Genomic DNA, 288,358 nt, shown 5'->3' with positions numbered 1-288,358 from the left:
ATATTGATAGGATAAATTGAGACTCAATAGTGAGTGATAGATTGTTAGTAACATTCTGATACTTATGCCTATGAGATGAATCTCTAATTTGTAGGTCCTAACATTCCTAACATATTGTGCTTTTTTAGAAATATTTTTTCTATGTATCTTTAATTAATTCTACTGTTTTGAATTAACTTCAGTGTTAAGTTAACCAGTAAGTAAAAAAATAACAACGGGAAAAAGAACTTTGAAACCGTGAATATTATTTCACTTCGGTGAAATAGCAGTTCTAGGAATAAAAGCAATTTAAAATTATTTCCTGTTGTAAAGTTTGGAAAAATAAGATTGTAGTAAAACGTAAAATGGTAGATAGCCTTTTTGCGACTTCAAGAAATCTCAATATTTTTGTACCTATTTGTGAAAGTTGGAATCAAAAATTCATTCATTTTAGGAACATACAAAATACTAGATGTTGCCTGGGGCTTCGCTAACGTGAGAATTTTTATATAAAATATAGCAAGCAATATAGCAATCTTGGATAATGTACCTTTCTAATGTTGAAAGAATTCTTCCTCAAACATACAAACTTACAAAATCACAAACGTTACCCCTTTATAATAATAGTATAGATGTACAAATAATAAAGAATACATTGTTTTGTTTATTTCACGTTTAATACTTGAGAGACCATCGTATACATGACTGCTCCACAAGTAAACAACAAATTGTAGTTCTCACTTCTAAAACTTGTTTATGATTCCCTACCTACGTTGCAAAATAAGGAAGAATAGAAGAGCACTTTTTGTTACTTCAGCAGTTCGCAGAAATCAAGAGAACATTATAAGTAATAAGGTTTACTTCCATCGTTTCTTCACGATTTTGGTCGGGTCATTCGACCACCTGATCGGCGGTTACCAATTCGTGATCGCTGGATCATTCTTACTGATTTGAACACCTCATGCCCCATAAGTTGGACCACGTGGCTAGAGTGATCGGCCATCGGGTCTTCGCGCTATGTGCTAGTCCACGGATCTCACCGAGCCATGTCAGTTACTTTTGCCCATCAACGTAACTCCTCATTTTGTTTTTCGATATCGTAAGATTGGATGTAGGCTTCGTATGCTAAAATTGACTTTTGCTTCCGATACTTATCTTGTTGTTTCATTATAATTATTAAAACACCACCCGCGACAGACTATGTTTGACCTCGGGTTATCAACTATATCCATTCCTAACTTCATCAAAATCGGTCTAGCAATTTAGCCGTGATAGCGTAACAGACAGAAAAAGTTTTATATTTATAATATATTACCATGGATTTATTGACATAAATAGGATAGTCACAAAATCTGTATTTAGTGTAGTTTCTGCACCGTATTCGCAGGCACGTGCAGCTAATTCCCGCAGGAGCATAATTACATCAACCATCATCTGCCAAGTTATTATGCTCCTTCAACATTTTGCGAATCGCACCGGAATTCTAGCTATGCTGCTATAAGAGAAAGGTGAAGTTTTAGTACAAATAGCGGTAAAATGAAACACAAGTTTTAATAAAAATAAAGCAAATGAGTAGAAGACTATAATCAGTTGCAGTTGCAGTAGAAATGAAATATGTAGTATATAAATACCATGACATTTCTGTTCTCTTTCTTTCTCTCGGTGTTCTATTTCATCTTCTTAATGTACTTCCAATTTAAGAACACTACACATTTAGCTTTAGCTCTCTTTAGGTCATTGTTGGCTATTTCAATGCAACTGCAATTGTATTTAAGTCAGTTAAAATAATTATTTGAAGTACACCTTCATACTAACATTGAATATTATTATTTATTTTTTTATTGTTTGTAAGCAGAGTTTCCTTAGCTATAATACAACTCGCGTTATCTTTTCCTGAAAAGTTCAAATTTTATTTTTTTCTTTGTTCAAACAGTTACAATACATTTTCGTAGTAAATATGACCTGATTCCGTACTTACGATCGACTTACCTATATAGATGTCCTCAGTTGGTATATAGCTCTTTGGAAACTGAAATCAAACATTGAAATCATCAGGTAGACTGACATTGAAGTTAGGTTCCACTGCATGATCCCTCATCACCCTAAGACTCGAAGAAATGCTTTCTTCTAACATCTAACGTCTTAACCATTACTTATTTAGGCGATTACGTTCATAGTTTTAATCAAATAGTGATTCTTCTTCCAAATTATCCCATATATTTTTTTTCCATCGAAGTAACAAAAATTTGTATTGTTAAGTCATTTTAACAAATTGCATTATACCAGTATAGATAGAGGAAGGTTAGATGAAGCCATCTCCTGGAAGTTCGCAATACGAAACCACTCGAAGAGACTGCAAACAAACTATCCACTCTGATATATACACTCCATTCGGTCGATTCACAAGCAAAATGGCTTTGCGTGACTCGGATTGAAGCGGGGATAAACTAAGTAGATACCTATGTATTATTTGGAATGAAGTAAAGTTCCACCAGTAGCATGATTGTCATTCATCAAGATACACCACCTAAAATGTAATCAAGATATTAATACCATATCTAGATATTTAAATTTGAAGAATTATGGTAATAAATAAATTGGAAGTTTGATTAAATTTCACAGTTCGAGTCTAATTATATTTAACATTTTCAAGTAGAAAAGGTCCACGTTCAAGTTTCTATTCGTAAAACGAAAAACGTCAGTCAAACCCCTATTGTGAGGGTATCTCAAAAAACGCTGAGCTAAGTAATCATTATTTGTGTCAAGAGGCCTAGATCTTGATCTACAAAATCGGTTTACGAACTTCGAGAGGTATTTGAATTTTAAATTAAAAATATTGGATACGATATTAAAAATGTTTTAAAGAATCTTGATGTTCAGACACTTGATGTAATTTGGAAGATATCCGATACTTGCTAATCCCTGGGGTTCTACTCTCGTAGGAATTTCGTTCGGAAAATAAATCCTACATTTATCTCGGGATATTAAATTCGATCGGTGGTGTGGTGGTTGATTTGTGAAGGGGAGAGGCAATTTCATATACTTCCTAACACGACTGCAAAATGGAGACGAAAAGGTAGGAAAGCGGTCCCTGTGCTCCGATGCTCAACGGCTAAAGAAGTAAGCGGAAAAACACTTAAATGAGAGAGAGAATTCCTAACTAATGCTTGTCTCCATGATTCAGCCATTTTGTGCCTCATATTTATATTCCTCAGTTGAAATGCAAACTATTCCATAATATAAATGCCTTATTGGCACCGCACTCAATCTGAGCGTCCAAAGGGAGGCGTGAAAGTTTAATACGGCCTAAAACCGAGGCTATATCATGGCTCCGTTGAATATTTAACGCCACGATTGAGACGCTGGCAAATTACACTACGCTTTGACAAGTGGGCAAATTGAATATCTTGGGACAGCTCAGCTATTTTACGTTTTCAATTATTAAGTTGTGAGCTAATATTACTTTGATTTTCATACAATGGGTTTAAATTTAGTTATAATTTTGATGTAATTCCAGATGAAGGTATAAGTTCTAAACGAGAACGGATTTAAATGACACATTTTTGTACACGATGGAAACATAAAAAAATCAAATATTAAATAGATATTGAGTATTAACATACAATAAATATTCGAATTTGATATTTTTTTTGTTGAATTGAAAATATCTATAATCTGTAAAAGCTCAAGAGAGGAGGTAATGTCATAAGAACATCTGTATATTCATTTCACCCATATCTAGTATATAGAAACGATTGAAACAAAAACGAAGTAGGTACGACATAAACACAATGACAACGAGCATCGATTGAGTAGATCGAGTAATGGATAAGTTGATGGCCCAGCTGCCGCTAAACTTGTTATTTCCAATTCTTATGCCTGTAGTATAAACATAACGGACTTAGCCTTAAGTTTAGCGATATTGTGACTTAACAGTTTAATACTATGTCAAAATTACTAGTAGGTACTTCCTAAAAGTATGATTTCATCGTAATACTAGCTGAAGTATATTAGATCGTCAACTTGGGTTATTAATTTATTTACAAAATTTTAAGCCAATTATTATGTAAATATATGAAAAATCTTTTCGAAAATCTTTCAAACTGTTGAAATAATTATACAGCTCTTTTTTACAAGCTTTTATTTAAATTGCAATGTAAATATATCCCTATGTCTCGGGTGGAATCTTGCAACTCAATTTTGAAGCTGATATCTTCAACCAATTGAGCTAAAATTTTGTAAACACGTTTAGTTTGGATGTCGATTTATTATTATAATGGTGCACCCAGAAATGGCTCTAGACGTGCGAACTCACGGTTTACTGCACGTACTCGATTTTTTGTCACACATTATATGCAATATCTCTTTGACAACAATAAAAGTAGATTTTTTACATTTATGTAAAATTTAAGGAAAAAATATTTTCAAGTTTTTTTAACTTAACTCTCAGTATGTAAGGTAAAATAAATGTGAAACAATGTAGGTACACATATTTATCCTTATAAACAAAATTATCTAACTTCAAAGTAATAATTTCGCCCGGAAAGTTTAGAACCCAAACAAAATACAGAGACATAATTTCAAGTTGAACGCGCAACGAAACTCGAATGTTCACAAAATTACTGAACTTTCATTATTCTTGTTTTGGTTCATTTTACGATAATATAACTATAATATCTAGATATGTTAATAAATCTATAATATGAATTCTAGATATTTGCTATTTTGTCTTTCTAGATATTTGTTATTGTAAAAAGTCTTGCAGCGCCCGACAATCCTTATTTGTTTCTGTCTAAGACCTATTCGTTTATTAAAATAATAAATGATTTGAATTGAATAAAATAAATACGTTTTAAATTAAAGTCTGGTTATTTCCTAACTTATGAGAAACATTTTAGTCAAAATTAGAGATTTTCAGAAAGTGCTTGAGCTTCTAAACAGCTACAAGCTGAGATTTGAAATTAATGCGAGTCGTGAAGTAGAAATATGACGTAGATAGGAGCGAGGGTCGACTCGGACAAATGTGCACTGTTTGCTACGTCAGTGTCACTGTTACATATAGCTGTTTGTGTTCCTTCAGCATTGCTGTTACTGGTGAGAGGAGATTTCTAATAAATATATACGTTATAAGCTGGGAAAAACATTTTTTAACAATTATTGTGCGCAATCTTCATAATCTAACGTTGATTATATTTCGCAAGAAATGGTTAAAGGACAAGCATTAAATGTCATATTATAAAACTTTCGAGCATTTTGTTGCGAGTAGAGAGCAGCAGAAGCCAAGTTCGAGTATATCTGAATGAGGTCCTAAAACCCTCGTGAAAAAATTTACTGGATCATCAACGTGCTTTGTAGTGAGATGAGCATTAATACTTTCCACCAGGTCAGCCACATTCTCTGTTTCATCAAATTACATTGTAGTCACATTCATTTCTCTCTATCTCTCTCTTATCTGAGCGTATTCCCGGTTGTTTCCCAGCCGTTGAGCGTCAAAGCCCAGGGTCCGCTTTCTTACTTTTTCGTCTGCACTTCGCAAGGTCACAATTACTAGTTTAATTTTTTTATTCCAAGTACTTAGTTACCTTATAAAAATCTTTATTAAAATTTAATATATCTGATAAGATGTTTTTCTCCTCTGATCTATCTATTTACTCATTTACATTGTATGCAAAAGCGAATAAAGACAGCTCAGATTTCTATATAGCTTAGATTAGAAACCGAAAGTTCTAATACTTACGACCCACTTCAGTTTGAGACTGGAATCAGTTTGTGAGCCTCTTGACTGCAGACCCTTCGTCACACTTTGGCAAAGATCAATGCGATAGGCCACGCTTCTTACAAGGAATCATTGCATATTTTTTAAATTTATAGGGAAATTTGGGAAGTACATTTCGTCCAAAGCCAGGTGACATTATATATTTTCGTAATATTCATGGTGCTTAATATTAAAAGAATTTTATCTAGCTATTTATGTCCCATAGATGGTCAAAAGCATCTCCTAACTTCTTCGCATGCATCCATGTGTTTTAACTTTTCTCTCCGTTTCTTGTCAAATTAAAAATGATGATGTAAAAATGTATTTTTCTTTCAGCATAATATTTTTAATATGCACATATTACTCTATACAAAGTGACTTGACTTAAATTAATTGCATATTTATATATACTTACCCGCATATTATTGATTATCTAAGGGTCTAATTTGCGTCATTCAATTTAGTACGACAGATTGGCTCCCAAGATACCGTTTGAAAACAATTAGTTATGTTAAAATTAATATCACACCAATTATATTTGCAAGTGAATACTTGTTGCTGGTTCCAGAACTAAGTTTGAACTGTTGTAACAGACAGAAATGACTATCTAACATAATTAATCTACTTATTTATTATTAGATATATTAGACTTGTTATTAAAGTTTAAATGTCTCGATTTACTTAGTATAATGTCTTTTTTTTTGTTATTTTAATTCATAAAAAAGGCATTTATAGGGTTCATACAAAAAACTTAAGAAAACGGAACCCTAATAAGATCACTCGTACCTCTGTCCGTCCTACTGTCTGTCACATACAGCCAATGTGTTACGCGTATACTGGACTAAATCAGGTGAAATTTGGAATTGAACACCCAAATACAGATGTGCAGTGTAAAAAAATAATAAGGGTGATTTTTGGGGGGTAAATTTGGCAATTTAAAAAAAAAGTTTTACAAACCATTTTTGTGTTATATCACGCTAGCCCACTAGCTGAATGCCTAGGCCAATCATTAATTAAACTAAAATAAATAAACATTAAACTAGTTGCCTTATCGTAAGCTAACCCTTTTATGGCCTAGCCTACAAATTGAATGACTGATTTAACTAAATGGCTACAACATATATAACCAACGAGTTATGCACATTATTATCTGCATACATTTTAGCTTAATTATTACATTAATCATTCACTTCAATATTCCTTCAAAAATATATCACAGGGATATCACAATGTTAAACTTGCTTAATTAAAATAAATCTTCGGCATATTTGAACAATGGATCTCTGTATGAAGCCTGACTCCCGATTATGTAAATATGTGTTACTGACGTCACTCCATTACTGCAACCACGCTCCAATGGAGATTTATTACAATTTCTCCATTTGCGTCATCACGTGTAGGTACTGTATTGTTTCATCTGACCATCCTGACCCTCCATCTGAATATGGATTAAATATAGAATAGAGTTGTAACCAGTTTCTTCACTTATTACTATAACATATTCACTTAAATTTTATGCCAAATTGATATTGAGCTACTTTAACTAATGATTCGATTTAAAGTTTCGATTTATTTCTATTACATTGTCGATTTGTATAATCTTCATCCTTTACTGTAAATTTTGGTTAATCTTCACGATCATAAATCGAGGCTAGAGTTAAATTTAGATAAATAAATGTTGTAAAATTTCCAACAAAGCTTGAAAGTAATTAATTATTCGATTTCATCTTGCCATGAAATATATACGAGAAAAAAGTACAATTTCCTTTGCAATCCCTTAGCTCGGTTATGAATATTTAATGCTTAGGTCCACAAGGCCTGTAACGTCTCACTTAGAGGGTCGTTAAGTGTTTTCGAAAGTCGCCATTAGTGTGAAATATGAATTAATGGCCGCGGAGCGACGCTGCGGCGTCATCGGTATACGGCGTCACAAGAGGTGTCTGAGAACACGGTAGGACATGGAGTCGATAATCACCAAGTTTGCGAGTAAAGATGGGACTTGAGATAATTCAATTCATATATAATAAAAGGGACAAACCTAGGGACAAAATTTCATATACTTAGTTTATACCTTTTTCTAACATGATATTTTTTATTGTTTGATAATAAAGTTGGTAACTATATTTTACTTTACTTAGAATAAATTGTCAATGCTTTGACCTGTGGATTTTAGCCGAGAAATATATATGTATGTACTTAATAATATATAAAATAATGTAGATGCGATAAAAACAATTCAAACCTCAATTAAGCTTGCTGAACACGTGATTTGGTGAACAGATTAGATGGAAATGAAACAGTCGCGTAAACAGTAGTAGAAATATTTTAATCTTAAGAAGTTTTTAATAACTATGAGAACAAATATAAATAAATAAATAAATAAAATATGTGCATGTGTACCATACGTTGCAGACATGTGTTGTATATTATAGACAGACGAGAACGAGTGAAGAATAGCATGAATCCAATACTCCAGCGGCGGTAGGAGCCCAAGAGTGCCTCAGTGACCATACGGAATCTATCTATAATAGGTAACTAGGTCAAAGTAAGTAATACTGATGGCAGCTCCACAGTTTTCCAATGGCAAACGCGCATAACCAAGTAAGCTGAGACGGGTGGGTTATGATTGATTATGTCGTATTTTGTTACACCAGCTTTCAGAGCTCATTCCATAGAAGGGATCGGACCAATTAGAAATATCGAGGAAATAAAACTATGAACCGCGATAATCAAGGGTTTCGGATGTTTAACCCGAACCAAAATGAAGAAATGCGAAAGCGTGATATGTTTGGCAAAACTGATGGGAAAGATATGAAAGGTAATTCCAATTTTTATATTGTTGGACTTAAGGTTTTACGAGTGAGGAATAAAATTTTAAATTATGCGACCAAAGCTTGCCTCTCTTATGGGGCAAGATTATAGAACGAATTTGTCTTATCTCGTATAGCGAAATGAAATTTGCATTCTGAGCAGAGCTTTTGTGACTTTTTCGTGTGTCTGGTGATTTCACTTGGGAATTGTTTTTACGTTTCAATTAAGAATATTTAAGATGTTTTTTTCAATTATTACTCGAGACACGAGAATTAATTTTAAGTCCTACGAGTATCCTGTATTAGAAGTTTTAAAACGGTATTAAAGGGTTAAATTTATAAGTTCGAATCATGTAAGGAAAGACATTGTTACAGTTGAAAATTCACATTTTTAAAAGTAAAGACACTATTTCAGTAATTCATCAGACAACCAAGCATACCCATGTAAAATATAATGAGTAAATAAACCCAAACTAAAGCTAAAGCTACAAATAAAGACTTTGTGGAAACCTCACAATTGCTCACGTAAAAGCAGTTTGGCATACAAAGTGCTCGAACAGCTATCATACGAAACTGCATAGAGTATGATAGTCGTAATCCAGCATGAGTAAGTATTAGATTTGGCTGAGACAATCTAAGTCACACTGCGGGGATTAAAGTCCCTGCGGCTAGTAGTATAGATCGTTGTCTTCTGACACGTAATTTATGTTCTGGTAGTGCACTTCGAGAGTACCTAATACCTATTTACTTGTGATTTATGGCAGCTTAAGAAGCGGTGGTGGTGTAATGGTTAAGACGCCCGCCTGTGGATCGAAAGGTCTCGGATTCTAATTGTATTCTTGCCACATAAGTTTGTATACCAATCTGGCTCATTAATAGTAGTTTTCATCGACCACCATTTGCTTCTGGTGAAGGAAATGGTGTTGATTATTTGATTGATTATCTTGATTTTCTAATGCCAAGAAAGTTGTTGTATGTGTTTAATTCCACGTAATGACCACGACCCTCAGCCATGAGGAATACGACTATGATGATAATATGGCTGGTTAACTCGATCCTATTACGTATTTAATGCGCGGCTTCACACTAGTCGAACTAGTCGAACGCCATTTGTTTTTTAGTTTGTATGAGTATTTTTATTTACCGTAATGAAAAACCGTAATGTATGCTGAAACCTTCAAAGTTTGACTAATTTTTCCGCGATAGTGTGGAGCCGGCATAATACGTCATTTAGACAATGGGCCGAATGGCGACCCGTGCCGTAAATATCAAATGTATGGGTATGATTTAGAGTATCCTCCTATAGACTAATATTAAATGTAAAGACGTATATATTCACGAAAATATCAAACGTATGCATGACAATAAAATGTCACATATGTTTGATATTTACGCGTCGCATCGTCGCATCGCGCTGCTTTGTTGCAATGAGAGCGCGAGGTAATCAATAATTAGCTTAGAATAGGACGTTTCGTTCTTTTGTGATCATTAATTATATGACATTTAGGTATTGTAGGCCCGAATTAGATGGCCAGATTACGAAGCCATAACACACTTTATACAATTCAGCGATCTACCTACGTCATATCGACCATCAAACGGTCATAACTTTTCTTTATCCTTCAAGTTGCTCTTCTTCAAAAATTAATCGTTTATTCTAAATATAAGATAATAAAAATGAATATATTTTTTACTTGATTGATTACCATAAAACTTAATCTGAAAATAATCTATATAAACTTTTGAACGTATTATTTTTTCGCAGCTTAAGAAAACAATATCCTTTGTTATAAATTACTACGTTCTCGCTAGCTTTCATAAACTCATCATTTTAGAAAATAATATTAAAAACCTAGATAGATCATTAGTTATTTTTTTCAGAGCATGATATAAAGGACTTGTACGGACCAAAAATAACGGACGAAGACGGAGCTCTCCTGGACAAACATGACAGTTTCTATATAACAACTAAGAGTTTACTTGTCCTGTTCCAAATTATGGGTGTTATGCCCATAATGCGGGTGCCAAAAGGTAGTATAGCTTGAGAATGTGCGTACGGAAAGATTTCATATTGGCCATCGACACAGCTATGGTACAATACATGTCTGGGAAAAACTAATTCCTAAAATCGTTGGAGAGTATAATTACTTATTATAATAATACTGTTTCCGGCAATTTTTTTAGCAATTTTTATTTAATTTACATAGCAATTCTTTGAAATGCAGTCAAACAATTGTTAACATATGAATAAGAGTGCTAATTAATATCATAGATAACACAACCAATCAAACATTTTATTTGACACCATTTTGTATTTTTTTTAGTTAACTCTAACTTCAAATCTTCATAACTCGTGACAGATTTACGATTTGAAGGTTATTTTATAACAAACGGAAGTGATGTGATTTTCTGAGTTGAATTTTGTAGAAACTTTACGTTGCGTAAAGCACTCCAGAGAGTGATACAAAAAATCCTGTGACCTTGAACCGAATGAAGCTTAACGAACAAAGAAAAAATGCGAGATTCGATAAGTTTTCGAACTCGAGATTGTCCAAGTTAAACTTTCATACTTCGCGAAATGCGGTGCCATTAAAGAACAATATAACCAACGCCGAAGTTTGGCTATAAAAAGTTATAAACACACATAATACACGTTAGCAATATGGGTATAATTTTCACAGATATTCAAGATTTTTTTAATAACTACATAACATTTTCAGAAATGTGTTTATGTAGGATATAAATGATTTTTTTTAGGGTTTTAATTTGATAATTATTTCATTATACTTATTCAATTTTTTTTAATAAGTACTTAGATGAATTTATGCATAGCTCTAACCCATAGTATTATTTCATGTCATTTAATAAACAATTTTATTTTTCAGATACCAAAACAACTAAAAGGACTACTTACAATTGGATATCAAAAGCTACGTTATGGGCATACATTATTTGGAGTTTGGAAAGCATTATTGTTCTAAAAGGTAGGATAGCTCAAGACCGTATGTTTTTTGCCTATGGCTACACTGGACTCCTTGAGGACAATGCCTCTTTTTTTTCTCTCGTGAGTCTGGAAAAAAATAAATAAATGGTAACTATATACTACCTTTGTATATAGTTACTGTATAAATATACACAGAAATCTATTAATCTTGATAATATAGTTTGTAATATATTTTTTACAGTGGGTCGGGAACGTCTTTCGACGTTCCAGCAGAGTTCCAACAAGCGTTTCGACGAGGTCATCTACAACATCATATTTCTGAGCATCCTCATACCCCACTTCCTTTTGCCCATCGCATCCTGGAGGCACGGGCCGCAAGTCGCTATCTTTAAAAACATGTGGACACATTATCAGGTAAATTTTGTTTTAAATCATCCATTATAGAAAACTCTATTTATGTACACAACAATCTTAATATAATATTTTTACATTATACTACATCTAAAAGAAATTTATTGTAGTATACCTAATATTGTATAATTTAGTTGTATTTTCTTTTAGTTGTAGTATAATTTTGTTTTACATGTGGAATTTAAATACATTTCAAAATATGTAGTCACTTTTATAGTTCATTTCGTCCACTGCAGAGTAAAACCTATTAATATTACAAATGCGTGAGGATAGTTTGTGAGGATGTGCGTGTGTTTGTTACTTTTTCACGCAAATGTACTGGACGGATTGTTATGAAATTCATACACGGGTAGAATTTATCCCAAAATTTCCACGGGAGCAAAGCCCCGGGGCGCAGCTAGTCAATTATAATGCACGCCAGCATTGCAGTTTTATGCATTAATCTCTTTTAAAACCTCATTTTAGCGATGCAAAAATGTAGTACACTGTTGTTTTACATTATTTAGTATATATACGGGTATAATTAAACAGGTATAATTATACAGCATCACATCTTTGTTACGGGGTAGACAGAGCCAAGAGTGAAAAAAAAAATGTTATCTATAATAGCGAGAAATGTTATCTATATAGCTGAGATTCTCATCAAATCAAATCATTTAAATAGATATTCTTAATTCTCAACCGATGTTCAATAGATAATAGAATTTAATATAGCTTTCGTATCTGTGACAAGCAGTTAAATCGGAAATTAACGAATAACCAATATCGAAATATCGGAAATCTAATTTGAGCTTTTATGCCGTGATGATATCATTATTGTCTCTGTTCTACCAAGGTATCGTGTCTCGAGAGTAATCTCGAAACAGATTGAAAAAAATATTTTCCGGATTGTGTTATGTATAATAATATTTCCAGGCATCTTAGATAATAAAATTGTTTACCTACCAATAACTATTATTAAATAGGTAAACTAAAAGTGGGTTGCGCGTTAACCTAAGCAGTAAACGCAAAGTATGCCGTTTTTCCGAAACGGCGCGCTGGGCACAGTTGAAGTCTAAGTTGACTGGTGCAATTCACTCTAAGTGTCAGTAAACTGTAAAAATAGAATAAATATGAAGCAGAAGCAGCAGAAGAAATAAAACCAGCTAGGTTTTATTTCTTCTGCTGCTTCTGCTTCTTGCTTCTGCTGGATGTACTACTGTTATTTACTGGTACAAAATCATCAATGTCAATTCCAAACCATGGAATTTAGGTTCTGCGAAAATTTGGTAGTGGAAAAAATAATATTTTCAATTTCAATTGTTTTAATAAAGCAAAAAAAATATTAAAAAAAAAAATTATGTTGCCAGTAATATAATTGGTTTATTGCCTATTTTTTTTCAGCCAGCATTTTTTCGTAATATGCACAATTCAACTTTTTTTTTCAGCTGAAATATCTGAAAATCACCGGTACGCCAATAGTGTTTCCCAACTTATACTCGTTGACATGGGGCCTATGTTTCTTCTCATGGGGCCTCAGTATTGCGGTGATCCTGTCGCAACATTACCTGCAAGACGACTTCGAACTATGGCATTCGTTCGCGTACTACCACATCATAGCCATGCTGGACGGATTTTGTTCTTTATGGTAATATTTTTAAATGTGTTTTTATTTAATTTTAAATCATCTTCGCGCCAAAATACACGTGCAAATCCATCCGTGACCACCCGCGAACGCGAGTAAGAATGAATCCGCGTCTTCGTACATACGCACCGAATAAATATTTATCTTTCTTCACTTCTTCTTCACTCATAACCTCTCGATTTATCTATTTAACGCGCGTTATTATATTTCACGCATGGCATCTTCTTCAAAAAACCCACAAGATAGTAGATGATTTTATAACCTGTATGGAGAAGATAATGTTAAACCACTCTTTAGACGATATGAACACCTCATTACCACTTTAATATTTGCATCATTGGGACACTGGCCTTCGTCAGATAATAAGAAAGATCAAGGTAATAACCATAGCTCTATTTTACAGGTACATAAACTGCAATGCGTTCGGAACAGCATCTCGAGGTCTGGCGATGAATCTCCACAAAGCTTTGGAGGCGGAACACCCGGCACTCAAGCTAGCCCAGTACAGACACTTATGGGTTGACCTGTCACACATGATGCAGCAACTCGGTAAGTATTGGTATATGTACTGCAATGCGATGGCCTCGCGATGAACCTACACAAAACCTTGGAGTTGTGTACCCGGCACTGGCAAAGCTACAAAGTACTAGCATTTCGGAACGACCACTGCTGAGAAGAAATGCGGAGAAAAGCTATAACTCATATAAAGAGTGTTAATTTTTATAAAGGTATTTTTTAGTAAAAAAAAAGTATGTACTTTTCAAATAGGTTTAATAGGTCAAAAAGTATACAAATCATCGAGTACCTACTGATAAAAAAGATATTAAATATAATTGAAATGAATATTTAATCACGTTCATGATCTCACAGGAATCATAATACAATCGCTTGAGTGAAGTTTACGCATGTAAAAAGATACAATTTCTATGTATTCGTTGAAATCCAAAGCGGGTTGTTAGATGGTAGTAAACGAAAGCTCAACACTGATAAAATTGTGCAAACCATTTCTTGGAGAAAAGCAATTTGTGTATTTGACCTTGGTTTGTTTATATAGGTATCTTTTTTCAGGGTTTGCAAAAATATTTTATTCATAGCTTGATCCCAGATGGAGCAGTAAAGTGGAGGTTTTTTCGATACACGGTAAATCAGGAATAATAACGAGAAATGATTTGCCAAAAGAGCTTGTTTCATCAAAAATGTTACAACGATCGTTGGACATTCGCAAAATGTTATTTATAGTTTTTACGTTTAGTACCCATAAAATAAAACAATAAAAGAGAATGCCCTATTTTAATATCTGAACTATAAATACTACGTCAGCTAGATAATCTCGTTTCAATGTGGCTATAAATTCTTTTGAAGGTGTCGACTGTTTTTATGGCACATAAAACCTTTTGGATTTCAACTCGTGGTGTAGCTTAGATTTTTCTTTCGATGGATCACCATACATATTCGCAATAATACTAAGTTACTGGTCCGACTAATAATTTCTATAAAATATTTTTATTATTATAATATAGTAATGGAATGTTTCAACAGCGGTTGTATTTAGGTTAACAGTTATATATATTATTTTTTCTAACATGTTAAAAATGACAAATGTGAATTATGAAATACATGGCATTCGAAAAAAAGAAAAACTATGTAACTAAATTACCCAACAATACCTACTTAACCCTTTGATGGCCACTTATCCTTACTTATTATAAAACAAAGTCCTCTACCGCGCCTGTCTGACAGTCTGTCCGTTCGCGATAAACTCAAATTAGGTAGCAAGTGCTGCACGGATTTTCATGCGGTTTTCACCAATAGATAGTGTGGTTCCTGAGGAAGGTTTAGGTATTTAATTTATTATGTTTTTACCCGAGCGAAGCCAGGACGTGCCGCTAGTTATGTAAAAGCGTGATAACAATTGAACTTTGTACGTGTCTCGTTTTGTGTCCGCTATAGATATTATTATAAGTATCCGCTAAAGGGTAAAAAAACCGAAATCCATGTCTTTTGTTCTTGTTTACAAATCATCATTTTTTAAATTAGGGCGAGCATACTCGAACATGTACGGGATATACTGCATGGTGATATTCTTCACGACCACAATATCACTGTACGGCGTGCTCTCGGAGATATTAGAACACGGCCTGAGCTACAAGGAGATGGGGCTATTTGTCATAGTGGGCTACTGCATGACTCTGCTCTTTATTATCTGTAACGAGGCTTATCACGCCTCGAGGAAGGTTAGTTGATTAATCATAGTTGATATTGCTTGTTTATTTATGTTTTTTGCACACCTTTACAGAGGATACGATACATTTTCTACCAGTTTACTTTTGGGATAATGTGAGAATTCTATTGTAGGTGTGAAAATGATACTTTCTGTGTACCTACTTTTGCAATATACATGCGTATATGCCTGTTTGTTTCACATATATTTTTTTGCTTTTACCCTATAATTATTTTTCATTTCATACTGGAACACTGGTTGTTCCAATATGAAATGATCCATTTTCGAACCAATATAAAAATATATTTTATGAACACTATACTAAACACATTTTAAAGACATAATTAAGAGTTGTGATCGGTGTATATACATATATATTGATTTATTTTTACATTTATATGTAAAAATATTGACCTAAAGAACATCCTGCCTGCTCAAGACAGTATCCGCTGAGGCAGATGAGAATGATGATATTGATACGATGGCGGACAATAATGATTAACATAAAACAATTAATGGCCATGATATATTTTCCAGGTGGGTCTAGAATTCCAGGTTCGTCTTCTGAATGTGAACCTCGGGTCCATCGACCGCAGCACTCAGCGAGAAGTGGAGATGTTTTTAGTGGCCATCGCGAAGAACCCTCCCATCATGAACCTGGACGGCTTCACCAACATCAACCGGGAATTGTTCACCGCTGTAAGTACATACTTTGCTATCAAGATGAGATATATCTAATATATCATCTCATCTTGATAGCAAAGTATAGGTAAGTATAGGTTTAGGAGTTTTTAGGAGTTGCAATTTAATTTCACATATTCTTAGAAAATTCCAACCTCGTAGGGCCAGCGGAAGGGCCCAACAAGGTTGAAATTTTCCAAGTCGCTTCAGTAAATTTGATTTTTTTGTGAATATGTGTGTGAAATTCACTTTTTGGTGAATTACATTAACCAGTTTACTTCTCTCTTCCTCTGCAATTATTTATGAGTAATTCTCTATCTTTTCACTCTCGGCTGAAAAACTTCGAATTCCAGAATCTGCCTAAAGGAAAAACTTTTAAATCCTATTCAATATAACTAATTTCACATTATCTACCAAAATGAAAATTTTACCTGCACAATAATAATTCAAAGATTAGCAAAGCCACGTTTCCAGTTCATCGAATTCATTTATTATTCACGTTCAATTGAGCTTGGTGATGTTAATCATCTGATTGCAAACAGTGGAGTATTTAGTCGTTGTTAACAGTGTAATGGATTGTACATATACTTGTATGTAGCTGACAGCGCAGTAGTACATTGTGACGATTATCCATTTTTATTTCCAGAACATATCGTTCATGTCTACGTACCTGATCGTGCTGATGCAGTTCAAGCTGACGTTACTGCGACAAAGCGCCCGGAAGGCTCTGCGGACCATCGTGTCTGCTGTGTTCAACACCACCGCCATGATGGGTGACGATGATGATGATGATGATGAGGAGTAATTATATAAAGAATAAAAAAGATACATGTAATATAGTAAAGTAACGACAGCTAGCTCTAACGTATTTTGTTGCATGTTATACCCAGACTGACCAATGAAGGAAGCTAGCGGCTATACTTGTCTCTTTTCACTGTTAATAAAATGTAGAATCACATTTTTGACGTTCTTCGGCTCAGTGAAATGAGGGAAAATCGGGTAGGCTCTTTGGAACATTATATTTCTGTATTAATAAATGTCTTGTTAGACGACGATGGTGATGAAGAGACGATATTGTATTGATAAATAGTAAGTAATAAATAACTCTTCTTAAGAGTGGGTCAACGTTCTGCGCAGAACATAAAGTACGACATTTTGTCTCAACGACGTCGGCCTTAGTCGTTCACTCTTAACAGTGAGTCGTGATTATGGGTCAGTCATTTCAGGCTTGGCTACTGCTCTTGCGATGGTTCTCCATTTATTCCGGTCTACAACTTTTCTTGAACATTCAATTACTGGACATTCTGTAACACTTTTGATGAGATCGAGCCGAGAAGTTAAATAGCTATAGTATGTAAAAATGATATCCATTTTATTTAAAGCTTTCTTAACGTTCTTAACAAAGCATTCTCTGATACTTTGTTATCAAAGAAAACCTTTCAAGGATCACTAAAACAATATATTATTTACAGTTGTAAAACAAAATCTTGTCCCAAATAAGTTTCTAGTCACACAAGATAAAATATGGAACACGATATGTCTGTAGCTTACAGTGTTAACATAATAAGCAGCAAATATCCCAAAATTTCCATATTTTAAAAATCCTAGCGCAACAGTGGAGAAACTTTGTAACTTCGCGTCAGAAGTTGGTTTCAGTTCAAGCAACTGTAGAAACAATTCGGCAAGTACTTCTGTGAATTAAGTTACCTACAGTGTTGCATTGTTTGGATTACCTTTCAAGATAAACTAGTCGTAAAGACTAGCGTATAGATTGACACTAAAGATGAAAACTCGATGTTACTAAATTCGTGGTAACATTTTCTTACTGGTACAGTAATTTTGTTGTATTCTTACAGGTAACATTTTGTTACAAAAACCGGCTTTATACATAAACGTAAGTGATTAGATGTAACGTCAATAAAACTGACTTTTTATCTAGGTATTAGTAATACGAAAAAATGTTAAATATTTGGATGCAATTAGTGTTTTATTTTTGGGATCCAGACATATTAATAATTATTTCATAATATAACTTTTCGTACAAGTTACACGATAGCAAGTGAATAATTTATATACTTTTTAGTCGAAACTACAGTTGTCACCCACAACCAAGGGTAAAAAGACTTCAGTACTTTCAAACAACGAACACTGAATTCAAGTTCAAGCAAACAGCCTTGAGAGTAGCTTTGGCGAAAGTCCAACATTGAAACAATAACCAGCCCATTTATGTATGTCATTAACAAGGACAGACCTTGAGAAGGGCAACGTGGTTGGATGAACTCGAAGGGATAGTAATCAACATGTGAAAGTAATTTGGAGACTTTGCCAATAGTTTTTATTGTATTGTTTCGTTTGTCTGGTGTAGACCAGCTTCTTCCACGCTATTTTGAAGCTCCAAATTGTTAGTTTTGAAAGGACACGAGGTATATAATAGTAAATAAATATATGTACCCACGTAATTGGTTTGTATTAATGTTTTACAAAATTATGAGATTAACGAAAATGAAATATCTAGTAGTCGAAATAATCTAAAGAAAGGTAGAAAAAGTATTTAATTTTTTTCATTTACAAAAAATATTTCAAGATTAAATATGTTCCATAATTAGTTTACTAATATTTAATTAGTTTTTAAATTAAAGGAGTTCAATGTCTACAAATTATAATAGCATGCAAATTGAATATCGATTTATCTATCAGAATTAATTAGCTGCTCTGATTACATTATTCATGCTAGAGGTAGGTGCTCATGCTAACGAGTTTTCTTCGATCAAATAAGGCTGGGACACATTTAGTGAATGTAGCCTTATTAATTACTAACCTTATGAATTATTAATAATATTTCTATTTTTAAAATTAAAAACAAATAAAATTGACCAGTTTTCAGCGAAAGAAAATCCTATAATTCATGTGTTACTAATCCATAGAATAAAAGTAGTCGTATCGTAACCCTTAGACAACTCAGAAGTTTGGCTGGCATGGTCTCGATAGCTCAGCGGTCAAGAGCACTGTCCTGGATAGACGGCCTGGGTTCAATTTCCACTAGATCCCAGAACCTATTCAGGTAATTTTTATTGTCAAAACGGCAAATTTGTGTGTGATATTAAGGAACGCTCTTGACGACAGACTTTTTAGATTAGTTAACTCAACTTGGGGCCCTATTGTTTTTTTCAAATTTTGAAAGAGTATGGACTTCGCAGAAAAGTGGATTTCTAAGCAAAGAAGACTTCATCAATCTAATAATAAAGACACTATTACTTGATGATTGTCTTAATATTCACATAATAAATTATTATGTGAATGTGCATGGTGCTTTAAATTCTAAAATATTTCAAAGTAAATTCACTTGTTCGAGCGGTAAGCCCCAAAAGTGAATCAAAAACTTAACAGAAGACTTACTTGTTACCGCTTTAGTTGGTACATAGTAAAACTTTCATCACTAGTAGAGTTTAGCTTATATTCAATACTAATAATCGAGCACCCGCGTTATGGAAAATGAATCTTAACTATTTTGAGTTAAAATTGGGAATAATAAGAAAAATATTGAACGAAACTTGGTCATTCAGTTACTAATACCCGATTCTCACGCAATCAAAGTCCATTTCAGCAATATTCTCAAGAAAAAAAGTGAAAATGAAATTTCAAAACCATTCCGTTTTGAAACGCATTCTGCTTTCACAGAAAATCAAAATAATAAAAACAATAATGCATCGATATATTTTTTTATAATGAAAAACTATGGAGAAAAGTGAGTGTGAGAAATTAGAACTATATTTTCATAAAATTAAAAGACTTGTATTTTAGTTAGTGTTTTGATGTCGATCAAAAAAACTAATAATGTTCGCTAGACTTGTTTTAATATTGAATTTATAAAAAACAGCACCTATAGGATTTATGTACTTTACCAAATTATACAAGTATTTGCAATAAAACCTGCTGCTTTCTTTTAAAATCGTTTAAATTCTATTTCGGCAATCGAAACTCCGCTCACACGAGCTAACTTAGAGTAACACTAAATGAAATGGATACATGCTTACCACCCGATAAATGTTCTAGTCACGTCACTACTGTGCTGTTTGCAAAAGAATTTTCCATTGAAGTTATAATACTCGTACATAGAGACGACCAATCCGCAATATTTTTTTACCTCAATTGTCTCACTTCTGAGCACAAACTGCTTTCATCGTCTTACAATTTTCTACATCCATTTCCACATTAGGGTAACTAGACGAAGCTCGGGGTCAACGTAAAAAATACCACACGCCAATATATTATTCACTAATCTTGATAAGAATAATTTGTTTGTGTATACTTATAAGTATGTTAATTAAAAACTATCAAATGATTGCCGATCAATCACATGACATTATAAATAATGTCGAGGAATTGTGATGTATAAAGTAGTTCAATCTATAACAATTTATTTTGCCCAATATAACTTGTCCATATTCAAAGTACGCGGCGTTAATATTCCAATTAATGGTCCATAATATTTATATTTGCTAGGAATGGATATAATTATAGTCAATTCTGTGCATTGATTTCAAAGTTAAAGTCCGGTGGTACATCCGCAGTGCGCTGAGTTACGTACACAACTGAGGCTTCGGCGATTGGGACTTTGTTGTGACGTCATTGTCTGCAGAGATACTTGCTAAAATGCCGATGAAAACGCTACAAAGATTTATTGGATCTTTAAATTTACAAATAAAATAGAACAACGTTGTTGTACACTTAACATATTTTCGCCTGTTAACAATCTTTGAACTTTGAGAAAATTGTTTTTTTTTTTTTACCAAAAGTAGAGTTGAAATAACGAGTACGGTACAAAAGTTATAATACAGTATATAAAATAAATTTAGATAAACTTCTATCTATATAAATATATAATTAGTAACTGTACCAATAACGATCGGATAAAAAGTGGGCCTGACCCTATTAAAATTATTTAATTCAAGTGTTTAATTTTGCATGCTAAAGAACTTGAATTAGGTACTTATAGTAAAACTATAGTAAAATAGCTATATTAGTTAGTATTATAAGTAGTAATACCTATAGTAAAATATAGTAATTCATTTTAAGAACAAATGTCTATTTGTACCCAACTAGCTTTTGCCTGCGGTTATGCCCACGGGAATATTTCATATTTGTTGTTTAAAAATAATAATGTTTCATACAAATTTGCAACCTCAATTTCACCCCTTTATCAATGGAATTTTCAAAAATCTTTTCATAGCGAACGTCTGCTAGCCTTCTATCTCCTTACTCGTAGTTTTTGAAATTTCTTGATGAGTATTTTTGGTTTTTATGTATGTATATATATATATAGCTTTACAGGTATGTAAATATAACATATTACGACATTTTCACACACAAGATTGAGGTCGCAGCACCGAAGAAAAATGAGCCCGTCTTAAAACTTAGCGTCAAGACATACGATACACATGCACCCCTATCAAGCAACCCTTGCGTTACATGATCTAGGCGATATTTCAGGGTAAGCTTTCGAGCTGCAGGGGTGGGGAACCACTTGTTGCTTACCATAAACGAATGGCCAAATTTTTCAACAAAGTTATATTGAACCTTAAGTTTGTTACATAAGGCGTATATTTGCATTCATAAAATTACTTATTTATTCAATTAAAATCGAACAATATAAAGAAAAATGCATACTTACTAGGACTTGTTTAGTCGTTATGTTATTTTTTAAAGTATTTTATAGGTATTATGAATAATATAGTGTTGTTAATATTAATAATATGAATTTCGATTATATTCTAAATCTCACTCGATAAATTTAAAAAGATCCGATCCAAGTCAGCTTATATACTACATACTAGCTTATACCATGCAACTCAAAATGAGAATTCAAATCAAACAAGCAATATTGCAATATGCGGATATTATCTAAGGATGTAGTATAATGAAGTTTGTACGTGTGTAACTTGGAAAAGTTTACGGTTCAATACTAGACGGTTTGATCTCCTCTCTGTTGGTAAATTGTATTATTTTGTAAATATTTAATAGCAAAACTTTCTAGAGTTATACCTACCCATATATATACGTTATATTTAGTACATTACAGAAATGCCAGAAGAAGGAGGCTTGAAGGCAGAAGGCTTTTTTTACTAGTCAACGCAGAGGTGACATGGAGAGAATAGGCAGATAATATTTTGTGGTAAATAAAAAAACATGTATACAACTTTATTTATCAAGGAAAGAAAGGGTTGTAATAGAAATCTTTCTCGTTTCGTACATGTTATGGTTTCTTGTCAATTTTAACCATAAATAAAAGATGAAAAGATCAGAAATGTCCTGTCTTTTTTTTCCAAAGGATGGCTGGAAGAAGATGCATTTGCAAGTCCGTCATTGCGCTCAATGTTTGCATTCCTTGTTGTAACTTATGATTTCTTTGCAAATGGTGCAAAAAGAAGTTCATCTCTATTTTCAATACCCAGATAGTTAATATACATAGATTTCAATAAAAAAGAGTATTTGTAAGTAAGTTTTAAGTTTGTAAGTAATACTGTAGTTTTGTTATTAACCGAAATAAAATATAAACGAAACACGCATACAAATCAAAGCCACATGCCTTAAGAGATATCGGGAACAAAGCTTCCAAAGTTCTAATTAACGCGGCCGGTCTTAAGAAAACTAAACGAAATGATCGCACATGGAATACTGATTCAGTAGACTTAAGTATTTTTTGACGTCAATACGATACTACATTTTAAATATTAGTAAGATCCTACGTTGAGTTTATTATAGTCAAATATATTTTTTTATATTGTTCACGTAAATAAAAATTACAAAAGCATATTGCTGGTTACAATAGACGTGTGTTTGATTTAAAAAGATCTTCCTTTACGAATATTTTTAAATGAAACATTTCTAACAAGTAACACAATGTAGGAATATGACTTTCATGTCAGCTTTTCCAAGAACCAGAATTATAATTTACAGTCGACAGCACATCAACCTATTTAAATTCATTGTTCGCATATTCGCCGCTGTTACCGAGACACAGAGATCTCTGTGTGGTGATTGGATATGCGGTTGAAGTACTATATTGTAGTTACTACAAGAACCCTGAAACTTTGATAACAAGCAATTTCCGACTAGGGTTCCAAGATTAAAGTTGGAGCTACTAATCTGCCGTAATTACATAAGTACCGAGGCACTGACAAAGTACTTTGTTTGCTGAAAATAAAGCTGCTAGTGAACTCATATTTTCATTAAAATTCTTGTGAAACTTAATCTTTTATTTATGTAATTTTATTCACAAGGTTAAATTATTTAGTTAAGCCTATGAATTTAATATTAATTTTGTATTACAAATCTTGATCTAAATAGGCAAATGAACACGGACACCAATTAGTCATCAAAATGTCTCTTAAATGAGTTTCACCATCAACAACAATAAAGTTATCACAATTGCATCAAAACTAAAGTATTTTGCGAAAAGTAATTCAAATGTAACTTATCAATTCCCGAACGGCCCGATCTGACTGCGGTCATATGGTTCCAAGGTCGAAGGGTTTCATACACAGAGTTATAATGGGTTATTTTATGGAGAATACGTTGTATATACTTATATGGCGTAATGTCATGAAAAGGAAATGGACTTCCCATAAAGTTAAAATTTCATAAATTATATAATTGATTTGAAAAGTTGCAAAATATGTTTTTTTGTCATATTTTATCATAGTATTCTATATTTTTTTTAAATCGTTGCAATCGCCATTTTAAGGTACCTTGGTACTTGCGTCAAATAATTTTCGCTACATACATCCAAGCCGTCTCACTCTTTTAAAAATCAAAACATATAAATGCATTATACAGCTCAAGCCAACTTCAGCAAAACTTAAAAAGTCATTTGTAAAATTTTGTTACGAATGGAAAAAGTCGTTAACGACGAGAAACAATAAAATTGCTCAGGTGCTCATTCAGGACGATTAACTTCCATTTCATACCGTTACATCTCAGTTAGTTTACTTTTTATTTAGATAATATTTTAATGACCATTTCCTGTAAATATTTCTCATTCAGATGTATTTACGAACCATTCACAAAATGCAATAGGATTTTCCTAAAACCTATCTAGCTGTGTGGCTATCAATTAATACGAACGAAATATTCATATTTTGTTCATATTTGAAACATTAACATCAGGATTTTGTAACTTTGTAACTTACAGTAATATACAAGTCCATTATAATAGTACTTGCTTTTGACCGCGGCTTTGCCCACGTGAATTATTGTTATATGAGGGATGATTTATGTAAAAAAAGTATGTCATCTGAACCTGGGTCATCAACTACATGCATACCAAATTTTATCAAAATCGGTAAAGCGGTTTTAGCCGTGAAAGCGGAACAGACAGACAGACGTTTATGGATGATGGAATAGAAAGCTAATGAATATATAATAATTAATAAAATAATGGGAATTATTTAGCATCATCAAGATAATAAACACTGATGGCATGTATGTACTCATACAAAATCGTCGAAAGTTTTCTCGACTTGAGAGATTGATTTACAAGCAATTTATAACCCAATTTTTATCGAAAATGATTCCCATAATACCCGTTTGCATGTTAACCAAAGTTTGCATACAAAATACATACAGCACACTATCGCCGTATAATATATCCATTTCTCCATATAAATGGAGATAATGAATGTCTTCAAAAACCTCGTCAGCAATGTGATGTATGCCAAAATTAGGCAAGATGGATAACGCGATCGAGGTGACGTCCAAATGAGATTTTGATTGATCACCATCGGACCCGACTTTAGAAAGCGAATTAAAATTTCTGTGGTCAGGCTGGTGAAGTTTGCAAGGCTCGTCCTAAAATGTGACATCATTAGTTTGACATTTATGTGATATGACATTTTCGAGAATATAAAATTACCCCAAAATATACCACTAATATTTCGGTTAGATCCTGCGTTTCGTCCATGAGTACTCTAACATTTTTATATAGTTTTACAAATACAATCACACCAACTTAAAATGTGTAAATTGGTTTATATCTTACCAAGGAGCAAACAAACATGCAGCTCACGTCATGAAAGTGGTCACCGCCCATTGTTGAATGAAACACAAGGTTTCATTGAATTGTTGAATGACACACGCGCGTTGCTGACGTTATGGCCTGGTGTATTTTGCCACTATGTAACTTGTAAATGCACTGCCTCTATCACACTTCAAATCAGAACACAATATTACAAGCAGTTCTTTTTCGCAAATTCTTTTATAAAAAGTGTCTAAAATGCTAGCCTTTTGCCAACTCATACGTTTCGTCGACATTGAGTTTAAGTAGATGCCAAATTAGATCGTGAAGCAGCAATTTATCCGGCTAAATAAACAGGGTAGCCACCGGACCTCCGTCGCCAAGAAATCCAATTAACAGGTAACTTGGTTGCATGTCTCGTATACCTACATACATGTACGTTTAATAACACCGCAAGGATGTTAAGAGTTTGATGTCATGTATAGTTAGGTATTTGTTTGTTAAAGCTATCATAAAGCAATATACACTTTGGTAAAAAACGATGTAATCACCATGCACTGCGGCTCTCTCTTATCTTAACGTTACAACAGTTAGATACTTTTACTTTTATAATACTTTATAACGTACTAGACGTTGCCTGGGCTTCGCTCCCGTGGAAATTTTGAGATAAAATATAGCCTATAGCAATCTTGGATAATGTACCTTTCTAATGGTGAAATAATATTTGAAATCGATTCGGTAGTTTCGGAGATTACCTGCCTCAAACATACAAACTCACAAACGCTTACATCTTTATAATATAAGTAATAATAATTGTAAGTAAGTATAAATTGGAAAACAAGAAGTCTAAATGCTACGAACAATAAATTAATAACCTGAGTACTAAAAATAGCAATATTTTCTATATGTGTTCATCTAATGTATAACATCACTGAATAAAAATGCTCACACATAATAGATTGGCTTAGCATTGTGGTTTTGATAGCCTTTTCATTACACGTACGTGTGAAACGTAACATTAATGCGTAATAAAATATTTAATCTTTATAATAAATCTTGCTGTTAGAAAAAAATAAATTCTGGCTTTTGCTTAACTGTCACCAATAAATGAAAAATGTATTGCTGAATAACTTTACATTGATAATGAAAAATCTTTCTCTTTTTGAATTTATCTAATATTTTTAAGTCTTCTATTCGTTCATAAATTCATAGTTCATCCATGCTGGGTAGGTGATAGAGTGATAGGATTTATGACTACGAAGAGTCATGACCCGCGGAAAACTTACGCGAAACGGAAAACAAAAGCTACAACTAGCTCATAATAAAGCAAAAAGAGAAATTCAAGATGTCCTCATTTCCACCATTGTATAAAAAGGTACATATTTGTTGTTTTTTATGTTTTCAAACAAAAAAGTGTTATGTTTTAAAACAAAAAGCAAGATATATTCAGTGTAGACGTACGTAGCAAATGAAGCATTTTGCTGTCGTGTCACTTTAAATTGTAACTTGCTTAAAATTTGTTGCGAAAACTGAATTTTGCGAGTGCGCAAGTTGGCGTCTCGTGACGTCACTTATTTGAATAATGGGATAAAGTTTCACGTTGGGAAAATATACCACTTTACCGCGTGCTTTTTGGAAGTAAAAATATGTGAGAAACTGTTTCTGAAAAACGTATTATTATAAGTAACTTACTAAAACATTAACCAAAAGATTTCGTAAACACAAAGTTTTGGAAAATATCGCAGAAATTGTGATGAAATAAACTGGAATTGTAATGTTAAAAAGATGAGATTAAATTAATAAGAGCGAATAATTTTAATGTTTATAAAAAATGAAAATAGAAGCAGAGGAAAATTAAAAAAAAAATGTTAATAGAATGTCTAAAAAGAAATATGCCTTGGTTTAGTCATGGTATGAATTGAAACCTTGCGACAAACTCCTCCGCATAATGAATATGATTGTGTTAAAAAAAATAACAATCACAATTTATGTGGTTAAACAGTTTTAATTAAGAAAAAATATAGCTCACGATTAATCACACTACTTCGTTAAAATTACATTCGAAAAATTTTCGAATGTAAGGCTAAATGGAGTGCCAACGTTTTCCATTTAGTAGAAAACCACTAGGAGAGCTAATTTAGTGTCTTAACACACGATGCACTGCCGCAGAGAGAAATTAGCACAACGGCTGAAACTAAATAACTGTTAGTAGTTAAATAGTTTTATTGCAACGTCATTTGGACTTTCAATAACTTTTAATTATTTCTTTTTTTTTAATACTACATCTTAATAAAAATATGATCTAAGGTGAAAATCGTAGAATACTATTTAGTAATAAAACAATCTACTATTATTCGGCACTGGACATTTATAAAATAAGATCTCCTTTTCTGCAAATCAAAATTAGTTCTCAATTAGCGAAGGAAACACATGTCAATACAGGTCTCACATTCACAACCCCTTTTCTTAAAAGTCGTTTGAAATATTACAATAATTATAATAATAAATTACCTCATTTCAAACTAATAGCCAATCAGTTACTTGGTAAATGATTATTAAGACAGGAGTCCATCTCGGAGCAATCGCAGAGTCCCTCGAGTGAAACGAGATCGATGGAAATATTTATCAACCGCTACGGGCTTCAGAACTTTCGTGTTTTAGGGAACTAGACAGGCGATCGAACCTTGGCCATTTTTTGTAAGCTATAAACTTAAATAATATGTATATAATCAGTTGAAACGCAACTCAATTGAAAGTTATTTGTAATGCCCGTGCATACCGAATTCATGTGCGCAGCACTTTTGTTGCACGGTTGTATGGAACTGTTAATAACTCACATGTATATATCTATACGCACGCACGTGTTATTACGATATTGGAGACGCGTTCTGTGTGCACCGTATAGTGACTTATACCACTATTGTTAAGAGATATTATAATAATTTAGTCATACTTTAGAAAAATACTAAATTCAAGTATTAATAATCTAATACATAAATATGGCTTTGAAATAATATTTTTTTACTTTAATGTAGTTGATCCATTCAAAATCTATTACTAGACAGCCTTAACGCTAAGCGACTGCTCGCAGCGATCTCAAGATCGATGAAAAAATTTATCTACAACGATACATAGGATATTTAGACGCACGGAAAACACAAGCGAAAGTATTGGTGTTTTATTTGATGGAACTGTGCAATGTTAAACAAATTGTAAAAATTAAAACTGAGATATAGATTTGTATTTTGATTCATAAAACGCCTCGAACTGTTGGACCCATTTCCAAACCAGTTACATCCAAATATTTATAAAGAAAATACTTTAAAAAATATGATTCCATGTTTAGGTTTATGACCAAATATCTAATTGTATCTGCGTAGTAAAATATTTTGGCTAACTGTAATAATTTTATAAGATCTTATGAGTATAGATTTGAAAATTCATGATAACTGACAATATTTGAATAGCGACGATAGAAAATTGAAAAATTAACAGGCGTTTTGTAGAGCTATCATATTTCTGGCGATCGTCACAAGCCTTTAGGTACTTGTTTAGTTTATGTAATTAAAAATTGGACGATAATTAATAGAAAATAAATTTAATGATTTGTTTACTTTAATCAATAATTTGAAAATCCCGATATTAAGTGCCCGATAATTTATGTTAAATCTTTAAAAAAATTAAGTTATTACTTCGAAAGCGAACAAAGCCTATTCAGCGTGTGCCCAATCGGTCCCAATCAAAAATAAAATCCCGCACAAATGGCATATCGACGGCATTTTATCAGGAAATTGCCGAAGAGCTATTACGCAGACAGTAGCGTATACGTAAACTGGGTTGCGCTCGTCTAGGGCGGCGGCCTGAAGCCCGAAGGCCCCATCTATTGGGGGTGGTAGGGGTTGCCAGGCAACGGGGCAGCATCCCTGCGGTCCGCCAGTCGAGACTCCAGCGCCCCGCGAACGGCCGCGCCGCGCCCCTTCCCGCCCGGCGCGTAAGAATTCGAAAGTGAAAAAAAAAACAAAAATGTTTATGCTATTCATTCTACTCACTGTGTATCTAATTACTCTATGCCACGGTTAGCGAATTGGGATTACATTATCAGTGATATGTACGCATAATCGGTGAGTTGATGTATATTTTTAGATATAAGCTAATTGATATTATCGGTGATGTTGCATTGCAATGTTCAGGGTATTTTTCATTACCTAACTCTCTATGAAAAGGGATACTTAAAAGTTTTTCCGCAATTAATTTGTTAAGTACTATTTATTTATTAGTCTAGTACTTTGTTTGATTAAAAAGTCTACTTAAGTGTATGAATTCCATAAATAATTACAAACGTCATTTCAAACATTAATAACGCTTAATTTATGTACTATCTCAAAATATATATTTCACTAACAGGTACCTCATTTTAGCTCATTTAAAGGCCTCTAAAGTTTATACAATTCAGGTAACACTTTCTTTCATGTGTATCGTTTTCTGTTATTACCAATACCGACCCATATATCTTGTTCACTGTGGATACTATACAAATGATAGATATTTTTTTATTATATTTTTAATATTACTAGCGTGTGGTTCCCGTATTAAAATGGACTACTCATTATCTGTTCGTGGATGTTGTACAACACGAAAAAGCCTTGACAGCTGATAAGCTACAACAATATACCCACAGACGTTTGACAAATTACAGCCAAGTCTTAAAAAATTAAACGTTTAGTTTTCCGGCACTCAGACTTCAGGACACCCGCCCGCTGACGAATATAACCGCGAATGAGAGATATATATTTTTTATTTTACTTGATCTGTGAACAGAAAACATTGATGGTAATCTCCTAGGATCGTTTCGACAATAACGAAATGTTTCATTCGCCTATCTATAGTAGGTCTACACAAATGTATGAAATCCATTTTTATTCACAAGGGACGAAAGAAAAATATTTATTTGTAAAAAAATCTAACGCAGAGTTATCAAAATAAATAGAAATGCCAAGATAAGTGTTTAGTTTTCGTTACAATTATTCCACCCTTTATCAAGACATCGCTAGACACGACACTAATAGCTCGTCGGGAAGATTAACAGCAAACGCATTTTTCTTCATAATTACTTTCATTGAAACGTCAAGAATGTTAGATTAGCATCTTAATGGATTTTTCCATTGCTCACTGGCTGTCTGTCTTATACATTATGATATTTTAAATATCTCTGTCTCATCTGAGCGTTGTCCAGGTTGCTTCCACAGGCGTTAAGTGTCCGTGCCCAGGGTCCGATTATCTACTTAATCTTCTCCACTTCGCACGGTCTTCTGCACGGCATCATTGGTTATCAGATCATTGACAAGCATGTCTTCCTTGACATCAGGATTTTTTTGAGAAAGTCAAGGTCAAGTTTGGCAAGACTAGGTGACAAACTTGACCTTGACTTGCCCATAACATATTGTATCTGTAGATTCAACTTCTACAATATGTTAACTAAACCATATTTTTAACTGATACTATATACATGGTAGGTACTGTAGGTAGTTATATTTAAGTCATGTGTTTCATTATTTTCATAAAATAATATATTACTCACAAATATCTTCTCAGTTGATTGTCAAATCGTATTTGTGCCAGATTTTAGAAATCATCGTTCACGCGCTAAATCATGATGGATTACCACACATGCGCTGCGCATGTACATAATAAATTGATAAATATGTGTCATGTCTGTAATTTGAATAAAATAATAAATCACTCAGTAATAAGTTTCTTATTTAATAAGATTGCGTCTCGAGTAAATCATCGATTTTTGCGTTTTTTGGATTTTGAGTGTTATTGTAGAATGTATACTCAGCCGCTTGGAAACCGTCAGTTCTTTTCTAGCGGATGAGGAGATGCTACGATGTCAGGATTAACTAAAATTTTTAATTTTATTCTTATTTTAACATTGGTCTTATTGCCATCAAAAATTGACATAGCTGTTACATTATTTGTAACTTGATAAGTGATCTTCTTCAGTCCTACATGTATTACCAATGAAACGAACCCTTTTAACCTTTGGAACTCGCAATTTCCAACTTTTCTATCGAACTTCTAGTAAAAAAATAATATTTTCGTTAAAGATTAGTAACTTTTCTATTTTCAAGAGACAGCTCTTTCATACAGCGACGAGAAATGCTAATGACTGGAGAGAAAGATTATTTTATAAAACATTATCTTTAAATAAAACGGAACATTCATTTTGCTCCGGGCGGTCTCTTTAGTTACATTACGCTTTCAATCTTCAAAGATACGATTCACAGTAGATCTTAATAAGTTTTTTTTTAGAATAATTAGCCAGGTCATGTCAAAAGGTCAGAAATTGCAAAGGTCACTTTGACATTTAAGGCGACACAACAGGGATAGACGGATAGCGGCCTAGGTAAATAATCATATAACAATGGTTTTGGTCTCGCTAGTTTTTGCGTGATAAGTTTCATAATTCATCTCGGTTATGTCTGCCCCGTAAGGGATAAAGAAGTTTAGAGGTTTTATGAAAACTTAAATTTCACCCAAGTCTTAATTTTATTAATTCATTCTTCATTGGGTGTTCGACTTGCGCCCAAAAAACCATAGTATAAAACGTATTCTCCTATTGAATTATAAAATTTGGAATTTTATATACATACATTTGACTAACACAAGACCTTCAGATGTTAAAAATACATCGATAAGGCTAAAGCAATTTGCGAACGGATCGGCGTGTTGTCTCATCAATCATATGGATGTATGACGTCGTACTTACACAAGTAAATAGCGAAGAAATCTGTCTAATCTACCAAAAGACTTTAATAACATGACATGCTCAAGACATGTTTTAGAAGCTTTTATTTAATTTTGCTTGTGCTATTTTTTTATTCATAGCGTCTGACAATTAAATATATAAAATAACGTGAGTAGTAAAAAAGAGAAAAATCTTCATCATATTCCACACAATTTTATGTATTGTACTCAAATTCAACGGTACCTATTAAATAAATTATTGATTGCGAGAATAATAAAATAACCCTTAGGGTGCCTAATAAATCTTTGGCGGGAAGACGCAGTTATGGCCTATTTCGCCTATTCCATATAACGCGGCCGTACGTCAACAGGCGTCTACGTGCGAACTGCCAGGTCCATTCTCACGCGCGTAATCTCATCTTTTCTGTCAAGGATGTCGGGATCTTATAATGTTTCGGAAATAAATTATTTTTTTCACCGCCATAAAACGTTGAAGCCCAACTTTTTCCACTACATCTACATCGTAAATAATTAAAGTAAAGTAACATTTGTAATGAAACACTAAAATCAAATTTATATTTATGCATAACAGTATTTTTATATGAAGAGTTGATTCGTACACGGTACTGAGAGATGCATGTCAAGATTGCCTTAAGCGTATGAGCAGTTTATCTCGCAGTAATAGCGGTTAATTAATAACTAATTTTGAACAAGAAATTTTCTAGTTCCTGTTTTTCTAGTTCTGGCAAGATGAAAAACAGTGTTGGAGTACAGGGTCTGCTTCCGTATTATTATTTCTTCACTTCGCGATTTTCAACATTAACTTTAGAGAGAAGCTGTTGACCATTAATATAATGATGTTATATAATAAAACAAATAAAATAAGAACATTACTAAATTGACATACCTATTTTTCACAATTTCGCAGTCATACGTATTTATTAAATCCCATCAGGCTAAGAACGACAATTTCCTAAAATGACAACTTTTAAAAACGACAACATCCTCAAATGACAATTTCCACAAAAAAACATACAGCAAAGATTATACTCAAAAAGATAGTAACAGGTGGCAGCCCTACTGATCCGTGAATAACCTTATCTCATTTTAAACGTACCCCGAGAATTACGTTGTGGAAGACTCCAGAATATTGCGGAATAATCTCCCGGAGCGGGGAGAAGTGTAAGGGAAGAGTTAAAGGCTATTCACAATATTGTGCGAATACTTGTCGGAGTGTCTATAGCTTTTGTCTGTTAATTTTAGGGATATTTACTAACTGTATTTCTCATGGCTTAGGGTCGTGGGCATTATGTGGAATGTAACCCACACAACGACTTTCTAGGCAATAGTTGTGAAGGGGTTTACCAATAACTTCTCCGTTTACCACTGCTCAATTTCACACAGTACTGTAATGAAGGAGCGACTATGTAGCGATCGGGATCGCTTTATCATATAACATTTAATACTTTTGTCACATACAGGTAAAATTATTCAACTCCGGGGGCTGACTGCGTCAAAACATACAAATCAAATCTTGTTGGTCTTTCTGTTCTACGTTCGAAATGCAATAAAGAGGTTTTTAAAATGTAATGAAGGAGTATCATTACAGTACCTATTAAATCATTAGTGTGGATTTCATCACGTTTTCCTACATGTAAGTGATCGTTGAAAGGTTGAGTAAGATTGGTATACAAACCCATGTGACCAGTAAGATTCGAACCTGGGAGCTTTAGGTTTATAAACGGGCGGTTAACTGGACCAATGACAAAGTAAGTCCAATATTTACGTTTTTAATTAAATTATTGAATAATCTTTTAATTTGCATATTACAAGTAATTCGGGATTTTTTATTAACAGCACTAAACTTGAAGAAAACTTAAAAGTTGGGCAGAAGCCAGCTATGTAAGTGATGCATTTTAAATAAGAAAAGTAAAACATTTTGGGAGCTTGGTAAGGAGAGGTACAATAATATTACAGGAATACAAATGTAAGGACGAGATAATTAATTGATATACAATAGATAATTGTACAAATGAAACTGCGTAGGTAGATTTTCACTCAACTAATATTCAAATTAACACGCATAAGCCAGTGAAAATGTGTTCTGATATTTCATATCGTTAACTTAAATTAATTATCAAATAATGTTTACCTACTCCGTTAATTTGGTTTCCTGACTCGTTCAATATAATATTACCATTATCAAGACACGTGTATACTGTGTAATATGAAGAAAATCAAGCTTTGACTACAATATTATTATTATTATTATCCGACTAGCAATACATAAATATGTAAAGTAAAAAATTTCGAATTTAATGTTCTACATAATGCTGACTTTTATTTTTAAACTATTCTATTTTTATTGTTTTTTACTCTTTGTTTTCAGTCAATACGAGGAACACAACCTTAACTAACCTATTAATCAAAATAAACCTTAAATAGTCAATATTAATAAAATATTTTCCATGATAGAACCTATATTAATTATATTAAAAACGCGAAACTGATGCGCTACAAAGGGGACTTTTTAACGAAATTTACATATCGTTCTCATTTCGACATTTAAATAATTGTTTAATTTCATTTTCTGCGGCCTGCATTCGAATATTCTGATTTATTATTTCCATCAGTGATCTTTTAACTTTTTTATGTTACGTATTGGACAAAAAAGTTTTATATACACTCTCAGTGTAGTCGTGCCGTAACACATCGTAGTTTTGTAGCAAAGCTACGAACTGTGCTACGTTTCGTAGACGTTCATAGTAGCATGTTTATTTACCGTCTACCATCAACTTTCACAGTACGATTCCAATGCACCTCAGTTCAATTTAGGCACCTAAAATGAATCGCATTCATACTAAAAATTAAGTCGATGGTATGAATTTGCGATGCAGTTCAGTTTAGGTAGTGAAGTGGATCGCGTTAAGAGATGGTAGATGGTAAGCCCCCAGTTATCACTACACTAGCGGCCCATCTCGGCTTCGCTCGTCTAAAACCACAATAAATTATACACCTAAATCTTTCTCAGCAATCACAACATCTATTGTGAAAATAGTACAAAAATCCGTCCATTCGTTCTTGAATTTATTTGGTTTATACAGACTGATAGATACGAGATGGGTGAGGTTGAGAACTTGTTTTTGTAATATGTAATGGTATTATTAAAACAAAGCCGCCCTTGCCCTCCTTCTAAGCCGTCCTTGTTTCTAAGCTTTTAAATCATGCAACGGATTTTGATGTTTTACACATTTTACAATTAATTACATATGGTCTATATAGATCTCGTACGAAGCTGGACTGGGTCGCTAGATACTTTTAAAATGTATAATGTAAAAACTCGCGAGATTTAAGCCAAACAATGCAAAAAGCACAATACAAGATAAATAAAAACTTCTTATACAAATGGCGGATAAAGCTGATTGTAACAATTTTTCTTTGAGCGTTAAGTCCGCCACTGTTACCATATTTTTTACTTTCATAATAATATGTAAATATTAGACGATAAAAAGAAAATTTTTAGGTTTCCGAAATTAGTTTTTGCTTTCAAGCTTATGTAAATGATATATTCAAAACTTGAGTAAGAATAGTAATTGTAAATGCAAGCGTGTAATTAATTTTACATAATTTTGACTTTGAATATATTTTTTTCGTTTCGTAATTTCTTCGGTCTTCGGTTCAAGCAAAATGGTTATATCCTACGTTTTCTGCGTTTTCTTCAAATATTTAAACGATGGGGATTATATCGAAAATCAGACGTAGATGGCGCATATTCAGCGTATGGGGTAATACAAACAAACCGCTGCCATTATGTTCAACTCAATTTCATTTGTCATGCTATAAATCTCTCTCTTTTTCATCTTCGCGTGTTCCCAGTTACATTTGGATACTGCGAAGCCCGGGAAAAGCGTAAAATGAACCTTAAATTTTTAAGATTCTGCATGATATATGCAACTGTAGGTATACTTGTGTAGATGTAGCAGCATATATGTCTTCGCGTGCCTACAAGGACCCGCCTGCGAGCCTGTCCTTCTCCTTACCCACAAAACTCTCGCACAAGGCTGAATTTCACGACTGTTTGAAGGCGGCGTGTAGCGTTTTCATTAGTATGCACTAGTGTTGTTAGTGGCACTTTCATTTTTAATAAAGATTTAAAAAAAATTAAACATTTATAAAATTAACATTGTACCAGTACTTCACATATTTATGAAATAGGATAATTAAATTGATTATTGTGTATGTACAATTTAATAAACTCTAATGACAGCCCACGGCGGCGTTCAAACCGTCGTGAAATTCACCCACAAATGAAAAATTTTCTGAATTATAAATAATTACCTATTTCGTTATCCAGGGTGAAAATAGCGCAAAGCGTTTGTATGGGAAATGACTAGCTTTGATGTTCTATAAAGGTTGGTTAAGGATAAAATCAAAGATATTGATGTAGTAACTTAGTTTTATTATTAATTTAAGCACAATATTGGTTAGCCCTCAATTTTTTTCTTCACGGATTTGACGCTTTTCTTTATTCTCTTTGTAAGCTGTGATTTACATTGTTGGTTTCATATATACTAAGCCATTTATTTTATGTTTATTGTCATTGCATAGTGAATGATACTGTTGTGGTCTACACAAATAAATTAATAACAAAAGATGCATTCTGGTGTGTTTCGTGGGTGGCTTACGGCTGGTAGGCAACAACAGTGTTTCTAAAGAGGGCAAAGACTATAATCGCGATAATAATCCGAGTAAGAATGAATATAAAATCGATTTTGCATTTAGTGAATCGTAGAGTTAAGTTAATCCAATCCCCGATGCAGAGTGGTCGATAAACTGGACTTTCTCTTATCTGCTATATAGAAAACGGGTAACTTTGCCTAATCCAACTGGAATATTCGCTTCAAAGGCTCTCTAACTTAAGAACATAGAGTTAGAATTGACTTAGTTGGATATAATATCATAGGGTTTTGGGATGTAACTTACAATGTTTTATACTACTTATAACTGTTTATATATTTTATGCATTATTTTATGATATATATTTATGCATACATTTTACTGGCAGAGAATATCTTATGGCATTATGTCCACCAATTGTTGACATTTATGTTGTGCAAAAAGTTAAAAAAAATAAGTAAAAATGCGATTTTTGAATATTTTTCACTTTTTTACATGTTTTATACATAGGTTTTTTAGCCATGTGATTTAAAAAAGCCCTAAAATAGCTATATGTATTTATTCTATTTTTATTATTTGTCATAAAGAATTCCTACATTGTGACAAGTGACGAAAGAATAGATATTTTGCTTAAATAGCTTAACGTTTAAACAACTCACTCGATAAGGACCTTACAGTTGTTGAAGAGAGACTATCAATTTGAATTTTAAACTTTTTGGAATGTTCAAGATATCACAACTAATCTTTATTTATACTCGACATTGTGTATAATATATTTTTTTGTAATATATATTTTTTTAAATTGTATTTTAAAGTATTGATCGATCTCGCCTTGACCTGTTATTTGTATTACGTATTGATGGCGTAGGACTATGTGTTTCCAATATTATGAACGAAACCCTTTTTCTACAGGATCTCAAAGAGAACCCTTCCACTCCAACAGGTTGACTAAATTCTTATTGCTTCCATAAGTTATTTCAAGATTCATTCAAGATCTCAACTTTTTTTTTAGCTACAATGATTAATTAATTTGTTTTACTTTACATAACAAAAAAAAACACTACAATTTGATGTCAGAATATTGTATTATTATTCAATTAAATATTATTTATTTGGAGCCGTCAGGTATCCCACTGCTGGGCAAAAGCCTCCCTCCACCCTTTCCATTTGGTCCGGTCCTGTGTTGTAGTTGTCCAGTTTTGAATTAAATTAAATATTATCAATTACATATAAAGCAATTAAATGTAGATAAAGTAAGTACTAAAAAATTATACTACTACGCATCAACTGATGATAAAATTGGATTATACTCATGTTAATTTCGGTTATGGGTGAATTTCACGTGCGTTTTGAACTATCCGCCGCGGGCTGTCATTACCTGGTGTTTATTAAATTTTACCACAGACAGTAATCAATTTAATTACCCTATTTTATATATAAGTAAAGTACTGCTACAATGTTAATTTTATAAATGTTTAATTTTTTTTTTAATATTCTTATTAAAAAATTGTTGCACACAAATGAAATGCTACACCTGCGTTCAAACGCACGTGAAATTCACCCTTATGGTATGAGGAAACCCACTGTTTGGTAGTTTAATTTCACTAGTGTGGTATGCGATTTCTTGCCACTAGACTTCGTAGGTTATCGTAAAAGTCATATCAGATGCCTTAGGCGATTTAAATAAAATCTGACAACAGTGTTAGCAATAATAACATATTCAGAAAGCAGAAAATTGCATGATTTTCACTATCTAAATCGAATTAGTTTCAGATGTTAGGTATAATCAAAGCTATAGCGTTTTACAAGACGGTTCCAGTACTGTTTCGGGAGATAACATCTGGAAACTGCAGAGTGAAGCCCTTTGTGCGGACGATGTCTCTGCTTTAACTTGAAAGTCCAGACATTATACTATACTTTGTGTGGCCCAATGGGTACGATGTAGCGAATCAGATAATAAAATATTTCATTTAGTTTCATTTCGAATTTTTCTTCATTCGACAAATTGCTTAAGAAATCGCCTGGTTTAACCGGTCCTGGCAGAAAGTGTAAACCCCAAACGTGGCTTGACGTTGTCAAAGATCAAAGAAGATATTCGTACCAATGGACTGATTATTAAAATACGGAATGCGACTGGACATGAGTAGTTTTCATAGATCGACTCGATCGATTTTAGTATGTCAAAAGGAGAAGGCAGTAGCAAATCAACTAATGTAATAATATTTCATTCATTTCAGATAATTTAAATATCCATATTTTGTTAGTACATCTTAACCTATATTAGTAAAAATGAAATATGATATCAAATTACAATTAAAATAAATAAATTTAAACTCAAAAATAATCCAGAGAGATCACTCGAGCGTATGAATCTCGAGGATCACCCTTCTCACAAAAGCCGTCCACAACGGAGACGTATAACTGTCTGCTAACGTCCTCAGGATGCCAAGATTAGGCAATATGAATTGCAGTGGGTGAACGGTGGACAGGAATTCTCCATAAACCAACTGGTGGTTGAAGCTGATGTGTGAACGGGTCGCAGTCATAACTATAAAGAGGGAAAATTAGATCTTATAACCGCTTCAGCTTTAATGCTTGGCACGTTTCATCCGTATTGCACTCAACGCGGTCAAAGGTTTACCGTAATGTAGCTTGCCTTTAATTAAACTGCAGCTCAGGTAAACAGCAATCACCTACATATCCACTTGGCATTTCAATTAGATTCTCATACGATGTTATTCCCTCTTATTTGCTATATTTTGCTATTTGCTATGATTGCTATTCGAAGCGGTGGTGGAGTAATGGATAAGACGCCTGGCTATGGATCGGAAGGTCTCAGGTTCGTATCCTACTCGTGCCATGTCAGTTTGTGTACTAATATGACTCATACATAGTAGTTTTCATAGACCACTACTTGCTTCCGGTGAAGGAAAACATCGTGAGGAAACCTGCACACTGGTTGACAGTTTAGTTCACTAGTGTGTATGCGACTACTTGCCACTAGTTGGCGGTAGTTAGTCATAAAAGTCATGTCAGATGCCTTTAAGTGACTTGAATAAAATCTTACACAGTGTTAGCAAAATAACATACTCGATATAATGATGATGAAGATTTACTATGTTGGTTTCGTTACGGCTGTTTGAATAAGTTTTTTTTAATGTTACAAAAACGTAAAAGTTACAAGTCTATATAGGCGTGAAGTTTTCACGTATCTTTTTGCACGACCTTTTACAAAACGGATGTCAATAACATATGTATATTAACATAATTCAAGTTTATCCGTTAGATCCTTGGAAAAGTTTTCATGAACTTTTGACACAACATTTCAGATGAAAAAATCAGGGGCGCAATTGTTTGATTTTACGATTATGGTTCTAATTTAGGTATAAAATTATTTATAATCAAAAATCAAAACAAAGGAAAATAACAAGACAATATCACAGCTTCAAACAACATAGACGACGTATTTACATCTCGACAATGTCGAGATGTAAATAGCAATGTCGAATTTCACGATGTTCCTACACGTGGCGCATCGTAATGCATGTGTACCACACCCAGGATATTTCTTATAGGCTAGCGATAAAAGCGCCTAGGCAGCGCGACGTTAATATCAGATATATGTTCTTTCTCTTAGTTCCTAGTTATATTCACGGTTGTGACGCCCCATAGTGAGGGGTAAGCGTTAAAAATTAAGACTTAAAATATCGATGATTCGGCTCTGATTTTACCACCATGCATCTATCATACGTCTACCTTATTTGGGAATGCTGTTATAGCCTACAGCTTTTAAGGCTTTTTATTCACCTCTTACGACATCCAAGGGATAGGTATGGAGTAGTCCTATTTCCAGGTTGGAAAACACACGCCTTATAGGTGTTTAAAAGCATCTTGGCAACGCGCTGTCAAAGTATAACGCCACACATGGCCTTTATTGTCTCATACAGTACCGCGTCATGTTGTATCACATAGCGTTCCGCCGCTCAACTAGAACAGTGCAAGCAATGAGGTTATGCCAACTGAAATGTATTCAACAATTGTATCTCTCAGTTCACAATGCGTTCAAGTGTCGAAGGCGTTTGATTTTGTCGCTTTGACGCGCATAAGTCTCGCACTTTGACAATAAAATTAAAAATATTTTTCTACATTCCCTTGTTATGTGTGGTTAGAAACAGAAATCCAGCAGTGGGAACTACATAATGGTAGTTAGACATACAACAACATACTAAAAGTATTAAATAAAAGCAATGCATTATTTTGAACAAATATTGTAGATTGTTTAAAGACATATATTGTTACGGTATATTTATAGTCTTGTCGATAAAACGAGAACATGAATATGTCGAATTTTGTACAACAATTGCCCCGTTTAGTTTGTCGAAGTGGATATTCTGTAAGTTAAATTGGTAGATAGTCACGTAATCATCACGATATCACTTAATTTGAAGATACTAATGAATATCCATACGACGATCGCAGAAATATCTTCAAACACCGTAATTACCCTATGAATATGCATGCAGAATGGCCTAGCAAGCTATTACCCAAATGGGCTAGGTATGGAGGACCCACTAACTATATGGAAAATTAACACGGCAGCAAGCCGGAGGGAATACAGCAGCTTGGTTTACATTGCAGCTTTAATTAATTTGTTACTTGTATTCTGTTAAGATACGAAGCAATGTATGCTGAACGAAACGACCAATGGTGACATGTCTAGTTAGGTTCGTCATTAGTGTTATAGCGCAAAGTAATTAGGGTATGTAATGCTTTCGATAGGCATAAATCTATATTAGAGATATTGAGTAAGTCCTAAAGGAATGTTTGTGTTTAGTCCTATGGAATACTAACTCAACGTCCTATGGAATACTCAACTATACATAAACTATAGGTACTAAGGGTATGGGAGACCGACATGATCCCCATTACGACACAGAGGTCGTCTATAAAAATGATTATGAATTTTATTGTATACCAACGGCCCATCCCAGCTTCCCAACTCCAGCTACGAGCAGTGTGTAGAGTGTTACCAGAACTTTTCATTTCATCAAAATCGGTCCAGTAGTTTCTGAGTTTATTAATTACAAACAAAAATACATTTTTTTTCTATTTATATTGTTTTATTAGTATAGATGTTAATAATAAAAAAATATATTTAGCGGATATAGGGCTCCAACGCCTATGCTGAGGTGATAAACTAACTAGGATAATCAGATTAGAGGGATAGTTGATGACAAGAAAGGCACATGAAATAAATCGGTATTCCCGATAATTCTATTGAATTATCGCCCTATTATCATTTAATTAATCACAGAATTAATAATTAAGCGTATAAATTACAAAACACTACGTTAAAATACTAATATAGTGTATCAGAAGTTTGAACATAATTTACACGTAAAATCGAAACCAAAATAGCGACGTCTGATATCCTAACCGCTTCCCCTTAAAAGATCAAAGCAGTACTCCAAAGATAATGAACTGGCCTTTATCAAATGATTTATTCTCCTTAGTTCCAAAATTGTGTTCCTACCGATTGTAACCAAGTTGGTCGTGACCCTCATTCCCCCGAACTGGGCAAGACACAGTCGTAATTGGGAATTCGGAGGAGTTTAATAAGTTCCAACTCAACATTATGCGAACAAATATTGTCAAGAATTGTTCTGCATAAGTTGTTGTCAGTATAAACTTTTGGACGGTCAACAGCGTATGATCTCGAGCCTACCAAAATTTGTTGCAAATTCGACATTATGACAGTCATAGGAAATCTTGCGAGGTAACGTTGTATTTCAGTTTATTTCTATAAATCAAGCATGCCCAGTCTATCTTCACTTTCGGGAGTTTAGCGATTATCTGCGGGATTCACAACTCTTAATTTTTCCTTGATAAAGATGATGCATCTATCTAGTAACGATCAACAAGCGTCGATTTTATTTTACATGTTTCACTTTTTCAACATTTTCAACTTGTTTTTCTCAAGATATACCTAACTAAAATAATGCTCAGTTTTCGGGTGATATTTCGGCTTGCGAAAGCACCTTTTACTAATCGTACATTCTTACGACGTCATTAGATTAATGTCCCCATGTAATTCAATTTGACGGAAGATTCTATAATAATCTTGCATATTTTTAATAATTTTCCCATTACCATATTCCTCATCTATATCGAAAATCACACTGTTCACTCCACATTATATATTTATATCGATACCAAAATCACAAGAATATCCCGTTACTAAAATAAACAGGTGAGTACTCTTAAAACCGCTCAGGCTTGGCTAAAAGCGGTCAAGCATGTTCGCTTTGAGATTGTTTCAAAAGTTTTCCCTCCTTTTTTGCCCCCTATATGTGCTTTGCTAAGTTATATTTCATAGAAAAGTTTATCATACTATTAATAGTTTATTACTTTAAAAGAAATTGGTTGCGAATTATTTATAAGTACTAGATTTCCTTGCAATGTTTAACAGAAACCAAAACGAGTAAATGGCGGCTACTGAAAATTCTGTGATTCAATAAAGTCTTAGATACTAAGTTGTTTCTGTAAAAGTTTTCAAATGGTTTATCTTTTTTGATTATTCTTTAATTCCAATATTTTGTAACAAAGTTACATTCTAGTTACAATTCAATATTACATCTAAATTATAGTATTCTTTCGTTCATAACGAATGTCTTAATGCTAATACTGGTATCAAATTTTGTTAAAGTCTTTTGACAATTTCAACTACCTATCGACACCTACTGGCAAATCGAAAACACACTACTGAACAAAACTGTGAAACAGTTTGCTGGTTTCCTCACGAATTTTTCCTTCACACTACTACTATAACAATATACTATAATAATATAAATATATAATATAATAATATATATAATAATATAATTTCCATTATTAAATCAAGTACTATAATAATACTAGTAATACAATACTATATAATATAATATACAATACAATACTATTATTATAATAATACTATATAATTTAATATACAATACTATACTTATTACAACGACCTCGGTGGGGCAGTGGTAAGGTTCTTGCCACTGAACCGAGAGGTCCCGGGTTCAATCCCCGGTCGGGTCATGATGGAAAATGATATTTTTCTGATTGGCCCGGGTCTTGGATGTTTATCTATATATGTATTTGTTATAAAATATAGTATCGTTGAGTTAGTATCCCGTAACACAAGTCTCGAACATACTTTGGGTAATCAATGCTCAATCTGTGTGATTTGTCCTAAAAACAAAACAAAACAAACAAACAAAACAATAACAACATATTCTCATATTACTCTTTATTATTTATATTATCTAGCGGCCTGTCCCACAGCTACGCTAGGGTAGAAAGATTATAAATTATACACGTAAACCTTCCTCATTAATCAAACTATCTTATTATATTTGGTGGAAAGTAGTTTTTTAGATATATGATGAACAGCCAGAACGATGCGGCAGAGGACTTGGTTTTATATACAATAAAATAAAAAAAATATCAAATGTTGTTCAAGATATTAGCTCCAGCTCGGGCACAATTTGCGGGACAATCAATTTCGTTCCAGACGAGCTTTCTGTCTTATCGGGCACGCCTTGCCACTCTTATGAAGCCTAGCGCCTATTAGGGATGCCGAATCGATTGTGAGGGTGGGTTTCATCGTCAACTTTGACGTTAACGCCATTTTGCCCAAACGTCAACAGCACGCCGATTAAAATCAACGTCAAATTTGACGGTGCACGGTGACGATTCTTGTAATAATAAATTAATAAATATTCTAACTGTAATTATCTAACTATATAAAGATGTTTATTAGACGACGCTGACTGATGATATCGAGGGTGAAGAACAGTCATTAGCACAATCACAACGACCAAAATCATTGAAAATTCGCTCCTTCGTTTAGAGAGCGTAACTAGATTAGGTATACCTTATTACTACTATCAAACATTGTTTCGAGAAATTTGTTTTTAATTGTGTTATTAACTTTTTAACATTTTTGTGATTTTTTATTTTTCAAAAATTTTACAGTTGAGAGTTATAGCTTTTCACCGTCGATCCACAATTATGAGTTGAACCGACTTAACGTGGATATTCCTTTTACAGACTATTCCTTTTATAAAGCACTAGCAGGGTAAACCCATAATAAAACTTTCAAAGAAATCACCCTATAGGTAATCATATTTAATTCAAAATAATTGAAGTTCAGGATTCGAACCATTGATAAAAGAATAAATGATTCGAACCATCAACAGTAACAACGTGAATTCAATGGTTTTTACCGCTGACCTATCTACTCATATCTTTAGTTGGCGAAATTTTGAATGGGATTATTCGTTATTTCTTTTCACCCACATTTAACTACCTTTAGAGGTCAAATTTAAAAAATCCTGAAACACGGGTTTCATTATTATTGTTGCATAGCATTTGTGCCAAGTTTCAAGTAGATCAGTAAAATTTCCGTTATTTTTCTTACAAACTTTACCCCCAATTTTTACCACTTTAGGGGTCGAATTTTGAAAATTTCTTTCTTATCTGAGTACTACGTAATAACCTATAGCTGCCCAAATTTCGCGTTTATAGCTTCTATGGCGTCATAGTATAGCTTTATAGCGTCTGGGCCTTGATTAGAAAAAACGCTTGTTCTTATATATTATATAGATAAGTTAGTTCGAATCTTGGTTGATTTCGTTAATAATAACATTTCAGACCACGACTAAAAGTTATCGACAGTTGCAATAATTCCGTTTCCAGCAGCGCAAAAATAAATTTTTAATTGACTACTTAAATTGAAAATATACGCTGTAGGGATTAAATATTAAAAACTGCAAGTGAGAGTGCATCTCTGGGGAGCTGCATTGTGCCGTGCACTCAGTTAATTAACAGCGGCCGAGACCCTCAGAACTGAGGGAATTTATGTTAGCATCAAATTGATGTTTCCTGGCATACGATTTTTATATGATGAGAATTTTTACCTCTTATACGAGATATACAGGGGGTTACAAAATACCTGTATACATACGAAGTGGCAAGATACAGTATTTTGTGTTGGTACTTTATGAGAAGTATCAAGTTATAAAGAAGGTTCTAATGACGGTGCTGACAAGAAGTTTTTAGCATTCGTTAGGACTAACGAGTACTTTTTTAGAAGCGTTTATAATTAACTTGAAACTTCACACAAAGGATCTACCCAAGGTATTGTATTTTACAATCTCTATGTATATAGACATTTTATAACACCCAATAATATACACTTACACGGAAAATAATAATACATAATAGCAGAAAAATAGAAGATGTTGTTTTATTTGCATAACGGGAAAACGATAAATAAGACAGGCAAAAGATCGTAAGAATTAGGGCGAAAATTGGAAGCACGCATGCGCCAATGGGTTAGTGTGTCCTTAAAATAATGATGGAAGAAAAAAATGCAATAACTTCCTTTTTTTATACGATCTTATGTGATTCACACATCGCTAGGCATACGGTAGAATACCTTCGTTAGTTGTATTTCCTCATGGCTGAGGGTCGTGGTTATTACGTGAATGAAACATACACAACGACTTTCTGGTATTATTAATGGAGTGGTTTTCCTTTGCCTTCTCCATTTCACACACAAGTTAATAATAAAGTGTACAGGTTTCCTCACGATTCCTTCACCGGAAGTAAGTGGTGGTCGATGAAAACTACTATACATGAGCCAGATTGGTATACAAACTCATGTGGTAAAAATCGAACCCGGGACGTTTCGATCCACAGGCGGGCGTCTTAACCATTACACCACCACCGCTTCCTTAGAATACCTAGACCTATCATAAGTGCGCGTCATAGTTTTCACTTATAAAGAAAGCAAGAATACAATAAACGTCTTTACAGCGAACACATATTCAGAAATTGTTACACATGAATCATTAAACTCGCGAACTTATAACACAATCGTAACTTTTAATTACGAAAGTTTGATAATTAGGAACGTATATTCAATGTTATTTATGAAATATCTCAAAACAACACGCATTACAAAGAGTGTCTAGATACTCCTGTACTTATGTGTGTTTTTGATGTTTCTTTTCGTTTGGTTATTGGTTACAAGGTTTATTGACCCCTACAGTTTTAAGTTTAACGTGTCTATGTATCTGCAGCTAAACGGCTGAATCTATTTCGATAAAGTTTTTTTTATTAAACATCAATTTTGTTTTAGCAAATTGCAGTTCGCCTGCTTTTGACAGGGAAATATTTAAGGTAACTGCACGTACACTTACATCATTATATATAGCGAATTCCTCCACAAAATCCTACCTGCCCCCCTGAGGGTAGTTGAGTATATAATTGGAAGTATTTCTCACATCTAATGGCCTGTAGTTGACCTCTTTATAGCTTTGTAGGAGACTCTGTTAACTATGCTCATTATGGCGGACATATAACAATATGTTGATACTATGTTGTGTTGGGAAAATAACATACATTTAAAGTTATACCTATTTCCTCTCTCACCAACTATTGTAAACTTTGACGATATTATATTGTTTTAAGCCGTAGGCTAAAGTTAGTTCCTAATATATAAACAAACAGTTTTAATAGATCACCACTTGCTTCCGGTGAAGGAAAACTGCGTGAGGAAAGCACACTCTAGTTGATGGTTTTTCAGCTCGTGTGTGAAATGGCACACCACTCCATTTATATTGTCCAGGAAATCGTATGTGTGATATTCCACATAACAGACACAACACTCAGGCCTAAGGAATGCGATTAGAAAAATATTGCCTTCCATTCATATCTAGTTCTTTTACTGGCAAATGTCGAGGTCGGAGACACACTTGGCCCTGCCCTTACACTAGATATCGGTGTTTCTAGTTACAGCTTTTGTCTGTGAAACAGACCGCAAAGTGTCATGGCGCGATTCCAAACTGTTTGTCTCGAGTTGTTTAGTAGCCATGTTTGATTATTATACTCGACGTTTAATTAACTATTTCAAAATATGATAAAAACTGAAGAGTTTGTTTGTGTTTATGTTGTAATCGCATGGTTAGATATGAAGTGATCGTATAAGGCGGAATTACTCGCCGCAAAAATACTATTACTTAGAAATAATTTACTTTATTTGTATCGCTTTTAGAGCCATACCAGTGTAATATTATTAACTAATCAATTCTCGCGCGGCCCGATCTGACATGATCCTATTGTTTTTCAATTATTTTCATTATATCCAGGATAGAACGGTAATTATGTAAGATAATGATCATTATTCTGATTTTTCTTCAATAAACACCAAAGTTAAGCTCATAATGCTAAGTCCAGTTTATAGATCGTTAATTTCTTTTTTCTAACGAATTTGTTGCCAACAATTACTACACAAGCAACAGGTTATTATTGACTTTACGAACAAATTTTTGAATAAACTTTAATTCTATTATTTCCAATATCAATAATTAGAAATTGGCATTCGCAAATATCAAAATAAAATATTATCCCAATTCTATTTCTCGTCCAACATATTGCTCAAAATATGTATTGTTATATACTGTATACTTTTGATACTATACAAAAGTATCAGATAAAAGATAAAACTAACAAAAACAAATTCACATATACTTAATACTACACATAACTTAAATACATTGGCAACATTGATATTTCCAGAATATGTAACTGAAAGCGAATATGCGAGACCAAACCGCACGGAGTCATGGCACGAAGCCAAACGTTCGCAAGCTGTCATGAGCTGTTGACTAGACGTGGTTGGAAAAGTATCCAGTTGTGTTCTGGGTCTAAATGTATTTTAATTGCATATATAGGTATATTTTTTATTTTATTATTGCTATACAATTCTCGTTTTAAGCCGTTCGTAATCACTGCGTTCATAAAATAATGTTGTATAATTATTAAACCATAAATGTTCTCTTAACTATACATAAAACCTTTTGATACATATGAGACAAATTTCTAAAGAAAATACAATTAATTTAATAAAAAATATCGAAAGCGGATACCAATATTGGAAAAACATTTTACTAAACGAAAAGATTTGATCTAGTGATCATTCCAATATTCTTAGTTCTTACATTGAAGTAAATAATGAATGAACTAAAAAGCATTTTTCAATCTCCAGTTATGAGGTCGGATGTAGGAAATAAAATTTTAATTTAAGTGAACAAAGTCGCTAATACATGTAACATGATTTTTATTAGAAAATGGAAATCGACATGTGTTTTATTTCTTTCTTTTTATTAAAGGATTATTTTTAAATTCACAGAATATATAAAAGAAAATAATAAAATAATTCCACGAGAAACCATTACAACTTTCAGCTGAACAAAACATTCCGTGGGAAATAAACAGCAGGTTATCATTATTACAACAACTATAGATTATGAACCAATAGTTTGGCTAATAGTAATAGATGAGAGAGAGAGAGAGAGAGACTTTAGCTAATTTCAGACCTAAGTGCCATTAGGAATTTCAGGATAAAAGTATCTAAAAACACTCCCTTCCTATCAGATATAACCTTGAATATACAGCGTGTCAATTTGGTAAGTCTTTGAAACTGTTTCATTTAAAGTAAAACCTCTTCTTCCATTTAACACAATTTAATTTAACACCAACTGATCTTAATTTGATATTTGATAAATCGCTCACCCTTATCCTTTCCTTAGATCTTCATATGATACAATACAAAACAAAGTCCTCTGCCACGTCTGTATTTTCGGCAAAAACCCAAAAACTACTGCACGGATTTTCATGCCGTTTTCACCAACAGATAGTGTGATTCCTGAACAATGTTTAGGTGTATAATTTATTATATTTGTTTCCGAGCGAAGCCGGGACGGGCCGCTGGTATATTATAAAGCCCACTTGGGCAACTAAAATGCCAAAGATTTAATATTACTGATCGTCGCATTCACGTACATCTTATAACTATACCTACCTATACAATAATTAAGTAGCTAGGTAGGTTTCTTCAATTCTTCAAAGAAATTACTTCCATAATACGTAATACCCAGTTACTTCTAAGGTCTAAAGTGGAATGAACGGAAGGGTCATCTTTTCTGAATTGGATCTGTCAAAACCAGGATTACTCAATACTGCCAAGTAGAGTTTGAACGCCGTTTTAATGTTGTCTTTTCAGACTCAATAAAGAAGGGTGTTTGTCGACGTATATTTTCCCTTTTTCCTTATTGTATGTCAGCCCATCTTTTCATCTGTTTTTTTCCATCAGCGCTCGATAAAGTAGAACTCAATCAACTCAACTTCAGAATGAATATTCGCCGGCTTTTATGATACACGTACGATAAAAGCGGGCAAATAATAAAAAAATGGACGCTTAAATAGCGTATTTTTACATGTCTATCATTTTATCTATATTTGCTTGATGCTATTTGTAATTTGAAATTCATATGTTAGGAAGTTCAATTATTTTACACCGAGTGCATTATACTGCAACTTTTAGTGAATTGATTTTTCCTCAATATATTTATCCATATATAGGGCAGCCAAGGCTTATCAAATGAATTATCCGAATTCCTGTGACCTATCTGCACTTGTCTTTTAGGAATTAACCAACGTAATTTATTAGGGTCCCAATAAAACTGTCGTATCTCAATTTATGACCGCGGTCAGCTACTCATGGGAGTCTCCTGCCTTTAATTGAAATATCTATTGTTGCGTAAAAATATATTGCCATATATAATATTATTCTATTATCTATGATATTGCCTATGTTCACAAAATATCTATACAGTGTCGTGGGTACTCTGTGTAGTCTAGTCTCTTTTTTAATATTTAAACTAAGAATATAAATATAAATAAAGAATATAAGAATATAAATATTTATAGTCAATAAGTATATATGATATGATCTGATGAAATTACATAAAATCTGTTAAAATTTTAATACAGAATCGACCCAAATGAAATAACTAGACGGTTTTAGTTCATTATTAGAGGGACAGAAAGCTCTAAATAATTTAAATAACAACTCTCAATACAATTCTAAGCAAATAAATACCCACATATTGAAGGAACTCATAGAAACGATGACATTGCCTATTGGTTTTGTGCCTTTGATATTGAAATGTGAGCAATATTGAGGATCTTTTTACACGACCCGTGTATTAAGTACCAACGAGGGCTTTTGATGTTATTTATAACTTAACTATATTAAGTATCTACAATTTTGACCGCCTGTGTGTCATTTGACATTTATATATTATTTGCGTGGTTATTGTTTAGGTAATACATAATATCGTAGAAAAGAGCAAACTCAAATGGTGCAGGATGATAATAATCAAGCGTGCTAATGGTCTGACAACTAGTGGTCCCGACATCTGTGTGAAGTGGAGACGAAAAAGTAGTAAAGCAGACCCTGGGCTCTAACGCTTAATGGCTGAGGAAAAAACCGAGAAAACGCTTAGATAATTGAGTGAGGCATAATATTAAAAAATATAATTTATATTTTTATAAAACAATTCGGTACCTATTATAGATTGAACTATTTCTTGCTGAATCAAAATTGTTTATCAATAAAAACAAACAGTACAGATACGCAAACATGTCAAACTTATAACACCCCCTCTATTTGCGTCGGGCATTAATAAAAAACCGACGCGATATCATGTCCGCCGTCACTACAAACTTATCCCAAAGTTTTTGTTAGAAGTCCAAAATGTTTCCGCCCGGGATCGAACCGGGGGCCTTCTGCGTGTTAGGCAGATGTGATAACCGCTACACCACGGAAACTATGAGCTACAATTACAAATATTAAGATCAGTAGGCGCGCGCTTGACCTTCATAATGTGAAAGTAATCCAGTTTATTGTACAACTGATTATACGTCGTGATAAGGTGTTGTAAATTAATTGAACTGGTATTATAGTCATATATTTGTGTCTTAATATTTTATCTCACTGTCAAAAGATATCTGATAGTTTCCTTTTATTTTCAATGTGAATCATACACATGTATTGAGGTTTCATGGTAAATATAACACCAATATAGTAGCAATGACTGCTTTATGCATGCATTTAATTTGATGGACATATCGAAGTTTTGATACATTTTTAAATATGCTTCTATTTTTTAAAACGTTGCTGTTGTCGTTCTGATATCAGAGTATTTTATCCTCTAGTCTTCGTTCTTCATTCACGGAAGGACAGGAATTAGGATCCTAACGACGCAAAATCCCCAATTAATAAATAATAATACATAAATAAATATATTAGTACAAATCACATAGATTGAGGAAGCCCCAAAGTAAGTTCGAGAATTGTGTTATATCGAGATATGTGCTAACTCAACGATACTAAATTTTATAACAAATACATATATAGATAAATATCCAAGCCGATCAGAAAAAGATCATTTTCCATCATGACCCGACCGGGGATCAAACCCGGTACCTCTAGGTTCAGAGGCAAGTACTTTAATAAAAACCACCATTTAATAAAACAAAAAATTCTGTCCTCTATAATAATTTAGTCATCAACGACAGTTGCAATACTGAATTAGCTGAGTATGTTCCAGAGCAGTCCTAATGCACTTGAAACCAGTTGCGATCAGCCGGTCCGGGCACTCGGAATCCAATTATATGCGACTTAGAACCGAAGGAGATTCTCGGAGACACACGAGCGTCGTGACTTGTAGTAATTAATGTGTGTAGGACTTGTAGGAGAGGTTAGTTTGAGAAACATTTCAGAATGTAATTAACAATTATGACCAGAATATGAGCAGTCGTAAGAATAGGTTGGTACATAATATTGTTACTTACATGTTTTTCTTGTTATAAATACTTAGATTAATTTACAAACAACATTGAGTGCAAACTTGAATTAAAGATATTATTACAATAATGCGGCTTAAAGTCGATGTACACTTAAGATACAATAGTAAGATAACCTACGACAGGAATTGGTTGGGTTTTGTATAAAGTAGCTTGAAAGGAAATTGAACTTAGCCTATCGTTGGGAATTGAAATATGTTAAGAAAAGGAAGGAAAATACATACTTTAGATATTGTTACATTTGTTTCCTAATAATTATAGATGTAGGCGCGGATTATCGATTTTCATATGATTATACTTTCACCTGAGCATATTTCCTATTACATCTTCAGCCGTTGAGCGTCGGAGCCCAGAGTCGTTATTTCATATTATTATGATTATTCTGTGTACGCAGAATTAATGCCCCGGGGTTAAAAGGGGTTTTTACATCCTTCTATTTCTATGGCCATTACTATAATCATATCTCCCTTTCAAAGAGCCTCGCAATGTAATCACAGTGAATAACATAATATTTTATTAATTCAGCACACCCTTCAGAACGAAACCTTATTAATTCTTCTTTTTGGCGTTTTGGTAGAAACGTACCTATTATAAAATCAGAATCTCGATCAGAATTTAGCAATTCAACATTCTGTCGTCTTTCCATTAAAGATATCTACAGTATTATATGAAAAAATTTCTTCTTTAAATCCAAGCATCATCCCCTCAGTCCTATCTTCTGAAGAAGAACATTTATTATTTCTATCAGATTTCGATGTCGATACGGCAGTCAGTTCTTATCGCAACTGTTTGGAGGACACACCCTGAAATAGTTCCCGGTAAAAATCGCACCGCTATCCTTGATTTATGGACTTTCAATGTGCCCTATAAATAATTATATATAAGACGACCTCGGTGGCGCAGTGGTAAAGTTCTTGCCACTGAACCGAGAGGTCCCGGGTTCGATCCCCGGTCGGGTCATGATGGAAAATGATCTTTTTCTGATTGGCCCGGGTCTTGGATGTTTATTTATATATGTATTTATTTATAAAATATAGTATCGTTGAGTTAGTATCTCATAACACAAGTCTCGAACTTACTTTGGGGCTAGCTCAATCTGTGTGATTTGTCCTAATATATTTATATATTTTATTTATATTCATACATTTTTCTGTTAAACTGAAATTGCTCTTAATTTCAATACGAACTCCCAATACATTGACACGATATAGAGTTTAAAAAGATTTTTTTTTTCAATATATCTTTTGAAATAAATAGGTAGATAAATGTCTTTTCTCATAGAAAAAATGTATTAGATACTGTAAACACATGTTACCCTGCTAAGAACTATATTATATAAAAAATATTATGAAATATTGAATATCGAGATAGACAGACGCGGCAGTGGACTTTGTCTTATAATAAGTAAGGATATCATTATTATAATATTTTGCTGGATATTATGCTATAAGCATGTGAGCCGTCAAATGCTGGCGGTGTAAGCTGCATCAAATTGGATCCTCTCTAATACATTGTGATATGAAGCACATCTGGTCTTGATTACTAGTGCATTAGCCGCATTGCGGGCATCCTGTACATTTGTTAATAATAAATGTATGTGCAAATGTTGAAATACTCATTTACTTATAACTTATTTAAAAAAATGTATTAACTTGCCTATTGGCAGCTTTTAATTATAATTATATTTTTTAATGAGAATTAGAGAATAATATTATAAATTAACTCGAAAAAAAAAACAGTAACCAAAATTTACTCGATAGAAAAATTAATGTTTCCGCCCGGGATCGAACCGGGGGCCTTCTGCGTGTTAGGCAGATGTGATAACCGCTACACCACGGAAACTACGTTCAGTCGCTACGAATTTCTTGATTACACTTTCCTTGTATGATTCTTTTCATAACTATGCCTAAGGACACAGATTAAGGATCACAGTTAAGGACAATTATTGTGGTGTCGATGGGAAAATTATAGGTCATATTTATATATCTCAATATAAAATCTAAATTAAGAAAACATTGTTTTTTTCAAGTATGTGGAATCTGTGATAAAAACTAGTGAAAGAACTCGTTATTTATTCAAATGAGTACGTAACGAGAAGATATTTATTATTTTGTGAGCTCCAAATGTAAATTTTATAAAAAAAATATATCCTTATTCATATTTCCTAAAACCAAATGGAAAATAATTTAGTTTGAACAAACTCTCTTCCAGCAATCCAGTAAATCTAATTAAACGAAATAATTATAAGGAGTGCTTCTCAGAAAATGTTTACAAAATTAAGAACATTAATCTAATTTATTCTATAAGTAAGGCCGGAGCTGTGAATCCAATTGTCCGTTTGTCTGTGTGTCTGTAGATAAATATTCAAAGAGACTGTATTTAAATTAGGTACAGAGATGCCAGCCGAAGGAATAATACATGCTTATTGATTTTGGGTGGATTTGCTCCTCGCACTCTGATTTATGTGACTTTGCCGGCTTTTGTGGTGAAGATCGTTTAGGAATATAAATAAACAAATAAATACATTAGGACAAATCACACAGGTTGAGCTAGCCCCAAAGTAAGTTCGAGACTTATGTTATGGGATACTAACTCAACGATATTGTATTGTATAACAAATACATCTAGATATATAGATAAACATCCAAGCCCCGTCCAATCAGAAAAAGATCATTTTCCATCAAGACCCGATCGGGGATCGAACCCGGGACCTCTCGGTTCAGTGGCAAGAGCTTTACCACTGCGCTACCGAGGTCGTCAAATATATATATATATATAAAATAATATATTATTAGGGTGTGATGCAGCATCAATTATAACCGGCGCGCCGCTGACGTTTAGATTAAATGGTGTACTTGACCTTGAATTTCGTTTTTCTGCGCACGTATAAGTTAACGCTAAAGTTGACGGTGCAACCTATACCCTAAAATATTGATTTTTCTTTGATATGAAACAAAATTCCAGTTTTCTGTGGAAGGTATTCTATTTAGTGCACCGATTCGAATAAGTAGTTCCAAGTCGCTTTTGCTCATAGCACCGATTTATTTTTTCCACCTCGAATAAAATAATATTTTAACTGAGTAGGTAATGCTCAATATGCTAATGCTAAACACATGCTCTACTAATATACTGATAAATTCCAAGCAATGTGGGTCTATTTTTTATAAAATTTAAATTAATTGTTATATTGAATGAAACGTTTATTTATGTAAACTTTATTGCACAACATAAAAAGTTAACAGTAGGTGGAATAATGCCATAACGCATTATCTGCCTCTCTGACAGACACATCACGACATTATATCGACATATTTTTTTATTCGGTTATTTTCAGCTGAACCCGCTTTTCTTCAAATTCACATATTATTCTAATTCCTTTTCCACGATTTGCATATAACTATAATATTGTCTCCCCAGCCTGTTCCGGGTTTTCCGGGTTAATTTATTTGCTGACACAATCTATATGTCTACGTGTGTGATAAAATGCCTAGTAATGGCATTAGAATAAACACCCAATATCATATGACTTGATAGATTATAAATTATGTTAAACAAATTCAAATATTTATTTAAACGCGTATTAAAATTGCTTCGTTTCTCATAAAAATAACCTAATATCAAAGTTTTATGTTTTTGTAGAAATTAACAGTAGCATGAAACAGTAATCTTGATACTTAGTTTGGGGATTAGTGCGGCACCATGCGACGCAAGATGGGATTATGGTAAACAGTTTTGATACGTTTCGTATAAGTAAAAATATGTCAACACAATTCTTAAACAATATATAAAATAGCTTGGTGAAAATGAAAACTAATATAAAAACAGTTATAGATTAAAAGTTGTATATAAACATAGCACTATACTCACATCAAAATTTGACCTTCGAATTTCGCGACCTTTTTTTTAATGCTACCAAGTAACCATCACGGCCTATAAACGCCTGCCACATCAGGGCGCGTCTGTCACACGCGCGTTGGCTACTTTGTGGCCTAGGATGTGATCTTTTACAACAGTACCCTGTAATTACCCTTCAAACCTCTCTCGCCCTTCAAAGCGGAACATAACAATGCAAGCATGCTGTTTGGCAGCAGGAATAGATGAAAGTAAGGTAACCATGCAGAAGACCATTGTAAAAACGAAATATTCGACCTACACAATTCTATACATGTATTTCGAGCGATGAAAAGTCGTAAGATATTCTTTTATTATTCTCTTTGTTTCTTCAAACATCAAAAGAATTTAATTAACTCCATCACTTAGTATCTAAAGAATATTGAGATTCGGAGAAAATATGAGTTCAAAGAAAGTTGATTACTAATTTGTATCTACATTGACTTGTTTTCAAAGAGCAGAATATTAAGTACTTGTTATGTAAATAAATAACTGACACTTACTTGAAAATTGAATCTTACCTCATATTTTAATCTCCGACAGACGAGGTTATGCCCCCATATTCATTTGTTTTATCACCCACTACGTTATACCACTACACGCAATCCCATTTTTACTTTATATCAAAATTAATTTTATTTTCAGTTCGCCAACTATAATAATTATTATCAAATACTTGGCTTTTGCAATAATGCCGCCTAAGGAAGATTTTTTGATACAGTAAACTCAATTGAATAACAATACGTTAGTATACAGTTGAGTGAGAATTTTGTTTACTTACACTTATTCAGTAGCGATTAGCAATGCACATAATGTTAGACAAAAACGAGAAACTTTTAACTAGCAATGGAAACAGTGCAGCTGTATATAATATAAAGGTGTATATTGCGTTTTTCTGAGCACGTTAAAGTTAACATCAAAGTTGACGGTGCAACCCACCCTTATATTTATGTTGTCAATGTAACAATATCAGGATTTATAACAATGTCATACCATCATTTACTTTCTTAGCAAAACTTAACTTGTGCAATAAGCCATTATAGAGTTTATACCCAATACGATCTTGACTGTATTGAAAGTACGTGACGCCGAATTCGAAAACAAATTGTTCCATTCCGCCGTACAGACTACATCCAGTCGATATATTACGTGAGCGCGTAGGCATCGGGTGTGAAATATTCTAATCCCGAATTCAGCCGATAAATAAGTACACTATTTTCCTCTGTAATCGATTATCATTAATCAAAGTCACAACATTTATTTTAAAAAAATAAACTTCCACAGACACTTTTCCACGTCAAATTTTAAATCATTTGTCACATTTCCTACAAACTATCGGCATTCACCTATTAGCGATATTTATCTTTTGTTCGACGAAGTAATTCAATAAAGTTTTGTTGAAACTTTATTAGATTGGCCGTATAGGTTTCTAGCTTTATAATTTCTTATTATTATTTTTTATATTCGAATGTGAAGTTAGAAATATCTATAAACAAATTCAACTGAAGAAATTATAAAATTTTATACAATTACGCGTGATTTTTCTTGAAACACATAATATACTTAGAAAAAAATATATATACCTAGCTACGTACTTTATTCACATGCTTTACTAGTATTTGTGAGTTGTGCTTTGTTGTTTGTTGGGCTTGTGTGAGTTTTACTTGTGTTACTGTGTTATTAAAGGCTGCAACGGCAATACAAAAACTTAATAGACTTTTCATTACCACATAATGGGTACCTTGATACCTTTACCCCTTCGCACGCTACATTTAATACGGTTCCACACAATAAATACTGGGAAATGAACGGGTTGTTCGTAGTTCCCTCGACAAAGATTGGAATTTGTATGGAATTTGTTGGTCTGACTATAAAGACGGTATTGAAATGGTTATGGTTAATATAGACTCCACGAATGTGGACTTATTCTTATATTATACATAAATTGTCCGTGTTAGCTTTTTGAATATCAGTAATTTTTTTAAAGCAGAGGTTGGGGTGATGGAAGGTGTTATTGTAATTCAAAATACGGGTCACTAACGCGTAATTATCATGAATTTAAAAAACAAAGTTGTGTTTTTCTTCAACTTAATTCAATGGCTGGCAAAGCTGCCAGCTTTCGGGTTTCTTTGTAGATTTTCCTTCAGTATTAGTTCCGTATTTGTATTAAATTTAATGTAGTGTTATTTTTGTATCTAAATCGATATAAACAACAAAGGGTGACTTTTTAAACATTGGCATCATTTTATTTACATGTTCAGTGCACGATAGGTATTGAACAACTATTCGTAATGGGGTCATAACTAGTTTCGCGTTAATTTATTCAAAAAATACAATGTGTTTCGTGTTGCTGTTCAGTAATAATTTGGTTTAATTAAATCGCAAACAGAATCGCACAGTCATACAATACACATGCTGCTGTAACATCTGCTTTATATCGTAGTACAATATATATAATTAATGTCATTATACACACATTTTCTACCCACTGACTTCATATAATGGCGATATTTATGTGTTATAATTATAATACTAACTATGTAGCTGACTTAAGTAGTTATTATGACGTAAAATACGTTTTATACTCCTCTTATAACGAGGCGTCTGAAGTATGTACCCTAGCCACCTCATGCCGGCTCTGAACTACCGGCAAACAGTATGCCAAACATTGGCGATTTGATGTACATTGCTGTATTTCATTGCGGTAATTAAAAGCTGTCATACAATCTACGCAATGTATCGTGTAAATTCGCGTCGGTATCTATCTGCGTTCGGCGAGTGTGTAGCCGGCATCAAATAAATTGTGTGCCCAGTCCCAATCAAGATTATTCACTACAGAATAGACTCGTGTTTTGTAGAACATATTAAATTGTTAAATTATTTTATTGATTTGATGAACGGATTTTGATGTTTGGTCTGTCTGTATTAAACATCAAATATATTATAATTTCAGATTTCACAAATCAATATTTTTTTATGTTACAAAATAAAACTTCATAAAATTTTGTCCAGTTATATTTGCAAGGAAAAACGAATTGCAGCCATCTATTTATATAACACAATTTCTAACTTTTTATATGGCCTACCACTTTGCTAACTTTTTTATGTTGATGTCACATAGAATCCAATACGAAATATGGTTTAAGTTTAACCCGAGTGCCTATGCCTTTTTCAGAGTTAAATTCAATCATACTCAATATTTCATAAAGTGGGCCTCTTGGGAGCGGCTGAAAATATATAACCTTTTTACTCGACCCCCAGTAACATGACCTATATCATAATTTTGTGAATATTAATCCGACGATGGCTCTTTGGGAAAATTGTTGTTTCTTATCAGATGACAAAGCTTTTTATCCTTTAGTCGTCGTACGATATGCATAGGAAGACATAGATTGGTCTGATTCCATAAACCCAACGTAAACCCCAACACGCATTAAACATAACAAAACTAAACGAAGCAAACAAATTAAGTCGTTGATGGCGCTCCCCAATAGAATAGTTTTTATAGCCATCATTCCAGGGCATCATTTTTCATAACCCGTATCTTTATTACAAAAGTGTCACTCTGATAAAGAAAATTATTTAGGCAATTCTTTTCGGCAAGGACACACCTTTAGACTGAAGGTGAGGCGTCATCTAATATAGCTTAAATGGACAATCCATTCGTCTGCTATTGAATTTCAAAGACACGAAAAATGTTTGCCTAACCCACTATAGTTCTGTGGCCTGAACACTATGATTATTTGTTAGGGTGAGCCGTGATTATGACACCTCGTTACGACGCCTACCGTCAACATCTCAGTGTCCTTATTGAGCACATAACATATTTATTTTTGAGAGATTTTTATTATATATTGCTTCTCACATAAAAGGCTCCTTTGTTAAGCAGCCATCAAAATTGGTGGAAGAAACCACCAATTTTGATATATATTTGATTAGACGGTATCACTAACTATAATATCGAACATCAAAATAATGGCCGGGATAATAATTGAAATATTTAAGAAACCAACTAATTGGATGGATATCAAAGTTGTAAAACTGACGCATCATTTTGGGGCAAACATAAACTTCATTCTAAAAACTAGCAATCATTCCTATTTACATTATTCAAAAATACTCAATGGCTGAACATATTCGACTAGATCCATATTAATATTATAAATCTTAATGTGTTTTCGTTTGGCTTTCTTTCACGTGAAAACGTAGCATTGGATAAAGGTGATTTTTGGTGCGGAGATAGTGTGCTGCAGTTTTTTCTTTTTTGTTTATTTATGGCGTGACAGAGATGAGTACTGGGACGGAAAATAACGAATATATCAATAATTATTTTAAGTCGATAGTCTAAAGGGTTCGCTTAAGCCGCGGTTGGCCCACTTCGTGTGTGACAATAGGTTTTATTTGCTTGGAAATCACGAGCGACATGCGACTGAAGCCGTAGGTACTCTATCCAGTTATGTGGCGGGTCGAGGTCGAATGAATTCAGCCCTATATTCATAGCTAAGAAGCTAATAAAATATCCATGCTAATATTATAAATATTTTAGACTTTTCTTCTCTTTCTTTATGTGTCTATGACGCTTTCAGTCGCTGGGCCTATTTTTATGTGCACTAGTTGTAGTTAATGACCCGGGAGTGCAGGCTACCGCAGGCGGAGTTGCGGGCAACAGCTAGTACGAATATAAATATATGACTATAAAAAAAAATACCCAAAGTCACACTGTGTAACAATTTGATGTGAATGTGGGAAAACATTGTCCTCTCTGTCATAAGTCTTTCTCGATCCCGTCCTCTGTTTCGTGTGAGCGTTTTACCACTTTCTTCAGCCATACAGCTTCTGAGCCTAGCTAGCCGTTTTCCTATTTATCTCCACTTCGAATACTTAAAAAAAAATTGTGATAAAATGATCATAATAAATAAATATAACAAGCCAAGATCCAACTCTTAATCGTTTTTAAGAAAAAATATAACTCATAAAATCATAACTTAGAAGTTAGTTTGGGCAACTGCCCAGTATATGTATATGAGAGAGCAGAAAGAAAAGATTTTCAAAATTTTTCAACGGCTCACGGTTTAATAAATACTCTGATAAAGTTTTTTATAACAAAAAAATACTTTATAAAAAAAATCCTTATAGGTTTTTAAATTGAAATACATAGTCAACGAAATACCTAATAGACCGTGTATAAAAATACACCATTATATATTCCACGAAGAGAATAGGGATACAAATCAACTCGTAAAGTAGATAATGAGTTACAAAATAATAATTCAATTATTTTCATAAATTGTCGCAAGAAATCTTCCTTATTCAATTTCACTGTGCAAATTCCTTAGATAAACATTTTTTTCAACTCCAATAAGAATGATTAATCCCCACTGGGTTTCAGAGAGATTACGCCCAGATAACGTTAGCGTTTTTTTATTACTCCCCCTTTTCGGTAATTTATATTTTTCGCTGTAAATTAGGTTAATTACGACAAGGGTTAAATGATAAATGTCACTCTTTTGAATTTACGTCGTGTGAAAGAAATTAGAGGCCGTTGATGTCAAACGAGACTGGAAAAATATCAAGACAAGACACTAAGGAGTGCGATGCAGACGAGTCAGCTTAAAATGTAAACCAAGTTATTAGGTATTTTGTGACGGGCTTAAATATTATGCACACTAACATAATGCGAAAGTCTACTCTCGGCTAAACAACTGGGGCGTTTTTGATCAATTAGAATAAATATAGGAGGCCTAGCATAGGCAACCGCGAACTGCAACAGCTAGTGTATAAAAGTAACAGTCCAGTCAACTAACTCGGCTCCATCCATGAGATGTTTCCGTAATTAGGTATATTGTGGCATTTTTCACTAAATGCATATTCCGCCATTGGAACACACACAAGCATCCTGCACATTCACTAGCACGACAGATATATATAAATAGATGACTAAAATATTTATTGATATCAAAATAATTGTGCTAGCATAATAGCGTTTGTTTTATACACTCTGTCTGTGCCTTAATTAAACTATTTATATAATTCTTGTGTGTATTTCGTTTACGTCTGATAACTAATGAGAATAAAACTAATCTTTATTTAATAATTTCTATTTATTTAATACTGTTAAGTTTACTTCACCCTCTTAGTTTACTTTTTTCTCTTTCCATCCAAAGGTTGGCGATAAGTCCACCTTTGCACTCATTATGTTTGAATATCTTGTTGTAACTTGTAACTCCTTTGTGAATGGTGCAATGAAGAGTTTATCTATCTATCTATCTTTAATACAACAAGTACTACCAACAAAAACTGTATGTTGGTAACATTCAAACTTTTAATGCATGTTTACCCACGTGACTGCGCAAATAATTTTACGATCAAAACAAGCTCGTATATCGGTGTTACACGTGAGCTTAGTTTCCCAAAGCGTTACTTGAGTCCTTTATAACTTATAAATAAACTAGCAAAGTGCTTGTCTGGCAGTTTGAAAACAGGAGTCCGTATAAGTTGCGCTTCTTAGAATTTCTTTGAAAATACTTTGACTAAACCCCTTGGACTTTTTGGAGTTAAGATACTTACATCTTTCTTTATAATGTAAATAGACCTGGGCTTTGCTTTTGTAGATATTTCGGGATAAAAAGTATCCTAGATCGTTCTACCCGTGTAGGTACTACAACATATGTCTAGTAGGTTTTGAGTTAACATACATTTGGATATGTTTTTACGCATACAAAAAGCGTGGACTTTACACATTATTGTACTATGAGTGTGGACTTTGACATTAATAACGAACGAGGTATGTCTACATATTTGTAGTTCTATGTTCGAAGTCTACTCGGGTCTACGTCAGGATGAAATATCGACGTAGAACGATGTCATCGCATATTTCATGAAAGCTCATTACTGTTCCCCCCTGTGTACCTATTACAAATTAATTAAATTCGTATTGAAAACCACGTGACTTGTTGTTATAGGGGCTCAGATGTATTGTTTAATGATACATTGGTTCGGATATATTTACCGAGTTTTAGCCATGTTTCTTCCCTAACAGTCCCGACTTTTTATTATTATACTGGGTATAAACCCATACTGTGTGTATTCCCTAAACAGAGTGATTTTATAAACATCTGCAAAATTTTCACACTCAAAATCGTAATAAATATATAACTACAACAGTATCCAACAGTCTGAGTAAGAAAATATAAATAAAAAACAAATGTATAGTCAACGTCACGTCACTCAGCATGACCTCTCTATGTGGTAGTAATATCGAATTCAAAACGAATTGGGATACTCTCGTATAAAAAACAAACAACTTCAATGCGGCCACAGAACAGACAGAACCGTAAAATTAAAACCGTAAATCGTAAAAAACTACTGGACTCGTTCGATCAAAACAAATGTAGTAGGGCCAATAAAAGGAGAGAACGTAGCAAACAAATATATTGAAAAAGTTAGCCCGAGGGGAATTCTCATCACGCCCGCAGACGATTACTTTGACTTTATTACCCCATTGATTTTAGTATATATACACGGCCTGATAGATTTAATTATTTTAATATTAATATACAAATCACAAAAATTGATTGAGCCTTTGAGCCTACCAAAAGTAAATTCGAAACTTGTGTTATGAGACATTAATTCAACAAAACATATTTTCTTAATATACTAGCAACCCGTCCCGGTTAAAACGCTCGGGTAAAACAAATTATACAAACGCGACAAGGTGATTTCATTTTATAATACGTAAGGATACATACATTTTTGTTTTGTAAATCTGACACTAGTGTAAGTAAATAACAAAAGAAAACTCGAAAAGTAAAGAGAAAGACATTCCAAAACCTTATTATTATTATCACACAAATAATAAAAGCATACAGATCAACTCTTCGAATGAAACAAATTGAAGCATCCTTTTAACAATCGTTAGATTTTTAATCAAAGTTACTTCGGATCCCTTGTCCAAGGACAAGGAGTAATATTCAAAAACAAGTAATAAAAATGTTATAGCATTGCTCTGAACAAAAGTCATCATAATTCGTTATACTTTATTTACTCCCTCGATAGAAATGAAAACATGTTTTTTTTTATATTTAACAAAACTGGTTTGCTAGTGCGATCCAGGTCCAACTGAAAAAGACGATTTTCCATGGTCACCTGACCGAAGATCGAACCCCTTATGTCCGGAATGATGATCATTATGTCACAGAGGTCTTCAGGTTCTATTTATCTATTATACTAACAAGCAGAAAAACAGGCCCTCCTGATGGGAAGTGGTCACCGCCGACGATGGATACCTGCCAATACCAGATATATCTATCGACTTAAAATTGCTAAATATTACGGCAATTAAGTATATAATAAGGACTTAATTGCAATAAATAAGCAATAGCGCAGTGGTTAGCGTGTTCGGCCTGTGTTAGTGGCGGTTAAGACACTAACAATGGTCGGCCATTGGATGGGTGACCAAAAATGCATTAACCTGAGCTCCTTCGTGCTTCGGAAAGCACATTAAGCCGTTGGTCCCGGTTGTATTTGTAGTCGTTAACACAAAGACAAAGATTATTTATTTGCAAAAATATGAGTTTAGGTAATTTTTTTTACAATGTGGTGTTAAAAGAAAACTTTAATTCTACATGTTTCACCGTCCACACGGGTATGCAAATTTAAATGGAGAACATGCTATCATCCCACAAAAGTAAATCGAATGAAAAATGAATGAAAGATCACTTTAATACATCATGACCCGACCGGGGATCGAACCCGGGACCACTCGGTTCAGGGGCAAGTACTTTACTATTGCGCCACCGAGGTCGTCATGTCAATGATAAAATAAATATTTATATATCTAACACGTGCAAACCATTGAAAAAAAAAACACAAATTTCAGGTAGAGTCAAAAGGCAATAAATTAGAAGCAGATATCAAGTTTGTTCGACGGATCCGTAATCCGGATTTATCGGCAGGTCCCGTTCAAGGCAAGGAAAGAATTAAAGGATTTATATAAGTCCCACGATTAATGTTCAACTATTGTCTGCTATTGCACTGTGGAAGTCAAGGCAATGACTGAACTATTCAATTTTATATGAGTTAAATAATAAGGGGTAGTAGAATTATTATCTATAACAAAATTATGTTTTTGATGCATGGAATGAAATATAACTAGTTGAATTCTAGGTACAGTCAGCAGCACATCAATCTACCTACAATAGCCGAAGGGGTAATCGGATATTTGTTCACTGTACAATGTAAACAGGGAAAAGAGTTTTTTAGAAGTACATGGAACAATTACGATTCACATACTTGAAAAAATACTAAGTACTAAAAGAAATTAAATGTACTATTAAAAAAAATGTAGTAGCTCCGACGAGTCAGGTCAGAGGTTAAAATAAAATTAAAGCAATTATTAACATCCACATTTCAGCAGCTAATCAGAAAACTTTGGCTTCATAACGATAAACGCCAGCCAACGATTGTGGCCATGCTCTCTGTTCCAAGAGGTCATTTCTCGAAATAGCTTTTAGGAGTAACCATTTAATATTTTTTGCTCCCTTTTTGTACTTTGCTCAAATGCCTACGATTGTTGCCAATATTTTGTCTTCCCTTGTCGCGCCGCTTGAGATTGAGATTGGGATTATGTTCTAGACGCTGCTGTTGAGGCCATTCCTAATAGTAAACTGATATAAAACTCTTGCAAGATTATTTATTTTGCTATAGACAAATTATAAAAATGACTAAATGTACAAAATGAGTTCTAGTTTTGTATTCAAAATATATCAACTATTATTTTCTTTAACTTTCGCTTTGTACACATAACTACATACACAAATAGTTATAATTTCAACCACCACCACAAATTCACACTGCAAATACTTCAGTCTGGCTACGACCCCGGCTTTTGATCAGATTTTAAAATGTATGTAACAGTAGACAAAAAAAGTCTTATTTAATAACTGTCGATTTATATTGTTCCCATTAATTCCCGAGCTGTTAAGTACATAAACAATGTTTCTTGTCGTAAATCTATCGGACTGTTTACAACTGGTCAGGTTTTGCCAAATGTAATAAACACGAATACGTATCTCGATTTTATTCGATTCTTCGCAGTCTGTATTCAGTATTCCAGTGATTCTCGACTGGAAGAAATCGGGTCAGTGGTAGTTTGTTTCTGTTATAATTCGAAGAGTTCACTGCTCTCCTTAGGACCGAGGTTATCGATTCGTCTTGTATCTCGGTATGTACGGGTTTATTTACACTGATACTCATTCAAAAATAATCTGTCACATCTCCAAATTCAATGGTAAATAATAAGTGGTCTATTAAAAGGTGCTTTTACACGACTCTAAGTCATATATTAGTCGATGTATGAATTAGATTGGCGTAAAAACTAATTTGGTACATTGTTCGACATATTGATAATTTGGTCAAAAAAGTTCTTCTGATTCCTGAACGTAATAATTATTGAATTGATTTTTATGTTTATTTTATGATTCATTTTCCTTTATTAGATGCCTATTCAAATAATACAATGTAGTTATTTTCGAAGTTTAAAAATATATTGAATGTACAAAAAGATTTGATGCTATAAAATAACACAATAATCATAAAATGTTTATTGCCAAAAGGTTAGACAAAATTTTATACATTACACCTAACTTTTTTATTCGTTTATCGATTTATAAACATTAACAGTTTGTGAGTGGTTTTCTGTTTTTGATAAAAATGTTAAAACGAAACTATATAATACAAAATACGCATAATAAATTAATTGACAATCAATTAAGATAAATAAAGAAATGTAAAATATCTGATATCGCGAAATTATGCGTGTTACTTTGATACTGTTAATCATCGCAGACATATCGGTAGCTGGAAGATTATCCTTGTCAAATCTTCGAAAATCATATTTTTACAAGACTCGTTATCCTCGTAACATGCCGCGTCCTCGGGTGCTCCACGGCCAGTCGGCTGCCAAGGATGAATATCCTTATGTGGTCTCACTTATAATTGAAGAACCAGACAAAGTCAAATATAGGTCATGCACAGGATCACTAATTACAGATAAATGGATTCTTACGGCGGGACACTGTATTGTACCCGATTTGAAATTTGTAAAATGTGGTAATATGAGCATATCTTGGCAGAAAACGGAATGTAAATCGGAAATTTTAGAAAAGATATCACATCCGTCATATTTCCAGACCGGTTTTCTTACTATCGCAGATATTGGTTTAGTACGAATTAATGAAGTTATGAAGGGCAGAGCAGGAAGACTGCACGCAGCCGACGGAAAAACACTTTTAGGTCGTGCGGTGCGCTTCGCTGGCTTCGGAATGACATACTACTCATACGATTTTGGCCCTAAACCATTCGAAGACTTAGAAGCCGAAGACGAAACAAGAGAAATACAGACAGGAGACGGCGTAATATTTGACGTTAATGATTTTCTAGTGATCGCTCCGAAATGTATTAACATACGCCATGGACCCTATTTTGGCGATTCTGGTGGACCATTATTTGTGGATGGCAAGATTGCGGGCGTGTTGTCAACAGGACTCCATGATCACAGAGATTCTAAGACATTAGTGAATCGCAAACACCCGGAACATAATTTTTATACACCTATCAGCGTTTATCTAGATTGGATAAGGCTGACCATTAACAATACCTAATAATTTTAAGTAAACATATAATTTATTACTGCAATATTGTCACTTAACGAACCCAGAAGCCATTTCTTGTTTGAAGATTCGTGATCACTGGTTTCATAAAATATTACATTGATATTATTAACGTATGCAGAGAATCTAAAAGATAATTTTCTAAAAAAATATATTGAAAACGGATATCAATCATCCTGCTTTTAAATATTTTATTTGCAAATGTTTGTCTGTCTTATTATTTAATTCATAAAATAGCCCTATGGCTAAAAAAGAATTTGCTCCGTTACAGCCACATCAACAAGGTTTTGGTACACCGTTTAGTTTGGAAGTTACATTTTCCATTACTAGAGCATTTTTTATCGAGGATGGCTACTAATGAAATTGTCATTATGTCAAAAACGCGTTGAAAGAGTTCATCATCAAAAATACGAACTGCCCGAAAGCCAAAAACCAGGACCGATTTGACCACTGCATTTTTATATTTAAAATTTATCATGAATCGTAAAAATTGGAGCACTAGAAATTTTGTCCCAACCAAATGGAAAATTGAAAAAAAGGCAATAAATTTTAAATAATAAAAATATACTACTTTATTTTTTTATTGATTTCATGATTTTGTATTAATTTTATTTAAAAGTATCTACTTAAATATATTAAAAATCGTTTTTTAATATGTTTTATCGAATTATATTCATAAAAAATAAAATTCTGACCGTCCATAATAAATTAAACTGATTCTATTTCCAAAAAACACCCCAAAAAACAGACAAAAGTAGATAGGTACTTCTTAATATATCTTCCCACAATTATCTAGTACAAATAGTTTTCATAGCAAACCTGAGACAGAAGAATAGACATGACAAAACTGTAGGAGTTCATTATTTCCTTAGGACACAAACAAATAAGTTAGCTGAAAAAGTGCACGAAATTGAAATTGTTGTAATAAAAGAAATCAATACTCATAAAATATTTATTATCAACGACCTATACTTTACACTATTGATTTTATTCATTTCCCGAGAATTGTGAAGTCGTTTATGAGTTATTCAAATAAATAGTGTATCTAGAAATCTTTACTAGATTGCAAAATATCAAAGGAAGATGATAACATTAAATACATGTCCTCATGAAGTAAAAGTCGGAGTTCGTTACATCATGTATGTTAATTTAATGCTTTTGATCATCACAGAAGTATCAGATACGAGAAGATTTCCCATGTCAAGTATTAGGAAATTTAGAACTCATCGTAAACCGACTCTACGGGTGATCCACGGCTGGCCGGATTCCATGAATGAATATCCTTATGTAATCGCTCTCATATTTAATGAAACATACTACAGAAGTTGCACAGGTTCACTCATAAAAGAAACGTGGGTTCTTACTGCAGCACACTGTATTTCACCTGATTTAGCATATGTGAGATGTGGTAATATGAGCATCCCTTGGGAAGAAACTAAATGTAAATCAAAAATTTTAGAACAGATTGTACATCCATCTTATATCGAGTCTGATATTGCGATCGTTATAGATATTGCTTTAGTGCGCATTGAGGGACTAACAAAACATAGTCTAGGAAGATTGCATGGAGCTGATTTTAAAACACTTATAGGTCGTGCGGTGCGCTTCGCTGGCTTCGGGATGACATATCACTCATACGATTTTGGTCCTGCACCATATGATGAATTATGGGATAAAGACGAAAAAAGGGAATTACAAGTGGGTGAAGGTGTAATTTTTGAAGTCGAAGAATTAATAGCTGTGGCTCCAAAATGTACCGATATACGCCATAGTCCCTATTTTGGAGATTCTGGTGGACCATTGATTGTCGATGGTAAAATTGTGGGCGTGTTAGCCTTATTAATCTATGATTACATGGCAAGCGGTCGTTATATTGATGAGAAACATCCAGATCATTATTATTATATACCTGTCAGCCCATATCTTAACTGGATACGATGGACCATCAATAGTAAAACTCGACATTAACTAATACAAGTCTAGGATTAATTTTCTAATCTATTGACCGGTAAGAATGAAAAAAGTCAACGGCAGAATCGAAAATGCGTAAAAAAGCTTCATCTAAGAAAGTATTACTGAAAAACAACTTAACGACATGCGTTCTTGCCTACAATTTACAATGTGAACTTGATCGCTAGCATAAAAGCATTGAACTAAATTGAATGGTATGCGAGAGAAATATGGAGACCGTAAAACTGGTAGATCGAGTCAGTAGAAAAACGCTATCTTCCAACACAAAAATCATTGATGTTGGAGAGGAGGCATCTAAATTGAAATGAAATTGACGAGTCGGCAAAATTCGAGTGGCCGCACCACACGCGATCTTTTTATCTTGTGATTTATGAAACCCTAAAAATGTCTATTTGAAGATAACTGAACTTGTAGCCCGTGGTTGAAAAGATTTGACATTTGATAGCGAGATCGGACAATGGTTGAATTTTCAAAAAATAATGCAAATTGTAATTTAGCCTTACGTCGAGATGAAGCGGGATCAATCAACTAAAAATGTACTATATATATATTTAACAGCCCCGTCGTAAAAAACTTGACAATTAAATGTATGTTAATTTAAGCGCTCACGTCGTTAAAATATGCAATAACTAGATAAAAGCTATTATGTCTATGTAAACAAGGGCTTAAGGCTAGTTGAGAGAGCTTACGCTGGCTTTTCTTTGTCTGAGTGCAATTAAAATTTCGTGTAGCCGTTGCATCTACTTCACTTACTTTGAAATGTGAAAAATCGACGAAACTATAATTTTTTGGATGCAATACGATTCGATTAATCGAGGTATTTTTATCTCTTTTGCATAAAATTTTCGTTATAAACCATAATCATCATATAAATTAATAAATTTTTAACACAATTATTTAATGGAGCACTACTACTTTCACCGGATAACGCGTAATGACGACCGCAACAAGTTGGTTGTCAAATTTTGGCACTTGATGATATTCTTTTTGCCAGGCAACTTAACTAGCAATGTAGTATGTAAACTTAGTCAATAATCAAGAATACTCTCAATTTCGTATATAATAAGATCGAAGTTAAATAAAATACTTGAGCCATGTTTTTATTTTTATTTTATTTATTTGTAACGTTTTCTTTCATATTAAAAACATTATTGAATATTTGTATGACTTTTAGATTTTAGAAAATCAAGATTTTCTAGGAAATTATATTGTTGTGTAATCATTAGACATGATCTAACAAGTACCTATTACCTTAGTTATTATTAGTTACCATTAATTATTAGTTACCATCAATGTTTCAACCTCTTTTTCTTGAAAAAATAAAACCCCATAATAAATGTGATCATATAAATAAATATCAATTTATTTATAAATAAATATCAATTTATTTATATGATCACATTTAATATTATAATTTTATTTCAATAATCACATTTAATTGCGTAAATCGATCGTAATTGTACTAATGCATCTATAGTGATATGCCAAAAACGCTCACATCGAATTGTATAGAATAAATTCCGTATGAGCACTCTTTACCAAAACTCTATGTAACCACCTAAATTGTTTGCATAGAAGTAATTTTCTTATCAAAGTTCAACAGTAGTGACGTACTCGGTTATTTTGTTCTTCTAGATAGGTACGTAATTCTGTGATCTCAATATTTTATATGAACACATTGTATCGTATTGGTCATTAGGGTATTATCACAATGGAGTGCCGATTTCTCTGCCTTCCAATATATGGGGTCAGATAAATTGTCCCGGTTAACTTGTTAGCGCTCGTGTAAGTGAACATATTTGTTTCATTTTTTAATTATTATTCGCTATTATGTTTGACATTGTTAATAAATTTTATCTGCATCTGACTCAGTTTTTTGTACAATACCCAAAAACGAAGTGTTATGGGATCGGTGAAAGGTTTCAAATGGTAATCACAGAGAATATATAAAAATAATGTATGTATGGTCTATATAATTGTATGAAAATTTGTCAAACTAAAATATAGTGTTTTGTTTTTATTTTTGTGAAATTGGGTTTTTTTTATCTGCAGCCTGTAATTTTTACTAATTCGTAACTGTAGATGGTGATCGTGTAATACATTGAGTAAAAAGTACTAAAAAGGCTTGATCAGCTTATTTTAAGTGATTTTTCAGTCAGAACCACGGGATAAATTCGATACTAATATTTCTAAAAACACAAGGGCACTTACTACGCTAGTTCTATCATATTTATCTCCATATTATACATAATTAATTCATATTATATGATTCAAGCCGTATAGAATCGACCACAGTGCCCGCTCATTTGCGTCGTCACGATAAAGCCATTGTTGTATCTGGAACGCTATCATTATCAACACAAAGTGAAGCATCCACAGCGATGACTAGATACAATATACCCTGATATGTATTAGATTGGTCTGTTATTAAATAATCTAAATGTACGCATAGTCTATCGTGATCACTTTGTACTTTAGTGGTCTATGTTATCTATATAGTACACTAACGGCTTGCCCCTGTTTTGTTCGGGTAAAACCATAATAAAAGTAGTAGTATGTCACTCCTGAAGTTTTCGCCAATCTCTGTATCAAATTTCATCGAAATCCATTTGTTCATTATTGAGTTTATTCATTACAAACAAGAATACAAATTGTTCCTCTTTATTATAACATTAGCATGGATATTCAGTGGTCTACGTGATTTGCAAAATGTTCGAGGGAAGACAACATCGCACTTTTTGAAGTGAACTGCCAATTCTATTACAAATGTAGTCTGTGGTCAACTATAACTAGCAGTATCACCCAACTCAGTATGGCACTCATGCCATACTTGATGACATCAAGTCAGAACTTGAACAAGGTTTGCCCCTACCGCCAGGGCCGGGCGGGAACGTCCAGCCAGCCAGACATTTATTCCCTATAATATAAGTTTTATTATTTATCAGCATTGAATTCTTTTCACAAAAGAATTTGAATCAGAGAATTTAATCTTTTCTTTCAGAAAATCGTACAAAAGGCGTCCATCTATTATCATCGGCGGGAAGTCAATCGTAGTGATTCACCACTGCACTAATGTTCACATAATCGCCCGCCGAATCCCCGGATTTCTATTCAATAGACTCATAGACAGACGGACTTACACAATAGACGGACATTACCAGTATATTTTACCAGGCCGTAGTCGAGTTTGCAATTCACTATCGAATCTTTTCGCAATGCAACGCACTCACAGTTTTGTATTGTGACACAACCGTAAGTTGATTGCTTAGGCTGCGTCTCACTTAGCGTTGAAAAGACGGGATTTTTTTTTCAAAGTCCTTGGTTATTTTCCAAGTTTTATTTTAAGTTTCAAGTTTTTTATCAATAAAACGGAAAAAAACGGGAATCTTAAAAGAAACGGAAAAGTATTGTGTAAATGTTTTTTCAAAGAATATTTTCATTATTTTGGACTCAATTGTGAGATGTGGATAACAAAGTCGTACTACACACACATGGATTCCCACACCTTTACACCTGAGCCAGAAAACGCACAGATGAGAGAGATAACATAACATTTTGGATCTGTTTTCCAAACAAATGATATTGTTTTTCACAAAGAACCTATTTGTCTCGAAATTCTCCTGATAAAAAAGTCACATAATGACGCCCAATTGGGTGCAAATATTCAAACTTCTCCGAATCTTCTATTTAGAAAAAGTTCGCAAACCCTCTTATTTGCAAAGTTGATAAGAGTGCTCAACTTGAAGCCCCATTAGGCATCGCTCAATTTATTTCAAATGAAGCCACTTTTGCTTTTGTTCGTAACATTCACTATTTCATTCGTTCACTGCTTCTGTCTTGAAAAGAGTGGTAAGTATATTGGGCGTTTTGAAATCGCCACTTTGTTAGGGCCATTGCCCATTAATAGCATTTGGAAAATCAATGGCAGGCCTTTCGGTTTCCAACTTCAGGCGATGTCTTAAATGAATCGTTTCTGTTTACTTACTGAATCCCACCCCTACTGTTTATTGAGCCGGTCAAATATTTGGCTTATTTACATCACAGACAAAAATCCTATTTCAAGATTTACGATCTCATAATTAATGTTTTAAAGTTTGGAAGTTAAACACTGACTTAATTTTCATAAAAAATCTACAATATTGTACTTATAACATAAACCATAAATAGTTCTACCGTCCTCTGAATAGTTACACACACCGGTTAACAAAACAGTATCACGCCCAGGGACAACTAGAGCCAAAGCCATGTGTAATCAGTTTACAACACTTTAACTATAACGACGAAATAACACTAATAATAGTTATATATACTAAATAATTATAAATAAATATTTAAATTATATAATAATATTAAGATGTATAAAATGTGGAACTAACTGCTCGCTTGAAAGCAAGGAGAACTCGACATATTGACTCAGAAATAGCATTCCAAAGCCTAATTGCCTGTACTTTCAACGACTTGCTCATGAAAGAGGTCCGATGGAGAATGAACTCATTCTACTTTTACTTTGCTTTCAAGCCAGCATAGTAGAAAAATATACAATTTTAAATCTGGCTTATTTCCACGAGATTCCGACCTCTGTACAGCATTAACTAGAAAAGTGACCGTAAGACCCCTCAGGGACAGGCGTGTGAAACGATTGATATTTTATTCATGAACACCTGAATTCCTCGAACAACTGTGCGACAAGGAGAGAAGATTTCCAATATGTCGCACGGACACAGAGCCTATTTTTCGATAATGATCACACTGGAATAGGCTATTGCGTTTCGTCACCGACTATCACGCGATGTCCGATTGTGCGATTACATTGATTGAAACTTATTGTAGTTGACTGGAATTTTTTGTTGTGAAATTTTTCAAATTAAATAGAACCATAAAAATTAAATATACGTAATATATACGGCCATGGCATATACAAGACGTATTGTACTATTGGATAAATGTATATTATTTTCAACTGGTTTTATTTGATAGACCCAAATCTTATCTGTGACTTTGTCAATATGCTTGTCAATGGTCTGACAACCTGATCTGATCCACCCTGTGGAGTGAAGAAGTAAAATAAGAAAACGTACCCTGGGCTCTGACGCTTAATAGCTGAGGAAGAAACCAAGGGTGAGTTGCACCAGTCAACTTTGAACTTTTATGTGACGTTTAGATAAAATGGCGCACTTTCCGTTTGTCTGCACAGGTTTTAACGTTAACGTCAAAAGTGCAACCCACTTTTAAAAAAACATTCAGATGAGACTTACTATTCACATACCTTCATATATTAATTGTTTAAACGCAGTGTTTCACATAACCTAGAAGCTAAGGTTAACTTTCCATTTCAATATTTGTTTAGGTTTGAGCTTCAATTGAAAGCAAATGAGAAAATGTTTATCTAAGCTTTCTAAATTCTATAAGATAGTGGCATTGAAATTGAATTCACGGTAGAAAGATATATTCTATTGTATTCATTAAATCTTTATTGTTTCAGATAAATAGAAGTGAATTATTTTCCACACAAGTCATTTGCGTTTAGTTAGTTTAAATCCAATAACTATGTACATTAGGTAATAAAAATCTTTGCACATATCAAATTGTATGTACAGTTATTAAAATAAATAAGATTCGGAGGGCGGAGTATTTTAAAAGAATGAACAACCTTGAAATATCCGTATCGAGGCAGCAATCAGCCCATTGTAGTTGGGCAAAAATTACGAAGACTAATCCAATGTTAGCACTCGGTTTTTACCACGAGTATTAGGGCAATCCCGCTCCATTGTCCAAAATTAGTCCACGGCCGTAAGCTGCAAGGTTCGACTCATCCTTGCCATAAACTCGTTATTCACGCCAGGTAAAGCAGAAAAAAATATTTAGCTATCAAATGTCCACTTATAAAAAAAAACCATTTACTTATAAACTGAAAGTTAAAAAGGGGACAGTTTACAAAGAGAATACCTACAATTCTGAGTACATATTTTCATTTAAACTGCCTGGGCCTGGCAGAAGGAACCAAGAATGATGTCATCAAGGATGATATCCGTGCCAATGGTCAAACAACTAGAAATGCCGGCGACCGTGCGAAGTGTAGTCGAGAATAAGCATAGGGAAGCGGTCCCTGGTCTCCGACGCTCAACAGCAAGGTATAAACAGGAAAATGCTCTCGATGAAAGAGAGAGAGAGATTTTCGTATTACCTAACACATTTTTGAAAATAACATCGTAGTGTTTCCCCCAACAAATTCTCTATTGAATAGACACGTATTGAACAGTATCCAAACGGATACAAACCGGTATATTTACAGAACACCCGCGTCTAATTATACGCTCGTTATTTGTGCTCAGCATGTGGAAACGGACAAATGATCGCTATTTTTTTACTTCTGTTGGTTAAGAAAAAACAGAAACCAAGTATTATTGGCCAGGTTTTTAATAAAACAAAAATACATCATAATGTGTAACTACAAATAAAAAATGTAAAGCTATTGCTTTTAATTTAATCAAGAAAAGCAAGAGTAGTCTCGTTAATAAATACAAAAATGGAAATGTAATCCAAAATGGAAAATATTAATTTTCCAGCGCAATAACAAGGTTAACAAAGAACAATTAACTTCATTTGCTTCATTAAAATGATATTTATATAACCACGTCATTTTGATATGCGGTCAAAATGGGTTGCACTGACTGTGTTCAGCTTCGATAGTCGAATAAAAGTAATTGTATCGATATATATTATCGATAGTATTGGTATATTCTATACTATCGATAGTATTGCAATATATTGATACTTTTGTACTGAACTGAGCTATCGAAAATAGCGATATACCTATCGATATTATGAGGTTAACTATAGATAATTCGGCAACACTAGCTGCATTTTACAAAAGTTTAATAACATTCGTATTCATTATTTCGTATTTCGTCGCGCGCTCATGCTAGCTTTGACAATCAACAGAGCGGAACCGCTCCGCCCGAACGTATGTCGCGCCAAAATTTGTCGCGAAAATTTAACTTTTTGCAATATGAAAGTTTAAAGCGAGACTAGCAACTGCAAAAGATACTAACAAGTCGAAGGTAATATATATGTAGTATTTAAAGTAGTATATCAATTACATTTATTAGGTACCTACATATAATCGTGAGGGTGTACTCTAGACGTGTTTTTGTTTAGTTTCTTTTTTGAATTGCGAAGTAAACAATCGTTTATCAAATCGTTTCATTATATCTATTCGTCTGTCATCGGCTTAGCTCAAAGTATAACAATTGTCATATATCATTGCTATGTGAAAGTTTGATTACTTTTTTACTTAACAAATTTTAAACTTTAATTATTGTATTAAATAACTTTAATTATTGTATTAAATATTAAACTTTTACTTAGTGTCACGCCATGTTTATAGTAGTAGCTCTACTTCAAAGTAATATGGTGCTGATTTTTGGGTTTTACCTACATGCATACCAAATTTCATTAAAATCGGTCTAGCGGTTTAGTTGTGAAAGCGGAATAGATAGACAAACAGATAGACTTTTGCATTCAATTCATATCATCCTTATATAAAACGGCTATTATCAAAATTACGAGCGATAACCCGCATAATGGAATTAGTGGTGAATTCCGCAGCACATATAGGATAACCCCGCCTTAACCTTACATTATTTAGCAGTAAAGTTACAACTACATCAAGTTATATCACCAAGGAGCTTGTAACAAATGGAATTATACAACTAAAGGTTGTTTAAGTATAAGCATTAAGATCCGTTTTAGTTAGTTAAGACGTGCTACAGACTACTCATCAATTTTAATTTAAATGCTGTAATAATAATATAATGATTTTATTTGTCATCAAAACCATTATTGTAGTCTTTAAACAGTGTTTTATACTTTACTTCTGGGCATTATTTCTTATGGATATAATAAATTGAATACTCGTACTTATACAAAGTTTAATTTCTATACATATTTTCTTATTATCGCTTGAAATAATAAGAACATTCTAAATTCAACAGCAACTTTGACTTGATTATTCCATTTATTTTAAAACTAGTTGCCCGTAGCTCCGCTTGCGGTAGCCTATGTTAAACCTCATTAGCTATATTTTATCTTATTCAAATTTCATCAAAATTGGCCCAAACATTTAGACATGAAAGTGTGTCAGAAATCAGTCAGATTTTCACATTTATAACATTATTAATTCATTCATATCGAGTGTGTTATTAAAAATGTGATGCCTCAAGGCATCTGACATGACTTTTACGAGTACTTACCGCTATCTAGTGGCAAGTAGTCGTAAACACACATGTGAACTATAATATTATTATTAGAATTATGGCTAATATTTCAAACTACACCTATATTTTATAAGAATTTCATTTGATTCTCAGCTTCTTGCGCTGCGCACTCGACGCGTGAAAAATAAGGAGCGTTACCTTAATTCTGAAATGCACTCAGCGCTCGTATGAAACTCTTTCGGCGAAGTGTAGGCTGTTCTATAAATAAAATGCGTAGGCTTGGCTCATGTTATAATTAATTCACATTTTTGCAGAATATTTGCAGTGATTTTTTTTCCAACATGGGAAATAAAATTAGTGATAAGTAAGATTTTTCGAATATTTAGGTTCATTATAATGTGTAGGCTGTTCTATAAATAAAATGCGTGGTAGGATTGCATTTTTGTTATATGCAAAATATTTTCCGTCTTTTTCCAACTTGGGAAATAAAAATGGTGATCTTTTTAACAAAAGATTTTTTTGAATTTTCAAGCTTTCAAAATGTAGTCGTAGAAATGTAATTTTTTTACATTTCTACGACTTCATTTGGATATTCATAACAAATTTCATTATTACACTAATATGTAATAATAAGAACTTTTAAATTCTGGAATCGAGTAGGAATAGAGACATCTCATAATTATGTTCAAATTTCAGGTTTGATATTGAATATGATATATAGAGAGGATATTGTATGTATAATAAACTCAACGCTAGAATTAAAAAAACAATATAAATATAGTACTCTCCATCAAGGAATAATAAAATGACACGACAAGCAAGACCATTAAATAAATAGGGCGACACCCTACACTGTTAAGTTACAGCTTATAAGCTTTGATATGAGCGGGTCAACGCCCTTTCTATTGTTCTCGCGCCTTCGTTCTAGAGCTCTCTCCATTTTTCATTTTTCAGATTTCGTCTTTGCAAACCTTGTTATACGAATTCTAAATTCGAAAATCCCAAGTTTTAACTGTAGTTGTTTCGTAAGATACAATGGTTTTAATTAATTTGTGATGATGAAGAAATGCATCAAATAATATTTTCAAATACTTAGGGTTAGTTGCACCAGTTAACTTTGACGTTAACTTTAACCTGCACTTTGTCGACGTTTAGACAAAATTGCGTACTTTGTGTTTTGACGGATGCAACCGACTTGTTAGAGTGGGTTGTTATAGTTGATTCTATGTAATGCTGATTATAATGTAACTGTGTGGGCAAATATTGGTAGGTACTTAATTTGTAGAATTACTAAGTTAGTCTGTAAGTTCGTTGAATCAATTTAAAGACAATATACCTATATCAAAAGATACCTATATCAAAACATAAACTAGTATTTTAAGAAAAATCTATGCCGTAATTTCATTTTTGAATGAAACTTATCCGTCCATTAAATTAGTCCCAGTATATTAAACGAACGCCAAAAGATTCTGGAGATGTGAAACTTGGGGCCAAGTCGGTCCTGCATTATTAGGGTTACTAAATAAAAATAAGAAATACGAAAAGAGATGTAGAACATTAAAATATTTACTTAGAGTGTGTTGTTTATATTGTCCAGATAACAAATGAATTATATGTCGAATATTTTTATATCGTACTGATCTGGATTTATAATCAACGAATAACCCTTAAAGTCTATTAGGACTTCTAAGTACTCAACGCCATCTTTGCCTGAGTTATTTTTCTTTCTCTGGTCTATTCCGTTGTCAAATGCATAATCAACTATAAAATATCTTATTATCTTCAAAATTCTGTAAAAAATATGTCGTAGCACTGCTTTGCTTTGTAAATAAAACTCAAAAGTAACGAATAGAGTAAGCAATATCTGTGCTAGGAGCAGCCCTAGCGAAAATGGAATTTGTAAAGTTAGATTGAAAGCGAGCGCAGCAATTGATGAGTGAAGCTTGGAGTGCACTCTACTCACATTTCCACCGATTTCCAGATGGGTAGATTTTGTTTTCATATCTTCGACATAAATATTAATAGAGATACAATTACCGTGGCAACAAGATTTCAGCAAATAATATGACTATAAACATCACTTTAAAAAAAATAAACAAGCAAGTTTTTCAGTTACAAGCCGTAGATTTGTCGTTGAATTTTGAAATTAAATATATGCATAAAATAATTATTGCATCATATAGGTATTTAGTTTAGCACAAGTTTTAAAACTAAAAGTGCTAACACGCTCGAATTTCAAAAATAGGAGGCACCTCAATCTCATGATTCTCAGCGCATACTTGTCGCTTTCGCATTATATCAGGAAAGCGTTCAGATTTTTTTGTCGAGATTATCTCAAATGATGTTGTACCGCTATAATCCACGCATATTCTTTCTATCCCAAGTAAAGGGAAAAATACCTTATAGACTACATAGTCTATTTGATATTACTTTCTACTAGACCATCGATTACTCTAGCCTACAACCATATTTCACCGGTCGACGTGTTGTCGGAGCTCGCGTATTATTCTTGGCTCAGATATCTATAAGAAATTATGTATTTTTCTAAACGCGATTTAAAGGTTTAGTACATTTAGATCGCGATCCAATAACTTATTACTTTATTGAAATTAATCATAGTATATATTAGTAATTCCAGGCAACTTCCATATACATAGAACTACTGTAACTTACCTAGTTCTGTGTATAGAATTAATAAGGTTAGTAAGAATGGGAAAGCGTGAAAATCGTATGATACAAAGGCTAACACGTTACACTTTAGATTTTTTAGCGCTAAGCATTGCTATGTTTTAACTGAAACTTAAAAAACCACTTAATCATCCTACGTTAGATAAGTTCCACATTGTGCACACCAAATCTATAATTTAAACAAAATAAAAGAGAACTGACAATTCAATATAACGATTCCAATCCAGACATAATGATCCATCTAATAGTTCCCTACATATATTACACACATCACCTCGGATTAAGATAAAACTCAAAATATATATTCAGCAGAACGCTTTCCTATGATATATTATTGCGTTTCAGTTCACGTGGAACCGTTCATCATCCCACCCATTGTTACTGGAATGGACAAAGTTTTCGGATTCCTTTTTCTATCCCGACGCTTTCCTGACAACTTGATGATATTACTTTTTAATATAGTTTTGAAAATTTTTCAATAAATAAAGCCTAGCGATTTACTGGGCGATTTCATACTTGCTATTTTTCTTTATAGGTGCAGGGCACCATGCATTTCGTTTTATAGACCAAAAACAAATACAACTTCTGGGAAAATGTGATGTCTTTTATGAATCTCGGCCACAGGCTTATACGGTTGTATATTTCCTCTGTATTATCGAATTATTAACTCACCTGTGTGTTAACTTTCATTCATCTACAGAAATCAAAAAATTGTTGATTTATAAAAATACATTGATGGGAAGTACTAACCTCTTAGTTAATAGAGAGATAATGCGAGATTAAGAAACTCATATCTCACAAATTTCAATAAATGCAAGCCCATTTGCAGCATGGACTAAATGTTAAGCACATTTTGAGAATAAATTTTATACCTATTTGAAGTCAGTCATGGCCGTCCGGCCTCCTGACCTGACCTAGCCTACCGTGCATTATAATCAGTGCTACCAGAGCAATTCCTGCCACTGTGACATACGTCCATTTATTACTGACTAATTGACTTCTCGGGCAAATTAACCGCTTTGTAACCTAACGGTGGCCACTCAAAGGCCTTCTGAGATATATCACCAGGCCACTGCAATCAAACGCTTCAGGTAATTGCTAAATTAGTAATTGTGTCTCCTAGGAAGTGGGAGCTAATAATAATATCTATTCCGATATTATTTTATTGTCTAATTTATATATTTCAAAGATAACCACTATGATGATTCGTGAGGAATAAATTCATCGTGTAGAAACTCCACGCGATCGATGGACGCCACGGATCATTTTTGGGATCGTTTGGTGGTCGAGGTCAATAGGAAGAGGTCAGATGCAAATGAGTAAATTATTTTCAAGCTAATCGAGAAGTAAACGATATGCATTATATATCCTAAAGCACTCTTTCCAGTGTCGTTGTAAAGCCTATCAAAATGCCATTTAAGAGACCAGGGAGGTCGTGAACTGCACGCTATGGATATTAAAGGAAATTGTAGTGAAAATCTTTGTGAAATAATAACGAAGATACTTATTTAATAATTCTATTTTGTCTCCTAGTTATTGTAATGATTTATTATTATGTATAAATAATAATAGATATCTATAACAAATCATTAATTAATTCATCTTGTGTATTCATCCTCCTGGCTGAGGGTCGTGGCCATTATGTGGATTGTAATGATGGAGTTCCTTTAGGCGATCAGCAATAAGAGTTTTATAAGATAAATATGTACTTATAGGATATGTCATCACCATATAACATTATGTATAGTACACTTGTATAATATATATAACTACATTACAAAACTCTCAATTAACTCAATTATGTATAAGTACAAGTGAATATTCTCTTCATCGACGAGCGTGAAAGTCGATTAGGCAATAAGACCCTCGTCAATTCTTCTTTTTGATCTGACTATGTATTATTTCAAGTTCCCCACTTACCACAGTAACAGCTCTTGGCCGCCTATAATCATGTTATTGGAAATTCAAATGAGAAAAGCGTGCGCTATTTTTTAAAGGATCAGGGTGTGTGAATGATTGACGCTTAAATTATAAACCTAATTTTATGAGACTTTTATTCCATCGACACAGGTGTGAAATCCGTCATTATAAAATACAAGTTCTTGCTTGCAAACGCCTGCGTAAATATTCCTACTATGACCTTATATTTTTTGTCTACCAATTTGCACACGTACCTACACCAAAACATGGATAATCACGATTTCGCGGAATTAATTTGCGTAGTAAAAAGTGAATGAATAGGATTCACAATAAATTAAGAGAAAATATATGACTTGCAGATCCTTGCATATTATAAAACAAATATCCTCTGCAGCGACTGTCTATGTGTTTTCGATATTCTCAAAATCTACACTACTATCACGGACTTTCGTGTATAATTTATTATGTTTTTACCCGAGTGAAACCTGGACGAGTTGTTAGTATTTAATAAACCTCTGACCGGAACAAACAAAAACATGGACGCTCTGTTGTCGGCTTTATTAAAATTCTGCGATATTAAATTATTTCTTTGTCCTTTCTAAACATATTAAAAAACATATTAGAAACAATTATACTAATATGTTAACGGCAGGGCCTTGTCTCAGGTCGCTATTCATTTTGATTTCAATTTTTTTCATATTTGAGACTAATAAATTAATACTTTTAGATGGCTTAGAAAATTCTATACTAGGCTATATGCAGTCTGATTGGTACCAGCTTCATATATTCAGCATAAATATTCATCAAAAAATCTCTTATAATTCGAGGCATTGAAAATTTACTTTGCCACTTTTATTCGGAGACAATTAAGAGAATTATTTAATCATACCGCGGTGATTGGCACAACAATAAGCTTCGTTAGGGTACTTTTAAAGCCTTGAAAATTACTCAACAATAAAATAAATGGCATTTAAAACGGGCCAATGATTTTCGGCAAAATCGTGGTTGTATTTTAATTATTCTACGCTGTTTTGAATGTTTTTAGTAATAGTTAGTCAATAGTTTTGTTATTATTAACAAGCATTTTGTTTTATTATATACATAGATCAATAAAAACAATCAAAAATAAAGTTGGTAAGATAGTGGATCGATGTAGAAAGAAGAAGTATTTCTGTCACACCCAGCTTATTTTATCTTATTTATGTCCATTGTCAGTGTCCTCCAGGTCTTTAATATTAGGTCTTCGATAGCATTGGCACGAACATCTAAAATTGCCAATATTAGTCTAACCCTAATAATGTCCGCAACTAGTGTGGACAAAACACATCGGACAAGACCGTACTGTGTCAAGTCCCGTCGGACCTCTTAAGATACGTACTCTGAGCCGGCTTGTTATTATGTCCGTTTGTCATAGCTTTACTGCTGCTATTATAGTACTCTACTAGATCTTCGACTATCACAAATTGTGTTGGTTTTAAATATTTTAAATTTTGACATTTAAGAGTTCAAGACTCATTTTGGATAATTAAGCCCGAATAGGAAGTACATTTTAGAGAGCATTAATATTAACTTAGCTACTAGATTTTTAGCTCTTGCTATTAATTTCCCAAGGCGCTTGATTTTTCCCCGTTTTTTTTTTGTATTGCACATTTGTTTTTATCTATTACATTAAATATTACTACATGAATCGTAAGGTTATGTACATACCTATTTACTATGCCTATATATCTGTTAGTCAAAACCTAAGCACCAAAAATATCGAATACCCAAACAGAACTGAAGTACCAACTGAAACAAACATAGCAGAGGTTGCTTGCCGGATCTGTGTCAAGCGACTTTGGAACTCGAGCTTAACTCGAGCGCGGCCGCCAATTACGCGCAAAACAACAGCTCGAGCTTCCGAGCCCCGAATGGAAACTTTTTGCGCTGAACCTTCGCTGAGGCTTTTAAGAGCAGAGCCTCAATTGTTTCTTTTTAAGTACCCAGTTTTGTGTAAAAATATCAATTTTTTTGTCGAAACTTTTAATGTATTTACTTTGCTAATGACATTACGTATTTATGAACATGTGTACGAATTTTCTGTACACTAGAGATTACACCAAAATTCATACTGCTTTTTGATGATTTGCTTTGTGACATGTGTCCATGAATCTAAAAACAATAAAAAAATATTGAACAGTTATATTGAAACCTTGTTGGCCAACAAAAACGTTTATACGAAAATATTTTCTGGTCCTAAAAACCTGATATCATATGCCGTATAGATTACTTTTTATTCTAGTACTTTTACATAGAAAGGCAGGCATTATAAAGATAACGTGACACACCAGCTCACTCGACTCCCATATAAAATAATCTGCATATTCAATAAACCTACTTACTCGTAGCTGCACAATACCGTTTTTATTATCTTTCTTCTACATCTTTGCGCCATTTGAGCTGCGTGCAGAGATGGGTTGACACCCGGGTATAAATTGGGTAAAAAACAGCCAAATATATAATTTTACTTTTGGGCGAACTTTAGGCTTAGGGACGTCGCGCCCGGCTGCGATGTAACCGAAAAGAGTTGGTTTTGTGCCGGCGTAAACTGAGCATTATAAGTATTTTCCCAAACATAAACCATTTGTGACTACGAGAATTTCTCATATTGTTAACACGCAAAGTGCACTGTCCACTATTGTAAAGTGGTTTTAATATAACTTCTTGTATTGTTTCAGGTGTAATAAATTCTACAAATGAGCTACATCGCTTGTGAGTATTCCTTTTACATTTGAGTGTTAGTTTCTATACAATTTTAATATAATCAGTGCGATTTTAAAGCCTTTTGCACAGATGATATCTTTATAATCAAGGCTTTAATTATGAATCTTCCTTGATTCAAGACTTCTGTCTTGTCTGATATTATCACTTGTTTTTTTATACACAACTTGCATCATGCATTATATAAAACAGCATCAAAAATATGAAAGCATTCTCCATCTATAAAGTTGAATACAAAACGATATTATGTTAATAATATACCTGAACTATTAATTGTTGTCAGTCTTAAGGCATCTGGGGTTAGTGCCATGAAACTTCTAACTTTATGGTAGTAAACCGTATTATATAACCCTTTATACCACAACTCGCCAAGAGTAAGGAAGTAATAACTTCAATTGTAAATAAAACTAGCGTACGATATGGGTTAGTAAAAATATGCTACTTAACAAGAAAAATGTGAATCACATATTAACCACTTAAACGACTTCTTTTAAAGTTTATTTCAGTGTAGAACACTAAAGTCTAATTTTCTGCAAGCGTATAAAATGAGATGTCATTTGGATGATTGCCAAGAAAAAAATATTGTATCATAAAAAGGTCCCAAAGGAAAGTTGCGTATATATGGAAAAAGATTTCTACGTTTTTTTAAGAACAAGATGAAACTAGTTCTGACAACTTTTCTTTTCCATTTTAGTTTGAGTTTTTTGCAAGCATCATCTTATAGCGAGACGAGTTTAATTAATTAAATAAAGTAAATTCGTGTCAATGAATTTCAATATAATCTGGCAATATGCGTAAGTGCAAATTTATATTAATTCTTAATATTAAACATTGTTCTTAAATGTAACATATAATAAATATTATGTTTCATTTCCTCCCCGGCTGCGAATTATATTTTCATATTGCAGCTTAAAGTAATTAAAACGCAATCAGTAAAACTGTGTTCGCTGTACTAGTTTTATTACTATTACAATATTTTCAAACTTTAGTTACTACAAATTTTAATCTTTTTGTAAATAGAAAACAAGAAGAAATGCCATTAAATGCTATAATGCCGCTTTTACTCCATTTGCATCTTGGCTGGCTCTCTCTCTTTCATATCTGAGCGTAATTCCGGTTTTATCCTGACTGTGAAGCCCCGAAGCTCGGAGATCATCAAAATGAATCCTATAGACCTTGAAGATTCGGTAGAAGTCAACCCTCTTTGGAAACTCAATGGTTGTCTATCGGCTGTCAAGCCGTTTTAACCTTTAGTAGCCATTCACGGGAGGAAATCGAATCGACTTATTTTAGTACGAGAAACACATGTCAATTTCTGAATTGCGACTTGGTTTCAAAATGAAGTCATTTCTTTGCCTGTTTCACTTTAAAATCTGAAGACAAATTTAGTATAAAAATTCATAAGACAAATAGCTATGGCAACACCAACATCGTAAAGAGCTCTTCCATGGCTCTTGTTACTTGAAAAGTGACATTTAACTGGAGAGTTAAAGCAGCGATCCATAAAGATCCAAGAAGTCAAGAATACATTCGGAGATAAAATTTAATTTGACATCGTAAAATGCTTTATGTTTAAGATTAGCGAGTCTTGATACAAACTCCCGCTGCAATAGCGTTTATTAAGCTTTAATAGAACAAGATTCCGTAAATTTAATTTGGGTTACCAAGTGTTGTGAAATGCTTTGTGACATCGAAGCAAGTGTAAAATAATGCATATATATACAAGCCACTTAGATATTATTATAATAATAAATAATAAAAGGCCAAGAACGAATAGGACTCCATATGGCGCACGATGGAAAAACCTGAGTTGATTTCCATGAAATTTGGAATAGATATTGCTAATAACCCGAGGACAAACATAAGCTACTGAAGGCGGAATCGCGGGTAATAGTTTTGCAAAAGTTTCTAGAAATCTCCTTTTTATTAGCCTATTGATATATCCCACTGCTGGACAAATGCCTCCCCTTCCTTTTTCGACAAATCTCTGTTGACGGCAGCCTGTTACAAACCTCGCAGGAATCCATCAATATCATCCCGCCATTTCTTTCGCGGTCTCCCTCTGCGCCTACCTTCTACCTTCTGGCACCATAGAGTAACCAGTCCGACCCATCTCTCCGACGGCAAACATGTCCATCACAATCCCAATTTAGCTTGACTGACTTGGAAGTCTACAATTCCAGTTAAAAATACTAAGCATGCAAAATTCTATGAACAAGCTGATAACACTGCAGCAGTTTGTTTCAATTTCCGAAGACAGTCATAATCATTAACATAAATTTACTCCCGCCACAAGCCGTGAGAGTACTCGCACACAGATAATGCAAGCTTTTTATCCTACAAGTACAGATAACAGAAAAAATATCGTGCATCATAAATCTCTACCTGTTAGTGAATGGAATGTAGGTAAATGTTCTATAACAGAGACGATTTTTTTTTCTTACTATGCATATTATTATATTTGATTATAATTTTCAATTTCAAGAAAAGATTACACAACAGGATAAAAAGGCCATACCATACAATTAATTCACGTCAGTACAAACTAATTGAAATCTAAATGCTGTCTCGGTTGCTTCCTCAGCCCTAAAGCAGTTGAATCCATCGTCCAATTTTCGACTTTCTCTATAATACTTATAGAAAATTGGACACTAGCGTCCAAAATCAAAAATGTAATGTATAATCGATTCACTAAAATACGTCGTAAGAAATCGAGTGGAAAAAAGAGCGAGTGAAAAAAGTTCACTCGCTCTTTTTTTCCACTCGATTCACTCAAAATTTCACGCTCACGCTCGAAATTTCATCCAACTGCAATTAAAATAATATAATTAATACTGACAGGAATAATTGCTGCAAATGAAGGAGCACTCGTCATCGTGAAATGACGTCATTACCAAGTGCTCCCCCTACGTCCTAACTCGCGGTCATCAAACGTCCATTTCACAGGTTATTGCGATCATCCTTCCTTTCCTTCAGCGACAGTGACGCATGTTCTAATTTATACACCAACCACGCTTTTAATGCTCTCCAAAACAGCTTTATCACATCACGATAAAGTACAATTTCCAGTGACAATGTTGAAGATATAAAATGGTTGAATTATATGTCAGGCTCGGCAGGCCCATTGTCCCTTTAAAAATAAAACTGCGTCCAAAGCCTGAAGTGAGTTTTTCACGCCACGATTTATATTAAGCGGACGGTGAATTCATTTTTATTTACGTTAGTGACACTTCATTAATCTAGCATGTAACCTTTCGCCTGTGGGTAAATATAAACTTGAAATATTCGTAGCTAGTACTCGTAGCACTGGCTACGAAATTGTAGACGTGTGAATTCGTAGCGTTGCTTGCTACGAAACTGTAGATGTCTGAAGGTCTCTACGTTTGTGTACTTGTACATTTTATTTCATATATTTACTTTGTGTCTTCATACATAAACTACAGCCATTCACGTAATACTAAAATAACAATAGCTAAAAACTTTGTTAGAATCAATAAAGTACAAAATGTTGAGAGCCAAACAAAAGTTCACCTCCCAGCCCCAATTAAGGTTTAATTCGATGTGCTCCCGCGGCCTACTTTCTGGATTTAGATCAAACGGCGGAGATGCCTGCCGTCTATTATTGCCTTAATAAGATCGATACATGCATAGGACATTTCTTTGAACCTCTATTATCCCAACATTATGGAAAGCGGCGTGTGGTTCAGCTAGGACTGAACCATTGAATAAAACCACTCCATATACTCCCGTGGATGTCGTACAAGGCGACTAAGGGACTCAACCTTTATAGCTGTCAACTATTGCATTCCCCAAGAGGGTTAACGTCTGGTTGGTTATAAAATTTTCCAACCAAACTTCAAAATTTCATGGAAAGAGTTTTACGCCAACATTGGGTTTGGGGAGTTACAGCTCCGAATGTAACTAGAAATATGCGAAGATGAGAGAGTAATTGCAATACCGGGCAAACCTAACCACAATCCAGAGACGATTGGAACAGCAATCTCCGACCAGTTCCACTCGAATTACTTCAGATAGTTTGTCCATAACATTCATGATATTCCTCTATTTTAATAGTCATCTAATTTTCTTTGGAATTATTGTTTATAATGATTGTTAAGACGCAATTATTTTATGTAAAATATTTTGCTAATAATAATAATATTATAATAATAATTGTTTATTTCGGCAATAAATGAATACCATATTAAGTGTTAGTAACAATGTTCTTAAAACTATGTTAGTTACTTATTTAAGTGGATATGGGTCCAGTGTTTAAAAAAGGGCCCATCTAACCTACCAGCGATAATAGTGAGGAGGCTGTTGGGGCCAGCGGCCACTCTCCGCATCAAGGAGGCCACCCTCTTTCGCACTATGGCTTGGAAGGTGTCCACGCGCGCCTCCGCGAACATCCCTGACGCGGAACAACGTCTCGGTAACCCCAACATTGCCCTCAAACCATTATTATATTGGACACGCAAGGCGCTGTGTGCTTTAATGATATTCTAAATAAAAAATGACCATGGAAGAGAAAAAAGTGTTCTCAATGTAGCTATAGACACATTAAAAATATTTTTTTATATATTTTTGCCAATTTACAGTTTACTTTGACGGATGGTTGGAAGGAAGTGACGAAACTTAAGAGTTCCTTATTTACTTCAGAACCCTAAAAATGGTAAACAGTAGTGCCCAACGCAAGCTGTGATTCCGCGTTTGAATCAAAAGCAAAAAAAAATCATCAAAACACGATGTTACCTTTCGATATTCACTTTTACACCATGACGCGAATAAAAATATCGCGTGACAGATTTTTGTACTCACACGAACAAAATAAAAATGAAACAGAAGATGACATTGAAATAGTTCAAACATCCTATGAAATATAATTCATCTACAGTAATTGGGTATATACCCAATAGTCCAGTTTCACGCTTAACTTACGTTTATGTATCATGTAACTAAATATTAATGAAATGAAAGTAAAATTTCTGTAATTGTTTATTCCATTTTCGAATTTCGTCGCATTCTTTGGGGACATTTTTACAAAATACTGATAAAATATAAATCTAAGGTAAAGAGTCGACACCAATTTTTTACGTCCCCTAAGTTGACCACTTCAGTGGCCTAATGGCTACATTAGACGTCCTGGGTTGAATCTCTGATCAGGTCAAGATGAAAAATAATATCTTTCAGATTGAGCTGGCCCTTGGAAATCTTGTAACCACACAAAATATTGGATATGTACGCTCAATATTTTGATATAGGCGACAAATTTACATGAGACGCGCCGCAGAATCCAATTCTAATGCAAATTCAGTGCAAACACCGAACAAACGGCGTCTTTATTCATGACTGACTACGCCCAAATTAAACCCGTTAAGTTTACATCGAAAAGTTTTGCAAAACCCTTTTGTTTGCACTTCTACTTGGATTCAAAATATATCCGAATTGAAACGAACAATGATTGCGAAGGTTTCTTACATTGTTATTATATTGTAAAGACTTTACGTTGCTTTAAAACCATTTTCTTAAAGTGACTATTTATCCTTTTGCTTTAGAATTAATTCAATATATTATCAATGAAATATATAGGTTACTCACGTGTTGATTATATTATCGCCAAAAATGTAAACTATAGCTTCAGTCTAATAGTGGTGAGATGATAAGATGAGTGCAATGCGACTCGATTATAACTATCATCATCATATATTTTGATTAATAATGTTGATTTTTTACTTTAATTCTAATCAAATTAATTGATTATCACATAGACATCTTAAAGAGTCGATTCGATTCTCATCTTTCAAATTATAAATTTTGTATCGAAAAACAAATTTAAAAGCAATCACTTTAAAAAAAAATTACCCGCAAACATATCCGCCGTCTCCTAGCCAAAATGAATATCAGAGGATCACAAAGGATCCCGCAGGATCGATGTTTCCTCTCCCAATACAGCGATCCGACCTCAGGAAGATAAGATAAACATAAAAGGTTACGGAACATTGGAAATTTTACCGAGAATTCGGCGTCCACCGGGATATGATGGAAGTGAGCGATTACAATCTCACTGCTTTGCGTTTTTACAAGCAGTAGTTAGTTAATAATACAATATTGGCAGTTCGATATCAAAATGTATTTGCCTATACTTTATTTTACAACTAATTTTTATAAAAATTACAGACGTCTCGTAATTTTCGTCTGTATCTTTATTTATCGTCAAACGTCAATGTTGAAGCACTAGAATGAAATAAATAATGTTAGATTACCTCGATATTACATTTTTCTCTAAAATACTAAAACCACTTCCAATTTAACTCATTTCTTGTTGTGATTGTCGCTTTCCTAGATGAATAGCGTGAACCAGAAATGTTATTAAGTATACATTTTGCTTTCCACTCTTTTAAATATATATATATATATATATATATATATATATATATATATATATGATGTTAACTATTTCAGATTACCTTTATAGTACATTTTCTCTAAAATTCATGTTCCGTTTTCTTTATAAAACCATAAATACGTAAACCTGCTAGCCCCAATAACAAGAACTAATCGCCCGCACACCGCTACTAACTAAACTAACAGCTCGTTTCTTTGTTCACAGATTTCCCGCTTCCGCTCCTCTAACGCTTGCCGCTGTTAACGAAAAACTTATTAAGAAATAAGAGAATTCCGCTTAATCCGGACCTGCTCCTAACAATCACTAAAGAAAACAGACGACGGTATTCTAAATTTAATTTGCGAACTCCACGACTATTTACCCGTAGCCAAAGACAAGCACTAAAGTGTAGTTAACCAAACAGTTAATATTTGACCGCTGCTTACCATCCGTCTCGGATGCTTTCTGAATTATGAAAGACACCAAATATTAAATACAACAGGCCCGCTTCTGAAAGCCGAGCCGAATTACAACATCAGTGTTTTGTCATTTTCAATTAAGTATAGCAGTGAATTGTAATGGAATTTCGCTTTCAACAATTTTTAGTGATGACGATTTAGAGGAAATCTATAGTGCAAAATAAGTGGTGAACAATGCATGTGAGTGAACGCGACATGTTGTGTGTGGTAAAGGTGCGGTTTCATTAGCGGAGCGAGCGTTTTGAGTAAAGCTGGGTGCTCAACGCCACGGTGTCGTCGGTGGAGGGTCGCGGGGGTGCGGGCGGGGCATGCGAGCCCGCGCCCTCGCCCGCGCCCGACGCGGAGGCGCCTGTCCGCCACCGCCGCCGCCACCGCCCGCTCTACCGCCGGCTCTTCCACTATTTCCGCTCCGCGTGGACCGGCGTCAAATTTGCTCTAGGTAATATTTATCTCTGTCTTATTACCTAGTATTTTATTAATCTTATGTATTATCATCATTTTCATATTTTTTTAGTATAACGTATTCTTCCTATATAATTTCATGGTACATGTACGTGCCGCATTAACATTGTAATGTACACTTTCGCCCAAAGATGTTCCAATCGACATACTTTTTTTATTTTTATCCATAGACACAATGCTAAACACTCGTAAATTATGAGCGATAATATCTGAAAGTAGGTAATCAAACCCGGCGCCAACTCTTTAGCATACCATTAACATATTTGCGAAACATCCAAGTACATTCTTTGGGAAATAGATATTTCTCTGACATTGCACCATATAGGTAATTAAATACTCAATTAAATATTTACTAATAATTCTAAATATATACACTTGTGTTTAGAATTTGTTTCGATTCATTTGAATCAACATTTTAATTACTTACCTTCAAACGTTTTTAATTTATTTCCATTGAATGTTTAATTAAACTTTCTTATACAAACATTGTAATTTTTTACATGTATAATTCCAAAGGGCGAACGTTTTATATCTTCGCTACATTTTAGAGTCAGTTGCATTAGTCAACTTTGACGTTAATTTTACCCTGCGCAGTAAAGTATTATATCTAAATGGCGGTGGTGCGCAGGTGAAAGTTAACATCAAAGTTGACTAGAGCAACCTACTCTTAATTCGTTTTTGAATAAATTGTCGAATAAAACAATCAGCAAACAAGTTAAAAATATATTAGACTCACTATGACACTCAGAAAATAATCACTTGACCAAAATAATCATATTCGTATTTTAACCGGTATTATTTACATTTTAACTAATATTTGTACATCTCAAATAAAATACAGTTTAAGACACAAGCCCAACCACAATCCAACCCGAAATGGTAATTGCAGATCGTAATATTTACCTTTTAACATTGTGTCTTCATGAAGCGTGGGTATTTAGTGTTTACACAATTCTAAACAGTAGGTAAGTACAGATAACATATAAACCTACCTTTTTTGTGGCTCGTTTTTATAACTGCTCTGGCAACATTAAAGCTCTTTGTCATTCTTCTGTATTGCAAACAAACATACATACGTACAAAGTAACAAATAAATGGACAACACTTAGAGTGGGTAGCACCATTCAACTGTGACGTTAACATGAACCACGTGCCTAACGTGCGTACTTTGAATTTTTCTGCGCAGGTTAAAGTTGATTTCCATATCCATACAAATATTTGTGTTTGGAGAGAGTTGGAGAGTGGCATAGACTACAAAAAAAAGTTCACAATAAATTGTAATCTCTTTGCCCATTGTTATCAAAATAACTCTCACGTATTGAATCATTAGTTCCGCTAATCTCTGGCTGTCTGACCGCAGCCTCTACTCCATCCTTCAACGTCAAAAATGATATATTACTCAAACTTCAAATTATAGTATTTTCAACGTAACTAGTATAAAGCTCTCATATTCATTACTTTAATTTGTTAATGAAGTAATACTTTAATAAAACCTTTGCAAAATCGTATACAGTTAAACCCATTGACATAAATGTTAAATTTTAACTTAATAATGTATTTATTTCATTGAGTCATCATCAGCTTTTGGGTGCCTCGGATACGTTGCATTAACGAAACGACTCTTGTTGTTAATATGAGAATGCATATACAATAATATATAATATTTACAAAATGGCAGAAATAAGATCACTGATAATTCAATACTTACCGTTTTTTTTAAATGACACTGTATTTCATGAAAAGAATCACTTCATATAAATACTTCATATACGTAATATACATAAAGACAATAGCATGATATCCTCATTTTGAAGCCGGTTCATTAGGTATTAAATATATTAATATTTAATACCTGATTACAATCTATAGAACAATTTTATGGTTATAACCTTAATACCCTTAATAATGAACTGTGGAGAGTAATAATGAGTATTACGAGCTTATATTCAACTAAAGACACAAATACTATTTTTGGCACCAAGCATTAACGATTAATGATGAAAATTGCGACCTTCAACATATTGAGCACTTTGACGCCCGGCTTTATGTCAATACTTAAAAAGTTTATTGTTCGATGTAACGTTTCATTTTATGCCTATGGTTGTTTTACACGATCGTGTTGTTGTGAATAAAGCTGTCTTAATTTTAATGGTCTTTGTAAATTGTTTATATAAACAAAACCTATCATTTTCAAAAAAATTAAAGCAGACAATTTTGGTAAGCTAAAGTTCATTGGTTAACCATAACCACTCTAAAAGGTTGACTCATTTATTGTTTAAGCAAAAGGAAACTGCATCCTATGTAGCTTAATATATTCCAGTAAACTAAATGAACTAGGTATATTTGCTGACACGCAGAGATGGCCTAGGAGTTAACGCTCGAACTTCTTAGTACTTCAATAGTAAGCAAAACTGTATATATAATGCGGCATAGAGATATTTACTTCATATACACCAGCCCACTGGTTAGAAGACATAGGTCGGGACACGGGAAGGCGATGTATGAGACTGGCACAAGACCGTAGAAAATGCCGCCAAAAAAAGGAAGCCTGCGCTGTAAAACGCAACGCACGCCATTTTGTCTAAACGTCAGCGGCACGCAGATAAAATAATTTTAAAAAATCATTGCACGTAAGTACAAACATATATATTTATTATAACCTGTCCTTATTTATAAATCCTGGTGATAATAAAAACAATTGAACAAAAATAGGAAAATAGAAGGATATTTTAAATAGGTACTTGATATCAAGTTCAATGTGAATTCCTCAACTTGATATAAGATGGTTAATTTGCTCGAGTTTCAATAGAATTCGAACATTCCAAATTGTTCGTAAGAATTGTCGTCTCCTCAAAGGCGATTTCAACAAAAAGATTATTTCTATGTCAGAATACGATTTTCATAAGCTTTACATAAAATTTGTGTAAGTACAATGAATAAGAGAAGTATTTGTATTTATTCTTTTAGAGCTGTTAAAAATATTGTTAGGTACTATTGACGATTGTGTTAACGTTATTTTGTTTTCTGATGTACAATCATAAAAGTGTTTATGCCTTAAGCACCATACAATAATATTGACTTGTTATGAAAATTTATTTATTCGAAAAGGGGGTAAAATCGCTTCGTATTGTACTGTATACGCCATAGGGCTGCATTATGGTGAGTACGCCATAATGCAGCCCTATGGCGTACTCAGTAAAACATTTATTTTAAATATAGCAGTCAAAATTAAATGTAATGAAGTATTACAATAATTTATTTGCATTTTTTCACATACCTACCTTTTTCATTTAATTTTAATTTTTCAAAATTATGAAAGAGTACACTAATACTTGACTTTAAAAAAGCGATTTCTGTCGACAACTGTACGAGAGACACCTGCGTTTTCTCTTTGAATTTTCACTTGTGAAAATGTACGTATTTTGACGATGCGAGCGCGTATACACTGGTGTGTGTATACGGGTTTGCTTGCATACCATTTGAATACTAAACTTCCAGTGTCAGTGTGAACGTGGATTATTTTATGTTTTCTTTCTTTGTATATTTTCGAACATTTGTTAGCAGTTAAATTGTGCGTTGTTTATTTATAAATTTTTGAATTGTAGACGAAAATAGTTTTTTTTTTTCTATTTCAAGCGATTAGTTGAGTAGATAAAGCTTGAAAAGTTAACAAACTTTTGCATTTATAAATATATTTACGTTTTATTTATCTAACATATTAGCATTATAAAAAGAAATTTCAATACTTCAATTTTATAATCCAATAAGTATAAAAATATCATGTGTGTAGGTAATCCTATAGGCTATATAAGATAGCATGTACTGCTCTCATCAATGAATCGATTACATGAAGATCAGTCGTTACACTATCGATAACCATCTAGGTACCTACATTATGTTAAAAGTGTATTAAACGGGTGAACAGGTCAAGTAATACATTTACCGGTAAATTATTGAAAATTTACCGTTATTCAGTATTGCCTTTGCTAATAAAGTTAACTGCATTTAACAGCGGTAACGTTACCAAATATTTTAAACGGTATACCAAGCCCTGTTCGAATAGATATTAGCAGATTTTCTGCCTACAATTTTAATCATCTCATCAATTAGCGTCTGTAAATTTGATCACTTTCCAATAAAACATTTCAATGTCTGCACAATCGAAATAGAGTAAATATTTACGTAATTGTGATGCCAGTGCAATTGACATATATTCCGAACTAATATCCGGCGGGATTTCCTTCTCAAATTAATTACATGCGATATTAGACCTGCACTACTGCGTTGGAATTGTCGTTTGATAAAATCTTGGCTGCCAACCAAATTATCACCCGGCGGTGTCCTAGGTGAACGACATATAATTAGTCGGCAGAACACATGATATGCATCAATGTCAAACCATTGTCCCATTGGTCTATAATATCGATGTCTCACACACACAGCTTCATATTGCAGTGAACAGCGTCTCGTCGTTGATCTAGGACTCCGGATCTCTTGGGGTGCTAGTGCGGGAAACCTCCTCGAGCGCCCGGTCCCTTGAAGGCTTTAGCCTCTCTCACTTTATCCGCAAGGATCCGGTGAGAGCGGCGGGCTGACAAGGGATTCGGGACGGTGCACCCTGGGCGGTAGCCAATAACTCCCTGGTAGTCGGGGTCTTATTGGTTACTGGCGAATATCCTGCTGGTGGGAGCCACTCCTTCCCGTCTGCTTTCAGACGGTGAACGGATGTGGCTCACGTTTAGCGCGGTGGTCTTGGCTTAGGCCAGCGTCGGGCACCTCGTTACCCCATTTCGGGGCCGAGGGTGCTGTGCCACTTTGTGGCCTGTGCCGAGAGGAAGAAAACCTCACCAAAAATAACCCCAATCCTAAGGTTCGGGCGTGCCGATAGGATGAATGGCGGAGGGGGAACTCCGTCCCTAGCGCTCACCATGTAGTGTGGGAGATCAGGGACCTCACCCTTGTAATAAAGGAAACTAATGAAATGGCGAGTAGTAAAAACAATCTACCCCAGGAGGGTACCGGCTTAGCCGGAGAATCCCTTCCCACGCCTTCAGGTGTGGGCTGCCCCACCGTATCTGGGGGGGGCACTAACCGCCTGAGGAACGCAAGTTCCTCCAATTTGACGTCGCAGCCAGAGGCTGGCTCACTATCCGACGCATCGTCGTGGGTGAGCGTGGAGAGCGTCGTGGCGGCGTCCGACGTGGAGATGTCGGAGCCGAGGCGCCGGAAAAGGTGCCGTAATCCGGTGGAGCCGAGGGCTGATGGGTCGGATGGCGAGTCTGCGCCGAAGATCCGCCCACCAACAGCATCGGCAAAGAAAGGGGGCCGACCTAAATCGGCACTGACGGCCGAAGCCAGGCGTGAGCTGGCGGTAGCACGTCGTGATGAGGCTGAACGGGTGGTGACCCGAATGGCTGAAATCGCCCTTGCGAAAAGGGCGACAGTGCTCTGCAGCTCTACGGTGGAGGGCCAAGTCGGAGGTGCCCTTAAAGAATTGGCCGACGCCAATATTGGTGTCATCAGGAAGGTCGCGGCCAGTTCGAATAATCTGAAGGGCACCTTCGTGAAGGGCCTTAAGGAAGCAGCTGCGTCTCTCGAGGAGGTGGTGGCTGTTCTCATCAGGCGCACTGCCAGCGAGGAGGCTGAAAGGCTACAGGCGGAGAATAAACGCCTGGAAAATAAACTGGATGCGCTGCAGAAGGAGATGGTGGAGATGCGTGCTGAAATACAGCGGTCCACGCAGCCTACGGTGTCGCCAGCGCGCACTTCCTTGGCGGACGTCCCTGCTGGGGACATAGAGTCGCTGAAGCGGCTCATATTGGAGACGGCGGGCCCCTTCGTAAACGCCCGCCTGGACGGCATTGAAGATCGTCTCCTGCCGAAACCGCAATGGCGCCCCCCGCTGGCGACGGACAAGCGCCGCACAGGTTCAAACATTGTGGGGACTGTCACGTTGACATCGGAGTCGGAGGAGGAAGATCCCCCTGCGGTCGCTAGCAATGTGGCCCAGTGGAGGAAGACCCCGCTCACCCCCAAGCCCGTAAAAGGTAAGGGGAAGGGGAAGAAAAGTGGGGGGAAGACCTTGGAGTCTAATCCCCCTGGGGCTTCATCGAACTCCTTCGCCCTGTTGGAGTTGGACCCACTGCCATCAACGGCGAAGGCCCCGCCCCCACCTCCTAGAGCAAAGCCAGTGCCGAAAACCGCGGAACCTCTGGCGACACCTCGGTCGGCGCCTCGGTCGGCATCTCAGTCTGCGCCCCAGTCGTTGCCTCAGTCGGCGCCTCAATCGTCGCCTCAGTCAGCGCCTCGACCAGCGCCACGTGCCCTTCCTCCAGCCCCGGCGTCTATGGATGAATCATGGACGACCGTGGTGAGAAGGGGCACCCGGAAACAGGCGACTTCCGGCACCCGTCCGGGAGATCAGTCTGCCCCCCAGATGGCGGCGAGGCCTGCTTTGCAGAAGCCTCAGGCTAAGTTGCGTCCTCCGCGCTCGGCTGCCATCCTTCTCAAGATGCAGCCGGATGCCGAAAAAGGGGGCGCCACGTATGGCCAAATTTTGGAGCAGGCGCGGCAGCGGGTTGACATCGGAGAGCTTGGCATCTCCGGTGTTAAGCTAAAGAGAGCGGCCACCGGTGCCCGTATCATCGAAATTGCGGGCACCGAAAGAGATGCCAAGGCTGACGCCCTGGCCACCAAATTAAGGGAGGTGATGGACCCTCAATTGGTCGATGTGTCCCGCCCCCAGAAGTGTGTGGACCTGCGCGTGATGGGGCTCTGCGACTCGGCCACCCAGGACCTGGTGCGCGGTGCGGTCTCCCGGGTTGCTCAGTGCCCCGATACTGCCGTAAAAGTTGGGGAGATCCGGGTGGACCGCACTGGCACCCGAACAGTGTGGGTACGGTGTCCCGTCGTGGCGGCTAAAAGGTTGACCGCGCCTGGCACGCGTCTCCTTGTTGGCTGGGTGTCGGCGCAGGTGAAACTGCTGCCGACGAAACTAATGCAGTGCTACCGCTGCCTGGAGGTTGGCCATGTCAGCCAGGTATGCACTGCAGCGGTGGATAGGAGCACGCTGTGCTACAGGTGTGGCAAACCAGGCCATAAGGCCTCCCAGTGCACGTCTGCAGTTGCGAACTGCGTGTTGTGCTCTGAGTCTGGCAAACCGGCGGGACACCGGGTCGCGAGTGCGGCGTGCCCGAGTGCGCGCAGGAAGAGAGGTGGAAGGCGGGGTGCGTCCGCGGCTACGGCCCAGACGCAGCCCGCCCGTGCGGCTCAGCGAGCCGAGCCGATGGAGACGGGGGCCTCCCAATAGTTATGGCTCTCAAAGTTCTCCAGGCGAATGTCAACCACTGTGCCAGGGCGCAAGACCTGCTGGCCCAGAGCGTGGCGCAGTGGTTGATAGACGTGACGGTAGTCGCTGAGCCGTACTTTGTCCCCCCTAGGGACAACTGGGTGGCGGACCGTGACGGCATGGTCGCCATTGTCTCGTCGGCGAGCTCTTCGCCTCCAATGAGTGTGGTGCGCGGTCATGGAGCGGTCTCGGCTCGTCTGGGCGACTTAGTTGTGGTAGGGGTTTATTTCTCTCCCAACCGTCCACTCAGCGAGTTCGAGGCGTTCCTGGCCGAAGTCGAGGCGCTTGTCCACAGGAGCCATCCTGTCCCTGTGCTTGTTGTTGGGGATCTCAATGCCAAGTCAACGGCCTGGGGATCTCCAGCAACAGATGTCCGGGGTGAGGTTATGGAGGAATGGCTCATCACCGTCGGACTGGCGGTGTTGAATAGGGGCACAGTTAACACGTGTGTGCGGCAACAGGGCGGGTCAATAGTGGACGTTTCGCTTGCTAGCCCTGCCCTGGCAACCCGTGTTCAGGGTTGGGAGGTGTTGGAGGACGTGGAGACGCTCTCCGATCATCGCTACGTGCGGTTTGATCTTTCCGCGTCCTCGGTCGCTCCGAGCGGCCCTAGCTGGGCCCCGAACGAGATCGGTCCACGGTGGCAATTAAAGCGCCTCGACAAGGAGTTGCTCCACGAGGCGGCTATCATACAAGCCTGGTGCCGTGCGCCAGTAAACGTGGTGGTTGAGGATGAGACCGAGTGGTTCCGCGGCGCTATGACAGCGGTGTGTAACGCGTCAATGCCCCGGAACAGTACTCGTCCTCCCAGAAGGTGGGTGTACTGGTGGTCTCCAGAGCTTTCGCGGCTACGCGAAGCCTGCATTGCTGCGAGACGCCAGTACGCCCGGTACCGGAGGAGACGGCGCCGGGATGAGAACGTAGAGGCCGCCTTGTGTGCAGCGTTAGTGGAGGCGAAGAGCGCGCTGACGAACGAGATTGCGGCCGCCAAGGAAGCGGCCAGGGAGGAGCTGCTGGCTTCGCTGGATCGCGATCCGTGGGGGCGTCCGTATAAGCTGGTCCGCAACAAGACTCGGCCATACGGTGTCCCTTTGACGCAGAGCTTGGAGCCGCAGCTCCTCGGCGAGGTAGTTGCCGCTTTGTTCCCGCAGGGAGCGGCATTCCAGCCCCCCAGCATGGCTCCACCATTGGATGTGGGGCTTGAGGACCGGGAGGAAATTCCTGAGATCACTCGGGACGAGTTTGGCGCGGCCGTGCTCAGGCTACGCGCCAAGAATACCGCCCCGGGTCCAGATGGTATTCCAGGTCGAGCGTTGGTCCTCGTTCTAGACGTCCTCGGGGAGCGACTGAGGGGGTTGTTTAACGCCTGTTTCGGGCAGGGAAGGTTTCCCAAGGCGTGGAAAGCGGGACGTTTGGTCCTGCTACGGAAGGAGGGACGACCGGCGGATACCCCGTCTGGCTTTCGTCCAATCGTAGTGCTCGACGAGGCAGGCAAATTGCTGGAAAAAGTCACTGCTGACCGCCTCGTCGAGCACCTGGAGAGAGTAGGTCCTGACCTCGCGGATTGCCAGTACGGGTTCCGCCGGAAGAAGTCAACCGTCCACGCCGTTCTGAGGGTGAAGTCCATGGCGCAGGATGCGGTCTCCCAGGGTGAGGTGGTCGTGGTGGTGTCTCTTGATATCGCCAATGCCTTCAACTCCCTCCCCTGGCCGTGCATTATGGAGGCACTTCGCTACCACGGGGTGCCGGCCTACCTGCGCCGGATCGTCCAGGACTACCTCTCAGATAGGAGGATAGTATTCCCTGCTCGAGATGGTTGGAAGGAGAGCACAATGACGCGCGGTGTTCCACAGGGTTCTGTCTTAGGACCGCTCCTGTGGAACATCGGATACGACTGGGTGCTGCGGGCCGTAAATCCACCAGGTGTGGAGTTGGTGTGTTATGCCGACGACACCCTGGTCGCGGCCCGTGGAGCCACATATCGAGAGGCGTCATTGGTCGCTACTGCGGGAGTAGCGCAAGTGGTGCGCCGAATCCGCCGGCTGGGTCTGGAGGTAGCCCTTCAAAAATCCGAGGCGTTGTGCTTTCACGGCCCTCGAAGGGGGCCCCCGCCAGACTCCAGCTTGACGGTTGGCGGGGTTCAGATCGCCATCAAGCCGACGATGCGGTACCTAGGCATCGTCCTTGATGGCAGATGGAATTTCGGCGCCCACTTTGCGGCGTTGGTGCCGCGCGTGATGGCGGCGGCTGGTGCGCTGACACGGCTCTTGCCAAATATCGGAGGTCCGGAGGCGTCCTGCAGACGCTTGTACATAGGGGTCGTGCGATCCATGGCCCTCTATGGTGCCCCCATCTGGGCAGAGGCCCTGAGTAACCAAAATATCGCTCTTCTGCGACGTCCGCAGAGGGTGATGGCAATCAGGGCCTCCAGAGGTTATCGCACGATCTCCTGTGAGGCAGCGTGCTTGCTGGCCGGTAGTATTCCTTGGGACTTAGAAGCCAGGACCCTCGCGTCTCTGTTCAAATGGCGTGAGGAGGCACTAACCCGGGGCCACCGGCCAGCACCTAGGGAGATTGCGGGGCGCCGCAACGAGCTGTGTCAGCGCAGCATTCAGGAGTGGAGCCACAGGTTGGAGCGGCCCTCTGCTGGGCGTAGAACCGTCGAGGCTATTCGTCCAGTTTTGGCCCAGTGGTTGGCGAAGCAGCACGGTTCGCTTTCGTACCGCTTGACGCAGATGCTTTCAGGGCATGGTTGCTTCGGGGGGTATCTGTGTCGAATAGCGGGGCGTGAGCCGTCTGCCGTTTGCCACCATTGCGACGGATGTGCTGACGAGGACGCCCAGCACACTTTGGAGGACTGCCCAGCCTGGGACGAAGACCGCGCGCAGCTGCGCGCGGTTGTGGGGGACGACCTCTCCCTGCCGGCTGTCGTAAGACAGATGGCCCACAGCGAGACGTCGTGGACAGCGGTGCAGGCCTTTGCGGAGAGCGTAATGCTCCGCAAAGAGGCGGCGGAAAGGGAGAGGGAGGATACAACCGACCTCCCCATTCGCCGCCGGCGCACAGGGCGCAGGAGGCGGGCATACGCCCTGCACCTGCTGCCCCCACAATAGGGCCGGTCGGGTGGCGGAAACGGGATTTCCCGTCGCCCGGCTTAACGGCCCCCGGGTAGAAAGGCGCGCCCATGCCAAGCGCGCCTTTACCCAAGCGGGTAGAAGGCTGACGAGCCGTCCCGCTGGCCGCTCCGAGGAGAGCGGCCGAGCCGAGGCCGCCGTGGTAGCGGCCGCCGCGCCGGGGCTGTGGAGCGAGAGTAGCACATGGTCCCGGCACAAATGCGGTTGGCGTTGGCATCGTGTGGTTTTAGTGGGTTCAAGTCCCACACACCTGTCCGGCTTCCCGTGGCCGGATGGACGGGACGAGGGTCTTTCCACACGTTAAAAAAAAAAAAAAAAAAAGGACTCCGGATCTCTTTGTTTATCTGTGTCTGTAGTTTGTTGTCTATAATAGTATTAGACATAGGAGCAAGTATATCATGTCAATCATTTGATATTAAAATACTTACAGCTGCTCTTATTACAACTCACGATGAGTTGAAACAAAGCCAATGCGTCGCTAACACGCATATCTGTATCTCTGAACCAATAGATACTCGCACAATTACAATTGTTGTGTAATTTTATTTATAGTGAAAAACTAAAGTTTGAACACGGAGCTCAAAGAAATTATCAAAGTGAAACAAAACGCTAAAGTGAGACCTCTTTCCGTCAGTGAAAAAGTACACGACAAAAATGTAGTGAAAACAATAGAGAAACAAAACGTGATTGCGTCTAGTAGTCGTGCTGTGATTACGAATGAAGTGAAAGAAATCAAATCGAGTTTAGTTAAAAGTAAAAGATCTGGAATAAAGGACAAAAGGGCTCGAAAGAAAAGGGTAAGATTTTCAGACGCACCGAGCCAGGAAAGCAACCCGCTCTGGGAGCGTTTTGTTCGTCTTTTTCATTTCCTCTGGCGCTGTACAAGAGCTGCGAAAACTGCTCTGCGTAAGTGTTTTTATTGTCATTCTACTTTTTTTTCTTTAATGCCATCGAGCGTGCACGTGCTTAAAAAACCCTTAACCTTTGTTAGCCCCGAATTTTTTACGCGACGGTAGCTGCATTATTTACGGCCTCTGCCTAAAAGTTGAAATGGTTCGATCTTCTAATTCTGTATTCAACCTTTTTTCAGATATTTTAGGGAAAAAATCCTTAATCGAGTAAAAATATTAAAAAGACCCTTGTATAAAAAAAATACTCACGAGCCAGTAACTGATTATAAATAATCATGAATACCCGATTTTAAAATAGGAATAGCCGTAGTCAACATAGGTAAATTTTCTAATTGAATTTTTTTTACTCTTATAAGAGCTTATTTCTAATTTGTTTTTTTTTCCTTTCTTTTCTATACTTTTTTATTGTGTATTTTCAATTCACACAATAACAAAAAAATCGAATATTCAAATCTAAACTCATTCAAACAAACGTTTTGACTTGGGTAACATTTCAGAAGTACTTGACAAATTCATCCCAAATCCCTTCTCAGAACTTTGTATTAGCTACATATTTTGTTTATTCGAATATATTTCGGGATAAATCTATGAACAATTTTCGGACAACTCGTCGGGTTCCGTCCCTCTAACTTTGCTAACTTTTCTCTTTCCGGAATTAATGAAATTTTGGAATTTTCGATGCGCGTCGAATCTATTACCCGGCAGTTTCACTAATGAATAGTTGTCAATCACTTCCCAGTTTTCAATTTGGCATAAAATGTGCCCTCCGGCAACTAAAATACAGATCACGTATGTAATATATAGCTTTTTGCTTGGATAAAAAACAGAATATAAGGTTAGGTCTAATTTGATCTCGTTTTTTATATAATTGTTTAATTATATAAAAAAGAACAAAAAAATATATAAAATTTGAAATTATATATTTGGTTTGTAATTAAAAAAACAGTCTAAAATTCACAAGATACGAATTCTAGTCTTCAAACATGTCAAATTAAATACACAATAGTATTTTAATTTTCAAATCATACATGTAAAACGTCTCACATCATGATTTCACGATATAGAACAGCGCTTTCTGTACATACTACATTTTAGTAACACCAGGTATAAAATGGATTAACTGGAGCAGCGTGGTCTATTTTTATGGTCTTGGTGTGATGTTAATGGATTTCATTGTTCTGCTATCTTTTAGCTTCAATTTTTATCGAATTGTGCGCTTTGAATAAGAAGATAAAAGCTCTTTTATTTTTATTTTCTGTTGAATCGAAATTTGAAATGTGAAACGTTTATAAATATGAAAGTTCTGTGACACAATAACTTCTGATTATTATATTCTACTAATAAGTATTATAAATTCGAAAGTTTGGATATAAGTGTATGAAGACATAGACGGATTTACCTACCTACAAATTAGGTTTGAATACCTATAAGAAAGGTTTGGCTTAATGGTTAAGACGCGGCGGGTTTCGACTCCTACTCACGCCGCGTGAGTTTGTATACCAATCTAACTCATGTATCATCGTTTTCATCGACATCATTTGCTTTCGATGAAAAAAAACATCTGGTTGATTATTAACTTGTGTGTGTATTAATATGGCAAAGCACTCCATTAATAGTACCAAGAAACTCTTTGTGTGCATTTCATTCCACATAACGACCCTGTGAAGAAGAAGAAGTTAGGTTTGCGTCCGACTTTTTGGAAAAAATTGGGAAGAAAACATTGGGCAAAAACACATCACCGAATAGAGATGTTTGTGAATCAATCACGCAAAATCGATTGCACAGATTTTTATGTTTGGTACAAAACCGGGATGGCTTAGGGTACATTTATCCTAAATTTCCTCAAGCTCATATCTCCTCGAGACCCATCTAGTATGTTAACAGTCAAAGTCAATCAATCTATACTTACGATTAATTGTGTAATGAAATACAAATTACACGAACATGGCGACCATATCTTCTGCTTCTTTTCGAGTCGAAATAGTAGACAACTTTTATTAATTTAGGCCAGTTAGACAGTATGTCAACCACTGCACCACAACCGTTTAGATTTCAATATAAATTTGTCATTCTTATGAGATGCAACTGTTCAATATAACTATTTGAATTTACGATAACGTAAATATAGATGAAACCGAACTTCGGCCACTAAATGTAATATTGAAACTATATAAAGTTTAAATACAATCTCGTTCACATGCGGTTGGACCTATAAAGGTTAAGTACAGTCACGTACACACGCGGCCTCGTAAAGCTGAAGAGATTCGGCTTCACAATCGGTACAGAGGAAATTGCGACCAACTGCTGCTTGTAAACTGAAGTATAAAACAATGACAGTACAGATTGAAAACTTACCACTGTTTCATTTTTTCACCTTTCCCGTGCGGATTTTAATGAACACACGGGTTAGTGATACCTAAAATAAAATGTAGGTTACTTTTTATACTTGGCAAAACTCTCACAGCACGAAAGACTTTGGGAGCAGCTTGATTAAAAGCCATGCCTCGTTGCTAAGTCGTGCTCCGTTGCGACGAGGACAGCGCGTTAAGACCGTTGTATTTTTATTGGGTTTGACACTAAAATGTGACCTCGACGGATCACAACATGACATAAGAAGACGAAGCGCGACTGAGCAATGGGGAGACTCTAAAAGTTATGAGACGCTTATATCTAATAATTATTTTGGAATAACAAGGCTAACAAACATTTCAGATCATGTTTTTTACAACGGTCAATTCTGTATTCTATACAATTTGTAGCGTACGTTAACTGACCTAAGTGAGAGCACGTACTGTGATTCCAACAGTTTAGTTGTTAGCTCTTAGACTAAATGATTCCGGGGGTTTGTTCGTAGATCCTGGTTCCCTGGTACTTTTAATCGGTACACGATACATTCTATAGGCAAATCGATTAAAAAATCCTTCCATACATTCCAACTTACTTTGAAATAACTTTTCAGAAATGGTAAAAAAGAAAGTATTAAGTAAGTACTAGCTAAACTAATGATTAAGTTTCAGTTTTTAGACTATTCTTCTAAATTAACGGAACAATGTTTACGTAAATCATCTTAGCGCCGTAGGTAAATTACTTTCCTAATTTATTATTATGGTCCCTTTATTGCTGTTCCCGGGTTAACAAGAATTATGAGAGAATAAACTTAATTAATGGGTATATAATGTTGCAAACATCAGTGACTTTGAGATACTGCACATACAAGCCAAATAGCCTGTATTCGCCCATAACTCATATGTGTGTGAAAGATTTGCTCAGTTTAGTGCAAATTATCAATTAGAACTCGACTTCGTTTTCTTTCTGCAGCTGGGGTCCGATTCTCTTGTTCTCCAAATTCATGAATTCATGATTGGCCGTAGCCTGCATTTACCACAAGTGTACACGTGAGACACAATATTGTTCCAACTTTACGTGAATCTTAAGTGCAGCAAGGCAGCGCGACAATTGACTAATGAAATGTATATTTATATTAGAGCTACTTTGTCTTCGTAAACAGTCAAAATTTGTTGTTTTATACAAGTAAGCAAACAATTAGGATTCAACTTAAGATATACATAACTTAATGACGTCAAAAATTGACTTAAAATTATCCTGAAAGACCAAAAAAAGTTAAAGTTTATTTTAACTTAAATCATGTTTCGTCACTATCGAACTTGACAGGACGAGACACAACATACTTTAATCTAACAGGATAAGTCCAAAGCGTCACAATAAACTTGACCACAGCCTTTGTTTCAAAGACGTCAATAAACAAATGTAGTTCTTATAATTATTTAACAACCGGTAAATCTGTATTTTGCAACGTTCTGTTATTATGGCATTGCATACAGTCCGCACAAAATCGCATCGCGTCGTGCAACATTCAGTCGCTTCCCTAGGACGCTAGGTGAGGTAGGATTTGATTAGCTGATGGTATTGAATGCTGCCAGGTTTGGAAGTGTTGACTGCGAGATGTATGCGTTAGTTCATTATGCTCGAGTTGGCTTTGAGTGATATTACAATCATATGTCTATTCCGGGACCAAATATTGTACTGTACATTCAGTTGCAATGTAGGTTACATTGCAACTTCGTAACTATTACCACAATATAATGTTTATGTTCATTTATTCTACATAATTTGTAAATGCACATTTGGTCTTAAAATTATTTACAAATGTACCTATCTAGGCATTGTGAATTATAATTAACCTTTTATAATATAAATATATTATAGTAATATTTTATAATCATCATCATCATCTGCAGGCCTCCATGACCTACTGCTGGGCATAGGCCTCCTTCCGTCTCCGCCAACCATCTCTGTTCTGGGCCATCCCCATCCAGTTGTTGCCAGCAATTTCCTTTACATCATCGACCCATCTAGTTGCCGGATGTCCAACGCAATATAATGTCATAAAGAGTAATAATTGAGAATGTATAACTATACCGCCGCCGCCCCGCGCTGCTTTAAGGTTTCGCAAACCAAGATCCTTCCAGGGTGGCGGCGCTGAATTAGAATAATACCGCTCCGTATCCACCCGTGGATGTCGTACAAGGCGACTAAAGAGAAAGAATACTTTGACAGCTGATAAACACCAGCATTCCCAAAGAGGGTTGACGTAAGGTAAGCGGCCCGTCGTAAAACCACAGCCAAATATTCAAATTAGATTTATTTATTTATTTTTTAAACAGAATTTTCTCGGTGAAAATTTGTTTAAATCTTTATATTAAGATCTTATTGCAAGTGGTATTTTTATATCTACGTTAATAAAATTTTCGAGGGTCTCCTTCAACGTAAAATTTTATGCTTCCGATTTGCCACAGCAACAAAAACAATCCGTTAAATTAACTAAAATACAAACTTGGTTCGTAAAATCTTCGCGGCGACCATAATAAAGTTTTGCGTCGTTTTATTACAGGGACGTACTAAGCAACAATACATTTTTTATGAGATATGTCGCTTTAAGAAGTTCGTGACCTGTATAATTCTTTTACAGTTGTAAATCTAGGATGACCTTGTGTTTGATTCAACATTTTATGCCGGCTTCATACAATGTCCGAACTCAGATGCCGACACGAATGAACTAACATTACGTAGTTTGTATGAGAGCTTTTATTTACCCCTAGGAAAAGCCAGCAAATGTATGTCGAACCACTAAAGTTTGACGACGTGTTTGGCGTAGTGTACTCGTATAACCGGCATTATGAATGATAAAAATGCTTCATATAATATAGATATTATGAAAAAATTACTGCAGCATATGTATACTGTTTAGTATGTGCTATTTTTTATGGATGACTTTCGATAAATATAATCTATTCTACAGGTTTATAAGTCTGCGCTATTCCACTTTCTAACTAAAAAATATATTTTTAGTAATGCATGAAGCAATATTTGCTCCTAATATTATTTCGTCTCGACTTCTCCATTCATAACTTAATGAGACTTACGTTATATTTTATGACTTTTATCAAGTTCTTTTATCCATTTCGATATCTGCTAACATTGGTGATTCTTAGAGCGTTTCGACCACTGCGATCGTGCTGACATTACAATTTTTCTAATCTGCGTGACTGCAGCAGCGGTCGAAACGCCCTGAGAAATGCCCATTGTCGTCTTTATAAAATAAATCTTAAAAACCTTTGGTCTATTTTCCTTGTGAAGTGCACGTGAAGCATCCCTAGTCGGGAATGTGAAAGGAAATATACGGAAATAGACTCGCCTCTTAGAAATTTACTGCGGGTAGCTATGTGTTAAACCAGGTTAAACCTTTTGTCTTTGAACATTCTAGAGCAATCGAACAATAGATGTTGTAGATATGACATGAAATATTTCTGTGTATCGCACTGATGTAAAAGCTACAACTAAGATGTTCTAAAAAATCTAAAAAATCAATGTTTACCTATTTCTTGCCACATGATTACATTACATGTTGGTAATATTTACAAATTACCCTTGTACATTAAAAATCTTATATATGGTATTTATATATGCCTTCCATTAGTTATTAACAAACATAATCTATCGAATATCAAATAATTTTCCATCCATATATCTTAGATATTCTGAGAAAATTAGTTTGATAGTTTGTTTAATTATCGTTTTGTTTGTCCGGTAAAACTATGAACGTGTATTAATATTTACAAATATATAGCTTGTTTATATTTATCACGAATAATAAATTAGCGATATTTGCAATACTAAAGTTTTATTGTAAATGACGTGATTATATTTTTCATTTACTTCTATGTTAGCGGACTTTGAGCTCCTAAGCGCAGCGGCTTAGAAACCTGAAAAACGTTTAGAAGAGAAAGGGGCAACATCAGTTGAGATTCCATAAATCAGACACAATTTCCAATGAATCAAGATATTATCCACTTTCATTCATGCCGCCTCCAACTTGAATTTAACTATAACTTACCACACAACCAGAATAAGGAACATAACATAGTAAAGAAAAAGTCGCCTGGACTTAGCTCCGACTTCCACACTAGCAAGTATTCACCTACTGGTGAATACTTACAAGATACAATACAAGTTACATTTGCAAAATGGCTCGTCTGCTTGTTTGTCCTAAGTGCCCTTATTACACATGCGCTCGGGCTGACGATAGCAGCCACAAATTAAAAAAAATGAGATAACACATTTAGAGAAGATATGATCTGACTTGTTCTCGACACGCAATAATAAAGACTTACTTTGGTATTTAACGATTGTAAGAGTGAACTTTTTTGGAATATAAAAAATATATCGTTTACTTATTCCGAGTGGTAGCTACCCTAATTATTCCCAAAGCTATTCCAATCAAGGGTGATTGTACTGCCGAACTATATTCTTGGCTGTCTGTTGGTGTTTTCTCACATTCATCAATATTCATCAGCTCTAAATATATGCAATGCTCGATGCTATATGATAGCTTCACTAAACGAGTCTACTGTATTAATAGAATATCAATATATGCCTGGAGGGCTGTAGCGATGTGTCTCTAGAACTAAACCGTTGTTTTTCAACCTTTTCCATGAGACGACTACCTGACTCCCATGGGTTAAAAATATATTTCGTGCACTTGCCTGACCCATCACTTTTTTGTATTCAGACGAGTTGTCTTGTATTTTGTTTAAATTTTCTTGATGAAAATAAACTTTTTTTCGGATCCAAATTAAAATAATTTTCTTGATGAAAATATAAAGAAAATAATTATTTTAATTTGGATCCATCCCAAAAAGCTGGCAGCAATGCAAATTAATATTTTAATACTGATAATGTCGCCAAACAGGCTTTTTGAAACTATATTTAAAAAGATGGTAAGTTTATGGATCTCATGGACCATTCGACCATAGCCTTTCCATTCCATATATTGTATACAATAATATAAATAACGTAACCTGCATTAGCAGGTCAGTACACCAAATACTTTCAGAACATATGTCATGAAGGTCGTAAAATGTTGAGTGTTCGGCGTATTTCCAGTAACACATATTTGGGACAGAGTGGCCAATTAATTCATCTGTCCATCTCCGTCATGCGTATTGTGACTAGCTGAGACAGACTAAATACGCATTACGAATACACGAAAACGCATCACGGCGACGACGCCCGGCCCTCAAAACAATTTCACTATCGTGAATTTATTTTGAAACACATAAAAGATGCTATACACATAATATACATATAATATACAGATACACATAACAAGCATGTTAATCGTCAGAACTGAGGTCGTGAGTGTTGATAATGAACCTGAGATCTGTTGAGACCAGAATAGCCACCGTTGTTCGTAAACAATCTCACACTACTGGCGGTAAATAGGCTTCATTCGACAGGTGTTAACGTTGGCAGCGAAATACTGTGGAGTCGATATGGTAATGCAGTGAGGATTACTTTTATGCTAACGATAATTAAATTAAATATATATATTTTTTAAATACTAGAATCTACAAATTATTTAAGGGCTAAAATCGGACTCATTTTTAATTGTTTAGCTTTAACGTTAGCTCGTAAAACAATGCATAAAACATAAATACATCTAACTGCATATTTTACACAAAATAGTTCAGTATTCGCAATGAAAAAAAAATAATATACTGTATTATTCCGTGGAAACGTGAAATGTATTCAGGAAACTGACGAAAAACAACGTTAGGCATTTTACCTGATACAACTTTGCCGACAAAAATAAACTTAACGCGCTCATTCTTTGCAAGCATTTTCCTCACTTTGTCCTTATGTTTTTGGGGAAAAAATTCAAAATACTCCAGAGAAAAATTATTATGAAAGTTGTATTATTTTAGAGCTTCTTATAGTTACCGTTCTAAAGATTATAATATAATTTTATGTAACTACGTATACATTTGTTATCGTAAGTGTAATTCAAATTAATATTATGTATACCTAATCTGAAAATATATTAGTATTTAGTAAGTATTACATACATATTCATGATTTTTTGTTTCCTTATAGAATATATATTGAATAATTCCATCATTATGATTAACTATTTGAACAATAAAGCTATACTTCTGAATTATATTTATCTATCTAATCACAAATATAGCATTCGAATGCTGGGCAGAGCCTGCCTCATTTCTTTTACTCGTCTCTCCATCTGAACATTGTCAATTGCTATAAAACCGTCTCCACTCATTTCCCTGTCCATTATGAAGTACCTATACCGATCGTTGTACCACCACTGACCGTCACTGATATGCATCTACTAGCAGTGTACTCCCGGCTTCCCGAACAAAAGGTATTCGGCTCAGTAATATACAGTAATGCGTTTTGTGTATACGCAACAAAGTTTATGTAAATAAATAATATAACTACACAAGACTTCATATAGTTTTTGGAAACGCTTGGTGCGAGATTGCAGCCACAGTGGTCTCAATCAGACTGTTAAAAGCTTAATAAAGATCACAAAAATGTCTGTGAACATCGATATGGAGAACTTCTCCAGAAAGAAGAATCTCAGACGTCGCACGCTGAATACGCTCAAGTCAGCGATGACAGCGCTGAAACAAATCGCTAGTAAGTGCTAAAATGTTTGATTCGGTAATGGTTAATATTAATATGTGTGTGTGTTGTATGTATTGATGTGTGAGTGTGTGTATATATCTGTGGAATAAATTTTGTTGATCTATGGTAGAATAGTAGGATCGTAACTCCGACGAGAATGTAGGTAGATACGAAAATCAGTTTATTTTATTTATTTTAAGTTATTAAGCTTCTCAGCTGTTAGGAGATCTAGAAAGATAAAGCGCTTTTCTTAATGATTTTGAATTCTTATTCAAAATGAAAACTGACAGACAATAACATATAAATTAAAGTTTTACAGAAATAGATTAGAGTAACTCCAAAACCTACCTATTTAACTTTGTTGGACGTAAAAATATAAAATTATCTTAGATATAAAAATTTAGAATTAGCTAGCCGTAGAATTAACTCTTGACAAGTCAGTATTTTTGTCAACAACAAAATATTTTCGGGTGAGCGTTGGAAAGTAAAGACCGAATTGCTGGGCGGTGGCGCGGCACGTCCTAAACTCAATTTATATGCAAACCTCTAATAAGGTCTCTTTACGCTTGTAATTAGCTAGGAACAGTACTAACATTAATTACAAAATTAGTAACTTGACACCAGTTTTTAGCTCCCACAGCATCACAAAAAATCTAACTATATTAATAAAGAAATCGCAGAACCTCACCTTGGCTTAACCTAGGAATTTCATTAATTTTTATAGAGAAACACACAGTTTCATTTAGACTTGGCTAGTTTTTTACAGGATGTTTTGATGTAATAGAAGTTCCAATTATTTATCAAAGGGGTAAAAAGCAACATTTCGTAACTGTTATTGAGAAGCAACTTTTGACAAAATATATTTTCACTAAAAATAATCTTAAATGTATTTAAACTTCACCAAGTCAATATTAGGATATCATCCGTCGACGATAATACGTACTTAGACGTTAAAGTGGTTGAAGTACTTTGACAAAGTTAGAATTGGGCGGGGACACTTTTCGTAACACTCGAGCGTCGTAACAATTCGGTGAGTATTTGAGAAACGTCAGCTTCTATATAATGAAGGTGTCATTCAGAGCCTTCCATTGTCTGCGAAACAAGCCTCGTCACATCGTCCGGCGATGTCTGAAACGCGATCATTTGTTTTGACCTGAGAACACTTCTACGCTATCAACAAATCTTTTGTTCCTTGTTCCCCAATTGGACAGCGGGAGTTCCTATCTGCAGCTTCGAAACTCGAAATCTTGACGTTTATTAATGAGTTTAATACTGTACTATTGTGTCCACGATTTAGTGACTGGATTTGGAGCGATGAATTATGGATTTGGATAAATAAATTGTTTGCTAAAAGCTTCTCGATAAACAGTGCATAATTTATGGATGTATAAATTTGCAACGTCATTTGTTGGCGTTTAATGGTTTAATGGTTTTTCGGCAGACGTGTCGGCTGATGGAAATTAATTTACGTATTTCATGCGTGAGTTTTAACTGATTCAACAACAAATGTTACACAACATTAAAAGTTTACTTTTGCGTAAGTTAAAGTAATCATCAAAGTTGACTTGTATATCTCACCCTTAAACACAAAAAATGCACGTAAGAATTTAAAGTTTCAACAATATGACTCAAGTAAATTTATTTACAAATATATAAATAATTCTTAATTCTTAAATGTCCCTCTTTTTCTTATTTTAAAACAAGAAGTGACAATAATTAACGTCTACAACTCTCCTAATTAATCAAGTCAATTTAACCTCTACGCAAAAATAAACAATGGTAAATAAGAATACTTTGCGTAGTGAGAAAGATTTCCAACCTCGCATAATCGTAAATATCTCCCGTTTATTCCCATTTCTTCCCAATGTGTTCCTGGCCCTTTATCCTTGCCCGAGCATTTCCTGGCCGCGATATTATTCTATTGAAGGCAGACTCACCATCTCATTCTTTATTGCTTCATTCAGAATCGAACCGATAATAAACCAAAATAGTATTGGAAAATATTCTCCTTAGACCTAGCATAGGTACGCGGTAAAATCCAATAAATGAATAAAATTATACTCATGGAATATTCGTTTAAATTACATTGTGGTTCGTGTCTGTTCGTCACGTGTTATTTTAGATTCCTAGATTTTTAGATAAAACTACAAGCTATTTATATCCATCTAGTTAGAATTAAGTAGACTCCTTTATCGACCTTTAGGTCCTGAAGGTCCTTTAGTATCATTTTGTTGTTCTTTTTCTAAGTTTATTACAAACAATTGTCCTAGTTAGCTAAGTATATTTAGTGAGACGCAAAAATGCGATGTTTGAAGATATGCTTGCCCACGTTATGAAAGATCCTAATACAATTATGAAAGATGATCATTGCTCCTTATTTTATATATTTATCGTGTTATATTCTTACGTATTTCTTTTTCTTATGTAGAATAAATAATCATTTATTTATTTATTTTATTATTTCTCTTCGGATCCTATAAAGCAAAAAAAGAAAAATACCAAAGAGCGGTAAGGGCTTTTTTACAAATGTTGTACCCATCTCTCGAGTTCGTTTTAAAAGTATCGATAAATAATCGTATCGGCGACATTTTTGAAAAATATAAATTTCAGCTCAGTGCATAAACTGTGTGCAAAGAATCGAGTGATTTATTGCAGACGTTTGACAGGTTGACGTCGCAACCAAATTGGCCGCGCCGCCGTGACGTCGGGTCGCACTGCCGCGTGCACAAATTATAGAAGGCAAAGTTACCTAGCCCTCGTTCGCATGGACGTATTTTAAACGCGCATTAAATTGCGCGTAATCCATTAAAAAGTGTCCGTTCGATCCGGCTACGCTTTTATCCCCAATGTTTGGACGGAATTTTTTTTCGCACGTGCAAATGATATGTTACAGTAATTTTTCAATATCAAATAAGTGCAAAAATGTCTAAATAAATTTGCAAAATGATACAGAGCTGAATACCTATACATTTAGAACTCTATAGTCAGGAAAACGCTCCGCAAAATATTTCATGATATCGAAAATTGAAAGTTGAAGCCATATATGAGTTGCACTTCAGAAAGTTATATTGGATTTAAAACTTGACATGATTTGATTTCCTATTATAATTTCGATCTACGAATTTCGAGTGGTTATATTTTACTAAAATTCTGGGAGAATATAATTTGGTACGACTAACTACTGTACTGTCCGGACACTGTACCGGACTGTACTCTATAATATGGTATAAAAATATTTCATAAAGCGTTTATTTTAAGAAATAATAACAGTAGAATCCAACACAAAAAGATTTCTCTGCACTTGACAAGTCACGCAATCGGGTATGTTTTTGGAACCAGATGTCCAGTGTCCAGCCGACGTCTCCGAAAAAAATATTTTTACTTTACGGATACAAATTTCTATATAATTTGTTATTTATTGTGATTTATTATATTTGTGACTGCAGTGAAGTTTTATTTACATAAACTGCTGTCCCTATTGCTTTAGTTTATGTTTTATTGGTAAAGTTTTGCCAGCATGTATATAGTATACCTACCTCGCCTAGTACTGTTCTATGGTACTTCTGAGTTTATAATTTACCTATTGTTTTATGCAAAAACATATTGCTTCGATATTTCAACAATATTACCCACAGTTTACAAGTTGGGCATGATATGTATTTATGTAGATATAGGTATAATAATAAAATCATACAACAAACATAATATGATTTCGTTGTATGAATCTAATCAAAATAATTAAGCATGCTAGCCATGCAGATATGGCTAGATTTTGTTTGGTTAATCGTGTTTTATATTTATATATTATTTATCAGCACTTGATCACAAATACAACCTATTTTTCGTATACTTTTTAACCATGTACCTTGTCATTATTAGAAAGAAATATACCCATGTAAGAAACAATAATGGTAAGCCCTTCTGGTACGATAGGGACTAATACTGTTTAAATGAGTTTCTTTCGGTATTTCTTCTCATCAATTGTCATTCCGAAATGTAAGTAATTTGAAACTTTTTGAGAAATTACTATAAAATATAAAATTTTACGTGAAAAAATGCTTGTGAAGCTCTAGTTTTCTGAATAAATGATTTGATTTGCATCAAGCTGGTATAAAAACACTAGTTTAAAATATTTTACAAACGATGTGTTTTTACGGAAAATATCCACACCTGTAATTCTGTGAACTGTGTTTCTTTCTCGTATTTTATTACAGCACGTTGGCGTCCCTAAAATGACTGACTAAAAATACGTTTCAGTTTTCCAGTCCCAACTCGGCACTAGGTAAATTTTTGATGCCAATCTCTTCGTTTAAGGAATCAATCTGTTACTATTCTAATATCTGAGCTGTTACTGTAAGTATTTATGTTAAAATATTATGAAGTTCCTTTTTACTTTACTTACATTGAATTTTTCTCTGAAAATACATGTTAAGGTTCATTATCAATATTCAATGTTTTACTTTGTGAAGACATTTTAAATATGGAATTGGTACGACCCTATTTTTCTACGAATTGAATTTGATAGCGTATGTTTAATTCTACTTCTCATGTGTATTGCTTCACCTTGGTACAGACTACAGCACATCAACCAAGTCATTGCAAATTCTTACTTTCTTTTTACTATAACCAGCACTACATGAGAGAGGTGAATCCGTCTTCGAGCATAATCAAATTAATAATATAAACAATTAAATATAAATAAATTTAATCAAGACTACGGGAAGTCTATTTTTGTTAGTAAAAACTTAAATGCTATAAGTAGAAATGTCCGGGTGTGATCAGTAAGCTAGCGGCCCGCATGAGGAGATTATATGTTGAATTAACGTAAAGAAATAAGAAGAGGACACTTCTGAATATACCTATATATAACTGGCCTCGCAACTCCGCCTGTGACATAACGTGAAGTACACGGCTATGAAATTGCGATTTTACGATACCCGGGACTGGTCCATGGTCCATTTCAATTACCGAGTGAAACTTGATGTTGGGAAATTTTAAGCTATTTTCAGCTTGACCGCATCTCGGCCCTCCACTGATGCGAAATACGAAGCCCCTTATTCCACATTATATGGAATTATTATGCTGATGTCTTGCAGTCCCATAATAATTAAGTTAGTAATTTGAAAAAAAAATTATTATTTCAATTTTTTTCAATGAATTTCTTACTACAGATCATAATTTCACAAAATCTATGAATAATTCAAAGAATATTAATAATGAGAGAAAAATATTCTGGATTCGAGCGAGAGTTGAATTTGTACCTGATTTTTTATATTTCATTCATAAATCTTTGTATTTTGGTTTATTTTTTGTAACTAGATAACTATATTTACTAACTACCTATTTATATACCACTGCTTGACAAAAGCCTATAAGTATATAGAGAAATAATTCTTTAACAAGCAATCTGTATAAAACAGTGTCTATTAAATTGTATTCAAAATGTAATGTACAATTGAATTGTAGTTCACACGCTCAAACTATTGGGTTGGATAAAAAGACTAATGGTTTATGGCATTAGCCTAGAGTTGTGTCTGGCTCACGAAACTTTCAGTCATTAGTACCTGTTGAAACTGAAAAGTGAAAGTTAACTCGAAAACCTCGAAAACTTTCAATTTTCACTTTCAACTGGCCATTTTACTTCGTAACGAAGCTATAGATAGTATCTATCATTGATATTATATTTATATATAATGTTATATGTTATCATAGGTAAAGAGTTTTGCCATTATATTGAGGCTGAAATTGTGGAATGTTCTTTCTTTCAAAATTAAATTCCTAAAGCGATATTAATTTTTCAATTTTCTAAACTCAAAGCGGAAAATATCGGTCCTTCATTTTTATTTTTCATCTATAGGGATGCATATGGGATGATATGAAATGCCTATTAATTGGACAACTGAATAACATTTTACACTGAACTGACCTGAACAACAAAATAATCGAGTTCATAGAACTCGATTATTTTGTGATTGATAATCGAGTTCTATGAACTCTATTTTGTGAGACAAAAATTGTTTTTTCATGGTAGGTAGATCATGTATAAAAAAAAACAAATTCAACATAATTTACATCGAATCTCAAAAATATCAAAACTAGACAATAAACCGAGGCGATTTGCGCTACCAACAAACCAGTAAACATTCGACGGAAAACTCCAGTATTGAATAAATCTTATTGAAATATTACATGCGAAACGTAGCATTAAGCCTCTCATACATTGCGTGGTGTGGAGTCACAAATCAGGACCTTTACCCTCGCGAAGTAAGAATAGAAACGCTTCCATTAATTTTCATCCGCTTGTTTAAATCACCGAATTAAGGTTTATTTACGCGTATATTGCTGAGGCGTGAGGCGGAGAGAAATTGATTCGTGTAGGTGCCGAGCTCTCACTTGTAAAGGCGTATATGTAAAGAAATATCTTATAATTCACGTATTTTACACCACCAAAAGATTTGTAGCAGATTTATATGATACAACTAGGAGAAAAAAACGTATATTTATTAAATACCGGATTTCTACAGTTAATCTGTTTACCAAATTAATTAAATTCCATATCGTAAATACACAAAAGAGTACCAAACTTCCAACATCACAATAAAATTTATCAAACAAAACCTTGCAAATGTTCTTATTTGCAGTTTCCGTCTTATCTCTTATATAGTCAGTTTGTGGATAAGGACTATGTTTGGTTGATGTGGGTTTTACAAACATAGCGCTGCTAACAATCACTACTGTTTGCAGTTGCGGCTCCAGTGAGCGTGTGAACTACACTCTAAACGGTAGCTCGACACATATTGATGAATATATTGAACCGGTAGTATAGCAATCGTGTGTGTATATAGTACCCGCTCCACACTGTCGCAAAGAGACCCATATCGAAGAAAATGCGTGAACATTGCGTAGATAGCATGTGTGGTTTTATTAACCGCAATGAAAAACCAGCAATGTATACCGAATCCGTCAAAGTTTGGCAAACTGTTCGACGACAGAGTGAAGCCGGCATAAAAAATGTTATCATGTTAGAATAATCGGATTGTTGTACATTTGCCACAAAGTAAATTCGTCACGTTTTTAAAACTTCATACATTGAAAGTTAATTCGTCACACGCATTAAAAAGTATGTGTAGAAAATAATACCCCATGTTTTTTTTAAACTAAAAAATAAAGTGAGGAAATTTGCACACTTTGGTTGATAATTTAGTCCATAAGTGTATATGCTACCACAGGTCAGCTGTCTTTAGGCGATTTAAATAAAATCTGACACCGGTGTTGGCAATAACACACTTCATAAAGAATAAAATATCAAACGAACCGCGTCTCGATTCCATTTCCATAAATCCATAAATGAAAAGTACCAGTTCAATGCTTAAAAAAGTCTTCCTTACAGATTGCGTGAAAGATTGTGATCGTTGAATTACCCTGTCGTAACTGGATATATCCTTTTCATAATTACAAATTACATTACTATGTTGCAATATTTGTACAGCATATCAAGTAATCCAACTTAGATTTATAAGCGGCGACAATAAAGGCAAATGTGCGAAATTTATACCATATTCAGTTCCAATACTGAATTTCTGTGAATAATTCACGCATCAACAATCCGAAATCATAATTATCGGTATCATCATTATGAGCAATAAAATACTGCAATCTATAATTTATGGGCTGCTGAGTGGTCCTGCGAATCCGATTTCATCACTATTCGATTTTCTCTATTGAAACAATTCAGCTTTAACGAATGAATAATCGAGTTTAATATTGGAACACAGTCGATGAATGAAATATATTATGCAATCAATTTTTAAATCAGTAACAAATATTTTACCATTCTTTATTATAATAAAACAAAGTCTCACGAAATTTTTTTTAGATGCTAATCCTTCTTTGTCCCTTAGGGGGCAGTTAAACCAAGGTATGCTGGAACTCTACAACCACGTTTAGTTGAACAGCGAATTCTATATATTTTTATACCTGTAAAAAGTCGTAAAATGTAGGTATTTTCGTTTGAATTCATAGTTTTCTAAAGCGTAACTTCAATAAAATGTGGCTTATTATAAATTGTCTGTACGTAAAAATGATAGCCAATGAAACTGGTAAATCTATTATTTCTAGATGCATGTCATTTCGTGTAGTTTTACAGCACTCGCAGTAATATCAGCGACCTTATAGTTATGTGTGAGGATAACGACATATTTTATATGTTTGAATACGTCTGGAATACGTTCCGTTTTATTCTACTAATATCAAGAAATACATAAAATTTTACTATTTTTGCTACCTTTGCACTTGAAGACATCTCCTCCTATCATCCATTAAATTTATGCAAGTTTATTAATTATTTTTATTGATTTTGTATTTTTGAAAACTACAGTGGATTGCTGCAATGATGTTAAATCCTTACGACATGACCAACACTATTTAAATGAGTTTCTATAGGCATTTCTTTAGGTTATCGTTTCAAAGTAATTTGTGGCTTTGAGAAATTGTATACTTAAAAATTTGTCATAAAAAAGCTATTGCTGTTTAATTTGACCTAAAAATGCTTATTTTGTGGGTATGGTAAAAAAACCCGACAGCGGACCTAATACACATACTTTGACACAGTTTGTAACAGTTTAAATTCTTTTTTAAAGCCGCCAAAAAATTTCTTCCTCTACATGTAGAATTGTTTGTTGTTAATTGTTTGTTTTGGTAAATATTTTCTGATTAAAATACTTATTGTAAGATACGAAATATTTCTTTGATCAAAACATTATATACCTTTACAAAATAGACTTATTTTATACTTTTCTTTTAAAACCATCAGATTAGTACTTTAACGTACCCATTTTACAAACTTTGAAGTTGTTAATCTCATACAAAGTAAGGACGGGATATGGGTGGGTACCGACACTAAAACCGCATTAACACACCGGTAACATTGTTACCAAATTATACCAGAATGTTGCGACGCTTGAATTTGTTCGTCTCTATGTGCAACTTCGGAAATCATTTGGAAAATTTTGTTTTTTGAAAATTAATTTTGGGGAATATCGCAATAAGCATAGCAGCTGAACTTATAAATTGATAGATAGATAAAAACTTTATTTGTTACTGTTTCACACAATTACCGACAAAAATCATCCTTTTATTTTGTATATTAGCATTAATTAAAGTGCAAACCTTAATTTTAAAATAAATCCTTTTTCAAAAGGGGAGCTATCACTGTTTAACCACGATTTCCACATGATTTGACGAATGATGCCATTTATCATTCTGAATGCGTGCAAGTGCATTCGCATTGAGATATTTTTCGGATATCCCGCAATTTTACCCTTTGTGTAACTTACGTGCATGTTTCCTATTTTATTTAGTAGTAGTTGACAAATTTTAAGGGTGGGTTGCACCAGTCTACTTTGACGTTAACTTTAACCTGCGCAGGAAAAGGCAAAGTATTTTATCTATACGTGAACCTTTTCCCCTAGGTTTTCTACTGGTCAGGTAGATGCCATAATGTGCCTTCTCCAGTTTTCCCCATTTGTCTCTGTCTAGTGCGAGTCTTCTCCAGCATTTTGAAAGGTCATATTCCCATCTAGGTTTTGCCGGCCTCTTTTCCTGATTCCACTTTTGGGATAACAGTCAGTCACTTTCCTGGTCCATTTGTCTATACTTTCTTCTTGTCTAGTCTTTTTTTTTTATAGTTAACGTCTTCTACTTTTATAAAGCTTTTTAGTTTTGTTACTGGACATTTTTATGTTGTAAATTTAACACACATACTTTAATGCGTATGGGGTTATGTAAATTATGTATAATGGCAAAGTAACAGTTTGTGTTGTCTGTTATCACGTGACTGTAACTTTCCGCCCTTAATTTATACTGTGATATCGTCCTGGGATCGCCATTAAGAGTTAATGACCTCTGTTGCGTATGAAACATGTGAAATGAGTGCTTCAATGTGCTGAATGTAAGTGAATGAAAGTCGAGAATCCGTTCGTAATGGCTCAGATCAGCCCAACAACTTAGCTGGATAATATTTATATTTATTTACATACACAACTTTTTTCACCCTTAACGACAAATGGAGGGGTTTTAATTTAGGAGTTTAACGTGTCTGTATGTCTGTCCGTGGCATTTTAGCAGCCAAACGGCTAAACCAATTTTAATCTAGTTTTCTTTTTTCTTAGAAAGAGAATTTATCTTATCGAGAGTGTTGTTGGCTATGTTTGGAAAATGTGTGTTCAGCCGATTAGTAACTATCAGCATTTTTCTAGCAGATGTGATGATGCACGGAACTTTTGTGTCGAGGGTTTCTAAAAATTTTAATTTTGTTTTATGATAATTTTATTTTATTCACAATGAAGAACTTAGTGCACGAATAAGATGTTTTTTATTTTTTTTTTTCATATCCAAATAATACGTGACGAAGGAATAAATACGAATCTTCAAAATTTAAAGGTAATTATTTATTCTGACCCCGGGCTTTGCGGCACAAACGGGAACACGCGAAATATAATGAATATTACTTACTTGATTCAAAAACTGAGCACGTTGTTGAATAAAAAAATACTTCATTACTGGCAACGCATCCGATGAGCTTTCGATTAAAAAGCTCCAACAAAGTTGCAACTGTAAGTAAATTTAACTAAAGCCGCACGTTTCGGTTTTATGTTAATTGAAAGCGACCGCCGAAATAATGATTGGTTTATTTATTAACATTCTGATTGTTGGAAATTTTATGAACCCACTTCAAAAGTAAGTTCTCATTTCGTTGGGATGTTTTGTTTCTTTTTTACTCATATGATAGATACATTATTTCAGGTTTACAGGTTCAGGAGCGTAATTTGATACCTTATTGTCACGAATATACTTTATTCAACAAACTTTATGTAAGGAAAATTCATTAAATAATTTTCCATAGAAACTTTGACGTTGTCATTACGATCTCAAGAATATTCGATTGACTCAAATTGTGTACGAGACTATCTCGTACAAGATAAGACGACTAACAAGTATGGTTAAGTATGTGGCTAGTTTACACATATTTGTTACTGCAATAAAATTGACAAAAACCTAAGAAAAACAAAGAAATAAAATATTTTAATTAATCTTTGTCAGTAACAATTTCAAATTATACAAATTATATTATTATACAAATTATATTATTTTAATTAATATTACAAATCAAAAGATTTGAAAAAAAAAATTATTTACATTGAACATTTTCCATGGGACAGCAACATATAGATTCCAATTAATTAATGGCAATAAAGTAAATAGCTATGACGTCACTATTACTACATTGTACTCGTATTCCATACACGCAAAGCTGTAAATTTTGCACAAACAACACTTTTAGTGCCCAGTTTATGGCACAATTAGCTTTTGTTCGCGACTTAGCTCGCGTAAACCTCGGGAACAGATTTTTATAACTAGATGATATTCTATCGTGTAGCTGGCAAAGTATACCTATCTCAAGTTTCAAGGCGTAGTGGCCCAATCCTAATCCTAACTTCCCAACAAATATTATGCGAAAGTAAATTTCTTTCTTACCATACCCTTCATCTAGCATATTTATTTTTCTTATAGCATACCTTTCATCGCGGAAAAATAACGATTTCCGTTACATGTCTATTTAAATGCATGATCAGAATATGTCTTTTCACTCGACTAATTATATTTGATCCATGACAAACGCAGTTTTGGATGAAAAATTACGTGGATGTTCAAAAATAAACCTCATTCGTAATATAAATTTCGCATACTATAATTTGTACAAAACAAGAGACGTATAGAAAGTTGAACAAATACTCTTTGTCCAATTAGAGGCCGGGCGTCGTCCGGCAATGCAATTAAATGATATTACATTCAGCTGCACGACTTTTGTGTAAACTTTCCCAACAGTTTAAACTGAACGTATTATTTTTGCGTAGAGACTTTACTTATATACTACATTTATAACCATAGACGTAATATATAATTATATTAAATAACATTTTATAAATCCAAGCACAATCCAATCATTGTTCTTCGTACCGAAATGCCAACTGCTTGTAGCTTTTTGAAAATACTGTATAATTTAAAATTTGACACAAAAAAATGCCCGTGTACAGTACAGATTTACAAAATTATTATTTATTTATATTTCATAACGGAGTCTGATAAATCTGTAACCTTGTGTTACATGAGGAGGGGACGCAGGACGAATCGGGAGCCCTTTATTAAAGCTACATGTCATACGTATAATATTTTATTCATCTCATAAATTATTTAACAAGGAAAATATACAAAATACAAAGCTCGACTAGACCGAGGGTATCAAAACAAAAAGTAATTAAAACACCTATTAAATTACAGCAACGTACGCTTTCAATATTTCCGAGCTGGGAAAATAAATCGCTGATACAAACTGATGGACTGGACTTTACTATATATTACAATATTATTATATCGTATCAATTTTGTAGTTTATTTATTGAACATATTTCATCAGACATTATGAGAGAAATAATTATTACCTATATTGTATACAATCAAACATCGCACTAAAATGACGAGAAAATACTAATTATATACAGGTTGGTGTCAAAAGACACAACACTTCGAACCAATTAAATAAAACAAATATCTGAACAAATGCTCTATTCATAATCCAATCTAATAAATAGAAATCCCCTTAACTATCCCAGTTATAGATACAAACTCAATTTGCATCTAATATTACACCATATTCTTAACAGCATGCAAACTACAATGACTTTTGGTAGGTATCACAGCGTCGGGGGTCCAATTCTCAGGAAATTTCCATCCTCGGCGAAATGAAGGGTGCTTCTCGAAACTGATGACGTGAAAAAAGCCGATAGGACCATCAGGCTTCATTTGAATGTCGTGAATGGGCTGAGCCTCTCTTAAGCCTAGTTCAGATTGGTCGAGTGAAACAGAAAATCAATATGAGCATTTAATTGTACTTTCTTCTTATTTTAAACTTCATCGAGAACTTCGATATTCAAAAAGAATAAATAAAACATATGACTGCTGATATGTCAACACATTTGTAAACTCTTGTAAGGGCCGGACATAGACTGTTCTGTACTCTGCTAGCTGAAGCTAAGTTTCGAAATACTAATAGAACTTCGTTATTCACAAAGCATAACACAGTATAGCATCGTTGCAGATCGTTGAGCGGAGTTCGTCAGAATTAGTATGACAAGCTGACTAGAACTTAACCTTAAGTTTAAGTCAGCTAGTCATACTAATTGTAAATTAAAGCTATGCTATGCTATAAAATAGGCCTGAGCTGAGCATCAGCTAGGCCTCCAAGTTGACTGCACTGATAGGAGTTTGCTGCGTATGGCTTTAATTATCATATCAATCTTGCCGATGCTCTTCCCAGAATAGGTGGAACACTGTGAGCTCACTGTGAGCTCACAGACACACCGAGTAATCACATTTTCCCTGAGTTACGGCCGAGCACGATCGTAAAACATGCGGTGATAGTTGAGAGGTGGATCGAACGTAACGAAAGTGAAGCGGCACACAAATTAGTAAGTTTGTATAGCTGAAAGTACTGGAAAAGTAAAAATTACGTATCTTCAAGTACTAAAAAAGTAAAAATTACGTATATTCGAAATTTAATTTTATTTAAACTTAAGAAACTTATTTATTTAGACTTAAAATACCGTTATATTGGCCATGAAAATGTACATATATGTATATTCAAAACTTTACATAATATACTCAATTTAGCATTTGTTAGAAAATTGACAACTAATATTGACTGAAGGCACACTGTACAAAATTTACAGAAAGAGCAAATTCACTTACTAATCTTATGAGGACAAATAAATTATATTGTTCCAAATCTATAAATAACGTAAATATTATAACATAAAGTACTAGTAGTAAATATATTTGAGTTTTTTATATGTATCATGAAAAAATGTTTCTAATAATATCATGAAATATAATGTCGTAATAACTTCTGAACATGAGTTATTACGACATTTCACAATTACAGACAATTTAGGCACCGACAAAAGCTTTATGTCACGTGGAAATTGTACAAAAAAATATAAGTGTAAAATTGTACAAAAAAGTGCCAAACTTCCACCATACCTTAACTATCTGCCAACGAAAAATGTTGCTGGTCGAAATACCTTTAGAGGCCTTCCATATTGAAAATTGAAAATATCTATTGTAATTGGATTCCATATTGAAAATGTATATTGGAAATACATTATCTTTTCATCCATACCTATTGTCAACTTTTTTTTTAATTCCCAATGGTTTTTATCTGTTTATGCATAAGTTTTAAATTGTATTACTTGTACTACTAGTATTTTAAACCATACAACTGAAGGGCTGAAACCTCGTAAGTTTTTCAATTTCACATTCAACAAATGTTTTAACAAAGTTTTATTTCGACAAAACATAGTTCAGCGTTGACCAAACAGTGACCAGACAATGCATAACGAAATAATCCGATATCGGATTAAAGTGGGTCAGTTGTTAATCATCCTGAAAAGTGGGATCCTATAGGATCGGCAATTGCTTACAATCGGATGATTAATGAAGCGATTCAATGGCTTCTATTTGAAATATCACATATCCTCTCCATGTGTATAATGCATGGAATAATTACCTGGTTTACGATTTTTTTAAACTTTAAAATTATTGTCTCAAATATTTGAACATTTTGCGTTAATTAAAAGTTTATACCCGTACACTATTAATTGAATTGTAACTCTTGACTAATTTGAATTAGAAGTTTGTTCTTTCATTTCCCAGAATTTAATTCACTGCGTATGCGACTACTAACCACCAGATGTCGGTAGATAGTCGTAAAAGTCATGTCACATGCTTTTGGGCGACTTCAATAAAATCTGACACCAGTGTTAAAAATAATACACTCGATAACAAAAAATATTAGGACTTTCAAATTATGTTTTTGTTAAATGTACACATATAAAAAAATTATGCATTTTCGAAAATAAATAACGAAAACAGAAAAGCGAATTTCCTAAAAAATCAATTTTGTCTACACACAAGTGGACACAGACAGACCCTGGTTCGTGATTGATGGCGTATAATATTCGATTCCAATGGATATTTCCATTTCATTGTTAGAGACGAAATATTTCGTCCGGCTATAGTTGATATGCTTCTGAAATTATGTCGAATTAACACAGTTATTTCATATGTTGCTGTTATAAATCAAGTTGTATGTTCATCTTTCTGATGACATTATACAAAAAGAAGTCGCAAGAAATGCGAATGTGTCTGGACTTCCAGGCACCATTTATTTTTATTTTTTTAACAGTCCAATTTTGGTTCTCCAATTATTTCTTACCAGCAACCTCTGAACGTTTTATTTCATTTAATAATCTAAAAAACTCATAGAAAAAAATAGGTTTACTTTCCAGTTTTGCCTAATGTAGTAGCAACATGCAGAATAATTATTTCCAGTATGATCTTATTTTGTTCTAAAGTTTGTCCCACTGCCACTTCTGGTTTTACTATATAAGAAGGTAAAGTATTTTTTATTTTTTAGCTGAGTCCGTGAATGGCCAATGACAATACGATCGGTGGTGATATATTGAGTCGATACGACGATGTATCGCATTTTAGGCAATGTGTAATATTTCGCAGAGATTATGCCTACCCATGCCCGGGCCACAATCGCTGACGGATGCCTCTAATAAATTTTATACAATTCCAACCCGTGAATGCCGGTTTATAACGCTTTTACGCATATATTTTATTTTTTTGATTTTTATTGCAATGCTTAAAATCTTTTGAATTAACATCGTTATTTGAGGTTCCATACCCTCGAGGTATTTACCTCGAAACCTTTTAATATGCCTCTGTTGCCCGAAGCCTGCCCTGGTGTTGCAGGTGTTCATGGGTTGTCAATAATTACTTACAATCTGGTAGGCCGCATCATGCCTCTATCTCTGGAACCATAATAGACATGTATTTTTTTACTACTGTTAGATGTTATGGGATATTGCAGTTAGACAGTGGATCTTGTCAGCCAGAACGATTTTATGGGATATTTTTATAAAATGAAATAAAATAAATTTTCGTAAAAACGCATCAGTGAAAAATACTTTTCTCTTAATAGTAGCATTTTAGTAAAAGGATATTTCAGTAAAATAAAACGTGATGTTACTATTCACACAGCGTCACAATTGAGAGGGAAATTCGTAAAACTCATAATAGCGGCAATGAACGCAACGGAAACAATTTGAGACGCGCGGATGAGCAATGTGCAGCCACTTGCGGAAATAAGAACTGTTAAACTGCAGTTTAAAAATTTAATATGCCGCAATTATGTGAATATGTTTTAAAAAAATTCTGTTATTTTATTATTCTGCGAACTATCTGTTCTATTAAAAATTAACGTTCGTATCTGTTCAAATTAACTAAATATTTTTGGTTCAAAATGCAAAAATTCTCATTTTATTATACGTATTCGGATAACAGGAATATGAAATATATGTATAATAGTGTAAAACTCTTATTCGCTGTAAAATTTAGACCTCTAAGCTACTAAACGTTGTACCTTTCTCATTATATAATCAATAATATCATATCACTAATTACATAACTTTTACTGTATATAATATATAATATTTTTACCCTTACAGCTATACCTTTTCACATTTGTACTTACTTATAGAAGTACCTAACATAGACCCTTACTTAACTAACAAGTTACTGTATTTCTCAGGTCTCACCGAGCAGTCAGAAAGTAAGCTCAAAATACAAACTAAGCATGACCTTAGAACTTATAATCCACTAAAACCATATTACTTTGTCATGGTATTTATTATTACATACAATTCTCATATAGATTCACTCCACATTATTTTCAACAGTAGCTACAAATGTAATCCCAAAATTTCTCTTATTATATAGATATATCAGAATGGGCTATCGATAGCCCTATAGTAATGATTTGCAATAGTAGATACAGTATCGATACTGTAGATAGTTTTGCACAATCGATAGTGACATGTTATATTGCAGAGCAACAGATACTATCTATAATGTCTCTACTATTCTACATCAGTACTATCGAGAGTAAGCAAAACTATAGATACGTTCGATAGCTATCAATAGTATTGCTTTTTCTCAAACTGTCGATAGTTTATTGGAATGCTATCGATCGGTGACACTATGTACTTTCGGCATGTTTCAACCCAATCAAAATTTCAACATATTTTAATTTTATCTTTGTATGGAATTAAAAAAATCTACTTTTTTTTCTACCCATTAAAACGTGATTGGAAGAAATGTTGGGATAAATCTAGACCGAACCGTAGACTCATACTGCATTACATTTATCAGTACCTGTATTGTTATACCTAACCGATTACACCAATACACTTAGTTGCAAAGACCTTAGATTCCACCAAAACAATCTCAATGATTTTGCCACTATGTGTATTATTCATTACTCCTTGTATCGTCCCAGATAGTAATATTTTATAAGTGTCAACTTCTTCCATTGGCAATAGTAATTTTTATCTTGATATTCAAATTAGAGGTTTTTAGTTATCTGGGATTGATTAATTTCTTGTAGACACCCGAATCTTGGCATGATTAACATTTTGTAGAACAACCACATACAACCTTGTAGTGATATTCCCATACCTAGTATCAAATCAACCATAGTTGTTGTATTTGTAGGTTACCTTAGTATGATTTTTTCGCAGTTACTCTTTGGACATTTTATTCCCAAAGAGGGTTGACGTCAGACAGGCGGCCAGTTGTAAAATCCGAAGATACGGATCACAGCTAAATCTTCAAAAATTTTGCTTTTATTTTTTACGCTGACCACGGGCTTCGCGGCTACACTGCCCCGAATTAGAGAGACTCTTTGGAGATTTTAGGAAAATAAATTGGTAAGTATGCTCTTAGCTTTGTATAAAGGGTGTTCACAATCACAGTGGAAATATTTTTTCCTAATCCTTTTCATAATTTTAAAGTAACTAAAACTGACGCTAAATGAAATTTTACTCATAATTGAATGAATCCTAGAAACTTACTCAATATTATTAATCGAAAAATTCGTGCAAACTAGAGTTCAATAGAAATGTGACTCATTCTTTCACGTTTCTAAAATTGAACTAACTTTCATGTCAATCCGTCGTTCAAAAATCTTCAGCAATAGAAACTTTTACGAAATAATAATCAATAAGAGTTCAAAATCACTTTATGGAAAATGTTTATCTTGGGAACAGAGAGGCTGGAGGTAATTCAATCGATAATGTACAGTCAACCCAAAAAGTTTAACATTAACTTGATACTTTTGCCCAAGTCTTGATACCGAAGAAGAAAACAGTTGTAAAACGACTTATTTCGCCGACTGTATACATTTGTTTTCTAATTTCCTCTCACAGTACTTCATTGTAATTTTATGTTCGGTTTGAAGCTGTTTTATTTTGGGTCCGAGAGAACAAGTAGCCATTTTGTGAGTAACATAAATGTATTGTTTCGACTGAGCTCTAGACACGGTAATTTTCTATGTTGCCAAATATTCAATACGGCCGTGACTAAAGTATTTGTGCGTGACTTTTCACTGTGTTCAAAAGATTATATAACAACTTTGCTGTTCTAAAACTGGTTGCAATTTTGTTAGCTATGAAATTTTAATATCAAAACTTATTCTTAGTTCACACGCGCTTTGAATTATGTATAATTTATTTATTCTGTGTATTATGTGGGAGTAAACAAAGATTGTTCCAAGTTTGTTTAATAAGATTTTAGTTCTGATTTCTACGAATGAAAGTCGCTTGGACGAGTTCCGCAGTTTCTATTTGTCAAAATAATTCTTTTTTCCCAGCGCTATAGCCTATTGTATTCACACAATGTCCCGAGAGTTGGTTTATCTTTCCATCGAAATCCACCGCGGGGATGTTGACAAAACTCTATGAAATATTTTAAATCCAACAGTTTATTAAGTAAATTCCACCGCTTTACTCAACGCCCGACAAAGTAAGGTAATCTCCGAGAAACTTGATAAAATATATTAGGGATATTTCAACAGAAATGCCCGAAAAAAAGTCTTGCTTTGCCAGAAATATTTTCGCAAATAATCTCTTTGGGACATTATTATCTAAGTGCCAAGTTTTTCATTGTCCAAATACCCAGCACAAAGCCCAGACTTTAAAGGTTGTGTTATTTATAAATGCGTTTACTTAATTTCGACAATTTGTTTATATCACTGCGTATTGCAGTGATATAAACAAATTAAGCAGCAGAGATAAAAAATTAAATAAATAAGCACAGGGAGAGCGAATTAAGTAAGTAGATATTCGTTTAAACTTAACAAACCTGAAGAATGAAATCAAAGATCGAAGCATCATAATGCTAGGTGACAATCATCGAAAGTCAATTAGAGATATCGACCTCCACCATAGCGCTGATTATCCGAAGAGAGACTGTAACTTATGTCTTGTCCACACATACATTAAGACATCTACTTCATGCTCACTTAATCAATCATCGGCGCATACGAAATTTCTATAGAAGATTGGTAGAGTAATTTCACAATTTTCGGTTAAAAAATTTTTAAACAACAATATTTCAACGTCACAATTTTCTAATACTACCAAAATAATTTGTCAACGGACATAATTATTCCTTTCACTCGTCTCAAATATAGCCACCATTACTGTAATGTCGTTTTACAGACCCTACCTTCATAAAATATAACTGATTCATCTCATTTCCCATTACGCTGCAGTTATCATTTGCCAAATGGAAAAATATTGAAATCGGCCAGGCATTAACTCGAACGGTGGAATAGATTGGAAACAATGAGAACTAATATTAGATAGTTTAAATTTATATTATAAATGTATATATTAGGAATGGATGGAATAATTTACAGATATTTGAAGTGGAATTGTTAAAACAATCTGGGTCTAGAAAGTTTTAATCGTGTCCTTAACTCGTATTCTTCATACTGGAGAAAAATATAATTAGCAAACCCAAATAGAGAGGTAACTTCACTAACATTTTTAAAAATATACTTTGATTCAGTTTTATTTATTTCTCCAGAACCTTATATGATCTTAGGATGCACCGTCTATATAAAGGATTGTTCTTTAAATAAAATAAATCTCAGATTCATTTATATTTTCTGACTTTTTTATGCGTTGTTATTAAGCTGAAGTAGTGCGCTATCATTGGGCTATAATAATTATTTCTTTAGAGCACTTTACAATAAAGGATCCACTTTACTGGAAGAAGCTCCTCTTATCGGAGCCGTGACAAAGTAACAATGAAAACTGCAAAATATTCATTTTTGTGAAATATTATACAATCCTAATAAAACGAAAATTTGACCATAACATTGTGTTATTACCAATAAAGATCTTATATTTCGCGCTGATTAAACTTCCCCATAAAATGACATTTAAAAAGACATGACTATTATAACTAAATTCCCCATAAAATGACACGACAAAAATTAGGAGCGTTTCCAAAAATACTTTTCTTGTCCAATTTATTATTTACCTAATTGCGACGATCTCAAAGGATAACATATACCTTAAGTTTGATACTCAATATAGCACAATTAAATAAAGTAGATAAAATATAACAATGAATATGTCATTCAAATAAAGAATGTTTTCTCAAAAACAAGATAATCTCTGGCTGATTGCAATTTAAATATGCACGCTAGCTCATGCATATAACTTTGTTTGATCCGTATCTCTTTTAGTTATGGTAATCCCGCGTTACAACTGCAAGAGGATTTGTGTCATGAATACGTATAGTCAAATATGCAACTGGTCATTAACTTGGATATATTAAAATGGACATCCAGTCCAAGCGATCTTTTTTATTAAAAAGTTAAAAATATTAGCTTTTTAAAAAAATATTTTTATCGTTATTATTCGTAGACTGTAGGCAGCAAAAATTATAACTTTGAAATACACATAACCTAAAATTAGAGGATCTACAACGCTAACTTCCTCACTAATATTATAAATGCGAAAGTAATTTTGTTTGCTTCTTACCTCTTCTTCTTATCTACTCATCCAATCTTCTTAAGAATCTCGTATTATTGGTCTCCTAATTCCTAAAAACTATTTTTCATACATAATACCAATGCATCTCTTTTTTGCAATAAGGAGTTTACGTAGTACGTACGAAGGCTATTCGAAGCTTCACCTGCGCTTTGGAAGTCTGCAGTAGACTTAGTTTAAGTAATTTTTTGACGTCGATAACTGATGTATATCATCCTAAATTGAATAAAGAATTTTGAATTTGAATTTTCTATCCCGGAAGAAAGTATAATTTCCATAAGAAAGTGATGCGTGTGAAGCCGCAGGCAAAAACCAATGATCTAACTTTAATCCTATATTCCAGTACCTATCTAAATTGCCACAGTTAGCCACAAAATTAAACGAGCACACCTACCTAACCACTGTCAGTTTGCGCTCCATTTTACGTGATTTACCGGTTCCATCGCCAAACGAGCGTGAATCTTTGCTTAGAGATGCGAGCCAAATAGTTTCAGCCACAAAAATCTTTCGATATAGGTACTGAAAATAAAAATGCTATCACAATAATGCATTGCCATGGAAACTGAAGCGACGTGGACAATTTCAATTCTGTAGGACAAGAAAGATTTAATTGCAGACAGACAAACATCGGGACAGGTGAAACTAAAATAAAAACTATTAAAGCCACGAATACACTAGGGAATATTCGACGTGCAACATGTCGCTCTATTTCACTAATTACCATTGATTCTAGTGAAATAGCACATCTTCGATCTCACTTATTTTAATTGTAATGAAAAGGAAAGAACGATATGTTGCGTGCGTGTCAAATGTTTCCTAAAGTATTCGTGGCTTTAAAATGTGAGATGAGACTAAAATAAAAATAATGAATATATATATATATATATATATATATATATATATATATATATATATAGTTAATTATAAATCACTTCATCAAAATTAAAAACACAAAGTTTTTCATTAAAACACAAGTTCAAGTAATAGTAAATTACCCCTGAAAGATCATTAGGACGGAACAGTCAATCCTAAGTTTAAAGTCGTAAAGAAATAATGACGAAACTATTTAATCTCCATTCTCCGGGATCTTAATACTATAAGTTTCAAAAGTAGGGGACTGCGGAGTTTGGCGTTTTATCCGTTTTTTGGAGCATTGTAATGAGCGGAGCGGATTTGAGCCTTTGACCTACCGTAATCTCTACTTATTATACTCTACGTATTCTCGGTTTAGTTCTTAGTTCGTAGTCCGTAGCCGTCCGTAGTCTCGTAGCCGGGAATATAACAGATAAAAGGGTCAAATGTGAAAGAGATAAAATGTCTAGATGTGTCGATGATGTAACTACTTTGGCAAGAACTGGAGTGCGATGGCCCCGGTAGGACTAGGAATATGAGATAGGAGGCTTACTCAGTAGTGGGAGGTTGCCGATAATGATTAAAATAGATCTAAAATTTCTGTAAATATAGTATTTACAACAATTTACATATCGTTTTAAATAATATTTACATATTATAATATTACATTATTATATTTCAAAACGAAAATGTATTGATCTGGTGAAAACCCACGCAATTCATTCTTTAAATTACTGCCTAACGCTGTCGCGTCCGCTCATCACTGAACTCCCTAAAAAGAACTACGGATGCAGGTCATTAGTCAACAATTATACTGAGAGTTGCAAGATGAATGAGGCCAAGTTGGGCGACACAAACTGCTCGGCTGCGAATTCAGTTTGAGCAAGTTGCTCAAACTTGCATTCCGATTCTAATCGTTCGTGGCTTTGATCTGATAGAATTGTATAGATATTGGCATTGCTCCCTTGGCCAACAGTTCCAAGCTCTTGACAAAATACAGATGAATTGATTATTCAATTCAGTGGTATTAAATAAAATATTGTTTTTAGATTTATATGTCTTTAGGCGACTTCAAACTCTTATCACTTATATTTGTTAACTAATGTACCTAAAATGTTACGTTACTTTTACTATTTATGTTTTTGCAACATAAATAAGTTATTTTAAACAGCAAACCTGAAATTGGCTCTACGATTGGTATAAGTTACATAAACTTAATTTAAGGAAATTGAAAGAAATTTCATATAAAAAAGACACTTTCCAAGCGTCAAACCTCATTTAATTTACTATATGAAAAAAAAAACAATCAAAAAATAATTAAAAAACATTCGAGAAACCAAGATTTTGCTGTTTAAAATTATATACATATTTGTCACAACGAGTATGTCAAATAAGGTTGAACATTAATTGAATCCGCCTGGTAATGAGCAATTTTCGTTGGAATATAACAAGAGCATCGAGGGTACAACTTGGCGGTAGTTGTGTGGGGATGAGAATTATCTTCATGGACCAGTGCGCGCCCTCTGAGAGACATGGAGGACTGGTGTGCAAGTCCAGGATGTCTACTTGAAAATTTACACTTTCATGACGACACAAATAAAATACTTGGGAAAATATCTCAAGGAAACCCTAAGTAAAGTTAATAATTAGTGTATGAAATGAAAAATGGCAAAACATTATAGAGAGACTGTTCTCCACCCAAATAATAATCTAATAGGTATATATTATTAATTTTATTAATAACTAGGTTCACCTCGTATAGCTGCAGATACGAGGATTACTGGTCATTTTCTGTGCCCGAGATTACTACTTGGTGAAATCGAACTCAAATTCGACATGGCTTTTCCACAAATTGGTAGCAGAACAGTCAATATGGAGTTTTATATAGAGTGAGACAAATTTAGACAGTCAAATTTTAGCACATGATTAACTCGTTCGAAATTTGAAATTGCACAATGTTGGCAACTCAATAATACCGTAACGAAATTGTCCACAGCCACAAGCAATTAGAAATTATTTCAGTTCGGTTCTTGTTTAAACAAACATTACCAAACTTCGGGGCTAATACAATTTTAGTCAATTACGTACAGCGCTGTTAATCCGAAAGTAAACAAACGACCAACCGAATTCGGGTAAACGTACCTATTGTTGGCCTTATTAAAATTCAATGGTGGCGTCCGATGAAATTAAGCTAAACTAATGCCAAGTATAGGCTTGGCTTACTATTTCCGTTTTAGGCTTAAAGGTAGCCATTCCGGATCGACTTTCCGGATATAATAGGCAACATTAATAATCCTGTTTTCAAATATAATTACCTTATAATAATTATTTTCGTATGTTGTCGATACTGAAGATTTAGCACAGTCTCTAAACAAACTAATTCAAAATCAATTAATTCGTTTTGATTTATTGGTGACAAAAATCTTATATTTTATTCATATCTCGATTAATTTTAAATTTTGTTTCAACTGTCTTATTATTATACAAAAATATTATTATTATACATAAAATAGCAAGCGATATTTAAGTATATAAATAGAGTATGATATAAATAGCTTATTAAAAATAGGATTGAAATACACCGATTATAAAGAACAATAATATCGCATTTGTGCAGCAAAGCCAGCTTAAATCTTAACAAAAGAAACCATATGGCTGAAGCGCACATTTCGCTTTCTCTCGCCGAGTCCCATTTCCGACCACCGCTTTATGTTTATCTGTCTCTTTCACACCTCTGTCCTTCCTATTTTCTTTTTCATCGCAGGCACTTTAAGAAAATTGTGAGGAAATTGACTGCCGAAAATAATTATCCAAGATAGACACAATATTGTGCTGACATTCAAATTATGCCCCCTTGAAATAAAATGAGTCTCAACAGTTTTTTAAGTATTAGAAGGAAATGTAGAAGAAAATTTTATTAGGTACTAAAACTGTATTTCAGTAAAAGTATATTCTGCGTATTGATATTTCCTATATGTTTTTGTTACCTTTTCGTTAAAATGTATTACTTTTAAGAGCTATCTTATTAACATAACAATGTAAAATGTATTTTTGTGGAATAAAGATATTCTTTACATGTCATTTTAAAAATAATCTATTATTTATGTGTTTTTTTTTGTGTTAGTACAATAATGTTGATTTTGGAAAATAAATAAATTATTCGTTACTGCAAGTAAAAAACAAAAAAATATAAAAATCGATTACAATAAAAGTTGAAACACTCCTATAAAAACACAATGTGTAAATTTAAATAATGAAAGAAAAATATTATTATCTCCAAAAATAAAATATGGAAAAAAATTATCAATCAGCAAATATTTTTAAAATAAAACGCGTGTTCTCGCATCCATTTCAAACAACAGTCGCCATTTTGTTTACTCGCTTTCAAACATTTCCGTTGCATGTAAAGCTGAGCACACACGATGTTTTATTCAACGGCTCAAGTTGGACGTAAGCCGACAAGTCGCACGCTTGCCCGATGCATCACTTGGATTTTGGAATATGGAAATTGTTTGTGTTTTCACCTAAGACGAAATAGAGAAGTTTATATTTATTTATTCAATCTCCTAATTTGTTAAAACCAGCCATTGCATTAAATACCACATAACAGCGTCCCGTTTCACGCCAGGTCATAAAACTGAGCGAAATTCATTTTAAAAACTATATAAGTATTTATAGGTCCCAAATTAATATTTTTTCTTTCTTTCAAATAACTAAATATAATATTAACAGTTATAGGCTTAAAATAATTAACAATGTTACGTGTTAACGAAACGTCTGAATTATAAAAAGGTCACACGCCTGTAACTTTGACGACCTCGGTGGCGCAGTGATAAAATGCTTGCCTCTGAACCGTGAGGTCCCGGGTTCGATCCCCGGTCGGGTCATGATGGAAAATTAATCTTTTTCTGATTGGCCCGGGTCTTGGATGTTTATCTATATATGTATTTGTTATAAAATATAGTATCGTTGAGTTAATATCCCATAACACAAGTCTCGAACTTACTTTAGGGCTAGCTCGATCTGTGTGATTTGTCCTAATATATTTATTAGGTATATATTTATTTAACTTATTTATATTTATGTGTCTACTCACTAATATACTTATACTATTACTCAATGGTAAGAGATACTCATTGTGATATCATCTAAAATTAGCTTTACCATCCATTAACTACTTATAGACGCTGAATACGGCCTGACCCTCACATGTCAATCTTAATTTGGCTTCCTTTTTCCGATCAACATCAATTATTATTTGTCTACATGAGTTTGCGTTGTTGTTACGTCGACGTTAGAATAGGTTAAGAGCTTTATGCCATTTTTATAAATCATTTAAACCATTTTGTTTTCATTTAAAGTATTCCTTGTAAATGTTATGGCAATCAAGATTCTATTCCGAACCATCAAATTTCATATAATCTAACAACTAAAATATTTTTTGCGGTACTTAAGTCATTAATCAGTAAAATTACAAAATAAACCTGAGCTAGGATATGTATATGAAACTCCGCTTTTTGAATTGAATTCGTAGTGAATTTAAATTCCAACGGTCATTATTTTCGACCGAACAATTTTGCAGAACGCTGTAACTAAAAGAGGAAAACCATTCACCGGTTATCAACTAGCGCCAATTTATTTGATGTTGGACAAATATATATACTGCATACGGGCGCGGTCACTCATGTGAGAGGGCCTGATTTTTACTGCACTTTTTATGCCGCGTTTAGGGGCTGTTCACAGTGGATATTCGATAGCAGCTACGTTTTTACCAAAAAAAAATTCTTATTCATTATTTTTTGAAAATTGTTAAATAAATTGACTACATTTTCATAATAACAGTATTTTGTTCATGTATTGTTAGTGATGTCAGTTATGATCGACTTTGTTTGTAGTTCTGTTTACTTACCTATCCCCCGGCTCCCTGTGAAGTTTCACCTGTAACATAGAAATTTTTCATACAAATTTAATAAAATACTCACTTTTTTGCGTTTTTTCCAAATTTTTTCTATCGGACCCTCGCTGGCTTGTTGGACCATCTTATAGGCGCATCTTTTGACGCCTCACACGGTTCGATGGGACCATCCATTTTTGAATTTTTCCTAGATGAAAATAAAAGAGAAGGCAGAGGTTGTCTCGTATAGGGAGGTGAAATCAATGGCTGAGGACAGAATTAGATGGAAAATGCTCCACCGACAAGAACAAAGTTCTTAAATTAATTGATAATGATGATTGTTAGTATTGTGATTAAAACTGGCTTAGATTATTTGGAATGACCTTTGTAACCTTAATACACATTTTGGGTTTTTCAATTTCTAGTAAGTACCTATCTTAGTTTTTAATATAAAAAGCATATGAATCTCATAATTAAAGAAGCTTTTGGTAATAATAATAATAATGTTTATCAAGCCAAATTGTCTCCACATTTGCATACCGACTGACTTTATAATGGTTTCTAAGAATCTGTAATTTTTTTAGCATTCTAATGTTAGCTGGGAGATAATGCTTAGCATTAAGTTCGCCATTTGTTTATAAGTATGTTTTTACTTGGAACAAGTAAAATATCCTTCGTTTGCCGTTACTCTAAACGGGCCTTATGCAGCCGTTTCATGGAACCCCAACATCGAGATTATTTCAGGTTTCCAGCTGAAAAACGATATGGCTTGAGCTTCAATGGATACGAGAATCAAAATTGTATTACAAAAATACGATAACATGATATACTATTTACAATATACTATATTACAATGTATAAACTTTTTTTTAAACAGAAAAACAAACAATAAAGAATATTTGTAACATAGTAGGTACATACCAGGATATCATAACCACGTCGATAGTGTCTCAGGGAATAGTAAGCGAAGACATATAAGTGGCGGTCGACGCTATGATGGCCCCAGGTGTATTCCGATGTGTCTTGACCGTTTACCCACAGCACGTGAATTAAATTACGAACTACGTGCGGCTTTCAGGGTGGGCTTAGACGGAGTTTCTTTTAACGTACGTCTTTTTTTTCTATTCAATAAATTTTTAAAATCGAATTAGAGCATTCGAATTTCGTCATGTGTAAGTTCGCAATATAGTAGTAGTTCGCAATATCGTAGTGATGTTGTTTCGAATCATTTTGAGACTGAGAACTGTTAAACGAGTAATCACTTAAGATTTTATTCCTGTTACTCAGGCAATAACCAGTTTATATATTTTGAGGTCTTCTTAGTGAATAAAAACCTGGATGATATTGTGATATGTACTAGAAGTAACAAATTGACACGAATAAAATAAACAAAACTACATAATGAAGTTCACGTAAAAATTACTGTAATTGCAACCTATTTTTTTTTCCTTGGTGAAATATTCAGATATAAGGAAGCCTTATTCAGATATAAGGAAGCCTTATTCAGATATAAGGATCTTTTAAAGTGATAGTTTCGAAATAATTAATTTAATATTTTTCTATAGAACTTTAATCAAGAAATTAACGACTTCAGCCAAATGGGTGAACTAATAGCAGCAGTTTATAGGCTTCATAAAATGCTGAAATGCACTTAACCATTAAATATTTATTAAAGAATAGAGTAATTTGACATGAAAAGTAAATATTAAGTATGGGCAGGTTTTGTAAATTCTCTTTTGAGTATTTTTTTATTTTATTTACTCTTTGATTGCGGTTTTTTTCTGGTGGGTTTCATGGTAGCTAGAAGTCTGGTGAAATAAAATTGCTAAATAAGCCCAATTATCAGCATGCTTTTTATCCAATTATGAACACTGCTCATAAATGGCAACACGCAGTTTCAGCACCATGCTAGGATTTGGGATTGGAAGGTATTTACAACTTTTACCAAGAAATCTGTACTGTATTCATATAAAAAACACGGTTTACAATCAAAAATATGAAATAAGAATTATCCCATTTCTCATTTATTATTTTATTTTCCCATTTATCAGCACCAGTGTTGATAATTTGGAAATCGCAAAATATTGGATCCAGATGTCAGCACCACATGTTTAATCACAATGACACTATAATTTCAATTTCCTTTTAGCTTATAAGCCCCATAAAACCACTCTGATATGAGAAACATCGAAAGTTTTAGTGAAAAATATCAAAAAGGCCTAAAATAGCATAAAATGGAAACACGTGAACTTACCGTCGATCGCAAGAAACAGGAAGAAATAAATCTTGCTGTGACGCACCGACACTCGTTTACAAAAAAGTCGCCATTTGTAACTCGGAGAGTGTGGTGTTGCTAGGATTAGTATTCCATAGACATCTAAATATTGATTTTTATAAATGGTAATCCAAATTAATCGGTTGGAATCTTACGGTTTTTTCATAGTGCTGATAATTTGGCGCAGTGCTGGCATTTGGCTAACTCACTATACGTTACTTGAAAGCATCTCCCACGACTTTTATAAATAACGTCATATAGATGCAAGGTAGATACAATAGCGAAATATACGATCTAATGTGCAAATTTCCTCACGATTTTTTCCTTCATCAGAAGCAAGAAGTAGTCGTGAAAACTATTCATGAGTCAGGTTGAGGAAAGTGTTTCCACCCTAGAAAAGGACTCTCTTTCCAGATTGGTATACAAACTCATCTTGCAAATCAAATCATTTATTCAGAAATTAGACCTTAGGCACTTTTTCATGTCAATTTTTATATTAGTTATTTCTCACAAGCTACAAACTACTGGCAAGAGTAGGAAAACAATAGACCGCCACCGTTTCAGTTTGTGTTAAACAAGGATAAATAGCTCGATTTGTCTGAAAGCTCCACAAAGAAGAGCTGTAAATGCTAATACCACGGGAACGAAGCCGCAGGCAATAGCTTGTGTTACAAATGAGCTGAATAAATCTCCCAGTACTAGCGTCTCGAGCTGCCTTAGAGGAGCATTTTACAGCAAAATTTGTTTGTTTGTTAAATTGTAATATCTTTATTTTATTGTACAATAATATTTTTTTTACAATTTTGTTTTAATTTAATAAAATAAGTCGTTAATTCTGGTGATTATATTTTTTTCGCCACATCGACCACTTACTGTTTGCTCATTTGGAAGTGTGACCTCTACGAAACATTACATATTCAAGGGTTACAATTTGACTTTAACATTAACGTGCGCTGAAAAACAAGAAGCATGGCGTTTCTAGACATCAGCAGCGCGCCGGTTAAATTCCACAGGTGTTTTGTTGCGCAGGTCAAAGTTAACGTCAAAGTTTTAGGGTCAATTGCACATAAGGCACGAACTCCAATGGTGTGCAGGGTTTCAAACAACCAACAAAATTTAAACATTTGTTTTCGTTGTTCGAAACCCAGTCACGGCTGTCTCCACACAGCACAGCTTTGGTGTAGTCCCAGAATTTTTTCGTCCAGCGAGGTGTTCCACTATTGGCATAGTCTTAAAAAGTCTTACATCTTTCATAAGTCTTCATCTAGGACAGTAAACCAAACAAATTGTTAACGTTTATTATGAATCTATCAATTCGATATTAATCAACGTTATATAAACGCACCCCTCTAACATATAAATGGGAACCAAATCAACCGCACAGTTGTATCCTATTTACTAAATTATGAAGCTAAACCTGGAATATTGCAATCTAGGTCAAATGTTGATGACCTAATCTAACTGCTATGAATTTGCATGAGTAAATTTGATCCACTTTTCAAAACAAGAGATAAATTAGAACCTGGTATCTTTTGATCTTACACAACATTAATAACTACATATGGTGTCAATTTTGAACAATCGACAAAGTTTGTATTCGTCGAAAAAAAAGTATATAACAGCGTGCAAGCTGATATCGGTGAAATGGAATGTACCTTATTAATCGTAGGAAATAGAAATTCATGAAAAAAAATTGTCCTATTATTACATAAAATATATATCCTCTAGATCTTGTCTCTTGCCCAATCCTATTTTAGATTAGGTCGAGGAATTATATATCGACATACTTATAGAAAAAAAAAACGTGAACGTGTGGACGCAATGACATGCTACGTGTTTTATGTTTCATGATAGCCCCCGAGGTTAAATCCCCGAGGCTATCAGTGACTCACTGAACTGAGCTCGCTTGTTGGTTCAACTTACACTGCAAGTTCGCCAAGTTTCTGGACGCTAACTACCGGTTTATTTTTACGGGGTTTAAGCATTTAACTTCAACTTAAATAGCAATTATTTACCAAAAAGGCTATCAGCTTGTGGAACGAATCATTTTTAAAACTTTAAGTGGGTATTTAATTCATTTTGTATTATTTCTGGCTTCTGCTCGCCACATTGCGCACATTTAGGTGTCCCTTTGGGAAGGCGCGGTTTCACTTGAACTTGAGCTGGGCGTCTTTATTTTTTGCCTAGCTAAATTATATCATATAACTAAGACGAAAATAGGATAGAATGCTATAAATATATATTATTAATCGATATCATAACCGTAGAAGTGGTCTTGGGTTAAAATAATAATATTATTTTTTATATTAAATTTCTGAATTTTCGACTATGATTATACGATCGATAGCCTGCTTGACGACGACTGGGAATCGGATTTAGGGAATGGGGATTTTAGGGAATGCTATTGTTGCCTTTCAATTGTCAAAATCTTTCATCTATTAGTCAACTCGTACTACGCTACGAAACCCTAAAACTCACACATGAATGAATCTTTATTTGCTTTTGAAGATAATACACATAATAATAGATGGTTTACAAAATATATTCATGTAAATATATACCACAATAAAGACAATCCAATGCATACGAAGGCTTTGCTTTGAGACAGGGAATTCCCGATACGTCGACGGGAAATTGTTATTGAAGCTACGCCGGCTTTGACAGTCTGTTCGAGAGAGGAAGCTTGATATGGGCCAAAAAGATTTTTTTAGTCGTTATCTCTCTCTCGTATTCCGGCTGTGATGCCTTGAAGTCCGCGATCTATAAAAAGAGTTCTATAATAAAAATTCGATAGTTTAATTAATTTTCTTAGGTAATATATTGAACAAATATAGATTATATAATAAAATCATACAAATGTTATAGTGTATGTTACATTTTGTCACTGAAACTCTACTACACCAGTTTATCTTTTTAATTTTTTAATAATATACTCTCCAAACTTATTACTACAATATTAAGACCCATTGTCAAGATTTTGGACTGGATGGTAACACCGATTGTTCAGAATTGATGTTGAACTGGCAACCAACAAAAAAAAGCATTTTTGCATTCCTTAATTGAAAATATTTTTTCACAATGACACAGAAAAAAATATTCCCGCCAATTGATTTTAATATGAAAATTGATAAATTTGTTATTTTTCTTGTAAAATCCAAAAAGGCAATTTCATTGAATTACTGCTATATCTTCGTTTTCTTTTTTTGCTGACCAAAGATTTTGGCCACTGATGTCATGTTTAAGTATTTAGTTTATCTTGTGTATTTTCTCTAAATATAACGTTAATAGAATTTATCACAAGAAATATCTTCAAAATTATCATAACTTGACTTTTAACCCTTCGATCGCGGAGATTATAGAAACAATTGAACAACAATAGGATCGCGTCAGATCCCTCCACCCTTGAACTGATAGGTTAATTATAAAATTATGTAAATATAAAATTTGGATTTCTTAATGTTTATTCTGCTGGTAAATTTAATCAAATAGGTAGGTACTTTCATGATATTTACCATCATTATTTTAATTAAACTCCTATATAAGCTTAAAATATCAATAAAACGTATACTATTTTAATGATATTTTAAGCTATATAAGCTAAAATAGTATATGTTTTAATGATATTTTAAGCTTATATAGGAGTAACCCATTGCAACCAATATTGTAATTTACTAAAATCACAAAGCGCCGCTGCTATAAATATAATAGCGTTCATTTCAACCCAGTGAAACAAAGCCGTGTTCTGGCATCGGATTAACAGCAGACTACTGAAGTCAATCACAGAGGTGCCTTAATTAAAATTTTCGCAAATGAAGTTAATCCCTTCACTGCAGACGATACTAAGAGGAGAACTTAAACCATCCTTAGGACTAGTGTACATTAGAGAGGATAAATAATTAAATAGTGTTTGTTGGGTTGGAGGTTACGCATAAAGTTGAGGGTTGTCGGTACCTCATACACTACATCTCAGTCAGACATATGGTTCCTACAGCTTAAATTGCTTTGGACAGTTTTTTTACACACGTAAAATCGCTTGTTTTACGCGTGTAAAAAAATTGTTTTTCCCGTTCCCATTCCTGTGGGATGTTCGAGAACTCGTTTAGTATGTTTGGCTAAATAATTAAGGGCTTGAATGTATTGCTATATAATTTTGGACTTAATGTCGGGTTTCAAAGTGTACTAGATAATAAATTCACTTGTGACAATTTCGTAACAATTGTGTCGTAATAAATTAAGTATATATAAATTGTGTTCTCAAGAGTTAAATTAACATGTCTAGATTAAACGTAGAGAAATCTTGCTGAGCCGTGCGCTAGGTCTAAGCCGACCCTTATCTGACCTTAATCCGAATTAAACTCATAACAAACGGATCCTCTAAATTTCTACGTTATGAGGTATGAGCGATTTTAGATATTAACAGCCTTATTTAGGCTCTAATGAAATTCACCAGAAAATTAAACGTTTTGCTGTCGTGGTTATAATAACTTGAAAACGGTTGTACATTATTATATAACTTTATTTATGAGTATACGTCCCTCTTCCCTCCTTCTACTTAAATTGACATGATCCGTCTTTTATATACCAAAAATACGCTAGACTACATAAAAAGTAGTTCTAAATACAAGCATTATAATACTGCGTTGCATAATATTTTTAGTTTCATACTTGCATCCTCTAGCGACGTCATCATACCAGACTGTGACACCGGAGGTCCAGGGTTCGATGCCTTGTCAAATCAAAATTGAAGATGATATTTTTGAAATCGACCTGGGTTATGGATGTTTACCTTTATAGTTATTCGACACTTTATTATAAGTTATAATATAAAGTTTCGTTGGATTAGTGTCCCATATCACAAGTTTCGAACTTACTTTGGGGCTCATTCAATCGTTGTAGTTCTTGATAGTGATCAACATCGTCGTCTTTTATAAAAGTATTTTTGTAGTAATTATTATTTGGCCTTTGTATTTGTGTGTAAAACCATTGTATTTTTATTAAATCTCGTTCACTATTCTCGTATACAAACAATTCCCAGTTCTCCATCACCTGCGTCAAGCTATGACGTGTTAATTTCGTCTCGTATTTTTCTTGTGAGTTGTGTCCCGGGGTCCCTCGGGACGCGCGGGACTGGCGGGACACCTGCGAACGTTACTCGATAATGCGGAATAAAACAGGAGAAACCACTTGAATAATGGAAATCATTTCTGTACAAACGGAAATACAATAACAGAATATCAGTTTATTATACTCAGTCAATATGGCGAGATATAGCCATACTATAGGGATACTATTTTCCAATATCATACGTATCAATATATTACTACTTTTCAATATCATATGTATTTCCAATATCAATCTGTATCAATATACATGAATAAAATGTATGTGACTGGGAGCAGAGAACAATCGAAAATAGTCAATTTACAAGAACTTCATTCTTAAATTTATTGATGTGGTGATAGATAATCACACACAGGCTTTTATAACTTTTAAAAATTATGTTTTGCTTTCAAAAACTTTCATTCAGAGATGGGTTATTTATACACTGATGAGCCTAAAGATTGGCAATCAAACTCCACAGTTTCATTTATGTATTCATATAACATAGATCATTAAATTATGTTTATATATTTATTTATTTTATTTCGATAAAACATCTATGAGCTCACATACAATCACTAGTGGTTCGCCGCAAACTTAATCCACGCGATTATTTTTCCGAAATTATTTACAACCAAACATCTGTCAGTTTATTTGTATTTTATGGTTGTTGTTACCATATTAATATTAGAAAAGGTTTTAATATAATGTATTTTTATTTAGATCGTAGCGCACCGTAGCCACTTCGTAGCACATCGTAGCACTTCTACGTAACTCGTAGAGCGTCAAACTAATCCTCCTTTTATAGAATAGGATTATACCCAGAGTCCCTAGGGCGCGGCGGGTCGGCGGGACACCTGCGTACGTAACTCAATAATAGGGAATCAAACAGCGTGACTCAAGAGGACACTGACGTGGAAAAAAGACTCGGCTTTTGCAAACGTAACTTTAGTATTATTGGTGAGACAAATCACATACGTGCCGATGGTCTACACAACAACTAGGGATTTTGAAGTCGTGAAGAAATAGAAGAAATGGTTGGAAAGCGAACCCTGGTAGAGAGAGATAATTCACACTTTTTTTTGTTCAATGTGTTTTGTTACGTGTTTTATTTAGACATATTAGATATTGACATAGACAATATTTATATAAGACAAGCAAGATTGATCAAAGACGACCCAGAATCGCCAGCTCTGGAGGAACGATGATTAGGAGTGCCGACTCTAATTAAAACGGGATGAAGGCCGGTAGAAGAAGATAAATATATACAAACATATAGACAAACTCACCCAGTGTCCTAAATGAGCGGCGGAACGCTGTACGACCTAGTGCATATTTGAGCCATAATGGTGACAACAAAGTAAAACGTATGTGTACATTTAATTATATATGCGTATTGCGTAGAGCCACGCCGCCGCCTAGTCGTTATTGTCGCGTGAGACAGTTCCTGCCACTCGCAATCTCCTATTTAGCTTCGTAGCACTGCTACGTAACTTGTAGCTGAGTGAGCGTGAGTTTCGGATCGACGGTTTAGTTTCGATTGCAATAAAACAAGTCGAATTAATATGTAGCAATACGTGTTTCTTTTTATTAAAGATTTTTAAATTATCGGAAGGTTCTTATAAGTAAGACGAATCTGCATACACTTGGTTGGCGAATAAATAATATTAATATATTTGTATGTCAGACTGTCTTGTCTTAGTTCACAAACGATCTATGTTATTAAAATTGGTTTTGATTAATTGTTTTTGTTCGAAAAGTGGTATTTTCATTCATTTATTTTTTTGTAAAATTTATTCTTTAGTTTTGATTTTTCAAGCAAAAATCATGCAATAAATCAATCGACTAACTGTAAATGATTCTCAATCGAGTGTTGATCAATATCGACAGATTCATAGTTATATAATTCAAACAGATCACCTCATTATCCTTGTTGATCCGCGACTCGACCTGTTGTTTGATCTAATCAATTTGTATGTTCAATTAATTTGGTTTCCGTGTTAAATTAGTCTAAGGCTCTGCGTTATATTGGCTCATTAATTGTTTATGGTTATTATTAATAGATAAATACCTGTTACATTTTATATAATCTATACATACCTTTATATAATCGAGATTAGTAAAATTCACTTTATTCACATTTATAGATACATTTACCTACACGATTTCAAAAGGGGCACATCTAAATCTTTCAATACATGCTCATGATATCAATCCAAGAGTATAAATAAAATATATAATGAGTTTAAATGAAACCGTGATGGTGTAATGGGTAAGACGCCCGCCTGTGTATCGAAAGTTCTCAGGTTCATATCCTACTCGTGCCATATGAGTTTGTATACCAATTTGACTCATATATAGTAGTTTTCATAGACCACCACTTTTTTCCGATGAACGAATACATCGTGTGGAAACCTGCGCCCTGGTTGACAAGTAGTAGTTCCCTAGTGTGTATGCGTCTACCTGCCACTAGATGGAAATAAGTAGTCATAAAAGTCATGTCAGATGCCTTTAGGCGACTAGAATTAAATCTGACACCAATGTTAGCAATAACACACTAAGTAGACGTTGGACGTGATTTCATTCATCATCATATCGAGTTCTCATCACATACAATAAGATCTACTATAATATGAATAAAATGTACACAGTAGGATGATACAACTAATTCGACGTCAACAAATTGATAATAGATTGTACGTTCAAAGTAATTATTGATTTTCGCTTTCGCGATAATAAAGCCGAGCGAAATCGCACAAATAAAGAGTGTAAACGTTCAATTTTTCACGTGTAATCTGTCCAATATGGTATTAGCCTATCAATCTTCCACTGGGAGATTAACGTGTTAATGGGAACAGAGCCGCAGACATCTACATGATATTCGTATGAGCAAGATATTAGCTGCTTGTAAAGGCCTGAATAAAAAAATTGTGCTTGTGAAAAAAGGCAGTTGTTACTAAAGCAGGGGTAGTCCAACGGTTAAGACGCCTCTGAACTGATTGGTACCAAGTTCTTATTCACATGAGTTTTTATACCAATTTGACTTTTGTATAGTAGTTTTAATATGCCACCTCTTGCTTAAGGGAAATATAGCGAGTAAACCTGTACACTGTCACTAAATGTGGTCGTCAAAGTTTTCTAAACTTTTGCCTTCAGGCGATTTGATTAAAATCTGACATCAGTGTTAGCAATAACACGCAAAGAATCCCATACAATAAACGTAGGCATGTCATTTATTTATTTGGTCAATAGCAAAGGTTTTTTGTATGCAATCCATCTGAACTTAATAAAACGAACATAAAAAAACAAATCTCTATTCAGCAAATTATGAGTAAATATATATTGGGCATTACATATATATTGGGAAAGCATATTTACCCCACATAAAAAGTGCGAAGGTCACCTCTCAATTACATATTCGCAACCACCCAAGTCATTAGCGCTAAGCCCGTGTAAACACGGCTTCAGATCATATTAGTGAAAGTGATTGAATGATAATGTGAGTGATGGCCCAAGAACCTACCCTCGTCAAGTCAACGTCGCCGGTTTTTTCACGTCACTACGCATCACGGAACCTTTTAAACTAATTTGAAGAACGTTTTCACTTAATAGTTTGGATAGGCCAATCAACTTGAAGAGTTTCGAAAAATACTCGCAAAAAAACTCCATGCTATTTACAAGTTTTCTAACTAAAATGTTCTACCCATACTAACATTTCGTAGGTACATGATTTTTTTTATTTTAAAATTAGCCGATGATACTTTATCATGTCGTTTTCAGTACCTTAGGGGTCTAAGAGTTATATAAATTTAAGCAAAACTTTATTATCTAAGTTTGAGTTGTTCATTAGTTGGGGTAAGGAATCATAACAATAAAAAAATTAATCTAGTGAAGTCACTTTCAATAAAGTTTGTTATATTTTTTTAGGGTTCAAGACAACGAATTGCCGGGATTAGCATTTTTGTAAATATTTAATTTAAGTTTTTAGTATAAGTTTAATTTAATTAGTTTTAATTTTATTATTTTTACAGATAAAATATAACTTCAATAAATAAGATATATACATAGTTGTATAGTAAAATTAACTGCGGTTTCATCATTGAAAAGCGTTGTAAGAAACACATAAAAATTCAGAGGCGTGCAGTATTCATTGCTTTATTTTCCTTAGATCATAAAAACAGGGAAATAAAATGTCATTTGTAAATGTTTACATCTTCATTCCGTCGATTTTATGTTCTCGTGCAGAAATAATTACTGCGTTTATTTTTTAACTAGCTTTTTCCTGGAGCTTTGCCCCGGGGAAATTTTACAATCATGTTTAATGTTTCAAAAATTTGTATATATGATGTTACAAAATTTTGAAGCAACATTTTAGCGCTATTTGACGCGATTGCACGAAGCTTAACACCCACTGGCTGGTCTTGTACAGATACACATACATTATGAGGTATTTATCCCTTACGGGGTAGACATAGCCAAGCCAAATGTGGCCTTCAAGTTTACCAACTGGTAAACTTGAAGGCCACATTTCACTGGTTGGATTATTGGTGGAAGTGAGTTTTGTAGTTACAGATTGCTAGCCCATTGTCTATGAGAAGAATCTCTTTAAAGCCATTTCCCTTTAATGACTTTTACAATCTGCGCGGTAGAGAAGCAGCTGGCGCATTCTATGTTTTTCTTTCGCTCCCAAACCAACACGGAAGACTTTCGAGAACAGCGGATCTTGTATTGCAATACATGGGTATAAATGCTGGTGCTTGTTCTTTATGTCATGTACTTGTGGAGGATATAAATAAAAAATAAAAAATAAATAAATAAAAAATAAACAATCGCGCGGTTCTAAGCTACCAACATTTCGAAATTTAAAAAACTAACAACTTTTTATCCAAAGTAATTTTGCTCAATTTTTGTGTTTTGTACTCTTAACATTCCTATATCGCGAGAACTGTTTGTTACACTGTACCCATATTAAGGGTAAAACAAAATTTCAATTCAGATTTATTCAGAAACATGAAACAAATTCAAGGCAACCCAACATATAATCATTTCCAAATGTTGGATTGCCCAAACGTGGGATTTTTTTCGAAATGTTATATGACGTTAATCACATTAGGTTCTGGGCCATGCGTACAATCAACTACAGGTCACATCGCCTTGCAGATACATATGTACGTTGGAAATATGGGATAATTTCCAATTAATTTGGGTAGTTGAATATGTTGTTGGCTGTACAGGCGCGCACGTACGCAGCATTTTGGTTATACGTGACCGCTAAACAAAACGCTACCTACATCCACGTTCATCCGTAACAAAACGCAACCAATTCAACTTGATTGATATTGACTTTCGTTGCAGAATGGCCCACGTTGCGTTTAAATACTAATCTGTATTTCTGGGACACGTGGTATCGCCTACCTGCTGAATTTGAATGTAAAAATAGAAATAATTGTAAAAATAAAACAGAAATCGATAATATCTACTAGTAGATGATATGTGTGGCAAATTATATTATTATTAATGTTGACTAAATGTATAAAGTTATGTAATGTAACTATATATAAAGCAGATGATACGTACAATAATATCAATTTCTCAAGTTTGTGTTAACTTAACATTCCTACGCCTAATAGGCAGAATATGCTGTACCTTACTCTTTTAACAACTCTGTATCACCATGTTCTAAGGAATAAATGATCTATCTATTTATCAAAGATCTGATAATTCCATGCCAACACCATTCCAAATGAAAGTAGCGAAGAAAAGTTAAACGAGAGAGATATTACCCATACAAGAAATAAGTCACATATTTTGATCAACAAATATTAATTTATTTCCGGATGAGCATCGTTTGAACAATATATGAATCAATGAAATAAATTCAAATTCCATGAGAAACACTACTGAATCGAATTAGATGAAGAAATATTTTATCGAATCTATTCAATCATCTTCAAGTATTTGTTCATTGTGGGAAAATATTACGGAAACAATATAAATTTAAGACTATAAAATATTGGTGGTGGTGGCCCGTGGTGTAATAACAACTCATTGCTTTGTTGTCCGTGGTCCGCAGGCCGAGTTCTACTCAGTATTTTTTGTCGATGAATATTTCAGTTCGTACAGTTTCAGTACGTTTCACGCATCTACGAATTGAACTAGAGCACGTTTTAATAACGTTTAACTTTCTCTATTTTATGACGTAACTACGACTCAGTCGCCGGCAAACTCGAAACTGAATTGTTGTTCTCATTAAATGCAAATTACGCTCAGTCTTCAGCGAGAGCTTGTCCTTATACCGTTCAAACTTTGTTTTACCCGACGTCCTAGGTAAGCGGGAAACCTGCACCGCACAGCTGTTTATTTTAATGATTGTGGCTTAAATTAATTTGATATTTTTAACGTACAAACTCAATCAACATTTGAATTTTAAACATGGAATTATAGTAGGTACCCGTTGAGTACTAACTCCATGGTTTAAACGACTGAGAGCAGATCGAATGTGATCGCTGTGTTCCCTCCAAGAAGGCCGGCAACTTGTTAGATAAAGTATAATATACAAAATATGACATACATGATAATCTTATATGTTGTTCAGTCAGTGAAGTCCCGCCCTTGAATAGGACCGCTCCTCGTTCACGAAGTAAACAAGAGACAGCAAACCTAAGTAGGGTAACATAATCGAGGCGGTAGGATGTAAAGTCACAACCGAACTTTAAAAATTGCATGGTATACTTTTATGACGGGCTCCCTAAGGCATCGCGCCGCATTACCTTATTTAACGCTCATCTAGACGCAAAATTACTCTCCGTTGGATCTAAATTAGTAGAATATACCTATACACAGTTAAGAAACTAAGAGTTAAATATTTCTAATTTTGCTCAAGTTTTTGTTTTAACAAAGTTTATACTAGGTTGTTTACATTTGCGCTCCGGGGCAAAAGTAACCTTGAAATAAAAAATATTAATTATTATATTCGCACAATCTACATAGTTTAAAATAGTATGGTTTATAAAAATTCTGTACTAGATACTGTGTAATAAAAGCTAGGCTTGTGTATTTGCACAAACACACCCATTCTCTATATGACCCAATGGTTGACTGTTAGCAAATGCTTTCAGAGTTTGTACTTTTACACATTGTATTTTATGCAAGGATAATGAATATTGAAATGTTAAAAATTTAAAACAATGCGGAGGTTTTAAAAAGAGGCAATATATTTTCGCACAAAAAATATGTAAAGCAAGCAGTGACGTCACATTGCATCCTGCCCCGATACAATATTCATTCGCATTCAGCATTCGAGCTCTTTCTCTTCACATCACAATGGCCCTCCAGTTGCACGGTATGACCTATGCTTGTCAATGTATCCGGAACGTCGGGGGCTCTCATACAACATGTTTTTTCTTTTTTATGTACTAAGCAATTATGTGGCTTTTTTTCTAAAGAATTGTCATACATATACATTTCAAGGACCTTTGATTAATCTACGTGTGTTGCATACCGCATAATAAAATGTTGATGCTTTTTTGTAATACACCACAGTTATTTTTTTTTAACTACAACTCATTGTTATTTATACACAACTTTTGTAAACAAATGCACTAAACTACCTAGAAATCAGAAATGTGAATTAATATGTGGCACAGCATCATCATCATCATGGGGTGCCAAGTATGGAGGTCAGCAAACGGAAACCCTTGCGGCTTTGGACCGCTATTTTCAGTTGGTTGTATCTAAATCCCGTCCAATACTTTGTCAGGCGGCCAGGAGGTCTTTCGCCAGGGATTTTGCTTTCAAGAATCAGTCTTAGAAATTCAAACTTAGATAAATTTAAACTTAGGCATAGCATCAGTTTTTTTAAACGACCAGATATATTTTAATGTGTCGCTTAAAAATCTGTATTACTATAACAACAAGAGGGAGTTTCAGCATAACCACTGACCTGTAAGAAACCTAATTTCACTTAACCAGATTACTAAATACAGGGTCGGGAAATAACAATATAAACGTTTAGCCTTTAAAATTGTATCGTGAACATTACAGGGAGGCATTCACATTGAATATTAAATAAACATTATATAACACTGGCAACTTGTTGCTCGCGCTATACACTTGCGTACAGAAATAATCTCACTTATTTTCGCGTTAAAATAATTTGATTGACCCTTAAAAAAGAAGCAACCTCACTCTGCTTTGTGAGATCATCGGTACGCCATAATAGAGTAAGGTAAATATTTAATTTTACTTTTTCGCCGTCATCCTGAACTCTTGTGTCAGTTATTGTTGATTTTATATAATGACTGAGTGTGCCTATTGGCAAAAGCCTATTCTAAATCTCTCCATGCCTTGCTGTCTGTCGTTCGCAACTCCTCTCCAATTTAGACCTGTGTCAATTTAATAAATCTTAAATATCGTTTTGTGCGAGAAAATATTGAAAAACTGATAATATCTACCTATAAATAGAGTGGGTTTACAAAGTTACAAGCGTTTGGCTGAGGCGAAAATCCTGGAGGTCTGGTTCCAGAGCATCACAGTTGTAAATGAAATTGGGAACACGCGGGATTGCAAAAGAAAGAGAGAATCTGTATTCTACTCTCTCTTTTTCATCCGAGTGTGTCAATGTTTATTGCAATATAATGGGAGCTAATACTATAACCGTACTTTTAGTTTCCGTGCATAGCTTCTGCTATGGTAATAACGGCCAATTTGCAGTGAAATTGTATAGGTTAATGTGTTATTGACGGTACATAACTAAAACCAAATTACATTTTCAACGAGCAGCTAATGAGAGACGTTTGTTATGCAAACTGCGGTAATGGCGTGTGAAATGTAAATCCGTGATACAGAACGCAATGACCTAGCGCAACAAGTGGACTTGGCGGAATTGTCATGGAGTCATGGTGGAATATTTTATGATAATCAACCTGTAATTGCTTAATCTTAGCAAAGAATAGGATCTATGAACTATAACGTCAAATTGCGTGTAAGTTTACGGTTGTGGAAGAGAATTCGCAGAGATTTTTAGAGACATAATAATAATTTGATAATGGTTTCCTTATGTAAGCTCTCTACCCTACTTATAAATAATTTGTAACTAAGTACAAAAACAAGCAATTTTTTTATTCCAGTTTAGAGTCCAAATGACGATTTCTGATTTTCATCTATCTTTATATTATATCTTTTAAAATATATAAAAATACTACTATATATATACCTTTGTGTAGCCATTGGACATTGTGAAGAGCAAAAAAGATTTTTCGCTAAACAATACATAAAATTGCCACAACCTTTATTCACGCTACAGAAAATGACTTGAATGTGATGACGCAAATTATTAATCAAGCTAACAATGGAACGTACAATTTAGAGGCTACACGCTATGCGCCACATAATATGATTGAGCATGCATTATTCTCCCATCTCTCCCGTTGACAGTTGTGACGTCACCGCCTGTCAACCGCCGTCAACGTGGCTAGCCGGGAAATTAAAACCACTTCATTTCATTAGCGTTCAGCCTTGGTGCGGCCCTGTTAAGTGATTGCAGGTGTTGTCAAGAGGCTGGTAAATATCGACGCTATTATGGTTCGAAAGGTTGTTTCTTGGTTTCATATTTATTTATGCGTATGGCCTTTGTTCATAACTCACTCATTGGAACTTTTAAATTAATATTTCTTAAAATTTCTTCAAAAAAAATTTAGTTATAGAATTAAAACTAGCTAATAGGTACAACAAAGCGATATCATGAATGACTTCTAGAGGTAATAATATACAACTGCGGACTTATAGCATAGGTCACTGATTTTAGTTTTTTAGGTTTTTACTCAATCTCATTGCCTTTTCTTAACTTAGCGTAAAATAAATAAATCATAAGAATATCCAAGTGTTTCTTCGATGTAAAGTGAAAATCCAAATTGTATATCAATATTTACTTGTCACTTCGTGTCACAGCAAAAAGTTCAAACATCGCGAACATTGACGATAGGAAACATAAACGGAGGCGGGATAAGCATCGACATAATCATAAAAGTAAACAAGCAGCGAATTTCAAATCAAATTGAACATTTTTATTTCCACGATGTAAAATTGTTTTGTCTCCGCAACAAGCATTTGGAACATTAAGCAAATTCGCCTAATACCCCATGTACAGAGTGAACATAAGGAATATACAGAACTGACACTCAATAGTCAAATTAGTGGAAAATATTGAGCTTTTCGTGGTTTGAAGACAAATAATTTTTTCTACCATTTCAACTAATTACGTTCATGTCTAGTCATGTTCTAGTCACGTTTCGTTTCAACTAGTTTGGTTGGCGGACGATGATGATGTTCTTTGGCCGCATAGCGCCCTGTGAACCTAAATAAGAATACCAACTTGATAAACTAATATGATTATGACAAAATTTAAAATTAAATTATTTACAATTTATAGGTGTCCCTTCAGGCGTGGAGATGAGAAAGACAATTGAACAACAATAGGATCGTAATCGCTATCGGGCCGCGCGCTCGAACTTAGGGAATAATCTAAATAAAATTATTAAAAAACTGCTTCTGTTCTCTAATTTGTTTAGGTTGAAATAACCAATTAGAGCAGCAAATACAAGAGGTACGATTAAAAAATCGTGCGCGCATTTTCGGGCCCATCACATTTCAAATCCTTTATTGCTCCTGATCCGGCCCTGCACGGGTGTGAAAAAAAGCCATAAACATGCGGATTTACGATACAGCCCTGCCTGGCCGGTGTCGTTACGCACTTATTTTACTTTAAATTACATGGGAAAGCTTTAAAAGTTTAAAATACCATACGTGTATATAAATCAAATTACTGTATAATTTTTGAGGTGTAAATACCTACACCCCAAAACTATATAGCAAATTTATTTATATTACTTTTAATATTAATATTAGCGGTTGTATACACAAGATTTCGAAGTATCTGCTTTAGTCCACAATTAGTACACATTTAATATTATTTTATATATAAAAAACAAATAAACTTACTTTCGTTTACAATATTATAGCTGAGACATATGTACTTAGGACTAGCCGTGTCCCAGGACCCTGCTCCTTTGGGAAAATCTAAATAATAACACAATATTTTCATGTTTACTCTGACCGTGTCTCACTTCGAAATCTATGCACATTGTATTCGAATGTAGCAATTACTCGTTGATTTACAAGAAAAATAGCAATTTCAATAATTTTTGCGTTAACATCACTTTATAAAAATTGCTGAAAATAAGGTAAACAAGACTAAATGAAAAATGCTCCGACTCGCCGATGTAAATTTTTGGGTGCGTGGGGATGAATATTTTCATAATTTTACAAAACATGGCCTCGTGAGGGCCGTAATTTCGTTGTGTTTGTGCCTAGAGAAAAAAAACTAACCCCAATATTTTATATTTCATATTTTTATAACAATTCTGTCGAGTTTTCCAAGTAAAATATGATAATAACACTTTCGATCCTTTCTATTTTGTTGGAATAAAATTATATTAACTTTTTTTGTAATATTCTTTTGTAAAAATCTATAATAAAATGTTGACCTGAATTATACCATGAATCATGAGACTCCGGATTTTGGTGCCTGGTTCTGGCCAGATGTGGATGGCTTGATTACCATCAATGGTTAAGTTTATTTTAAAAACATTGTCGATCTAGTATCCAAGGAAACTTTCATAAACTTTCATCGGAGTCTAAAAATAGAGTGAAAACTATATTGTAATTTTATGGGTGGATCGTGAACTGGCCGAGTTTCGGTCTGTCGTAAATTTAGCCGTTTATGGTCTGGTCGAATGGCGAATTAGACCGATGGCCGTTGACGAAGCGAACCTGTGGATGAGGGCGGGAATCACTGTCACAGGGTTATAAAATTCAAACGACGCATTGACGCAATGCGTGATTTCTATCTGCCCTTTAGATTATTTAATAATCTGTCTGTGTAATTTATATAAAGAAGTAAATTAAACTTTAGTGAGATCGTAATGGGATCGTGGATTATATATACTATATAATCCACGATAGACTAGGTATATACTTACTTATTTAAAAAAAGTATAAATTAATATAAATTAAAAATTTTGGCTTTGAATCAGTACTTAGAACACACAATTCGGACATGGCATATTATACAAATAAAAATCTAGCATCCTTCCGTTTGGCTCCTATGTCACAAACAGACATATAAATAAAACTCATAAAACACCTCTATTGCGTAGTCCCGAATATGTCAACCCAACTTTCGGCCACGTTTTAATTTTTATAAATGAATAGATTTCGTCTTCTTACGGTCTTCTCTTAAATGTAATTTATTTCTTAAACTTAAGATAAAGTAACATTATATACAACGTAAACACAGGTCGTAAAAGTGAAAGTCAATATAACTTGGTCACCGCAAACAGACACGAATACGATCCAGGAATATACCAAATGGGACGAACAACTGACACATCCAACTATCGTCCGACATCCCACTATTCGGGCCACTTGTAACTTTCTCCATAGCATTGTATGACCCAATAACTGTCACAATCCTTTCATACTTGCGAGGCACTGCCTTTATGACATTTTGGCCAAGCACGGGACCGCTTTACGAGTGGAACATAGTTTTATTCCATTGTCAAATATGTCAGAAACTTTGTAACTTGTGGTAGTTATGTCACAAGACTGTGTGATTTAGACATTACTATTCTACTAGGCCAAACCGAACATTAGTGGAGATCGGTGATCGCCTGATTCTCTTTGTTTCATTCTCATTGATTCATAATCGCTTTTTTCCAGTTGCATTGTGTGAAGATTTTACGATCGATCGCCTGCCTAACATCAACCGTCTTTGAGATTGATATTTTTACCTATGACGAAATTTTATAGTTTCGTTACAGCTACGTTAGTTTACGTTATCCTAATGTAGACAACCGCATATCAAGTTACCGAGCATGGAACTGTATGCGACTATAAAAGGGTGTAAATTTTCACAGCGCAATGAAGACGGTAAATTTCTTCTTTCTTAAGTAGAACTATCAACATAATAAACCGAATGCGTGAACATGACTCCATATAAACTCTCTCCCAAGGTACTCTGTAAAAGTCAGGAAATAGCCACAAGAGGTCAGGTAACTCCGCAATATAAAAAGAGAGCTTTATGTTACTGGTATACGTGAACAGAATGCCGATGGGAATCATTAGGGTTCAGTCGACGCGGTCAGATCCAAACCCCAAATAATCGAGATAGTTTTTTTTACAACCAATAAAGATTATGAACTATATTCTTAAAACGGTAGGCGAAGACGCCTTAAGAAAAATATAGGTAGGTACTTCATTATGATGAAATTTTCGGTCGAATATGAAGTATACTGAGAAATACATATTATAAAAATAAGTTCCCCTATCGTATCGTCTGTATTATTATTACCCTATACCAACCACATGTTTCCCTAAAAACAATGACTTAATTTTTCTGCCATTTAATTTAGAATACCCACCCCACAATGATAAAGTACTAGGAGGAAATGTCTCCACCATGGATTTAGTAAGTACGGAGTACCTACTAATTCCATGGTCTCCACATACAACGCACATTACAAACAAAGATGGCGTCGTTTCGTAAATCCGCGGCACAATAAAGCTGTCACTGCATCACAGTCACTAGATCGCGTATGCCTGGATTGTCGGAATATAATAAAAGTGGATCACGAGATACATATTCTTGTATCCGCCTTCTGCCCGGTTCTTTTATTATCTGTGAGCGAAGGGGACGAATTTAGGGGAGAAAAGTAAATTGAAATATTTTTGTATAACCAAAAAAAGTAGGAATACATTATGAAAAAAAAATCAAGATAACATTTTTACAACAGCTTTTTTGTGGTTTTTTTTTTCTTTCAAATAATATCTGTTCATACGTGACATCAAATATTGATATCCTCTTTGATCTAATTTTTAGTTTTTCTTTCTAAAGACTCCAACTATATTCTAATTCTAATAGTATAAATATCCTCCGCATTTAGTGGCAGCTAGAAACAATACTCTTTTAAACTTCAGGTTTAAAATAGGGAACCTTACTAGCACTCATACAAAACAAACCAATTTAATACTTGTTCCTTGCCACTTGAGAACCCTAAAAAGATAGAAAAATATCCCGCTCGAAGGTGCAAAAGCGGAAGGAAGCTGTACCTCACACAAATCATGTTGATACAACCCGAGAACCGAGTGCCGCAGAAATATGGACTACAAAGGAAACATTATGTAGTTCCAACTTGACTAAGGTGTTCGTTTAAGAGAAAGACAAAATTTATACGTTATTTCAAAATTTACTCTTTATCTATGTATAAGGAAGCAGTATGGACATTTAAATGACTAATGATGAAGTAAAGAAAAATATTTACCAAATAGATATCCAAAAATAAATCGAAAACATACCGTTTAGCTTTATTTTCATTCATTCGGCCTAAACATTTAGCGGTTGTTTATTCATAAGATTCAAGCAGAGTTGTGTTGTACTTAGGGTATTGTGTACCATGTGAACGAAATAATACTACTTCCAATCTGAATGATCATTACATAAATAGCGTTTGTAGAAGCAAAGAAGAATATTACTATGTTTGTTGTAGGTATATTAATTTATAAATGTAGAAACAAAACAGTATTTATGTTTGCTTCTACAAACGCAATTTTGGTAATGACCATACTAATTGAACATAATATTTCAATATCGCATGGTGAATAAATCAAATCGAGGTAATCTGTCAAACTATGCCAGGTAAACGGCTAGTAAAATCTAATAATTGTTTTTAAAAAAACTTATACCTACGTTGCTTAGGTCAGTATGTTTAGGTTTGTTAACCACAATATGCCATATGTGGCCAAGAAAAACTCATATTAGAGGTTTGGGGAGAGCCACATAAATATGTGAGGAAAAACAATCGTTACGTGTTGGGGAGTGAGGTACAATCAACTGCATTACGAATTGTACTGTGTTGACCTTTATGTAGTAGTGTTAGAGGTGATTTTGCAATGAATTTAGGTAGTTTGATGTGCTGTTAACAGTACGATTGAATCGCTGTCTTGGGAGATCTTGGGATATATAGCTCCCTGTAGGTTTTAGCGTTATTAGTTCTAAAGTGTTTTATCATTATCGTGAAATGATAATGAGGGCTTTTAAGCTGTTCATTTTACACTTTCGCATTTTTTTTTGTAATTTATTTAGTAATTTTATAGGTAAAGAAATTGGTTAGTTTGTTTAGTTGTTGTTAAAATATGAGTATGTTGGAATAATATGGTTGTATTTTATATAAACAAAAAGTTACGAATGAACGACTTCCATATTGAAATTGGCTTCTCGCGTCGCCTTTATTAGTATTCAAAAAGCTGTATATTACCATATATATTACCATAGTTTTAACTACTTACATAAGTTTAAAAACAATATGAAATAAAGTTTTACATCATCGAAAGTTTAAAATGATCGTAATAAAAGTTATTTGCCGTTAGGAAATACTTAAAAAAGCATAAAGCTGTTAAAAGCATAGAAACTTCCTCAACAACTTTTGCTGTTCTTGAGAAATTTCTTTCAGATGGAGTTTCTCTGTTCTTCATAACTTAACATTTTTCTTAAACTAGTTAGGATTCTTAATACCTTTATATTCCCACTGAATATAAATTACATTTGCGTTTAAAGTTTCTCGGAATCGGTTCTCTTATTTCACATACATTTATTGCCCGCGGTTTTGCCTGAATTTCACACGGCAACAGTTTTGTCCTTCCACATATTTAATAAATATGTGCAAATTTTCAAGAAGATTGACTGAGTAGATAATATATAATTATGTAAAAACAAATTTCGCATTTTTCATATTAGTAGGGAAATTGGGATTTTATTGAACACGTCTTTATTTCCAAGGTTTTCATTATTTTATATATACCTATTTATTACGTCCCGCAGGGAAATTATGAAGTCAAAATAGAGTCTAAATCTCTTCTGCAAATAAATTGTTTAGTTGAGTTCTGACTATGATGTAACTTTTTCTAGTAAACATAAAGAAACATACGATTATTTCACTACGACAACATCAATCGAATGTTTGTACGAAAATACAGCTGTAAAAATAACATAAAAAGGCAATACCAACTCCGACTGAAAACAAAACGAAAGTGAGAAACTCGATTTAATGAAGAAAATAACACGATCCACTGCAGGCGGGGTCGGAACAAAACGCAACGTTGGTTATGAAGAGAGAGGTTTTTACAAAATACAGGAAGCAAAGCCTGTGTTATTAAAATTTTATTCCAAGTAACGTTCAGCGAAATATGTTGAATATTACAATTTCTATGCTTTTCCCGTTGAGGCAAATGGAGAAAACTGACTGAATATTATAATTTTTAGTTAGATACTTTACTGCAATAATGTAAGCTGATAATGACGATAGTGGATGCTCATATTAAGTACATAGTTTTCTATATTATAACCAAGCAGTCATCATTTGGTAATTATTTGTTTATCACCTAGATTTCTAATCTCAGATACCCATACATAATATTGAGTCCTAGGGATAATCCGCTGAAAGGTCGCCTCCACGAAATATACTTCAGTGTACCCAGCACATGCTTGGGATGATTTCCTACACTAGTGCGGTTTGCGGAAATTAGCTCCCCGACTATTCTGCTTAGCTCCCGGACTATTTATTCTGCTTACATGCATATTCTGATGCTCGCCGAATAAATAACAAATAAATCTACTTGCGAATGAGAAATGTTAGTAGGAAGCTGAAGGTTTGTAGTAAAATGTGTTTACATTTCGATATCGGAAGAAAGTCGGATGTTTATTGCTTCTATATGCATACAACATACTAAAATTGTCTTCTGTAGTATCACACATAACAGATTACAATTTAAACTGACAAATATCAAATCAGTATATTCACCTTCAGTATATAACATTTTGCCCAAACTTATTTCTTATTTTCTTTTAAACTCCTAAAATATTTATCGTAATCTCATTCGGGGCTCTTCTCAACTCCGTTGAGTGTGTAATGAAATATGTGGGGCTCGAAATATTTCCAGTTCACTTACCGCCAAAATAATTTAGGTACAGAATAAACATTTGCACACTGTACAGTAAAAGGTGTAGTTCTGTATTGATTCCCGATATAAGTGTATTAAAGTTTATATCTCTCTCTTTCATCTCCGCATGCTGCTGTAAGGCCGCGCCGCCCTTGTTACGGCTATGACTTTTCTACCGGCCGCCTGTCTAACGTCAACCCTCCTTCTGAATGCTATTTATTACCTATATATATATCAGCTAGGCTGGATGAAGTTAAGGCTGGAAGATATAAGAACATTACATAGGAATGTTCTTCTGTATTTTTTCTTTTTCCTTTAGAGCAAACTCCATTGTATTTTCCTACAAACATTGTTATCCACGCCAAATTTTATGAAAAAAAAGGCTGTAAAAATCTTTACTTACTTCACATTGTAAATGTTATAGTACTCTTATAAACTAAAAAGAGACTTTCATCCACAATAACCACGGGTCTGCCCCCTGGAAAATATCTTCAGACACGCCCATGTCACGAAAGAACACGAAATCCCTCCTGATTTCGTGTCTGCCCTTTGCCAAGCGATACAGAAATAGAAAAAATACCCCTCTGTGCATTCCCTATTTTACAACAGAACTGTCTAAGGCTTATTCGCAGCCGCCGCAAATATCTGAGCTCGCGCGTTCTAATTACATACCATACAGGAAATTAATACAATGTTATTTTCTTGTTTATTCACTAAGCATTATATATATAAAAAATATCTCACTGATATAATTTTAAATGATAATAATATCATTGATTGAATTAAAAAAATACATTCTGCATACAAATAAAAAAAACTTTTAAAAGTACTAACGATTCGAAAGATTGTTATCGTTAAGATTGTACTGAATGTACAAACTGTGAATGTACCTATATATCTATTATAATATTTTATAAATTCTCCGTGCAATTTTTTTTGTAATCAAACGTAAGCTAACTATAAGTTTTAATTACAAAAAAGCGAGGCAAGAAATTACAAGTATTTTTATCATTCCTCAAATAATATTCTAACAAACCGAAAACGGTGGCCACCAAAATCTTCAAAGTAGACTAGACTGCGACTACATTGTGTAATGGAAAACTATAATACTTCGCAATATATTCCTTTATCTAGTGTAGAATAATTTGGAAAGAGGATTTTTTAGTTTTCGCTAATAAACCAAAGAAATTGCTAAAAATGTGTTGATAACGCGAGTGTGCAATGGCGTTCTAAAATGACATTCAACTTTACTCTTTTTCGAGCCAATGTGTCGGCTCCCCTTCTTCCAAACTTTAAGCAATTTTTCTAATATCACACTATGCACAAGTATACGAATCAATTGAAAAGGTAGGCTGGATTCCGGAATGATTCGAAAGACTGCGTCGGAATTCAATTTCGCCCAAATCTCATATCGGATAATCGGCTCAGGCCACGTGTCGACGTGAATGCAATCTCCCAGCCAGTCTAGATTTGTCAGTGTTTCCCCACTTTCCACATATCGCCTCTATTTGTTCCACCTAGCACCGATTTTTGTACTCTTTAGCTTTTTAGCCTCTGAAAATAGGTTTCGTTTCGAGCACGGAATTTTACTTTGCATTCTTAACACTCTAGTAAAATATTTGTCTGTTTAAGTATAAGTCTTTTCTGGAAATAGCAAATCGGAACTAACTTAAGTATCCGATTTATAAAAAACATCGATTACTCGTTAGTTATTTTTGTTTTGTCGTTCAATGAACATTAGGATTAGGACTGAGGCTTATATTAAAACAGTGATTATTAATGTTTCAAAAATTACCCTGTATTTTTTATAACCAGTACACCATCGCTGAAAATGGAAACTTTTGACTGAATAATCAAGAAGAGAATATTATTTTCCTGGACACAGCAAAATGTCTCGTTGTTTTCTATCCTCGCTTTTAATCTCGGGATTGGTTGTTATTATTTGATATAAGATGTATTTTTAAGTTTCACAAAATTTCTTTGTAATTGTTTAACTCTAGAGTACTATCTATCTGATAAAAGACTTACGAAAATTGCTTTAATTTTTTAATAATATCAAGATTAATTTTCTTTAATTTTTTTAATAATATATGTTTTTTAAATAATATATGTGATGAAAATTGTGCTACTTCAAACTACCAAATTTAATAAAATATAACAATTAACAAATTCTTTACCTGACAGTGGCGTATATTTTCAGTTCAATAACTGAAAACAGTATTCACAGGATTTTTTGACAATTTTATTTTAAATATAAACGATCGGAAGTAGAAAAAAAGCCGGACAAGAAAGTCATGATCGGAAAGATTTCAAAAGATTTAAATCTGACACCCGCTCGGCTTCAGCAGTTCTGGCATAAATCCCTGATCGGAAACCAGCTGAATGTGGGTACAGCCGAAAGAATAGCTCACAGCCACATGAGAAGTTACCGCAATGCAATGTCTTGGCCTTAAAGTGGAAACCGAAAGAAATTTATTGCTTTTTACCCAGTTTAAATCAGAAACTTTTTCTCTGTGTGCATTATTTTGTCGCTACGTCTTTTACCAATGATATAGTACCATATATTGAGTTAATACTAATTGAATAAGTTTAATTTCTCTATTATATATATTGCTGCAATAATAATTAATTGTTGCAACAAACTTGATGAGCTTGATTGAACAATATACAATTTATATATCTTCTCGATGTGTTCCCGTTTGCATTAGCATATACGAGTATAGTAAGACGCTGCAAAGCATGGGTACTGAAAGTGTTATGTAATCAGTGGCATGGTTGCAGCGTAAAAAAAAACCTTAAATTTTAAAATAAACTTTGTTGAAGATTCGGCTGTGTTTTTACAACCATCTACATACCTGACGTCAACCCACCTTGAAAATACATTTATTGATAAAGAAGCACATCGTCTACGAAATATGACGTCTGACACCAGTGTTAGCAATAACTTGGCAATAACACACTCGATGAGAAAGGATAAAGTCCAGTCTTAAATAGGATATGGCTGCTAAAAACAGCTGTTGCAAAAATTTTCACGGCGTAAAGTCGTATAGGGCTGGAAGTTTCCAGTTTCCACCGATCTCATACACCTGGCGTTCTTCCCGCAAACTGTTCTTTCCTATTCAAATCACACCCTAAATGAGACGCAGTGCGGCAAACGTGCCTTGTATCAAGTTATCTGTGCGCAACGGTTGGCACCCCTAACATTGTCGAATTTATTTTGAATAATGTATTTGTATAATCGAAATAATTTTCTTTATTATTTTTTTGTTTGCTTACCTAAATTTGTTAGGCCAAATACTCAAATTATCTAAATATTTTTACACAGTCTTTTTAACATCATCAATCTATGGTATTGCGATTATCACTATGACTAGCTCGCTTTTTACACGTTATTACAGCTTTGTTTAGTACTAGCTGTGTTCTGCAATTGCACCAGCGGTAGCCTACGCCCTCGGATCATAATCGACACCTATTCCTCACCATTCAGCGGTTTCGCCGTGAAAGCGAGACAGTTATTCATAAAAAACTTAAAGCATACTTTAAGTTAAAGTATGTTTTGTCACTATCATACTTTATATTTGAAATTGACAGAAATTGTTAGTGCAATGATCTCAGAATTCAGAGCTTGGATAAAGATTATTTTGGAGTTTTGTAAATACATAGAAATCCATAAAAAAATAACGACACTGGTATGGTTATTTATAAAAGGTGTGTTATTAATAAAATGATTCCAGGAAAATTCCAAAATTATCTTTATCCTACCTCGAAATTCCGAGATCATTGCACTCAGAGCAACAAGTCGTTCAACTTGATCTTACAAAGCCGTAATTACATCCCCAACGCATATACTTCACGACTGAAGTGTCAGACGCATATAATTTAATATTCATGGGATACTTGTCACGCGAGACACGTGCCGGCTCCAATATGGTGACGGCGCTCCAGACTGTTACTCGATACAGCCCTCCAGATATCAGATAAAACTGATACCTGTTCCATATTTTGAGACACTATGTTGCTCTAAACTTGTGAATATTAGTTTTACTGTTTATTTAAGAATTATTAGACAAAATGGAGTTTTCTGCGCAGGTTAAAGTTAACATCAAAGTTGACTGGTGCACCCACTCTTAAAAGTTAATAATAATACCCAAATCGGGCTCGGCCAGCGTAATAAAGTAATATAATCCATAAACCATGACGCATTTCCCTAATCCCGTCTTTGGGTCCTTTGCCAATGACATACCGGGGACAGGAATAAGTGAAATTAAATTTTGCAACGCGGATTGCCGCGGTCGGACTCACGAAAATTGCCTAATTTGCATTCCACAGAGCCATGATCGGTAATTCAATTTGGTATTTCATTTACGTCATATGTATTTATTTTTTTGAATTATTATCTCCCGACTGCTAATATTTATTTTTCATGTAACAAAAACGTCAGAGAGACACAAAATATTCCTAGAAAAATGTCATACATGTGAACAATTCTAGCTAATTAGACAAAAATATTTTATGAAACCTAGGTTCGTTTCCGCATAATGGAGATCCCTGTAGGCGAAAAGATAATGGAGGTCGGGACGTCAGTTCGCGCGCTCAAAGAAGTCGGGACTTGTTATGTTTAATATCCATTTTTCTGATTTTTATTTTAAAACTATTTACATTCTTTCATCAGAATTACAATTTTCAATTTAATTAAAATCCCGGCTCAGAATTTATAATTTCTGTAATCAAAGTTACCAGGTTACTTTCACAGTTCACTTCGTTAAGCGTCGAAACGTCCCCAGGTTTCAGACCCCTCTGTTTTCTCATATTTTTTTCCAGTTCGCACGGTTTGGCACCAGGCAGCAAATTAATTAAGCTACTTACATAATAAAAGTCCAAATTAATTGTATCCGTTTGCATATAAAATATCTTCTTGTAAAGGCTTCATATTTACTTCGGCTCCAGATTTCTCAAATCTTCTCATAAAGAATATGTCTTCTTCTGTAATCCCTTCAGACTTCACCTACTCAATTATATAAGTACACATTACAGAGACGAACATGGGTACCTTAAATTCCGGAAAAAGTACAAGATCCGTGTGAAATTCACGCCAGCGAAACCTCAGTATAGTAGGATACAACTACGCATATAAAGTCTCTCTCTCATCTCTGCTGTCAAGCTCGGGATCAGCGTAAAAAATAACCTCAAAATTTTGAACGTACCTACGTATATATTATATTTACAAATAATACCGCTGGCATATCATACGTGCGTGTAGGAGTCCTTCGTTGATCTATAACAACAAATTGTATAAGTACCCGCTTTAAATTTGTATCCCAAATTACCGGTGCGGTGCGCATCCTCACACCCTCGGCTGTAAGCAATAAATTACTCGTTATCAGGCCCACTAATTGCAAGAACGGAATGCGAATTGAAGATGAATTTGGGAACGTCAATTAGTCAGCGCCCGATGGCTGACGATTTGTCGTCAGCTTCGGAACGTTACATTAGGGAGCCTTTAGATCACTTATTATGTAAATACGTTTGTGACTTGGAGATCATTTGCTTGTATTAGTTAGGTAATATATAAGTTAAAAAAAGGAATAGGAAAGCCAAAAGCTAAAAGGACTCATATAGAGCAAATTAAAAGGCAAAAGATTAATATCGTGAGAAGAAAAATACTCCATCGGAATGAGCATATGAATGAATTTACAATGCCACAGATTACAAATTTACTAATTTCTAAGATCTTGGCGCGAACAATATTATACGTACCTACATAGGTACATACTACTTTATTTATTTTTATTTATTCCATCATGAGTATCATGATAAATTCCTACTTTAGTACAAGGTTTGCCAATCTAAAGTAAAAAAAAAATAGAAAGTAATTCTACTACAAAAAGTGGAAGAATGTCAGAGCCTCATGTCGAAAACAAAAATAAATTAAGAATAAGGCTTTCGCGTAATAAAAACTAATTAGCGCACAAAAGCTTCATCTTAAAGAAAAACTTTCCATATTATTTCAACGTCAAAAGCACACGGTTGTGAAAAATCACAAGTAAAAGTGGAGCCAGGGAAAGATAACTAATGCCCGCAAGAGTAATGCAGCTAATTCTAAAAAGTATGAATCGCCTTGTTAGGTACATAGTAGATGTTGCAATTTTCTCAGAAAATTTTATAAATTTTATTTTCAGTAAACAATTTTACAAATTCTCTTATTGATGTTTGTGTCTGGGTAACTACCAAGTGAAATTGTTTTGAAAATCTACTTTACATAGTTTCGTGGTATATTAAAATTGAAGTACAACATATTCTTGGAAGTTAAACGTTTTTAGATGCGTGTGGCATTTTTTTGTTGGTGTTGTATGAGACGTCGAAACGCTCGGTAAGTATGTGATAATCACTGGGATCTATAATTGGTACTAGTTACTTATTATATTCACAAATAAAGTAACATATAGTCATAAAGTATAACTATAATCGCTTGAAAGTATTAAGGCTTGATAGATGTAATGTCCTTGGGTCCCGACAGATGGGAAAAGATCGCAAGGCAAGCCGAAGATGCGAAGGTCCGACGAACTGTCCGGCCTTGAATAAGGAGTGAAAACAACTGGCGAGGAATAGAAGTGGTTGTAAACAAAGAGGGGAGGCTTTTGCCCAGCAGTGGGACCTGAGAGCTGCATAAATAAAGGAATGGTGGGATATGGCAAAGACAAAGATGAAGAGATGTAGAGAATATATACCATGTCAGTAGCTTCTCGACAGGTTGAATCAAATATTTCAAAGTCAAACTATATCTACTGTATTTTTCAAGAGACCACTTTTTTGAAATGCACACGATGCAAATTCACGGAAGTCGTTAAAATGTAGTACTAAAAACTGCCAGTGTACCGCAGCCTTTACCGCCGCCAGCACGCTATTAGGATCTTGAAGATTGGAGCGGCATGCTCTCTCAGTTCCCACTCAGTTTCCAAGGAGACAGGCAGTTACGTGATCTGTAAGGCGATTTCACTCAAGAACTAAGCTGCTTCTTCAAAAAACCCATCAGACGAATGTAATTTAACAGTGCCCATTATTGGAGTAATATTGGAATAATACTGTAAATTTTATATTTTAGGTAAATTAGTCCTATTTCATATTAGAGGGACTAATATTGTTACATTACCGTATTGAAAAACTTACAGCTTACCAACGCCTTATTAGGTCTTCAAATCGCCTCTGTTAAATTGCTTATTTTCTTTCGTCGTTTGTTTTCTTTAGTCTTCTTGTCTTCGTCGTTCAGTTTCTTATCGTTATTTTAATTTGTCGTTCCAAAACTATAGAGTTTTGAGATTTACAATCCTATTCTATGCTTCTTCGTCTTACTGATATTAGTTAGGATGATTGTTACTCACGCTAAATCTACAGGACGAATTATGATAAAACTTACCTTTCGAGACAGATACAACCTCGAATTGCACTTATGGTAATGTTATTCCTGCCCTGAGGTGGAGCTGCTAAACAAACAACACAAAAAACAATATACAATAATAAAAAGTAATACACCGATGCTACTTATAAAAAAAAATCCCTTTCCTAACTTTATTTCATCATGATTTCGCTATTTTCGCCTAAATAAATATAGGCTTATACGGTACTTATTTACTGAAATAAGGTAAATAAGGTAAGAAAATTGAGTGTACTTCATGTCTATCACTGGAGTGTCTTGAGTGATAGTCAATATTGTAGCAGATAATATTTTTGTACTCTATATACTTAAGTAGTGTCTATTAATAACAGTACATGGAGCTTATTACGACGATTTTAGTGACTAATATGACTTATTCTTGTGACTAATATGACTTATTCTTGTGACTAATATACCTTGGCTTCTGAAAAAATATATTAATGTAACTATCTGGAGTGTAAAATAGTTGCCTACTACATATATATTTTGGAAACTATGAAAACGACTTGGAACGCAAAAGAAACGGTTCCAAGACTTCTTGAAAGGCCGCTCGATATTACAGTTGTGACCACTTACCATCAGGTGTCGCGCTTGCTCGTTTGCCGCCTTTTAGTTATAACCCACAAGCAATTCTTTAAAGTTAGTAGTATAGTAAGTATTAATCTTTTAAAAGCAAACTAAAATTGCTCAATGTTTTAATTAAAGGGATTAAAACTGGGATTGTAAATCTGGAATTTTGTTATTAAAATAAAACAAAAGTTTGGTGGTGATCCCGAGACTTCGGCCCGAAGTTGTCCAGAGTCGAGACAGTGCTTTTAACATTTCGTGAAAATGGCAGGGGACGAGCAATTTGACATTTAATGCAAGTTCAGTTCTTGGATTCGGGAGTTTGGGAAAGTTTATATTGTACTTTGGACTCACGCCCCAGTCTAGAAAATATACAGTTGAATAATATAAAAATTCAGTCAAATGTCGGCCGTGTTACTTGTCCAACGTATCCTTGAAATTCACTTTGTACTGACGTTATTTAGAAGATTACAATTTTACCTCTTAGATAAATCAAGAAATTAGAACCTCTAAGACCACGTTTATGATAAAATAAAGGAATAAACATTTTTACAAGATGTAATTTTTGACGCAAGCTTTTAAACCAGAGATCTTGTTGCATTCAATGCTGCACAAAAAATATGTAAACCGTTGAGAAGTATCCCTAGTTGGGAGCCGATCCTGAGTGCATTATGAACTCACCCTTATCATAATAATGCCTTGACGTGGAAACTGAAACGACGTAAATATGATAATTATAACTTTGTACTATAAACGGATTTAGGTGAAATTTTATTAACAATATTTAATTACAGATGAGGCTGGTGAAACATAAAAAATAAAATCTAGTAAATTTGCTGACTCCACAATAAAATTGAACTGTAGGCCAACATAGTTTTTTACAATTAATTTTTCATCAACATTGCTTGAAACACACAAAATTATCGGGTACAAAAATAAAGTCACGAAAAAACCTTTCAGTCCTAAAATAATAGGCGCTATTAAATGAAACAGATCGGCAGTAACAGAAAATATATTTTCCTTGCTGTAACAGGTTGTGTTTAGAGAGATAAAATTTATTCTCCCGCGTTTATCGTTGGCACACGCGGTGTACATTTGTCGTGCTGAAATACAAAATAGCGAATACAGAAAGAAGTTTCTCGTTGCTTTGCGGTTTAAAGCTTTGTTGCGGTTGTATGCTACAACTTTCCTACTATAGCATGTATAAACTTGTATGTACACTTTTTGCCGTTTTTTTTTAGTACGAAGCTCCGAAGTATATCCCGGTTACACAACTTTCATGTTATTTAAAAACTCTAAATGTCAACAATAGTCGTAAAACTCATTTCAGATACCTTCAGGCGATTTAAATAAAATCTAACACTAGTGTTAGCAATAACACACTCGATAAGAAAGAAAGAATAAAAACCACCTAATGTCACATTCGATTCTTTTTGCGAGAAATAATATTAATATAGTGTAAAATATATTTTTTTTCTGAATATTGACCTAAAACATATCTTTACTAGTCTCACAAAGTTTCGCCTTTATAATTTTATTTGACGAACTCGATGGCGCAGTGGTAAAGTGCTTGCCTCTGAACCGAGAGGTCCCGGGTTCGATCCCCGGTCGGGTCATGATGGAAAATGATCTTTTTCTGATTGGCCCGGGTCTTGGATCTATATCTATAGGTATAATATGTATTTGATACAAAATATAGTATCGTCGAGTTAGTATCCCAAAACACAAGTTTCGAACTTAATTTGGGGCTAGCTCAATCTGTGTGATTTGTCGTAATATATTTATTTATTTATTATTATTTATTATAATCTTAGTGGAATGTTATAATGGGACAATGACAACTCCTCAACAATATAACTTAAACTCTGTAATCTCTCTGTTTTGTGCGTGGGACGAGTTTCAGGGTTGCCGTCGGCCCAGATTATATTGTCCCATTACAGAACGCTCATACATCCTCCGTTTAGTTAAAATTACTTTGTATATTTTAGTTCAAAATGCTACATTGTACCCAAAATTTCCAATTTGCTTTAACTTCGTTTCTATTGTAGCTTTGGGTAACTTAAATATATTTTATAGAATTCCTTTTGTCCCGGAGACTTGGGCAGTCTGGAACTTTACGGTATCATTGTTTATACATTGAACATTGTTTACTTTGTTGTTACAATTATTCAAAATTTAGAAGACATCGCTTTTCTGCTTCACATAAATAGATAAATGAAGATGCATATACGAAACCCTTTCACAACAATAAACCAGATAAACCCTATAGTTTTTACACTGGTCTCGTGTTCGATATAATTGCACACGTGACAGGTTGCTTATCTAAATATATCTGATTTTTACAACATTCAGGGCCTGGCAACATTGGCTGATAAACTATATACATATGTATCGATAGAGCTAACAAATAATTTCAGGTAATTTATCTAGAACTTAGTTTATCTGTTACATTACAATATGGTATTTTAAATAAGCATTTTGAGTCGAGCGCTAAAGAGGATTCAGCGCTCAAGCGTTAACACTCGCGCGAGTTCAACGCTCGACTCGCCTACTCAAGCGTCGAAACGTTCATAAAAATTTTCAAACCCTTGAAAATTATTGGTTACTGATCCAGATCAATCTGGTTATTTCCAGATTCGGAACTCGAGGAGTTGGGTGAGCAGCTGCCGCGGTACCGGCCGGACTCGATCGCGGCGCTGCGGCGCGCGACGCGCTTCACGGAGCCCGAGCTCAAACGGCTGTACCGAGGGTTCAAGGCAGAGTGCCCCACCGGCGTGGTGCGGGAGGACACCTTCAAGATTATATACGCGCAGTTCTTCCCGCAGGGAGGTTAGTATTGTTGTATATACTATATTTTTTTCTATTGGCTAAAATATAGTACGGGTGGCAACACTAGTGTATAACCAGCGAGTAGAAGCACCCATACTTTGGTGACTTAACTACAAGAACTTTTAAGTGATAACAACTTGCGAAGAATTACTTTGACAATCTATGTCCACATTGTGTGTGGTCAGCGATTAGTGGCCACCTTTGAATGGGTTGGACCGTCAACTTTGCCATTAACGTGCACAGAAAAACGCAAAGTAAAGTTAAAGTCATATTTGATGGTGCAACAATCACCCTTAATATACCTAGATAGCCATATCGAATCTAAAAGAAGAACAATAATACAATGCAGGCTGATGATGCGTAAATTGAAGCATAATTTGAGTTAAATACAGTGTAATTATCCTGTTTCCCCATATCTGAAAAACAAGATTTATTTTATAAGCGTCACTTAGACTTTTAGACTTTGATCCTGATGTTGAATAAATTTAGAACTAGTTATAAGTATAGTAGGTATAAGGACTGCTACAAGATCACTGATATTGTTTCCTGGAGCATCTATAGGTAATGTTTTTTTTTTATTATTATTTTCTACATTATCTATTGGCTAGGTATGTGAAATCGTATAGTTCTAAAACGAAACTCGTCTCATCATACAAAATTCTGCTGGAGAAAAATCTTACCGGTAGATGTGTAGGTAAATAAAAAAATAACACATTATTTTCAGTCTGGAATTTCCAGTTTATTAAGTTTAATAAGTTGCATTAAAGTTATAATGAGCACGAGAAGAAAGCTCTGCACAGAGGACATATTTAGATGACACGACAGATTACGTCTCGCGATGAGACGGGTGGTGCGACCCGTGATAAAAATGACTGACATTTTCAAACTTATTACATTTTGGTATGTTGCCCAAAAAATTAAAATTATCAAGTACCTACTTCCGAATTCATACTGACATTTTTGTTGTCATTTAACACTAACGTGTCGCTTCACTCTGATAAAACCATAATAAATTATACAATACACCTAAACCTTCCTCTTGAATCACTCGTATCTATGTATTTAAAAAATCCCACATCAAAATCCGTTGCATACCTACCTAGTTTTAAAATCTAAGTATTAGGGATGGGATAGACAGACAGCGGGAAGCTCAGCGGGACAGACTTTGCGTTCATAAACAAATAAGGCAAATAAAGTATTTTAAATTTCACGTCTTTTATTTACCCAAATCCCGGAACAGGTAACCACCAGCAGAGAAGCAGAAGCCAGCAGAAATCAGGTCAGTTATATCTTTAATTCCTAAGAAGATCAAAATAGCCTCCAATTTCCATCCATCTAAACAATACAAAAACATGTGTCTTTTTCTCAAATTTAGAAATACCTTTTTCTTTTGTATTATACTTTCAAAGAAATCACTGTTAAATCTATCTCAATTTGTTATAGAGGAAAAAATCTTTACTCATATAATAGTAAAGGAAAAAAATCCTTCACAGAATTCCCTGTAAAAGAGTAAGGTAGGTAGGTAAATATCAGCGCAGCACGCGGGACGTTAATAAAAGATACCGTACTAAAAGAATAAAATGGGGACATGAAAAACGCATCACATAATCATATAATGCTATCAAGTTGAGTGGTCTCGGCGAGCCCGGGTACTGGTTTACATGCCTCCAAATTGCTTGTAAGCCCCGATAGGATACCCTTTGAATACCCTGAGCAACGTTGTAGCCTTTTTGTACACAAGCCACTTTTAAAATTGAAAAGTGATGATGATACTTACGGATTTAATTCAAAATTCAAGAATGGAAGGTTTATGTAAAAACAAAAACTAACCTTGGTTGTATGATATAGGCAATTGCACTGGACAATGGCACTTTATTAATTAACATTATAATCTTTACATTATATTTTTTTAGAATTTCTATGTTTTCTACAATAATGTGCCTACAACATTGAGCCCACTTCAATCCAAGTGCAAGTAGTTAGCAGACTTAACAGTGCCTAATTTTTTTAAAACACTTTAAAATTCGATATTCAAATTACGAACCAACTCGAATTCCCGTGCTCCAATAAAATTGAATCGATGAGGGGAATTTGAATAGATTCAAAGAGAACCGTTAACTTGGCCGCAAAAAATCTGAATCAGCTATTTAAAGCGACCAATGTAGGCGTTTATAGTCTAACGGCTAACAGCATTGACTTTTCCGTTTCCAACTGGCCCAATCACTTATGCAAATAATAGATTATGCAAAAGAATGCCAAAGAATGAATGTATTTTGATTCTCGCCACAATTTCGACTGAAAGATCTACTCTGAATCAAAGCGGAGACGGAATGAGTAAGAATGTATGTTATTAATCGGTAAAAAAAAAATCGCGTGTTCGCGCCAGCCTGATAGAATTTACACAGACATACAACTCGTACCTGTAGGTAATAAAGAGTGCTCTAGAAGTAGCGGAGTATCGTTCTCGAAATTTACGAGAAAGCACGAAAACGGACAAGAAATATTCTCGAGAAGGCCCGAGAATTTTCTTTAGATCGCGCCCGTAAAATTTCTGATAGAATGTCTCTTGGAAATTTGTGGGAATTCTCAAGGGAGTAAATTTCCGAGAAGAGAGCATTTCGCAGCGGCACGTCGCTATCCAGGAGTGCCGCCTTTGTTGGTAGGTACGGCCACATCTTGCAAAAACCAGCAATTTGCGCAGAGAACAAATATCTGGCTATGCAGCTACCACCTGGTCTTGACAGAAGGGACAAACCCAAGCTCCAGTGGTCTGACAGCTGAGGATGCCGAAGACCATATGAAGTGGCCAGACCAATGAGCGTGACAGCCAAGGAAAACCTGGCGCATGTGAAGGGCTGACACCAAATAATAAAAAGAGTTGCCTCTTCCCATTATTTGGGAAATGAAGTATATTGAGAACAACATACTAACGGAAAGATATGAATGATTTTTTTGTGGTGATTTTATGTTTTTTGTCGACACAAAACAAAAGTCGAGTCACGTAGCAAAATTTTATTCAATTGAAATATAGCGGTCTGCAACGATTATTCGCAACGGCTCGCTTTTCTGTTATCGGCGAACAGCACGGCCACAAATCTAAAATTCAGAACGCCTGCCCACGTGGCGATCGCCGGAAATACAATCATTTCATTGGCCATAAAATCCACTTGCAAAAACATGTAAAAATTTATGAGAGCGATTCCACTTTTTTTAGTCTTTCGTAGGTCTTCGCGTTAGGTCACTCTTGTTGAATTTTGACAAGAAATTACATCCTGAAATTTATTTTGAAAAATAATTAAAATATCCTTGTCGTTCCGAAATGGTTAAAAGAATAATATGCTTCCCAATTCCATTTCAGTAGGTACTTACAGTCGCTTTGGAAATTTTGTAAAATAATGCTACGACTACGACTATTGGAATGCGGTCGATAAAATATACTTCATAGAAATAGTGGATAATAATCAGAAAATATCACACTTCAAACAAAAAGTCAGTGTGCTACACAACACATTATCCGTGTAAGCAGCAGTTGACACATATATTTTATTTTTATTTATTCAAGGCGGTTTTGCAATCTAATTACTTACTACATAGATATAAGTACTTTTTAAGATAATAGGCATGGGTATTACGGTTGCTGATTACCTATGTACCTATTTAATCATTAAGGAATATGGGGAAACGTTATATTGTCAAGTTCATGTCAAGTATTACTGCACATTTATCCCGCCAGAGTACATACAGTGCGTATGTTAGGTACACAAAAGCTTTGCCGCCTTTTGCTATGTCGATTAAAACGTTTATTTTAGAATACTTTATTAATCCTTGCATTATGTAAGCATTCGTATGTGAAAATATACAACAATGTAGCATATTCGGGTGCCGAAATAATGGGAACAATGGTTTTCCATAGATAAAATATTTCGAAATCTATGGGATACGCTTCACACTGTAAAATTTTCGAGCCAGTCGAAAAGAAGCTAGGAACACTTCACACGTGAAGACTTATTAAAATATGGACTTCATACAGGTAAGATCTTCAGTCAAAATCAAGTTTATATCAAGTTTATGACCACAGTTGACCAAATAATGCAGAACATAACCTAAAATAGTTTTATTATTTCCAGGATAATCCACTGAATCCTTCCTTTTTCCTTTAAACTTGCACCACGATTGCGTAGAAGGTATTTTTGGTCGTAAATCTGCAACAATATTGAAAATTGGCGCTTTTTGCCTCCATTGGTTTGTGTACCTTAGTTGTACCAGTAACGCCATCTGCGCTGAGCTTTGCGTAGTATGCCTTATTGAAGCCCTGATCCACGAACAAAAAGACCCCGCTGACCGGCTGTTGTCTTGACTCGTCGGTAAAAGCTCTAAAAACTTCAAGATATTTTAAACCATATATCATGGCTATATGGCTTTACAAATAATGTAAAAATGTATTATCTGAATAATGGCTAGGTAAAGATAGGTGCTTCGTGCTTTACTTCGAAAGTGTACAAAGACCAAGAAAATTGTATAGACGACGGACGAGTATATCCACATGAGATAAAAGATTTCCATACAACTTCCCGATCTTATTGGGCTAATCACATACAAGATGGTTAATCAGGCCAGGCACGTCATGAGAGATAAAAATGTGGGATCTGTCTCGTTTTTTCTCATGTATTTGTAAAAGGCACATCTTCAACGCGAAATGGATCTATAATAATAGCTTATCTGTCTATAATCGTATGTAATTATTTTGCACTGTTGGCAACGGATTGTCGATAAAGCCAACTTTCTCACCCACATCACTATGTGTTTCCGTTTAGTTATCGATATATTCAATCCCTATGGATGACGCAAAGGAAACGGATCTAGTCATTACAAGTTCTTATTAATAATCATATTTAAAAATCATATACATTTCAAAAAGTGAAAGAAATTTTTCAGTACGGGCTACCCTAATATTGAAAAATTGAGGTTCTTAAAAGTGTTACAATGCTTATTTGTTAAATAAGCCTTGTATTACTTCGTTACTAAACGAAGTAGTGAACCCACTATTGATGACGCATTTATTATTTGCCGCAGTTGGTAATGAGCAAAGTACAATAAAGCATGTATAAAGCCAAACCAATACAAATAAACAGCCACTTCACTATGAGGCGGGAAATTTTAAATTACTCATCGCTTCAATTTAAAGTTGTGATATAATAAAATAAATTAATCATTAAGTACATAGTTTTTATTACACGACATGTATTTTAAATATAATGCAATAGAGCTTATGTATTATGTTACGCGTGTAGTTGTGTACTCACAACTACACACTTAACATTATACATTACAGTGTGTAGTTTAATATTCTGTATTCTGTATATTCTGTCACAATGTAAAAGATTATTATAATTTCATACACCGAGCAAACTATAGACTTTGCCATATTTTTATTTCGCATATAATACAAGAAAGAGAATATGTGTAATATAAACACACGAGAAGAAACGCTAACATCTTTTTAACTTGTCCCTCATCGTGTGCCCGGTTTTACAACGCCTAATTTGCAGCTTTGTATGAGGCAGCCCATTAATCCCATCATGTTTTTTTAAAGTATTTTAACCCCCTCTTCCACTTGGTGATACATGGTGAGATTAAAGACTAACAAACACATCTACAATATATAATTTATTACACAATATATATTTTCTATTATTATAAAGAGGTAAGCGTTTGTGAGTTTGTGACTTTGTATGTTTGAGGCGGGTAATCTCCGAAACTACGGAACCGATTTCGAAAGTTCTTTCACCATTTGAAAGGTACATAATACAGGATTGTTATAGGCTATATTTTATCTCAAAATTTCCACGGGAGCGAAGCCCCGGGCAACATCTAGTACATTATAAATACACGTGATATGATTAACTTACCTCTATGGCTTGTGGCCAGGAAGTTATAAGGTAATGGTATTAAGTCATTTGGCTACGCTAGCTCATCTTTAGTATTTTTGTACTCTGTTTTCCGTTCAAAAATAGTGTTGTATTCTATCGATATTGCAACGCCCTATAAAGCGCAAGGGAAGGCAGCAGGTGGCGACGACCGATGACGAGTCTGCGCAGAAGCGTTCTTTCGCGCCGTTATTGCCGCGCATGTGTTGGCAGCCCTGCGTTCTTTCCTCCAAGCCTCGACCGGACGCCATTACCACGCCACCGGATAACGAATGTGTCAGTAGTGCGTCTTTTGTGGAAAAATCTACGAACTCTCTCACAAGTTCTCTTATTTGTGTTATTAGTTTATAAAATACAAATATCTCAAAATGTCTGATGAGAAAAAGGTATGTACATTACCATATTGTCAGTGCTATTAGTCGCTCATGATTTCGCCGACATGGCGTACAAATAGCAAATGTGGTTACATATTGGTATTATTGGTATTCAATATAATTGTGCAGTGGCAAGTGTAAAACTTGTGGTTTTTCATTTCCAGGGAGAAAGTGAACACATCAACTTGAAAGTATTAGGACAAGATAATGCTATTGTTCAGTTCAAAATCAAAAAACACACACCTCTCAGGAAACTGATGAACGCCTACTGTGATAGAGCTGTAAGTACCTACTCGTATTTCATAGCTAATTCCATTAGTTCTACACACATACCAATGTCTTTAAACCTCGAAATTGCCGCCTACAGTGACATCTTAGTTAAAAAACTGCACCAATTTTTAAAAATTCCACTTCTACCTTCTATATAGAGCACCTTGGTAATATAATTACTGACCTAATGATAAAATATTGGAAATAATCAGATTGTCATCACAATAAACTTGTCAACAAAGTTTTGCGACAACACAAGAGTTGTTTCTATATATTAATTTAGTGTACTTGATTGCTTGTAAAAATCTTAGAAATGTTTTTGTAACCTTTGTCACTCTCAGTTTATTAATTTTCATTAAATTTTTTCACTAGTGTCTAACAATATAGGCAATGTGAATTATTGGTACCCACATAACCTCAAAGGTTATTGACCATAATAAATAATGCTGAAACTACTATTCAGTTTTGTCCCGTTTGATCAAATTGATAATAGCTTATGTAAGTTTTGGTGCTAATGCGGATTAATATGATGAATTCGGTCAAGATTGATTTCTTGTAAACATCATACATACATTCATACATGTAAAATGTATGAACTGAAATTTGGTTTTATTTATTGCATACATATTTCACAACAATATGCAATCCTATTAAAATAATAATAATGCTTACCTATGCTCTAAAATATTTTCAGAGCCAGTGATTGAAATAAATACCTCTGCCTTCAACAGGCAGGCCTCAGTATTATAGCACTGTACTGATGATTTTTTTCTACCCAATATGATAGTATAAAATGTATGAAAGTGTATTTATCTATGCCAAAATTAAAGTCGAGCTAGAGACTTTTAAGGCTACTTTTTACAAAACTTCATCATAATTCATTTAATAGTTTAGTATTCCATTTTTATCGAAACAGAGCATCCAAACAAATTTTAAGTTGTGAAAACCATTTGGATATCAAAGGCAAAGCATTATTTCAACAATCTAGAATCTTTTTAGAGTCAAATTTTAAATGATTAGTAATTCCCAAAAAGCCAAATCTAATCTTGATTTAATTTTCAGGGTCTATCAATGCAAGTGGTCCGGTTCAGGTTTGACGGTCAGCCCATCAATGAGAATGACACACCAACGTCCCTGGAGATGGAAGAAGGTGACACAATAGAGGTGTATCAGCAACAGACCGGAGGAGCGCATCTAGTGTAATTTAACCTAAGGAACTGTCCAACCCATGGGGAATCGCTGTGGTGTGCCCATCTCAAAACTTTAACGTTAAGTTAATTATTTGTAATAAAACTACATATGTATCTTGTACGCAAGAACGAAAAGAAAATTCAGTACACACAAAATCTTTTTTAATATTTGGTGTGCACTGAAATTCGGTCTTAAGAAATTTTGAAGCAAACCAAATGTTAGGTAACTTCAACATATTCCATTGTGATAATTTTAGTTGACATGTCTACGGGATCAGCCATAGTTTTAAACGCTGAAGTAAGGCATATTTTCATGATTTTTGTATGTGGTAACTATAATTTATTGGATTTGTGTCCATTACAATTATCAGGTCTGTAACTGATGTTATATCAGGAATAAAGTAAATGTAATATGTAATACCTTTTGTTTTATTTTGACTATACATACAAATCAATATACATGTTGCAGCCATATTTTAAAATCAGCCGTTTAACAATCCTGCTCTTTGTATTTGTTTGGTAATGATTGATTTCAATATGTAGCTGCAACATACACAATATACCTGAAACTTTCCTGATGTCCTCTCATCCTTATATAAACTTCTGTGCTACGACACCCCAAACCCCACCCGTAAATCCAATTGTGATCTCACTTGCTGCCGCCTGTTTTGGTTAGCGAATAAATATGAAATGTGTAATGGCTGTAAGTTGTCTCGTACGACATCTGCACAAATGGAGTGAACCTATTCTAAGGTGGAAGAAAACCGCATACCACCAGCTCTAAACATAAATTTTCTTACGGTATGGATAAGTAGATAACATCAGAGTCATTTACATAGGAAGGTATAATGACGTCATGATGATTTTTTACCTAGAATTCACCACTAGTGTTTTTTGACAACTGTAGCTATTTAAATTGTTGTTTGAATAATCTGTACCTAGGAGGTCCACTAAATATGAAGCAAATGCAGAGCTAGAGTATATTTCATAGACCATCACTGGCTTCCGCACAGCTAGTATTGTAATTGGAGAAGGCAAATGGCAAACCACTCCATCTCTATTGCCCGCCCCACAGAGATGGGCAAAAAGTACTTAATTGAACTTTCTTAATTATCGAGTATGTTGATCACTAACACTGGTGTCAGAATTTATTCAAGCCGACTAAAGGCATCTGACATGATTTACGAATACCTACTGCGTCTCATTAGACACAGTAGGTAGTCTTAATTATTTAGTAAATTGCAATCTTCGGAATGGAATACAAGAGTTGTATTACACTAAATACAACCATTTTTATCTAGTGAATTAAACAATATACATATATATATATATAACGTATAAAATTCGTTTTATGGAATAAGAAAAGAGGAATTTATTAATTAACTGCGGTCGCTTAACCGCATTCATAAGTATGATATTATTATTTTTACAGCAAACACAGCCCAGTATGCACACTACGTGTTCAATACACTCGACCAAGATAGAAGTGGCCTGTTAAGTTTTGAGGTAAGACAGACTAAAATAAAAAAAAAACACCCATTTTCGAGTTCACTATTTAGATGGACAACCTCCCCAATTAATTTAAAGGCCCTTCTAAATCTATGATGTAAAGACGTATAGGGATATTTTTCGTATTCTAGTCTACTATATCAGCATGATTTGAAAAATTTTGTTTTGCAGTGCTTATTGTTATGCGCCAATTTTATTAATAAATATATCTATATAAAATTTTCAGGAGTTTGTGACTGGGTTATCGATATTATCGAGGGGGACGCTAGAAGAGAAACTTCGATGGACATTCTCGCTGTACGACATAAACGGCGACGGGTGCATAACTAAAGAAGAGATGACAGAAATCGTGGGAGCTGTCTATGACCTTATGGGGAAGATTGTGGAGCCGACGGTAGATGATGACGTAGTGCGTGATAAAGTCGAAAGGCTATTTCAGGTGAGTCATGATTCTACAGTAATTTTCTGAGCTTGGCGAATACGGATAATGTCGTATGCCGGCTACACACTATCGGCGAATGAACATTCGTTGCGTATTTTGTATTTAAGATTTTTATTAGTTACCGCAAACAAAAACCGGTTTATATTGGCCTTTTCCTGTGCTAAGTACACATGCTACAAAAGCATCAATAGACTACCTGTAGGTGACGGTAGGTAGACGGAAAAGTCAGATCTTCGTGTCAAATGCCTAAAGGGACAAATTTCGATGAGGTATAAGGGTAGAAAAAAAATCGTAAACCTATTATCCAGTTGTTTTTTGTTTTAAAGTACTTAAGTAACAGCAATAATATTTTTATAACTCTAGAAGATGGACCTGAACCGGGACGGAGTTCTCACGCTGGACGAATTCCTGGACTGCTGCATCAGAGACGAAGAGATCTCACGATCCATGGGTGTCTTCGACAGCAATTTCTGACGGCCCGTTGAAGTGCGCGCGCTCCTACGCCGCGCCACACCGCCCAATCCGAGACGAGAAAATAATGTCACATAAATTATTTTACATAACCGACGCACTATACATACGAGGAACTTGGGGTTGATGTGAGTACGATTGGTGATATGATTGTGGAAAGATCAGACATTTTGTGCCGACCTCAGATAATGGGACAAGATAAAGCACGTTTGAATGTGAACCTTACCAAGGCACCTATTTGATATTTTCAATGGTCAATACTTCTCCCTTATTAATGTGAGAGTTAACTTTTAAGGTGTACGTATAATGAGGTTGTAACAAAAACAATATTAAGGATAGAGCAAAAAGTACTTAATTACGATATGTGATTATACGTAATTTTTTGCTTTTCGATACGTTTCTCGTCGTAGGTGCATGATGTTATAAAGTCGTTATGGATTTGGTGCAGTGGATATTATATGTTTAAGTCGTCACTTTTGTATAAAGTTAATATGTTAGTGCTTTATTACATTTACTTGAATGAGAATCAGACCAATGTATTAGTGTATGTAAATTTTGCATGTAAGCCATTGATGATGTAGAAGTGACTCGCGAAAAACCCTTTAATATTTCCGGTAACGATAGGTAGGTATCAGATAACGTGACAATCGCTTATCTACTTATCCCATTCTTTCTCTATGAGCGACTAAGTGTAAAACATTAAGATATCGCTGGGTATTTGCCGCGTTATCTCAGAATCTTCGAAGTTTTCTATATTTCATTTGCCTGTAGAAAAGAAAGATTGAATAAGTAGTTAGGTAGGTATAAAATTTGCCTTACACTCTGGGCGCAAAAATACTTATGGCTATTGATAAACTCTTGTAACTGTTCTTGCCAGCTTAAGGCGTTATGCTGGCGCTAGTGTGCAGCTAATAGCGCTCAAGTACAGTCCGCGCCCCGACAGTCGGTAACTGCAACAACGTGGCCAATCTGTTATTGATTGTTCCACTTTGTCACGGGACTTTCGTAGCGCAGACTAGCTTCGGTTTCAATCTAATTCTATTATAGCGGGTAGTCTGTATCCAAACATAGATCAACTTTTATAATAGTCCCTAATTGCATGTTTCCTGAGATATTAGATTCTTTCTAAGTAGAACCATACAGAGATAATGGTTAAACTTAAGCTAATTATTATTTTCTTCGTATTTTACTCGCATACTACTCTTCTTAAGGAGCACGTCTACTTTTTATTATACTCGTACTTACTCTTACTTTCAGTGATATAAAAATAGGTACAGATTAGGTATATGTACATTATACAAATTATTTAGATACTTACCTACTTAGGTATCGATTTATTTCCCTCTTCTTGCCTCTAAGGAGATTTATAGATATTAGCTAAATAAATAAAAACGAGTTTATGAGTGCTACATTTGGCTTATTCTGCTGGGGATTTTTTGACAATTTGTTCCAGAATTCCCTTTAGATTACTTTTGTTAAATTTTGACTAAATATCATCTATATTCATAATAAATGACCAATAAATATTTAATGTATTTTTTAATTTTAAAAAGGTTTTAAAATTTGAACACATACACTTACATTAATGGCACCAATGGCCAATGACCACAGTATCTATGTCCGTATGTAAAAATAATGCGAAGGGAAATATAATTTAAGAGGAATTCTGGAACAAACTGTCCTGTATCCCCTTCTGTATATGCGAAGAGGATAATTATGGATACCAAAATCCTTCAAGAATTTCCTTCAAGATAAGCCGTTCCTTTCCTGTCAAATTATGATAATTAGACGTACGATTGAAAACTGCATTGTGAAAAAATACCTTTTATCTAGTATGTACTTAAATAAATATTGCTATTCCTCTTTTCTATCACCTTTACTTAGTTCATGTCTAAATCTTCGTGCAAAATTCTTCTCTCTTGACTCTTCTTCATTTTGAATTGTTCCGGCCATTTTTTATAGAATGTTTAGAATATAATATTTATTTAGGGGGTTTATAGTGTACCTACCATTTAGGATTTGTACTTATTTGAATGTTTTAGGGATAATTAAAGGCGACATTGCTATATTTTTTTTCCTGCTTTTAATATAATCATATTTACAAAACAGCTATAAAAATGATAATATTCAGCATTATATCGGATGGCCTAAAATGGTTGTTGGTTGTCAAGTCGATAACAAGTAAAACATAAAAAACACTGCCATAATTTTTACATATTTAAATCATCATCAAACACTACATAAAATGGTAAATTATATCTCTATACTAACTTAACGGAGGGAAATCAAATTATTTATGTTTCGTCGGTGGTGACAATAAATAAAATTGAAAATGAAAATATTTTTGAAAAAGAAAGTACCTAAGTACTATGTGAACCGAGTTTATTTTATTTTAATGTAAAATATTTTTTATATAAATAAAATATGATATGTATTTATGAAACTCCTAAATATTCTCTTATACATATAGAAGTTGCAACTCACGTCAATATAAGTAGGATCTATTTTCTAAGATATTATCAAAATATAAATGTAAATACTGTTGTAAATAAATTAAAAGTACCTAGTTATATAGACTTATTGTGTATATTTTCATAGTGAATGTTAAATGGAACCAAGTAAATAGATGGCGTACTAAAATCTTATAGAAATAAACAATTTGATGAATGTCACCAATATGTATTTAAAATAAAAAATACATACCTATGATGTGATGAAAATTCAGATAAAACGATTGTATTTGATGGTATTTGATTCGACTAAGAATCGGAGCATAATTTTAACCAAATCCAAAGTTTTAGATGCCTATCAATAGACATTTTGTTATAAAGTAAGCATCATTATTGGTCGAGCTTAAATAGATAAGAATTTTATGTGTCTTCCTGAACAGGTAAACTGTTCCAATATTGGGTTTCACCACCAACTTTCAGTACGATTTTATTTTACTCCTGTATTATATCCAAAATAATGCATAACTCCTCTCGGCCCCACCCAACTGCCGTCACCTCTACCTTGAATAACGATTTCTCCTACAGTAATATTATTCAACTTGGTTACTATCTCCGGTTCATTAACCTGCAAATCTTAATTTTACTAAGTACTTATGATTTAAGTAAGCAAAAAGTTAGGTATATCAAAGTTTTCATCAAAGGTCTTTCTGTCATCTAGCTGCAATCACTGATTCAAGTCACTGCACTTGCACTGCGCGTGCGCATAGGTATGAATATATGACATAGCTATGAGACTGGCTGAGAGGAAGTTTAATTTACGAAAATATATAAACTTATTTGTTGTAAGTGACATCATAAAATAAAGTCTTATGAAATGAAAATAAATGTTGAAAATTCAAAGTATTTACATTATTGTCTATTCTAATAATCTAGGCGGGTACTATACCTACAGAATTTTAATCTAGATAAATTGGTTACTTTTTGGCGTCATAATTCTATTTATTGTTAATAAATACATATTAAATTAATTTGTTTGTACAAAGTAATAAGTAAAACAAAGGTGTCCTAGTGCCAAAATACTTATATATACATATAAATAATATTTTATGCCGCTTCTTATGTATTTCTTATCATAATTATTGTAATTTAGTAGCCAACAATGTTGTTTTATGTTACATGATGGTTACATGGTAATGGTGTCGATGTGTATTAAATTATTCAGCGTATTAATAGGCCTATTAGGAGAATTAATTAACAATACTTATCGATTTTGTCTAAAGTTCTAATCTAAAGTCTACAGGTACTCGATGTTAGTTACTTTAGCATAGTATTCTTTGGTCCTATAGGACATAAATTGCATGCAACTTTATTTAGATCTACGCTTATTTTTTCCCCTCTCGGTAGGTGCACAAGTACCTACTCAGTTCACATAGAATACAGAACATGTTTGTTTTCGTAATAATAATGCAATCAAAACCAATTCTGAAAATCAAGCTTTGTATCGACCTATGAAAATGTAGTTTATATTTCAACATTGAACAGAACTTTAAAAACAGAATATCTGTTCTATCTACAAAGCAAAAATAAGCAAATCCACATTATGCAGGTTGTATTGTTTAAAAATTTATCGATTTCCAAAGTACAAATTATCCATATTATAAATTGCAAAATTGGTCTTTTTTCGTTCTGGAGATGATCTACATATCAATCATTCATTATTCAAATCATCGAAATACTCTCCAAATTAATAATTTAAAATCTTTATTGTGTATTCCATTGTTAAAATAAGCAAATTTAATTTATATATATGTTTAACTGTGCACATTAATTTCATTCCCTACTTTATGAAATGTAAGTTTTAAAATATGTTTGTACTATAATAGTATGGTACACAAACGTGCATGATATGTGGTCGATAAACATTATTTAGAGACGAATAACTGAATGTTAAAATGTTTATTTACAAATCGTAATTATGTGTATTTTATAGAAAAATAAAGAAATGAAAATAAACCGTGTTTTTTTTAGCGCCTAAGGAGCAAGCGACTGAACACAATCCTAAATCTACCATTTTTACTATGCTGTGATAAAAGTAAAAAGTGTAAAGAATTGATGGAAATTGTAAAAATACAAAAACTTCAACAGCAAGGATTTGGCTGTAAATAAAATAACACTGTACAGTAAAAATATTTATTATATTCTAATTCTTTGAGACAATAGAATTAAGTAGAATACTTACATTCGCCAAAATGATATTAAGTGTGCGTTTTCAAAATACTGTTTTGAAGACAATAGATAAGTGCGCTAAAAATACGTCTAGGAGTGCGTCTATACGAAGCAAAATAAATGTAACAACTTTCTGCCGGTAGTTAAACCTAATGTAAGATAAATGATTGTAAACTATATATAAGATTACATAATATGGCAAGTTACAGCTATATTTGTGTAAAAATCTAACAATATATAAATATTGATCCAATTTGAGGCGGAACAGTTACAAATATTTAAAAGTACTTATTCGCGCAATTTTTGAGCATTAAATTAAGTGTCGTCTTTTAAACCTGAGCAATTACCTAATCTTTATATAACATTTTACTTTAGGCTTTGAGCTATCAGAACATATTTGAGGCACACTTTGTTCGACAAAAGACAATCACACACACAAAAAAAATATTTTAAACAATTACATACACTTAGTTATAAAAAAATACATAATATAAATACATAAAATTATAAAATTACCAAGATCCAATAATTAATTATTCTAAAAACTAAATTAAGATTATTAAGAATATATACTATAAAGAAAGAATAATATTCTTGATGAATTCGAGATATGTAAAAAATATTCAATTGTACAAGTCTAAATTTGGAGATTTCGTTATTAAAATAGAGTACATTCGATTTCAGTATAATCTAAGTATTGCTTTTTGTACTACATTCCGGACATGTAATGTTCATGTTACGAAATCCGAAAACAAATGAAGAGGTATACTAGATTTTCTTAAACTTAATTTTTCAAAAATAAATTTACTAGACAAAAAATTGCCGAAAACTCTAGAGAGCTAAATTTTGTTAGTCAAAATATGTCCGGTGGTACACTCATGGCAGCGCAGTAATGTCAACAACTACTTAATTACACAACACCTAAGTAAAATAGTTATAGAAATTAATTGATATAAGAGATCCTTAAATTGTATTAAAACTTCTTCAATCATACAATATGTATGTAAAATTTCATACATAATTCCTATGTACAAACAAAATATAAATCTAGTATATCCTCTATTCATATTTATCTAATATCACTGCAAATGCAGTATTTGTTCACAATAATTAAAAAAATAGATCTTGTTCAGATTGTGATCTTCATGTTCTAAATCCTTAAAATAAGAACAAAATCTCTATCAAAGCTTGTCAATACTGTTGTAAAACAAACATTCTGTATTACATTTTGTGTACTTTTGACGTCATTGATGTATACAAAGTTATTTATGCATGCAACCATTCATATTGACTTCTCATGAAAACACTTGTGATTTTACACCCATTAAGCCTTAATTTCATTACGAAAATAGCGGCACGAGTCAAATTCGACGAAATTGTTTTCATGGCACTAGTATCGTAAAAAAATAGGACAAGAAACAATGTGGTATGTTATAGGACTTTAGGTATGATAACGGAAGGTACTCGTTTACAGTACCTTTGCCACGCGGCTCCATATCGTCTTTTGCAGCGCGCGTGATCTCTCCAGGCGCGGTGCAGCAAAACCATCATCGACAACACCGCCGGCGCTGCAGCCACGTACGCATGTGTCAAGACCCCGGGCAACGACAAACTGATTTGTATCAGGATATCCCCGGCATAGTTCGGATGGCGCACGAATCCCCACAAGCCGGATACGAGTAGCTTCTTGCCATGGAATGTGGGCATGGAGTCTAAGTCTGAAAAATAAATAGTTCCATATTTAAATCAACATTTAACAAATTGACTATACAATGATGAAAATGTGTTTGATGTTTATTTGGTAATGGTTTTGATGATTCGAAAGTTAATTTAGAAGAGACTGTAATGTTATTGGACAGATGAAATAGAATTTAAAGTATTGCTGCAACCAAGCTATTAACAAACCTATATAACTAAACAATTAAATAATAATATCATAAAAGAAATATGTTGATAAAACTTTAACTTACTTGCCAAGCTGGGTTGTAAGGGATTTCTTCGAAATTCATACTTAATACTGTTACTAAGAAGCATTATCAAGAATCCCAGCACATATATTACGGAAGCAGTGATTAAGATGTTAGTAGACAGTGATACTTGATTATCAGCAACAAATTTAGACACTGTTGTGAAATAGAATGGGTAGAGAGCGCTTGCTACAATTTGTAGGTAACCCACTCCTTCAGACTGCCAGTAGAATGAAGATGTGATTCGATATTCTCGCATGATGAAACTGAGCAAATAGATTATCTGCATCATCGAATACAATAGTATTGTAGGCTGAAGTTGTATATTGTTTAAGATTTCTCTGTAGTTGTCCAAACTTATAGTGATATTATCAGCATCCTTCATTTGTAAATTTACACCTTGTTTGAAGACAAGAACAGCCAAAATGAGCTGAAAAATTAAAGTGATTGTGCTATAAATATTAAATTAATTCAAAATTTATGAACAGTGTTCTTGGTGGAGTAATAAATATTCAATATGTATATTTAAAAAACGACCCGCCCATAATGCTTGAGTTCAAAGACATGTCTTAAAAGTGTGTCATTGTATTAATTTCAGAGGAATTGCTTATTTTTAAATGCATTCTCAGCTGATTTCACACCATATTAACTTTTACCTATTACAAACTTCTAGACAATATTTTCACAGATCTAAATAAACTGGTATAGCTGTAGGTATTTCATTTGCGTGATCTGCAAATTCCCATTGAGGTCAGAGGTTCATACACCACATAAATTCCATTATATACATAAAATTAAACATTTTTAATTTGATGACTATTATTTGTTTTGTCTTTACAATTTTCTTACAAAATAGTAACAAGTTTAACTAGTGTGTTAATAATTTATGTGTTCTATGTCAGTTTTATCATTACATAAATCACATTTCTTAATAGATTGGAAATTTAAAGATGTAACAAAATATACTTACTGCACTGATATTGCTGACTCTTGAAATCCAAATCTTCACATCTAGGTTTTTGATGAAAGGATGTATTTCTTTCCCCATAAAATAATCATACAACTTATATCCTGTTGTGCCATATGGATTCAATTCATTGTCATCAAGAGGATGATATTTCACATACAAAAATAAGCTCAAAAGAACAGCAAAAATGTATGAAGCTACTGCCAATCTCAAATATTCTTCTAATAAAACATCATTGTCAATAACTCCAAAGAATTGTAAACCAAATAAGAGATTCACTGTTATAATGCATGAAAAAAATGCATTGAAATTATATTTTGTGCCACTATTATCCATTCTGTCAGCTTTGGTACCACATACAGGTACTAGTGCAATCACCGCTTGCAGCGCCAACTGAGCAGCCATAATTGAAAATGATGACAAGCTGAACCAAGTTGTCCATAATCTTAATGAGGACAGATCTAACAGAGACTTCCATGTACAGGTTTTACAACACGACTTTAAGATTGCAAAGACAGTCAATGGCATTATAAATATGAGCAAGGCAGATCCAATGCGACCTCCAAACTCCCATCTTCCACTTATTTGTGCAATCTTATTTACACTGCTCCTTATAGGAGTGGCCAGCTTTCTTGTCACAGAGTGTGATTTATCAGTGTGGGCATCCTCTGAAGAATTCTCCTCATCTGAATATGCATCAATTGATTGACTGATAGACTTACTAATGGACTTGCTGACAGACTTACTCAAACTTCTTCTGATATCAGGCTCATTATCTGAAAACTCTTTAAGCCTGCTTGACCTACGCTGAGGTAGTTCCTCCACTGATCTTCTATTTCTCAATCCATAAACATCAAAGGATTCCACACCATTTAACTTAGTAATATCAGGCAAGTCATCAGTAGATGAAACATCTTTAATCGAATATTCGGTGCGTTTCGAACGGGTGCTACGATAAATTTCGAGTTTGCTAGTCAAGTCTTCAAGCTTCACAGATACGTCCGATTTTAAACCAGGACGCTTGGCGGGAGATTTAGCTGGTTTCACATCGGGTTCCGATGATTCTTTGGTTACTCGAGATGGAGACTTACGAGCGGGATATTTAGACGCAGGTTTTCTGCTTGGCGACTTTCGCGACGGCGATTTGCGGGTGGCAGAAGTACGCGCGGGGGGTGAACTTTTCCGCGCTGGCGAACTTTTCCTTCCTCTGGCGGGAGAACGGTTTGGAGACACTCCCTTACGCGTCCTCACCGGACTTGTGTCTATTACACTTGATCTTACTCGACCGCTTCTTGTAGACATCCTGAAATATTACACAACGCGTAAGACAAACGTTTTTTTGTAGATTCTATAATTAACACTTGAACCACACAGTAAGATATTTACTTCTCAGAACGATTCACTCATTGATAGAAATTATGATAAATGCTTGAAATCAGTTTATTTCATTAGACGAAACCAAGATTATTTACTTGACAGAAAACAATAAACAACACAATCCGCACAAACACAGCTACATGCGCACGGAATACAACTCCACTCCACGAAGCCAAGCGCCAACGACGCCAGAATAAATTTCAAAACGCGATTCGTGATTGGCTAAAAATAGCAGCCGCTATCTTTGGTCCGGAAATGTTGCTCGATCTCTTTCATTTTTTTGGAAGCAACAGAGATAGAATATTTTCTTAATGTTGGCAGTGTTCTCATTTGACTTTGACACATTTTCTATAGTGAAGTGAAAATTCGATATTATGACAAATGGAACGTCGAAATATTATCGAGCAAACGGATATTTTCTATGGGCAAAAAGTATTCATTTTATGTTTGTAGTAATAGGGCATATTACTGCACATTTATCCCGCCAGAGTACTGCAGTGTACGATAGGTACACAAAAGCTTTGACGCCTTTTGCTATGTCGATTAAAACGTTTATTTTCGAGTACTTTATTAATCCTTTCATTATGTAAGCATTCGTTTGTGAAAATATATAATAATGTAGCATAGTCGGGTGCTGAAATATTGGGAAAAATCGTTTCCCAATATTTCGGCAACACTTCATACGTGACATCTTAAATTATGGACTTAATACAGGTAAGATCTTCAGCCAAAATCAAGTTTATATCAGTTTATGACCACAGTCACCAAATGTAGAATATAACCTAGTGTTATTATTAATAAGTCTTCTTCCACGAAATCCTTCCATTTTTCCTTTAAACTCGCACCACGATTGTGTAGAATGATATTTTTGGTCGTAAAATCTGCAACAATATTGAAAATTGGCGCTTTTTGCCTCCATTGGCAACGTTTGTGTACCTTAGTTGTACCAGTAGTGCCATCTGCACTGAGCTTTGCGTGATATGCCTTATTCCATGAATGGACCGCGATTCCGACTCACACTTGGCCAGTGAAGCAGAAGACCCCCATTTTATTGCTAGAAAGCTTAATCCGGCTCCACACTATTGCCGAACACCGACGCGAAAACTTGAACATTGCGTAGATTGTTTGATTGCTTTTACTTACCGCAATGAAAAATTAGGAATGTACATATGCCGAAGCTATCAAAGCACGGCGAACTTTTCCGCGACAGATGGAGCCGGCAATAGAAGGCGCAAGTTTTTTTTTTTAAACGAAAACAAAACAATATTTTTTATTGGATGGAAGAAGAAAAATGCAAAATAATAAATTATAGTTTATTTTAGTTTTTAACAATGCATATAACTATACTATCAAGATATACAAACGTTGTTAATAAATGAGTAACTTGTACTTCATAACTCAAAAGATAAAGTTTAATAGATATATAACTAGAGCTAATCTAATTGTTTGCGAATTTGTGATGTTGTGTGGCATAGCATTATTATATAATCACACAAGTAGATTACAACTCTAAAAATAAATGCTTTAAAAATCATACATTACTACAGTTACGAAATTCCCAGAACAAAAACGATCCCAATGTCCTGTAAGCGCAAAGGTGTAGATAAAAAACGTTTCAAAACAAGTAATGAAAAACAAAAAGCTATAACCATAAAGTAAATTTCCAAGAAAAGACAATGTTCTTTGTCTTCAAGTAACATAACAAAAAAAATCAAGTTTGGTCGTCCAAATACCTACATAAATAATCAAATTGTCAATGTATTTTTATTTCCGAAAAATGCAGACTTTTGAATAATGAATTATCACTATTCCCCAGTAATTAAAAACTTTGCCCAAGTTAAATCAATTTTAAAATCAAATCATTGTAAATAAGCAATGATTTGATTTTACACCTTGTCAAGTTACCCTGCTTGGATATTTTGTATCTCGTAGTAATAGGGACCAACACTAGTCTTGCCATACATTTTGGTAGATTGATGTGCTGTTGACTGTACATAAAGATTAAGATAGATTACCAGTAAAAACGTACATTGTAGCTAAACACTTGAGAAATATAGAATGATATCAACATCAATATTATTAAAGTTTTAATAAGAGAAAGGTATTCAGTGCCATAGGATTTTAAGATATTTAACCATCAGCCACATATCTACCAGGCGAAATTGAGAAAGTTAAGGCTAACCAAACAAAACAAGTTGTTACACATGATCTTAAGGAAATATTACAAACTATCGTTTTCACATTTCTTCACCAGTACTTCTCCAAAGATTTGACCAAATCGAGGGGATCTACATTAGGGCCGTGACGCTCAACTGGAACTCCATTCTTGTCAACAATGAATTTTGTGAAATTCCATTTGATGAAGTTTCCGAGGGTTCCGCCTTGTTTGTGCTGGGGAAGAAATATATAAAGATACATTACATTACAATACATTTTTAAAGATACATTACATTACAATACATTTTTAAAGATACATTACAATACATTTGGGGTATAAAAAGAATTCCCGGGTTCATTTCGGGCTGTGGCAACGCTAAGCCAGAGTTCAGTGTAAACAATAAAACTTGAAATTTTGAAAATTCGGCTGTGATTTTGCAGTCCTGCCGAAAGACAACCCTCAGTACTGCAAATAATAAGTTATTTATGAGCATGGTTTATGAGATTCCGTTTTAAAATATACAAAAAATATTTAAATGCAAGATTTTATTACAGTTTGAGACTGAAGCCACAAGCCAAATATTTTTAACTTCTAAAATGCAAATCATTTTCGTGTTGTTTTTTTTACAAATAAGGGGAGGTACATAGTAAATAGATCATATATAAATCATTATTCCATAGAAAATATGAAAAACATCTTCATCTCAGTGTAAAAGCAAATAACACAAAAGTTTAGACATCATAGGCTGTGTCCTGTTCTTGAATAAATAATACAATAATTGACCTGAGTTGACGTGACATACAAGGCTAATTGTATGGGAACTACCTTCTGGCAAGCAAACATTTATTGATTACTTTCACTAATTTTCTAGTATATATAATATACCAAGGCCAAATATATCGATTCACATGAGTCACTTCAGCTTCAGGTAATTTGCCGGCTGAGCATGACATATCATTATATTAAAAAATGTTGACAGCTAATCTCAAAGATGGATCTAATAAAAACAATGACAATCTAAATATTATAACGATAACTGTCTTTAATCTTTATTTCAAAGCCCAAATTTGATGAAACATGCTTTACAAATCTATTCATGTTAATAATAAGATTATCTAACTTTTAAGTACAAATACTAAAAATATTATTACAAATAAATGTTGTATGAATTTGCGTGGATGGTTCTCTACTCCTGAGCTAGAAATAAACCAGCATTTTAGGGAGTTTTGAGTTTGACTGTTTGAGTCTGACCAAAATATGAGCCTCATACCTTCAAGAACTTCCACAATGGACTGGCGTTATCTCCATTCACATCCACCTTCTCGAACATGTCAAACTTGACTTTACGCTCAGAGATGAAGCAAACAATCTCTTCGGGGTTGCCAGGCTCTTGTCCAGCAAACTGGTTGCATGGGAATGCCAGAATCTTGAGGCCTACATAAAAAAAGACAATTGAAATGGTGCAAAGCTTTAAATATTGCATGCAATTAATTCAAAATACATCTTTATTGTGAGAATTAAAATATTCCTTACTAATAGGTATATAAATGTTAAAGTTTCTATGTTACCTCTTCACTCTCTATACTCAACTAATCTTTTTGAAATTTTGTAGTTTGAAGTATGGAGAAGGACATAGGGAAATCATTTTCATCCCGGAAAAAATCTGTAGGTACCCATGGGAAATTCACGTGGGCAAAGCCGCGGGCTAAAGCTAGTTAAGATATAAATAAAATTTACAAATTACTATTTTTTTATATCAAATTTTTCATAATATCTAATATTTCCTAAAATTTATTTTTTTATAAAATCGACTTATATAAATTGGTATAGTCATGAAGAAAAATCCTGTGATTTCTTTAATTCCTCAAGGATACATAAAGAAATATTGCACTTACATTCTCTATTGCATAATTATTCTGAGTCATAACATAAGTGATAAACACCCACTATTGGAATATGTAAGATAAAAATATGAGAAAAACAAACAATGGAGTCACCTTTGCTCTCAGCATATTGATCATACAACTCATTAAGTTGCTTGTAGTTATTCGCAGTCAGCCCACATTGGGATGCAACATTAACAATGATGCAGACATGTCCTTTGTATGTCTCCAACTTCACATCTTCCCCTTTGATATTTTTCACTGTGAACTCGTGGATTGATACAGCAGATTTGTAGTCAGGATTATTTGCAGTGGCCATTTTTCTACAAAGTAATAATTTTGAAATAATAAGAAGTTTTGGTGTATTATTGGCAAAAACTTAACTTCATTAGTACCAGCCACCTTATTTACCGGCTGTTGCCTCTGAATGTGTGGCAAAGTTGAGTTTTTCAAAATTTTCATGCAAAATACACAGATTCTGACATTTCTGAATTTTTACAGCCACATAGAGGGTCAAGTCATGTAGGATATATTGAACCTAGTCGATGGTTCCTTATAGTTCCTTAATCTCTAGTTGACAATGTATGTGAACCACTCTCTTATCTACGAAATTGAAATTTTCTCGGTTGCATTCGGGTCTGTGACGGTATGAAGCCCGAGGTAATATAAAAAAAAATACTTAAATATTTTGATGATTTTACAACCGGCCGCCAGACTGATGTCAATCCCCCAATTTGCCTATCAGCCGCACAAGCCATGTGTCCCTTAATCGCCTCATACGACATTAGCGTGAGGATATGATTGGTGGTACGTTAATAATAAATAAAATGTTCTTATATTAATACAACATATTAAAAGGAGAAAATAAATACAAATTAATTAAGTAAGGACAATGAGATAATGCAGAAACGACGCGGCATGGAGGCAATATCTTATTGATAAAAATTTAAACTAATACGTACATACACTATGACAAAAATAAACAACTTGGAGTTAGTGTCAAAGCCGGCAAATATTATGCAACTTTTTTAATTAATAATAAAGCATATAAACTGGAGTACTTACAAGGTACTTAATTGCGCTCTTGAAATGCAAAATAAATTACCAACGACAGGCACAACAAGCTTCGAAATACTTCTTATTCCGATTGTCATGATTCGGACGGACTGGACACCGAAGAGGTAAAACATAGGATGCGTTCAAACATCACATAACTTTTATTATGATTTTTAATTTTGTATTGTACAGTAATACACTAATAATGCATATTCTCAACAAAAATATCATCATCGTCATGTACCTATCGTTGTTATAGTAAAAAAATATTATTCATATTTCTCACAGATATAAAAACAGTATATATTCTTACATCTGTGATATTTCTACAGGACTCGACGCCGAAAAGCTTAAAAAAAGTACAAAAGTTTTTGAACGTTTTAAATGTGTTTGACAGTTTTGTGAGTTGAGAACATGGATTTTGTACCTACTTTGTAAGATTTCAAAAATATTTCTTTGTCATAACAAACATAGCGAGGTCTACGGGCAAAAATACATTTTTTGTATGTATATATGTAAATAAGCGATAACTTTCAAACCGTTTGTCTGGTTTTAATTAAATTTAAAAGGTATGTCGGATCTGTCAATAGAATTTTTAAGTTCGTGGGGCATCAAAATCCCTTAAGTCGTTTTTGAAATATTCACAATTTTGTGATATTTATTTTAGTTAATTGTTTAGTGCATCTATAATAAAATAATTTTAGCTATCAGTTCCCTATAATGAATGAGTTTAATGTCTATAACACAGGTCTAAAAAATATTGATTCTCACTCGGCGGGACACTAATTTTATTTTTTGCGTAGATAAGATGCTAGTTTAAATTTTTTGGCGATAGGTTACAAAATAAAGAAAACTTTGCCGTTTCCACATGTGTGTGCCTTCAGTTGTGTTGCCACTGTGTAACATTATTACTGAAGAATAGAATGAAAGAGTGGTAGGCATGAACATAATGGCATGTCAAACTGACAAAGTCAATGTCAGCCAAGTGTCAAATCTGAATTGATTGAATGAAGCTGTGGAAAAAATCACGTTGATAATTTTCGTACGTTCGTCGTAATTTTGTTCTACCTAGTTCTAAAAACAGAAGTTTCCAGTGCATATAAAGATTCCATCATAAAATAAATCAAAATGGCCTTCGTCGCTCCAAATTTACGGAAATGCGTTAGCTTAGTGAATATGAATAGTTTGGGAGTGCGAATAACACAAACCACATCTTACCATGCAAACGTAAGTTTATTTACCTAGCTTCTCACCAATGTCAAGGTTTCTCGATTTTACTATTTTACATGTCTACAAGTTATTATTACCCTGCATGGAACTATGCGGCGGTTATACTTGCATCGCAATGACTCTAGGTACTTATGCTGTTGACTGTACGTGCAGTATTTTCTATATTCTGAGTGTACAATCAACCGCATGTCAAGTTACCCTTCATGGACCTCTATGCCGCAGTAAAAGGGGCCATTTTGAAATTAATTTGGGTGCTGTTATTATTATGTGCACAGTCTCATTGGTTATTTTTTATTTGGAAACTCTATTCCATATATAAACCTAATTAACATATTTAAGGCTCTTTGGCCAAAACTCCCATTGGAAACGAACCTCAAATCACAGTTTCACAGCTAGGGAATTTAGTATATATACTATTTGAAATTTACATTTAGTTTACATATACTGTGATGAATTCATAAAATAACAATTATATTTTAGGTTATTGACCATTATGAAAACCCGCGCAATGTTGGTTCCATGGACAAAAAAGACAAAAATGTTGGCACAGGCTTAGTGGGCGCTCCTGCTTGTGGTGATGTAATGAAACTTCAGATCAAAGTTGATGATAATGGAAAGATTATTGATGCAAAGTTCAAGACATTTGGATGTGGCTCGGCGATTGCTTCAAGTTCTTTGGCAACTGAATGGGTGAAGGGCAAGACAGTTGATGAGGCATTGAAATTAAAGAACACTGATATAGCAAAAGAATTGTCTTTGCCACCTGTCAAGCTGCACTGTTCCAGTAAGTGTCATTCTTTGTCTGTTTGTTTTGCATTGGAAGTTAGAGCATTAGTTTGTTGTTTGTGTTTAGGACAGATAAAAATGTTTTGAGTTAGACGAACATAAATATTATTGTTTCAAATTTGTCAAGAATCAATTTATTATTTGATGCAAAAATAACCTAGTGTTTCCTTTTTCTTTATTTCAGTGCTTGCCGAAGATGCCATAAAAGCTGCTTTGTCAGACTATAGGATCAAACAACAATCAGCCAAGAAAGAATAGACAATTTTCATGAATATGGAATTGGAACAGATCTGTGATTATTTGAGGATGCATTGAGTAGTGTGGGAGTAGCCGCTAAGCATATAACAATTGTCAATGCATATAGAAGAAAATTGGCAATTTACAATTAATTCGATATTGATGTAGAAACTGTGTTGTAATAGATTTTAAATTGTTTTGTTTCATTAAATAATGTATAGTACATATACATTGTCTTTATTTTTCATAACTAATAACTACAAATTAAAAGCAATGGTCTTATTGTATCAGTGCCTTAACATTAGGTAATGCACATTTTGAAATCAATGGGAGTAAGTAATAACCATAAAATTTAGAATTTCCCAGAAAGTAGTTTAAAACCATAGAAAAAAGAAATATGTTTAAAATGTTGAATTGTGTCAACTATTCATTATTTGCCTCGTCTAATTAAACACCCTTTGATAAAGACTTTATGTAGTCCTTTTCTACCAATATTCCCTAAGCAAAATGCAAAGGGGGACAAGTTATTTGAGCTAAAGTGACCAAATACTTGCTTTCTCATTAGCCAGATTGTAGATGTATTATCCAAATTATTACAACCAATAATATTGTAGATACATTTATTTACTTTAAACAGTATAACAAGGTCAGTTGCCATTACAACGCATTATCACTACGGTTTGAGAACGCCTATTTTCTGCAAGGCTAACTGTGCGGCATCGGCTTTCGCTTGTTTCTTGTTGGCGCTCGCTACTGCTGGTTGGTATTCTACGCCCGCTACTTTTACCTGTCCAACAATAATTACCTACTCATTATAATATCAATACCATTATATATTACTAGCTGCGCCCCAGGGCTTCACTCCCGTGGGAATTCCGGTATAAAAAGTACCATTAAATTACAAGTTATATTGTAATCGTGTACCAAATTTCATAACAATCGGTCCAGAGATTTTATGTGAAAAACATAATCTTCACAAACTTTCGCATTTATGATCTTAGTAGTATTAAAAATGTTGACGTGCTTCCCTAGTGGTGTTTTGCTATCAATCGCTGCAGTTAGACCCAATTATTGTTTACATACTATTTTGCTCCTGTAGTCAAAGTTTAAAGTATCCTTTGTAGTCTATTCTAGTTTGCTTTTTACCAAAGTCTAATAAATTCAATTTATGTGAGCGCACTTTCACTACACAATTATGATGGCCAAAATATGTATATGGAAAAGACAAGGCAAAGTCTGGTCATTCTTTCATAAATTTGTAGGTAATATTAGAAGGATTAATTATTTTACAGCATTACCTTGAATAAGAAATTCTTCTTGTGATCTGGGCCACATTCGAAGCAAAGGTTGTACTCAGGAGGTCCTAGTTTCTGCTTGGAACAATATTCGCCCAACAATGATACCGGATGCTTCCCGCCGGCTACCACCGGGGCCGTGCCGCGGCGCCCTTGCCGGTTCGGTTTCATCTGAAAACAATAACTCATTAGGAAAATATCGATGAAAAATTAAAACATCTGGATAGCAAGACATTTCATTACATACAAGCGAGTAGAGAGTTTTTCTGATTGTATGGTCATAAAGGCCGGTTCGCATTTTAGTGAGTGCGAGTGATAAGTAGAAATATTTGGAGTCGCACTAATCAAGAGCTGATGAGCTGAACTTTACAGATTGTGTCCATCACACTCGCACTTAACACTAATAGGCTTTAAGATCTGCTAAGTTAATTAAAAGTGATCAAATTAATAACATGTTGACATCACGTAAGTAGTTGTGGAACCATGGAAGTTGGTTCCAGGAATAGAGGAAGACCTAAGAAGAAATGGATGGAGTGTCAAGGATAGTATGAACAGGAAAGGAGTATCAATGGATATGGCAAATGACAGAACGAAATGGAAGGGACTTACATACTGTGCCGACCCCACATGAGTGGGATAAGGTCAAGAAGATCATGTAAGTAGTTGTGATCACATTTAAAATCTTACATCCAGTCACCTTAAAACTTAATGCTTGAACGAAAACTTAGCTAGTAGGAACTGATTTGTCAAATAAAAATAAGTAAATTCTCAAGCTTCATTTTAGTCCATAGCATTCAACGTCGGATCTACTTACTCCTTTGTTTTGTCTGCTACTGACCTCCTCCTTCGATTGCAACCCTCTTGTGTCTAACTTGACTTCGAGGAGCAAAGGTTGGAGGGTCCCGGTACCTTCTTTACCCAGCCCTTGACCCGGGGTCCAACCCATTTTCTGTAGAAGTTGCATCCCCATGCCCCCTTCTACGGGAGCTGCTCTCACCAATTGATCCTATATCATAAACATTCATTTAGACATGAACAAAAAAAAATACAACAGGTGAAGATTTTCAACTAACTTGGAACAAATAAAAACAAAATTTTAAGAGCAAAATTTTTTTAAAATAATTTTCTTTATCATGGAATTATGTTCCTTCTTCAGATGTTTCCTCCCGATGTTGGTCGGATACTTACCTCTCACGCTTTGCACCTATCACCTGACGCCCATTGGGTAACGTAGTGCTCGCATCACCTTATCACTTAAAAGCTGCAACAAATATTCATGTATTCCCCATATAAGCCATGCTTTTCTATGAGCGGACGATATTCCGAACTCTGCAAATGCAGAGTAACGAATAGGGAAATGCTCACAGAATCACTAGGCTCGTGAAAATAAATATTGACTGACTAATAATAAGTACAATATTTTTTTCTAAGAGCATAAACACAATGAACAAGATGTGGATTCTGCTAACGTTACATTTCGCGTTTCTATAGTTTTTCAATAGTTCTTATTACGTGGTAAGAATTTTTGAAAAACAATTGAAAAACGATTTTGACTTAGCGTTAGCACAATGGATACCCCTACTAGTTGTATTGTGAGTCTCTCTCAAATGATAGTAAAAGCGACAGTGCTATGTTGGCGTTATTAATGCCTTTAGTTAGTTTGGTATTCATAGATTGGAAGTACATACATACTTAAATTATAGTATTTTTAAAATATTTATATTCATTATATATCATTGAATAAACAAAAATACATAAATAAAATTCAGTCAGCCGTGAATAAGAGGGGGAACACTGAATATTTGTATGCAATACTTAATAATGGTGATTCTCATGCCATATATCAATATGGCATGGGAGTTACCATCGGATGCCAAGGCACTGTCATGTGAAGGGCGAACTGCGAAAGTTCGCTCTTCGCACGGTGATCAAACATGGTTTTTCGTGATGGTTACAACAACATTCTCAGGCTATGCTCATATTTTCAGACTTGACTTTTTGAATTTGGACTACTATTTTCGTATCGCTTTGTATCCGGTTAGGTTTGTTTGTATAGGTGTGTCCGTTTTCAATATCATGAAAAATATGATACGATGATTAGATTATTTTTGGCCGCGTACTCGAGATAAATTTTATCAGCTATTTGTATAACTTCTACAATGAAATATAGTATATAGTAGTAAAATTTTGGTGTTATAATATAATTTTTTTAGAGAATACAATTTATTCTTAAAAGTTATTTTGGTGTAAAAAAATATGGTAGGTATCAAATGTTTGTTTCCTAAGTAAATGTTTCACCATGGTTTCATCTCAACCTTTTATTTAGCAGTCATACTATCTAGTCGTGTGTCACGTATTTACTTCAATGATTCAATATTTTGGCAACAACGAAGCATCTCGTATATTCTATTTTAGTGCTCTGAAAGAATGCTATGATACGCCAATTGGTATTGTGTTGTGTGTGTGTTATAATATATTGTTTATCTAACAGTTTCTAAAATAGATAGTAAATAGGAAAGTAAGTACAAAGTACTATTTATATATAACCTAAAAACTGAAAATTATCTTATCAAAACGTGCAAAGTGGCAATAATATTTTATCAGGATTTCTATCAGTACTAATCGTGGTTGTTTATGAATGATTTAATCATTAATTCTATTCTTAAATTGTTTGTAGTTGTATCTATATTCGTTGAATAATTACGCATGCATCTTTGTTTCGATTTCATTAAGAAACCCTTGTTGGTCGACGGATAGACATACAATGGTAGCCTTATCCTTTCATCGGATAAGACCGCCATTGTATATTTACGCTTTAATTTTTATTACTTGTATTTTTTTTACAATAGTTGAATGTTGAATAGAAATGTTATATGCACAGTAGAGTCACATAAGGATCGCGACCCCCTAGCAAGGAGGAGGATGTTATTGTAACCATCACAAAACACAATAGGTCGGAAAGTATAATACAATGGTATTATAGGTCCCGACCGCCGCGAGCCGCGTGGCGCCCCGAGCGGAGGTGGAGCTGAAAGTAAAGTTATTGAGAGAGGTTTAACGTGTCAAACACTACTTCCGTTGCAGTACTATATTCATTTGTTTCAGACGTTCAGTTCAGTTAGCGACCTACTTCAGATAACCGTAGGCACGAAGAATACTAAAGAGCATAGTTTCATGTGGCCATAAGATAAAGTGAATTTACAGGAATCCGGAGATCAATCATCGTCCTCATGATTTCAAATCTTAACCAAATTTCATCAAAATTCGTCCATAACAGTAGCTTTAGTGTGCGGTGTTTTTATCTACAAAAATATCATTTTCTATTATTTAATCGAGAAAAATAAACTGAAAAAATTGTCTGTATTCAAATGTTGAAAGTTAAATTTTAGTTTTATCTACTTCCGCTTATCCTACAAAGTAGAATTTTTCCACGCCACTTTAGGAAACTTCCTAAACAATGCATTTACTATATTAAGCACGACCTGATGGTACAACCCACTTGATGCTATAAGATCTCTCCGACGACAACAAAATCTTGTGTCAAAAATGTCGTTTTAGTAAAAAACTTGTCATAATTTAAGATAATGAAAATCTGTGGTTTTGCCGTTGCTGTATGTCGAACAAAACATAATATTTTTGTATAAAAGGTAGAATGGCGCCATCCTTGACAATGCGTATTACCGAAAAGTCTAAAATGCCATTTTTATAGAACAAATTGGAATATAATACTGCAGCTATGTCATGTTTGATACATTAAATCATCTTAACATTTTTTTGCGTTCTTTCATTATCACAATTAACATTTATGTAATCATCTAAAAAGAAATATTGTGATAAATAAAGAACTGTTTTTTTTTACTCTAGAACCAATATTAATGAGAAAGCAATAGGTATAAATTTGCTATGGCAAAATTCTCAGGAAGAAACACAAAATAATTATTTAAATGGTTGTCCTTCGTCTTGAAAACATTGAAAATAATATAATCAATGAATTATTAATTGAAATAATGTTCTTAGCAATTGTGGTATATTTAATAATGGGAACTTTTTAAAATAAATCAATTAAGAGAATTTGAGTTTCATAATACTGCTTTCAAATAATATTTGGTCTACTGAGTATGATCAAAATAGAAATACATATTCCCTCTTATTAATACATTTTAATCTCTGTTTAGAGCTGAAATCTTTTGTCTGAAAATTAAATATAAATAAAAGATCGAGAAAAATTATATAAGTATACTATTCCAAGTCTAATCAGAAAATATTTTTTACTAATGAGAGGGATTTATATTTGTCTATACCAAGTTAGTTAAGGTACTATGAGGTACAAAATCTAGATATCGACCATAATGTGCGAACATCTCCCATGTCGTAAGTTACCTCTCAAGTTAGATGGGAGATTTTTTGCACACCTTGGTCTATATGTCTTTTTATTGAAATAAACACTTCAAAATGTGCAGAGAGCACATTAAATCTAAATTATCATAAAAAATACATTATCAATTTAGCCGAGGAGTTACGAAAAACCTATTTATATACGAAGTGGTAACGGTACAACGGGAAGATACTTTATGCGAAATATCAAGTTATCGGAATGACTACATTTTAGTAGTGTTAGAGTACTAAAATGTAGTCATTCCTTTTATTGTGATGAAGTGATTGAAATTTATTACCTTGAATTTTCACGTAAAAGATCTATCTGAGGTATCTTATCACTTCTTACTTTAAAAAAATTGTTACAAAATACCTGTTAATTGTAACAATTTTTACAAACAACAAAAAAAACATATCACAATTTTATATCTCAAGTACCTAAATAAAGTCGGCATAGAGATATAATTTCTCAATAAAGTCGCTTAACAGATACTATGCGCATGCGCATCCATAACAAAGACGACGAGGAAACTTTCCCACCGTGGGTATCTATTTCGGTGGAAATATCTAGAGTTACTTGTATCAAACGCAAAACCTCCTAAAGACTACTTGGGTACATCAAAATTAGTAACTTTTATTCTACGACTTTTCGTGATTTGTAGTTTTTTTTTTCATATAAAAAAAAAAAAAAAACAATCTAATTTGCGTTTCTACTCATCACAACTCTATGTAATAACCACGAGACAGTACGTTATGTAGCGGAATCGAACACAGAGCTAACGTTTTATAGAAACGACATTAAAACAAAAAAAAAATAAAGCAAAATGTATTTATTACGTTCAGCAGACAAGAGTCGTAGAACAAAAGATGTCAGTCTGTAGGCAAGGCTGTGCGTGAGACACAGTGACAAGTGTAACATGTGTACCTTCTTGGCCCAGGCCTGCGCGCCGCTGGCGAGCTCCCGCGGCGTGAGGATGTGCGCGCCCGTGGAGCCCGTGAACTGTCCCGCCCGCCATCCGAACTGATACGTACGTTACATACTTACTCACTTATACATACTCAATAATATATTGTAATAGGTATTGTAATAGTTGCCATTTTTTTTGTTTTAATGACTATTCGAAGGCTCACATATCATTAGAAACGCCACAGTGAAAAAAATACTGTGATAATGACAATACTTTCAAAGATATGACAAAAAATAAATCACACATTTTTGGACTCGTCCAAACGCTCCATACTAAATGACACTAACAAGTGACGTCACAACGTGCGAAAATGCTCGCGAAGAAAGATATGTTTGTTCGCGTTTATGGTGATGATTTCTTAATAAAAGCTGTTACAAAATTTTTGTTATTCATGATGGTTAAATTTACTTTTATAATTTAATACTTTTTGAAAATGGACTTTCCAACTTACTTTAAATAATTAGATCCAGCTGCATTGTTTCAGTCTATGAATTATCATAATGATCCTAATTATATCTATTTTATCTAGATTATACATATTTTTTACAATTCTCTGACTTTGGCAACTACCCTATACCTCGCTGTCTGTCTATCCCTATGTATGTATGCGCCGGCGTGACTCCATGTTACCATATTCACATAAATTATTATCGTTTCATGGGTGAATTTTACGAGAATTTTGAACTCCGCCGCGGGCTGTCATTAGTGTTTATTAAATTGTACCAGGTACACAGTAATAAATTTAATCATCCAATTTTATAAATAAGTAAAGTACTGTGTACAATGTTAACTTCGTTTATTTAAAAAAAATATTTATTAAAAAAAAATGTCGAGACACTAATGAAATTCTACACGCCGCGTTAAAACGCTCGTGAAATTTACCCACATACTCAAAAATATATAGTAATTTCTCGCTGTCGGTCTGAAGCGGTGGTGGTGTTTAAGACTGTGGATCGAAAGGTTTCAATATTTCCGTTTTCGTATCCTACTCGAGCCATATGAGTTTTTATACCGATCTGACCCATATATAGTAGTTTTCATCAACCACCACTTGCTTCGGATGAAGGAAAACATGATGAGGAAACCTGCACACCGGTTGACAGTTTAGTTCCCTAGTGTGTATGCGACTACCTGCCACTAGATGGTAGTAAGTAGTCGTAAAAGTTATGTCAGATGCCTTTAGGAGACTTGAATTTTTATTCAAGTCGCCTAAAATCTGACACTAGTGTTAGCAATAAAACACTCGATATGATGATGCTGTCGGTCTGTCCCTATGTATGCTTACTTGCGTAATTTCTGAATAAAAATTACGCTAGTGTTATTCCAAGGTATCAGCTACCTCATTACCAAATTTAATAACAAGTTTATTTGTTAGACGAATTAAAAACCCCCGACTTTCAATATTCATTTCGCTACAACTTTCGAAAGGCTGAACCGATTTTAATCAAACATATCTAAGAACCACCGGATAAAAATTAGCTATCAAATAAAAAAAAGAAAACAAATCAGTTCCAGTTGATGTGTTATGGTGCCACGTAGAAAGACAAACAGACACACTTAGCGGTCAAACTTATAACACCACTATTTTTGTGTCGGGGGTTAAAAATTGGCCCAGCCATTTAAGAAGTAACAAATATACTCAAAAACTATCGCCTTTAAAAAATATTTAAAAAATTCAACTTACTCCACAATTAGAAGTCAGCTCATTCCTTTCTTGTTCTCGACGAATCATGGCTATCTTTTGTGATACTATAGACGCTACATCCTGAAACAGATAACATAAAACACCCATATAACATATAACATTTGAATCTCCAAAAAAGCTCTTCTACTTACTAATACAGTATTTATTTTATTTATATGTCGAACACTTATCATTATAGGATAATCCTCGACAAATCCACCAAGCTATCTTCCAAAATCACACCACACAATAACATATACATATCATCACAATAAATCATATAAATATTAACACAGCATTTTCTCCTGGCACGGGCGTAAGTTAAATTTAAAATATTACCTTTACAGTTTGTCAAGAAAGTGAAGGATATAGAAGAGGGCGCTGTTTCCTGTCGGCTGGCAACACTGGGAGTTTATTACGCAATCTTGGCTTGTTTAGTATTGCAATGGCAAAAAAAATTGTTAATAAAAAATATGTTTTTTTTTATTCACATTCTTGACAGACTATAATAAACATATTCTATAGCATAAAGTTGAAAACACTTAGGTTCTATAATGGGATTATGGTATTAATACCGAGGAGCCAAAACATTATACATATATAATGTTCAAAAATCATAGATAACCTACAATTTTCGGTGGTTCAATTCCCGGCGGGTAGGCCTGCGGGCCCGGCGCCGGCAGCGGCGGCGGCGCTGGTGTGGTCACCGACGTTAACTCTGAAATAATTTATTGTATTTATAATCGATTATTATTAGAATCGATCGAATTAGATATAGATATATTCAGAATCGATTTCATGCATATTATGAAGTTTTAATAATTGATCTTATACGCTTGTTGCAAATTTTTGAGATTCTTGCTATTATTTTACTTTGTAATCTAAAAAACTCAACATTTCAATAATTCAGCTAAATGCAGTCCTTGCGTTTGTTTTATTATTGTCTTCTATTATTTGTCCAATCGATTCGCTTTTAGTTATACCATCGAGGTTGAGGTTTGAACCGTGGGCTTCGGGTGTCACAGACGCGAATGCAATCCAAAAATGGTACGTCGCATGCAGGACGAGCTACGATTACAGGAACATTTAACGGGCAACACATCATTCTTTCCATTCATTACAATTTACATGAGCGAAGTCGACTATTTCACCCGAGATAAAGGGAATGAGTGAGAAACAACGATATTGTAAAGGTGGATTCAGACTTGTGTAGTGAACTCACGCGCTCCGGTGGTAAAGCCCTTCAAATAAGGTGCGGTGGTGACTGGCGGCGCCGGCAACGCCAGAGGCGCCGAACTGGTCCTGGAAATTCATCGTTATAATAAACCATCCAAATTCAACAAACTTATTTTCGCTTTTACAATATTAGTTAATATTAGGTATAATATTAACTAATACTAATATTGTAAAAGCGAAAATAAGTTTGTTACCTCTTCACGCTCTATCTACCCAACCGATATTCTTGAAATTTTGCATACATATAGTGTGAAGTGCGGAGAAGGACACAGGGTACCTTTTATATCGGTCAAAATAACTGCTCCCGTGGGAAATCTCGCGGGCAAAAACTAGTGATGTTATAAATGTGAAAGTATGTTTATTTGTAGGTTAGAATTATTAAAAATTTGCATAATGTATGTAGTAATGTATGAAGAAAAAAGAAAGAAATAATGTCTTACTTTGCAGGTTCTATTGCAGGGGTCGGCTTTGCAGGCTTAGGATTCGAATTCAGCTTGGCGACTTGCTGTAAACAATACGCATTGTTACTTTCAGGAGTTCAGTCATTTATAAGGAAGGTACCCTATGTTAGGTACAGTAGTTTAAACACCATTATTCTTGAAATAAGTAGTCCCAAAACTGATGAAAATTATTATTTTTTCACTATAACTGTTCTAATTAATTAACATATCAAGACACTTTACATTCATCATATAATCAGCTGGAGCAGGTCATTGACCCCACAAGGCTAGATTTAAGTGAAAACATAAGAACGCAATGAATTATAAAATACCATCAAAACTAACTGAATATTAATTTTTATATTTAACTGTGTTATCAATGTTCAAAGTTCATAGTTTAACAACGATCTTCTATAACCCGCACATCTGTTTAAGATTTTAGAAATGTGCAAATTTACATGGACACAAACATACAACTCTGTAAGTATGTGAACATTAAAATTAATTTTTTTGGCAAGTCATCATAGATCATAATAATAATAAAAAAATATCCGTTGCTGAATACACAACCCAAACTGGATTTAAATTGAAATTTGCTTTGCACTCGTCTCGGACTTTTGGTCATTAAAGCCGCAGTTACACTAGGGAACATTTGACGCGCCACATATAGGTCTTTCCTTTTCATTACAATTTGCCTGAGTGAGATCGACTATGCGCCATTTCACTCAAGTCAGTGGTAATGCGTGAGATGTTCCGCGTCAAATGTTGCCTAGTGTATTCGTAGCTTCAGTCTGGGCTTTCAATTCGTTGGATGTCGTCGTCTATCCATCTCATCGGTGTTTTCTTGCGTGGGCTCCTGTTTTTCATTCTAGAAGTGTAAAGTAGGAAATAAATAAACATCGAATAGTACCATATCCTTCCTGGGTGGGGAGACGGGCACCCACTCGGAGGCCTTCTCCCGATGTTGTGAGCCAGAGGACACCGGGAACTGCAGTCGCAGCTCCTCCTTGTTGGCCGTCGGCAAGCTGCTGGTCTTGATTGGCAGCGGGGCACCGCCCTGCAATATTGTACATTTGATTTTTGAAATAATTGGCAATGTGACCAGGTATAAAATTAAATCTATGAAGGTATTTTGATCAAAGATACAGTTTTATCCCAACTAATATTATAAATGCGAAAGTAAGTTTGTTTGTTACCTCTTCACGCATTATCTACTTGACCAATTGTTATTAAATTCGATACACTGGTAGAAAATAAACTGGAAGAACGTAAACGTAACGTTTTATTCCGAAATTCCCACGGGAGCGAAGCCCCGGGGCGCATAATTTATTATATAAATTATTAAAATATATTGACTTATAATCAACTAAAACCATAGTCAAAGCCAATGTGGACATATGGCCTAGGTTTATTGGAATCGCCATGTACTGTACACCCACTACTTTTGATCTATAGGTACTCACTCTGATGTTCATAACAATGGGCGCCTTTTCCTTTACAAGGAAGGGATGATGGAAGGCGAGGGTATCTTCGTTCTCACTCATGTCCTCATCGTTGGAAGAAACAGAAGATAGTTCGCCCAGTGCCTCCTTCTTGGATAAATGCTTGCAGAAGTCTGTCAGTTCGTCTACTGATTTGCCTGAAAAATAATATTTTTAAAGTTACTGTTTTACGCTAACTCTCAAGCTTCGCTGCGTCACAATCCCCGATGAACCCCGAAATACACCAAATTTAGAGAGAATAATAATTAATTATTCCATCAATTATTATATGTATACACATGTCTCGAGCTTACCTCGATCTGTGTGCTTTGCCTCATTTAATTGTTTCTAATATGAATTAATTCTGACAGTGACTGAGATATTTTGTGGACGCGTAGTTCCAAACCTAGAATAGGACCATTCCATATCCTCCCGTGGACGTCGTACGAAGCGACTAAGGGACACATCGCCTAGGCTGCTGATAGGCCACAAGATCATTCCCGAGAAGGGTTACGTCATGTAGGCTGCCGGTTGTAAAATCACGGCAGAGTACATAAAATTTTAAGTTTCTTTAAGTTCATTTATTCGCGGCTTCACAGCTCTGAACGTATGCTAACATACGAAGATGAGAGGAGAGATTAAAGTTTAAATGTAGAAAAATACATATACATACCCCCGGACTGTATGGCGGCCATGACCTGGCTGCGGGTGTGCGGCGGCAGCGCGGCGGCGCCGGCGGGCACGGCGCCGTTCTTCAGCATGTTGATGGCGTTCCGCCGCGCCACCTCCAGCAGACGCTTCTTCTCGCTGTCCGCCAGCCTCACGCCCGTTGGTGACCTGGACATTATATTTTAATAAACCATAGAATTAAAATCAAATCTTTTCGAATTTAATAGATCATAGAAAAAGAAATAAATAGAATAAATTGATACAATTCAATAAAGCACAGCACAATAATGGGTAAATGATTGTAATAAAATGGTCTTCTAGAATGCAAACATTTACATTTAATAATTGGCACTACTACTAATTATTCACTTGTTAAAAAAAATTATATTTTCCTAAACTAATCAATATGGGACTAAACAAGGATAAGTATCTTGTTTAACCAGTGTGAGAAATAGACATTATTAATGAAAAATATGGGACACTGAAGTGTGACTATCGACGGAATAATCTATAGTTTCAGTGTAGTAATATATCATCGCACAGAGATGATACGAACGAACGCAGCGCGGGCTGAAAAGATCTAGTACTATACTCAAACTATCGTCGATAATCACATGTGAGTGATTATCGACATTTTTATATAAAATTTTCCACAAACCTAGACCTCCTGCCTCTATGCCTCGGGGAGTGATGCCGCGACCTCACCCGGGAACGGGACCGAGAGCGCCTGGATCGCGATCCATGTCGCGATCTGCTCCTGCGCCGCGACTTAGAGCTGGAGCGGTGATGTTTGCGGGACGCTGACCGGGATCGAGATCGTCTCGATCTGCTTGATGACCTGGGAAGTGTGGTGATGAAATAGCGTTTTATTTTACTCCTGTCAAGTGGTCATGTGTGGTTCAATTCATCCCTGTGTTATGTCCCCCTAGAATTAAACTGGGTGAAAGAAATGGTACCATAATGGTACACTGTTCTGTTGCTTGGGCTGGCTTCCCCAACCAGAAAGCCATAGTCGAAGTAGTGTTTTGTTCTACCCAATTTTTCTACTGTTCTGTACTAAGCATATATTTTTACCAAAAATATGTTTTGTCACTATCACATTTCATAATATGAAAGAGACAAAACATACTTTACTATAAAGTATTTTTTTTTAATAACAGACAAAAACTTTATTTTTTTAAGTAGTAGCTTGTAGAATGAAAGCTAGAGCCTTCGGAATTATTACCTTCTATGAGAGCGACTCCTGTCTTTTCTAGACGACTTATGAGAGCTCTCTGAATGTTTGCTCTTCTTTACTGTAGGTTTTTCTTCTTCAGACCTATAAAAAATATTGTTGTAAATATTTTTCACTGATATTCAATTGATCATGCAGAATTGAAACAATTCAAGTTTTAAAAAGTTAAATGTAAAGTAAATAATTCTATTAATGAAAATAATATCCAAAGAGTTTAAAAGATAGTATAGTAATGACAATAATGATCTAAGGATAATTACAATTTATTTTCTTCTGCAGCTTGTTTTTTTAATATTCCTCCAGGATCAGATGTCTTGGGGAAGTTTGAAACAACATCGGTGGCAGAGCTACTAGATGAGTCTGAGTATTCTCCCTCCTCAAACTTCTCCTTTTTCTTCCTTGCTTCCTCTTCAGCCTTCTTCACAGTTTCCTCAAACACTGTACTGAATTTCAAGTTCTTTATTTGAATCTTACCCTTAGTTTTATCATTATCAGCATTTAAATCATTTCTTTTATTTTCTAACTTCATCCTCAAATCGCTTAGATCCAAATTTTCTCTGGGGGACTCTGGCATTGGAATGAGACTAGTATCTATCATATTAACACTATTTGATTCTTCAAACTTAATGATAGTTTTCTTAACTTCCTTCGGTTCCTGTTTAACCTTTTCTTCTTTGATCTCGGGCTTGATGTGCTCATCTTTAAGCTTAAAATCTTCAGTTCTACCAAACTTTTCAAGTTTGACTAAGAACTCAGGATCGTGCTTTATCTTTATAGGGCTTCTCGACCGACGCCGCAAAGGTGAACGTTCGCTATCTTTGTGTTTCTTAGACTTACTCTTTTTTCGCTTCTTATGTTTGTGAGAATAGGAACTATCAGAATCACTGCTACTGCTGCTACTTCTTCGTTTTTTCTTTTCTTTTTTATGTTTCTTTTTACTTTTCTTTGGTTTCTTTGCAGAAACGTCTTCTATTTTAGGTGGATCAGCATTGAAAGCACTGAAAAGTTCAGAAAGAATCTCACTCGATGACTTCGTGCAATCTTCTTTTTTTCTTTCTGGAGTGGTTTTTTCCCTTTTGATTAATTTTTCAATCTTATCTATTAAACTAGTCATGGTTAGACATGTGTTTGTTTAAACAGTTAGCGATATTCTTCCTATGAAATTACCACTTGAAACAATCAGTCAGTATTACATGCTCTCTATGAAGTAAACAACAATCACTAGTAGCAGTAGCCGTCGTGCTCAGCCATTTTGTTTGGTTCTAAATTTGATTGATTGACAGTGACAGCTACGCTTTATCTATGGTCAAATCAGAAACACCAACATAAAGATAAAATAAAAAATTATGAAAATGTAGTTTACGGATGAATACGCCCGTTAGTTATGGTAATCCCTATCCACGAGCAAGTCGCGGCTTGGGGGCTCTTATAGGTACCTACCTACTCCTGACCCTGACCTTCGACTGGACCCTTCGAACAGGGTCCAGCAGGAGTAGGCTAGCTCATGCATTTAGTAAGTACTTCGTACGGAGTACCTACTAATTCCATGGGCTAGCTATCCTTTTTATCTACAGATTTAAATCAAGATTCTATAACAAACATTTAATGTATATCTAAATTGAACGTCTGTGGAATAGATCCACATTACATTTTATTATAGTAATATCTGTGAGAAATATTCAGTTCATTAAGATTTCTACATGGATCTAGTAAGTAAGTATTTATTTACTTTTATACCACAGATATAAGAAAGAACATTTATATTTATTTAGGATTATACATCGTATGCAAGGCGACGAAGCATAAGGAATAAAAAAATTTAAGAACGTCTATCTTGTCGGCGGTGTAGCCTCCATTTCCATCTATAATTAATTCTATTTCTTCTTTCTTCAATTAATTCTATTTTATCACTTTATAAGACACGACTATTGCCTTTTCTTTCAACTGATCCATGAATACCCTTTAAGAAATGGAACTAAGTAAGGGAATGAAAATAAAACCAGTTGATTCATGTTATATTTATTGTTTTCAATACCTTTGCAAGGTACAAGTTATAAACTGTTAAACAATACAGAATGGACACTACATTTTCATTTAATCTGCAGGAGTTTCAAAATATTCAGCGTTTTAATGGCAACTGCAATATGAAGGACGGAGGTTGAGTCCTGTTCGTTAGATAAGATGTGTAGGAAATCGTCCTTATAATTAATAATTTCGAAGAAATCTTTGAACTACTTATGCAATGTAGGTTTTTACCCACTAATAAAGTAGGAAAGCTTTAGCATGACTGCATGATGAGAGAATTCAGACTAATGGTTGTAGGTTTTCCCACGTTTTGTACTAAATTACCTGAATATAGGAATGCACAGGCGCACCGCAGAACGATTTTCTGTATTTTAAGTATCTAGGTTTCTAAATTTACTTTTCATACCTATTAGTTTTTCCACATTGTTCCGCCAAAAACGTACGTGATTATAGATTATAAGTAGTTTACTTGCGTTTTCAACTCATATTTATAAAATACTCTGATTATAATATCACACATTTTTTGCGGAAAAGCGATCAAAGACATCAGGCCTTTAAAAATGGTCCGAGATAAACTTACAACCAAAATTCTGGAATATTTCAAAGATGATAAATTAATATTAAGAAGAAGATTCAAAACGATCGTTATCTTAGGAGTTAAGTAAGATTTTTGCTAACTTCTTATTAATTCTTTCTGAAATAGGTACATTTTCGACGTCACCAATAAAGTACAATTGGCAATATTTTCGACCGAATAAATTCAACAACAATAGGTGGAAGCTCCATTTTGAGCAAGATCGACCCACTACAACACCAATTATATTTCTTTCCATAATTAAATATTACTTAAAAATAATAATAAAAAGTGACGTCACCAAAATTATATTGTAACAACGAAATCTTTTAACAGCCATTTTAAAAAGGAATGTAACCTACTTCGGACCCCTTTCCTTCTCTAGTTGTTACCTAGTCTTCAGTCTTCGGGAAGACAATTCAAATTGGGCAAAACGAAGATCTATCTAATTACATACAATATAAAGTATATAAGTTAAATTATAAAAAGTATCACACTCCAATATAATCATAATTCAAAATTGATTAACTTAAATACCTAAGCTTCTTTGGATAAATGTATAGCAAACGTCCAATATACTTAAATATTTAAATATTATGCAGTTGTAAAATACATTCCAGTATTAAAATACCTACCTATCTACTTTTCGTATCAAATTTTAAATGATTTTTAATTTTCCCAACAATGTATTTTGTTATAGGTATATAAAAACAGGGTTCCCAAAAAAGCTAAATGCACGAACTTGAAACTAACTTTCACTTTTTTCGCATTGTGGTGAAGTTAGCTTCCAGTTTACAAAATAGGTAGTTCATTTTGTTTATCTATTAAGTACCTAATAGAAATGAATAAATGGTCTCCTCATCCCATTACTTTCAAAAACTCCACAATTAAAAGACTAGAAAGTAAAATACCGTATAGGTACCTGCAGAATGTATCTGCCTTTTGTAAAATCGATTCATATATTTTTTTGTTCAATAATTTGTTCAGTTAATATAATAGTGCTTGAAAATTTACTTGTCGAATTGTGCAAACTGGGGTGCAGTCACGGGAACACTTCTTTCTCATGTTTATCTTTTCCTTTAATACGCTAACGTTTTATCACACAGGTCATTACGGGTCCCACAATTTCATAAACCATGAGACAGAATAGTTTCCGCTCGGTCAACGAGTGGTAATGTCAAAGCGTTCGCCTAAATGATGGCTAACTGTGTCGAGAAGCAGCAGAACCTTACGTAGGTGCGGAGCTTGGTGACGGATCTACTCGTTACAAAATAGGGGTTAACACAATTACAAGTTGGCACCATTTCTCTCTACGTATTGATCTTCAACAAGGTTATCAAGACAAGTCAGGTCGTGCTTGTGGAACTGCGGAGGTGAGAGATATTTTAAGTGATGACCGGGGTACGCCAGTATTTATTCTATTCTAGCTCTAAAGCGTTATACCATTGTATCATCATTCGTACAGTAGAGTAGTGCTGAGAGCAGTACCCAACCCAAACCGCAAGCACTATACTAGAACGTCGCAGTAGTTGACACGCCATCGATCTTTTTATTACGTATTTAATATTTAATGATCCATATTAATCTAGGTTCCGAGTGATTCCAGACCAAGTTAGAATCGTTGAGATCTGTGACTAGGCTAGCGCGAACGGCTGGAGCTCTCAGACCTGCCACTAAGCGGAGGAAAACACGCGTAGCTATACGAAAAAGAGAAATTTAATAAGGTATTTACTGTTCGTTGTCGCCGTTTATGACCAGAAGACACAATCTAGATTTATGAAAGTTTGCTAAAAGCTCTATTAGTAAAAATTGAACATTAGAATATCACGGTCTGATCGAAGTCGCCGCAGACAGAGAGCGCCAGTCGCTACAACCTTAAAGCTACCTACTAAAATTCTCTAAGCGATCAAAGATCGCAAGCTAGATTGATTTCAAAAGTCTTAAAAAAATAAAATCTGCTAGTGATCAACGTTTACGCGCTAGCGAGGACGCAAAACGGCGCGCACCGTTCGGAACTTCCTCTCGAAGCCAAGCTTGGAGTAGAGGGAACGGGAGGCGTCGTTTTCGGGTCGAATGACTACGAAGGGCTTGTACCCGCGAGCGGCGACTTCCTTGGTGAGGCGTCGGGCGAGGTAGATGCCGTAGCCTTTCCTGCGGAACTCGGGGCGGGTTTGCATGGAGAACATGGCGCCGTAGTAGGACTGCACCATCCAGGCGGCGAGGTGGCCCTCGACGAAGATGCCGTAGGCGGGCAGCTCGGCGACCAGCTTCTCGAACACCTCGCGGCACTCGATGTCACTCGCCGGGTACAGGTCGTGCACGGCCTTCATGTGCTCAGGCTGCAGGCGAACTAACTCCACGTCCGGTGGCAGCCTGTAACAAATAATTTAATATGTTTTGATAGATGGCCGTAAAACCATCATAGAAAAAAGTAGCAGTAGGAGTAACAACTCCTGAAGGTTTTGCCTATCATAAAAATTGGTTCAGTGCTTTTTGAGTATATTTATTACAAGGTTTTTTTTATACTACCAAACAATCATTCAGGTATGCGGCGCGGTAGGTGGTTACCATAGTCTGCACACCTGCAACACCAGGGGTTTCAGACGGGTAGCCTAGGATCTTATTTCCAGTAGGAAGTCATCCAATGGCGCAGATACTCTAGGAATCCATGCATTTCTATTGTAAAATACCGACCCGTCCGTATCAGCGTCCTCTGGCGGGTTATCACAGACGTAGACATCACCGGTGATCTTATCATGGGCCTCATAGCGGTGCTCGAAGCGGTTCACTATGGCCTCGTGGGTGAAATTCAGGTACAATGGCTGGGTGAGGTCCAGCAGGACGTCCTCCGAGGTCAGGAGGTCCACCAGCTCAGCGCGCTCGGACGGAACGAACACCGTCACGCTTTCGTACGGGTGGCTGTTCGGCTGGAAATTAAATGTAAGTCAAAATTCATTCATCAATCAGTTCGTTCAGAAATTAGATTTTCACAGGCACTTTTTAACGTCCAAGTATTCTTGGAATTTATGGAACTACTGCTGCAAAGACGTATAACGATGATTTATGAGAAAGAAAGTAGAACAAGCCAGAGTAAGCTCACGTCCGAACGCACATGTTTTTTATAGTCTTAACGTTCCTAATATAAATAAAGCGTATTTATGTGATAATATGATGATAAAGCGTAATAATGTCATTACGATTTAGGTAGCTTTATACTTAGGCTTTAAAGCAAGCTAATGGGTAATTTTACATTGATTACGGCATTTATGATTGACATAGAATTAATTAAATTATCTTATAAAATTTAGATATCAATACAGGATAATTTTTAAACATGCAGGCCAGTAAGACGTTCTAAATTCCAAAGTGAAGAAATAACGTCCATAAAAATCTAGCCATTTTAAAGAAAGCCTTGATAAGTCCGACATAATTTGAAAGAGATAGTGAAGTTCAACTGGATTGGAAATGTCTGTCTGCTGGCTATCTATTACTATTAATTAAAATTATAGATTACGATGATTAAATAAAAAAAATATTCTGGTTCTCATCAGATACGAACATAAGAAAACATTTTCTTAGTCACCCTCAACATTTCAAGCGGAGTTAAAGTCGCGCTCTCCACATCACTCGTACGTACATGCCACGTAACCACGAGTTATCCAACATGGAGCTCTATGCGATGGTAATAGACGCGAATTTTGAATAATATTGAATAGGTTGATGTGCTTTGGCTGTATCCGCTTACCGTCGGGAGAACGGGAATAAGGGAAAAAGGGAAATCGCGCTCTTTGGCGGGTATTTGTGTCAGGAAATGTTATTCCCGCTTGTAAAACTTTACTGGCCGTTTATGTCAAACATGAAGGGTTAAGAGTTTTCGGATTGTGGTGAAAAGGTAGGACACTTCGCTTTATGTATTGCGTATATAGAGTAAGCCTTCATATAAATACCTACAATCGATGCAATCATATTTTGAATGACTAAAGTTTGCCATTGAAAAGTAAATTATCTCATCGAAAAATGTCTGTAAAACTATGTTTATTTCGGCATTATATTACTGAGAAGAAAGGGCGAAAAAAAATATAATTTTAGTAAACAACATTTCTAGTAATTTCTGAATAATATAAATATTTATGGTGAAAAGGTATGAAGAATCCACAAGTTAATGAAAATAGCAAAGCGGTGACGTTATTATCTTTAGTAAGTACTTATATCAAATGGTGTTTTTATGACCATATATATAACACTTGGTGAGATTGAAGAATAAAATTCCACTTTAACAAAAATATACATCAAGTTTGCGAGTTAAAAGCAACTTTAATTTATCCTTTAAATTGTAAAAGTTCACAAAAATACGAGTACAAATCGTTTGTGTCTCTCCGAAACATTTCTCAGAAATGATCTTTATTTCTCTCGCGAAATAAAAGTGAAAGAATTGCAAGGCCCAGGCCCCAGGATCGTGATTTTCAGTCTGCCGCACTGCGGGGTATAGATCCCAGGGATTTGGGTTAGTAGTCAATTAGAGACTGTATTATCAAGTGTCTGGCATTATCTGGAGACATTTGCTATGAATTTCCGTCTTTAATATGGAGGAAACGAACCAGAAATGTAAAATATACCATTCTTATTCCTAGTCTGTAGTAAACTGTTTAATATATCTGATATTGTAAGAACACAACGTTTAAACGAGCACAAACTAAACTATTTGCTACGAAAGTGTTACAAGCTAGCTACGAAAACATTAGCATTCAGAGTAGTGGTTCAAAGTAAACAGTTGCCACTTCACTGAATCGTTAAAACTACGAAAGTCGTTGAAAACTATTAACGTTGTTGAAAACCGTTGTGCCAAAGGCGTCTGAAAGCAGCTTTTGCTCGCGTGTAAAATATTGTTTATGTAGGTACGTATTACCTGCGTTCACGTGAAAAATCCGAAAAGTCTAATAATCTAGTCTAGGGACTAAACTGAAAATTTCTCCAGCAGTTTTGCTTGTATTTATTAATATTATACTCGTAAATGCGAAAATTTGCCTGTTACGCTTTCACGGCTGAACCGCTGGATCGATTTTGGAAAAAACATCAATATATACAGTTAATGATTTAAGGTCCACTTACATATAGTACTTGGATTATGGTTCTAGGTCAAACATATGATTGTTTTTGCTTTGAGCGGACCCGCGACCCATAGCCATATATTGATGACCACTTGTTTTTTTTTGTTGTTGTTTGATGGTGATGATTATATATCTCACCGTACTCGTGCAGCCCGGGAAGTGTAGACAGATCGGGTCTTCCGGCCAATTCTTCGCTACATAAAAATGGAAGTCCCACACCTTGTTGTTTAGATATGTTTGAATCGTCTGGTGAAACTGAAACAAAAAATATATCATTAGTAAAACCTGTCTATCATCCACAATAATATTATAAATGTGAAAGTGTGTAGGTTCGTCCTTCTTTCACGTAAAAAAAGAAAAAAAATCTGAAGTGGCAATCCATACAATGTACATAGCCGGGTATTCTCTGCCGCGTCTGTTTGTTCGTGATATACTCCGGATTTTCATGCGCTTTTCACCACTCCTGTTGAAGTTTTTTGTGTATAATTTAGTTTATATATTTTTTAATTTACTTTATAAAACTTATTTGATGTAAAATTACTAATTAGAATTCTATTAAACTCTCGTAATGATACGTATTTATTATATTAGATATCTGATTAATCTGTTTATTAAAAAAGGCCTTTTCTGGGTAAATTAGCCATGGGAACTGTTTTTTTTTTGTGGTGAAAGGCCACTGTTACATTATACTGTGAATTACTACTACAAAAAGGAAAAATAGAGGCGTTCGGCGAACTTTGGTGCGGTGTACATCGTTGGTTTTTCCTTGCGGTAAAAAAACCTGAAATAAAAAGTACGCAATGTACATTGATTCACATAAAATTAGATTACCTTTAGAGATTCAGGCATATACTGCACTAATATATCGGCCACTGCTGGGAGCTCGTCTTCTGTTACCAATCGAAAGTTTTTCCCCTCGGGCACGATTTCCATTTCTGTAACAAACAAAATCACATTACGATGATGATGCTGGTTTCTTTATTAGATACAATTCAAGATTCAAGGTTTATGTTTATATAACATGCACAATATTACACACGTGTGAAGTTGGAGTGGGTCGTTAGTATTTTTATATAACAAGCAGGTATAAACTCTAGACGTTGAACTCGCACTAACACCAACTAGATAAAAGAAGCACTTATAAATTCTGACCTCGCAGTTAAGCAAGAGCACCAACTAGAAGGACCACTGACTTGTGGTAAATCAGGCCCAAGATCGCTTCGCCTGGAAGGGCCTAGTTAAGAGAGAGGCAATTGAAAGAAAGTTAAATCTAAAGTTCTACGCTGCTACGAAAGTGCTACGATTTGCTACAAATACTCTACGAGAAAGCTACGGTGGCTTCGGAGCCACAGACACAGTCGGCTGTATGATGTTGTAAATTTTCGTTTTTGATAAAATGTTGTGCACATTATTAGAAATCAGATTTTGAAACACGTTTAACTTTCGGCTCTTTTGTGCTTAAAATGTGCTCTTTAGCGCTTGAATATAGTTCTCGTCCAAGCTGGTGGGTGTCACGATCCTTTAAATTGTGCTAATTCAGAATGCGTTAAAACCTCAAATATATTCCGCATAGCGGAAGTTGGGAGGCTTTTGTAAATACTGAAAAAGATACGTTAATAATTTACAGTTCTCACTTGGGTTTCTGAGCCAAGTTACGGCATAATATATCGCGAAGTTGGCAAGCACTCAAATTGCCGAGCAAGTAACTGACGGTTATGTAGGTAACGATGACGGTACATTTAGCGAACAAAGAACTCAATAGTTACTTCGATTATTGGATTTTTATAACAACCAAAACCGTCACTATAAGTTTGGGCGCATCCATACTAATGTTATAAATGCGAAAGTTTGTCTGTCTGTTGTTTCGCTTTCACGGATAAACCGCTGGACCGATTGTGATGAAATTTGGTATGCACGTAGTTAACGAACATAGTTAATGTTGGCTACTTTAAAAAAATCAATCCCCAATTACCATAACGGGGGGTGAAAGTTTGTATGAAAATGATGTCTGTTCCGCTGTCTCAGATAAATTCACGCGGGCGAAGCCGCGGCAAAAGTTAGTATGAAATAAATTCAAATATAAATTTCGATAATGCCAGAAAATAATTAATTTTTATCTGGTCGTCAACAAATTCGTCGATCGTTCACTGATGGCCTGTGGTATTAAGGCTACCCACACTATTACTTCGATAAGTTTTTATGTCAGCTTTCATATAATTTTGACGCACGTATGTGAAAGTTATCGAACACTGCGCAATTATTTAATTATTTTACTCTTATATGTATGACCAATACACACATAATGGCATACTCTACTTCGAGCCTACCTACAAAATAAATTTATACTGAAAGAATTTAGATGTAGTTTTAAATTTAGAAGTCCGTTCTAAATTTAAAACCGAGAGAATATAATAATTTATAATGTGTTGACGTAGAAAACTTTGGAAACTTGTGATGATCATCCAAATCGGCTTACAAATTTTGAACAGTGAAAAAAATTGTTTACATTTTACTAAGCCTTACTTACTATTACTACGCAAGTAACGTAACGTCACATGAAACCCTATACTAGCGAAGTGGATTTGGGATGGTCGTATCTCGTATATATGATATCAAATAGTACACGAGTAAATAACTATATGTATGTACCTACCTAGTTATATATCAACTAAATAACAGAATATTTAAAAGTAAGACGAACATTTAGTGCATATGAGCAACTTTTCAGAAGATCGTTTCAGTTCAGTTACGAATTAAAATCACAAAAATGCAGTGTTTAAAAAAAAGTATTTCATTACCCACAAGCCTACAATACATTGTACCTATGTTATGCATATAATATACATTGCGAGAATACAAATAAATAAAAATATAGTTGTATGTAATGTAACTGATAACAGCTAATTCCCCGTGGAAAGTGTGACAGCGTCAACATGACATTAATATAATTTACCGGCTAAAAGGAAAGTGCAGCGAATGTGTACATAAACATACAGAGTATTGCTTACTGCATCGGGTCAAGGTTGAAGTGTTTTGCTGCATGCGAGGAAACGCTGTGGAAATTAGTGTTGTAACATCATCGATAAAATTTGACCAACGATTAGTTACAGGACTAGCAATAATATGCAATAATATGGATATTAAGGATAATATTGGCTAAATACTATGGACATTATTGATACTATAGTTTAAATGAAAAGCAAATTTAAGACGTGAAATTCTAATTTATTGTTAGGTAAAATCATGGAATTAGTAGGTACTCAGAGTACCTACTTACTAATTCCATTGGGTAAAATAAGTTTATTACAAAAATGCCATTTTTGACACATGTTTTTATTGTTATCAGAGAGATCTTCTTGCATTCAATGTGTGACAAAAAATCATGTAGCACAATATGTATTTGTTATAAAATATAGTATCGTTGAGTTAGTATCCCATAACACAAGTCTCGAACTTACTTTGAGGCTAGCTCAATCTGTGTCCTAATATATTTATTTGTTTATTTTATTTAGGCCTAGCCAGTTTTGCTGTACCTTCCTTAGTTTTTATTTGTACAGGACGAAAAAAATCCAAGGTAGGTATAGAAAATAATCGAAAGGTATAATAAAATAAAACATATTAAATAAGGCCTCGTTTTCGTTACGATGTGTTAACATATAAAGTGGCACATTAGTAACCATGTATTTGTTCACACGTACTGACGTTTGAACAAAAAATGTTTGGTAAAGCATGTATTTTTTGTGGTGCCATGTTGTTTTTTTAGCGCTTGGTTGGGCGTTAGTTCGAATTTCGAATGTCATTTATATCGAACGTGTTTTAACACTAACGTCGTGTGATTTTTTAACTGTCCAGGGAATGAGGGCAAAAATTCATTTAAATATTAACGATACACAGATAAAAATAGATCTAGGATGATGCAGTGTGTATCTAAAATATAAGATTAGAACGTCATTTTAGTATAATGTCAGCCTATTCGAATTACGTCTATTTACAAATCAACAATGAAACAGACGATCAAATTTCAATGAAATCATTATGAAATCTCAAACTATTCGGGATCGCTATCAGCATGATGGATGGACCGGTTAGCATCATCAGTCTTGATAGGGGAAACTTATTCAAATTATTAATACACAGGAAGGATCAATATATTGGCGTTCGTTTTGCCGAGTATCTATTAAAGAAAAATAATGTCAGTCGAGTGTGTAAAGAATGTTCTATAGGCTTTAATATTTCGAAGAGAATTATCAATGTATGCGTGATTACGATATTTTTCAACAGGGAAAAACGGTTTTAGTCACAGCTACCTTTCATTCCTAAAAAATAAAGAATAACGTACATTTCCAGGAGGGAAGATATTAAAATTCGATTACATAACTTGCTATTTCTATTTGAATCTTTGAATTATGGTGTTTATGGTTTCTACAAAAGTTCCACAGATCCGACTCGATTTGTAATATTAGAAAAGTAATCAGAGGTCAAAGGTTTCCAAGGAAATTTTAATACGCAATATCTTTCCTGTTGAAATGACATGCCTTCGGCCGCCTACAGCCTTCCAAAATGTCACAACGTCAAAGGTTACGATTGGTCCATTAAATGTTCCAAAAGTAAACAAGGGGTCGATTATGATAACGATTAGTAGTAATAATCGTGGCACAGTAATTAGTTTATTGGCCCACATTAAGTCCTCTTACCACAGGATAAGTTTGTAGCCTAGTTTGGGGGAGAGGGGGGGGGGCGTATGTGATATTAAATAAATGGGTCGTTCTTCTTTTTAACCTACAAAAAGGTGTCTTCGCCAGACAGTTAAAAAAAAAACAAGTAAATTATCAATATTTTTTTAAAATTATATTTTGACATACACTGTACTATACATATAATGATCGCACATATTTAAATAACATATTAATTAAATAATTTCACCGTAAAAAGTAAGTTACAGAGTTGTGAATCCGCGTGACAGAGATGTATTCATACAAAATCATTATGTCTCCCGCTACATGAGCGTGCGTGTTATCTATAATATTACGAAAAAAATATATTATGACACAAAATGTAAAAATATCCTATATCTCTTTAATATATTACCTATCGTGTAACAGTAATAGTTATTTTTTAATACTATCAATAAAATTATTAAAAAATTTCAAATACTCGTCTCCCTCTACCTAATGTTTTGCGTGGTAAATTCTGTCACGTGGGTTGTCAAACGAAATACGCGCTGTTGCCGCTCGTCCTTGTGGCATGCGAACCAAGGATATTACCTCTTCCCCCCCTCCGTATGTGTTCCCATCTGCAAACAGAAGGCAGCGCCTCAGTCGCCCAAACGCAGTGTCAGGACGCGCGTGTGTTTATTCGGCTACCGCTTCGTTACGTAAGTAATTGATTCAAATTTTAATGATCATTGTTACTTTTTGTTGTTTACTCTTACGTAATAAAAAATATTTTATGCCCGACATGTAAATTATCAAATTCTATGTTAACTTTTAAATATTATCAACTTTTTAACAAAAATTTACCCTTCCGTCACACGACAATTCTGTCACATATTTATTGTGACCGAGTGGTAAGTACGTGACGGTGGGGTAATATAAATTTTGTTTTTGTTATATTTATGCTTAATTCAAGAAATACTAAAAAAGATTCATTCGTTTTGGTAGTTATTAGAATAATTATTCCCACGGAATCTTCTGTTATCATTTAGATAGTATCTAAATGATAACAGAAGATTCCTTATTTTCTATTACCAGATAACATCATGGTGAAACAAAAGCCATTAACAGCAGCAGAAAGACAACGGATTTGTCGCGCGAAACGAAATAATGACCCTGAGAAAGTAGCTGAAGTAAAGCCCAAAGATTTAGAAAGATACCATGCTCGAAAAAAGTTAGTGGCTGATATGAGCGAGCGAGAACATCGAATTCAAAAGCGAAGATGGCAAGAAGCTAATAAAAAAAGAAGGGAGAAGAAAAAGATACTTGAAGAGGTATTTTTGAACACACCGGCTCCATCACCAATACCAGAAAGTCCAAGAGTAACTCCATGTGCAACACCGACTCTTTCTGAAGTATCAATGCGCAGTTCCAGTGGAAGAAAAAAAATGAAAAGAGATAGAACGAAGTTATACAGAGATAATGTTAAGTTTCAAGAAAAAATAAAACAGAGAAAAAAATTCGAAAATATAAGAAAAGATTGCAGAGAAAATCAAAAAAAGACAGCAGCAAAAAAGAGGAAAATAATAGTCAGAACACAAAGAAGTACAACGTTCTATCTAATGCCATTAAAGAACGATACAAGACTGTCAAAAGTCGAAGAGAAAAACGCCTCATTCAATCGGTTTTCCAAACCCGTATCGTAAAAGAGTCTCGAGTGCAGATCGAATTAGTAAGAGATGCAATAGGCGTAGACCGACCTTTAACATACAAGAGCGTTCTACCAAAGCATACTGATCTTGTACGAAAGATTCATCGGTTCTTTTTGCGGGATGATGTAACGAGGGCTACAGCTGGCAAGAAGGAAACTGTTACTTACAAAAAAAAGAAAGCACAGAAAAGATTTTTATTGGACTCCATGAAAAACCTGTATAAAACGTTCTTGAAAGAAAATAGTGGCCTCAAATGCCACTACAGCTACTTCACTAAACATAGGCCATTTTATGTGAAGCCACTTACTGTAGATGGAAGAGATACATAGGTTTTTCGAAGAATACGGATTTCGTAAAATATCCTGGAACTTTTTTGAAGCAGGGCATGGGAAAGGAGCTGCTGATGGTATTGGAGGGACAATCAAACGGCAAGCTGATGCCATAGTTGCTAGAGGAAACGATATTGCAGATGTGTTCCAATTCTTTTCCGCGCTCAAAGATGCCAACAAAATTACACTGTTTATGGTGACAGGCGAAGACATCGAAAAGGTAGCAGCAACGATTCCTAGTAACATTGTGCCCCTAAAAGGAACAATGCAGGTCCACCAAATGTTCACAGAAAATCGTGGAATCTTAAATCATAGGGTATTAAGCTGCTTTTGTGATCAATTCTGTTCTTGCCATGCTCCTAAAACTTATCGACCTCTGCCTGAAATCCAAGAACAACAAAATACTGTGGACGAGTTTTTATCTAATAAAAAAGAAGATGCTGTAATTCACGATAAGGAAGGTTTGATGCTCGCAGATATTACAAATACAATTAGGATGTCCCGTAAAAGTATTTTCGATACTGTATATGGCCCAGATGAATCATCCGATGAAGATCAACCTTTAGCCACGCTCAAAACGAAAAAAGATCTAGCTGATCAAACTGCCGTCTGTGGTACTTCTTATCAAACGCTCCAGCCTGAAGATATTCATCCAATGAATATAAAAGACGGAGTTTATGTATTGGTTAAAGTACGTAGCTCGCGGAACATTCAGTACACTTACGCTGGAGTAGCAAAAAATGTTGTCGATGAAGAAGGCGAAGTCATGGTAATGTTCCTAAAATCAGTTGATGACAGTGGAAGGCTGTTTAAATTAGTGGAGAATGACATATCGGATGTTCCTTTTGATGATTTGATTAGTCTTACCGGCTCCAAATGTCATTAAAAAGGGGAAGAGACAATTTTTCCAATTCGAAGAGCCACTGTCAGTATTTGAAAAATGACTGATTAATTATTAAGCTATTGTTATGATGAATGTTTTATTTTTTGCGAATTTAAATTTGTTGTCAAGTTAGACCGTGGATAGTCATTTAATTTACCAAATTACTAATTACTTTTGAGAGGCTCTCACGACTCTAAGAAGCTCTCATCTCAAATGTGATTTCATTAATTGTTTAAGTTTGATCTCACCTTATTATATTATATGATAATGTTGAAGACTGATTAAGATTTATAAAAATAAATGATTCTATAAAAATAAATGTATTTTATTGCAAACTATTGCAAAAGAGAGTTTGGTATCCCCTAGAATAACAACTCCGTCACATAAGTTACTACTCTGTCACAATGTTGTCTCCTGTTAGGAAAATTGTTTTGGTCGTATATATATTTAGTTATAACTAGTGCAACATTGGAGTTTTTTTATTTACAATATTTTATGAAATTGCCATCTGTGCAATACGTATTTATTTGTAAATAATACTAAAATTTTATTTACAACAAAAACTTACTTTATATCAGCAGTAAATGTGACAGAGTGATATTTGAAAATCAATAAAATATATTTATAAATACAAATATATAATATTAATATGCTTTTTTAAAAGTTCATTTTGGTTAATTTATGTTTTACAAAAGTAAAAGTTATTTAACGAAGAGCAGTTAATAGAATAAAATAAAAGATTTCGTGACGGAAGTGTAACTTTTTGAGTCGATTCTTTCTTAAAAGTCATGAAAATCCTACAAAAAACTGTAATCTTCGCGGCCAATAACTTTTTCTGATAGAGTAGAAAGTCGTCTAATAAAATATATGTATATGAAGACGTGTATGCAATATATATATTTTTTCAAAACTATGCAATTTTTTTTTCAAATTGTAGGTTAAAAAGAAGAACGACCCAAATACAGTCTTAATTCATAAAATTCAGTGTAGTATTTAGACATATATGGAATTGTGTTAAAAAGTACCATTATTGAAACATTATGACTTAACGTTAGCGGGATCGACGCCCAGGTTAAACAAGATACACCCACGTAGTGACGAAAGCCGATCGTTTCAAAACAAATAATTGGGTCGGCGTATTGGGCTCGGCGGCGGGAATAAATAGCTAAATCATGAATACGTAACCGCTTCCAATTTTCCCCTTCTGCCCCTGTCGCTACGGAAAATGGGTAAAAGGAATAATTTGGTTCTACATTATATAAAATAGTTTTTCATTGAATGTTTGTCCGCTCCCGTTATAATCACCATCGTTTTACAATCAGCTCATAATCATCTGCATTTTTCAATATTTCTTTTTCACACTTGTTAAAGAACAGAGCCAACAATGTTATATAATATTTTGTAATATGATAAGTGGAAGCGTTTTAATAAAAACGTGAAAATATTTGGATTCATTTTACAATGTATCATTTTAATTTATTATCTTAGCAACAAGTTACATAAACAAGAAGAACAAGTTCAGGATTTCGCATTGAAAATAAAAGACATAAAATGTAGGTACAAGTTAGAAAATTCGACAAAGTTCGTTTAGAAAGCAAACTTGTCCCCTACCAGCTGGCAACTACCCTGGCAACAATCCCCGAATCATAAAAATGGGTTGGTGCCGGAACTAAACTTTCAGTTTCTATGTATAATTTCTTATGGTTTTACCCGAGCGTAGCCGGGAAGGGGCGCTAGTAAAATATAAAACGTTTTGATGTAATGATGTTTAGTTGTGATGTTTCAAAAATCAACGATGTTAATTTACTTTCCATAAACGACAAGCTTGTACTAAATATATTAAAATGCATGTATGCATACATGTATTCAGTATATCGATAATAAATGATAACATTATTTAACCCAGGATTGCGGGATGTGGCCGACCGCAAAAAATCACTTTGTCTCGGAAATAAACGGGACAATTTATCGCTGAAACAAAGCAGTCTTAATTACTAGAGACAAGAGGATAGATCTAACTTAATTATTATATGTACATTGTGTATTACGTGGTTTTCCCTGTATCAGATAGCTTGTTGAACAGATAGCAGAAACAAGAATGGCTTTGCCAACGTTTTCCAACGCCATTGTATCCATCATCGTCATCCCAAGATAGCAGTGGCCATTCCGAAATGCTAGTAGTTTGTAGTTGTTTGGGAAAAAGCAAGTTAGTGATAAGGTCTAACAGAATGCTCGATGTTCGGAGAGACTATCATGAAACATAAAACATTTGTTATGTATGTACAAGATTTATGTACAAGATTTTAACTAGCAATGTATGTACATATATTTCATTATATATATTCGGATGGAATATTGCAACTCAATTTTGAAGCAGATCTTCAATCTATATTTTGGTAACAAGTGATACTTTCGTAAAAAAAAAACTTAACATACCGTTGAACCGTTGTACATTGTCTAAGTTATCAAATAACTAAACTAGAAGTAAATAGTAATGTACCTTTATGTAATTTTTTAAAGAATACCCTGGGAAACACGGCTGAGGAAAACGCTCAGAAGAGAGAGCAAACTACGCTTTCCAAAAACAAGTAATCATAATTAAATATTAAAACAAATAATAATTTACTACTAACAAATAAATGTCCCAGTTTTATTATTTCGAACTATGAGATGGGGCAGCCATCGCGAGCGTCGGAAAATTGCAAATATTTATTTTCTAAAGTGGATTACGCTGGAGCGGCAGACGAGACGGGTTGTGATTTTAAATCCGTGTTTTAATCTACGTTTTAATGTTTCAACTTATCTGACAGTAACCTATAGAGTATTTTTGCTGTAAATATGTTTTTCAATTCCTTTCACGTAGTGATTTTGTTTTCTGCCTATCCATATCTATACATCTATCTATATATACATGTAATAAAACTGTACGTGGGTTATGTCTGTACATAGAAGATATTAAAAAAATAATAATGGGGGTCTTTATGTGACTGATATGAACCAAACAGCGGAACATTTTTTTAAATTTGTATGTTTATCTCTATAGCTATATAATATCTTATATTGTCATAGATCAATAAATTTAAAAATACCTGGTATATTGTATATAATGTCTGTCCATTTGAAATTGTTCTCGAATTCACATAACCCGTTCCAAATTGACCGCCAAGAAGTTAACCTTGCATTAACACGTTTGCTGCAGCGCGGTGCATTTCCACCCCAGAGGGGTGAGAACCAATTAAATGGCGTTCAAGGACAACGGTGACGTCACATCCGCATGCTGTCCTGCTCCTGAGGCGTTTTTATGCATGTTAGAATGGCCTTGCATGCATTAAATAGCTATTAAAATAATATTGTAAGTGGTGGATTGGTAATGTAATGTGAAAGTTATGTTTTTATCTACAAAAAGTATTCTATCAAATGCTGGAAAATGAAAATAATTGTCAATCGAAATGCTGTCTGCTTTAAAAACATTCTTAAAAATGCTAGTCTATTATATAAAAAAGCTAGTCTAGTATAAAAGCTAGTCTATTATACACGTATTTCGTTTTGTGAGTTATTAAGGAAATTGTTTAAATGACTGATCAGTAGAGCAATAAAAAGCATCTTAAATATTTTTTTATACTTTCATACTTAAATGCTTCTGACAAAAATATGTTCCATCAAAAATTCTATTATTAGCTCAAATATACAAGTAACCACTCTGTTTAATAATTTCGTAAAACTTTAATAATTTGAATTTCGAATTCAAACTTTCCGAAAAGTCTAGTAAGTAAAAGTTACAAAGTTCTTGATATTGGTTTAGTAAACAACTGAATAAATCAGTCTATAGAAAACTCTTATTTAAAGATTTCTTCTTTAAATAACAGTTCAAGCAAAATTAAACCGAATACGTGCAAAAAATTAAAAATATTTTCGCACAAATAATTTTAATGATGCAGTTCTTGTTACAAGAAAGCATATTCTTTTTAAGTTAATAAATAATTCTACTATTAAAAACTACTATTATACTAAAATGTAGACACCTAGTTATACCGCATTTGTTGCCTTTTTTACAATTTTTTTTCCAAAAAGAAGCCCGTAAAAGGAAAGGCATATTTTCCCTTAATATAATATGCGATGTAAATTTCAGTTTGTACGTCATTCGGTTGCTACGTGTTACTGTTTGCGTGAATTGTGGGAAACCAGTGTGGCTACGTCAGGGTTGGCAACAGCGTGTTTTATTTATAAGTCCTACTAATATGATAAATGCGAAAGTTTGTGAGAATGTATGTGTGTGTTTGTTTCTCTTAGTTTACAATTACAAGAAAATGAAAAAAATATCTTGTATGTATTATGTAATGAAAATGATAAAAGACACACATTTGTTGGGCATTCGTCGAAATTAAAATACAATATAAGAGACGTGTGTGTACACACACGTCCGTACGTATACACGTACGTATATACCACATCCTGGAATATGATCACTACTATCCTCCAATGGAATGGATATTATCTGGCGACTGAGGGAAGCTTTGCTAACTGATAGGACAACAGCATTCCCAAAAAAGGGTTACGTCCGGCGGCCGGTCGGTAAAATCGCAGTTAAAATGTTTATTTATTACCGAACCTTGTGGTCGTTACAAACGTAAATGCAAACAAGAACACGTGAGGAGAGACTAAATAATAATAACTAAATAATAAAAAAATACTTATTTGGCAGCCCTATCCCTGTGTCGCGCCGCCCGCCCTTGAGTCTGCGACTGAGCCACTGCAGTGGTCGCCCAGTCATTTACGTACGCGTCTATCGATTGTTTCAGTACCGTGGAAAAAATTACCGTCATGTTCGCTTTTTGCTCTGTTCCAAATCTAGTTTATATTAAAGTGTCTATCTAAGCTGTGAATAAATTTTTCAGACGTTATAATATGTACTTATTACAGTTCCAAAAGATCTTGCAGTTATACAGTCCGAATGGTTCACATGCAGCATAAACCTACAATTGATTAAATAGATTATCAATATAAATTTTATTACTATTTTATTTGGTGGTGATCTAGACTTTCAACTTGTGCCAACGCAACGGGGCGACGACAACTACTAGACGGACTACCACGAAACACGTAGCTCGTTGCTAACGTCTACATGCTGTCTCTTTCTTCCATATCGTGTACGGACCGTGGAAAAAAAAGAGAGAACGTGTGGACGCAATGACATGCTACGTGTTTTATATTTCTTGGTAGCTCCCAGAATTATAGTCGTAAAAGTCAGAGATACCCGTAACTTGAAAAATTCATGAGCAATGTTAGCAATAGCACACTTAATAAGAAGAAGAGTTTACAGTTATATAAATATTTCTCATTTTTCTCTCCTTTGTTTCCTTATCAGTAATCCCTTAAAGCAAAAACTTGGTTAATGTGATACATAAGCTTACAGATTTAATTTCATCGAGATAAGCCTTTACCCAACTCTAACCAGTCTTACGTTTGTTTAATGACATGGAAAGATAAGGGATGATTGAAGATGGCTGAAATGTAGACTTTCTCTTGCTAAAAATATTATTTGAAGTCTGTATGATGGTTTCTTCGTATCGTGGATGGCTGATTCGTATGAATTAATTAGTATTTGTACGTTTAGACATACTACAACAGTCTGATTCATCCTATAGTTTTATTTTATTTTATTAGAGAATATAAATTTATTGCCCTAATAAATGTTTCTACATTTATTAGTCAAGAAATAACATTTTCGTTTCATCCGGCATATGACTGATGTGTTATGATAAAACCACATAAAATCGAGGTTGTATGCTAACCTCTTTCTTCGTCACGCAAAGTCGATTCGTGAACTGTTTAAAGCTGATTCACACCAAACGTTTAGTGTAAACCAGCCTTCAAAAGACACAAAATATATGTTTTGTTGCACATCTACACAAGGCGTAAGTAAGCCAACTACAGAAATTTAAAATGGCGGCGCAAATTATAAAACATTTAAAAAAATGAATTTGTTTTCAAATTATTTACCCTTTTCTCATTTTTTTTCAAATTTCTCAAATACACTTCTGTTAAGCGTAATATTTTTATGTATTTTACAGGATCCTATTAAATCGATTTCCAAATTATTCCTAAGTGACAGAGGGATTATATCTCTATATTTTCATGGGAGTGAAACCCCGAAAATATATGTATATGTTACAAGCTTTACTTTTTTTTGAAATAGAATGAATTTTATCGAATTTCAACGGCCAGTGAATATTGATGTGTGATATAGTTTTAGAATAAATAAATACCCCTAAAGGTAAGGGAGCTATAAAAGCAGATGATAAAATCATAAAAGATTGCGTTTTATGTGTTCCCAGTTTAATGTCCTGACTTATAAACAATGAATTAACTCTTAGTAGTAATGGCATCGTAAAAATCACCTTATAATTGGAATTTTATTCGATTACATACATAGGTAATTAGATTTTTACAAATTTGAAAAAACAGAAAATCAGGTATGGTCTTACTTACTATACCCTATATAAAAATGATTTGATATCTATTTTAATATCAATATGCGTAATTCCACTAACTTTACCTACTACGCCAAATGCGGAACGTGATCCCAAAATAATGGTCGCCAGTCACAATTACGTCACAAATTATAGCTGATAGTAAAAAAAATGCGATCTTTCAACCCACAAAGAGCTTCGGTGTAATTAAATATGTTTTAAACGAGGCTTTTCGTCAAAGTGCTCTCCCACGCTCATTACAGTCACATTTCGGTTTCTGTAAAAACGCGGCAATTTCAAACACTGATGAAAAGCAAAGCCTGGAAGCCCAGCTCGGATGTATATTTTCAACGTGAATTATAAATTTGAGCGCCATTGTACAACAGCTGGAAACTGTACACTGACATGAAGCTTGAGGCGATTTTTGAGCTTCAGTGATGTTTCTTTTCCTTTGAACTAACTTTTAAATTTGGTACATTGATTTCAAGAATGTTGCTAAAGCTTTTCATTGGTAGGTAAATAATCGATATAAAAATTTTAAAGTGTGTACATATATCGGTCGTTCATTTTAACTTCCAGACTAAGTAATTCTATATTGTATCAAAACTTTGATTGCTTGTCTTTTGATAGAGAAGACTGCTAGGTTACGTTCTCAATCGGTCTCATAAATTAGAGAATTACTAGTTACATTTCAAATTTATATGTAAAAAAGGAAGTATTCATTCTATATTAATATTACTTATTACAAAATGGTTGTATAGATGTTATATGGTTATAACTATTAATGTTCGGTTCAGCCTGTATGTTTTATCTTTTCCAAGAAGTTTTAGGCATGATCTTTTTAAAGATTCTGAAAAGAGATTTTGATAACATTTGATGACAAAAAATAAATTAACTTTAATAATCAGATGTTATTTTTAATTAAAAATTTGAGTGCATTTGTCCTCAATCTAGACTGAATCTATCATCTATCATCTGAGCGTAGGTTCTTCCTCAGCCGCTGAGCGTCTGCGCCCAGGGTGTGCTAACCTGAATCTCTATTGTTTCTACTCAAAAGTGACAACAAACGTTCTTTGTTCTAGTTAAAATGGTCTTATAATGACTCTAGTATAATTGGAATACTTAACAAAACTTGTTTTTACACTTAGTTTCAAAAGCGCGAGAAATTGAAAGTATAAAATTCACGTGATACACTTTTATAACCCATTTTCTTTGAAAATCGCGTGCCAGAGTGAGAGTTGGCGTGTAAGTCAAGCTTCATTGCTTATTTCTACAGGAGCTTGCAATAAAGAGCCGTGGACTTAATAAAAGAACAACGTTTAGTGACCTGTAAATAGGGTTACCTACCGATAAGGTGTAAGAATTATTAAAGATATGTAGTAGTTATGATAGAAAACATCTTGAGACTTTATAGCCTGAGTTTATACACCTGAGGTAAGTAATTTATTTTAATCTTTTATTTACTTGAAATTTATGAAGTATACATGTATGTTCGAGTGGAATCTTGCAACTGAATTTTCAACCGATATCTTCAACCGGTTGAGTTTAAATTATGTACTAGTTTAGTTTGGATGACAATGCATTAATTATAAGCATGACCTGGTGGTGCAACCAGGATCGGCTCCCGACGAGGGAACTCCTCAACGGTTTACAGCACGGATATGATTTTATGTAACGCATTGAGCGCAATAAGATCTCTCTTACAAAATTATTAGTGACGTTTTAGTAAATCTTAAAACTACCTCAAAATCTGAACGGTTTTTGTTTTTATTTTATTTCTAAATAAATAAACACTTATATAATAAACTATTAATTATCTATATTATACAGACGTAATAATACATAATGTAACATGTCGTTTGTGTATGTTAGTGATTATGTAACCCACAACGTTTTTTGTATATTGGGCTAGATTTAAACAGATACAGTCGATATTTTAAAAAGGGCTGAATTGACTCGACAAAAGAAGTACTTAACTGTTCAGTTTGAATTCATTTTAAAGCACAAAAGCCTTCAAGATAGTTACTGTCTTTCGAATGCCTTTCTCGACTTCCAATTAGAACTTTATCGACAATTGGCTTTATTAGAGTCGGTAATTTCCCGCCTTTGTAGCTTCGTAGGATTTTACTTAAAATGTCAATAGGTATTAAAATTTTAATTACATTGGAATTGCTTACAGATATTACAAAACATTTAATTTAAAAAAAAAACTAACATTTTAGCAATCCGTACCGTGACGTAAGGAATACAAATTTGAAAAAACCGATATACCTCACACTATCAAGATATTTAGGGAGTATCTTATACGTAAAGTACATACAGAAGTATTATTTATGAACCCAGAAAACATCACAAATGCCACGCCTTTTCTTTTTTATTGTATTCATCAAACGAAAAAAAAAACTTTATTTGGCAAACATACATACACGTATATGACGGCAAACGAGAATGCGCTGCTTAGACAGTCGTGGTATAAAAGCAATGTTATGTGATAATCTCATAATGATCCTCACTTGAGCCCATATTATTTCTGTGACCAATTAAATTTCTGGACCAAACTGAATTAGAAATTAGATTTAGATTTAAGAAATTAGATTTAATGCCAAGCCCAGTCTAGTCTTTCGACTCACTTCGATTTGGCTGGATTCCGATTTGATAAGCTGTCGGCACAGAATACATGCCAAATTACCTGCATCCAACAACAAACACTAATAAAAGACTATGCTTTCAATCATACTCATTGTTTGTTCATTGTTGTGTCTATACAAAATCCTTTTTACTTTTACTACTACTGTGGAGTCTTAGAAGCAGAGCTTTTTTAAAAACTGGTTACTCTGCGTGGTTGGGCCGAAACCAAACGGTGAAACGAAAATGCAACTTCTTGTTACTTTTGAGTTTATTGGTTAGGCACCTAATTATATAAGTAGTTGCACTTTCATTTAATAACCTAACCGTGTGTTAATTAAATCAAAACCAGCCAATTTAGTCACCAACAAGTATAGTTTATGTTGCGCTTCGTCGCAATATGCTCGTTTCGCAAAACATGGGGATGTTTCATAAAATGTTCCATTCGCAAAATGACCGTTTCGCAAATGTCCCCTTTTAACAAATTTACGCTTCGTCGCAGATAGTGTTAAAAATTACCTTTTGATATGTAGTAGGGAAAGAATACAGAAACAATAGCTTGAACAAAGTACGGATGCCTCTGTTGTAGCGTAACAGCTCGACGGTCAGATCGATATACTGAATAGCGACGCCTAGATTGAGGAATACTTTTATTGGCAAACCACAAGGTCATGGGGAGGGTCATGAGGTTTTACTAATACATATCTATGAATTCTAATCCCATCCATATTATAAAGGCGAAAGTTTGTATGTTAGTTACTTCTTCACGTTCAAACGGCGGGGCCAATTTTTATGAAATGTAGTATTGAGTTAGCTGATATCTTGAAATAACACGGTACTTTTTATCCCGAAAGTACGCTGATAGTCAATGGCTCTTTATAAAGTAGATGGCGCTACTGTGTATAAACGAATTATATATATTTTTCTTGATTCTCTCGGACATAATTGGTTAATTAGATGATTTATGTAAGAGTTTGCTATAAAATAATTTATTTATAGGTTATTGTAATAGATTCTAATTAGATTATGGAATCTAATCATCATCCATCGTTTTGTGACGAGAAAACGATACAGACATACTTTTTATTGAACGAGACTTCTGGCATTCTGATATACATATATGTACTTATCGTATTATACTTATATATCAGAATTGCCAAGTAACATAAACTACACTTCTCAAAATGGCCATATAACCAGATTTTATAATAATAAATAAGAATTAATTGAAAAGAAATAAGTAATTGGGATAATTTTGTTAATTTTTTACGCAGAATTCCACAAATAAAAAAGGTTCGGCGTTGTCGTGCCATCAATTGTCTGCCCCATTCCTAGATTTCTAGACGATTTAGTGTCATACGAGGGATGAGTGTCGCCTGGTAGACGACAGTCGTCCGCAATTTTACATCTATATAAGTCATGGTATAACTAAACGTATGATTATTTCCGGTATGTTACGGTATTTAAAAATGTACATACTTAAATAAGAAAAAACACTAAATAACACATTGCGAATTTAGTAATAACTACTAAAACACTATATTCTAATTACTAATACATATCTATGAAATTAAATTTTTTGCTAATTATTCTTTATTTTTATTAATTAAATTTTAATGTGAACACTAATAAAATTATTAGTCCATTAAAATAGAGATATATTTATTTAACTATGAAAACTTTATTCCACAAATATACGTTGTAAAATACTACAAGAGCTGAAAGGGAATATTTGGGATTTTATAATTATTTGCCAATTAGCTTTATTTGCGCGAAATTGATGATATTTGTGTAGTCTTTATCTGTAACATATTAAGGTGATAAATCAGACGTCTTAGAACTTTGATGCTAACTGTTCCTTCAAAAAAGTATATCTGCCACAGTTTAGACTACGTACCTAATTCAAGTGAATTTAAAATAGAAGACCGGTTACGATTCATTAATATTGCGTTTAAAATGGATGGGTAATTGCGAATATATCGAGTACTATGAGCATCAATGAAGGAAAAATAAATATTTGGGAATAATTTGTCAACTCAACCACCACTCGGCAAGATTTATGGATATAGCTATATTTATGACATCGTTAAGTTTAACATAAAATCAAGTTAATATATCAAATACGAAAGTGATTTCTAAGTTTACATAAAATATACGTTGGAAAAATAAAGTTTGTTGCAAATAGAACGTGGAAGCCGTAATGAGAGAAGGTCAGACACAATACCCTACTTACTAATTAGAGGATAGTCCGAGATTACTAACAAAGGCCAGACAATGATTTATGTCTTTTGTCATAATGCAGCTGGGTAGCTCTAGTACCCGAAAAAATCTTTTACGAACCATTTGAAACGGCATTGTAAGCGATTCGGGGCGGACATGTCAATGGAAATAATAATGAATGGTACCTTTTATGCGGCGAGCCCTGTTTGCGAACGCCGGCCGTGGCGCTTTGCCCCGTGAGATGGAGTGTTGAGTACTAGGGTGGTAGAAGCGCCGAGGAGGGCTTCTGGCCGCTAGGGGCCGGCGTTGCTTGAGAAGAGCGATGGGCGCGCGTGTGCCTCGGGGTCGATGTGCCGGCGTAGTGTCGGCTGTGACAGCAGGCGGGTGCGCGCGCCTGCAGCAACGCGCCTGCGCACCGCGAGTCCGCAGCCGATCAACTAACTACACACGCAGCCTATGTGATGTGCTATATCGTCCTGCATTTGCATAAATCGAGGTGAGCAATGATTTTTTAACACCTTCGAGTACACTACAATATCTTGACGAAACTTGGGCGTTATGTGGATGGATAAGGGGTAACCCGTACAACAGGGTATGGGTTAACCCTTATCTATATGTATATTTAGAATCTGTTTCTAATTCTACATTTATACAGATATGGTACATGATATATTTTTATTTCTACATTTAGGTATTCATATCATTATAAAATTACACCACTATGTGTCTACCTATCGTGTATTCTGATTTTAAAACATTTTTAAATTAAATAAGCACGGCATTCCAAATTCGTGGTTAGCTGAAATCAGCTGTTCGCTATAGGTTATCAGAGGGACGGACGTTATCGATTGGCCGCACTTTCGCTTCGCGCGAATTGTCTTTGTTTTGGCGCGATTCCAGCGATGGCGGCCACCGAGCCTGTTACTAAGTACACGCCATCATCGCTCAAAGTGCTTTCGTGTTGTATTTACACAAAAAAATGCTTTGAAATAATTTTCGATACAACATTATTTAAAAGATTTTTTTCAAAGTACTTATAATAAATGTTGTGTGTAAGTATTTAAAGGCTTTAACTCTATAAATGAAAATTAAAACAAAGTAGGTAGTTACCTACATCTAACCTAATAATTGTTTACAAATTAAGAATGTTGTTTCAAAGAGATTTTAAAAGTGGCGTAGGGTCTACGAGCTACGAAAATATACCAATCGTAGCACCTAATTATGGTCTACGAGTTCTACAAAATGTCTACGACACGCCTACGGATGATGTACAATTACTACACTATAACACCTATAGCTTGTAATAGTCTTGCTAACATTATAATATTTACGACAATGGCTTTGTTTGTTACTGTGTTTGTGATCTTACCACGTTTAATTTAAACTACTTACATACATACATATTTGATTTATTTTAGCGGCCTTATAAAATTATCTTTTTGACCATTTACCACTTCAATTCGCTTATAGGACACGACTTTATGTCGACTATGTAGTTGTAAAAGAGCTGAAAGTCTTCATATAGGTAGTAAAGATTTAATTGAAGATTTTTTTCAAAAATTACTATATGTAATTTCTTATGAGTTGAGTATATTAGTCAAGCGATATTCTGTTGTCCTTATCCTTTGCTAACTAGTTAATTCCTATTTGTTTACTCGACGTAGAATAAATAATTAAAATTGGTTTTAGTTTGCTCATGACCTCCAAATCTTTATGTGTATAATTTAGTACGGTTTTACCCGAGCGAAGCCGGGACGGGCCGCTAGTTTACAATACCTAACACTTTTGCGGGCCGGGCGTTCTTTTCCGGACTTCCTTTGCTTTATATATTCACTGCAGATCGACGCATTGGGTCAAGGATTTTGGTTAAAACTGCAGTACAACATCACCTACCTATTTTGGTATGACGCAAGTGGGCAGTCACTTGGGCATTGTAAAACTTGTTTCTCTCTGCGGCTTTGCCCGCGTGAATTTTCTACGGGAAGAGTAGTTTGCCGGGAAGAAGGCTACACTAGGTATACCTATATTTATTATGTATGAACGAACATACATAATATTTAGTAGTACGAAATTTCATAATTCATAACTCGATTTTAAGATTTGGATATTCGGTATTACATAGGCAATTACGATAGTTATCACAAGTCATAACAGCTAGTGAACTGTCTATGAAAACATGGGCTCTTAACTAAGAAAGAATTAAATTTAAAAAACTCACTTGCATTTCGCCTGAAAAGAGATATTCGTATTTTTGAAAGTAAAGGGTCTTTCGTATGGTTTATCTTGACCGATTTTCAAGCGGTACCTGGCCGGATTGATGATTATATGTATTTAATGGAATATGATGTTATCTATTTTTTATACTTACTCCTAAATGACAACGCGAGCGAAGCCGGGAACGGCCGCTGGTATTAATATACTACATAAGTATTAAAGCATGTGAAAACTCCATAATGCTTTATATCGATATAAATCCTACTTAACTCATTCAGAAAAAAAAATGCAAGGACTTGAATGATTTTGATTATATATAGACTACTATTTGTTTCAGATGGAAAGAGACTGATCAAATTAATAAAATTATATACAATTCGGTGAAATTAACAAAATTATGTGAAATTCGTTAACATCCAATTGATGAATTTGTGTACAAGTTATAACGAACTTGTGCCATGACAATCCTTCAAAACATAAAAGGTAAATGGCATGTGTTAATATTTTTAATTAGTTTCCTAGGGGATTGAAGTAAAAGTAAAGGTTATCGCCATTATTATACTAACGCGTTATACTTACGTAGCGCGACAGGCTATGTAAAGTCCGTTTTTTTTTATTATCTATGTTTACATAAGAAATTACTTTCCAAGTAAATAAATGTCTTACTTTAGAATGCTTAATAAGTTTGATCTATCTTCAACAAACTTCAAAAATAAGTACTCTGAAGATACATACTAGGATTCGTAAGGGAAAACGGAGTGTAGAATCATCACTAAAAGTAAATTTAGTAAATTTGAGTAAGTTGATGTGCTGGTGACTGTATCAATTTACACTGGCAGAATAAATGTCGATTGCTGAGCCAAGAAAAGCGAGATATTCCTGACATTGACACTCGTCAAGTTAACACTTGACAGCTGACTAAAGAAATCACAAAACTGCTTTTCAATTTTGTTTTGTTTACACTGTTATTATTATAGCTGAAAATCCATCTAAGATAGCTATTATAATTAACAAAAAGGTAGCCGATGGTTTTATTTTAGTTATAAGGCCTACTAACATTTCAGTTGTTAGTTCAATTTTAATTTCAACAGATACTTGTTTTTTTTTTGCTTTTTCAGAACGTATAAAATACGTAAAAATGTCGAGGTTTCGTTTCGGAAGGCAACGAGAAGGTTATCGCCTTGTATCCAGTGATGACAGCGGTTTCTCCGATGCTCAGTTTGAGGAACCACCTCCAAAGATCCCTTGGAAAGCAATAAGCCTTGCTTCCTTCTTGTTTTTCATTGGAACTGTGTTACTTATAGCTGGTAGTCTAATAGTTACTGGACATATAGATACCAAATACTCTGACCGGTTATGGCCAATAATAGTGTTGGGCGCAATCATGTTTTTGCCTGGGGCTTACCACATAAGAATAGCATATTGTGCATATAAGCAATATCCTGGTTATAGTTATTCAGACATTCCTGAATTCGAATAGTTATGTACTTAATTTGTTTAGGTTACTAGTTTGTCATGAAAAGCTTTGCAAGCTTTTCATGACAAACTAGAGGGAGATGCATTTTTATACCATGGATTATTGCTATCTCTTTAGATGTGAGAAAGGGTATGCACCATTCACTATAGGACAAATTATCCATGTCTTGGTAGTGAGTATAGAAAATACTGAGGTCATGAAATATTCTTATATATTACTAGTGGCCTGTCCTAGTTTCACTAAGGTAAAACCATAATAAAAAATGTAGCCTATGTTACTTCTGAGGGTTTTGTCTGTGCCAAATTCTTCAAAATTGGTCCAGTAATATTTGATTTTATTTATTACAAACAAAAATAAGAATCTTTCCTCATATATAGGTATAATACATATATGAAGAAGTCCCTCTGTCAAGTCTGTCTGCATGAATGATAAACTCTGGAAGTACCGGAAGGGTTTTTGTACAGTTTTCACCAAGTGATTAACAATAGTGATTCCCAAGGAAGGTCTTATGGTTTTACCCAAGCAAATACCCAAATCTGGGAAACCCAAAACCCAAATCTGGGACAGACTAGTTTAAATATAGATATGAACCCTAGCTTTTCCTCGCAGCTTCGTCCCCGTGAATTTCTCTGCAAACGTGGAAGACATTTTCAAATAAAATTTCACCCCCATTAGTCATTTGGGGTGGATTTTTGAAAACAGCCTGTATTTGAACAGACATCTTTAACTACATGCATACCAAATTTCATCAAAATCGGTTTAGCCGTAAATTTGGCATGACATTTGACATGGCTTTACAGAAAATGGAATAATGATAAAGAAATGTTTCATCTAGATTACCTATACATATTGTTCAGATAAGTGATATTTTTATTAGAGAATTTGTCATTTATCAATCTCTTCACACTATAACTAAAGTAACATATCAACAAGCAATCTCTTACTTTTCCCAAGGACTATTTGCTGCAGTTATCTTGACTGGGCCCTTTCCTTATGTAAATATACTGCCACATTTTGTAAGGAATCCTGGTTGTAAATATTTAAACTTCTATTGAATGTTTTATCTTGTTAAAAGTAACCTGAAATTATTATGAAATGTTGTACATTCTCATTTTTAATATTAATAAAATATGTTAAAAAATATTGGTGTTTTTCTCTGCTGGTGTATTGGTGTTTGGTGGTGGGTGGTATAAGGCCTGTGGCTGTATTGAATTGAAGTTCAGCAATGGACAATAAACGCAGGAAGTCCACTTACAAGGTTTGTTTAGATAAAATATGTTTATGTACTTATATATATATGTATATAGATGTATAAGTACATAAAAATATTTGCTTTCCTCGTGAAATACACTCAGAGGAAATAGCAAGTATTTAAATAAAAGTAAAAGTTATTAGGCATAGTTTTAATGACAGTGATCATAATAATTTAATAATGATAAAGTAACTTTACAACTTGTAGAGATTTAAAGAAAATCGAAATGATTTTCGCTGATTAATTATACTTCATCCTATCTAAATTCATTGCACATTTATCTATTAGCCCGTTTGTTTTTCTTAGAATGTGAGCAACTAGTCTGAGGCAGAGGCACTGAGTGTCCCGTCGACTTTAAATGGTCAAACAGCTTATTTTTTGATGAAAAATCTGACTGACAAACTGCACATCGAAGATTCAGAGCAGTACTAGAGTCTTCTGTCTCACTTGTTTTGGTTCTCATGGGTTTTCTGTCCACCATTTTTTTGGGCTTAATATTTCTCTGCATTTTCGGCAAAGCTGGTCTATCTTTGGGCAACGCTGTGTCCCCTAATGCGTCATCAGTGGGTGTTGTACTTGAGACTTCATACAAATTCTCGGTGGAGGTTTGAGATTGAGATCCTTTTTTAAGATTTGCTTCCTTTTTCGCTTGTATTTGACTTTTGAGCATGTTGAATTTCTTAGCTTTCCTACTGCGGGATGGGCCTTCAATTTCATTGAAGCTCATCTCATCGTGACTGTCATTACCCTCACTTTCAGCCATTGGTATAAATGATTTCTTTTTGTTCTTCTTCTTCTTATGACTTTTTGGGAGGGCCTGAAATGGAAATAATATAACATTGTAAAAACTATAATTGAATTAATTATAATATATTTTTTAGAAAAAAGATTTTGACAAAAACAAAATTACACATGTTATTTTTAATACTCAAGGCAAGAAAACTGTTAGTTACCTGTATTTTGTCAGAGTCGTCACTAAGTGTTTCCCTGATATCATTGTCCTCAATTTCAGATGTTGAATTTCCTACAGGGTCTTTATCATCCTCTGTTTCTCCATTAACTTTACCACAATCATTAGACTCTTCAATCACTTCATCTTTTTCATCTTGGTCGGATATTGCAATACCATCATCCAGTGTCATGTTGGCAACATTCTCTTTGTGTTTCTTGCTATTCTCATGGTTCTCAAAGGACTTCACATTTTTGAACAGTTTGCTACATGCTGTACAATACAAATTCTTAATGGACTGTTTTGATTTTGTTGTTGACGATTTTGGTGTCACTTTTGATGCTTCACTTGCCTGAAATATATCAATGTCATTTGTCATCTTGGTATAAAAGACTCGTGAAAAAATTCAACACACACTGAAGCATAAATTAAAAAATAAACACAGATGGAGCCATAAAATTAAAAGGTGACAGTGAAAATTTCAATAATTGTGTAGGGAACTTAGTAATAAATCAATGTATTTTATTACTTTCAAACGTCATTCAGAAATAATTGTAACTGAGAAAATTATGATCAGTTTATAGTACATATACGAAAAAATAATCATGATAACATTTTCTACCTCTTCAGTCTTAGAACTCTCCTCATTACTACTTTCCATACCGCCTTCACTAATAGTGTCGTCATCAGATGATATACCAAACTCTTCGGCAAGCAAAGATTCAATTTCGCTAAGTTTCTTTTGGTAATCTTCACTCTGAAGAAATGAGCTCTCCCCTTCTTTTTTCTTCGCCTCTTCTATCTCTTTTTGTCTTTGGAGGATCCTCTCCCTCCTTATTTGCTCTGACTAAAAAATAGGAAAAAAACAAAATAAAAAGTTATTTTTCTTTTTTAAATATATGTTTAAATGTATATTTTGATGAAGTTTTCTAAGTTGTAAGTTTCATATGATGCACATTGCTCTATTCAAAACCAAACTACTTGCGCCTTTGTAATATAATAGCTTAGTCGCAATAATAATATTCATAATAAAAGTTTTCTTCACAAACCCAGGGATCCTCTAGGGAAATCTCGCGCTCTATAAATAAGTATATGCATGCATTTGGGCGTCAACGCCGTATAATTCTATACAAGTAATATTTACAAAATAGGAGCTATTTTTTTAATCCTACTAATATTATAATGGCGAAAGTTCGTGAGGATGTATGTGTGTATGTTAGGCAAAATCGAGTGGATGAATTGTTATGAAATTTGGTACATGGGTAGGATATAACTTGGAATGGGTACTTTTTATTCCAAAATTCCCACGTGAGCGAAGGCTCCGGGGCGCAACAAATACTTTATATTAAAAAAAGGGGTTACATTTGTGAAAAATGTATGACATTGTATGGACATGTGCCCTAAGAGAGAATAATTACCTTTTTCTTATTCTCTTCAGCTTTTTCCTGCAACAACTTGGTATGCTCAATGACTCTCTTATCCTTCCTACGAACGAAGCTCACAAGTCTCCTGATCTCTTCATTGCGCTCCTTGCGTGCCTTCTGCCGTAACTTGTTATTCTCTTTCTCCATCAATTTGATGACTCTACGGTTGTCGCCCTGCTGAATTTCATACTGATCTAACCAGACATAACCTGAAAGAATATTGTAAAAACTGTACTATAACAATATCAATAAGGAACCTCTTGGCATGTATAGGACCAGATATATATCATCAAAATACAGAAACTGAGGCTTGATAGAGTACATTAATATATCTTTGCATGGTCAGTTCTTCTCAATTCTTCAAGGTTGTAATGCTGTAACTGTTAGCCCTGGATCAGCATAAAAAAATTATAAAAATAAACCTACAAAATTTTGAAGAACTGTGATTTTACAACTGACTGACTTCTTGTCATTAGCCCTTTTTGGGAATGGTATAGTTGTCTATCAGCTGAAAAGGCTATGTGTTTATTTGAGGGCTGAACCAGACTACAGTAAAGGGAACAATATAGATTAAAGAATATTCAGAACAAGGCAGACTTACTTTTATTTGTAGAGAAAGACATCCAGTAAGCATAGAATTCATGCACATCTTCATAAGGAGTAGTGGAGTTGCCAAATTTAGGTATTTTAGAGACATCCTCAGGATCATCGAGAAAATCTGTCTCTTCTGCTGCCAGTTTAGAGAATACCTGTACATAAAAAATATTAATTTCATAATAATTAGGTGATAGAGTAACTGCTTTCTGAAAAATGAACTTAACAGTTTTATCAGTATTCAGTATTATATATAAAAATGATAAATTAAAATAATATATTCAATGTCCATTGATACCATAAATTAAAAAAAATGAGAAAGTGTGTCTGTTCTACGAAGGTACTTTCCAAATGGAGCAATTCATTAAAGTGAGGTTTTGTGTGAAGATATTTCAATGGTGAAGAGTGACTTAGGCCATTTTTTGGCAATAGCCATTAAACAACTCCATTAATATTGAGTTTGGATGTGAGTTAGGATGTTTTGTATAAAAACAGATTATATCCTGGAATAGCACATAGGGTACTATTTATCCCAGAATTGCCATGTGGGTGAGGCCCTATTTCTATAGATAAATACATAAGTTATAGACATTATTTATTTAGATATAGAGACAGAAGATAAAATGATTAATTTGAATGTTTTCCATATACTTACTTCAGTGTATACTCCGTAGAAGCCTTGGGAATCATCACCAAAGCCCTTGTAGCAGGAAGGACTGAAGTATGGATAAACATCAAGACTGTCATCATTGTAAGAGCTGCCAGCACCTCTCAACAATTGCTCTCTATGGTTGTCATACCTAGATAAGTATTTTAACATGTAAATATCATGTATATATTTTAAAAATAAAATTGTTTATTTTTACAAAAATTTTAGAATAGTCCTGCTCTCTAATATCAATAATATAGAATATCTGGGTTAGGGTAGTGTGCATATATTTGCACACCCTTTCCGACACTCTGACCAATATCTGCACAGAACTCTAAATATGGTAATGTAAGTAAAACTTCATGTGAAAAAGGAATATTATGTAGTGTTAGATTTTCAATAAATTACTAATATAAGATGTAAACCTTTTACGAAATGTGTACATACCAAGCTCTCTCCTGCGGATCTGAAAGGACTTCATACGCGTTCTGTACTAGCTGAAATTGTTCTTTAGCCTCCTGCAGGTTATCCAAATTTTTGTCCGGATGCCATTGCAAGGCCAATTTTCGGTACGCCTTTTTTATCTCAGAGGGAGTCGCCTCTTTGGTTAAACACAATACTTCGTAGTGACACTTCATTTTAAAACATAATATCTTATATCTTATTACACTTTTTTCACGAGATATTTCATTTAGTTATTCACAGTCGTATGCTATGTGGAAAGTAAGCAGGAAAAAATCTTAATTGAAAGCACATTTCCCGCGAAACGCCAGCACAATATTTATAATAAATTTAATGCTAATTAGAAAGGAACTTCAAGTAACAACATTGTTAGCAACAGAAAAACAGACTGTATCGATCTATTATGAAGATTACAGAGAAAAAGACAGGTACATTCGTCCACCATGCTGTTCTTGTTTTTTTTTTTCATTATTGCTTGACATGCCTGACAGTTTCTGTGCAGTGTTTACATATATAAACTAAAATTATTTCTAAGATAATCAAATCAAAAATAGGCCAAAAATACTCAACTCTACAGAAATAGTTGTTAAGTGCTAAGCATGTGAGAAGCTAATCAATAAAACTTATTATTCATCTGTTTTTTTTATGTGAATGTGGATTAAATGACATCAAAAATAATAACTTCTAGAAAGTAGAAGTTTTTTTTTTATAATGGTAATATCAGAATAAAATGTCAAGAGATATTTTTTTAAATGACGATATGAGAGGCAAAGGTAACAAAATTTAACGTAATAGTAAATCTAAAGAACGTTAAAATTATACAGTAATATTGCCATAACGTTCGTATAAATCCTTAACGAAAGATTATTGATGGATTCTAGTTGATAGAAAACTTTGTCAAATTTATTTTCTAAGTAAATGTGTTTCGAAGTAAAATTTTTGTAATAAATCTAGATAGCTTTAATACTGACGTGCAAATGACAACTTTGTTAAAACATAAACGATATTTCAGTATTTCACGATATTTTTATATCATGATATTTTTCTTGTTATAACTTTAAGTTTAATCATTATAAATAAAAGTAACAATCGACGTTTTTACTGAATTTATCTAGGCGAACTGAAAGTTTTCATAAGTCACTCAACTGCTAAGGTAAATAGGTAGTTAGGGGAATGAAACTGTATTATTTATAAAAATTCTTTAAGTCTTTTAGAAATTTCAAACAATAAGATTGTTAAGAAATGTGATTATATTATTCAAAGTACTTACCTAGGTAGTGGTAGGATTTATGAAAGGAATCTTCTACTTATGAACTAGGTACCTTATACCTACTCACAAACTATACGCGAGTAGGTATAGGTACCGTACCTATTTTCGGAAATTCCTACGGGAACGAGGACCCGTGGGAATTTCGAAAATTCTTTGCACCACTAAATTCCCTGAGGAAACCTATTTACTATGTCAGCTTCAAGCGTCCATTATAGTCACGGCTGTGCGTTATACTTAACATAGGTATACTTATTGAGTGAGTACTAAATGTTACTGTAACTGATTTTTATTTTCAGAATATGCAAGCGTTGAATATACAACCACAATTAATACAGAAAAGTAGCTCAACAGAGTAAGTATTCCATCCTTTGCCGCCCTCTACATTCTACCCGCGTATGTGTCGGTGATAAACGCCGGTGCAAACTGACTGCGTTACGCGAGCGCCTGCGCATTTCTTGTAAGGAATTGTGGCTGGCTGCTTGGACGCGTGTTTTATAAATTATAGTTCCACACAAAAAATGTACGCGCACGTCAGTCGATGTGCATCGGCCTTATAATCTAATAACTGCATGATAAAGCATGATGGGACAGCATTTCTTCGCAAATGGTAGTAGTTTGCAGCTTTTTGAGAGAAATTTATTAAGTAGCATAAAATTTGAAAACGTGAAAACTTGAAGACGTTTACCTATAAGTAAATGCCAAAATTTTGAATAACAGCTTTCAATTTTATGATGGTGAATGGTTCTCATGTTATTTCATTTTCTTACAGAGAGGGAGGCAGAAACAGAAGATGTTCTCAATATGAAGCACTCATGAGAAAGTTCTCAGAGGCTCATAAAGAAGAATGCAAGTTAGTTTATTTTTTATTTTATGAGTATCTTTCAAATTGTATGTTACACATGTCACACGCGTTTCTCGACTGAACTTTCCGTCGGCGTAAGACAAAAGAGCTTTGAAAGTCATGTTTATAGATTAACGTCCCGCCTACTCAAAGCATGGTGCTCCGTGCTACTTCTTACCTGCTAGAGATAGGTAATAATTTTCTGTTTACCCATCCCAACAGACCATTTAAAAATGGTCTGTGCCCATCCCGTAACTGCGGCCACTGCAACAGTTGCCGCTAATGCAAGTAAGATAGGTCGAGCGTGCGAACTACACTGCTACAGAGCTTAGCAAATTAAAAATTCCTTCTTCAATTTAGGATGATATATATCACTTATTGACGTTACAAATTTACTTTATGCTAAGTCTACTGCCGACTTCTAAATCGCAGGTGAAGAATAAGCGGCGCAACATACTTCACCGCAGTCTTTTCTCTATAAAATTTACTTACAGTAAGTCATCTAGTAAACTATCGGACTAAATTTTTTTTTTATCTGTAAAGGTCAATATCAGTGGACATCCCAAAAGTACAGCGTGGTGTCAAGAAGTTCCCGACAGGATCACAGTATGTGGGCAACTGGGACGTTCTTGGAATGAGCGGGAAAGGGACTTACACGTTTCCTAATGGTAAGTCAAAGTTTGGGATTTAAAATTTGAATTTTCGGCTTCGGTTGATTTTAAGACCGGACGCCTGCCCGACTTCTATCCCCTTAGAATGTGCCACGAAAATGCTGTGATCAGCTGTCAAGGCTTTTGGTTAACTCTTTTTTTGTATGAATTTGTAATGAAACTGGTGTCAGATATTTTCAAGTCGCCGAAAGACTGACATAATGTCGAAGATTAAAACAAAATTCCAGGTGTTATATATGAAGGAGAATTCAATGACGGGATGTTCGATGGAGAAGGGGAGCTGCAGTATCCTGGTGGAGAAGTCTTGAAGACCAAGTTTAGTAACGGGGTCATGATGGAACGCTCACTCATATTTGCTGACGGCTTGTATTACACTGACGGTGATTTCGAGTACTGCAAGATGCCTGATAGAAGGTAAGTATTTTCTTTCGTAGGACTCTTTTTTCTGCTCTAATTTAATAATGGCTTTTGGATTCTGAAAATTGTATTAAAATATATATTTCGTCCTACCTACCTAGGTACTTATATGCCAGAAAAGTATAACTTCTAGGATTTTATTCGCAAAGGTCAAAAGGTTGTTATTGTTTCCATTATCAAAGAGCCACAATCAACATTACGAGGGTAATTAAAACACGTGCCCAAAAGTAAACTAATTGCCAGGAGTCCGAACATTTCGAATGCGAAATGAGATTAAAATCCGAGGTATGTGTTGTGTAGGCAGCTCAACGTTTGTGATGATCTCCAGAGAAACTATTTTTTAAACTTTTCATTTGACATGGAAAATTTTATGCTTGTGTTTATGTGAATATACCCGATGTATATATTTTTTCGTGTATTATATTTAGTAAAAAAAAAGGGTTTACTTGCTATAGGTACTACTTGCTACGGAATTTCGTAAGTTTCTTCAGTTTATATGCACATTGGTTATACATGAACTAAGACTCTTGATGAACTTAATTGATGGAAGAAAAATGGGCGTCATAATTACCAGCAGGTGTCATAGATAAACCTCGTTATTAATTTAAAAAAATAGCTTTAAGTATTTTAAGTAAAAACTATTTATTGCCATTGACTGAAAGTTCTTTTTATGTATAACAGGGAAAGTATATTTTTAAATTCAGGACGCAGCTGGTAAATTAATAAATTCTTGCCAAGACTCAAATCATCAGCTTTTTTTTTGTGTGCCCTAAAATTAATTAGTCTGTCAATATTTATTAAAATACTGAACGAATTATTAATAAAAAACATCCACGTAATTATATTAATTCGAGTTGTTATGAAAGCCTAAATGCAGAGAATGAATATTTTTATTTAAAAAAAAAAAAACGGTGATAATATTAAATGTCGTAGATACACAATAGAATACGATGAAGGCTTGAATCCAGCCGACGAGTCGTACCAGACGGCTGAGCAGCCTCCCAAGGAAATTCCGCCCGGGTACTATGACTGCGGCGATGGCTTCTTCAACGCAGAGACTAAAATGGTCTACAGATACGATGATATCACTGCCATTTTGAGGTACGTACTGTTCTATTTCAAACTATATATATATACACTATATTTTTATTATGTTGTGCTTTAAAAGAGGCAACAGCATCGATGATATCAACACATTTTTTTTAAAATTATCAGTGTCATACTTTCATGTGTCTACAATTAAGACAGTATTCTTATAAAGGTATATTTTTTAATTCCTATTCCGCATTGTGGTCGCGTGGAAACTCAACTTCAACATGATCGTACACAGGTCACCGTATGAGCGAGAACGAAAATGGATGGTGGACAACTGTCGCATGAACCCGTGCAAAGAAATGGGTCCACGTCCAGACCTCTACGAGGATTGGGTCGAGCCTGAAGAGGAGCTGGAGAAGATGCCTCTCCCCGCGTGCATGTCTGTGGGCACGAGACACCTGTTCATGTCGTCGCAGCTGGCCTTCGTGCCGCCAGACATCGAGCGTTCGAGCCGCACGGTGAGCATGTTCGACTACAACAAGTGGCTACAATCACAACGCTACAAGTCGTCGGCAACTCTCTCTCGATCTAGGACTACTTTGTCCACGTTATTCAAAGAAGATTTATTTATTTAAGCTTTTTTTATTAGGTAAGTACCTAATTTAATTTTACTATAGATTTATTTGGAGTTATTTCGGATTTGACTTTTGAGTCTTTTGGATTACGAGTACTTACTGAGTTTCGCTTTTTCTAATTTTTCAAAATAATCTTATGATTATTTTACACGTACTTATTTAAACTGGTTTTAAATATACTTATTTGTATCGTTCCTGTAACTTCTTTACTTGAATTGTTTGGTTAGAATATTTGTTAAACCTTTACAAGAAATTCTTATAGCATTTTCATAATTTTTGCACTGATCTTTCAATAATATTTTCATATACATTAGTATGTTTAAATGTAAATGTTTTTTTATATTTTTTTTAATTACTGGACTTCTGTTTATACTAAGTATTTATAAGTTATTTATAGTTTTAAAGTTTTAATACAACAATTTAGTCTCTATTATAGAATCTTGAATTGTCAATTGTTATTGTGGTGAAATATTGATAAGGGATATCTGCCTATTTTAGCAATCTTTAAAAAGTACTCCTACCTAATATATTTATATTTTTTTGTTTTCATTTGCAGACATGACACTTCTATGTTGAAGGCAGTAAGGTCGTACTCATATTTCTTTATACTTTTAACAGGGTTTCTTAATTTACTATTTCACACAGCTTGTTCGCCGAATCAGCAATTTATTTTGAGTAAAGATTGAACTTGATTTAATCGAAAATAAAACTATTTTAAACGATGACAATGGACATTTTTTTTCAACTATAATGAGCAAAATTTAAAGATCTTTTATCTTCAGGTAAAGTGGAACTTTTGCGACATTGGGGCTATAGCTGTCTTCTTCAAACCTGGCTAACTCACATTCGGGAGGCAGAAAATTTCTTTTCTCAATTGGTTAACTCAATTAGTTTAAGGTGGAAGATATCCCTCTTCAATAAATTTATTTCTAGTTTAATATTAAGTAGTTTACCTTGATTTTAGTTAAATGTTTAATCAACTTAATTATTAAAACTATTATTAAATATTAGATTCCATTAAATTATAACAAATAAAATTTTCTTTCTTTTATCGATTTTTCGGCTTGTAAGCATGTCCATCTTAGTGCAGCCTCACTGTTTCGTCGGCATCGTCGCGCTACGCTCTGTCGACGATTCAATGCAGTATTATATGCCACCGCACTGTAGTGCATTAATTTCAAACCAATGTAATTCCGGCTCCACACTATCGCGGACCAGTTCGCCAAACTTTGACGGATTCATCTTTCCTGGTTTTTTATTGGTATAAATGCAACTCTAACTCTCCAACTCCTACAAAATAGGCAGTTTTCGGCATCTTGAGTTCAGCGACAATGTAGGGCTTTCATAAAAGCAGCAACACTTCGCACGACGTACCGATGAGACAGTCCTCTTATTTATTCATTTATCAGCGTATATATATATATCTTATATATATATATATATATCTTCACTGCTGGACAACAAGGACGAATGTTTAAAAACAGTAAAGTTAAAAATGTAAATGAAATTCATCAAAAATTATAAAAATACAGGAATATAAATTTATTATTTTAGGACTTTCCCAGCAGCTATAGGGACTGGTCCTCGACGCCCTAAGCTGTTTTTGCACAATTATCTTCCGTAATGAATGCAAAGCTGTGTGCCAACCGTCACGCATGAGACTGTGGCTACAAAACATGGATTTAAACCTAAGCTGAATTGACTTTGCTTGCTAGCAATATTTACAAATCTGGTACTTTGCATGTTTGTAGAACATTAGTACTTACATATCCTGTCGGCTTCCCAGGGTAAGCAAAAGCAAAAATGAGAACCATTAGTCCGAAATGATTATTCTCTGCATATAGCTTTTTGTTAATGTTCTCAAGTTTTCCATGCGTAAATTGAAATCAAGTATATATAAAATAATGTTATCTTGTACCCGTGATATATGTCTCAGTGATAACAAGATTCTACCAAATTTTTATGAATAGGTAACGGGTATTATTACTTGTTTCCTAAGTAATTAGACAAATTACGAATGACGTGGCCGTACTAGTGTAAAAGACACGCCCGGTTGTTTCTATCTTTATGCTTGTCACGGATATTGGTGATATAATCTTGGATTAAAATTGGATCTGTGATAGCAGGAGTTCGTTTTGGTAGACCCTCCTGTACTGTGCTTATTCTACGACAATCAAAATGTAATTATACTTGATAGCTCTGTTACAACTCACGGTACAAGTATAATTAAATTTTGATTGTCGTGTTGCAACCATGCAAATTGATCAGGGCTACGTTTTATTTCCGATGGTGTATTGACTTATTGTTCTTTCGATTGACCAATGTAATTGTAGGTAAAGTGAAGGGCGTGATTCAATAATTATCGGTTGGATATAAATCACGATTGATCATTTCTGTGCTGCGATTACTATAAAAAAAAAGAAAAGAGTTTAGGTATTCCAACCATCAATTAATGGAAACTAAAATATACCGTAGGTAACGATTTTGGCGCTTAATTATTTATTATTTATAGATTATTTAACTAATAATACAGATTAAATAGAAATTGTTTATTTAAAACGTGAACAACCTGAATACATATCTTGTAAAAAGTATCAAATGATATGCAATAAATCAATATTTTCATTTTTTAATCATTAAAAATGTCAAAGAACCGTAAAAATTGTGTATAAAACTTGTAAATTATATTTTAATTTTTGTTATTCTTTCACCTTTTTCTTCAGTTTCCTCTTCGTAATCAGTATTTTTGAATAGTTTGGTTATATGTTGAATTTCCCTTGATGGTTGGAATTTAAGGTGACGCCATGGAGTTTCGTCAGAGTCGTCCAATGCATCTTGCCAATGATGTACTACATCCTGGAATTTTCAATGTTATGTACTGACAGCGTCACAAACCCGCCTGCAGCTTGGGTCCTGTGGGAACTCCGGGATTCTGGGGTACATCTTTCCTAATTAATATATTAAGACAGTACATCAAATCGGACCATTACAAACAAAAAAAGTCTTCAGATTTGTGATTTGAGAAAATATAGCGATAAAAACAAGGTAAAAAAAACTGCATGAAATAAAAAAATATGATTTATTAAAATTAAGATACATTAAAGATACGGTACTCAACTACAAATCAAATTAGTCAGAATTCAACCAAATTATATGATCTTGTCAGAAATAGATTTTGCAATATTTTTTCGACGAGGCAAAGGTAAAACTTTCCTAAAACCTCGTAGAATTTTGAGGAGAGAATTTAATTGAAAGGTGCCATTGTATTGTATTACATTCGTAATATTACTCCTAAATCCCAATATAAATATAACTTACGCGAATATCAGACGGGAAGTTTAAAAAAAAAAACTTAGTGTTAGTGAGAGATGAGACCTACCACGACGACCCACTATTAAACAATTTTGAAGAGAAAAACGTAAATAAAAAAGCATATTAAAATAAATATCAATTAAAAGGACAAAATATATTAATAAAATCTTTGTACAATTATAACTAAATAACAATTAACTATAAAAATTAAAACAAACTTAAAAACGATATATATGGATTAGTCAAGTATAATAATTTTAAGGCATATTCACACACACCAGTGAGGTCTTCATTTCCGGCACCGCCTAACCACCGTGATAGGCAATCATTCAAAAAATTCAAAATTGACATCGTGCACATTTACAAGTTTTGTCCGAAGGCCCACAGAGAACTTGAACCACCTTATGGGAATTGAAGAATTGACATATTCTAGTAGATACTGAACACGTGCCGACGTTGCATTTCACTAATCATGTATGAATCGGCCTTTAGGTTATTTTAGGAATTTATTATGCATGTCATATATATTTCCTGACACTTTAAGTCACACATACTTTATTATATATACTTTAAGTCCACCCATTACTATATTTATGAAAATAAAATTGTATTGATTAATAGCTGTAACTGCATATTCAGGTCCTCTATTAAATAAACTATGATATAAACTTAAATTAAAAAAATATAAAGCAATTCAAATGTTCAAAATTTCTTGGATGTTTGGGCCATGGATTGGCCACGCGACCGTCTCACGCGCAATAACCACCTGCTATAATCGGACCAGCTTACCTCACTGTCAGTGTGAAGGCTTTCCTCGGAATCTGGTTCTGCAAACATGTACATGCAGGCCCTGGAGACGGCTGCGGGGAGGGGGGGTTCCACCGCTTCAATTTCGGGTTCGATCCAATCTTCGTACAAGTCTGTCCGGGGCCCTGTCTGTTCCGTCGGAGCGGTGCGGCAGTTCTCTATAATCCACCTTTGCTCATGCGCTGATGGGGATCTGTTAACAATTGTCAAGTTGCCAATATATCTTGGGATTTCAAGATTCGCCTCAAAAGTAAAAATGGATCTCATCCTTGCATTTTCTCGGTTACATTCGGGGTTGTGACGCCGCGAAGCCCGGGGTCAGTATGTAAGTGCCTATTTAGTCTTGTCAATAATTATAAAATATAGGTAATTAATGGACCCATTGGACCAAATTTTTGGAACGCTTTGAGCATCAACACCATATTTATAAATTGAGTGAGATTTTTTTCAATGACAACAAGATACTAGGTAACATCCCTTCTAAATTTTTCAAAGAATTGACTTGAAATTTTTAAAGGAAATGAGATTCATTATTCATTCTGTGATAGTTTCATTTCATTCAAGTACAGATTCTATATTTGTATGTACAATTTATTGTCAAATAAAAAACAAGAAATGTGAACTTTTCCAATATCCAATAAAGGCAACGATACACCGAGAGCGGAGGCAATCGCCGTCAATTAGAGCCGTTCTGCAGTTTGACGTTCCATTAATTAAACCCTCAGTGAAAACGTTATAATTGTCTCTTTGAAACACAAGATTTTTATTACAAATGCTTTGCTCCGCAGAATTATGCTTCGTCATATAATTTCAATGGCCTTTTAATTTGTTAAGTTTATTTATAAAAGGACCCGTTTATACCACGACGAAAATTTATAAAGAAAAAAGTATAGTTTCATAAGTATTGATCATAGGCCTTTTTTATGGATATCAGACGAATATTAGTCATTAAACGCGTCAATATTATTTATTATATTTTGATTTCTGTAACACTATTGCGCAGTGACAAAGTAGCAAATAGCAGAACATAGAAACAACAAGTGAGCAATTAGACTTTGATTTGAATCTGGGACCTTTCGGTTCATAGCAGTAGGTGGCGTCTAACCACCAACTAACCGTTGGCAAAAGTCATGAAAATCAATGTTGCGTAAAATAAAACTAACCTTATTATGGCACTGAGATCATCTACTTTGTATATAACTTTGGTAATAGGGTCGTAGAAGCCGTCTCCGGTGTCATAGTAGCCCGGCGGTATGTCTCTGGGAGGTTGCTCCGGTGTCACGTTGCATAGGTCCACTGGTTTCAGTCCTTTCTCATATTCTATGGTGTATCTGTAATATCAGGAAGATATTTTCTAAAGAACAGATATTAATATACAATATTAATCATTACGTTTAATAAAAAGGAGTCGCCCCTGTCGCTTCTGCGAGGATAACATAAATTATCCCCGACTACATTGGGACACCTACCATAACCTAACTTTGATTTTCAGAAATCCCGTTTCGGCCCAATAGTACATCATACGAGTGCTATTCCAGGTTACACGCAGCAGGTTTGATAGAGTGATTAAATAGGAAGGCATAAATGAGTGATATGAATATAATAATATTGCACCCGTGCCAAACCGGGGTAGATCGCTAGTATAACATAAACCTGAGTATAGCTATAAAAGTAATAGACCACTGCAGAGAACGATCGAGTGAAAATTTCCTGTATTACGTTCAATTACAGCGAGGCGCGGGCGAAAGTATAGGCTTGATTTATCACTACATGGTGAATCAAATCCGTAGAAATATCGATGAATTTCAATCTTTCTTTACGGAAAGACTTTATACAATTCTGGCAGGGATACGCAGAAAAAAGACGTTTAAAAAAGGTTTTTAAAAGGTTGGTCTTTCGTTCATTCATTATTTTAATTTTGTGCAAAAAAGTGTGTCATTTCAAGTCATTACGAAAAACATCTACGAGTAGATTAATCTCAGATCAATAGATTAATTAGTACGTGAATTGACATATTTTTATCTTTCATAAATACATCAATTTTATCGTTATGAAATGTTTCTCAAACATTTTCAAGTTATTTTACTTTTCCCAAAAAATCTTATTTAAAATAAATACAAACAAATGAAACAAAACCGCAATGTGATTAGTGAAAAACGTTTCTCCCACAGATAAGAAAGATGACGGAGAGCTCAAATCCTGGGGAAATAAACAAACCGACAAGAAACGCGATTAGCAAGACAAAAACATGGCCGCGATGTTTTGGGTTACAATTCATTCTTAGGGTTGCCACTTGTAAAATGTTTGTCTTTCGTGTTCAGTATAAATAAAGTTTATAGGGGAAATTACTAGTAATATCATGCAAATAGGTATTACTTTATTACGACATAATATTTCCGCAATTATTTATTTTAAGGGCATCGTAAAATGTAAAGTTTATACCGTGAAAGGTTTTTGGTATTGTTTTTTAGAGTTATCAGTACAATAAAGCTTGAGGATCATTTTGGTCATCCACCCCGAGACGAGAGAAAGTTGTTTATATGCCAACTAAGCAGGCACAACAGAATACTCAACTCTGGGTGCTCTAAGGAAGAACCTTGAAAACCCTCAGAGAGAGAGAGAGAGAGAGAGAGAAAACCTCCAAATCCTCCTTCATCAGAGCGTATTTTCGGTCGCATTAGCGCGCCTAAAAGTCATCCAGTTGCATACATTACTGTTGTGCAGGTCGCCCTTACAGATTTAAAATAATACTAAGAGCTTCTTTTAGGATTGTCAACTTTAGTCTTCAGGTTATGAGCGGGTTACGATTAAATTTACACCCAAGTCTCTCGCATAAATCTTCAGACTTTCAACAAGAAAAGGACATTTATGCGCCACGGGAGGGGTAAATATATATTTTTTTTATATCGTACAGAGATTTCCAGAAAATTTATATGGGCAAATGTAAAATTCAGTGAGCCAAAATTCATGTGCATTTGAGACGCTTAGCAACCAACATCAACTGGATTTTAACCTAATTTTGATTCATTTCTGGAATGGTCGGACTCGGTGCAATTAGTTATTTTTAGGAATACGATTACTTATTAAAATATAAATTGAATTATAATTAAACTTATAATTGTATTCATGCAAATAAACTTTGGTTGGTTGAAGAGAAAACCTTACCTTCTGTCTGGCATCTGGCAATACATCCAGTCATTTTCAGTATACTCCAAGCCGTCATCAAACATGAGCGTTCGCTCCACAACAGTTCCATGATCGAAATTAGCTGATAGTATTTCTCCTGAGGGGTATATCAGGTCACCTTCTCCGTGGAACATGCCATCATCGAACCCTCCTTGATAAATTACACCTGGAATGGAAAGGTCATTAGGTCTTATGATGTTACTCATAGGTGACCAGACTACTTGCTGCAACTCGACAAAATAACTTCCAATGAAAAGTGAACTTTAAAGCCCTCCGTGTAGACATATTTTACATTGATAGACGAAAGCTGTTGCTGATTTGTTGTATGTTTAGCCGGCTACACAGTGGTTACCATTATCACCAAACTGATGCCTACGCGATTGAACGTACATTACATTGTACATTAAACATTATTTTGTCAGGTGGATACAAAATCCAATACCACACATCAGAAACCAAACGGTTTTGTAAAGAACATTTGAACTTGAAGCATAAATCATGGAAAACATTTGAAGCCCAAATTCAACAATATGAGATTACTGAAGAAAGGATGCAATAAAGTAGATTTACCGTTTGGAAACGTGTAAGTGCCTACACCGCTCATGCCCAGTACATCCCACGTGCCATCGTATTGAGAGCCTGTGGGGAACTCCTTGACCCGGCGAACCACCTTCGGTATGTCCACTGTCATAGACCTGTAATATTTTTTATTTTATTTTTATTCAACTATGTTACAAAAACTAGTTATAGACTATTTGTATGTATCCAGGCTGTCACAAAAATAAGTACCTTTAATACGAAGTTTCAAGTTAATGAACACAAAAGTAGTCATCACTGTGATCATCAGTAGCGTTCACTGTGACGAATACGAAAACTTCCTTACAAGCCATTTTTGGAATTTTTTGACACGACACAGAATATGGCACAATGTCAATAGTCATATCACAAAATACGAATATGTACAAGATATATTCGTATAGTGGAAAAGGAAGAAGTGCTTTTAGGAAATGACTGTTGTTATTAAACAGAGACATGTTTTGGTAGTCTCAGTGGAGTTTTAAACCATCCTTTGTATGATTATAAACATAGGTGCCTGTGGCTTTTGAAGTTACAGGGGTGTTGGAAAACCGACGTTCCTTATGATATCTGTCGCAAAGGATATGCATAGCCGTTCAGAGGGGAAATGCGGCGAGTGTTATGGGTACTTTTGAGCCGAGTACAATACGGGGTGGCCTTTTTAGATTAATTTATATATATTTTGGCGAAGCAGGTTGTGGATTGTATACTATTTTATAATGACGAAGCATGTTGCGGATTAAATAACTATTATTAACTAATATATATAGAAGTATTGACTGTGGTAAAAATAGATGCTTTGTTATTCATAGTAAAGGCGGCATATATTTTACTGATTATGCGAGATCGAACGGTACTACATTACGTTATTATTTGATATTTTATAGCCCATTTATTATTTGATATACGGCGCTAAGCCCTAATATCCTATTTTGGTAAGTGAAAGTTATTAAACCTATATTTATTGGTAAAGAGCCAAAGGCGTTATACCTATTTTATTCCAGAAAGGATCCACTTTCTAATATTTAATCTGATGCATTCTTGCCAAGGAAAAATCCTATTTTATAGTATTCTGGTTACAATGTGAAGAATTTAACTATAATAGGACCAGTATCATACAAGTGTGAAAGCCGTGATTGTCAAATAAATGTGTATATGTACTAGAAACTGATTATATATTTGTTTTGACTACGAATTATTCATGGTTTTTATACGGATGCGCTAATTCATAATTTTGTACATTGTCATTATAATAATAAAGTAGAATTTTCTGCTTTTATTTATTTCTTATTTTATTTAGTACACAAATATATAGGATTGGTTTATATACTCGTATGTATAATGAATATTGGTAACTGCAAAGTGCGAAGCAGTACTAGAAAATGATAAGTAGGAATATTTCCAAAGATCTCTTTAATGGGCTTTGGAGTGAAAAAAAAAATCCCCAACATACTTGCATTCTTCTTTGTGGTTCTCGGAAAACTTCCTCATGAGGTTTTCATATAGTGACTTATCCGACACAGAGGGCCGTCTGGAAAAAAGAGAATATAAATTAATATTAATATATAAGATAATATAAATTAATATTAATAGGAAGTTCTATTCTCGCTCTCGTCCGACTATTATTATGACTGGACATTATTGACATTATTATAGCTGGTAATTTGTTTATTTTGGAAATATGTCATACAAAGGAAAAAATAAACTTTATCTTCTTAAAATAAAATATATATTTAAGTAATTATTCAAATTACTATTTTTGATATACATGTCGACAAGTCTCTCTCTCATCTGAGCATTTTCTCGGTTATTTCCTCAGCCGTTGAGCATCGGAGCCCAGGGTCCGCTTTCCTACTTTTGCGTCTCTACTTCGCACGGTCGTCGGCATCCCTAGGTCGTAGGCACGCACATCATCCTTGACGACATCAAGCATTTCTTGGGTTTGCCCCTTCAGCCAGGACCAGGCGGGAGCGGCATAGCCCGACGTTTGTAGATTACTTATTATTACTTTGTTTGTTTGTTTGTAGATTACTTATTATTTTTTGTAGATTACTTATTATTGTTTGTAGATTACTTATTATTGTTTGTAGATTACTTATTATTGTTTGTAGATTACTTATTATTATTTGTAGTTTACATATTATTGTTTGTAGATTACTTATTATTGTTTGTAGATTACTTATGATTACTAATTATTATTTGTAGATTACTACTTAATTTGCCGGTCTACGCAAGACGTGGCACTATACTTGTCGAAAAGTAATTTCGTTTTATGAGGCCAAACAGCACGTAACTAATATTCTTTTATATATTATATTTCCTTTAGCTATAATTACTATAAATAGTAGCTATTGTTTTTGTATAGGCTCTTTGTTGTAATTTTTAAAGCTGTAAAAGTTTGCCTCATGCGTAGGTACATCTTCAGTTATATAACACGGCCATAGACTATGTACACGGTTCTTACAGTCATTTTGGAGAGGTGAGGGGCGGGTGGATCGCATCTGATACTTTTTAAAAAGTATAGTCGGAAAAGGGAAATGTTGCCTGATGCAACCCGTGGTCGTTGGAATGATATCGTTTTATACAATATAAAATTTAATAATAATATGAAATGCACACAGCAAGTTTGTCATCTGCGTTTCTGGGAGAGAAACGCAGATAAATATCTGTGATCCGAAATATTCGTTATTGAATTTCGCTGGGAATTAAAAGTACCTCCGTACCTCCAGATAGCGGACGGACGGGCGTAGTGACCACTACACCGCGGAGGTCGTCATGAATTTGTATGACACGTCAAGAGCCAGTAGGGATATTGTCAATTAAAGTCTAAAGGCTTGCGATTTCCTTCAACATCAAACTTGTCGGTCAACTGCGAGTCTTATTATAAACTGTGATTATACTATGTCATATTCATGACAGACTACCCATAAAATTGTGTAACTTACTTTACACTCTCTCTCTTGTCTTTCAGTTTTGACATATTGGGATAGTTGCCAGACCTATAAATAAAATTAGTTGGTTAAATGCGAATTAATAACGGTATAAGACTACGAATATACTATCCTAATCTATACTGTTATTATAAAGAGGTAAGCGTTTGTGAGTTTGTGACTTTGTGAGTTTGTATGTTTGAGGCGGGTATCTATGTGAATGTTTATTACTTTCTTACGCAAAATCTACTGAACGGATTGTTATGAAATGTGGTACACAGATAGAATATAACCTGAAATAACACACAGGGTTACAATTGCTTTTAATGCCGAAATTCCCACGTGAACGAAGTCTCGGGGCCAGCTAGTTATAAAGACCATATGTCTGAATACTTTCTTTCCTTCAAACATAATTATCCTTGCGATAAAGACGTTTAAAATCTTTTTGGCGAAACACAATTGTCCTGTTCATATCACAGAATAGATTCTGTGTCAGATTCTGATAGATGTGATATCAGCACGTTTGTCTTCGTGACCTAGCCATCCAAAAATTGGGCAATTACTCTTGTTCAAATATTCCATTGTAAACTTAAGGATTAAGTTAAAAATTAAGTGAACCAGTGTTTGTCAGATTTCTGTAACACTGTTTTTAGAATTATAATAGTTAATTCAACAACACACCAACCTGTCCAAGTTACTTGCAGATTCACCCCTACTATCATGACAGAGATCCGTGCATGGCAACTTTAACATACAGTAGACATTAGACAGTACCAACTAACAAACTGCCTCTTCTCACTGACATTAATTTAAGATTTAACATACAGTAGACATTAGACAGTACCAACTAACAAACTGCCTCTTCTCACTGACATTAATTTAAGATTTAACATACAGTAGACATTAGACAGTACCAACTAACAAACTGCCTCTTCTCACTGACATTAATTTAAGATTTAACATACAGTAGACATTAGACAGTACCAACTAACAAACTGCCTCTTCTCACTGACATTAATTTACAATTAAGAGTCTAGGCTCTCTAGGTTTTTGTGTCACACAACGTCAGGTGTCGCCAAGGGCTTGGGAACTGGGATGGGGTGATGGTATAATAAGAGAAACGAAAGAAGATCAAGGGAAATCCGTAGGTGAAACGTCCGCCATTGTGCGCTCAGGTTTAGTATTCCCTACCATTCGCACGGTCACGGTCATACGGTTCACTACATGCATTATTTATAATGAAACAGTGAAATTTCACATCAATAGGACGGACAGACGGACAAAACTTTTATTGCACTTAAACGGCAGTTCCGGCCTTTTATTAAGAATAAGTTAATTTTATGTAAGTCAGGTTTTCTTGGTATAATAGACAATTATTTGCTTCTTCCTCTCAATAATTTCAAATATATCTTTAGTAAAGGCTTCTTCAGACGAGAGACTTTCGTCCAGACTACAACATAAACTCAAGTCTCTAAACCATCTCGATATCGTTTTGTATTGCATTTCATCAATGGATTTGAATGGGAACTAAAGCATAGCATAGCTCATCAGGGTAGGATTTAGAGAATGGGCCCTACTTGAGACGTGTGGAGAACAGGACCACATCATAATCGTGGATATGGATCATATGCGTCGAGTAAGGGAGTAGAAATTCTTGACAGCTAAGCGGCATCAATAACATTTCCAAAGAAGTCGCGCAGGTCGTAAAATCACAGCCGAATCTTCCCAAATTTAATATTTGTATTTTAACCTGATCCGGGCTTTGCGGCGTCACAGCCCTGAATGAAACAGGGGATACGCGAAGAGGTGAATAGTTGCTGTCTCATTTACTAATTTTTACTATGGGTGCCTCTCTTTTGTCAGTAGTTTGTAGCTTTCTGAGAAATTACAAATAAACAAAATTTGACGTGAAAACGTGTTTAGTTTCTGAATAAATGATAGAATTCGAATTTGTGTATTAGATCCCTGGGTATTAGCCCCGCCTGCCCTCCCCTAAATCCGGCCCTGGAGCTCGCCTCTGCAGCGTCTCTTATACGTTTATTGTCATCGTTAACTTTAATGTTACCGACAACAATTTCTAAGGCATAGTTTAACCTGGTCGCACATGTTATTGAATATTAAAACTGAATATTAATTCCTGGTTTCATAACCTACATCAAAGTATACTGAAGAAAGTACCTAATCAATGCGATTGTTTGTGTGTGTGTGTGCCACTAAATGGGCATATCTTGTTTCCTGGTTCTCTACCGACAATCAGGTTGCGAGCACAATCGACCCGAACGCCCTGGTAAAAGATGAGATCGCTCTTTTCGGAGCATCGAAATTCTGCCATATAGAGGGGACCCGTAGAAAATAATGGCCTTTTTATATATGATGAAATTTAGCATGGAGATAGGAGTTTCAGGAGTAAAATAGTTACCTACCTACCGCGGACGTATCGATTGCTTGTTTATACAAAATACTTACTTTTGTGGATTCTCCAACGAGTCCGGAGTGATTGGTGTTCTATTATACTTAGTATTGTTCTATTGCAGGTCCTTATAGTAAATATGCTAAAAAAATATACATTATCTTCGCAAAAAATAATAAAAAATGATGGATATGTCAATTAATACATCAAAGAACAATATTTTTCAATTTTAAATTTATTTTTAAAGTAGGTTGTATGGTTTTTAATATTTTTTTCCCATAAACACTTAACCTATTTTTTAAGCCCCGACCATATAAGCAGTGGAGTCTGTGTATCTGTATGTCTGTTCGTGGCATTATAGAAGCCAAACGGCTGAACCAATTTTGATCTTGTTTTCTGATCTGATTTCATCTATATAAGAGAGCTGTCGTGCATGTTTTGGTTGTCTAGAGTTTTGGTATTTATTTATATACAAAATATACACTAATATCTCTATCCTCGATTTAAGATTACATAATACTGAGTTCGAAAGAAGATTATTTAATTATTTATTATGAAGATAGGTACGTAAACATACCTACATGGCAGTTTCATTAAATAGGAACCCATGATATGCGACCGGGATATCTACATAGCAATATATGCAGATGTGAGATACATTTAGCGGTCAAAAAGGCTCGAGCCTTTTAGCCCTAAATTTAAAGTTGCGAGTCTTTTTTAAAGGCGGACTCACAATTGTAGCGGTCGAAAAGGCTCGAGCCTTTTAGCCCTATTAAAAGCTTGCGAGTCTTTTTTAAAGGCGGACTCACGAAACAGTAGTTCTAAAATTGCTCACTAAAAAAGAGCTTAAGGCTTTTTTAGGCCTAGGCTTTTTTTAAAGCCTTTTTACAAGACTGGCGTCGTAATTAGAGTTTTATCATTTTAGCGGTCAAAAAGGCTCCTTATAGCCTTTTTTTAAGACTCACCGTTTTATAGCGATGGCTACAATATTAATTATAATAATAAATCGTCGTCTCAGCCGATGGACGTCCACTGCTGGACATTGGCTAATAATAATAAATATGTCACTACATTCATATAACGCCATGGGTAGTAAAAACAATTAATAAATATAAATTTCTAAATACATACATATTATAGATAAAACACCCAGACACAGAATAAATTATCATGTTCATCGCACAAACAATTGTTCTGGGTGGGAATCGAACCCACGACCTCCGGATTATCTGTCAGTGTCACTAACCACTACGCCACGAGGCCAGTCAAATTTAGACTTATTTTAAAAATAAGACTGTATTTTATTAATTTTGTACTTACGTGAATATTATTTTTTTACAATTTTCAAAATAACATCGATTCCTATTTCGCCATTATTATCTTGGAAATGACAAAGAAAAATACTTATTTCCGTGGTGTTTAATATTTTAATGTGAGGGTAGGTAGGTATATTTGTTCTTATGCGTTGCTGGATGCCCGGTTTAATTTACGTCATTCATTCGTTTTAATATCGTTCTATTCGAATTGTTGTTCGTATCATGACCAGGAAATGTGTTAAGTTAAATATCTGTTAGTATATTGTGTTGCGGTTAATATCGTAAATAAATACTGGTTCATCAATTGAACTGAAACATTGGGTTGGAATTATATTTTAGCGCGTTGGTTACTATTACTCGTTATCTTTGCGCCAAAATGGAAAATGATGGATTTGATGGTGATTTGGATGTGTCTACTGATGTCACATTTACGAGTTCTAGAGAAAATGTGAGTATTGAGTCTTCTCCGAATCCTAAAAAAAAATATAAAAAGCTGAGGAATACATATTACACGAAGAATGACAGTGGGCTTAAATGTAAAATATGTAAAAAACCATTTTCGATAAAATCGTCACATTCTACGCTAAAAAATCATTTGCTAAGTCATGAAGGCATTGAAGGCCCCTCAACCTCAACCAGCAATACTTCTGCATTGACATTGAGCAAACATAAAAAGGCACTGTATGACCGACTAGTGCTTAATTTTATCGTTCACGGCAACCATCCGTTTAAACTTGTAGAAGAAGAACATTTTAAAAAATTAATGGCTGAGATAAATCCTAAATACTCGCCATTAAGTTCAACGTCACTTAAATCAAACATTCACAAACTATTTAAACAGAAACAACCTGAAGTTATAGAGAAAATCAAAATGATTACAAATAAAATTTCTTTGACTTTTGACTTTTGGACCTCCGTCACGAACAAACCATACGTAGTTGTTACTGCGCACTTAATAGATAATGGTGCATTACAGTCATTTATCCTGGACTTCGATTTAATACCGTATCCACATAAAGCTGAACAGATATTACATAAAATTGTAGAAATCTTCAATTTATATGCTTTACATAAAAGAATTATGTCCATTACTACAGATAACGAGAAAGTAAATGTGAAATGTTTACAATTACTGACTTTATGTAATGATGATTATGATGATGTGATTCACACTAGATGTTTGGCACACATTTTAAATTTGGTAGTAAAGAAAGGTCTAAAAGAAGTTGAAGAGCCTATTTCAGCTGTGAGTAAACTTGTTAACTTAATAAATTTTTCCACTAAAAAAAAGCAGACCTATTTTGAAAAGTGTGCAGAATTAGATATTCCGCAATTAGCTTTACTAAAAGAAATTAACATAAGGTGGAATTCGACCTACCTTATGCTTGAGCGTGCATATAAAATGAAAGCAGTTCTCAATGATCTTTGTCAGAATGATAGGGAATTTCGAAATTCCAATATTGAAGAAATCATGTGGGCTGATGTTAAATTATTGATTGACTTGCTAAAGCCGTTTTACGATGCCACACTTTTACTATCTAAGTCAAAATACCCAAGTATTTACTATGTAGTACCTATAGTAGACGTCCTAATGAATCGACTTTCTAATGCCGAGGAGATGGATAATGATCTTAAGAAAAAAATTTCTGGAGCCATGCTCAACAAATTGCAAGAATATTTTCCCTTGCTACGCACTGAGTATGCTATGTTTTCTATTATACTCGATCCAAGATTAAAAAATGATTATTACTCCGAAAATTACAATGGTACTGAAGATCCCCTCACTTCTATGACATTACTTTTTAATACCAGATACAATCTTGGAAATCAAGCAGCTGAACAGCAATCCGATCTATCGGAATCTTCCGGTGCATCTGGAGTCAATAACAATATTTTTTCTTCAATTTATAAAAAAAGAAGACTTGATAATAATGAGCTGGAAAAATATTTATCCCTACCGATTGAACCCGAAGACACTGATGTAATAGACTGGTGGAAAAACCAACAATTAAACTTACCACGCTTACAAAAGATGGCTTTTGATATTTTATGTATACCAGCTACAAGCGTTCCCAGTGAACAGTCATTTTCCAAAGCTGGAAATTTAATCAATAAGAAAAGGAATCGTTTGAGTAATAAAAGCATACAATCCTCAATGTGCCTTTCATCCTGGCTAAACGTTTTTGGTGATTAATGTTCGCGTACCTAACGATGTTTTACCTATGCTTTTTTTATTTCATTAATTGATTTAAAATATGTTAAACTGTTACGAGGGCTGCTATTTATGTATCCGGAACTGGCCAATAATTCTAGAATATTTAAAAAGTAATTACAACATATGAAAATAGAACTCTTCGGCTAGAGAATAAATATTTTTCATGTCCCTGTCATTTGTTTTTTTCAATTGGCGCCAATTTTGAAAATAGCTTGTCTTCATTGCCATGGATTTAACTCGTGAACATTTTCGCGCGATGATTTATTATGATTTTCGGCGTGGATTAACTCAAAAACAGTGCATCGAACAACTGATTTTAACTTTTGGAGATGAAGCACCATCGAAAACCACTGTGTATTATTGGTTTAAGGAATTTCAACGTGGACGGTCTATGCTCACGGATGAAATTAAGGAGGGTCGTCCTAAATCGGTAGTGGTACAACAAAATATTGATGCTGTGCGACAATTAGTAATGCAAGATCGTCATGTTACATACCGCGAGATAGAGGCGTCTCTGGGCATTAGTATGACGAGTATACACGCGATATTACACGAACATTTAATTGTTAAAAAAATTTGTTCGCGTTGGATTCCGCACAACTTGAGCGTAGATCAAAAACAGGCTCGTGTCGACTGGTGTAAGAAAATGATAAAAAAATACAACCGTGGCACGTCAAAAGCTGTTTATAATATCTACACAGGTGACGAAACCTGGATCTATGCTTATGACCCTGAAACTAAACAGCAGTCAACGGTGTGGGTCTTTCAAGATGAACCGAATCCAACAAAAGTTGTTCGTGCGAGAAGCACTTTAAAGCAAATGGTCGCTTGTTTTTTTGGTATCAACGGACATGTAGCTACAGTGCCACTAGAGAATAGTAGGACGGTTAATTCTGAATGGTACACCACCATTTGTTTGCCAGAAGTCTTTGAAAAAATACGAAAGAACAACCCACAACGCAGAATCATACTTCATCACGCAATGCTAGCTGCCACAAGTCGGCTGAAACAAATAATTTTTTGGAGGGTCAAAAGATTGAATTGACGGGTCATCCGCCGTACAGCCCCGACCTGGCACCCAATGATTTTTATTTATTTCCAAACATTAAAAAAAAATTACGTGGTCAACGTTTTTCGAGCCGCGAATAGGCCGTTGATGCGTTCAAAACACACGTTTTGGACATACCTCAATCAGAATGGAAAAAGTGCTTTGAAAATTGGTTTCATCGTATGCAGAAGTGCATAGATCATCGCGGAGAATACTTCGAGAAACAATAAAACCATATGTAATAATATATGTTTGTTTAATTTTGTTATTCCGGATACATAAATAGCAGCCTATGTATAATACATAATAAAACTTTCATTTATAATTCATTACGTTTCTATTAACCTAATCCTCAAAAGAGTCGAGTATTTTTAAAGATGGAACTCTAATTAAATAAATATTTTTTTTAAAGAATGTTTTTCTTTTTAATCACTTTTCTTTTGGATATGTTATGCGCAGTGGTTAAAGATCCAATATATTATATTGTAACTTGAAGTTTAAAAAAAATATCCAAAATATCAAAAAAGTTGTGGGTAGGTCAACATTTCACCTACCCACAACTTTTTGGATATTTTTACTATTTTGTAATCTGTTAATCATTAGCAATTGTGATTTCTTGGCTCGTTAAGATAATACATTTCATTTTTATTATATAATAAAAATGTCTAGTGATGACGGGTCTCCTCCGTGTTCTCCGAGTATTTTACCTGGTTTATCTCGCGAGAAGAAGAGGAAGTTATCTTTAAATGAAGAAAAGTTAAAACCAGAATCATCATCAAAAAAACAATTGGACAAAGGAGTACAGGTACGACAAGAAGATATTATGGATTGTGCCATATATAAAAGAAATCGATGGGACTCATCCGATGTGCGAGCACAATTGAATGTGGTAGTGGTAGACGATATCCACCTGTGCTCAGAGCAGCAACCAAATGATCAAAGAAACAAAGAGTTTGCAAAATTATTAGCTTTTGAGCTCGACCGTGTTCCTCCAGAAAAACGCACGATGACGTATTCAAAGATTCTGGATTTCATTAGAAAAATACGCCAAGAAGACAGTTTGGCTAATATCAGTTTGCCAAGTTTTGATGATTCCGACAATGAAAATGAGTAGATATCCAAGTTGTGTCATTGGTTATATTTATTACGTTTAATTTCATTTTTATATTTTTTAAATATGATACTGTATTTTTATTAACACATCCTTTATTTATTTACAATTTCATTTCATTGCCATACCTAATGAAAATCGGCTGTTTTTCTTTTTGGAACAATGACTATTTTAAGTTGGCCTCTTATGACTTAGTAAATCTTTATAACCAAGTGTCAACGTATACTGGTTTTATATTTTATTATTAAATGTACCAAAAATTATGTAATTGTTTATGTTTTTGCTATATTTAAACCAATCATCGATACCACCTTTAGACCTAATTAGTACCTAATAGTGTCAAATAATATTATATCTAAAAAGACTTTAAAAAAGCCTATGCCTAAAAAGCCTCAAGCCTTTTTTAGTGAACAATTTTAGAAAAAAAGCCCGCCTTTAAAAAAGACTCGCAAGCTTTAAATTTATAAGGCTCGAGCCTTCAAAAGCCATAAATACAATTAGCCTCGAGGGCTTAAGAGCTATTTAGCCTTTTAGCCTTCTAGCCCTCGCTATAAAGCGGCGAGTCTTAAAAAAGGGCTAAAAGGCTCGACCTTTTTCGATCGCTAGATACATTCGATTGGACACAGAGAAAGTGTCTTTTCAAACAAGCGCTTTGGACGGTACAATAGAAACTCATTTATGTTACTTTTTAATTTATGTTAATTTATGTACACACTAGATATTGCCCGCGGCTTCGTCCGCGTAAATTTTCCACGAGGAACAGTTATTTTCCGGGATGAAAGCTTCTCTATGTTTTTTTCCATACTTCAATCTACATGTATGCCTAATTTCAAAAAGATTGGTTAAGTAGATAGACTATGCAGAGGTAACAAACAAACTTATTTTCGCATTTATAATATAAGTTAGGTTTATTTTAGGTGTAAGTACTTACACAAAATAGGTAATACATTTATGTAAAATAATATTTATGTACATAAATGTATTTACCTATACATATACTTAACTAAAGCAAAGAGAAAGGACGGTAGTCAAAGTGAAATATTTTTTTTATTCAGAATTAATTCTAAAATTACAGTTGACCTATAAATATACTAATATATTTTGAGTACCTAAACCAATTCTCCTATAACAGTACCTGCATTTTGCTTGTATTAATTAGGTTACATTTGGCCAAAGTGCTTTTGAAGCCATTGCCAAAGCAACCGGCAACAGCTGTTTAATAACACTTTTGTGACAATTCAAACGTTCATACGCATTCATTGAATTCTTTCTTTTGTCTCTATTTCCTAGTGAACATGAATGGATGAGGCAATATGGCGATTGTATGCTGGAGACCTGTGAATTGAAACAATACGACTGTGTCGCTTGTTTTCTTTTTTGTCGCCTTGAATATACGTAATAGTTATTTATTTTTATTTTGTACACAGATAAAATCATTTATTATTAGACAATACAAAAAAAGACAAAAAATATTATATGTATACTGAAATCAAGATTGTGACTGTGTGATACAAATAATCGTCACTGTAGTTTTTACTCAAAGGTTTTGAGTATAAGCAATGAATTTATTTATAACTAGCTGTTGCTCTCAGGGAGACGGCTAGCTTTTAATAAATCAACTGAAGGTAAGGTCTATATTTAGGTCATTAATTAAAATTGTCCGAGCCAGTGACTGTTTGAATTTTTAACAAGGTTGTCTTGAAGTTAGACTAGAAATTTTGTTCTCAGCAATTTTAATTCATTCGGCCGAATAATTTCTCGAATGAACGTTTATGATAAGTGCCGATTCATGATCAATTTATTCGATTCGGACAGATCTCAGTTTGTAAATTATTAGGCATCATCATAATTTAAGTTAACTCTAGGAAACAAGAAAAAAATTATGGTTGGTATTGTGACAATTTGTTCATTATTCACTTTTTGTAAGATGACCGTATTATATTTGTTAATTTTCTTTAATGCATTGCATCTGTTGAGATAATTATTATAGTAACATAGCAGACTAGATCACAGAATAAGTGACAATCCTTTAGCCGTCTCTTTCGCAACAGGTCGTAAAACGTTTCTTTCGCCTTACATATTAAAAAACAAAATCTTCTGCCGCGTCTGTCTGTTCGTGATAAATTCAAAAACTAATGGACGGATTTTCATGCAGTTTTCACCAATAGATAGTGTGATTTCTGAGAAAGGTTTAAGTATATATCTATAGTTATTATATTGTTTATTATGTTTTTATCCGAGCGAAGCCGCGGACCAAGTCGAAGACAGCAACAGTATAATTTATAGCGTCGATTTGGGAAACTGTAAGGATGTTTTAACTATTTGTAAATGTTAATATTTTTTTATACTACAAATCAAAACTGGAAAACTATTTATTTATTATGAAACACATCTAAAGTTTTCACTTAACACAACTGCGTATGTACCTAAAGCTTTTGAAATTAACTGAAAAAGATATCCAACGTCATTTGATAGGAGTTAGGGGTAGTTATTTTCTAAACTACTTATGTTAGCCAGTTGGTCTATGAGTTTCTACGTACCTCATTTACAATTTTCTCAAAATGAGTCGCAATTTTAAGTTATTAAGTATGCCGTTGTTAAAACAAACTATAACTTTAAAAAGAAATATTATGAATTGTTACCGTAGTCTCTGAACGCTGTCATTGTGATGAATGTGAAATATATTTTTTAATCTGAATAGTATTATATCTGTTCAGATTAAAAATATATATATGCTATTCCCATCAAGTAAATATATCGATGTTCAAGTATGTACTCGTATAAAACTTACAGTTTAGTTTAACGCAGAGTCTACCCGTACGTTAAATTCCTAAACCTATGGTAGATTAATATTATAAAGAAAAAGTTTCTACATTTTCAACCGGGTTTAAATTATTTTACTCGTCCAATACTTTATAACGCATCGGTGAAATAATTCTCAATGTTATAACAAAATTCAATATACTCCCGTATCATTTTCATAAACTTTTGGATCTAAAATAAATAGAGCAGTTAAACTATGAGTGGTAAAATTTCATAAAAGTTTGTTTATTTACTCCGAGTTACCGACAATTCTGTAACAGCATATTTCAGTGCGCGGTTGGGATAGTTTCACTCGGGATAGTGTCCTAACTGAGCGACGGAATGTTGTACGACGCGATGCGATGGGACAAATCTTTTACCCTTTGAAACACTTTACGTAACAAGCCAAGTCTTAAAACGTAGTGTGCGGCATTCCCAATACTGGAGGCTACTTTCATTTTTATTTGTTTGTTACATAAAATCGTAAAGTTTAATTAAACAGTATCGAGCCGGCAGCCAGTATTGAGGGACAAATGCCAACCTTGCCTTTCTGTGAGTACGCCCCTGCTATGCGTGTATGAATGATAGCGGCGACAAGACATATGTCAAAAATAGGTTTACATGTTGGACATGTCACATTGAGTCGCGTCGCGCAGCCTTGCATTTGTAGCTCGGCTAAGACGCTGGTAAGTTTATCCACAATCCCTATGCACCGAACAGCATGGAGATTCCACTCGGAAATGGAATAATGTTGGATATTCGGATGATTTAATCCAAAATATGCTAAAGTTCATTTCGCAAAGGATGAATGTTGTTGAGTTCACAAGGGTTTCAAATAAGGTAGCATCAGAGATTTAGATATCATTTATTTATTATTTTCTCTAAGCAAATATATTTTTTAAATAATGTATGATTTTAATTTGGTAGGAAGATACAAATGAAAATCTAAAAATAGTAACTTTCATCAGGAATAACTTAATTTATCGATATTTCAAGAGACATGTTGAGTGTTCATTAAATTAATCATTTCCGATAAACGTTTTCCTACACTCTCGTAGAAAAGTAAGGAAAATCTATTTATTAACAAAATTAGCGAAGAATGAGAGTTGTTTGACTGCTATCGAAGTTCCGAAGCGTGATAATTGGACAAGGAAAGGTCCAGATAAAGTTGGGGTATATAACTGAGCACTTCTGTAGTTTTCCAAGTAGACGACTTACAAAACTATTTGGCTGCGTTTATTCCATGAAATGGCGAAGAATATTATAGTGTAAAGTCGTTTTCCCATATTTCTAAATTATTAGTTATTTATTCAATACGTGAATACAAATTGTGAAGTTAGATTTTTGTGAGAATTGTGATTAGAAAATCGGCTTTGAAGTTACTAATATATATAAATACCATTCACCTTTCTTGGAACTATTAGCCACAGCATTCTCTATTTCACATACAAGTTAATAATCAACCAGTGTGCAGTTTCCTCACAATGTTATCCTTCACCGGAAGCGAGTGGCGGTCGATGAAAACTACTATCCATGAGTCAGATTAGTAAACAAACTCATGGGGCACGAGTAGGACTCGAACATGGGACCTTTCGATCCACATTTACATCACCACCGCTTGAAAATTTTGAACTAACGATAATGAGAAGTATAGACTCTTTTTAAACACGCTTGCTGCTTATGACTACTCTTGTTAACCCCCTTTATAAAGCGTTTAAATGAGTAAACAACATATCATCACTATTAATGTTTGCATTGTCTATTTCGAGGCAGTAGACTGCTCAAAGCCTAGCACTGGATTTTGGCCAAATAGATCCCTCTCCAACTTGATTGAGGCAACACATTAATAATTCAGGTGTCGATTCGCCACAATATCAGCCAGGGTCAATAAGGAATAATTAGACACGCAAATAGATGGCAAACGCCTGTCTAGTTTATGCATATGAGTGTTTATTTTGAGAGAAAAAAGTAATTATTTAACTCAATAATTTAATGGTTCTGGTTTATTTTCAAAATTGAACTTTATACAAGTGGGTTAACGTCTGGAAGAGCTAGGCAGCGGTCGTACCGAAAACCACGCAGAATCTTCTCAATTTTAGGGGTTTTTTTAAGCGGACTTTAGAATATGTGTCCTAAATGCGAATGCAATCGAGAGCATGCTAAAATGAGACTATCAACTTATAGTAGTTAGGTAATGTAATATAAATTTCTGATCCTTTTCTGGCAGTCATGTCAAAACACGAGAAAACAATTTTCCACGAAGATTGCTGCCAATGTATCGGAGTTGGAATACGACAGGTATACGATGTTTGATCGAAACTTGTAAGCAATTCCCGCATCCACGAGAAATATATATTTTATCGCAAAACTGTATTTTCCCATTTGTTCCAGTGCCCGTGACATTTTGTTAAATGGACGGTGCGATGGTTTCTGGAACCAGACACATTGCTAAATTCGATAAAACGATATTACAAGATGACCGGAAATAAAGTCTTCGATTTGGAAAAATATTATCACGTCTTTATCTCTTACGGGATAGACAGAGCCAACAGTCGGTAAACTAGAAAGCTACGTTTAACTGTATAGCGGATTTATTGGTGAGATTGTGATTTAAAAATAGAGGCAGGGTGCTTGGACTATGGAAAAAGTCCTCAGTTTATACTAAGCTCTTTCCATTGATTGAATTTTACTATTGGCGCTGGTGAAAGCAGCGGCTCATTTTATGTTTTTCTCTCGCTCTAAGATCAGTATTTAATTAAGGACACCTTGTTTTCGATATATAAAAGACTTCTTTTGATTCAGGACACTTGTCCTGAATCATCATATCGACATATAAAAGTCGATTTTCGATATATAAAAGACTTCTTTTGATTCAGGACACTTGTCCTGAATCATCATATCGACTTTTCCATCTAGTGGCAGGTAATCGCATACACACTAGGGAACTCATCTGTCAACCAGTGTGCAGGTTTCCTCACGATGTTTTCCTTCAACAGAAGCAAATGATGGTCGATGAAAACTACTATATATGAGTCAGATTGGTATACAAACTCATATGGCACGTGTAGGATATGAACCTGAGGCCTTCCGATCCACAGTCTTAACCATTACACCACCACCGCTTCTGAATACTCATTATGGAAGTTTGGTTATTGGAATATAGCTCGGAGCGAACTTTAAATATTTTATAAACCATGTTATAACTTTTATGGTTTCTCTAACGCCGGCTCATTCTTCACACACGTTACAACTTCGCCTGACTTTATGAGTAGGTAATAAGTTTTATGTCTCCGCTAACTTCAACATTACTCAACTCAAACTTGAACTAATAATATGCCTTCGTTAAAAGTTACCTTTCGTAGATACGAACATCTCACGCCTTTATAAGGTCGAAAAGACCGTAATGCGTAGCAGTTCGCGTTTGTTTGGTTGTTGCTGCGTTGCATACGCGTGCACGCAAGTATAACTATTTTATTGGACTGAACTGCGAAAACGTTACAGTGTTTGTCTAAGTTAAGTGAGTCGCTATTCCATTTAGGAAAAAGTAATTTTTCAACTTTAATTTAAACTTTTTACAATGTTGTTTTATATGTAATTTTTTTATCTATGGTTGTCATTATACTCGTACAACTCATGTGGGATCGTCACCGGTTTAGGTTATAGGCCGCTCTGGATAATATATCGATCTTCTATGATATTGGTAAGATACTTTTGTGTTTCCTATAGGGTCAGAGGTGAGAACCAACTAAATGACATCACTTGATTAGATTAGATTTTGTATAAATGTTGGACGAAAGTGAACCTTCTCTAATTACGGGTTTTAATTATTCTGTTCTCTGATGAATTTTGAGTAAAAGAAAAACATAGGAGATCGTTGCTTAAGCTCCCTTGTAGATTGTGAAGAGGAAGAGCTATAAACTGGATATACTTCTTACAAGCGATAAACATTAGCAAACTATCACAATTAAATCTCAAGTACATTGATAACCTTACCATACAGCTAAACGTGGTCTTCGATTTTTACTCTTGACTCTGTCTACTGCGCAAGGGACGTGATACTGTATCTGTGATATTGCATGTTATAAATAAATTCAAAAGGTGGAAAAGGCGTTTGGGTTTCCAGAGATGAAAAATGTTATTCTTATGTTAGCTCGCAATTTGGTTTATTTTCCTTTTGTTCGGCTTCGCAACCCGCTGCCTACCAGCTGTTTTCCATAAGGCTTTTTTGTTAATAAAAGGATATGAAAAAAAAAAAAATAGGACAACTTGCAATATATTATTTCTGCTTGTTTTCAGCCGATGGAATAGAGATATTGACATTTAAAATACTTCAGGAAAAAATATTTTATCACAGTAAAGTGTGAATAAAAATATAAACACGAATTAAATTCTTTTGAGTTTTACTAGATACATACAAGCTTACTGCGACATATCTACATAAATAGGATGTGATGTAGATACACAAACTAGTATAAGGTAAGTTATAAAGTAAATAACAAAACTAACTTCGTGACTTCTCCAAGCGCTCGTTAAAGTTCTAGGATCAAAAGACGCGGTCTGGAATCTAACTTCAAACTATACTTAAAAAAGTAATCCCAGATGTTCCCCAGTAAAACAAGTAGAGTGGGAACGCAACCGGTATCCATTAGTGCCTAGTCTCCTGAGGTTAGAGTGAGGATAACATTACTAGTATCACGTAGAGCGCTCAAAGGAAATCCAAAAACTCTTCCAATAAAAAAAATACTAAAATCAGATCAAAACGAAATCATCGAGATATCAACGCATGCTATCCAAATAAGTCTGTTATCATTTCGGTGCAATGCGCTAGGAGCATGCTTGAATACCCTTCGTCAATATAGAATGTAAGGATGCTATATTTGCCAGCGATCAAAATTAGCAATATTTTGAAAAGTAATTCAATTTATTCAGCAGAAAATTGTTGACAAATTAACATCAGTAATTTAAGATTTAGGTGAGTTGAATTAAATCAAACACGAATCTTCACATTTTATAACAAAAATATATAGGTATAGCAAGGTTTTAATTTATTAAATTTTATTCCTCATGCATGTTATTTCCTGCAGGTGTGCAAAATATCGATCGTTTTTACATGCTAAAATCTAGCGCGCTTTATAGATTGATAGTTATTCTATGTGCTGTCTTCGAACCGTGGTCGCTTTATTTCTACAAGATTCTCCAATGTTTGCACTGTGTTCAATGTTCAACTTGAGGGCTCGCGTTTAGCAATGCCTCTCGAAATCCATGTATTTATTTTTGTCTGCGCAATTTCGTAGCCAAGTTTAGTGGTATTTTTTCAACAGTCTACAAGGATTTTGACCAATAAAAATAGGAATGTGAGAAAAAAGTTCAATAAGTTAAATACTACAAAAGTTACTGATCCTGAGGCTATTTTATTAACAAAAAAAACTGCTTTGAAGCAAGACTTTTATAGTCTCATTTTCATAACAAAATGTCGTCAAGTTCAACGTCTCATCGCGATATATGCAGATTGCAATGACTCATACATATCACTTAAATATTTATTTGTTTAATAGTTTATGACACAAATTCCTACAAGAAGGAAACAGATACAGTTCAAATAACTACTCGACTACATTTACTATCATCGACCTTTAAAAATGTGAGTTGTTGAAGCGGTCTGTTTCGTTAACTCTACGTGACTTTATTTCCTTTTTTCTCCCGCGTCCAACGGAAATGAGTGCAACCGCGGAATCAAAGATTACGGGACTTTGAACTGTTGGGACAGTCGCTTTTTATTTTTGATTTGATCGTAGCTCCAATAAGACTCGGTCGAAAGACTGCAGTACCGTAATGACACGCGCCACCGGTAATATAAGGGATTACAATAGATTGTTCCAGACCATGGACAAGTAACTGCATTTTTGGGTCAGTAGAATAAAACATATTTACTTGAAAGACATTGACTATCTATGTTACCATGTTGTTGTTGCTTGTTGTTTTCCGATATTGTATATTCGATATTTGAAAACAAATGTAAAACGAAATAAAAAATGCCCTTGTAGGGCTGAAAGCATAAGGATAAGGATTTGTAATCGGAATTGTTTTAATGTAAAAAAACTCTAAATTTAAAATTCAAAATTCAACGTGTGCCTGTAGCTACACAAAGGGTTGCGTTGTAATAATATAAATCAACGAAGTGATTCATGATTATTATACGAATGCGAACAAACCGTGCGAATAAACAAAGAAAACGGCCGAATATTTTCTTTTTTTTATTATCGTTAAACTCATTACAGGACCGCAGTGCCGTTAGATTTCCCACGGGATTTGCCGGCTTCAATACTGTTTTCTTGTCTTTTGCTTGGATGGTCTGTGGATATGTCAGTGTGGCTCGCGGCTCCGCTCGCGGTAAAATTTACATGTGTGTTTTTCATGAATGTTTAACTCTAATGGCAGGCTCTAGGTTTATGGAGTTTAAATCTATTCTCGGCTAAATCAAATCAAATCATTTATTCAGAAATTAGACCTTCACAGGCACTTTCATATTTGCTAAAGCTGCTAGTTACATCTGGGCTGTGAGGCTTCGGGTTTGAGTATTATATTTAATATAAAAATTGATCTTAGGTACATTATTACTGCACAGGTTGTTATTTGTTTCAACGTATACAAATAACAAACTCTTTTAAATAGACGTACTAGGAATCATTATATATTTTTATAAATAAATTTTATATTAATATATATAATTAAAATAATGCAATGTCGTTAATAAGTAGTACCTACTACCAAAACAGTTTTAATATGAAGAGGGTCAGGCATTTTGCAATATGGTTACACCCATATAGGTTCTTATTGCCATGTATGTATGAATGTTTGATCTTTCAATCCGCTTCATTCGGATATATTGTGAATATATTCGAATTCGAAAATATTGTGAAAAATAGCAATAGGAATAAAAATCCTCTTTTTTTAAATTATTACATAATATGGGATAAGGTCAAGAAGATATAGGTCCCAACGTTCATAGTTCCTTCCATAGTTTCTTACGGAAGATAGTTAAACATATTATTGCACCTCCCATGGAGGTTATGCAGACACTAGAGATTCCCACTTACTATGATGAGACAAAACGGAAGATAGTTGCCTACAGAAAATAGTTTTTTACAGAAAAGCGTTACAAAATTAAGGTATGAAGAAAAAAATCTTATGGCAGAGACATGGAATCAAAAATATCAGATTTCTGTGGGGAAACCTCCACCGCGGTTTGATGCCGCCGATTATGCAAGGCACGTCTCTGCAAAATATATGTAAATTAGAGTTCCCAAGCTGACTGAGCCCTGTAATTCTCTGATTTATCGGCCAGGTGCCGCCATTGCTGGAAAAACTGACAATTTGTATGTCACGTCATCGCTAATTTGGTTTCCTAATTCAAAAGTTCTTATCTTGTTTTGTTTTGATTTTATAAGTTGACCTAATGATAAAGAAATGTGTGTAATTATACAATTACTAGTCGATTGTTCCAGAAATCATTGTTCAAATCAATAGATGAATCAGAGATCTTCAGCGCAGAAATATATGGTTCAAGTATAATTGTGGTAATATGTTCTTATATTTCCGCGTCGGCAATAGAAAATTGTTTAACAAACAATTTCATACAAAAATATTTTATTATACAATTTATGACGTCAGTTCAGTCAGAAGTCCGTAATTTTTTTTTTACTTTTTATTTAAAGTTATTATTTAAATTCATCTTGGTAATGAAAGTATACTATTAATAAATTAATTAAAAATAAGGCAAAGTTAGGGACAATGGGGCAACTCATTTTAGGAAAAATTATGTTTATACATTCATTCGTATCTCTAAGCCTCTATACCTAGCGCCAGATTGCAGCACTAGACCATAGACAAAGAATTCTTAAACCGCACTAAATTGACATTGGTACGAGTATTTATAACTCCAACGGGATCAGCACTAGCGGTTGTATGTTCAGAAAAACTAATCAGTTTTTGGCCAGCACCCAACCCACTCCGCAATATCCTTAATGTAGGAGTATTGAATTTTCATTCATTTTTATTTTTGGAAAGGAACTAAGTAAGTATTAATATTGAATTATTGTTTTTTACGACTATTTAATAAATATTAGTTCTAAGACCGCGGGTTATTTATACACATACGTAATTTATGTACATATGGCGACCATGACAACAATTTAATAAATAAAAATATAGAAAACTAGAAAAAAAGCTTAGTTTTAATTTGGGTATATAAGCAGGTATTTACTTTTAGAATAACATTAATTTCAAAACATCCAATAAATTACTGTAATAAGGTGTTTGTTTTCTTTACTGCAGCATAATACAACACGCAGAATGCACATAAAGCCGAATCTATTTTCGTTTAGTTTGTAATTTCTTTTTCGGTTTATAACTAATGGCCAATGCCCGATAATTATACGAATAGCGCAGACCCAAACTAAAAGTTATGAAAATTTGATGGACTTAGAAAATGGTCCAGGTCGTATAAAGTTATTTTAGCTGATTTCAGAATTTTTTATTCATTTTCCCGCAAGATTCGTTCGAAAACTTCATCGGCCCTCGGAATTTTGTCGATGTGTTCGCTAATGTTTGATTGGAATTTCAGGAAACTTGGAATAAACTTGGGCATTTTATACATGCACATATACACCTGTTTCCTATTGGGGTGGGCAGAGACGAAGGAATTCCACTTGCCACAATTCTATCAAATCTCACTCGCTTCTTCTATACTAATCACTCTCTTCATACAAACTCGCTGGTATGGCTGGTATTCATCTCTCTTTTGAAGGAGATCCACAATCTGGTCGACCAACCACCACAATCTTTGACCTATTCTTCCATTATCTTTTTTCATAATATACCATCGGTTGTCAGGAAGAAATTGATTTTAGCGATAAGACAGCCAATTGCACTTAGATAGTTTATATTTTGTTTCTTATTTTTAGGTGTACTGCAGAATAAAGAGTCAATTCTCCATTCTATTTTATAACAGTTAGAAAATATTGGAGTATAAAGAGCAAGATAACTTTTAAGAAAAATTATACTTTTTTATTCCAATACACTTTGGACACAGAATGTATTGAAAGCGATACTAGTTGGACATATTTCCTTCTTTGCTAAAAATATTCACCGTATTCCCTCCACCGCATCCCAGTCCTCATCAAGAATTCATTTCAAGTAGACACTAAAGTATTTTACTAGAAGTTTGTCGACTTTTTACAGCGACGTTTACTAGCAATTAGCCGAGTCTGTTTTAAAATTTAGATGTCGCATAATTTTTGTTGAGAACGCGAACACTAAGACCTGATTTAATTTGGTTATGAAGTAAATAAACCAGGAAACCCATTGTGTATTCAGTTTGAGTCTTTGAAGTTTCGTCATCATAAATATAATGTGTGACGAATCTTTTAATATACAACTTGGATGAGAGAGGCGCATCAGGAGACGTGGATGGCGTTAGTGAAGAGAAGTCTATGAAGTAGTGGGAAGATATGGCTAAATTGATTATAAACTGTGGAAATCCAATATAGATAGAACCTTCAATTTGTTCACATGGCATTATAATAACGATCAAGCATTTAGCGATGATTCTTGTATTATTGCACCCTAAAATATGTTACGTGGTTTAAGTGGTTATAACATAGATATCAGAATATATACGAGGTCTGTGGGTTATAATAATAAATTTGTTTATCAAAATATTACGCACAACGAGAATTATATTGTATATTCAAATCTATTATACAAGTACTTGTATTTTTCTCATCTCTGCATGTTCCCGGGTGCGATCAGGGTTGTGAAAACGCGAAGCCTGGGCTCATGGTAAAAAAAATTTTGAAGATACGGCTGAGATTTTACAACCATCCGCCTGCCTGACGTCAACCCTCATTGAGAATGATTTTATTGCATAATAGCTGCCTAGGGTGTGTGTACTTGTATACCTATGAACACGAACTCCTAAAAAATCTATAACTTCCTAAAAATGGCTGTATTTACATTTACATAGCAGCTCGAATTAACCGGAAAGTTTGATAAGTTCGAGAGTCCGTTTCAACGATTACATAAATCAATACAAAAGTTGGCGGTTGGTTTTAGTCCTGGATTAGAAACTTTTTAACATTTAAGTGGGCGAGATCATTGTATTAGAAACAAGAGATAGGAGACGCTAGGGTTTCAGTAAAATTATGAAATAACTAAATGACTTAGTTTATTAATTAATGCCGTCGTTGATGTGTAAAGAAGCGCATATTATTATAACTAAGATTTATGTTGAAACTAAAAGGTTAGGTTCAAGATGCTTCAAAAAACCATCGATTGAAGAAATATTGTTTGAAATATAGTTTATTTATAAGTATAGTTTAAAAATAATCGACTTTATACATACGTAGTAGCAGTTAGTAGTGTTGAATGGAATATATACATATATAACATTCTGGTAACTATATTAAATAATTAAGAAAAATAAATCTAATCTAACACACACACACACACACACACACAATCTGTGACACTACTAAAAGTATCTAATAGGGTAGTCGCCATCAAGTCAAATCAAATATTTTTCCAAGTGTCCAAACTCAAAAACAGGTGCACAAGTGACGTCACAAATGTTGGCGTCTCAAAATACTTTAATGAGAACAAAAAATACTAAATGTTATTATAAATAAAATTGATCAATTAAAATGACATTTGATTATCGTGTTTAATTGTGTGAATGCATGCATACATTTTATTTCATACACAG

General features: G+C 34.4%; 14 protein-coding genes, 2 long non-coding RNA genes and 2 other non-coding genes across 26 annotated transcripts; 9 read left to right on the top strand and 9 right to left on the bottom strand.

Annotated features, from left to right (window-relative positions):
* Positions 1 to 8,397: 8,397 nt before the first annotated feature.
* Gr21a (Gustatory receptor 21a) lies at positions 8,398 to 20,095 on the top strand. Its single transcript, XM_053748942.2, has 9 exons — positions 8,398 to 8,552; positions 10,426 to 10,575; positions 11,430 to 11,528; positions 11,730 to 11,902; positions 13,327 to 13,526; positions 13,927 to 14,072; positions 15,561 to 15,757; positions 16,282 to 16,443; positions 17,072 to 20,095. The coding sequence occupies exons 1-9, from the start codon at positions 8,450 to 8,452 to the stop codon at positions 17,228 to 17,230; spliced, it is 1,389 nt and encodes a 462-aa protein (XP_053604917.1). The 5' UTR covers positions 8,398 to 8,449; the 3' UTR covers positions 17,231 to 20,095.
* A 31,421-nt stretch (positions 20,096 to 51,516) lies between these two features.
* TRNAV-AAC (transfer RNA valine (anticodon AAC)) lies at positions 51,517 to 51,589 on the bottom strand. Its single transcript has one exon. It is a non-coding gene; the product is annotated as a tRNA-Val (tRNA).
* Positions 51,590 to 54,396: 2,807 nt separating this feature from the next.
* On the bottom strand, positions 54,397 to 54,469 carry TRNAV-AAC (transfer RNA valine (anticodon AAC)). Its single transcript has one exon. It is a non-coding gene; the product is annotated as a tRNA-Val (tRNA).
* A 12,641-nt stretch (positions 54,470 to 67,110) lies between these two features.
* Positions 67,111 to 68,774, top strand: LOC128671639 (chymotrypsin-1-like). The gene has a single exon (XM_053748300.1). It carries the CDS (start codon positions 67,330 to 67,332, stop codon positions 68,176 to 68,178), a length of 849 nt encoding a protein of 282 aa, XP_053604275.1. The 5' UTR covers positions 67,111 to 67,329; the 3' UTR covers positions 68,179 to 68,774.
* Positions 68,775 to 68,891: 117 nt separating this feature from the next.
* LOC128671638 (mast cell protease 3-like) lies at positions 68,892 to 72,165 on the top strand. The gene has a single exon (XM_053748299.1). It carries the CDS (start codon positions 69,271 to 69,273, stop codon positions 70,153 to 70,155), a length of 885 nt encoding a protein of 294 aa, XP_053604274.1. The 5' UTR covers positions 68,892 to 69,270; the 3' UTR covers positions 70,156 to 72,165.
* Positions 72,166 to 90,113: 17,948 nt separating this feature from the next.
* Positions 90,114 to 190,140, top strand: LOC128672157 (Kv channel-interacting protein 1-like). The gene is made up of 7 exons (XM_053749104.1): positions 90,114 to 90,226; positions 92,858 to 93,045; positions 130,182 to 130,202; positions 175,300 to 175,494; positions 184,688 to 184,761; positions 184,991 to 185,203; positions 185,570 to 190,140. Exons 1-7 carry the CDS (start codon positions 90,114 to 90,116, stop codon positions 185,678 to 185,680), a joined length of 915 nt encoding a protein of 304 aa, XP_053605079.1. The 3' UTR covers positions 185,681 to 190,140.
* Positions 178,492 to 179,022, bottom strand: LOC128671641 (uncharacterized). Its single transcript, XR_008404867.1, has 2 exons — positions 178,864 to 179,022; positions 178,492 to 178,766 (listed from the first exon to the last, which is right to left on the bottom strand). It is a non-coding gene; the product is annotated as an uncharacterized LOC128671641 (long non-coding RNA).
* Sumo (Small ubiquitin like modifier) lies at positions 181,640 to 183,673 on the top strand. The gene is made up of 3 exons (XM_053748302.2): positions 181,640 to 181,807; positions 181,960 to 182,076; positions 183,128 to 183,673. The coding sequence occupies exons 1-3, from the start codon at positions 181,790 to 181,792 to the stop codon at positions 183,266 to 183,268; spliced, it is 276 nt and encodes a 91-aa protein (XP_053604277.1). The 5' UTR covers positions 181,640 to 181,789; the 3' UTR covers positions 183,269 to 183,673.
* A 163-nt stretch (positions 190,141 to 190,303) lies between the features above and the next one.
* On the bottom strand, positions 190,304 to 194,896 carry LBR (Lamin B receptor). 2 transcript variants are annotated; one of them, XM_053748298.1, is made up of 4 exons: positions 194,760 to 194,896; positions 193,291 to 194,590; positions 192,324 to 192,750; positions 190,304 to 192,071 (listed from the first exon to the last, which is right to left on the bottom strand). In XM_053748298.1, exons 2-4 carry the CDS (start codon positions 194,587 to 194,589, stop codon positions 191,785 to 191,787), a joined length of 2,013 nt encoding a protein of 670 aa, XP_053604273.1. In that variant the 5' UTR covers position 194,590; positions 194,760 to 194,896; the 3' UTR covers positions 190,304 to 191,784. The 2 variants fall into 2 exon arrangements, with proteins under 2 accessions (XP_053604273.1, XP_053604272.1); XM_053748297.2 differs by having other exon boundaries at positions 194,674 to 194,862.
* A 1,067-nt stretch (positions 194,897 to 195,963) lies between these two features.
* LOC128671685 (uncharacterized) lies at positions 195,964 to 199,924 on the bottom strand. The gene is made up of 4 exons (XM_053748384.1): positions 199,771 to 199,924; positions 198,820 to 199,028; positions 198,093 to 198,256; positions 195,964 to 197,055 (listed from the first exon to the last, which is right to left on the bottom strand). The coding sequence occupies exons 1-4, from the start codon at positions 199,893 to 199,895 to the stop codon at positions 196,912 to 196,914; spliced, it is 642 nt and encodes a 213-aa protein (XP_053604359.1). The 5' UTR covers positions 199,896 to 199,924; the 3' UTR covers positions 195,964 to 196,911.
* Positions 199,925 to 200,760: 836 nt separating this feature from the next.
* On the top strand, positions 200,761 to 202,241 carry IscU (Iron-sulfur cluster assembly enzyme). Its single transcript, XM_053748385.2, has 3 exons — positions 200,761 to 200,988; positions 201,472 to 201,775; positions 201,962 to 202,241. The coding sequence occupies exons 1-3, from the start codon at positions 200,890 to 200,892 to the stop codon at positions 202,033 to 202,035; spliced, it is 477 nt and encodes a 158-aa protein (XP_053604360.1). The 5' UTR covers positions 200,761 to 200,889; the 3' UTR covers positions 202,036 to 202,241.
* Positions 202,242 to 202,617: 376 nt separating this feature from the next.
* On the bottom strand, positions 202,618 to 216,667 carry Son (Son RNA binding protein). Of its 4 annotated transcripts, none has more exons than XM_053748378.1 (14): positions 215,656 to 216,667; positions 215,387 to 215,479; positions 214,820 to 214,999; positions 214,166 to 214,329; positions 213,475 to 213,650; positions 212,922 to 213,068; positions 212,012 to 212,076; positions 211,558 to 211,637; positions 210,965 to 211,053; positions 210,336 to 210,416; positions 208,609 to 208,704; positions 204,124 to 204,315; positions 203,313 to 203,480; positions 202,618 to 202,801 (listed from the first exon to the last, which is right to left on the bottom strand). In XM_053748378.1, exons 1-14 carry the CDS (start codon positions 216,507 to 216,509, stop codon positions 202,688 to 202,690), a joined length of 2,499 nt encoding a protein of 832 aa, XP_053604353.1. In that variant the 5' UTR covers positions 216,510 to 216,667; the 3' UTR covers positions 202,618 to 202,687. The 4 variants fall into 4 exon arrangements, with proteins under 4 accessions (XP_053604353.1, XP_053604354.1, XP_053604355.1 ...); XM_053748379.1 differs by having other exon boundaries at positions 204,148 to 204,315; XM_053748380.1 differs by lacking the exons at positions 202,618 to 202,801; positions 203,313 to 203,480 and adding an exon at positions 204,498 to 204,570 and having other exon boundaries at positions 204,176 to 204,315.
* Positions 205,695 to 210,970, top strand: LOC128671687 (uncharacterized). The gene is made up of 3 exons (XR_008404870.2): positions 205,695 to 205,827; positions 208,622 to 208,711; positions 210,683 to 210,970. It is a non-coding gene; the product is annotated as an uncharacterized LOC128671687 (long non-coding RNA).
* A 735-nt stretch (positions 216,668 to 217,402) lies between the features above and the next one.
* LOC128671893 (uncharacterized protein) lies at positions 217,403 to 242,404 on the bottom strand. Of its 2 annotated transcripts, none has more exons than XM_053748717.2 (5): positions 242,179 to 242,404; positions 223,934 to 224,037; positions 223,241 to 223,357; positions 220,689 to 220,921; positions 217,403 to 220,367 (listed from the first exon to the last, which is right to left on the bottom strand). In XM_053748717.2, exons 2-5 carry the CDS (start codon positions 224,033 to 224,035, stop codon positions 219,974 to 219,976), a joined length of 846 nt encoding a protein of 281 aa, XP_053604692.1. In that variant the 5' UTR covers positions 224,036 to 224,037; positions 242,179 to 242,404; the 3' UTR covers positions 217,403 to 219,973. The 2 variants fall into 2 exon arrangements, with proteins under 2 accessions (XP_053604692.1, XP_053604693.1); XM_053748718.2 differs by lacking the exon at positions 242,179 to 242,404 and adding an exon at positions 233,768 to 233,789.
* Positions 227,867 to 231,397, top strand: LOC128671892 (uncharacterized). The gene is made up of 2 exons (XM_053748716.2): positions 227,867 to 228,476; positions 228,853 to 231,397. The coding sequence occupies exon 2, from the start codon at positions 229,779 to 229,781 to the stop codon at positions 230,679 to 230,681; it is 903 nt and encodes a 300-aa protein (XP_053604691.1). The 5' UTR covers positions 227,867 to 228,476; positions 228,853 to 229,778; the 3' UTR covers positions 230,682 to 231,397.
* Positions 242,405 to 247,072: 4,668 nt separating the features above from the next.
* On the bottom strand, positions 247,073 to 251,500 carry LOC128671973 (uncharacterized protein). The gene is made up of 7 exons (XM_053748829.1): positions 251,000 to 251,500; positions 250,559 to 250,703; positions 249,911 to 250,058; positions 249,304 to 249,518; positions 248,508 to 248,732; positions 247,890 to 248,237; positions 247,073 to 247,753 (listed from the first exon to the last, which is right to left on the bottom strand). The coding sequence occupies exons 1-7, from the start codon at positions 251,188 to 251,190 to the stop codon at positions 247,214 to 247,216; spliced, it is 1,812 nt and encodes a 603-aa protein (XP_053604804.1). The 5' UTR covers positions 251,191 to 251,500; the 3' UTR covers positions 247,073 to 247,213.
* Positions 250,610 to 257,292, top strand: LOC128671974 (MORN repeat-containing protein 5-like). 3 transcript variants are annotated; one of them, XM_053748832.2, is made up of 8 exons: positions 251,964 to 252,167; positions 252,581 to 252,636; positions 253,054 to 253,134; positions 253,669 to 253,793; positions 254,024 to 254,210; positions 255,147 to 255,314; positions 255,544 to 255,766; positions 256,666 to 257,291. In XM_053748832.2, exons 2-8 carry the CDS (start codon positions 252,584 to 252,586, stop codon positions 256,720 to 256,722), a joined length of 894 nt encoding a protein of 297 aa, XP_053604807.1. In that variant the 5' UTR covers positions 251,964 to 252,167; positions 252,581 to 252,583; the 3' UTR covers positions 256,723 to 257,291. The 3 variants fall into 3 exon arrangements, with proteins under 3 accessions (XP_053604806.1, XP_053604807.1, XP_053604805.1); XM_053748831.2 differs by lacking the exon at positions 251,964 to 252,167 and adding an exon at positions 250,610 to 250,723 and having other exon boundaries at positions 255,544 to 257,292; XM_053748830.2 differs by having other exon boundaries at positions 255,544 to 257,292.
* A 1,125-nt stretch (positions 257,293 to 258,417) lies between these two features.
* On the bottom strand, positions 258,418 to 269,313 carry LOC128672059 (MORN repeat-containing protein 5-like). 2 transcript variants are annotated; one of them, XM_053748955.2, is made up of 9 exons: positions 269,161 to 269,313; positions 267,380 to 267,438; positions 266,710 to 266,763; positions 265,218 to 265,295; positions 263,759 to 263,883; positions 263,168 to 263,354; positions 261,166 to 261,333; positions 259,985 to 260,195; positions 258,418 to 258,739 (listed from the first exon to the last, which is right to left on the bottom strand). In XM_053748955.2, exons 3-9 carry the CDS (start codon positions 266,742 to 266,744, stop codon positions 258,566 to 258,568), a joined length of 978 nt encoding a protein of 325 aa, XP_053604930.1. In that variant the 5' UTR covers positions 266,745 to 266,763; positions 267,380 to 267,438; positions 269,161 to 269,313; the 3' UTR covers positions 258,418 to 258,565. The 2 variants fall into 2 exon arrangements, with proteins under 2 accessions (XP_053604930.1, XP_053604929.1); XM_053748954.1 differs by lacking the exon at positions 267,380 to 267,438.
* Positions 269,314 to 288,358: the final 19,045 nt, after the last annotated feature.

This window comes from Plodia interpunctella, chromosome 8, assembly GCF_027563975.2.
Source record: "Plodia interpunctella isolate USDA-ARS_2022_Savannah chromosome 8, ilPloInte3.2, whole genome shotgun sequence".
In the NCBI taxonomy this organism is placed as follows: Eukaryota; Metazoa; Arthropoda; class Insecta; order Lepidoptera; family Pyralidae; genus Plodia; species Plodia interpunctella.
Note: the sequence above shows the minus strand (reverse complement) of the source record. Positions and strands in the feature narration are given on the sequence as shown.

Coding starts and splice junctions, on each gene's coding strand:
- Gr21a (XM_053748942.2), top strand. CDS start 8,450: ATGAACCGCGATAATCAAGGGTTTCGGATGTTTAACCCGAACCAAAAT. Junction 11,529..11,729: donor AAGCATTATTGTTCTAAAAG/GTAGGATAGCTC, acceptor TATTTTTTACAG/TGGGTCGGGAACGTCTTTCG. Junction 13,527..13,926: donor GACGGATTTTGTTCTTTATG/GTAATATTTTTA, acceptor TCTATTTTACAG/GTACATAAACTGCAATGCGT.
- LOC128671639 (XM_053748300.1), top strand. CDS start 67,330: ATGCGTGTTACTTTGATACTGTTAATCATCGCAGACATATCGGTAGCT.
- LOC128671638 (XM_053748299.1), top strand. CDS start 69,271: ATGATAACATTAAATACATGTCCTCATGAAGTAAAAGTCGGAGTTCGT.
- LOC128672157 (XM_053749104.1), top strand. CDS start 90,114: ATGGCTTGGAAGGTGTCCACGCGCGCCTCCGCGAACATCCCTGACGCG. Junction 175,495..184,687: donor GCAGTTCTTCCCGCAGGGAG/GTTAGTATTGTT, acceptor TTATTTTTACAG/CAAACACAGCCCAGTATGCA. Junction 184,762..184,990: donor GTGGCCTGTTAAGTTTTGAG/GTAAGACAGACT, acceptor TAAAATTTTCAG/GAGTTTGTGACTGGGTTATC.
- Sumo (XM_053748302.2), top strand. Junction 182,077..183,127: donor ACGCCTACTGTGATAGAGCT/GTAAGTACCTAC, acceptor TTTAATTTTCAG/GGTCTATCAATGCAAGTGGT.
- LBR (XM_053748298.1), bottom strand. CDS start 194,589: ATGTCTACAAGAAGCGGTCGAGTAAGATCAAGTGTAATAGACACAAGT. Junction 192,751..193,290: donor GAGTCAGCAATATCAGTGCA/GTAAGTATATTT, acceptor TTAATTTTTCAG/CTCATTTTGGCTGTTCTTGT. Junction 192,072..192,323: donor CTTACAACCCAGCTTGGCAA/GTAAGTTAAAGT, acceptor TTTATTTTTCAG/ACTTAGACTCCATGCCCACA.
- LOC128671685 (XM_053748384.1), bottom strand. CDS start 199,895: ATGTTTTACCTCTTCGGTGTCCAGTCCGTCCGAATCATGACAATCGGA. Junction 199,029..199,770: donor AGAGCGCAATTAAGTACCTT/GTAAGTACTCCA, acceptor ATTACTTTGTAG/AAAAATGGCCACTGCAAATA. Junction 197,056..198,092: donor CATTGTGGAAGTTCTTGAAG/GTATGAGGCTCA, acceptor TTTCTTCCCCAG/CACAAACAAGGCGGAACCCT.
- IscU (XM_053748385.2), top strand. CDS start 200,890: ATGGCCTTCGTCGCTCCAAATTTACGGAAATGCGTTAGCTTAGTGAAT. Junction 200,989..201,471: donor CCACATCTTACCATGCAAAC/GTAAGTTTATTT, acceptor ATTATATTTTAG/GTTATTGACCATTATGAAAA. Junction 201,776..201,961: donor TGTCAAGCTGCACTGTTCCA/GTAAGTGTCATT, acceptor TCTTTATTTCAG/TGCTTGCCGAAGATGCCATA.
- Son (XM_053748378.1), bottom strand. CDS start 216,509: ATGACTAGTTTAATAGATAAGATTGAAAAATTAATCAAAAGGGAAAAA. Junction 213,651..214,165: donor GGCCGCCATACAGTCCGGGG/GTATGTATATGT, acceptor ATTATTTTTCAG/GCAAATCAGTAGACGAACTG. Junction 213,069..213,474: donor CCATTGTTATGAACATCAGA/GTGAGTACCTAT, acceptor ACAATATTGCAG/GGCGGTGCCCCGCTGCCAAT.
- LOC128671893 (XM_053748717.2), bottom strand. CDS start 224,035: ATGGAAATCGTGCCCGAGGGGAAAAACTTTCGATTGGTAACAGAAGAC. Junction 223,358..223,933: donor ATATGCCTGAATCTCTAAAG/GTAATCTAATTT, acceptor TTTTTGTTTCAG/TTTCACCAGACGATTCAAAC. Junction 220,368..220,688: donor GAGGACGCTGATACGGACGG/GTCGGTATTTTA, acceptor TATTTGTTACAG/GCTGCCACCGGACGTGGAGT.
- LOC128671892 (XM_053748716.2), top strand. CDS start 229,779: ATGGAAGAGATACATAGGTTTTTCGAAGAATACGGATTTCGTAAAATA.
- LOC128671973 (XM_053748829.1), bottom strand. CDS start 251,190: ATGAAGTGTCACTACGAAGTATTGTGTTTAACCAAAGAGGCGACTCCC. Junction 249,519..249,910: donor GTCTTTCTCTACAAATAAAA/GTAAGTCTGCCT, acceptor ATATTCTTTCAG/GTTATGTCTGGTTAGATCAG. Junction 248,238..248,507: donor AGAGTTCTAAGACTGAAGAG/GTAGAAAATGTT, acceptor GATATATTTCAG/GCAAGTGAAGCATCAAAAGT.
- LOC128671974 (XM_053748831.2), top strand. CDS start 252,584: ATGCAAGCGTTGAATATACAACCACAATTAATACAGAAAAGTAGCTCA. Junction 254,211..255,146: donor TGCAAGATGCCTGATAGAAG/GTAAGTATTTTC, acceptor TAAATGTCGTAG/ATACACAATAGAATACGATG. Junction 255,315..255,543: donor GATATCACTGCCATTTTGAG/GTACGTACTGTT, acceptor GATCGTACACAG/GTCACCGTATGAGCGAGAAC.
- LOC128672059 (XM_053748955.2), bottom strand. CDS start 266,744: ATGTCAAAACTGAAAGACAAGAGAGAGAGTGTAAA. Junction 265,296..266,709: donor GACAAGAGAGAGAGTGTAAA/GTAAGTTACACA, acceptor TCTTTTTTCCAG/ACGGCCCTCTGTGTCGGATA. Junction 261,334..263,167: donor TGCCAGATGCCAGACAGAAG/GTAAGGTTTTCT, acceptor CTGATATTACAG/ATACACCATAGAATATGAGA.